At 44.5% G+C, this 273,914-nt stretch overlaps 12 protein-coding genes and 1 long non-coding RNA gene across 16 annotated transcripts; 7 read left to right on the top strand and 6 right to left on the bottom strand.

Moving 5' to 3' along the window:
- The first annotated feature begins 10,299 nt into the window (after positions 1–10,299).
- On the top strand, positions 10,300–18,108 carry hpdb (4-hydroxyphenylpyruvate dioxygenase b). Its single transcript, XM_036527908.1, has 14 exons — positions 10,300–10,383; positions 10,654–10,680; positions 10,992–11,054; positions 11,832–11,936; positions 12,165–12,207; positions 12,325–12,407; positions 12,520–12,609; positions 13,731–13,834; positions 14,352–14,429; positions 15,002–15,164; positions 15,254–15,325; positions 16,047–16,169; positions 16,527–16,643; positions 17,337–18,108. The coding sequence occupies exons 1-14, from the start codon at positions 10,381–10,383 to the stop codon at positions 17,445–17,447; spliced, it is 1,182 nt and encodes a 393-aa protein (XP_036383801.1). The 5' UTR covers positions 10,300–10,380; the 3' UTR covers positions 17,448–18,108.
- A 3,861-nt stretch (positions 18,109–21,969) lies between these two features.
- LOC118777157 (histone-lysine N-methyltransferase SETD1B-A-like) lies at positions 21,970–48,634 on the bottom strand. Its single transcript, XM_036527915.1, has 19 exons — positions 48,429–48,634; positions 48,108–48,262; positions 47,623–47,721; positions 46,972–47,242; positions 45,687–45,808; positions 42,554–43,735; positions 33,725–34,489; positions 32,346–32,531; positions 30,688–30,781; positions 29,869–30,083; positions 29,631–29,730; positions 28,830–29,282; positions 27,247–28,313; positions 26,826–27,171; positions 25,971–26,137; positions 25,434–25,559; positions 24,730–24,849; positions 24,432–24,569; positions 21,970–23,417 (listed from the first exon to the last, which is right to left on the bottom strand). Exons 1-19 carry the CDS (start codon positions 48,487–48,489, stop codon positions 23,244–23,246), a joined length of 5,841 nt encoding a protein of 1,946 aa, XP_036383808.1. The 5' UTR covers positions 48,490–48,634; the 3' UTR covers positions 21,970–23,243.
- A 6,394-nt stretch (positions 48,635–55,028) lies between these two features.
- LOC118777155 (rho-related GTP-binding protein RhoF-like) lies at positions 55,029–64,787 on the top strand. Its single transcript, XM_036527912.1, has 5 exons — positions 55,029–55,569; positions 57,777–57,864; positions 62,400–62,509; positions 63,980–64,114; positions 64,585–64,787. The coding sequence occupies exons 1-5, from the start codon at positions 55,435–55,437 to the stop codon at positions 64,750–64,752; spliced, it is 636 nt and encodes a 211-aa protein (XP_036383805.1). The 5' UTR covers positions 55,029–55,434; the 3' UTR covers positions 64,753–64,787.
- Positions 64,788–67,424: 2,637 nt separating this feature from the next.
- Positions 67,425–75,262, bottom strand: tmem120b (transmembrane protein 120B). The gene is made up of 12 exons (XM_036527913.1): positions 75,079–75,262; positions 73,107–73,225; positions 72,804–72,920; positions 72,503–72,562; positions 72,125–72,220; positions 71,865–71,954; positions 71,545–71,610; positions 71,318–71,379; positions 70,934–71,026; positions 70,252–70,316; positions 69,618–69,686; positions 67,425–69,171 (listed from the first exon to the last, which is right to left on the bottom strand). Exons 1-12 carry the CDS (start codon positions 75,139–75,141, stop codon positions 69,055–69,057), a joined length of 1,017 nt encoding a protein of 338 aa, XP_036383806.1. The 5' UTR covers positions 75,142–75,262; the 3' UTR covers positions 67,425–69,054.
- A 2,508-nt stretch (positions 75,263–77,770) lies between these two features.
- Positions 77,771–81,596, top strand: morn3 (MORN repeat containing 3). Its single transcript, XM_036527911.1, has 6 exons — positions 77,771–77,940; positions 78,035–78,188; positions 79,449–79,606; positions 79,949–80,108; positions 80,509–80,693; positions 81,489–81,596. The coding sequence occupies exons 2-6, from the start codon at positions 78,047–78,049 to the stop codon at positions 81,552–81,554; spliced, it is 711 nt and encodes a 236-aa protein (XP_036383804.1). The 5' UTR covers positions 77,771–77,940; positions 78,035–78,046; the 3' UTR covers positions 81,555–81,596.
- A 2,019-nt stretch (positions 81,597–83,615) lies between these two features.
- orai1a (ORAI calcium release-activated calcium modulator 1a) lies at positions 83,616–88,720 on the bottom strand. The gene is made up of 2 exons (XM_036527910.1): positions 88,607–88,720; positions 83,616–85,905 (listed from the first exon to the last, which is right to left on the bottom strand). Exons 1-2 carry the CDS (start codon positions 88,718–88,720, stop codon positions 85,321–85,323), a joined length of 699 nt encoding a protein of 232 aa, XP_036383803.1. The 3' UTR covers positions 83,616–85,320.
- An 18,058-nt stretch (positions 88,721–106,778) lies between these two features.
- On the top strand, positions 106,779–107,769 carry LOC118777158. Its single transcript, XR_005004939.1, has 3 exons — positions 106,779–106,798; positions 107,073–107,130; positions 107,640–107,769. It is a non-coding gene; the product is annotated as an uncharacterized LOC118777158 (long non-coding RNA).
- An 11,413-nt stretch (positions 107,770–119,182) lies between these two features.
- On the top strand, positions 119,183–147,202 carry kdm2ba (lysine (K)-specific demethylase 2Ba). Of its 3 annotated transcripts, none has more exons than XM_036527903.1 (10): positions 119,183–119,352; positions 131,312–131,533; positions 133,170–133,313; positions 134,520–134,606; positions 135,278–135,646; positions 138,055–138,971; positions 139,639–139,802; positions 142,772–142,933; positions 143,938–144,156; positions 144,938–147,202. In XM_036527903.1, the coding sequence occupies exons 1-10, from the start codon at positions 119,299–119,301 to the stop codon at positions 145,117–145,119; spliced, it is 2,520 nt and encodes an 839-aa protein (XP_036383796.1). In that variant the 5' UTR covers positions 119,183–119,298; the 3' UTR covers positions 145,120–147,202. The 3 variants fall into 3 exon arrangements, with proteins under 3 accessions (XP_036383796.1, XP_036383797.1, XP_036383794.1); XM_036527904.1 differs by having other exon boundaries at positions 131,309–131,533; positions 135,287–135,646; XM_036527901.1 differs by having other exon boundaries at positions 131,309–131,533.
- Positions 147,203–150,118: 2,916 nt separating this feature from the next.
- Positions 150,119–168,047, bottom strand: rnf34a (ring finger protein 34a). Of its 2 annotated transcripts, XM_036527227.1 has the most exons (8): positions 167,955–168,047; positions 160,500–160,718; positions 157,989–158,378; positions 154,889–154,951; positions 154,177–154,378; positions 153,117–153,146; positions 152,737–152,778; positions 150,119–150,346 (listed from the first exon to the last, which is right to left on the bottom strand). In XM_036527227.1, exons 1-8 carry the CDS (start codon positions 167,958–167,960, stop codon positions 150,159–150,161), a joined length of 1,140 nt encoding a protein of 379 aa, XP_036383120.1. In that variant the 5' UTR covers positions 167,961–168,047; the 3' UTR covers positions 150,119–150,158. The 2 variants fall into 2 exon arrangements, with proteins under 2 accessions (XP_036383120.1, XP_036383121.1); XM_036527228.1 differs by lacking the exon at positions 152,737–152,778.
- Positions 168,048–170,175: 2,128 nt separating this feature from the next.
- On the top strand, positions 170,176–181,449 carry anapc5 (anaphase promoting complex subunit 5). Its single transcript, XM_036526794.1, has 17 exons — positions 170,176–170,821; positions 171,292–171,371; positions 171,767–171,876; positions 172,194–172,440; positions 172,745–172,811; positions 173,068–173,169; positions 174,315–174,505; positions 175,516–175,597; positions 175,956–176,048; positions 176,219–176,400; positions 176,686–176,821; positions 176,925–176,999; positions 177,367–177,488; positions 177,580–177,687; positions 178,357–178,504; positions 179,366–179,528; positions 180,741–181,449. The coding sequence occupies exons 1-17, from the start codon at positions 170,621–170,623 to the stop codon at positions 180,950–180,952; spliced, it is 2,319 nt and encodes a 772-aa protein (XP_036382687.1). The 5' UTR covers positions 170,176–170,620; the 3' UTR covers positions 180,953–181,449.
- A 16,247-nt stretch (positions 181,450–197,696) lies between these two features.
- lrrc75ba (leucine rich repeat containing 75Ba) lies at positions 197,697–237,691 on the bottom strand. The gene is made up of 4 exons (XM_036525991.1): positions 237,034–237,691; positions 226,948–227,076; positions 223,026–223,138; positions 197,697–198,560 (listed from the first exon to the last, which is right to left on the bottom strand). Exons 1-4 carry the CDS (start codon positions 237,322–237,324, stop codon positions 197,954–197,956), a joined length of 1,140 nt encoding a protein of 379 aa, XP_036381884.1. The 5' UTR covers positions 237,325–237,691; the 3' UTR covers positions 197,697–197,953.
- Positions 237,692–245,009: 7,318 nt separating this feature from the next.
- ggt1a (gamma-glutamyltransferase 1a) lies at positions 245,010–253,157 on the top strand. Its single transcript, XM_036527851.1, has 12 exons — positions 245,010–245,185; positions 246,528–246,658; positions 246,837–246,926; positions 248,029–248,221; positions 248,638–248,798; positions 249,120–249,269; positions 250,891–251,027; positions 251,664–251,851; positions 252,024–252,151; positions 252,366–252,478; positions 252,650–252,763; positions 253,011–253,157. Exons 1-12 carry the CDS (start codon positions 245,010–245,012, stop codon positions 253,155–253,157), a joined length of 1,728 nt encoding a protein of 575 aa, XP_036383744.1.
- Positions 253,158–258,936: 5,779 nt separating this feature from the next.
- Positions 258,937–272,419, bottom strand: LOC118776081 (glutathione hydrolase 5 proenzyme-like). Its single transcript, XM_036526159.1, has 13 exons — positions 272,409–272,419; positions 270,751–270,834; positions 269,336–269,463; positions 268,152–268,241; positions 267,011–267,200; positions 265,359–265,513; positions 264,736–264,882; positions 263,526–263,644; positions 262,492–262,682; positions 261,536–261,627; positions 259,461–259,573; positions 259,256–259,366; positions 258,937–259,083 (listed from the first exon to the last, which is right to left on the bottom strand). Exons 1-13 carry the CDS (start codon positions 272,417–272,419, stop codon positions 258,937–258,939), a joined length of 1,578 nt encoding a protein of 525 aa, XP_036382052.1.
- Positions 272,420–273,914: the final 1,495 nt, after the last annotated feature.

The following is a 273,914-nucleotide window of genomic DNA, read 5'->3' as shown; positions in this document are numbered from 1 at the left end:
ATACGAGTCAGGAATTAACTGGGCATTAAGAGGATAATGAGTAATTCTTATCCCATCTTATCCCATCATGAACATCCAAAAAGGACTGCCAAAAAGGAAATCAAGGATCACGTCCAAAAAGAGGTGAACAGCGAACATATGGAGAAATTGCGCAGAAAGTGAAAGTCATTGCACCAAGAGCTGCTAGAAGGTTTTTACTCTCCTATTATAGAGCTGATGTTCAAGTACACTGACAGTAGCCTATATTTATAATGTTGTAAGACTGTGGCAGACGCTGGCATGCTTCACCCATTTGTGCACACGTTTTTTTCTTGAGTATTTCTGGACTTGTTTTATTGTTGCTAAAGTCTGGGAAGTGTTGATACGCTTCACATAAAAAAATACAATTTGGTTTTTGTAGCCCACCAAATTCTATCTGAACCACTAACACACACAGCTAGCTTTTAACAAAGGTTCCAATATGGACTACGTGATTATGGTACTGTGAAGGAGAACCTTGACATTACATTACATTACATTCATTAAGCAGATACGCTTATCCAGAGTGACTACCAGCAGAATAGAACAGAACTGTATCCATTAAAGTTGAATGAATGACAGTGTCAGACCAGGCTAACAACACTCCCAGACTAGTGACTGTGAGCATAACACTGTTCAAGCCCTAATCTTCACTTTTCCCCCCAAAACTGTTTCAATTGTTCATTGTTCAACTCAATTGTTATTTTGTTAAATGTTTAAGGAACGTTGTTACTCCATTTCCAGCGTTGTTAATAACTGACCTCATCAGTCAAATACACCTGTGTGTCTGTTTAATTGCTTATTTGTTCATTGTCATTGTCAATATGCGTAAAAACCAGCCACTGATTAACGAGCCACACCCGCCTAATTAAAGGCATATTAAACACACGTGTTTGGCTGGAGAGCAGGAGACTAACCTTTGTCAGCTGACCTTGTGCCCAGGCTGGTTTCATTTTGTTTGTTGGTTTATAAAATAAATTTTCTTCTTTTTAAATGTTTGTTCTTTCTGCTTGTTTTTTTGCTGTGTGTCCACCAGCTTCTCCACAGGTATATAATGGGGATGACATACAAAGGCTATATGCAGAAATAAAGACATTATGATGGTGAATGAAGACAACAACATGAGATGGCCTATAACTGAATTATAACCGAGGGACTTCCAGCATTCAACATGCAGACATCCTTTTTATTTGGGTGAAGCTAAAATGGTCATAACAGGTAGAAGAGGAGGGGCCCCAATACTAAGATTTGATTGGGGCCCCAAAACTGACAAACCCGGTCCTGGCAAAAGTCTGCACCCTTTCTGGAGTGGACAAGCTTCTGCAGAAGATACCAGTACAGATGGTCTGTGGGGCAGGAACGTACCAGTTCTTAAGAAAGCTGATCTGTTTGTGACATCACCAGAGGTGCATCAAACAGAACAGAAGCACCACCTCTGTTTACACGATATGTACACATCTCTTGTGGGGGAAACACAAGAAGCCCATCGGGATAGGTCACAATTCTCAAACCTCAGTGCCAGGCTCAAAGATTGAGTCCATGTGCCTTGCCAGAGTATGAGGCCTGAGAGAAATTAATCTGTCAAATCAACAACAAACCTGTTTGTTAGTAGCAAGCTCCAAAGGTGAGACTGATGTCAAAGAACACCAAAGACATATAATACTAGCATTTACCAGACGCCCTTATCCAGAGCAACTTACATCAGTTACAGCTTTTTTGCAATGTTACCCATCTATACAGCTAGATATTTATTGAGGCAATTGTGGGTTAAGTACCTTGCCCAGGGGTATAGTAGCAGTGCCCCAGCGAGGAATTGAACCGACAACCTTTCAGTCATGAGTTCTGCCCCTTAACCACTATACTACACTGTTGCCCTAAGGCAAGGCATTTAATGCTAGGGGAGAAGATGAAGATCCCCCCCTCACAGTTAAATTCACAGTATGCGTGTAACATATCCTCCAGTTGTGCTGGTGCTAAGAAGCAGGTCATCTGACAGTCTTTCTAGGCACAAGAGGACAATTTCACACTTACGCGTTATGTAACCACAGATTTCTCACCCATCCACCCCCCCCCCCCCCCAGTCATCAGTGCACCGTTCACCACTTTACAACTTCTAATTACCTGTCCTCCACGTTTAATGACCTGTGTACAGGGAGACTCTCTCAACTTCTTTCAAGGTCTCTGTAGGGATTCACAGTTCAAGTTATACATCACCAGATTTACCAGTAGACTGTAAGACAGAACGGGTTTATGGATATTTATGTAAAATTATACATTTCTGCAATATTGCTGTCTTAAATAAATGACTGCAAAATGCAAACAGTTGTGCATACTGGATAAAATGTTATTTTATTATGACTTAAATCCAGAAATATAAGCTAAATCACAAGTCATGAAATGCAATATTGTATATTATGCACAGAAAAGAAAATCATTATTATTTTGTTAAGTACAGACACATGTTACGAAAGGACTACTTATACATTGCTAACTACATACACCATGCATAGATTTATAAATCAAACCAACAAAAATGAGTATTTGTGCCCTTAAGGTACACTTAAGGCTAGAGTGACACAAAGAAAAGCACTTGAACAAACTGCAACTTGCCCTTGGTGTGTTTATACAGTCATGGCTAAACCGTGCCAGAGAGTAGATGGGATATTAACAGTTCACAGTTTAAAGGAAGACAGCAGTCAAAAGTTGTTATAAGCTGGGAGGGAGGAGAAGGAAGAGCTAAGTGAAATCATAAAGGTTTGAACATGGGAGGCTGACAAAGCCGGTAGATAGCTAGAGAGCCTATGTTGTTGCTTCTCCTTTGTGGTCCCAAAGCACCCCATACTGGTTAGTTTGACTCACTGTCTCTGTCCCCCACAGGGATTGGCGAGGGGTGATATACCTCCTACACTGCTGCTGGAGCTGGTTGGCCTTTCTAAGGGTACTCCAAGATTCACTGACAACCAGTCACCAAGGAGGGCCCAGGTTACAGTCTCTTGGGAGAGACAGAAATCACAGAGACCCACAGCCTCCTGACAACGATGGACTTGTTAAAGCCACAAGGGAAACTACCAAAGATACAACAAGGGTGAAAAGTGGGTGAGATGTGGTAGACATTTACAAATCTACACCACAAGCAACTTTCCATATCTCAATATAGTGAGTGCCATATATCTGCAATGAAACATGTGATCATTTTACTGTACATATTGAACATTCAGCAGTATGTTCTTCGACTGGAAAACATAAATAAAAATGATATGCCTGTAAATGGGAAGGGCTATTAGCTATTTCTGAAGAGAAGCATGACTTGATTTTTTTTTCCTGAGATATTTCATTGTACATTTTCATGGTACTCTGAAGGACACTCAGATTTGTTGTTATGGCACTCACTTACCTCTGAAATTGTTCTGCTTGTGGCTGTACCACCACGTCTGCCAGCACTGCTTGCTTTTGCCGTCCCTAGTCCTGGAGCCCCTGGCCACTTAGAAGATCTGCTGACTGACTGAACCGCGGGAAAAATGGACTGTCAGCTTAGGGCCAGTGGTTGCTGGCATGCCCTATCATGCACAGTCTTCAGTTTGACTGGGTTAAAGCCATGCTATCCATTCTGTCAGGGGTTCTTTATCTGGGGAGTCTTTGTCTATAACATGAGGGAATGGGGTGGGAGAGATCTTTGACTGGATACACGGAGATAGAGGTCTTTGGGGTCGACTTATTTTTTCTCCTACTTTTCTCCATCTCAGGTTGGATGCATGCTTCCTTTTATTGCTCCTATCTCCTCAGCAACGGGTCTCCACCTTTTCCCCTGCATGTGCCAACCTAAAAAGAGGCAATGCTCCCCTAATAACCCCACCTCATCAACTGTCCAACCAGAACAAGTAGGTCCATTGTCCCATAAAGTCATCAAGACGGATCTTCAGGACTTAGGACTGCCTGCTCCACTGCCTTCACCAGCCCTCCTGGGTAGAACACAATCAGCTAAAGTTCTCCTGTGACACCCCCCCACCAAAAAAAAACAACTGCAGTATGACCTTCATCTTCATCCCTGGGGTCTACCCCTCTCAACTTGCTGATGCACTCTTTTTTATACAGCCACAATAAGATGTCTGACTCCTTAGACACTGAAGGCACCCCAAGTCTGAGCACATATTCTGTACAGATATCTCATATAAACCTCTAACATGTGCTGAAATGTCCTTGGGTTAATAACCTTTGTATTCATAAATTGAACCTCCTGCATGGGTGGTAACTGAGACACCAAACCAAAAACCAAATTATAAAACCAAAACAAGCTCTTCATTTTTGAGTATATGCATGATTTCTCGTTGATGATACAAACATGTTATTGTTTAGTACTAGGAATAATAAAATTGTGAATTTTAGTCAGTAGTGTTTTCTTATTCATGTTTTCTATGCTGTATTAAAAGTTACAAAGAACCTAATGTTACATTAATTTATTCACTTATTCCACTTTCAGATATTGCATTGCTGGATTTTGTGTTTAATATTGAACCAACCGCTTCCTCTAATTATAATAATAATAATAGTGATAATTTGTTTTCAAAAAACATTATCGAAGAGACTACCACGTGAGTGATTAACTGCAGTACAGGTTAAACAATGGTCAGTGGTAGAGATACAACAAAACCACATCATTACAAACCATTCTTAAATCTGCTGCCATTTTGTACCAGTGTGATGCCCCGAGAATCCATCACAGAGACCATGTTGTAGTTATTACATTACCACCGATTACATTCGAAAAAAGTGCCAGTAGAACAGGCCTCTTGTAAAGACCGCTGTAAAGAGTCCCGTTGATCTCCAAGCAGCTTAAAGACTGTTGAAGTGAAGCTGTAAACTCTTCGGGACTTCCCATTCTCTATTTGTTCCTTGCCCTGACGGTGGCTGGACCAGACCTCTATTTCATTGTGGAATTCCCAAGTCTTGCTTTGCCCCTGATGGACTTCTTGCTGTGGCCAAGAGGGGGGCAGGTGGGGGGTAAACTTCCACCTGCATTGTTGTACTTCTTACTCTGGGAGGCGAAGACCTGGAAGTCTGAGTTCTCCAGAAGCAGCACCCCACTCTTGGTGTCGCAGGGGTAGCCCAGGGTTTCCGATTTAGAGCGGGGACCCAGGACGACGGGGTGACACATCTTCGGGGTGAGGGTGGTCATGGTGCGGTTGAGGATTCGGGTCTTGCTCGGGACGAGGGAGGGGACGGAGAGGGACTTCTGGCGCTCCTCCAGGTTTTTGGCTCCGGACTGGAGCTGCTTCTCTGACGAGTTCTTCCTCTGGAGCTTGGCCTTCTGGGAGCTGGACCCCCGGCTCAGCGCCGCGGCCTCCAGGCCCTTGACGGCGTTGTCGGTGTACTCCCTCGTCTCGGTCCTCAGCAGGGCCATCTCCTCCTTGAAGTCCTTCCTCAGAGACTCAATACTGGCCAGAAGCTCTGCTTTGAGGGTATCCAGCCCTCCCTCCCTGGCCTCCTCACCTGCAGCCTCGGTGGGGGGGGTCTCCTTCCCTCCATCCTCCTTCCCCTCGCTCTGGCTGGAATCCTGGGCGGCGCTCTCCTTGACCTTCTCCAGCTCTCCCCGAGTGACCCTCTGCACCACGTCCAGAATGCCCTTCTTGGGGAAGTCCATCCCCACCTGCGACTTGATCTGGTTGCGCACCTGAGCGAAGAGGGCCTGCATCTTCGCCTGCCTGGCTCCTTCACTGGCGGAGGCGCAGCCCTCCGAGACCTTCGGCTCGGCGCCGGGGCTGGCAGGGCCCTCGCTCTCCGGAGGGGTTGGGGAGAGCTCCTTCGCCTCCTCGGTGTTCAGAGGCTGTTCTCCTCCAGATTCTGTCCCACCCACCTCAACCTCTTGCTGAGGCTGCACCTCTGCGGCTTTCTCTGTCTCCACTTCACTCATGTTTAGGCTCCTGGCTTTTTGCTATGTATGTCCGTGCGCTGCTTGCCCCTCACCTCTCTCCTCCTCTCTCTGCACAGAGAACAGAGAGCGATCCTCCAGCCACACAGCTAGGAAACCTCTATTCCTTGGGGTGTTTTCTGTGTTAGCCAACCAGCCTGAAAGCCCTCATCACCTGAGGAGGTGAGCAGCGCCACACCTCGGGAATAAAGCTGTGCCTTCTCTCCCTCCTAATGGGACACGCAGCTAAGCTAACAGGGACAAAATGAGGAGGAGTTACGTTTTTTTATACAGGTGCTGTACTTTTTATCCATGCCTCCAAGGATGGATAGGTTAAGCCAATTCATTCGAACTTGGCTGAACTTGAATCACTGAAGCCATGTCATATTGTTTGTAAAGTTTTGATTTGTAAAGCTGTATTCTGAATTCTGCATCCGCCATGTATACTGTCGTTTTGAGTCAAAAATCCAAAAAAAACTTAATCTGAGCACATTGGGTTATATTATTCTTCTTTATCCTATAAAAAGGGAATTGTTCTTATGCAAAAAAACAGTTTAATTTCTTTAAAAAGGCTAGTCCTTCAGTAGTGAAGAACATCACAACAAATAGCCAGTGATAGCTTGCCATTCAGTCCTCTTGGCATACTGCTTGTAGTAAACTTCAGTGACAGGCTGTTTATGTGCACACCTCATTTACTTGTAAGGTGGTGCATTGCCTATTTTCATGATTTATTATTACAAAGCCTTCTGCAAAACGCCAAACGTCAGCAGTGCTTCTGATTTCACTTTTAGCGCTTTCGCTTGCTTTCGCGAATTCCAGCCGGGCCCATCGCGCGCTGCAACATCACGTTGCTGAATTTTAAATTACTGTCATCATTTGCTGGACTTAATTGCACCTCTTGACAACAGGTGGCCCCTGGGTGACAGAGTGAGAAAAAACAAAGCCCATCAGGGAAGCCTGGAGCTAGAACACAGCCAGCGGGGAAAAGAGGAAGGTGGTGCTGGCATGATTTCAAACTTTCAGCCTGGTACGCTGCCTTTCTGAGTATTCACCAAAGAACTTGGAGTACACACACGTGACACCTTCATAGTTTTTTTTTTTTAATTGCTCTGTCTATAAGTGCTTAGACGCCTTCTTTTGATTTCTCATGTCTTGTCATTATTGTTTTTCTGTACAGGGAAAACGCATGGTGTTATGGGGATTCAGAACACAGCAGACTGTCAGAAAGGCACTGTATTGAAGTAGCAGAGTGTTGGCTACCTTTCCTGCTAAGAACCAGGGTTCCTTATAGTTCTGAGGAAGCCTGAGTAACAGATATGGGGCCTTTAAGAACAGGTGCCAGGTGCCATTCTTGATCTAGACACAACCATTACAGAATATTCAACCCACGAGTCTTTAGCACTGCTGTGTTTTAAAGTACCATCCCATGCATTTATGGAGATTTATGGAGAGCACGTTCAGAGACCTGACATTTACTTGGATGACATCACCTCGAGGGCAGAGAGGAGAGGGTGGGTGCAATGTTTGCTTGCTGGTCTGGACTCCCTCTTATTCATAGTCATCATTCATAGCCAGTGGATTTAACGCTGAAGGTGCTGGAGATTGCAGGATTGTTGTAGGGTGGCAGCGCATTTTGAAATGTAATTTTTGACAAGGCGGTAAGAAGCAAAACTTGGATAGCACACACGCGGTAAGGCAGGACTCTTACCTCAGCGTATTCATTTCAGCTCTTGTGGGTGTCACTTTAAAGTCATCCCATGTGGGTCTTTAACTGTGCTTTATTCTCCAAGATGAGTCAGGCCACGAAAGTGTCCCAATTAAACATCACCCAGCAGGTTGTAGGCTGCTTTTGGCTCTTAGAGGAGTGTGAAAGGCAGCCGGGTGCACGTGTGTAAAAGGGGAATTTCAGGGACTGGAGAACGCCCCTGGAGAGGTATCCGCAGCTCAGGGGCGGCCACCAGGACTACCCTCTGGGTCTCCAAAGGGCTGACAACAGCACGTCCATTGCCACCCCCTCCTCACCAAGAAACAAACAACCCGTCTGTCTAGATGACCCTGTCTTAATTGCTATTCTAACCGTCTTGTTTGACAAGCTTGTGGGAGCTTAGGAAAAGCCATGGTTTTAAATAGGAATAATAGGAATTCATCCAGGCTATTGATAGGGGGCATGGTGATCAGCAACTGTACTGTGATAGGATCTAAAACCCATAATGATTAAATAACTAGAACAGTAGATCAGCAAAAATGCAATTAGTCAGTAATAGTAATATACGTTATTTATATAAAGCCCTTCAAGCAGTGCACTCAAAGTGGTGAAAAACAGTACAAAATGCAGATACTACGCTATAGAAACAAATAATAAAAAAAAGAAGCTGTGTGGTAATGATTAGACTGAGGGCAATGGGTTCAGATCATATATTGAACACAGCTGTGCTACCCTTACCTCAAGTGCAACAGAAGAATAGAAATGTAGTGCTCAAGGTGTACAATTTGAAGCATATTAAGCCATCAGACATCAGGGGGTATCCTGTTATTCAGTTCACAGGATGTGGAAATATTTTTTATTATTTATTTTGGATTGTTGTAGCCTGTAAAGGATCTTTTGTGTGACGGATAATTGCTTTATAGCATAACCAGCAAACAAGAAAAGTGCTCTGGCAGAAAGGGATATTAGCTGTCAAGCCTGTCTAGTCCCTGGTCTAGTTACAGTATCTCCTCTAAACATTGGATAAACACATCTCTATAACGAATTACAATTTGTAATGGAAAGAAACGCAATCAAATGCAATTTAATATTAATTAATAAAAAATGCTCATGTACATCACCTGTCTTAACTACGCCGGAGTCACTTAGCCTTCTGGTGATCGAAGTAGAAGTTGCCATTGATTTGAGAAAAAGGAATTCCAGTGTTTCGTCAGTGGTGTAGCAATAATAGTGCCCATAATTATGTATTATTACATTTTAGTTTTGTTCCCTTATTGTACGGGTTATTATACATCATATGATGAAATGGAATAGCAACCGACAACCTTTAACTATACTGAACGTAAAACATTGTATATGGTTTTAAGCCACCTCTGCAGTATTGTCCCTCTCCGTCAAACAGCGCTTAAGTATTAATTATATTACAAAATATTATTAGTAGTGAAAATAGTATTGTTACTGTTGTTGTGTAAAGCATCAACTGTAGGCTATCTGATACGAGCTGCAGGCTCATCTCCTCGGATGACACACCAGAAACAGATCAGCAGATTTACAACTTTTAATAATACTACCCTGGTCCCTTTGTTTCTTCTTGTTTTCATTCTTTTCAACAAAATACATAAACTCTTGGAATATTTTTGGCTGGCGATTTTCACTAATAACCCCCAAAAATGCACAGACTAAAAACCACGTTCAACATTCTCCCTTTTTTCATTGTTTGCGGCGGAATCTATGAGGACCCACCAGCACACAGCCAATCGGAAACCAGGATTTCTGTAACTCCTCTTCTTACCAAACTTAAACATGTGGAATTACTCAAGAAATCAACTGGAATGAAATTTACGCACATACACTCACTGGTGCGCACACATACACGCACGCACGCACACACACACACACGACACAAAACCTATTGTCAACGATTTTAAGTTTACATTTACATTTACATTTATTTATTTAGCAGACGCTTTTATCCAAAGCGACTTACAAAAGTACATTTTATATCCAATCAGCTATAAATACTGTATATATAGGCCTACTGTATGTTACCAGAAATTGCATTGCTTTGTAAAAAAAAATCAGTTATCGACAGATGATTCGCTGTTTACAAATAATATTTTAAAAAGCTGGAAATGGAAAACGGTATGTGCTGTAATATAATGCGATATTATGTAATGTGCTCTCTGACTTCCACCTGTTGATTGTCTCCTGCTCGCCCTTTAGAGGCTATCACCTCAGTTGCACTGGAAGCTTCGGCACATCCTGCTCGCCGGTGCCGTCAACCGACAAGATTTATAGATACCCAGAAAGTTCATTGCATCGACACACAAAACTTGCGTTAATCAACAAATTCCACAAACTATGATGAACTGAAAGTCCCGTGACAGAAGGCATGTTTGTCTTCATTGTACTGTCTTAATTAAGGTATACAATTTGCATTCAGCAATAATAAATTAATTATGTGCTGCCTGACCACAAATTATCCACAATTTCCAACACATAGATTCAGGAACAGTATATGTACAACTGACAAACACGACGCTGAAACTTTTACAAAGTATAGCAAACAGTTTCGAAGGAACTGCAAACGTTTAAAACGACCAAAACGTTACGAAAAACCAAAGCTATGAAATACATCCCTCCTCTCTCCCAAGTACCGGTGGGCGTGGAATTCGAAAGTTCATTCTAAGCGTGAAGGGTCTTGAGTTCATTGTACTGACTGTGTTTGCCGAAGAAAGACCTAGACCGGAAAATGGTGAGATAACTTATTGAGAATTTACAAACATAATTTGTCTAAGTCTCATTCTCAAAATATCTTTGCGTAATAGGTAGTTTGTATAGTAAGAGTTTGTATAGTAAGTAGTTTTAGCATTTTGCTTTTTGTTATTTAGGCTGTCTGTTATTTAGCCGGCATACTTGATGACTGATGTCCTGTGACGACCTGAAATTAGAAGAATAACGAGAAATATGTTTGTTTTCACTGTTCAGTTTTCTGAATATTATGCATGTTGTTCTTCAATTTTAGACTACCTACACTGACAAAGGTGAAAAGGTATGTGATGTCAATCATTAGCAGTAATTTCATAACTGTGACTATCTCCACGAATCCCATGAACCTGACAAATATTATGAATCTTTAAAACAATTAAATGTAAATTGTTTTACTTATATCAATTGTGTCATACAATAAGGTATATCAATAGTTTAGTTAGAGAATAGATGGAATTCTAGACCAAATGGAAGTAAGTCCTCTGAAACAGGTGTTGTTTCTTTCACATTTTGTTCAAAACTTCAAAAATTGTGAGACTTTCTTTGGTTAAATCAGCTAAATGACTTAATGTTTCTTTTTTTTTTGCTCTTCAGCATGAGCAAGGCAGGTTTGTCTGCTTTGACCACATCACATTCTGGGTTGGCAACGCCAAGCAGGTAAGAGAATTCACACGAGGATGCCTTTTCAGGATCTTTGACATCTGCCCCCCACCCTCTACCCCCACCTCCCCCCTCCCCTTAAAAATTTTAGAGGTGTTCTCCCTCAAGAAACTGCTATTGGTTCTTCGAAGGGGTGGGGGTAACGAGCATATCCATGGCCATAAACCACACCATCCTCTTGCTTTTAATTGGATCCACATTGGAGCCTGAGCCAACTTCATCTGTGACCAGTGGGGGCGCTGTCCCCACTCAAACAGCGTCAAACACACATCCATGTACATTTGGGACCTACAAAGTAGAACACTTGCTGCAGATAGATAGGGCATGGTTTTTTGTTTGGTTGTGTTTTGAAATATGCCGGATGCACATGCAGACAGCAAAATCAACAGAGTTTATTCAACACCATAATTAGCATTCATTTAATTTTGAGAAGTGTCTATATCGTCCCACTTTTTTACACTTATACCATAATTAACACTATTAATTTTGCTGTGTGTTTTCATCAGAGTGGTTTGTCATTCTGCACTGGTCTGAATGAAAATGTGGGCATAAGGTCCCAAAGAGATAATATCATTTTGCAATATAATTAAAGAGAGCTTTTTTCCTTTTTAGCACTCTTGTTTTGATTAACACTGTATCCGTCCTTGTTACGTAATGAATTTATCACGATGGACAATGTGTCTGTAACACAGATTAAACCTACTGACACTGCATCTGTTTGTGGAGTATGATGTGCACCTCTTCATGACAGCTACTCTCACCTCTGCCAAACAGGCGGCCTCCTTCTACTGTAACAAGATGGGATTCGAACCCTTGGCATACCAAGGTCTGGAGACGGGCTGCCGAGATGTGGTATCCCATGTGGTGAAACAGGGAAAGGTGGGTGTCACGGCTTTTCCCAGCCAGTCTCATGCACACATACGTGAGGCATCGTGTAATGCTATCAGATGAGTCAGGACGTGATGAGAAATCGTCTTTCATCCTAGAGAAAAGACTTTAAAAAATACGGTATTTTAAAGTGCGAAATACGTTTTTTAGAGCGATGGCTGGTGGGAGGCCTGTGGCAGTGTGTATGTGTTTAGAATGCATTTGCTTTGTCTTTTACAGATCATTTACGTCTTCTCTTCAGCTCTTAACCCGGGAAACAAAGGTAAGAAAGTCAGGTAAAGGCTCAGAGCTCATCGTATTGCATGGAAAAACAGCCTGATTTGAAAAATTATTACGACAATCTGTTACCCCTTCCCTCGCACCTCCAACTGTAATCCAGAGATGGGAGAACACTTAGTGAAGCACGGGGATGGAGCGAAAGACATCGCATTCGCAGTGGAGGACTGCGACTTCCTGGTAGAGGTACTGCCGCACTTCAGCTAGACCGTTTCGCCTCTGTCCGGCACTGCCCTGCTCGGCGGCAGCAGCTTGACCTCAGTGTCCTGGCGTGACTCACTGTCTCGGTCTCCCGCAGAAAGCACGGCAGCGTGGAGCTGTCATTGTGAAGGAGCCATATGTGCTGGAGGACAAGCATGGATGGGTAAAGCTGGCTGTGCTGCAGACTGTAAGAAATTTTTTTTTTTTTTAAACAAAATTTTTTTTTAGATATATATATAAATATATTTAGAGAATTTATTTATTAATTTATGACTGTTATTGCATGCACAAAATGTGGTACATCTTTTAGGCCCTGTGAAGTGAATTGCAATTTTATTTTATTTTTTTTCCATATAATTACATAGCGGGAATATAATTATGTAGTGGGTATACATGCAACCAATTTTTAACCATTTTTCGTTAGTGCTACAAGTGACTGCTGTCCCTAAGAAACCTCACAATTGTTTGTCCCAGAGAGTAAATGAGGGCATTGTACCACCCCCTAAATCCTATAGGCTGATTTAAGAGGAGTATTCAAAGGATGACATCATCCATACCATTTAAACCACTTCTGTCAAACATGTGTTATCAGTCAGCTTTTTATTACGCTTTTATTTTTCGAGTTATTTCTTGATAGTTTGCCGAATGCCATTCAACAATATTCCAACATTTTAAAACACAGACACTTCACAAGTAAACCTTTGATAAGTGATCGATGGTGCATGGGCTTGTTCAAAATGTACATCACATTATTGTCATTTAGCAGACGCTTTTATCCAGAGCGACTTACACAGTCTACAACTTTTACCTGTTATCCATTCATACAACTGAATATTTACTCAGGCAAATTGTGGTTAAGTGCCTTGCCCAAGGGTACAACAGCAGTGCCCCAGCATGGAATCGAGCCAGCAAGCTTTCGATTATGAGCAATGCTCCTTACCACCATGCTGCACTTGCTCCCACAAAGGAAATACATGTTTCTGCCCGGTTTCAAAACAAGGATCTTTCGCATGTTAGGTAAACATGATAACCACTACACTACGGAGGCGCTGTAGGCTACATCTTCATCATAGTGCAGAACCACCGTGGAGGGGAAGTTTATTTCGAACCAGGCTTTCTGACTTACCTTTGGTGAGTGCATGCATAATGGGTTAGAGAACTCAACTTGGTATGGTGAAATCAGAGACGCTGTACCTGCACAATTCTCTCACTGAAGTCAATGCGCTCGGCATGCTGGTGGGTGCTGGTGAACATTTCTCCTTCGTCTTTCCTGGTGCAGTGACGGCTTTCTCTATCCCCTTTCTGCAGTACGGCGACACCACGCACACGTTGGTGGAGAGGACCAACTACAAGGGGCTCTTCCTGCCTGGCTTCCAGCCGCCCCTCTTCCACGACCCCCTGCTGGCCAAACTGTGAGTGAGGGAGGAAGGCAGACTGATGAGTTACTGAGTTTCAGATCAAATGCAAGCAGGACTAGAATAAGAAGTAGGTGTGTTTTACATTGTAGAACAGGTGTGTTGTACAACAGGTGTGTTGTGCAACAGACAGACGTAAACCAGTTGTAGATATGTCTAGAACAAAGAGTGGGTGTTTTTGACTAAACGTAAGTAGGACTAGAATGAGAAGAGGGTGTGTTTTAGACTAGCTGTAGCTGATAGGACAAGAATAAGGATCAGTTAAGCTTCAGACCAGGTCTAGAGAGGATGGTAGACTGAGAAGTGTGTGTATTTTAGACCAGGTATTGATAGGACTGATGTGAGTAGATGTGTTTTTTAGTAGGTGCGGGGAGGAATGTCAGTCAGCTTGAGCGGTAGGTGCATTTCAGTCCACCTGAGACTTAGAGACTGAAACCTGGACAGTAACCGAGGAGGAAAGAGGCAGTGAGAACTAGCCGAGTCTGATGCTTGGACGCATGCCTTGTCCCCGCAGGCCAAGCGGGAAACTGGACTTCATCGACCACGTGGTGGGAAACCAGCCCGACAACGAGATGGTCCCTGTGGTGGAGTGGTATATCACCGGCCAGCTTTGGCAGCTGGAGCTCATTACAGTGCACCCCGTTCACCTCATCCTACTCGCACACTGTGAACAGACAGACACCAGCTTCCGCTAGGAACAGAGAGACACAGTCAAACACGTGCGCAGACACACATTCACACCCAAACACACGCACGCACGCACAGAAACGTCCTCAAAGTCTGTACAGTGATGTGAAACGAGGGTGGCCCTTTGGGAATCATCAACCAGATAATTTCTCCAGACTGCCCTGTCCAATGCGACAGGAGAGGATCTTGCGCAACAGCGAATGTTTGGCACAGTTGAAGCGTGGCCGTGACTCTGCAGTTTTCGGCCTGGGTCTCCCAGGCACAATTGCATCTGGAGTGAGTTACCGCTCCGCACTGTGCAGTGCTAAGATCAAACAGATCCCAGGGACCAACAGCAGCAGCTGCTCTCCGACTGATCTGGCACAAAAGTTCACCCGAGAGGAGGCGGAAAGGCCATCTCTCATTTCTGTCTAGTATCCCCCCCCCGCCGCCCCAAAATCCCACATGAAGATGCCTCAGCTGGTGTTTTTCCTGCAGGTACCAGAAGAACCTGCTCTTCCACCGGTTCTGGTCGGTGGATGACAAGCAGCTGCAGACGGACTTCAGCGCCCTGCGCTCCATCGTGGTGGCCAACTACGAGGAGACGGTCAAGATGCCCATCAACGAGCCCGCCATGGGGAAGCGCAAGTCCCAGATCCAGGCAGGTCTCCCACAGATCGGCACGACACCCACCCCGGTCTCCCGAACCCTGGTCTCCCCAGCTGACCTACCTGTTCCCCTCTCCCGCAGGAGTACGTGGACTACTACGGAGGTCCAGGGGTCCAGCACATTGCCATGAACACGTCGGACATCATCACAGCTGTGAGTAGACAAACACAGCCACAAGTCCCCCAGTCCACACACGGCTTACAATCTGAGGACCTCCTCAGGGGTGGAGCTACAGACACATAAATACCATACTGGTTCCACTCATTAAAACTCCATGCTCAGACATATATCCATCAAATAGAAAATATAATATAAACAGATAACAGAATCAGATAATGTAAAATCTTATAAAATATGAATCTTTTAAAGTAATTCTCGATATGTAGATGGGGCTTCTGTGTCATTAGAATGTCTAATACTGTAGTTAGCCTGAAGAACACATACCGCCTGTGTATGTGTTCTTTCAAAACCCCATACTAGATGATCATAATACAGATTATACAGAATTTTGGATGAATAAGACAATGATTTTTATGTAAGTCATAAAATGTATCACTGTTTATGTATTGTAGAATTTATGTATGTCCTCATAACTATATAAACATACAAATTAAATTAATGAGTGTATGAAAAAACATACCAAATTATATATTGTATATACTTTTTAAATTATAGATTATACAAAACAATATAATAACATGTAACTCATTAAAAGATATATGACTTTTCAATTTATAAAATATAATTTGCAATGAGGCCTATGAAGTCTACCTGTATGCATCTGAAGAAGGTAACAGTGGAGAAACCAGTTAACTTTCACAGCAAGGCAATCAGTTGCTTATGAATGAGAACTTTTCTGCTATGACTTCTACAGATTCGTAACCTGAAGGAGCGTGGGATGGAGTTCATGAGTGTGCCCAGCACTTACTACCAGCAGCTGCGACAGAAGCTGAAATTCTCCAAAGTCAAGATCAAGGAAGACTTAGACACCCTGGAGGTGAAGCACACTTGCCAATCTAGGCTTACATTCAACCAATATTTCTATAAACTAATTACACATGTTTTTTTTTAACAAAACTGACAACATTGTAACATCTAATCCTGGCCCAAAATAAAACGGTAAAAGCAAATGTCCAGATAGTTTGGCAGTGGGGTTTGTTGCATACTTAGATGAAACTGAACATGTAGAACAGGTAGTGTTGCTGTAAAACTGGTAGACATTCTTAATACATACAAATATATATATTCAGAGAAGGCTGGGGCCCCCTGTGGAGCACAGTGGTATTTTTTAGCACTCTGTGGTTACCTCAAAGAACTGCTTGTAGAACAATGGGCCCTGTTGTCAATCTGTCAGGAGCTGAAGATCCTGGTGGATTATGATGACAATGGCTACCTGCTCCAGATCTTCACCAAGCCTGTGCAGGACCGCCCCACCATCTTCCTGGAGGTGATCCAGAGACACAACCATCAGGTGAGGTGCCAGATGTCGGGGGAGAGGGAAAGAGGCAGGAGAAAAGTGTAAAAAGGGCAAAAGTGCACTCTTTTTTTTCTTAGTATTTTTCATACTATTTTATTTTACTTTTCCAGTCAAAAATCTGATCTGTTCTTTTACTTTTACTAAGGAGTCTTTGTTCAGAAAATATACCCCCCCCCCCCCCCCGCCCCCCCACACACACACACACACACACACACACACTTTTTCAAAAAGCATTCATTCACACAGCATGATCTGTTCTGACATATCCAAATGCTTAACTTTGACCAAGTACTAGAATGTCACAGGATGAATCCACAGCAGACGCTCCACTTTGACAAGAGTATATGGTTTCCCATTTGTTCCTTTCCATGTGAAAAGGGCTTTGCAAATAGGGAAGTGTGTGTCAGCAGTAAAGCTCAGCCAGACTAAGCAGCCTGGAACTGTGTGTTTATGAATGACAAAGGAGATCTGAATGAAATTGTAAGATTTAAAGTGCATTCAGGAACGGGGGGCGAGGAGTGGAAGTCTGCTGCAGGGTTGAGAATCGTGGCTGACAGCTCCTTTCACTCACTCGCAAAAGGAAGCTAATCCAAATTGTCCAGACAGCACGCATCAACAACAACGAGAGGCCCTCAAGCCATGACGATGAGACTGCAGGTTTTAATGCGTGCTTTGATGCAATTGCAGGGTTTTGGCGCTGGCAATTTCAAGTCTCTCTTCGAGGCCATCGAGGCTGACCAGAATGCCAGGGGGAACTTGACGGTTCTGACCCCCAACGGCGTGTCGGAATCCCTCTGATTCCAGCAGATGTGCTCCCACAATGCACCTCTCTCTCCCACCGCACAAACAAGCAAACAAGCGAATCGCATTCCAGAGACGGGTGGTTCACAAAGTGACTGAAGAAAGGGACCTTCGTCCTCACTACTCTGTAATGATTCATTTGTCTTGTTGTGAGTTACATAGTTTTTTGTGGTGTTATAATTTGCTGCATATAAGTCCACACTGACACCAAAAACTGTGTACAATTCAAAGCTAAGAACCTTTTCATTTGGACCAACATGTGAAGACATAAAGTCTTCTGAAATGTGACCACCCTGAAAAGCATGGCAGTTGGACTGGAAAAAAAGAATTCCAGGATTTAGAGTTTCTTACCAGTTACGTGTTTGTGCATAAACATTTTACGCTAAATGTGACATTTTCCCACTTGAACAGCTAGCTTTTGAGCAAATAATTAGTATACTACAGCACATAAAAAGTACAAGAATATTACAGCACAAGTTGTGATGTATTTCAATAAAATATTTACAAACATTTATTGAAATTGCAGGTATTCTCAATTTCCATGCTGGGACCATTAGCAACAGCATTGTTGTGGCACAGTGCACTTGTTAAATTTCATGCTACATTTATCCCTACAATGTTGTATGATTCATTTATAACTCTGTATTTACAAGAATTATCAGTAAGGATAGTGTTGTAATATTACAGTGTTGAATAACAAAATTTTGTTTCCAAATAGGAGGGAGGCTTTAATTTAACAATTTGTAATTGTGAAAAGGCGTATGTTTAAGTGTTATGATTCATATCAGACTGTCTTTTAGGGCATTAGTATAACCTTTAAAAAACTATTGAAATGGTGGTTTTTGTTGTGTTGATGTAGACAAACTTGCTTGTGCTTCTAGAAATACTCATTTTGAAACACTTTGCACAAGGGGAAAGTAAGCAGGTAATCATGTGGATCTGACTTTTAGAAACAAGAACGCTCATCTTTTACAGGATAAATCAAGATACCAGCAGCATATGAGACATGTCTACTAATGTGGCTTTTATGAGACAAGAGGTGTTAAAAATTACAACTCCAATACTGTGGGTGGTGTTATGAATTTCTCTCATAATCAATTTATGAATTTACAGCCATTTAAGCTATATATATCATCATCATTTTTTTCATGGAATGTGACAGAGGTAATAATATCCACTTACAACGGGCATTTAAAAAGACACACAGTAAGAAAGCACAACTGCCATGCAGTCATTGGTTTCTTGGTAACAGCATGACACATTCCTTTAATAGTTCGCTAACCACATTGCTTTTGTCTTAACGACTCATTATTCTGTGCAGTTTGTAAGCTGCAAATGTAACTTATCCATGCATGCAATAAAGGTACCAGTATCAGTTTGGACTGGTGTGTGTGTGTGTGTGTGTGTGTGTGTGTGTCTGCGTATTGTGGTAGCCCTTAACAAAAGACACCACTCAAGATTATTAACAAAAGGTCAGTATGTTTATGGATTGCTTTATAAAAGTTACTATAATACAATGGTACATAATCATGAATTCACAAAAGTATGAACAAATATGTACAGCAAGACACATCACGTCAACAAAGATATTCGGCACATTATCCATCAAGACAAAAAACATCTCTAAATGTGTAAATAAAAAACAAAAATCAAATTGTACGTCTCAAAAGCGGGCCTTAGTAAAATTAACAATAAAAATAACTAATACAAATGTCTCAGACATTTTTTTTTATTGCAAACCATTTCAATGTCCATACCTCAATCCATAAAGAACCTTTTTTTTCTTAATGTGAATGTGTTTAGGAAAAATCATTTTAAAAACAGTAAAATATAGTGAATAAAAACAAATAAATTGCAACGAGGCTAGCTTGAAACTTTCTGTTGGGCATTGATATTTTAAAAGCTTTGCTTCAACCACCAAGACATCCGCAGAGGCAATGGAGCAATTTGTGCGTTAGTGTATGTGTAAAACAATAAATCCACTTTTAGCTGTGCATAAATACATTTGAAGATGCCTTTATTTTTATTTTAATTTTTTTTTTTTAAACATTTTGCTTGTAATAATAAATAGGCATTTAAGAGGTCAGGTAAACCCACCCAGTTCTCTTGCCATTTTTTTTTTCTTTTCTTCTTTTTTTTGCAGAATAATGCTTGTATTCTCTACACCGCAAACAGATGTACACAGAATTTACAAAAAACAAAATAATAATAATAATATTAATAATAATAATAATAATAAGCTTGACACAAGCTGAATGCATTGCTACCAGCTCAGTGTGTGCCCGTGAACTTAACACTCCCTGCACACCTCTGAGCTGCACTCCTGTAGCAAAGAACCCAAGAACTTAAAAAAAAAAAAGAAACAAACCATTCATGACTATTTACAAACTACAGATTACAGATTACAAAAAAGGGCTGAGGAAAACAAACAAAAAAAAAAGAAAAAAGACGTTTCTACAAGAAACAATCTTTCCAAGGGAATTGTGGGTTTGTGTGATGTACTAGATGCACTTTCGCTTCAAATAAACAGTTCAGTTCATCACTTTTCTTTTTATTTTACACGTTTTTCTTTTAATGCTCCCTGAAAAACCACAATGTTTAAATAGCATTTCTTTTTCTTAAAAAAAAAAAAAACCTCATGGAATTTTCAGTAGCCCACTGCCCCTCCCCCACCCTGCTCAAAGATAAAAACTCCTAACAAGCAAACTAACCTGTACAATATTAACACAATGATATGGTTTGTGGTTAAAAGCCTCCTCGTACCCTGTGCCTGTCCTCGGGAGCTAAAGGCAGGGCCGACGATAACACAGGTTGGGGGCTCTGAATCACAGGCCAGGCCCTTGGCCAGAAGGACGCTGGCCCTTAGTGCATTTGTGACAATATGAAAAGAAAGAAAGAAAGAAAGAAAGAAAAAAAAAAAAAGTCTGTTTGCAACCGTTAATTACTGCTACTACTTCTAACTCTCATGAGATACAGTGGGGAAAAAAAATGCATACGTATTTAAAATGAAAGTAGAAAAAGCACCGTGTGAGCAACAATAAAAATAAAACAACAATAATAATAATAATAAAAAAAAAATGGTGGATAGCAGGTGAAAGGCTGAATTTTGTAGGAAGCCCCTCTGGGCTTGTAGTAGGATGGGAGAGTTACTTCTGAAAAACACTTCAGCTCCCCCTTCCAATCTCTGTAAACACAGAGCCTTCCCTCAAAGGCCCCGAACATTTCAGCTGTAGCACCAAAGAATCAAAGGCCAGCAAAGACCACGCTCATGGCTGTGTGCGCAACAAAAATTATATATACATATATATATATATATATGTCTGAAAGGAGCTTATCCAATATTTCCAATAACGAGCACTGGAAGAGGCACTGTTCATATTGGCCGGGACTCCTCTAAAGGCCTTTCTGCCCTCTAGTGGTGAAACATCGTTACTGTTGCCATCGCTCACTCAGGTCAGGCAGTGAGTCGCTTAGTCAGCGAAGGACCCTAGCAGCTGTTTCTAAAGGCTGCGCCTTCCAGTCACAGCCAAAAGGTTTTGGGACAGGAGAAGGTGCTCTGCACCTCTGCAGGAGAGGCTAGCTGGCAGAGCCTGTTGAAAAGAAAGCCTGGCGTAAGGGAGGGTTTTGGTGTGGGTGTTATGTTCCAGTAGAGAAGCTTGATACAGTCATGCAGGTCTTAAGTCTCTCTAAAGTCAGGGGCCTTCTGAGGCACTGCTGTCACCTACCGTGCTAAGTGCACATAAATAGGCTTATAAGTCAAGAAAGAACAGCGTGTGACAGCATGACTTCCCCTAGGAAGTCTACAGGGAGTATCGTGCGCTCTCTCTCTCTCTCTCTCTCTCTCTCTCTCACACACACACAAACATACAGTATCAGTTTCACCTATTCCAATCAAATGCTGATGAAGGGACACACAGGAAATGAAGTCACGAAGGATGTGAATTCAAAGCAAATGTCAAACTTTGAGGGGTATGGGCGTGTAACATTAGTTTGAGACACAGTAAAGTGCGTGTTCTTTATAGAAGCTGACTCTAAGTCAGATGCTGATCTACTCTGTCACCCTGACTACATCCACACATAACAATCCTGCCCCCGAAAAGCAAGTGTAAAGGTGATGTCCTGGAGTTACGCTCGGCCTTCAGCAGGGCGCAAGGGCGCAAACTGTGACAACAAGCTCTGCTAATTCATCCATAGCAGAAAAGGGACCGCTGGTTTCACATTAGTTCTGCTACATAACCACAAGGGGGCAGTGCATACTAATAGTAATAGCTCAGAAATGCCCAAGCCTTCACTCACTAGCAAACAAGTCCCCTTGGAATGAATGCATACAGTCCATCGCAGTATTAATATTGGGAACAAGAACAACAAATGTCCCCCCGACTCTAACACTCTTGCAAGAAACTTTGTAAACTACCGTCAGTCATTTTTCTTCTAGCAAGGGATAGCATTTCATCTTTCAGTGAAATGTCAAAAAAAAAAAAAAATAAGGAGGAAAGAAGTAAAACCGAGGGACAAGGCAAGAGGAACGAGATGGATGAGGTAAATATTGAGAACATCAGCCATTACGCAGGTAGCGTTCGCTACACAGACCCTCACGGTCGCATTACAGGGGGGAAGCAGCACCAACAACAGCCTTTCCCACTAGCGCACACTCCTCACTGCAGCATGGTCAGTCTATTAGCAGCAAAGACACAGCGCCGCCGCCGCCGTCGTCGTCGTCGGACCTCTCCCGGGGGTCCTAACGACGCCGGTTCCTTCAGAAACTGCTGTACGGGAACACGAGGCCAGACCGGACTCTCCCCACAGCCTCCTCGAAACCGAGAAAAGGAGGGAAGAAACCTAACAAATCGATCAGTCAGACTCTGACGTCCGCTTTTCACATTTAAACACAAGGCTGCGCCCGCGCTTCAAAGGGAGGGACAGATTCTCTTCGTACTCGTTGACACCCGTGACAGAGCACGTAGCAGCGTTTTTTTTTTTGTTTGTTTGTTTTTGTCAGGGGTGGGGGGTTGGGGGCAGTGAGAGTACCGTGGGTGGGACGCTGTGAGGAGTTGGGACAGTGAACGAGGCAGGTTAGTGAACGGAACCGCAATGTAAAACGTTAAAGCAGCTGGAGGTAGGGTGAGGTGAAGGGTCTAGTGTCGTTCATGCACGCAACGGAGAACTAAAAATGTGGGAAACATATGAAATGTTTAAGAAAGCACCTGAAACTGTAAACAGCGAGAAATGGAAAAATAAAAATCATTAGGGACACCTAGCCGCACGAGAGCTGATGGAGGAAGCGTGGAGCCATGGTGTGACTGACCACTGTGCCCTTGTCATGCTGCTGTTCTGGTTTTCACTCCCCCAGTTCGTTTTGTAGTTTGTGTGTGAGCTTGATTGTTTTTGTTTTTTTTTTTTTTTTGGCATAGTGCAACCATGCAGTGGGTCCAGACTGGTCTGAGAGATCACGGGGGTGAAAAGGAACAGCAGGACGGGGTGCAGAGTTTGGACTCGCTTTAGCGCGGGGTGCCCCACGGTTCCCCACGGTTCCCCGTGCCCTGATCTAGCTTGGGGTGCCCTGGCTCTTAAAAGGCCCCCGTTCTAGCTCAGGGTACCCCACTCAGTTCCCTGTGCCCTGCTCCAGTTCAGGGTACCTCAACTTTTCAAAGGCCCCCATTCTAGCTCAGAGTGCCCCTCAGCTCCCTGTGCTATGCTATAGCTCAGGGTACGCTGAATCTTCCCATGCCCTGCCTGCTTTCATGATGCCCCGGCTCTCTTTCATGGTGCCCCGGCTCTTTCCCGCACTCCGCCCTAGTTGAGGGTGCCCCTGCAGTTTTCTGCCCCGCAGAGGCAGGGGATCTTCTCATCCTCGATGGGGAACTTGTAGTCGTAGGTGATCTCCTCGTTGACGTTGATGGGCTGCCGGGAGTAGATCACGATCTTCTTCTGCGACTCCACCGTGATGACCTTCGCGTAGCAGTTGGGCTGAAAGAAGAAAAAGGCGCACGAAATAAACCTCGACCGAAACATCTCCGCCCCAAAGCCGGCCTAAAATCTAATGCTGTAAGCTCAAGATGACATAAGCTCAGTATTCTGGCCACGAAGTCACCCACTGCCGCTTCTGACTGGTACAAAGCTGTGAGCGGAGCGAGCGATCGCGCAGGTAAATGTGACTTTGTGAGAGGTAAATCATTCATCGTTTTCCACCCATACGCCAGGCCTGCCACCAGCCTCACAGAGGCACAGAGCAGGTACAGTTAAATCCCTTCATGTTCCTGTAAATAATGAATGAGCTATGGGAATTCTGCCTCCCCTCTGTGAGCGGCACTCTTCCTTCCTTCCACGCTTCGGAACTAAAGCCTTTATTACCCACACTCCACTCTGGCAGAACACTAAACAGTGCAATCTGAAGAGTAGAATCGTAAGAATAGAATCTTCAGAGTAGAATCATAAGAGTAGAATCATTAGAGTAGAATCATTAGAGTAGAATCGTAGTTAGAATCTTAACAGTGAAATCTTAGCACATATCTTAACACAAGTCTTGGCAGGAATCTTACACACACTGCACCATCTGACATTCTGGAAAACACCCCCTCCCCTTCCACTGGGCATGTGCCTGCCAGAGGGAAGAGCGTGTGACCCCCCCCAACCCCCCCCCCAAGCACCCTGTCCCGTGTGCAAACCCCCTGTGCCAGCGCTTCGCGCTAATGCCACCTTGTAGAGCCTGAATCTCTGGCACGATTTATGTTAACATTCTTTTGGGTACAAACCACACTTTGAACCCCATAGATAAAAGCACTGACTACAAGTCCCAGTGACAGGGGGTCGTCATCTGTGTATCCAACCAGACCTGTACCTTTGTATTTACCATTAGAACAAATAAACCCACCGCGTATAGCGACTTATTATTACATTCAGTCAAAGAGGGAGATGTCTGCATGATACGTTAGCAATCTGACAAGCGATCGCTATAATGAGCCAACAGGTGGCCGGACTCACATTGCAGCTGTGGTTGATGAACCTGGCGAAGTTGCCGCACTTGGTGGCGTCGATGATGGTGTCGTGGTCCACCCGGAACATGTAACTGCTGCCGATGCCCTCATCCTCGTAGCGTTTCTCCCGCATGTCCGCGATTACCTGGAGGGAGGGGGGGGTTGATATTTGTCAGAGCACCACCTCACAAGTTTAAGATCTCACATAATACTACTTCGCCACACCATCATCAAGTTAAACAGCGGAAATCAACTCAGATTTTTGATCCAAGCAGGTACTGGATCTACCCTGAGCGACCCCTCACCTGTCGGATGTTCTGGCCCACGTACTCGATGACCATCTCGTCGGCAGCGATGGGCTCCATGGCGAACAGGCCCCAGTCGTGGATGTGGCTCTTGCAGAAGCGGATTTTCTTCTTGCGGAACTGCAACGGGAGGCACGGGTTGAGTCTCAGGGGCGCTCCCGACCGCGCTGCGGCTAATGTCGCTAACTACAGCATCAGCGGGTCTAAGACACCAAACGTGTGTAACCCAGGGCTTTTAATGTGACCAGCTTTACATTACACTGCATTCATTAAGCAGACGCTCTTATCCAGAGCAACTTCCAGGACAAGAGAACAGAAGTGTATCCATTCAAACTGAATGAGCAACAGTGTCAGACCAGGCTAACAACACTACCAGACTCATGGGTGGGAGCATAACACTGTTAAAGCACTACCGCAAGCTAACCTGTGCTCTCTTGAGACTAAACAATTTAGAAAAATAAGTCAAGTACATACACTACCATGTATCACACAGTCACTAGACCACAATATCCACTTATGACTTAAATGTCAGTTATGGATTCTTGCAGGTATGATATGGATTACTGTTACTTGTCAAGGAATCTTATTCATATTATTAGGCAATTATTTACTACCCATGAAAACAGAGACCAATGGAGCTTCGGGTAAAGAGGTCTGTTTTGTGACACCTGGGCAGAGGGGTTTCAGGTGGTCCTGCTCCCTACCTTGAGCTGGTTGAACTTGAGGAGATCGCTGTCGCAGCTGAAGGAGGAGAGCAACCGGCGCTGTTCGGACCGGCGCTCGGACCCAGCCCGGGTGGAGATGTGCGGCTGTGCCGGGATACTCATCCCCTGCGGGCGGACACACACCCCAAAGTTACCCCACTACCACACACACATCCACGTCTACATGCATACAGAAACGCAGACCTGCAGGATTCCCGTTACATTACATTGAATTATTGTCATTTAGCAGACACACTTATCTGGAGTGACTTACACAGGTTACAATTTCTACATGTTATCCATTCATACAGCTGGATATTTAATGAGGCAATTCCGGGTTAAGTACCTTGCCCAAGGGAAGAGCGGCAGTGCCCCATTGGGGAATCGAACCTGCAACCTTTCAGTCACAAGCCCCGCTCCTTACCACTACGCTACACTGCCGCTGCCACTAGGGTACCCCACGACCACACACATCCATGCCGAGTATATAAACATGCACCTGGCCTTCTGTTCTGAGCAGAAACGACTGCTGCTTACCTGCGTGTCCACGGGGGGCTCGTCCATCAGCGGCCGTGCGCTGTTGAGGTATTTCACTTTGTCCTTTTTGTCGATCTTGTAGTAGCCCTCGCTGCGGGCACAGCCGGTCATGTGATCCCTCATCCCGTCATCGCGCTTCTTCCTTTTCACGGTGGCGTTGCTGGTGGGTGGCCGGTTGTCAAGGGAAGCTTACGGCTAGAGAGCTTCAGGTCACAGTCACAATTTGCATTATCGTCATTTAGCAGACACTCTTATCCAGAGTGACTTACATAAGTTACAATTTCTACATGTTATCCATTTATACAGCTGGATATTTACTGAGGGAATTCTGGGTTAGGTACTTTGCCCAAGGGTACAGCAGCTGTCCCCCAACAGGGAATTGAACCAGCAACATTTTGGTTACGAGCCCTGCTCCTTACCACTACAGCACACTGCCACCCAGACAGAAGAGGAACAGAAATCAAAACTATCTAGCACTTGTCCTAAAACATACATAACAAATAATATAATAGAATATCATATAATAAAATGATGTAATAATATATACTAAAACACATGGATAGAGCAGATAACCCTGGTCCAGAAAATGCTTTTGCTTTGAAACCCCCAAAAAGCCTTAATTAAGTATTAGGCTCAGTGCTCGGGCTTTAACAATGCAAGTATGATATTTTGTATTAGAAGATTTATCGAAATTCTGAAAATCTGCAGCTCTCTCTTCTCACTCAGAGACAAGGGAAACGGCCAAAATGTAACACACCACCACTTGGGCTGGTCTGTGCTTGACCTACTATACATCAACAGTAACAACTCCCTAAATCACAACCGCAGACTCGGACTCGGAGCGGAAAAGGATATGAGGATGTGGCACCCAGAGGGTGTCGTTGAGCCAGTCGTTGCCATTGTCCTGCTGCAGCATCTTGTCGTAAGTGATCTGCAGGTGGCGGATGTCCTCCTCGTCGATGCCATCGTTCCAGATGCCGTAGAGGATGGTCATCTCCTCGAAGTCGGTGCGCGGGCGGAAGCAGGGGCGGGGCGGGGAGGCCACAGGGGAGTGCATGGCCAGCAGCAGCTCCTCCTGCCTGCGCCGGACCCTCCGCTGCGGCTTCTGCAGCAGCTCCTCCTCCAGGAGCCGGTTCTCCAGCTCCGCGGGGGGCGGGAGCGGCGGCAGGGGCGGGGGCGGCGGCTTCGCCTGGGGCTCCGCCTCCACCCAGTTTTCCCTGAAGTCCAGGGTCACGGCCTCGGGGTCAGCGAGGCTTCCGGGCGTGGTTGCCACAACCGCCGCCTCAGCGATCGCTGTGGCATCCGGGAACAGGTCCCTGACCGGGAGGTCGGGGGGCAGGGAGGGGGGCACGTCGGCTGCCCGGGGCTCCTCCGCCTCCTGGGGCGGGGCCGCCACGGGGGTCTTTTTCGTCTTGGGCCGCCCCGGCTTCCTCTTGGGTGGGGTGACGTCGGGAGGCACGGGCGGCTCCGGCAGCTGGTCGGCGGGCTGGTCCTTTGGCAAGCTGGTCGCATTTAGGGTGGGCCCCGTCAGCAAGGGGCAGGGGCTCGGCAGGGGTGGCTCAGCGTCCCTGGGGGACTCACCGGGGAGCGGGCCGGGGCAGGGGGGGGCCTGCGCCTGCCCAGGGAGGGGGCCGAGGGGAGATGCGCTGGGGGGTGGCTCCTTGAACAGCAGCCTCTCCTCCAGGCTGTCGGACGACGCCTTCCTGTGGATGGGGATGCTGAAGGCTGGGGCGGTGGGGTCAGGGAAGGTCGGGGTGAAGGTGAAGTCCCTCCCTGGGGTCCGCGGGATCCCGGCGCTCACCCCGGGGGACTGGGAGGGGTACGAGAAAGGGCTGCCGGGGATGTGTGGGGAGCTGAGGGTCAGGCTGCTCCCCGTCAGGGGCGCCTCGCTGCCCGGAGTGATGGGGACGGTCTCCGTGCTCTGGGACTTCCCCAGGCACTTGGCCGCCTTGCCCATCAGGTCCCTCCCAGGGGTGCGAGGCAGGTCCTCGTCTGTGGAGAGCCGGGTGGTGATGGGGAGCTCAGGCAGCAGCAGGGGCTGGACCTCGATGGTGGGGACGGCAGACGGGGGCGGGTGGGACGCGGAGGAGGAGGAGGACGGGGGCAGGAGCTTGTCGACGGGCACCTCTGGCTCCAGCAGGGCGGCGGCCTCTCGGCCCGGGGTGCGGGGAAGCTCCTCCTCCTCCGCCGTGGGGGAGGAGAACTTGTTCTTGAGCCGCACATCCAGGTCACTGTCCGCCAGCGACCCCGTCGGGGTGGGAGGGCGAAGGTTGCCGAAGTCCTCCAGCGGTTCCGGCTTCACCTCCGGGAGGTCAGGCTCCACCTCGATCTCCGGCTCCTCTACTGAACACAAGGAAAGAGGATGGGAAGGCTTGTCATTACGAGCTGATATGGGTAAGTTCTGTTGTGAAGGACACTCCTCCACAAACTCTAACTCGCTGAAAAGTCCTGCTTTATTTATCTGTTCTATCTACCTATGCCAAAGGTGGCTGTTTTTCAAAACGAGGAACACCATGACTTAAAGCAAAAACGACCATCTCTTATCCAGAGCAACTTACATAGGTTACAGTTTTTTGACATGTAATTTATACAGCTGGATATTGGCTGAGGCAACTGTGGGTTAAGTGCCTTGCCAAATGGTACAACAGCAGTACCCAAGTGGGGAATTGAACCAGCAGCCTTTCAGTTACGAGCCCTGCTCCTTACCACTATGCTACACTGCCGCCCCTTTTAAAATTAGTGTTTTTATTCAGAGATTGTTATGGTTAACTGTTTTACCTGGATGGTTTATTTGATTAAGCATCAATGCAAAGAGCAATCTTAAGAACGTCACCCTTGTGATTAATCAGGTCTGCTCACCTGGAACTCCTTTGGGCGAGGGGGGTCGGAGGTCGTGTTCTGGGTCGGGGGGCAGGATGTGCGCAATGGGGTCCTCAAGCCTGGTCCTGATGGAGGCCACCAGCTCGTCCCCCTCCAGATAGACCCTGTGCTGCAGCTCCTCCTCCGTCTCCTCCCTCAACTCCGAGTCCCCCAGGCCCCGCTCCGCCACCCCGAGCAGGGCCATCTCCAGCTCCTCGTCCGGCGGGACAGGCGCCGTGGGCGTCGCCGGGGGCTTAACCTCTGGCTCCTCCTCCTCTTCGGACGAGGACGCCCGGGGCTCCTCTTCCTCCTCGTCTTCGTCCTCGTCCTCCGCTTCAACATCCTCGTCCTCATCCTCGTGCTCCTCAGAGCTCGAGTCGTAGTCAGAGGAGTCTTCGCTCTCTGAGGAAGAGGAGTCCGAGTCCGCTTTCGACGAGGCCGAGCTGGCAACTTCTAGGAGGCGAAACAATTACACCACATTACGTCATTGGCATTTAGCAGACGCGCTTATCCGGTGGGACTTACATCAGTTACAGTTTTTCCACAACGTAATCCATTTATACAGCTGGATATTTACTGAGGCAATTGTGGGTTATGTACCTTGCCCAAGGGTACAGCAGCAGTGCCCCAGGGAATCGAACCAGCAGCCTTTTGGTTACCTTTCGAGTCCTGCTCCTTAACCACTATGCTACACTGCCGCTCCGGATTAAAACAGGACAATCAGCATCACCATGTCTGGGGTGGGTTGTGCCACATAATGAAGGCTTTACTACTAACTGAGCTGCCTTTCTTTATACTTACCCTCATCAGACGACTCTTCCCTCTCGCTGCTGTCAGAGTCCACTTCTTCTTCATCCTCCTCGTCTTCCTCATCTTCCTCGTCGTCACCTTCCTCGGACTCCTGCGGAACCCACAGCAGAGCACGTCCCCTTACATCTTGACACCTTGTATTTCTGTTATATCCACGCTAAACACAATATAAACAGCTCCTGTAATCTGACACCGCTGCTCAGCACCGGCCACTAAAGCACCAGTCTACCTTGCCAGAGGAGAGCCTGTCAGACGTCTCCCCCTCCTCCGGCTCCTCTTTGTCTGACGAGGACTCTCCCTCCTTCCCAGAAGTCTCCTCTTCCTCCTCCCCTTCGCTGTCCAGCTCCAGGGGCCTCGCGTGCCGTCGCCTGACAGCCGAGACATCCCCGTCCTTTTTAGACATGTCAGAAGGGAGGTCTGTCATGTCGGTGTCCCGCTCAGACTCTGATGGGAAGAGGAAAGCAGTGCGCGTGAATTTCCACTGTGACACTCCGAACCCACAGTATGCAAGAGGTGCATTTCGAACCGGTGTTTGCATTTTGAATACAGTATGTCCAAGGAGTATCTTTTGCTGTCTGAGCATTTTCATAGTCACCCCAGTTACCAGCCCACGTCAGGAACAGGAAGGGAACAGGTTTCATAATCTCAGAGGATATTACCACAGGTTTGCCTGTTTAAATACATTTAGTTTAGTCTGCCATGGCTCAGCACACCGCCAATGGAGACACCACTGATGGACATGTGTGGATTCGGACCCCCGCTGCTGCCTGCATATTCTGCACATTATCATTACTAATATCATTTATTTGGTGGATATTCTTAGCCACAGTGACTCACGGGGCTGTCATGGAAAGCTACTCGTAGTGAATGTCAAAGCAAAACAGCGATCATCATATCAAACTAAAAAAAGCTCAGGTAAGCACACTATCAGCTTGATACAATTGCATAGAGGGTGCTTAAAGTGATCATAAAAGAACACGTTTCTTCATCGCAAATGAGACCCTGAAAGCTCACGGCTACACGGGGACCTGCCGCCTACTGCTCCCACCTTCATCCTCCAGCTCGTCGTCTACAGGTGTGGAGGGGCGCACCCTCTTGGGGTCCCCCGTGGAGGCCTGCTCTGGGGGCTCCTTCCGCTTCACCTGCAACCAAACACAAACCGCCGTCAGGGGCCTCTCGAGTGGCGAAGCTCCCCACATCCAAAACAGATGACAAACAGAGATAACAGTCTTAACACAGCTAAACGATCCTCTGCTAACTCCAGCCATGGGGCAATGGCCTACTACACTACGTTTCCAAAGGAAATGAATAGATGCGGACATCATTACGTTAAATTACATTACATTACATTAATGTAGCAAACGCTCTTATCCAGAGTGACTTCCAGCACAAAAGAGCTGAAGTGTATCCATTCACGTTGAATGAGCAACAGCGCCAGACCAGGCTAACAACACTCCCAAAACAGTGAGTGTGAGCATAACAGTACAGTACGGTGTGCTAACCTGACTAGACAAGGGAAGCCAAGTATACCACCATACACCAGTCACTAGATCGTAGTGCACCAATACTGACCTTTGACCTAAGGAGGCTTGGCCTCAGTGTTTTGCCCCATTAAGAAAACCTTCATTACTTTAATGGATGAATTCATATAGCATCAAGTGGTTCAGCCGTTACTGACAGAACTGAGAGTGCACAGCATTGCCAAGTGTAGCTGCAGGGCTGAGGTCGAATCACTTTCATTACAAGCCTGCACCCTCTTTTACTGAAAACAGACGCCCTCGAGCTCAATCTCTTGAATGTTATATGGCTTCACGTCACCATGTAAACAGATGACAACGCTGCTTGCGCAGGCTTCCCCACAGTGGCCTTGAGTAAAGAGAGGAGGAAAGCCAACCACCCTTGCGTCAAGCGCCACAAGCAGGCAAGTCTCCGGAACGTCTACAATCCTGTGCGACGTTTCAGGACTCCCCATCTCAATTACCGAGCACAGGGCGATTGGAGTTAAATGAGGCTGATGATTGCTCGAATTATGTAGTTAAGGGGATTGGAGTGCGCAGACGAAGGTGGATAGGGCACGCCAAGAGGGAGGCAGGCGCAGCATAAGATACCGCTTAAACTGTGCGCGTGCCTGGCATTATAGAGAATCGCGTATTTGTTTCTGTTTAGAACTTGTTATACATCACTGTTGTTGTTTTTGCCTCGGTTAGTTTCCGGGGTGCGTTTAGACTAAGTGGTAGTTAGCTGGCAGTTTGGGCTTCCCCCCTTCAGCTGGCTGCTCATCTGCTCATTTACTGGGCAGGGCGTTTACTGGGTGTGTCCGCACTGAAGTGGCGGCCTGGTCTCTCGGTCTTGTCATACAAAGACAAGGGAGTCTATCTGTGGGAATCCATCAGGGATTCCATCACTACCTAATGTTAACTTATTATAATCAGTTTTGTAAAGATTCAAAAGGGTAAACAGTGATAAGTTGTAATAAAACAAACACAAAACGAAGCACATTTTAAGTCACTCTGGGTAAGAGTGTTGGCTAAATAATGAAACTGTAACATAATGTGAACATAAATGTAGTGTAAATACAAATGTAATGTACACGTGTTGTACTGAAAATATAACGCAATGCAACATAAATGTAAATGTAATGTAATGAAAATGTAATGTAACGTAATGAAAACGTAATGTAACGTAAATGTAACGTATCAGCCGTACCTTGAAGGAGGGCAGCCGGATGGCGCCCCGGAGGCCGATGCCCAGCCCCATGCCCTCGTACCCGAGCCCCTCGCCCTTGTTCCAGTTCTCCAGCAGGCTGGAGGCCATGGGCTCCCTGGGCTTGGGCTTCTCCTTCTCCTTCTCCTCCTCCTTCCCCTCTCCCGACTTCACCGGGGTGAGAGACGCCTGGAAGCGTTCACCAAAACACATTACATTTCGTTGGTATGGGAGAAGCACTCAAACCACATATCTGTCGAAGTCAAACGCAGCAACACAAGACTGTGTGTGGCCTGGATGTCTGTCATTCCAATTCACAGCAAAATGCTACACAATGTCCTACTACCCCCTCAGCTTCAAAACCCACACGAACACACACACATGCAAACCCAACACATAACCCATCCTACAGTAGTGAATGGAGAGACATATTCCCTCCACTTGTAAAAGCACAGTATAAAACCCATACAATCCTCACTGCTTTTGACTGGAAGTCACACCCATCCACTGTACTGTCTTTACATCCTATGTATTGTCTTCTGTTAGGACATGACGTTTCATAATCTCAACTATTAAACTATTCATCTCTGCATGGGACTGAAGAATCAGGTACAAGTACTGTGGTGCTCTAGTGTAGGGTATTTTATCTTGTTGTCCCAGTAAAACATCCAGTTCTGCCTGACAGAACAGGTGAGAAGAAACATTTTAATAAAATACTGCATTTCACCCTGGATAAGGGCCTCTGCTAAAAAAAAAAAATAGTAATATAAAAAGTAATAATTGCATTTGTAGAATATGTTTTAATTTCCAAATTTAAAACAATTTATGCAGCATGTAAATGTCTCTTTCCACCCACTTCTTTTCTAGCATGACAAGGTTATACAACTATCATAATGCAAAAACTGACACCAATTAGCTCATATGAAAAACATTAAAATCAGGGAAAAAATGGGCCCTTGAAAACTATGACCCTTGAAACTTACAGACAGCAACTACAAAAGTACCTACCATTTGATCAGAATCACCCTTCATTATTTAAAAAAATCACAGCTAATTGAATGTTCTGCAAAAGTTAATGTTCAGACAGTTGACTTGTTCATTTGACTGAAAACATCTGAAAAGATTCAAATGTGGCATTGACCCCTTAACATTCCAAGGTATCCAGGCAACCTTAGCAAAATTCTAGGCATAAAGTTCATTGTGATGGAGTAACTCCTATCCCTAGCATTCATATGCACTATGTCAACTGCACATCCATGTGAGTGCATTGCACATCTTTGCCACCAAAATATAACCCAGACCACCCCTAGCAACGAATCAATAACCCTGCCATGAACCATCTGAGGAGCACGTCCAGTTGCTTTTGGTTTTGGTCAGCTCACCTTGGCCGAACGCTCCTTCTTGTCCCACCACTCGTCGAAGGCCCTGAAGGCCACCACCTCCACCATCTTGCGGTTGAGGTCCCTCTTCATGATGGCCTTCAGCTCCTTGACGATGACCATCAGCACCCCGTCCACAGTGGCCTTGTGCGGGTCCTCCTTCTTGGGCTCATACCCCGGTGGGGGTACTGCCGGGTTGAATTTAGGCATGGTGGGGAGGGGCCAGGGCTGCCCGTGCCCCATGCTGGCGGACGGCCCGCCTCCTATGGAGAAGGGGCGGTACGGGTTCCCGAACTGCATGGCCCCACCACCGGCCCCGCCCATGAAGGGAGGATAGGGGTATGCCCCCTGGCCCTGCATCATCCGGCTCAGCATCTGCGTCTGCATCTGGAAGGACATCTGCATGCTGCCCCACTGCGGCAGGCAGCTCACCAGGTCCATCTGCATCATGGGCATCATGTTGGGCGGGTACGGGTGCAGGGGGTGGAGCATGGGGTGGGGGGGCACCCCGGGTGGGGGCGCGGGCAGGGGCGGGGGGGGCCCGGGGACGGCCGGGTGCGGGGGCAGGTGAGGGGGCGGCAGCGGGAAGCCTGCCTGGGGAGGGGGCAGGGGTGGGAAGCCCGGAGGGGGGATGGGAATGGCTTGGGGGGGCAGGGAGGACACAGAGGAGTTGACCACGATGCCCTTGGCGCACTCGCCGCTGGCGATTGGGGTACCGGGCATCTCATCGTCCGAGATCTCCATGTCTTCACCGGAGGACTGGTGGCTCTGAGAGAGAGAGACAAGAACCAATCACATACTTTCTCCCAAAAATCTGTGACTGATAACATGTGTGTGTGTGTGTGTGTCTGTGAGAAAGACACTGTGCATGTGTGCATCGATGAAGTAAAGTATGAAAATATATGATGAATTAAAATAAGTTGCATTAATTAAAATTGTAAAGGCCACCCTTATAAGGTCATATCAGCTTAAGAGTCAAAATCTGAATATGATAAAACTATAGCAAAACATCCCAGTGTTGGCTACATCATGGCATCAACCCTCATTGTGGAGAGATGGCACAAAATTTAATCAATGATTTAATAATTGTCAGATAATTACTAATAACAATAAATAATAATTAATAATAAAATAATTAATAATAAAAACTGCCACATCACATGCCTCTGGCTCTAGCTTGTTTGAATGCACTGAATGAAATAAAAAATACCTCTGTCCAAATATATTCATGAAAGGGCCCGTATTTCTGAATTTAAACCCCTCATCTAGCGAGGTGTGCATATTAATGGAAACTGAGAGAAAAAAGATTGTAAAGCCAGATATGAATACGTAATACTGTAATTACGTCCCCCTTCCTCATCAACATTCGGCTAATCGGCAGGTCATTGTGTTGCCCCTCCCTGAAAGCTGGGGACTGACAATCCGTCAATAACCTCTCCCAGTCCTCACCCTCCTCTTACTGAACCCCCCTGCCCATGGCATCCACAGTTCACACTCATTGGGTACGTGCCATCCTGCTCCCACAACCTCATCAGGAACCAATTAATAGCAGATTAGAAGCTTGCGAGGCCGGGGGGGCTGGTGCGTGTTTGTGTTTGCAAGATTTCCGTGAGGCGCGCGATGGCGGAGAATATGCCCTGAAGATCCGCTCACACTTGCCATGGCTCCTCCGCTGGCTCTCACATGCCAAACGCCGCCTCCGCGAGTTACCGCCTGACTCCCGAAATTACCAGCCGACGCTCTTTTCGCCCTTCTAAATTAAACAGCGAAAACGGCGCTAACATTTACACCACCGTGAATATTCAGCAGATTTCCCCAGCAGTCACGCTCTCCGTTAGCTTCTCCGCACCTTGTTCAAAATGTTTGTCGGCCTTATGGCCTCCTGCATTCTCTAAAATATTTTTTGTGGCTGTATGTATCATGTACTGTCCGTGGAAAAGAATTTCAACTCCAATGACGATGAACCATATATATGAACCATATATTTCTACCTCTCATGGCTACTGTGGAATTTGTTTTCAGATTGATTATATTGTGATTTTAATGGAATTTCAAAGAAATTCCACTGTTTTAGACTTTATATCAGGAGCATCTAAGGTTTGTCTTTATTTCATGATCATTATAAGGTATGAGCAAACTAGACCATTCAATGCTCAGTAATGGACACAGGGCTGAAAAGGTCATGTGATTATAACCCATTGATTGTAAAGTTTGTAATGACTATAATGAGAGGTATTTGGGGCCCAACATTAAATCCATATTCAAATCATTTCAAACAACAAATGAAAAATGACAAAGGTTAAAGGGCCCCTTTTTGAATGTCTGATGGTAACAATACTTTAGAACTCCTCCATAACACTTTAAAACTATTTAAAATGTTTTTAATGAAAGTGTTTGTAATGTAATTAAACAGACATATCTATGGGTGATACTTCACTTATCCATAGGTTTGCAATGGCGTACAGTGATGGTCAATGGCTAAGGTGACCAAAAGAGGGGGCTAAAAGCACTGTGTGACTGGGGGGGGCAGTCAGTGACCTCACTGAAATATCAGCTTTCATGTATGTATCTTTACACAGTCTCTCACACCCCTCGGCCAACAGGAACAAAGGGTCAGGGAGGCCTTTGGGGTGCTTTTCACCGTTAATCAGCTCTTCGCACGTGGATCCGGGCAGCCACCCGATGAGGCTCCGACGACGAGGCCACATGACGGCGAGCGGCGCTTTGATGCTCGCCAAATCTGGCGGACAATCAGCTGGGCGTCAAGGGCGGCTCTTAACAGCCCCAGCTGTGGACTGCGAGCCCCCCCACTGCCTCCCCTCCCCCCCAGCCCCAATTCAGGGCCCCCAACACCAAGCACACAGGAACAATGGGAGGCAGTCAAGGTCAGTATTCAAAGTCGACTAAATTTTCCGGAAGAACATGAAGGTCATCATGTGCTGAAGTTGAGAGAGCGGGTTTAGGGGTTGGGGGGTGGTGTGGGGGGGGGGGGGGGGGGGGGGGGGTGGGGGGGGGGGGCTTGCTGTTAAGCATTATCTCAAACACAAGCTCTGTGGCCAGCCCTTTATTTATTTTTATAAATGACACAAGAGCCAGACAAACTCTTCACCACCAGCATTACCAGGAGCCAGAGTGACAAAACCAACCAGCTGGCAACGGCCGCTTCCTTTTCAGGGCGCTTATATGGGAAAAGGCGGGGAGGAGGGGGGGTTCAGAAGGAGAACCCTGGTCTCCGCTGCTTTCACAGCCTCTACAAAGGTACAAAGGTACAAAGTGCTGCCGCCAACTTCCAGTTCCCAACAAGCAGTTCCCCCCTCCACAGAGACAAAGCCAGGGCATTTTTCAAAGGGACTCAACCTGCAAGGCCGGACTCCTTGCAGAACCCTGATAACATGTCTCTAGGAATGTGCAAAAATATCCCGGTGTCTTGGCATCACACTCCAGCACAGTATTATCACACACACAAAAAAAAAAAGATAATCCGAAAGCTTTTGCAAAACTTGAAACAAGCCATCTCTAGGACTGAAATGTACTTCTTGTCTACATCAAGTGTTCATGAATAAACAATGTGGCTCAGTTTCGCGTTTTTTTTTTTTTTTCCACGACTTTTAACGTGGCAACCGCTGTTGTGTTTTGCTCAGCACGGCACAAGCACACGGCCTGTCACTTCACCAGTCTTTTAATTCTTAACATAACACCTGCAAAACGGCAGCACACGTGTCACAATGCACGGGGGCAGGCTTGTGACTATCCTGCAGCTCCGACTGCATTAGCAGTAGCAGTGAGGAGCAGCAAGCAGCAGTCAGGTCTGCGCGGTTTGAATCTCTGCGGTTTAGAGCGAGAAAGAGAGAGAGAGCGTGCTAATCTGGGGAACAGGGGACAGTTAAGGACAAGGCGAGCCGGAGCGACACGAGGGAGCTGCTTCAGCCGGGAGACCATTCATTTAACAAGGCAAACACGGGCAAGGGGAAATCACCACCCGGCAAACACGCCATCGGCAGCAACGCCTGCAGGAAGCTACTCAGCGCTGCGCGAAGGATTTCTATTAAAGATCATATCATGGCAACCATCATCCTTTGTTTATCAAGACATAATTGTCTTTCAGCAATTGTCTCTGCCTCGGAGCCATTTAGGGAATTTGAAAATGTTTCAGTAACAGGTCTGCCTAACCCCCTCCTCCCCACACACCCCCCCCCCCCCCGCCTCCTCATCCAGCTCCTGCGGCTACCCCCATAAACACATAACCATAGATACGGTCTCTCGACCGGAGGACTGGAATTCATACACAGGCAGGGAGAAGGGGGGAGGGATCGCAGAGAGGACAGACAGAGACAGAGAGAGAGAGAGAGAGAGGGAAAGAGAAAAAGAGAGAAGGAGAGAAAGGGGGAGGGAGAAAGAGAGCGGAGCGAGGCAGGCTGCTCCGTCATTCTCCTGTCGCAGCGTCACCGGCCGAGAGGGGGTTTCCCTTTCATCAGCATAGGGAGTGAGTCAGCCCCCCATTCCCCCCCTTTCCCACTCTCCCTCCGTCTGCCTCTCGTTCCTCGTCTCCCTATCCCTTCTGTTCCTGCGGAACCTCTTCCCCCCTCTCTCTGCAGCGCAGAGCCCCGTGGCTCCTCTCCGGCCGGGGCTGGGTGCTGCCAAAAGCCCTGCGGTAGGGCGCCGCGGCCTCCGACCGCTGACAGCTCCACCTCCCCTCTGAGCCCACTGAGGACTGCCGGCTGCCTTTGATCATGCAGACCCCTCGCCAGCCCGGTCTGTCCCCACCACAAACTGAGGTCCCCGCGGCCTCTGTTGCATGCATGCATGTGTACACACACACACACACACACACACACACACACACACACACACGTGATGCATGCACAAAAGCATGCAAATACATGTCCTCTGCACACATCCTCACAAAATCAAGAAACGCACACACACACGCACGCACAGGCGCACGCGCGAACACACGCACAGACACAGACACAGACACACACACACACACACATACACAGGCATGCACGCACAAGCACATGCACAGCCTAATCTTTCCGTTCCTCCCTCTGACTATTCTGCATATCCTCCAGGAAAGAGCTGCTTCAAGGACAGTCCCTGCCCCGCCGAGCACATGAGCTCTGGGATATGGGACAGGGCTTCATCTAACGTCACTGAAGTCACGTGACTGGGTTCAGTATATAGCTTTATAACCTTATAATTAATGATTTCAATGTTAAACAGTATTGCCATTAGGTTGTTTAACAAAAGAGTTCAGCTGCATGATTTAATTGCCATGATCTGCGATTATGATAATATGACAAATGATCTGAAATCACCAGTGAAATGAGTAAAGGCGCCCTTTCAAATAAGGACAAACTGAAAGAGAAATAATATGAGGAGAAATCCAATACAGTATTATAACTGCAGTGGAAAAAATGACACTGCTAGTACTGGACAATAAACGTGCGTGTGCACACACGCACACGCGCGCACGCGCGCGCGCGCGCACACACACACACACACACACACACACACACACAATACAAGCACGTCCACACCCACACCCGCACAGACATAACACGCGCGCATGGAAAATGACACTTCGGTTGTTTGTTATGAAACCGGAGCGGGACGCTTTTTCCAACTGCCAAAAAAAGCAAAAGTGAAAGCTGGGGCCACTTTCACCATTCCCCCTCTGCTGGCGTACCACGCCGATGGTTTCCCCTCCCTTACAGCCACTCGAACCACACCACAGCACCCCGACACACTCTTTCGTTAGCCTCTCACTTATCACCCTCACCCTCAGCTTATACGGCTGATAACCTTCATTAGCTCCAACTCCTCCTCCCACCCAGAGAAAACCTTCCCAGATGTCACCACAACCAACAACATGCACAAAGAATCTCTATGGCTATGAGGGCTTTGTTAAAGCGCAATTCATAATATTAGGTAACGGACTGTAATTTGGAGTAGTATTTGCTGGTGTTGAGCCAGTGTTGTGTGTGCACCTAGATCATGACTGAAGCTATTCATAGAGTACCAAAGACGTGCAACCAAAATCCTGTCAGAACAAATCTCAGCACAACCGCATTCCCAAAGAATGAGAAATCCTTTGAAAGCTTTTCAGTTCTCGAACATTTATGGAAAGAGACATGGGGGAAAGATAAAAGGAGAAAAGACAGAGAACGCCCCACAACATCTTTTACAACATTATAAAACAGTGTAAGATTTGTAGAGGAGGACACTTTTGTTATTCAAGCTTAGTTAGCTTAAAAGATATATGCTACAGTCATGTAAAGAAACACCGGAGTGATATATTCTCTCACTGAGCAGTATCTTGACTGAAGGCCAGATTGTGTTTGTGTCAAACTGCGGCACATCTCACCATATGCACAGCTACATGCACAAACAGAAAAATGTTACAAATGTCTGCGTGTGTCACACATAGCTTTTACAAACATTATTAAGAGAGGTGTGATATGGTGGATATACGATATACCTAAAGGAAAACGCACAGATCATTTAAGTGTGCTTTCTGGTAGGGGCACTGAATAAAACATGCTGCTTGACTGCAACATCCATATCAATGTGTTTTCCACAGCACTGCAATATAACCCCAGAGCTTTGTATTATTCTATATTTTTAAGTTTGCCTGATTTTGCTGTCATCTTCAGCCTTATAACAACTGCTACCAGCTGATCCTTGGTTCTGTTGGTGCATTACTGGCAGACATGGGCCCTGGCAACTATAATGAACAAGGCTACATCAAACAAATTTTCTAATTAAATTCAGCACTTCAGAGATACAGATGCAACTGCAGTTTCAACATGGAACAGAGACATTGTGTAGAATACATATTTTTAATCGGGAAAATGATATGCCGTTAGGATCCAAAAACCTGAATCAATGACTCTGGCAATCAGACTGGGGAGCTAAATGTGAGAATCAGTAATGGCATAATTAACCAAATGGGATTAATATCCTGTAAAAAAAAAAAAAAGCCTGGATTCTGAGAATTGTAAACTACGCTACAACAATTAAGGGAAATTCAAAGTATGCAGGGAAACAGCACAGCTGAGAAACTGAATTAGAATAAAAAAAAGAGATCCCCTCTTGTATCAGCACAAGGCCCACCACTGACAGCTGAGCCTAACCAACTGCAACAAGACAGACCCACCGCAACTCAAAGGACAGCATCATCCCAAAAGAGAGAAAGTTTTGACCAGGTAATGAAATTGCATAAATAATAACCCTGCACAATCAAAATCACATCATCAAAGTGGGCACACTAACAAACCCACAAAGCGAACCGGAGTGCTATAACAGTTTAAAAGTACAGTATACCATGGTAGGCTATATAACCATGATAAATGATTAAAAAATTTTAAAAAACCCAAAAGACCTTGACAAAGTGCTGGCTCAGTAAGCACAGACTGGACGTTGACACACAGGGATACATGGCTGCCCAGAGAGGACAAACTGTGCTTAACCCTCACCTCATTCCATGTGAAATCAACAGACCTTTACCTTGAGGTTGTTAAATTAACCTGAAAAATTGTCCGTGACACAGTGTTTAGTATTTACTTTAGGGATTAATATTTTGGTACCTTTTGTACTTTCCTACTCCTCCCTAAGTAATTTAAGACATCGATGTGCACAGAGATACAAGTTTAGCTGATATTGTATGTACTGCATATATATATCATTAAAATAGTTACATAATATCATTAGATTATCAGTATGCATTTACCATCATAAAAAATAAAACTTCAACAACAGCCTCAACTCATTCATGCATGCATGGTTTTGGGAAACACATTAGCTGGTACGGCAAAAACAGAAGCCAGTTCGTAGAAGGCCCCTGTTCAAAGAAGCTGTGAACAACCTCCTGCCAACTTGTTCCCAATTTGGGAAAGATTTGGTTCTGGAGATTACTGAGTAACGGAAAAAGCTCTAATTTCCGAATGTAAACACCTGATGAATGACATAATGCCTGCTAAACTGTTGCCTAGATTTTGGCCCTGGTTCTAAACGTTAAACTTTTAAACGTTTAATAAAGCACAAACTTTCACAATAATAAAGACCTTCTTTTGAGTAGCTGGAATAAGATCCATTTACCACACACAGCAATCTTGGCTGAGGTGGCAGATCCTTCCCTTGGTCTGCACTCAATTTCCAAAGACAACCGCGTCCAACAAGTGGGCAATTAAGAACTGGGCACTATTATTGAAGTGGAGATACACTGCAATGTGGTCTATAACTAAAGAGGCATTTTACAGATGTCATAAAACAAACTAATTAATCACTTCTGCACCACAGGGAGAGATGGCAAATTTCTCTGCAGGAAAAATAAAAGCTCCACTCAAACACCAGACTAAATCCTGGACACAGAAGGCAGCAGAAGCAATGTTTCATTATACAAACATACGCTTTAAAAAATGTAGATTTCTGCAGATTTTACCCATTCACCCATTCTCTTCGAAAGCTGCCACGACCACAAAGCGGCCTCTTTTCAGAGTCTCGCAGCGTGTCAGGATGACATCATAAACCGCAAGCGAGCGCACCTGGTGTAACGGCGGTCGACTTAGCTGAAGACCCGCGCTATCTGCGCTCATCTACACACCTTCCTGTCTCTGAGGTTAACTAGATTTATTCTTTTCATTGTTGTTTTTTTTTTTTTTTTTGTTTTCGGAGAATTTTTTAAAAGTTGTGGCAGGATGCAATCTCTATTTAACTTCAGCATATCTGCAGTGAGTGAGAATGTCAGTGAGACTGCCTTTGCCAGGAGAGAATATTTGACAGGCGTAAGTGCATACGGAGTAATCCATTAGGCGGACAAAGAGATCTTACCACGTCCATTTTGTCAGTGGGCGTCTGGCCCCCGGAGGTGGTGTCCTTCCTCTTGCCTCTGTCTGTCTTGCCCTGGGAGAGGGCGTCGCAGGGCGAGGAGGCCCCCGAGCTCCGCACCAAGGAGGCCGTCCCCGGGATGGGCTCGTCCTCGTCCGAATCGGGCAGAGGGGTGGGGCTGATGTCCTCCAAGCCGGTGCTGGAGGGCCGGGAGGCGGGGGTGGCCTCGCGGTAGCCGGGCTGGGAGCTGGCGGTGTAGGGGGGTATGGGGGAGAGTTGGGAGGAGGACGAGGAGATGGGGCTGCCCTCCATGCGCACCTCGGTGTCCGAATCCCTCTCGCTCAGGAAGGGCAGCTTGGTCCTCTTCTCTTTGAGCAGCATTTCGATGCGGGAGTCCAGGCTGTTGCGCTCTGACTCCAGGGTGGGCGTGCCGGGGGATGAGCACCGCTCGGGCGTCTGGCTTGGTGGGGCTGCGGGGAAGGGCTCGGCGGATGGCGGGGGGTCGGGCAGGGGCGGCGTCTCCGGCTTCTCCTTCACCGGCACGAAGTCGACGCACGCCGCACTGGCGGAGGCGCCGCCCAGAGGGAAGGGCTTGGCGGCCGGAGGCGGCGGCGGGAGCCTACGGTACTCCTGCTCCCGGGGCGGGTGGTGGAGCGGGGGCTCCGTGTGGGGGTACACGGGGGGAGGGGGCGCCTGGTAGGGCGAGAAAGCCGACTTGTAGCTGGAGCTGACGGGCGGCGGGGTGGGCGTCGGTTCGGGCGGGGGCGGGGGCGGCTGGGGCTTGAAGGAGGGGCTGGAGAAGGACGACTGCTCCGAGCTCCGGTAGGCCCCGCTGGTGTTGTGCACGTAGTGGCGCTCGGGCCTGCGGTTGTAGGCATCCTGGAATTTGGTTTCGTGCCTCCGGGCCTTGTAACCCCCCGAGCTTTCAGCCCGGTTGGGTTGGTAGGCCGGGGTGGTCTGCCTGCTGGAGTAGCTGGAGTCCTGAGAGAAGGGGGTGCCGGCCAGCCGCGGGGTGTGAGGGGTGCCCTGGGACTGCGGCGTGTGCCCGAAGCTGTTGGGCGTGTCCTGCCTTAGGCTGGAGTAGGCCGTGTCCAGGGAGAGGGGGGTGGTGATGCTGTTAGGGGTGGTGGGCCCCCCCAGCGTGGAAGAGCTGCCTTCAGACAGCCTCTTAACCGGTTCAATGGCCTAGGAAGAGATTAAATTTCACACAGTGACTGAGGTCCTGCCATCCACACCAGCGCTCTGAACAACTCCTGTCATCCGTACATGAACTGAAACGAAATCTTAACTACGCTTTACACATTCTGTTCATTCAGAGCTCGTGTCTACTACTCTTAGAATGCATCTTCATGAATACAGAAAAGAAAGTGCCTGAATGGCCCATTCACTTTCACTCAAAGTGTCAGTAAAGTACACACAAAGGTATATCAAAAACTGCCGCACGATTACGTCAGCAGAGGGTCCAAACTGCCAAAAAAAAAAAAGTTTCTCTGAAAGGGGGGGGGGGGGGGGGGGTTGGGGGGGGGAGTGGCATTTTTAATTATAATCAACATTAGAGGCCTGGTGGGAAGCCTCTTAGTAGATGTGGTCAAAGTGCAGGTTGCAATCAAACCGCTTGGCCCATTACTATTGACATATAAAAACAAGGAGCTGCGGCACATTCCAGACTGGGCCCCACTTTACCACCTGCTGCACTGATAAAACAGCAAGGCTGATAAGGTTGTCAGCGTCCAGGCCCACCGCTTCCTGCGCGGGCAAGGAGAAAGTTCTCAGGCCTGCGCAATCAGTCTCAAATAATGGGGGCCCTTCTCACTTTGCCCCGCATTTTAAATAGAAGCTGAATAAACAAATGGTTTTAACTATCTACACACTTTAGAAAGCACACAGTCAAAGGATTTTTAAGGATACCATGCACGTTACAGTAAATCAAAGCCCTAATCTTATGCATGAAACACTGGCATCAACGCCTGCTTTTAAATTGTGTTGCCCACACTTCATTTAGAATGGTGTTGGTTAGTGTAACTAACCTAATTGAGAAGCCAGGTTTCAAAACCAAGAAGTTGGCCAGATACAGAAAAAACAGAACAAAGACAAGTTACAAAGACTGAAACTGACGTTAACAGTGAAACACAATGATGACAGAAGCCACTAAGACTCTGCAAGGTGTGGACCACTCTGTCTCTGAAGAGGTGAGATGGTTTCGGTTGAGAAATTACAAATTAATCTTTTTAGGAAATAATCCAGGGATGACTCCAGTTGAACAAAGAGAAAAGAAAACAAGGAAGTAGATAATCCAGTCTGAAGATTTGGGGGGGGGGCGTCAGAAAAAACGAAAGTCTCTCCCCGGGTGCAGAATCAAACTCTTCACTCCCATCTGCTGGTGCCTCTTTCAGTCTGATGTGCATCAGAGATGTGTACAAAGCAAACCCTCAGCAGGGTAGCAGCAGGTATTAAATTCAAACCCGGTTTGTGTGGATGTCCTTCCTGCCCGGTGGCAAAAAACAAGTTAGGCTCCTATTACTATGAACTGTGCAAATAAGACAGAACCAAGCCCAGTCAGTGAAGAAATGAACAATTTCCTGGGTATTTGCCAGCATAGGTGTACAAAGACATTACAGTCGTGCCTTTGTCTCTCCCCAGGACTGAGAAGGGAATTAAACAGAGTTGCAACTGTTCAGATGCAATTTGTTCATTGTTGACGTTAATCGGTGTGAGGGGCACGACAGCGCTCGTGCCAAAATTCCCAAAGCGGCACTCCCAAAAGGCATATCCTCAGCTTTGCATTAGAGGATGCCTGTGGCTGTTCTCTGAAAAGGCATCATGGATCTACCAGAGTTACCTGGGAAAAACATATCCTCAGCCTCTGCAAGGCTGGTTCTTAAGACATTAGGTACAACCAACCACACACGGGAGCTCTCTCACGGGACCCTAGATGCCTTTTTTACACCTCTAGGGTGAAAATTTGAGAGGGAGGGTAGTTAGAAAGAAGCCAGCTAGGAAGATAAATATTCTTCTCTGATGGAAAATAAGCACTTGATGGCACTAATAGCTGTAGACACGTGGTAAACAGCAACTGAACGGCAGAAACCTGGATTCCTGTTCTCAGCCACTCCAGTGAGCATCGTACAGTACTTACCAGCAGAGCGTCGGCCAGGCTTCGGGGGGAGACCTCTCGGGTGTCCTCGCCCCCTACCGGTAGCGTCCGAGGGGTGTAAAAACCGTTGATCAGGAGCTCGAAGTACCTCATTCGGTTTTCACCTGTTCAAGAGGTCGTGAAGGGGTGGTGGTAGTGAGCAGGGTCACTTGCGGTATTCTGCAAAATGGCTTTCATTTAAGTGCATCCTCCGTAGAACTGCACGAACGGTATTACTAAACACGGCATATGGTGTGTTTTTGCCTGATGAACTATAATTTAGAGGGGGTACAACTTTACTATTTACCTTCGTGGTTAATCAATTTTCACACCGGGCATTGTCAGAAAAAGCAATAAATATAGTTATCAGAACCTAAAAACATACAATATGAAAACCTGCAGCATTAAATATTAGAGTTAAACATGCAAAGCATCTATGGATCAAAATTGTGCAATCTATCATTCAAGCTTAAATAACGTCACACTTCTACCAAATTCAAATCCCCCCAAAATTAGACACATTCTTGCCGGATGTGTCAACCACAAAAGTCCATACTAGAGATAAGAGCAATGAAGGCTTTTCAAAGAAAACGTGCTGCTGTCTCTTTAAGGGAAGAAAGCGAAGTCAGGCTGTGAAATGATTAATCCCAACATTTTTAAGAACAATAGCAAAAGTTCTGGTCTTCAAAGAAAATCTGCGAACATCACACACAAAATGAAGTGGGAAATTAAATACGGTGTAAATTAAAAAAAAAAAAAAACTATTATTAGAAGTGTACAGTTTTGAGAGGAGAATTGACTTAAAACCTGACTCTAAAACTTATAATCAATTACGTGTTGTTTGCAACCGAGTTCTCGAATTCAAATCTGTAAGCCTTACGGTTCATACAGTCTATTTAGTATACCTATGTGAATAAGTAACGAATGACAGAAACGCAAATTTAAAAGTGAAGGCAAAGGTTCGGTAAAGGTTCACTTAATCACTTTAACAGAACGTTTTAGTATCGCTTTATCTGCAGCTTGTATATCCAGGTTATTCCATATAATTTTCTATAGTCCGGTTAAAATAGGTAGACCTACTGCCCGTTAAGCAAAACATGCATTCTGACAGCATATGACACAATACGGTTACTAAGCAACAAATGGCGTAAATTTCAGCACGGGGTTTTAAACGTTTCCGGGCCGCGTTAAAAATTTACCTCTACTAAGTCCACATTATTTATGCGTTAATATGAATCGGAAACAGAAGAGGACAAAATCACAAGATAAAGTTTTCGAGGCAGCTTACCTTTAGGGTCGAGCTCCACGTGGATGATATTTCCCATCACAGAAGTGTTGTGAAGATTTTGAACAGTATCCTTTGCCGCCTTTACAGAACCGAACAGGACTTTAGCTATTCCCAAATGTTTTTTGTTCTTGGGATTGTACAAAATTTCCACCTCCTCTATGTCCCCGTACTTTTTGCACATGTCTGTCAAAAAACCTTCCCGAATGTTGTCGTTCAGCCTCGCGAATGTCACCTCCTTTGGAGGGACAGGGCCGACGTAACATTCATCGATCTGAAGAAAACAAAACAAAAATGTAAGTTGTTCCAGGACATTCGCAACGCTTCACAGGAAACAATGTAATTCTTTTAAAAATATGTGATTTTCCTGTATACACGTTCGAAATGTATATGTAAAGCTGCAAGCATGCATAACAACTATGTGTAGCGCCCATGCGTGTATATATTCAATGTGTTCTGCATGACCATACATTGTTAGCAAAATATGTAAGATACTGACAACAGTGTCGCACATGTCTACAATAATATGCAATTGAGCAACAAGTCTTTCAGTAGAAATAATTCCTGTGCATCTTAACAAGCTCAAAACACTTGAAAGATTGCATGCAACCGCACATGTCACATTTGACAAGTTCAGCGAGGGGGTGTGACTACCTTGAACTTCGGAACCGGGAGATCGGTCTCCTTGTACTTGGTCCAGAGACGACCGATTCTCGGGTCCCGGACGGTATCCACCGGCGGCATGCCCGTGTTCTGATGGAGAACCAGATGGGAGACAAAAAAAGTTAGAACATAGTCAAATTAATCCACACACTTCACCCAAGCAGTCGCTCTCTAGCTATTCAAGCGTGGCTCCACGCCGCGCAAGTATGCACGCTTACTACAAAATGTTTTTTAATCCCCCCGAAAAGTAGTAGAGTAAATCAGTAAAGGGTATATTGTTTTATTATTCTAACGCTCAGTGAGGGTGTTCGTAACCACGGCAGTACTGAGACACTTTGATGCAGTGTGTCAGGTGCTGTGCAACTGAGTTCAGACCGTTTGCTACTTAGTACCATTCATTGCGACAGTCAACTGTACAAATGTATCCACGTACTCCCTTCACATTCAAATGTGGAAAAAAAAAAGAATTAACTCACGGGCATGTTAAAATGCTGTCCATCGTAGCGATAGACTTTATGCGATCCCTTTTTCAACGCTGGGTCAATAATCAACTTGTAACTCCTCCAGTGGTGACTACGTTTCTCCCCTGAGCTGCAAACGGGATGGCTGTTTTCCATTCCGTTCGCCAAACCTGCAAAAGAATGTTAACAGAAGGAAAAACATTGAGAGTATGCTGAGATAAGACAAACAACTTGTGCCAATCTTCCCCGTAAAATACGGTTCGGTCGGTAATGGGGCTTAAAGCTGGTCCCCATTACCGAAACAGACAGAAGAGAAGGTGGAAAAAGCAAGCTCACTTGAACTCTGCTTTCTCCCGTGATCTTCATTCAACCGGCCTTTTTCTCCGAGCTTGGACATGATGTAGGTTTTTTCCGATCGAGACTTTATTCTACCAAAACGGCGAGATCTTTTACATTTCCCTGATTACATTACATGCTTTTAAAGGATCCTGCCTCCTTTTTGCGAGCCAGCACATATTGTGTGCCTCTGGTCTGGGTTTTCGGTCTCTCCCACAATACACCACTATTGAGCTACACTAGCAGCGATTCAGCCATCTCTTCGCACATTCGCTACTCAAATACCTTGGAAAATTCGCCCTCGTGAGATCTTAAAATAATGTAATATTCAATGACATGTAATTTTTAGAAGAAAATCGACACATCGCCGATGTATGATTTAGTCGCGGTTGCACATTTGCCAGGAAATTTCAAGATTTAAAAAGCGTTGAATGTGCTGCTTAGATTTACGTAAACGGAAACAAGATGGAAGAGCGCCTCTAGTTTAGGGGACTGTCAGAGAAATGAGTTGTAATCTGCCCAGACAATTTTACCCTTGCGATTCACAGTGTTTTTTAATTTTTTGCTGTTCTTTCTACCATGTGGACACAACAGAGTACTTTATTACAGACTCTACTTCTACAGGGCTAGAGGACAACTAAGTGTTTGTTATTTTACTTAAAGCACGCAGGCGACAGGAGCCAATCAGAAAAAAGGTTCCATTTTGCCTCGTGTCCTTTCAACGCAGGAAACATCTTGCATTATTAATCTTTTTGTTTGGAAAAACGTTTTATGTAGTTGGATATATGCGGAACGGGGTGTTATATTGTGAACATTGTCTGATATTTTGCAGTGCTTGGGCAATTGGCTGGTTAACAACAGTGAGTTCCATAAGCCAATCAGATTGAAGCTACCATTTTAGCTTCTCTATTAGAAGCTGTACCGAGACATCCTTCAACAGAGTGTAGAGGAGAGGCCAAGCGCACAGGTAGCCATTTTTCTGCAGTGGGAACAAATGGCCAATGTGGTTTTCCATGGTTCCAAAAGGGATCTTATGCTTGATTTCTTCTCTTTATGGACTATATCAATGTATTATAATGTTTGCACCATTTAATGGATCTGAGAAGAAGGAAGATAATATTGGACGTAATCCATTTTATATTTTTATTTTTTTCCCTTCCTGGAATCCATCTTTGTCCTAACTAGGTCATGGCACACCCATATGTCAGCATTTCGATTCTGAAGTGAAAAAAAAACCAACGAGTGAATACACAGCTTGCTTTAGTTTGTTATGTTGCTGTTATGCTAAAATATAAATATACAATAATACAAATGTTTATTTAATTTTGTAAAGGCACATCATTGACATTGCACACTAAAGTGGCCAAGTATGAATATAGCAATATGTAAGTCTCTTTTACCTTGCTTTATTGTTAATAACTTTATTAGAAATTTAATACTGTGATGTTTAAAGTTTATGCCTTGTAAAGGAAAAGTGTCAACGTTGTAACTTGATGAAGAACTATCCTTCAAAGAATTGACACAAAAGGTAATGAGTTATGTGCCTATTGTTTTTTTTCCTTTTAATACTTAATTTGCATGCCATGTGTCTCTCCATTTAAGGCTTTAAGTCTATTGCTGATCACCTTTCAGCAAACAAACCAGCTCAGAATTTTAAATGCAAATGTTAAAAATACCAGTCACAGGTGCAAGGTTATTGAGTAGTTCATTTTTAAGAGTAACCCCCCTTTTGGAAAAATGGCATCAAAATATGTTTTTCTCAAAAAAAAAATGTGTTTAGCACAAAGTGTAGCGTGCTTATAACATTGGAAATGTCTTATTTAAAAGCTATTCTTCAACAACTGTAGAAACAACTACATTTTAGAATTCTCATCTTATTACTAAAATGAATGCTCTCAACCATGAAGGTAAGTGAAAGCATTTGACCTTGCATCAAGGGTGCATTTTAATTTATCTAGTTGTCAAGGCACATATTAACCTACGTTTTTTTAACCAATATATTGTAGTAAGAGGAATCATGAAATACTGAAAACACAGCCCAAGCAGTGGAAAAATACTGAAAATATTTACCTTTTCATTCTGATGAAATATATATGTATCAGGCCTATACGAAGAAGGAAAAAGGAACAGTTTCAGCCTCATCTTGAAATCCACTAATGTAAATTATTTCTCTTTAGATGGGGTGAGGATGCCAACCCTAAAAAAAAAGAAAAAAGAGAAGCTTTCTATTGAAATCTTTCAGACGGTGACATTCAAGGAACTGGTCTCTGACCATCAAAACTGCCGAGAATCTTCTAGCAATGTCTCTGACTAGTAATATGCAAACATGCTTTCCTCTTTCTTCCCAAAGACAGGCGTGCCGTCAAAAGCTTCACAATCATCAATTTGAAGATACGAGAAATTAAGTTCTTAAATGGACGTCTTATATTATTAAAGGTGGGGATTTGTTGTAGATTTTTTTCCTTAAAACTACTAAATCTCATGTAGTTCTTGCAGCCTAAAACATTTTGGTCATGTATAACTAGTGTGATAATATAGAAAGCAGCAATGATTAAGGTGCTTTGTGTTGAATCTTTAGTTTAATTAGCACATTTTAGTAATTCAAGTTTTATTACACATAACAAACAATGCAAAATCATGTGTTCAGAAATGTAAATTTAAGCAAAAATGTTTCTTATCAGATAAGAACTTACACTTAATATTATGTAAACGTAATCCATGAAGAAGGCGATGCCTTAATGATAATACAAATGTGTCTGAGGGATAAATTTGCGTAATAGGACGGTTCTCCCTGTCCCTTTTCTTCAAAGGCGACTGTTTTTATCAACTGCTGTAATGGCTTCTCTATTGTTTGTAATTTCAAAATGGCTTCTCCACACAAAGCTGATCTTTCAGAGCTGAAAACCATGCTGCGCCATAGCTGGGCGAGGATCTGCCTCGGAAGAATCGCTTTGAATCCTCCAAATGTTACTGTTTCTCAGTCTTTCTCTATTAATGTAAATCAGAATATATCAATGGTGATCAGGATGGCTTCGGCTGGAATGTGTAGTGGGAAAATGCATCTGGCACAACCGACAAGAAGAACCATTTTCGTGGCGCAGTCTGTTGTCTCGCCTAGCCGCGTTCTTCAGCTGTCTTCTCGAAAACAGCCTTGGTAAACGACCGTAATCTGAGAATCTGGCTGCCTGCCAACCATTTCCTGCGTCTGAGCCGACTGCATGCCACGCGATCGACAGGGAGGAAAAAAAGAAAACCATTTTAAAGCAGTAGTGCAGAATCTCAAGTAGACGACCGAGGAGAGCTTACAGCTGGCTTTTTATAAAAAAGAAAACCCCGGTGGTTAGAATTCGACAATTTATCGTCACGCTAAAAAAGAACATTTCCACGAATATCGCGGAAGAAATGTTTAATCCAGTTTATTGGTCATGTAGTCATATAAAAGGTGCGTGGGTGTATTTTTTTTTTTTGAACGATTGTTACTGTTTCTGGACTGTTCCTTTGGTCGGCAGTGTGAATTTCAAACCCGTTTCTATAAATCGAAGAAGCTTGTGTGAACCTCCTTGAATTACTTGATATTTTACAATGTTTAAAAATAACACCGTAGGTCCAGCTGCAGAATAAACGTTGAAGGTCACGGCAACGTCTAGAACAGGAAAGCCATCGTAAAATGTACAATATTTGTTTTAACTTGGGAAAATGCCATTTTCTCAACACTGACCATTAATGGGTTACATCCAACAGATCGAAGCGGTAAGAAAAAAAAATCTGCAGTAATTATTTGACGTGGCTTGGAGACATCTGTTTCTGCTGTAATACTGTTAGGCCTCTGCCTCTCCCTCTCCCACCTGCGGTTGTGTTCTCACTGGATCTGCCATACAACCTTCGCCGATGTCTACTCTTGAACAAGACGGATACGTCGTTACAGTGGGTATTTACACATGAACCACTGTCGAAGTTTTACGCAGTGCAAACTGTGCGCTTTGTGTATAACTACTGTTATTTTTTTATTTAGCCCTTTCGTATCCTCACAAGCACGTCAGCCCTGACTGCGGGTCACCGGGTCACCTTTGCGGGCGATTTTTTTTAAACTGTAATTGCGAATTGGGAACATTTTGTCGTTCCATAAATCACCCTCCCTGTGACGGTAAATGATGGAATTCTCAATGCATAGATAAATTAATCCACTATTAACCATTTCCAAACAAAAGGATCAGCTGCGCAACGGGGATGGGGTAGTTAAGCCTTGTAAAGTAAATACGTTAGTGTGGATGAACGGTACATTTGGTACATTGTGCCACGGGTCTGTAAAAGGACAAAGTGTTTTTGTTGTTGTTGGCATAACCCATAACCATTGGCTGCGTAGAAAACTGGAGACGATGTTATAAAGGCACCGATTGGCTGTGCGCTTGGGATGGTGTCGCAAAGGCTCATGAACATGGTGGCTTTGTGCTGAACGGAAAGAAAGGTGAATGCCTTGTTACTCTGGTATCCCGAGCAAACATGGCGCGCAGTGTTGCCAGCGCAGATAAAGGGGAATGCACATACTGCATTTGAAGGTAGCTACAGTTGTTCATTTCTGACCAAGGACACCAAATTTAACTAAGGGGTTTATGTAATTCACGGATTAAACCAGTTGCGTTTTGATAAATGTCCTGTTTGAATCACGGCTAAAATGTAGAATTATACAACGTTATCTACTCACTGTTAGACTATTAAACCAGAAGCAGACCTATGTTTACACAAGCTAATTAAAAATGCATTCTCTTTTTTATGATTTATTGACATCTGCGAAAGAAAACACTGCCAAAACGTAATAATTGTAGTCTTAATATGTTTAACGACTGGCACTAATCCCATCAAAATAAAACCATTGATAATCACGTCTGTGTGTTCAGTTCACGTTTTCCAAGAATGTCATGTTCTAAAATTTTTATTTGCTTTGAGGATATTTGAATACAAGATGTTCTTTATTCACATTATATATCTTAAATGGCCTTGCATAGTTTAAGGAAACAACATGTACACAGAGCAAATTGTGTAACCTTTCCCTTTTGAATACAGGTTAAATACAAGATAAGTGCATACACACAAACACACACACGTATGCTTTGCACATTTTCAGTTATGAGAGCACCGCAAGCATAAGGCATGAACACAGACGAAAGCACGCAGAGCACCCAGTCATTTAACCCCACAGTGCCTGGAGAGTCCTCATCTGGTAGCATTGGGGGTGGAGACAGCACTGAAATATGACAGAGATCTTTTAGATGACATTCCTCTAGGTGGCATCAAAACACCAGAGGATCTTCAGAACATGTTCTCTCTGTGATGCAAAAGAGTTTTGCTGGATGCAAGGGAATGAATGCATACCATTGAGTTTGTACATATTTCACAAAGAAAGTAGAGCTGCTTGGAAACTAACCACTAAGACAAAGCCTAGGCTTACTCTCTACCTCCATGTTTGTATACTAAAATGTGCGTGAATTTGCTGATGCTCAAGTCATTGTGGCAGCCATACAGGCCATTTGAAAGGTAGGGACAGCCAAAGCATGGACCGTTTTTATGTGTTTTTCATGCTGGCCATCACAAATTACCTGTACAGACTTATCAGTTTGTATACATATTTGATTTGTCACACAGTTTACAACTGGTGATTGAAAAGGTTGCTATACTCCCTGGTAAAAATTATAGGGATAAGGGGAAAAAAAGCATAGTTCAGGTCGTAAATGAACTATGCTGAGGTCACAAACAATCATGTGGCGTGATTGCAGCAGGACAAGAATGGGACAATTTTAACAAAACTCACTGCTTAAAAGTTACAGCTGTGCTGCATGATCTTTAATTTGGGGTGAATGAAAAACAACAACCTGTCTTAAAATGGACTGTCTTTGTGAAGCCAAAAGATGCACCTTGTCCGGTGTACCACATCCGAAAAACTAACTTTTTAAAATCACAAATGACAAAGTATTAGATGTAAATATGCTGGAGTGCAATATTTGTTGAATTAGTTGAGAACATGAGAACATTGGCTTTCATGTTTCACCTTTTAGGCCAACAATAATCCATTATTCGCCTTTAACTTCCCCTGTTTTTGGGCTCTAATTTGATGCACATTATCACCCACCTTGAATGAGGGGAGCTATATGGCTAACATGATCATGTATGAATGTGTTTTATTCTGGTTTTTTTTGTTTGTGTTGTTTTCCTTCCAGCCAAGTAACCATTGTAAATGCCATCCCCTGAACAAAAAGCAAATAAATAACATCAATAAAGGTGTCTGAGATTAAATTTTTGCTAAATTTGAGTGAATTTTCCTTCTTGTGGGAACTCCAGTAGTCCATCAGTCTCCCAATAAAGTGAGTCATGCATGGTATGCCAACCCAGCACACCTTTCTGTCACAGGCTGGGTGGGTGGAGCCCATATCTGAGGGCCAAACCCCATTGTGCCAGGCCCATGGGAGTGTTGCATTTGCGTCAGATGGGGGGGGGGGGGGGGGCAGATCCCATGCTGTCACTGGGTTGTTGACTCCCATGCCCCTGAGGGTGGGTGGGAGGTGGGCCTGAAACTAGCAGCAGTAGGGACAGAGTGCAACCTGCTGTATGCTAATTTGCTCCATCCCCCCACATCACAAGCAGCTACGGCTAACTCCTCCACTCAGTGCTGGGAGAGACATCACAGAGAGAGAGAGAAAAGAGAGAGGAGGGGCCGGCCTCCACATCTTTCACACTGCAGGTTCCTGCATGCTTAAGAGAGCGCGGCTAGGTTATACACAAAGGAGCTTCCGGACAAGGCGGCTAGGTCGCCAAACTCGAGGGACCTGAGCTCAGAGGAGGATGACGAGGCTGTGATCTGCCTGCCTGCCTGGACAAGTCAGCCTCTCCACCCAGTCGAGTTTCGGTTCGCAACTCTCCACACACATGGCTCCCCTGACCCGGTGTCTGGGTTCCTGGGGGAACTGACGGTAGCACTGCTCCGCTTGGTGTCTGGTGTATCCGCATCTTAATCATGACACACAACGGCTCGGCGGTCAGCAATGGGACGGCCAGGAGGAGAGAGGAGATCAAGATTGTGATCGTGGGAGATGGTGGCTGTGGGAAGACCTCCCTTCTCATGGTGTATGCCAAAGGAGACTTTCCAGAGGTAAGCCTAGGGATAGTGCCAGCCCCTCTGCTGGGCTCTCTCCAGAATAATAAGAATTCAACACCTGTTCAGTTCTAATCTTTGGCACAGGTGTTCCTTTTTGGTGCGATTGTAAAAACCAAAGATCTTGAAGAAATGGTCAAGTTTATGTCTTCTCATATGGATAGGGTAGAGCAGTGACTTGTGTAGAGAGGTGGATGGGGTTCTGGACTCATAATTGGAAGGTTGTTGTTTCAGATACCCATGGAAACACAGGTGCCACATTTTGTTAAAATATGTGTCTTGTTAGATGACAGTTCATTGGTCCCTTGACAGACAACAACTCCATTAATGGTATTCTTCTTTTGCATGTACCATAGGTGTCTTTGGGGAAGCTCGCTATTTTGAAGATAATAACAGCCTTGACATAGATTGATAAATATAGCGCGTTTGTATGTTGTGACGTTCCCCCAGTGGAACAGCAAAACGGCATCTTTCAGACGGCGCTCGCTGGTTTTTAGACGAGCCATCACCTCTACACGTGGGTGAGCTGTGAAGACATCTGAGCAAACACGATGATGGTGCATCTCATGCCGTGCTTCGGGGATTTTTCGACGCTCTGTTGTTTACATAAACAGCTTTCGGTGTGTCTGCGGTGTTTCCTGGCGCTAAGTTAATGATTACGACTGCGCTGTATGTCTAGTTTTGATTTTATTGTGTTCCACCCATCTAAAAACACAGTTGACCCACATGGAGTAAACAGTACAAGATGTATTAATATTCTTCATTTTTTAAAAATTAAGTGTGATTTTTTTTTTTCATCCCTCACAGTGTCCAAAATATAAGACAAGGACTCAAACTTTTATAAACACAAGAATGCTAAGTCAGAGAAAGGATGAAATTCTTTCAGTTCTGTCAAGGAAATATTAAAATTTTTTTTGAATCTGTTTGGTGAATCACATTTATTTTCATGAATACATGTCTGATCACACTGATAGGAAATGCATTTCTGTTTTTGTCTTCAAAACCAGTACACGTACACGATGCTCAGATTCACATCAGGAAACAGAAGCTGAAACTGTATTGCTGAGTGAATGGGGTTCACCTGCACACAGATTTAGTGTCCCTGAGACCAAAGGCATTAATGCAGAGAAGAGATGTGTCCACGCTGCTGTTTTTGTTAGATCACACCACTGTTTACACAGAGACAAGCACATCTGTGATAAATGGCCAAAAAAAAAAATCGGACTGAGCATGACATTCCATGTTGTCATAGTAACTGTTCATTTTGGTGGTTTTTGGCTGTCAAGGGCTTCCTCCTCTGGTCAGTCGGGGTAATGGTTGTTTTAACCACCAAAGCTGACAAGTCTCCCATTGTAGCCGCAACTATAAATTGACTGCATCGCTTGTGCTTTTGTGATAGGTTTCTTTTGTCTAAACTACTTAAAAGTTTTTGTGTGTTCTGTGAAGCTTTTATGAACCCCAAAATGTAACCCCCGAAAAAGGTTTTATAACCCCCAAAATGTATTTATACCCGAGGAGTAAACTTTAAAGGTAACACCTTGGCAATTGAGTCAGTAACATTTGTAGCAACCAAGTCACTTTGAGCATTCTCTCATAAGTAGAATAGTGGTATTACAGTTCTTTGATGTTACAAATTCATTTTCTCATTTCTGATGTATATTTTGCTCACTTAAATATTTTACACCATCCCACATGTTTACCACACTCTCCTGGAGCTGACACCCGTGTATATTTTTGTTTGTGCTGACTGCACCCTGTCCACCATCCATATTTACATGCCTCTGCACCAGAGCCTGTCTGTTTGTGATGTCATTCAGATGTTTTCTGGAGAAATGCACTGTTTTCTGTCTGTGGGTGATCTGCGTATTCTACAGCCCCAAAAAAATCACAGACTAGTATTCATAAAATGTTACTGACACCGTCATGCTGACTGGATTACAGAGGTTATAACCTCTGTGATCATGGGAAAGTAATTGAAAACTGTCAGAGAAATAGTGATATGTTAGAGGAACTTATTTACAATGAGCTTGGTGATTTCTTCAGCTTGATACTTTCTTATTCCCTGTTCCCTGTTTTCTGTTCTAACTTTGTCATAACAAGAACAAACAAAATGCCTACATATCACATTCTTATTGAATAGAAGAGCCCCTGAGACAGCTTTACAAATCCAACAAAACCTTTTTCCTTTGTGCTCTGTTTTTCAGAAATACGCTCCATCTGTGTTTGAAAAGTACTTCACCACAGTGAGGTACGGAGGCCGAGAAATTGGCTTGAACCTCTATGACACAGCAGGTGAGGGATGAGGTGGGACTTTCACGCCTTCAAAACACAAGTGCACCCACACACCTTGCTGAACAGGTATACCGAGACAAAAAAAAAAATGGGTGTGGGGCCATTAGGCAACACCAGGCATGCCAGTGATGTAAAATCTAATGTCTTCCTCCTTGTAAGGAATTTTAATTGTCTGTGTAAAAAAAGTAGTGAGAAACATAGAAAGCAGTACACTGTGAGGACTGTGGCCTTGATCTTTAATGAAACATTTCAGGCATTCATGTGCCTAGCAGAGAATACCAGAGATGGCAAGAACAGTGTCAGGTGTGTCTCACAGTTCACACGCATACATTAGATGGAGTAATACTATGCCAGGCAATATACTAGGTGAAATTGCGCATGGCAACAACAAGAGTTATGCAACCTATAAATGAGTCACTTTGAGTGTCTGGTGCCTTTATTGAGTTGTCAGTGTTATGTATTTGTCAAACGATTATTGGCCCAACTCCCATGTCGTAATTTGTGAATCATTCGTGCACCTGACATCAAAACTTTAAAAGCAAGATCACCTCCCAGGTTAACAGGTGTATTTGTAAGTTACCAAAACCGAAGAAGCAGAGGCATTCAGGTAAGAGAGCCTCAGCGTTTTTTTGACCAATGTTATTACAATGCATTTCAGCACATACAACTTTTCATCTCAGAAGAATTCTCTCATAATTTTGCAGATCAATGGGGTGGGCGGCTCGCTTCAACAACCCATAAAATTATTTTCAATGTCCTGGACATGCTGCTGTAACCTCACTCACAATGTTCATTATAGATCGCTGTGGTAAAATATGGCTGCTATTGAACTGTATGTAACATAAAAGTAAAAATGAATCAGCCCATACAGGCCAACAACATTATATATAAGGGCATGTCAGTGCAGATTTTATGACTGTCAGTGTAATGATAATTGTATAATCTGAACTTTTTTTTTGTCGGCTATCAGCCCATAAAGGAAGGTCCTTAGAATGATAACATTTCGCTGCACACAGCTGCTCAAAGTGGTTTCGCAGCATATGAGGCTTCGTCTCTGAAAAGATGCGCTTAACGGTTTGTGGGTCAGTGGGCTGGGTTGGTGAGGATTCAGCCATTCTCTTTAACAGCCTGAGAGATCTTTTGGGCAACACTGGGCGGAATTGTGTTTCAAGTGTGTTATAATTAAGTGTTCTACCCAGCATGCACATTGAGAGGGAGGCAGTGAGCCAGCGCCGAGCCAGAGGGAACAGCTGTGAGTTGAATATAGATATCAGGGTCAACAGTGATCCTCTGTGACTCACACTGGTGTTAAGCTCGGGCCAAGGCAACTGAAGAAGCAGGGTTGCTGGCTACCCCCAACCCCCCCCCCCCCCCCCAAAACTCTTCTCCCACTCTTCCCCTTCTGCTGTTACCACTGTCCCGGTTGCCCAATGTCACCCACCGTCTATTTCAAGAAAGACGAGGAGAGCTATTTCAGAACAGACACGCTTGCCGACGGAGGCGGTGCCAATAATAAATGAGTCACCTTCGTATAGCTGGTATAGAGGGCAGCCGGGGCCAGAGAGATGTGTATTTTTGGCCCGTCGAGGTAGGGGGACACGGCCAAACCAGAGTCTTTCACTCACAGTGGCTCTCGCAGTACAGAGCAGTGTGTACTTGCACTCTGTGGTGTAGCAGACTGCTGCCAAGGCAACAGAGGATGTGGTGCAGACAGATGTTGCTCTCAGATAAAAACAAAACAAGAAGAAAAAAAAAAACAAGCAGTGAATGATGCTCACCATAACTTCATGATAATTGAAAGGTTTCTCAGCCGAGTTATTCGAGCCGTTGGGCCCTCTTAATGTGGACATAGCTTTCAGAGTATTCCGAATGTATGGACACACGCTGACCATGAGGTCTGCTGACATTTGTATTCTATAGGAGCTTTGATGGGACAAGCTTTAAATAAATATTCATTTGCTCGGCTTGAAAGAGGAATCTGAATTTGAATATGGTAGTCCCAAGCTGTGAGACCTCAGTGATCAGCTAAATTTTATCATGCAGTAGGCTCTGGTTATAGCAACCCTTGACACCTTGAAAGCTCATCTGAGTCATTCAATATTCATTAATAAAAGACCCATACCATAGTCCTTGCCAAAGACAGATAAGATATTATGATGATATTCCTTTAATTGAGATTTCATGATGATGTCAAAATTCTTCATGGAGCATTAGCAATGCAAGACCATTGCCAACTGTTTTTGATGGCATAGAAAGGGCATAGAAATTTAAAAAATTACGAGGCTCAGCCTCTTTCAAAATAACCCTCAGATGGCTCTTTTTAACTGCGTCTATGTCTTCTCGTTTCCACCGCTCCAGGAAGCCGATGATATGGATTATTCTGAGAACTGAACAGCCTGGCAGCCAGGCTCTGTACCTCGATTCATGAGGCTGCAGCTTATCTGGGTCAAGCGCCCTCACAGGGCATCCTCAGTTACAGGAAACTGAAACGAGAGGCAGGAAGTTGAGGTTTCGCTCGCCTCGTCACCAGCACGCCTTTGCGTCAGTCTTTTCTGTCAATGTTCAGGACAGCTAGCCGGCCAGAGTGAAAGGCCCCATTCGTGTTTCCTCTCCTGCAGATTGACATGACGGCTCTTCGTCCGCGTTGCCTCGGTGCTGGCGGCTCAGACCTCAGTTAAACGCACAAAAAGCCACTACATGTCGATGAGTGACAGTGTAGTACTATGGACTGTTTAGTCATTCAGTAAAATCTCCCCATCTATTCTTGCTTCCAATCAAGCAGGGCTTATGGACTTGATTCCCTGACATCCCCTCTCTATCAGCTGCCTTTTTCCTCACCTCCATAAGACTTGTCATTTGTGAATTCGCCAGTCGTGACAGCTTGTTGACATTGCCCCTGAACGTTTCATGGACCATTCTTCGCTCCATGTTGAGAGGCTGCGCAGGAGTTTGTTTAGTTTCCCTGATTTGTGACCCAACATTCATTTGAAGCTGTTTACTGAGAAAGCAGCTTCATAATCGTGCATAGAAAGAGCAGAAAGAAATGTTGAAACAGCGGTTGTTTAAAGTTAACAGAATGAAGAAATTAATCAAAAGTTTTCTGAAAACACACAGTACAATATCTGTCAGATTAAGCCATCCAAATTTTGATTTTAGTGCCTGCACTGACTGATTTATGTTTACTCGTGTCTACTTGAATGAATGCACATCAACTTTCTACTCCAAACACTCATTCCTGTAAACAGTACAAGCAAAAACATCATGTGGGCTCGTCATTGGAGTGCCATGTGTTTGTGTTTGAAAACCACATGCTGAAACACAAGCATAACAACATAACAACTCCAGTACCGTCCCTTTTAGTTACCAATATTAAAAATTTCATCTGGAGTTGTACTGGTCAATATTATAACTGTTTTTTTTTTTTATTTTAATGTGTTGGTATGCCACCAAAGTACCAATGAGCAGTGATTATGTTCATTTTCAGATGATTTTCAAATAAATGAAGTCCTGAAGTCTGAAGTCCTTGTATACAGACATGGAGAGAATTACAGTCAAATTCTCTCAAGCAAAAACAGCTACTGCTACTTTAATTTGTACTTCCCCTTTTGAAAGAAAAAAAAAACATGATTATGAAGTAACACTTCCTGCAAAACCTACATTTCCTAGGTGAGGCCAGTGCAAAATTTGTTGTGAAATAACATGTTACTCATCATCCTTTACCTTATTCCCAGAAATGTGCTCTAATTCTCATGTGCTGAGGGGAGAATTTGAATTTTAACTTTATTAACTTTATTGGCACACGTCAAAAGCAAATATTACCCCAATCATCATATGGTGACCCTGGTCAGTGAAAATACAGTAGTGAAACATTAGCTGCAATTCATAAAGAGAAGGTTTAAAATTCAGCAAGAGTTCATTGTTGTCTTTTACTCTGCACAAGATATTCTCCACACCCCACGCAGAGATAAAACCAGCCACAAGGACAGTAAGCTCATAGCAGGCAACCTCAGTTTGGGGGGGAAATATTAGCTAGAATGGCTGTTATACAGTACCTGGCCTTTGATGTTTTTCTCGATAGAATGAAAAATCAAAACAAAACTTTCTGGAGAACAGGACTACTCTTTGCACTAAAATGTGAAATGTGATCAAGCTGCCAGCATGAGAAAAATATATTATAGCCAGATACCTGTGTCTTGAAAGCGAAGTTGGGATATACTAGACAGACAGGCTGTAAGTATATGTGATTAGCAGAATATAATAAATGAATTTCATCACACAACAGCTACGCCATCTTTCTGACCCAGCAGGCAGCCTCAGCTACAGTGGAATATGAGGGATTAAATGACTGGAAGACTTGATCTTCTATATAAGATTATTTCCATGCTGCTGGGGTAGAGGGGGTGGGGATTATGTCATTTTAAAAAGCACAACAGTTCCATAAAGGCCCATTAAAATAAAGTAGTTAAAGATATTCTAACTGCAAGCACAGAAACTAAGCATAAGATTCACAGTCTCTGTGTGTATTCACGTTTCAGGTCAAGAGGACTATGACAGGCTGAGGCCGCTCTCCTACCAGAATGCGAATCTGGTGCTCATCTGTTATGATGTTACCAACCCCACCAGCTTTGACAATGTTCTCATCAAGGTAAACCCACTGCCCACACCTGACTACAAACTATCGTTACATCATGCCATGACTGCCAACATACAAAAGTTCAGACACGCGTGATTAAAATTAGAATGGGAAACATGCATTCAAAAATATTTTGACCCAAAGACTTATGCTCAAATACTTGAAATTAGTTTCTTAGACAAATATAAATAGTGAAGTTGCTGCCTATGTATTCCCCAAAAAAATATTTAAAAAAAATTCTTGCCTACTTTGAAGAATCTAAAATATAAGACAGTTTTGATTTTGTTAACACTTTTTGGTCACTGCATAATTCCATTCGTGTTATTGCATTGTTTTGATGTTCTTACTATTATTCTAAAATTTGCAAAATAGTAAAAATAAAGAAAAACCCTTTTATGCATAGGTACTGTGAGTCCAAACTCTTGACTGGTACTGTATGCAGCCCCAGATCTGGACAACACTTGGTTTGTTGTTATAAAAATACATATTCAAAACAACAGGAGAATCAACTAACGACAAAAGTCATCTGTCAGTACAGACACAAACCAGGTTTCGCAGATGAACCTTAAACTTCAAGGTGTGATTGTTTTTCGATGGAACATTTTTGTTGTATTTATGAGTCTTGGTAGGGGGTCACGCAGGAAGTACCATGGAAAACAGATCTATTTGTGTGTCCTAAAAAAGTGAAACAGAGAATAACGTTATAAAGTTGCATATGTTAGTCATCACTAAATAGATTCCTATCAAAGTACTTCAGCAAGTCCCGTTTTATTAGAATGTCAGACACTGGGGCAGATGCTGTGGTAACCAAGGGACTCCTACTCACTTGACATTATCTGCTTATCGTTTTAATACCACCCACCCTTGCTCAGCTCACTGCTCTTATACCTTTGAACTGCGTGCCTTTCATTGGAGTCTCCTTCAAACGCATTCTCGTCTGATCCCCTGAGAGACTAAAAACTGCTTATCAGTGACGGCCGCTGTGAGGATTTGTGTTTTCTGACTCTTCCAGTGCGCCTGGCCTTTTAACTTGCCTGTGGGCCCTGGGGCCAGCTCTTTAAAACTTCATTATTGCTAAATAAATCTCACTGCAGGGGATAGAGGTACAGGACACTTTGGTCCCAAGTGAAGGAGACCATTAAAACACACTCCACAAGGTGACAGTTCCCCCCCAACCCCCCCGGTGTGAGTACGTATATAATCTGTGGTATCTGAAAAATTCCCACCATGCTGCACCACACCTGTTCTACCATCCGATAATTAGTAACTCTCACGGGAACCTTTCACCTGATAACATGTCCTGTGTAACAGGCACCTTTAATGGACTGTAATGGTATTTGCTGTGCACTGGTCTGGCCTTCCAAAGGTGAAAAAAAGTCATCTGCTTTCCTTTTAACCGTAAGCTGACAACTAGATATCACAGGTGACATTTTCTTTGCTCTGTCAATTTTGCACCTGTTTGAACCCCGTGTCCTCTCTCAGTGGTACCCAGAGGTCAACCATTTCTGCCGCGGCGTTCCCACAATCCTGATCGGCTGCAAGACAGACCTGCGTAAGGACAAGGAGCGAACCAGGAAGCTCTGGGCTCTTGGTCAGGCACCCATCACATACATCCAGGTAAAGAACAGGACCCAGCTACGATCTGTCCCAGCAAAGTTCCAGTAGCTTTCCAGTCAGTTAGTCAGTTGCTGACACTATCAGTCAAGGGAGCAGTGAAATGAGTTAATTCAGGCAGCAATTGTGACAATAAGATTACGTTTAATTGCCCTGATGAAACAGGAATCTTTCAAGACACTATGGTAGGACAACCCCCCCAGGTTGCAGTTGCCTCCCTGAGGAGTTCTCCTTCCTGGGTTTGAGAGGCCATGCTCCACCTGTCTTTTGCAAAGCATTTACAACTTCATTGTTTTTATTGGGGGGGTGGTTCAATTAACCTAGAGACTCATCAGGGGCTCATGAGATACACAAGTGCTACCCCCACAGTTAACTGAGAGACGAGCCCCGATTCCCATCAGTGTCACTGTCAGGCATCTGCCCGTGGCCTGAGGTAGTGAGGCAGCGTGTGCTTCTGCTGTTCCCCGCCGCAGGGCGAGGAGACCAAGCGGACCATCAACGCGGAGCTGTACCTGGAGTGCTCGGCCAAGTACAGGGAGAATGTGGAGGACATCTTCAGAGAGGCCACCAAGCAGGCCCTGGCGGCCATCCGGAGAGCAAGACATGCACGCAAAAAGGGCGGGTCATGCAGCATCCTGTGATCAGGTGATCTGCGTGGGACCGAGACAGATGGGGGGGGGGGGGGGGGGGGGGGGGGCAGATTGGGCATTCTTCCCCTTCTGCTCCTCCCAAAGACAATCCAGTTTTTTTTTACTGTATTATTTTGTAATGACTTGAACCTTTGTGTCAAAAACAGACCATACTTTTTCCACATTGTGAACCCTGTGGGCAAACAGCTGGTTTCTTACCAAATCCAGCAGCAATGTGTTGCTCATCACCAAGTGCCTGAATTGCTACACATCCAACTGGAAACTGCTGTCTGGGGTACTGGCTGGATCAGTCCCCAAAGGGAGGACATAACTGGGGAGAACCTGAATGCTGCTAGCCTATCACTTCACTGCAACTATCCTCGATGCAGAAATCTGATTCATTCCGATTACTCTACACACTGTACCCATTTTTACCAAAAGTAAAGTTGTCTCCTCCACTTCCAACAAAGTGCAACTGCTCTCCAAGCGATCAATGAGAAAGCAAGTGATTAAACTTGTTCTTGATCATTACTCAGCTGTTGCATCAACTTCTCCCCCTTTCTATAAACACACAAAGGTTGGCTGCCACTGGTTTTATATGTTGTATCCACACAGTTCCACTTTTTTAATAAACTGAAATAACATCTGATAATTATTTCTGATTACTTGCCGGATGTGCGATTCATGCAGGACATGACACAAGGAGGTGAGCCAAACTGTGATGCCATTTGCAGACACAACGCCCTTTGAAATACCAGACATGCTGAATTACTTCTTACAGACTTTTCTATGCTGTTAATGTTTTTTTTTTCTGTAATCACAAAGGCTTTGAGTCATAAGACCAACAGCTCCTCAGTGGCTATTAGAAAATAATAATCCTTCAAGAGCATTGTTGTATTTTTGGTACCGGACTAATTTAATCTTTTTTATAAGACCCAAATCCGTTGAAACTAGACATTCTGTCTCACGCACAGCAGTCATTTCAGGATCATTGAATTTGATTTATATGTTACCAATCTGCAGTGAATAATATGGATTTGTTTACTGAGCATAATGAGGATTTTGGCCTGGCTTTGAGAGAAAGTGAATCCTTACAAGGAGACTTTAGATAGTACTCAAGTCTTTCCATCCCCTGCAGAACTGGTGGCGGGGGGGGGGGGGGGGGGGGGGGGGGGGGGCGTGTAAACCAAAACGTTAAGAACGGACAGGTACAAAATGATCCAAATGTACAAATGTCACCTAATCTGTTAGGTGTAGCATTTGCAAGAATGAAACTGTCAGATATAAGGCGATTTGCAGAAAACTTGCCAATTAAGATTTGGACAACACCCAAGTAGCTGAATATAGCCTACCTTCTCTTCATTTAAATTAATGTTAAATTCCCCATGTGAAAAATAAGATCCCTCTTTTAAAGTGACCAAAACATTTCACTCTGTGATGTTATAACACTGTCTGTTGGCTCAGTTACTGCAGTTTACATAGCCAGTGTTTTTATGCTTTGTGCATGAAGTCAACCCCATCTACCTGTGAGAACTGGAAATTGTTCCACAAATCATTGCAGTATCATTTCTGACAGATTTCATAGAAAAAAAATTAATACGTAGTTAGACCATTTGGATAATAGATACTACTACAACTGACCAATATAAGCCTTATGAAATGCATGTCTTATTTTCCAAGTCATCACTCATAATTGCTTGATATCCTAAAGCAAAAACAGATCTTATCAAACAGCTTGGCTGTTCTTCAATACACGACTCATCTGTCAGTACTGATTCCAAGTGATATAATGACCCTCCCATCTGAAAAATCTGTATTCCATTACACATCTCAGAGACTGATTGTGGCCTGCACCAAAAACCCAACATTAGCTGAGGTCAGGAGGCACACACACACACACACATACACACACACACACACTCACACAAATGTTTGTGCCAGTTTTGAAATTTAGCAAATTGGGAAATCTGTACCACAACATGGTGGTCGATCAATGGGTGTCTGGAGTCAACTGACTTTGGATATTCTTCTTTTTGTAACCCACAGTATCTTAGAGGTCCACATTGTTGTGCCATGATAATCTTTGCATGCTTGGTGGACAGTTGTATGAAGTACACGGGGAGGTACAACAGCAGTATTGCCTCTAAAGGGATTTTCACCCACTGCTGTCCTAAATTTAATACGCTATATTTAGTAGTGTTGTGAAGAACACATACAAGGAAGAGTGTGAGGCTCACTATGTGCCTCGCTGACAAACTTACGATCAAAAAAATCTTGAGGAAGGTTATTACCAACGCACACGCACTCACACAAATCAACCGGGGGATGAAGATTCAATCTCCGAGCCCGGCAAATATGGCGTAAATGATATTCTCTCTCACCTCGGATCACCTCAAGTTTCAGGCGCCGTGGATTTCTGTGCCGTGAACTTGTTACAGCAGCACCACCAAGTGTTCACGATGCGCAACTTCATCGCGACACTACGACGGGTTTAAAGCTAAGTTTCAGCAAGCCACCCCTTGCGTTATCATAAAAATGTCAATTCGTATACAAGCTTAAAGAACATGACTTATCCCCTATTGCCCAATTCTTCTACAGTGCTCCTTGCTTAAGTGAAAAAGGCACATGGTAAAAAAAAAAAAAAAAAATTTCAGCAGAGCTGTATTTATTCATTTTATGGCAATGTACACTGACTGAGTGTAAATGCGACAGAGAAATGCTTTTGTCACTGAATAAAATTTCATCCCTGCTCTACTTCAGCTGAGAAGTTTATGTTCATGCATGGGCCACTGCCATTCCACAGGGTAAGCCAAGGTTTTGACACAGAAAAGAGCCCATGCTACATGACTCTAACAGAAGTGAACACAATACAATGGACACAGCATTATCACACATTTGCAAGGGGAAGGGGTTTTAAAAAAAAAAAAAAAAAAAACGAGAATCTTTGTTGTGCGTTGTGGCGGCCATGTCACAAGTGTAACCATTTCTTTGTTCAAGAAATATGGATCAAATGTTTTCTTGTTGCTTTCTAAATGAAACAGCGGTTATTGCAGAAAAATTAAATGGTTTTCCATCCATCATGGATGGCTTGTAGTAACTGAAGCAGAGTGTATGCAACAAGGACTAAGTCAACAGACCAGTACACATTCAACAGAGACTGATAATGCAGCAGGTGTCTGTAAACAGGACATTTTTTTTCCCCAAAACCAAAAAAAAAAAGAGAACAAAAAAAGTTTTAAAAAACACTGAAAATGATAAGGCAACTGTCAAAGCCTGCCACTATGAGCTACTGTTATTTGGACCTTTGATATGGATAACCACTACAATTAATACAAAATGGATACTTTTGTCAAAGTAAGCTGAGTTGTACTGCTATCCGGTTTGGGTTTAAGATTGATGGGCAACATGTATCTATGGCTTTGGCACATTGTCTGCAGAACTATGTACATTAGATCACATTAATCCAGAGATCTCAGCAGGATTAGCAGCTGAATTACTGCACAAGTTTACAGCAAGTGGGAACTGAAAACCAACACTGGTTATCTGCTCAGAACTACTCTCTCATAGTGTAGTGATTTTTTTTCTACTCGTAAAAAAAGCACATTGTTGTTTAAACAATAGAGGTTCCTGAATATTTGTTCTCCCAGAATCAGTATGAAATCTCACAAGACAACAGAAGGTCATGGAATAGAGAATTTACAATTAGACACTGGTGAGCAGGCGAACATGTCTGCAATGTGATGCATGCACTTTGATCAAAGGGCAACATAGTGATAGCAGATCTACACTCTATTTCTATCTACACTCTATATAACTCTTACATTGCATTTCTGAATGTCTTTATTCTACTTCTGTATTGCATAAAGTTTAAGAGAGAGCTGACCTCCCCATACATACACAATGCACTCACACACACAAATCCAAATCTGTTGGGAAAAAAAAAATACAAAAAAAAAAAAACAGTTCAGATGCTTGCAGACTGACACCTCCAAGGTTTTCAGTGGTTCAACTGTTACATGATCCCCGTGATCTCTGAGTGTGTGTGAATTGATACAGAACTACATGGATCACCCACCAGAAACAAAAGAGACTCGCCATGACCTTTATCAAATAGTGTGGTGTCCAGGAACGTCATTAAGATCCCAGAGAGAGAGACAGCAAGAGAGGGGGGTAAAGAGAGAGAGAGAGAGAGAGATCTCCTTTACTTTGTGGAATCCTCGGGTAAAAACGCCACTCTCTCTCTCTTCTGCAGTGCCATTTCACTGCCCGCTACTCCACTGGCCTTCTGGGAAAACAAGGATTTTTTTTTTTATCTTAGTCTTTCTTCTGTACTTCCCCTTTGTTTTTCTGGATCTTTTGGTGGACGACTTTCAGCGTCGTGAGGAAGTTCCCCAGGAAGAGGACGAGAAACGTCAGGGCCAGCATGAACACCTGAAATACAACCCCATCGCCGCCACCCCCCACCCCCCCGGAAAAGAAAAGCAATTACCCACAAATGCCCAGACAGCGAATTTTTAACACACACACCATGACTCATCCTCCAACAACCTTGGGGAAGCAGACCCTCCGAGTTCCTTTTGCAATAAGGAGGAGCTGTCACTGTCCGCTAACGCTGACTGGGAGGCGCTCTCATCGCCAAAATGAATCATTAACATCCTAGAAGATGGGTCAAGAACATTTCCCAAGGTTGTAGCAGCTGTCATAAAAACACAGTGCAATGGCACAGGCGTTGCTAAACGACAGGCTCATCAGAGCCAGCTGTCTAATCTATCAAACAAGAGGGAAATGATGACTTTCGAGTCAGAGAAAATGGGACCAATGGAAAAAATCAGAAGACAGGACAGTATTAAATATTAAAAGAGCAGCTTCATCCTCACCTGCCACTCCTTACAGTCCTCATGTCTGGACAACCCAAAAAGGGTCACTGCGTTGTACAACTGCCAGAACTGCCAAAATAAAATAAAAAAAAAAAAACACCCCCCAAAAAACAAGGAGGTCTCAGTTAAACAAGAAGATAAAGAACTACTTTGATGTTGCTTCCAGTTTGGCTAGCATATAACAAGGAACAACGCCAGAACTCATAACTCTAAGTCGCAATACAATAGACCTTAGGTCCTGGTAATGAGAACTGCCTGTCGAAACAATAATTTTTTTGGTAATTTTTTTTTTTGTGCTATTCATTAGTGCAGGACAAAGAATATTTAACTGAATCACACACTAGTATTCGTTCTGTTCACTGTGTCCCGCGCTGGACTGTGCACGTTTCGTCTGCAATCCACTACAGTTCTGCAGGGGCGCTCTGTACAGCTGTGATCACACCACTGTTCAGAGTTCACTGCTGGACCGACCCTCTCAACTGACACATTCTCAGCATTACCGCATTGCTCTTTGGATGTCACCCCCCTGTCCCCCTCCCCCTACCCAACCCCCCGCCGTATTGTCAGTCACAAAGGTTAGTCGATGTCCTTGTGACATCACAGACAGGTGGCGACTGAGAGCATCTGTGCTTACGTGGCCAAAGAAGAGGAAGGGGAGGAGGAAGGTCAGTCCTCTCCACATCCAGGACTGAAATCCCTCTGAAAACAGCACAGTCAAAAATAACGGCATCAAAATTTTCCAGTGAAACCCGAGCAAATTTATTGGCCTGTTAAATAGCAGCAAAGCCTAAATACAAAAACTAACTTGGACCCAAAAAATCCAGTGTTTTAGTTCCTCATTACATGACAAGAGTACTTGCTAGCCTTAATTAGTCCAAAAAAACATCTCTTCCTAGTCTCCTCAAATTTAGCCAAAAAATGTGAAAAATACAGAATTGCAGCTCTCAATGATTGTATACATTTTATGATAATTCAAAAAGCGTAAAACAAAAAACATTTAGCTGCTAACTCTGCTACAGATACAACACCTCCAAGAGTCCTCTGTCATGAATGAAAAATCAAGTGACTGGCTCATCTCTCACTTACACTGCATGCATGTGTGGCTCCATCAGAAATCTGATAGCACCCTGAAAACACCCATGTATTCTTTCCACCAATGAATAGTAATCTATTTATACTCCTCAGTTCCGGCCCCAGTGTGATACTTTGTTCACTGAGCACGGAAATTGATATGTTCTGAATCCCATTCAGCACACAGCGCTAACTGCAACCCAGCTGGCTTCAAGAGAACTTTCAGTCACAACGAACTGGCTTACCCACTGTCAAGTCAAGATGATTTCTTTCTCCTAAAGCTCTTAACCTGTAGAGGCAGCCACTTTGGTAGTAATACTGGAGAAACTGTACAAAACCTTCAAAGCAAGCAAAGCAAGCAATCAGTTAATCGTGAGTGAATGTCAAACTTTCAAACACACCTTGCACCACTTAATGACCTAGCAGATGACCTGATGCTGGTCAATATGTTTACTTATGCTGTACTCCATTCATAAAATTGTAATCTTTATCATTAAATGGCTCAACAGTACTCTCAGCCTAGCATTAAAACTCACAACTCTCAGGTCAAGTGTCTGGATCTCTGACAACACAATAAAATGCTGCGTTGGCAACAAAAACACGGACCAAAATGTTTGTGGCAAGCTTACTTTGATAGACAGAGAAGGCCAGGAACTGATTTCGGAACATCTGATACATGTCCCCCTCCGGCCTTTGAAAGGAAAAGAAAAAAAAATAACAGGAGGAAAACACTTGGGGTCAATCCAATCACCCTCTTGTTTACACGTGAGATACGAAAGTGACCTCGCAGGAACGGGTTTGCTGGAAGTAACCCATAAACAAAGAGGAATTGACCAATGTACAGCACGTAACTCACCATGTCAGCATTACACCTGACAAGAATGTTGAGACGTAGTGATGCGAAACCCACCAGCCTTTTATTCTACGAGAAAAGGGGGCAACAGGGTTGGATTTAGCGTTAGCATTAACGCATCTGCTCAGAACAACATGTTAGGTGACAATTACAGACACTATTTTTAACATACAAATTTACCACCTCTGGTGCCCTATATGCTTTTACCGAGGCAACTGGGGTAAATTACCTCACCCAAAGATGTATCTATTGTTTTCTATTCCAGTCCATTCCATCAGCCACATGTCCCTGTGACAAGTGAACCACACATACACAGCGGTTACCTTGATCCATTGCTCATGAGAATGCTCTCCCTTATCGTCAATGTGCAGTAGTACCAGACGAGTAAAAAGTTGAAGATTTCATCTGTGACCCTGGAAACAACGAATGCATACAGTCACGAAATGCACTTCACACCCCCCCCCCCCCCCTTTACATGTGAATTGCCACAGGATGTCAGACGCCACAACGCTGCTTTTATAAAGAGGGATTAACTGGAAACAAACATTTTAAGCCCGTTTGGGCCCAGAAAGACTGGACTCACCGGTAATTGAGCAGGAACCAGCATGTTATGGCTCCAAGCATCAGGATTATAGTCATGTACAGTTTGAACTTCTCATATTCATCTTTGTAAGCAAATCTGTTTCAGGGGAGACAAAGAGGGCTTTAAGCAGAGCTGAATGAAGTAATTACATGTTAATTGTTCCACATTTTCAGCTAGCCTGTTCCCGTATCCAGCAATACAACAATCAATGTATCACAAGCAAACGATGTATCACATCTGCAAGGCAGATTTTATAGAAGATGCGTGCATAGACGCACGTGGTTACTAAAATTACACTCTGCATCTTGTCTGAAGAGCGGCAATACTGACACTGGACCACTAAATGAGATATAAATGTCAATCATAACACACACTCACTTTGCCTGGGTGCTGAGAAGGGTTACATTCACATTGCCGAGGACCAAATTTAAGTACAACCTGAAAAAGCATGGAACAGGTAAAGATACAATATTAAAACTGTACCCAAGCTTAAATTTGAACCACTTCTAGTCAGCCACTCTAAAAATGTACATTTAAAAGCATTAATGTAAGCATACTACTAATGTCTGCAAAACAAACACCAAACCTTAGGCTCGTTCAAGCCTTACAGGCAACATAAATCTCATAACTGTATTTGATGGTCAGAGAAAGAAAACAGGCATAGAACATGCAGACTCACCCATTCTTCTTTGGCAAATAAGCTTCCATATCAAAGAAGACATTTTGCTTATCTTTGATTTGTGACTGAATATCTTTTATCTGCTCTATTTCTTTCGGGCTGCTGGTCTTTGCACACCTGGGAAACAGATTGAGAAGGCTTGTTCTGAAGATTAAGCACGATAAATACTACAAAGCAAATGTACATGACCAGAATGACCTTGTCATGTAATCAAAGAAGCCATTCCAAACCACCATAAGGACAACATAATGCTAGCTTCTTCACCAGTCACACGCACATGCACACACACACACACACACACACCTGTGTAGACTGTAATTCAGATCACGAAGGCTTTTCTTCTGTTTGCCGATGGAACTGCTGCAGATCGTCTGGAGATGGGTGAGTTCATCAAGCTTCTGTCTATAGGTTTTGTGCATTTCCTGTGTTTTAAAAAAAATGTTCCAAACCATGTAAAATTCGCAGGCTTGAATTATAGTGCTTATGCAAATAAATAAATAAATAATAAACACATAGTACTCCGTATGGATGTTATCGATAAAATAACTGTTCACAAATGCACTGAACACCCTCAACAGAGAAATTAACAATTAAAACAAAATGAACCATGGCAATTATCCCCTACCCCTGTTGGAGTGGATCGTCATGTCAATCTTTGTTAGGGGGCACTAGATCATAGTTCTTGTTTGCTTAGCACACATTCTTTAAGTAGTAAAAGAAGCCGTCTCCAAACTGGGATGTGAACTCAGGTTCAGAGTACATCGCTCTTCTGTTCAGATGCTTCCAGAGCATGCATTTGCCGTAGGTCACTTTGCTACCTCGATGACGGTCATGGGATTTGTAGTTTCGCATCGTATACCGTAAGGAAACATTTCTAGTAAGAGTTCTAGTCGCGTAGCACGTAACGTTTTAATGCAACATGTAGCTATGCCCGTTTTGTACCTTACGGCAACGTTATTTCTGTGTCAGCATAGGTAACGTTCACGATATTCTGCTCGCTAGAAGTACATCCCTTAAAACGAGTCACAAAATCAAACAAATAGTGAAGGAGGTGACACAGCTAACACAGGTAATGTTTTCTAACAACAATTTGTCATGTTCTTCTTGGCAATCAAGATAACCACGATATTCATAGTCAGTCTCACGTTGAAGTTAAACCACTGAAACAAACTGTCATAATAATTGTGAGCAGTTTCCAAGGTAAAGAAACACGATTCGTGTTTTATCTAATGCCATACTTTCACATTGTAAGACACGATCTTTTAGGCAAATAAAACCAATTATTTACTTGGTAAATTGTGGTTGGGCAAAAAATTTACTGTGATCGCCATCCAGCTAAGTACGTGTGTAACAACATTGGTTGCTAACAATGAACTACGACTTACAATGATTTAACCATTGTATTTTGTATGAGACACTGCGTGATTAATTCATTTGAACTTATCTAATAGCAAACAAGCGCACCCTAAGCAAAGTATCACTGTGTAAAAACACAACCACGGCAAACTGCAATACAAACGTGGACAGAGTAGATAGCTTGCTTGCTAACCTACCTGCCTTATTAGCTATGTTACCTAGCTAACGTAAGCAGAGCTGAGCTTCAGTGCATTTTGCTTCGACAGTTCAGTTGACTTGTCTGCCCTTTCTGTCATTTCGACTATTTACTGATGACCACTGATTTGACTCAAGTTTTGAATCTACTGTATTTTTAGATAGCTAATACCGTAGCTAGCTAGCCAGATGAGTAGTTACGCTAATTTCAGATATGTGAGCTAAAGCGACCCATCATTCCGGATCATATTAGCTTTCTGGATTAAGTGATATTTCAAAACGTAGTGGTTGTGAGAGGTATCTAGCCGGCCTGTAGAAGTACCAGTGGTGAGAACTCCAGTTGTCGCAGGCTAGATAGCTATAGCTTGCTAGCTATAGGCCTTTTACTAAAAACAAACAAAAGACATTATAGCCGGTTAGCAAGCTAACCAGCTAACGTTAGCTATTTGTAGTTGGCAAAGCAAACTGTGCTCTTGTAGCCGCGTAGCTAATATATGTATCTTGCAATACTGACACACGCGACACTGGTTGCTGGCTCGTCAGCCAGCAATGACTCGCATCTACCTAATCTAGTACGCTAGTTTGTTATACATCTATCGAGCTGATACGTAGCTAGCTACAAAGTACAAACACACACCAGTAACCCGGAGGAGGACTCGCTAACTTCTCTGATTGAATAAAAAAAACTGGCCAATTCAATTGTTCTCATGTAACTACGACCCACCTGCAGCTGCTGAAATTCTCGCTCGATTTCTTCCCATTCTTCCTGGCACCTCTGTAGTGACATTTTTATCTCATACAGCTTCTCCCCTTCTCTGTCATTCACAAGCGTGCCACAGCCAGTCCTCGTACAGCTGTCCACACAGCAGAGCAACTCTCCAGCACAATCTCCAACCCCCTTTCCAACTCCCTCCTCTGCCAACTGCACCGTACATGCGCACTAGATAACATCTGTTTACCAAAATGCATCAGTTTAGAGCAGGCGCTGCGCTGATACGCTAATCTGTATACCTCGTGAACGCATTATGGGGTCTGCTTACATGTGTTTATCTTGTCCAGATGACATTGCGATCAGCGAATTTGCGCAGAGGCTGCGCTTCACTGATATCCATGAACAATACAACGTTACATTCTTCATGACGTCTGGTCTCGAACGACTTTGGCGCAGGTAAGCACCACCCAGTAACGTTCTCTAAACCAATCATATGTGCGTTGTTATTGAGCCGTAGCCAATCGCAAGTAACGCACTTTACTCCGCACTTTCTCTCCCCTCTCTCTTTCTGAATAAAAAAAATCGATGGATAACTACACTTCAGAAGTTAAACTTGCATGCGAAGCTGAATGAGTGGTTCGAGAACCAAAGCATTCAAAGAACAGTGCATACAGCACACAATTACACATCAGCAAACAATTGATATGGTTATCACTTTTGTTTGATTTTCATTTAATTAATTTCTCGCCTTTTGAAAGGTCATTCGGTATGTCAGTATATGCACAGCGCCTTTGTCCTGTTCCAAAGCGATGATTTGACCTATTTAACTCTTCATTTTTCTTTAATACAACATGTATTTCGTTATTATCTGCAGTGGAAGTTATCCTGATTTACCTTTACGATACTTAAGCTACAAGCGCTGATATACAGTAGGCTACACCATGTAACACTATAGTGGGTACTGTACTGTTACACATCCAATTGTAGTTTTTACTCATAGGCTTCAGTTTTGAACAAACGGTCCACAAGGACATCAGCACTTAACAAAACGGATTCGTTTGATTGTCAGCAGCTTGATGTCGCTGTTGTATTTCTTTGGGTTTGTTTTGACCGTTGCGCAAAAAAGCTCATCGTAGTTACAGATTCTTCTGCTATACCGGGCCAGATGTTATAAAGACCGGTGAATCTGCATGGAATCTACGCATTGATCTGTAAGCCTTTATTTTAAGCCCAGTTTTGCAAATACTACTTTGCCCTAGCAAAACCATCAAAACCATGTGCTAGTAGTGTGTCGTTGGTAAAAAAAAAAAAAAAACACTATTAAAACGGAGAAATGTAATGTGTTTAGACATTTTGAACTATTTAAAAATATAACCACATGAAATGGTTCATTCCAACACATGAATCTACTTTATAAAGATAACATGTTATTTTAAGTGCTAAATCACGTCGTTGCACTACATGGAAAATGGCTTTCTTGCCATGCTAATGAGGCAAGCCACATATTTTCTGTATTTGCACTTTTTCATGCTTGTCCACGCATCAATCATGTATTTAGCTAGTTAGAGCATTGCAAATGTTCCCAATTTCAACCTTTTCCTTTTTTGGTAGTTCAGACTCCAACGCAGATTCCTTTGAAGTCATGTATGACCAAAACTGCAGTGAACCGAAAAGTCTTAGAAGTCAGCAATCTTTGGTCCCTCGAGTGGGATCTCAAAGGATATTTGATGGGTTAAACAACACTGTGGTCGTTAAAGGGCAACAGTCATCAGTCATTTGTGGATCCTTTCAGATTCATTTGTGCCTAAATCATATGAATAATGATCAGGATAATCTCTAGCCTGCCCACTGTCTTGAAATGTGTAACGCCACCACGGTAGGCAGTGTGTCCTATTCATTTGTCAGCTAATTTATATGCTGTAAAAATCAGAGAATTTTTCTCAAACTTTATTATCACTCTAATTCAACGACCGGTGTTAGCACCAGTTTCCTTATTATTATTATTATTATTTTCTTTTCTTTTCTTAAAAGAAGACAGAGACTTGATAGCCTACGGTAGCTCACGGAAGATTAACTGAAAATAACGGACACAGAAAACGCAAATACCCTAACGATGTTGTTACTGCTTGATGCAAGAAATCATGTAGATCTGTGGCCAGATGAGCATCCTTTTATGTTGTAGTTATAGCAATGACCGAGACCTCTAAGTGGTCAACCCGCAAAACAGCATTCATATTTTTTTAATGAACTGAAAATCTACGGTAATGCAAATATTCAGCTTCTGTGGCAAACTATACCGCATTAGACTGAGGCATTATGTGTTCTAAACAAAAAGGCAAATGAATAAATAAACAACTGACAAGAAGCAATTAACTCTAGTTTTAGAACACAGCCAGGCACACGTTAGATATCCTGACGTCTTATGAATGAATATAGGAGCCCGAGGAAAAGTTTGGTAGGTTGTTGCCATAGTTCCGAATGACGCTATTGAGTCAGGCGCTTGTGACTTCGAGATACACACCCTGCGTGTCTTCTTTATTAGACTAAAAAGTTCCGTTTACTTGCGCAAAATGGCCGATTCAAAGAGTTCCGGTATATCGCTGATCACGGGTTGAACGTTAAGTTTCAATGAGAGAATCTCTTTTTAAAGAAAAGAGACTTTAAAATCTTGTTACTACAGAAACCCTGGGGTTGAGTTGTGGACAGTGTTTTGCTGTGTTGGCCTCAGTCGAGTATTTATTCCTAAACATGAAATTCAGCTGAGAAAAGGGAATTTCATTTCTTTTTTCAAGGTATTTGTGCTGGCTTTTTCTTCGTGTTGCTATGTAGCTAAAGACTAGCAGAACAAAGGGGCTGTTGAACAACGAACAACAGGTAGCCAACTTAAACGTCAGCTAACACTGTTAATTGCTTGAATTTGATACTATCGCGTATTATTTTACAATAAATTGGTGTTTCCTTTCACCAGCAGTTTGCTGCCATGCCACTCACGAAGAAACCCCGGAAAGAACCCCTCTATAAGCTATTGGACCAAATGGCACAGAAATCTGGACTGCGGCACACTATTTATTTGTCAAATGGTGATAAATACACAGGAGAATGGCTGAACGACAAGAAACACGGTAGCTAAGTATACATTGTCTTCGCTGGAAAGCTGCGCTTTAATATGTGTTAATACTTACTGGTTATATAGATAGGTTTGTGTCTTTTATGATTTATTTTGCTTTTGGCCTTCCATTAACGTAGGCGGCGATTGTCAGGGTCAGAGATGATAGAGCGTCCTGTCAGTGAGGCCGAGATTTTTCATTGCCTTTATCTCCATGCCAGGGAGAACCGTGGTGTTGAACTTGTTTATTCTTCACCTTGGCCAGTTGTTTGAGGGGTCCAAGTTAAAGGGCACTGTACTCAAATTAATATTCACTGTTCTCAAAAACATACCTACCAACTTAAATGCCCAGATGCCCTCAGATTCTGTCTGTGAGCACATTTTCAGATGTAGGACAGTGCTATAGTGTCCCATTACAAGTCCCAAGAAAGGCATTGAAAATCAGTTCCCAGCAAGGTCCTTGGGTATGACAAAGGGCCCTACACTAAGAAGATACATTGTGCCACCATGTAACAGTTACCCTTCACTTTCCTAAACTCATTTTTGGGATTTGCAATCCTGCTTATTTACCTGTACCTGTGCACTTGTGAGTGATACCAATGCTTGGGCGTGCCACTCACATTATTTATTTAACATTAGAGGCATTTTCCTAGTTGCTTTTTGTGTTGTGATACTGTAGATGCATGGAAACTCACATATACATTTTCTCCTCAAAATGCTGAATCAAGTCCCGTTTTAGTGTTTTTATATTTCTCTATTATACAGTATATTAACACTCCCCCATAGACGTTTTTTGTAATCTTAAGAGTTTAACACCTGCCTGAAGTAGAAATCCATGGAAAACAGTCCCGTTTTGCAATAGACCACGTTCTTATGAGAATGTTTAAGTTACATGTGTTATTGTTGATGCACATGCATTGTCAAGTTGTCAAGAGAAAGTCCAATTTTTGACCCATAATATCTTTCTAAAATAAAAGGGTCTTATATTTTCTGACATGAGTATTAATCTATCCCCTGACTGTGGGTGGCTAGCTGTTCAGAGGCCCATTCGTGAAAAAGAAGAAAACAGGTATCTAATGTAAAAATGTGTTATTTATGTATTAGGAGCTGTAGATACACATGATTATACACACTGTCCAATAAACATGACATAAAAGTGATTGCAGGCTGAATAAGTCCAAATTAAAGAGGTACATTAAAAAAGGGCAAAGCCGAGATTTCCATGACTTTCTGCAAATGCATACCAGCAGGAGGCTAAACTCTGCCTCTTCATTAGGAAAGGGAACCCAAGTTTACAAGAAGAATGGAGCCCTCTATGATGGTGAATGGAAATACGGAAAACGCTGTGGCTTCGGGATGTTCAGCTTGCAGCAGCCTGTATCTAAAGAATACAAAAAGGTGTATTCAGGAGAATGGAAAAATGACAAGAAGGATGTAAGGACTATGACTACAATTCCGCATTATAGCACTACAGTGCAGTACAGTGGTGTTGTGGAGAGCTTCTCTTATATGTACAAGGTTACTGTACATATAAGTATGCACATAAAACCAGAAGTAATCTTAATCGTGTCATGTTTGCTGTAGTATGTGAAACCAGAAGTAATCTTCTTAACCATGTTAATATACAGGGGAAAAAAGGTACATAAAAATTTGTATTCAGACCTTTTAATATGACAGGAAAAGCTGATGTGATTGAATCAACAGTTTAATATGATCTTCCTTATGTCTGAGTAACATTTTTTTTTTTTTACATAATGTAATGTGTCTATTTCCCAGGGATATGGAACTTACTTCTACAGTGACTCTGCCTATTATGAGGGGGAGTGGAGCAAAGACATGAGGAGTGGGTGGGGCAGAATGTACTATGAGAATGGAGACGTATATGAGGGAGAATGGCTGGAAGACAAACACAGCGGCACCGGAATGCTCTTGCTGGGTAAGAATAATTTATCACACACAGTAACCGGTCCTGTGTTCTGTGAGCTGGGGCCAGCTGCATGGTCATCAGAATTAAACGGAGCCAGTGTTCACAGTACAATACTCGCATTGAGGGTATGGGTTGTAACCACAGGCCCGGCAGGTTTTTTTTTTTTTTCCCTACTCCAGGAAAGATGTATCTTAATCACATGTTGGTGGAGATTTTCGCAACAGCAGGGAAAGGGTATGCACATACCATGCGTCATAGGCCTAGGGACAGACTAGTCTATTCCCAATTTATTATTTGGTGAGAACAAGAACACAGATGTGAACTGCGATACTGCACCTTGCATCACCATTTCAGAGGAACAACCTTTGACATTTCCTTGTGGCTCATGGTCCGTTCCTTTCCGCTGAAGCCAATGGTAACAGGTACGAGGGAAGCTGGAAGGAGGGGAAGAAGCACGGCCCAGGGAAGTTCTTTTTCCCCAGCAAAGGCCAGCTTTACGAGGGCGTGTGGGCGGAGGGTATCGCCAAGTGTGGAACCATGGTTGATTCCGGGAGGGAGGGAGCACCTGACCCGACAATGTATCCCATTCCAAAGGTACGGGAAACTTCATTACATCATTACATTATTTGCTTTATTTTCCCAAATGCAAGTTCCAAGTGGCAGCAAGACATCCAAGGAAGTGTTCCAAAATTGCATTGGTCTGACAGACAGGCAACAGTTCATCACAAGTTAAAATAGTCAGGATGGCAATTCATGCTTCTCAGAACAGGAAAAAAAAAGTGCAAGTCACCAGAGTTCAGGAAGTAAGATTATACTGTAAGTTCATTTGAAAGTTAGGACGTAAGACAGAAATATACGTACAATATGTAGCAAGGGCCAACCATAGGAACAGTGCCAGCCATATTCATCACACCTTAAAGCATTGCAGATTCTTCTTGTAGGATAACAGGACATCTGAAAAGTTTAGATATACTGTAACATTTACATGCCAGAGAATTACAGGACGTGAACTGCCGGAATTTCAGAATTCTTGAGGTCAGGTCTGTGAAAACCAAAGCAGCATGAAGGTTAGCAGACACTGCCTTTAATCCTTACTGCCTGATTTTTATGGCACTTTGCTATGCAGTCATGCCACACTGAGGCTTCAGAAAGTTAAGAACAAGATACTTGAAGTACTGTTTCTAAATTCCAGATTTCTAGGGTGTTTCTCATCTGACCTGACACTTCTTCCTCTTAATCAGACTGCTGTTACCACAATGCTTACTCAACAGTTTCATTCCTTTTGGTCCCCATTTACCAAACATGTCATCCATTGGGCGAGAATGGTTTCACTTAATAAAATGGATGTATCCTCTCAACGGTTATTTAATTAAGTGTGTTCTGCCCTAGGTACACCTGGAGGATGTAAGTGCTGTTCTGATGGAAGCTCAAAATTGCCTGAAAGGGAGAGAGTGAACCCATGTGACACCCGGATCAAACTGCATTTAGAGAAGGAAAGGGAACACTCTCTGGCAGACTGTTCCCACGTCACCCTGAGCGCTACTTCTGTGTGCTTCCCGATTCCTCCACTAAACATGTGTCAGATACAACACCGTGCTGTGTCATTGTTCTTACTCTTATGTTCTGATATCTAACTTCATTTTGAACTTTATTGCCCCCCCCCCCCTTTCACCAGTATTATCAGGAAAGCAAATATTCACGCCAGAACACGTGAGCAGAGTGGAGTGCTAGCAATTTTCCACTCATGGCTCACAGCAGTTTGTAATTGCTCCACTCCTCCTCCACACCGGGTTTTCTGCCCCTGGCTCCAGTTGCGCTCCTGGTCACACGTGAGAGAATTCTCGCTCCACAGCCACTCCATACTAAAATTCTCGGCTTCCTCTCCAGCCCTTGCCAGACTGTCCTCACCATGGGGCAGAGGTTAGTAATTGGTTTGTTGATTACTGTCCATTTCATTGATAATTAATGTTGATTTGGTCGTGCTTGTATAAATACTGCTATTTCAATGAAAAAAATGCTCTCATCAAATATAAAATTAGCAACTTTGACTGTTGCTATAATTAGATCCGTACACATCCAGGGCCCAGCCCTTGCTCTGTGATTTTGGGAAGTAATCATAAATGTAAACAACGCAGTGCTGGATCATTAATGACTGTATTTTAAAAATGCACCAGTACTGTCATGTTTTATGGTGCTTTACTCAAAGCATGTTTAAACACCATGAAATATCTGACACCTTTACAGTTTAAATACGTACCTCGCCCTTGGTTTAAAATGTCATAATTAACTGCCCAACTGAGATTAACAGAAGAGAGAGGATCTGAGCGATCTGAGCAATATGGGAACGATACTCTCGTTCACCCTCCATGAACTCCTCCATGCACACCAGACATCTGTATTAATGATCACTGTCTTCTGCCTGGCAGAATCCATCTTTCTCTGCAGCTAACATTAACAGATTCTTAATGTGGTGAATGGTGATACACAGCTGCATGATGGGCCATTGTATGTGCTGTGCTTGAGGATCAGAGTGGTATCAGAGGGAAGACTTCCTCATAAACTGCACCCACCCCCCCCCCCACCCCCCCAAATAAGCTCACTTGCTTTGCTCCATGCACATCCATTCGTTAGTCCTCCTCAAGGGCCAAAGTGCACAGTATACAAGAAAATTAACATCAGACCATGAAACCACACAAAAGGTATAAATACCATCACAGTTTATTTTTTGGACATACACAGCTTTTGAAATTGACATTTGGAGAAAAATATCGTTATACTTAAATGAAAAAAAAGAGGGTTTCATCACACCATCGCCTATGAAAACGAGTACGACTCCGACCGCATTTTGGGTTTGCTTTGGCACTTTCATCAAAGCAAGGGACATGTTGGCTTCACCGGATGCCTCTGAACACCACGACACTTAACAAGTTGTGCCTGAATCCCCCATGCGATGCTCGCCAAACAATAGAGGATCTGTCTCGCTGGCCAAACATCTGGCCCACTAGTGGAGTGACAATCTACTTGAGTGTCATCAAAACAAGTGACACGTGAGACCACCAAACTTTGGCACTGAGCGTCTTGTCCTTGGCATTGATCTCGCCTCATCAGAAGGTTTGCTGTGATAAAGCACAGCCCGTTAGGAGTATGCACATCACAGCAGGTAGACATTCTTTACAACTGGCAGGAAGTGAAGAATTACTTCTTCCACATGGTATGAAGTTTAGATGTGTTAAAAACCCAAGCGGCTGTCTTATTAGCATTAAACAGTGTTAAGTCAGGTTCTTACAGTTTCCCTGCACACAGCAATATTTTTACAGTATGTACTGCCACGGCAGTGTAACAGTAGAATTGTGTTACAGTTACCAATGCAAAAACTTGTGGGAACAGCTTTTTGGCTGAAGACTACAAAAGCCATATGCTGTTCTCAGTGTAAGGAACTGGCTGTTAAAAAGTGCTTTCTCACTGGGAAGACATTACCAGATCGACTTCTGTCAGTCCACTCCATATTATCGGTCTTAATAGAAAGGTATTTCATTGGATTATATCTGGCACCATACCAGTCTGAGCCCAGAATACTGATCTGGATTTGCAAATATAATGAGATCACACATTCGCTAACACTAGCTAGCTTACACACCAGTATTAACCTTAGGTTAATACTATATACATAACACTACATACTTAAAAGGTCCCCAGCTGGGTTTCTACTGTATACAGTAATAATTCTGATTTTACAAGAACATTACTGTTCTGTTAAAAAATGTGATGAGGAGCTCGGAAACTATGTTAAATAAATATCATGACTAGAGAGCAAGCTACAGATATAGACACTGCAGTGAAAAACCAGCATACCTGACTACATCATTTGGAAAATGATCGGTAGTTTTCAAGTAACATTATCTGAAACAACCTTGGTAGTGAAACAGCTATATATATATCTAGCTTACTTGTTTATCTGACTGCAACAGTGATGACCTATGAACTGAACTGTGGTGATCCATGTCAATTTTTAATCTTCGCAGACTATATAAAAATATAATCGAACGTAACCCGCTATAAAGGCACATCAATTTATGCGAAAAAAAATGTTACAACAGCGAAACCATGCCTGGTGTAATTTTTTCACAATCTAATCACATATACGTAGTATCACTTCCTCTCACATCCCAGCTGCTGGCACGGCTTTGTTTTGACACAGCAGTGTGAATGCGACAGAAAGCAGAGCAGCTGCCGCTGGGAGTGATTCGGGCCAGGCTAAAGCCACGGTTAGAACATGGCTACAGTTAGAGGCCTGGCACTTAAACCCCGTCCAAAGAAGGATTGACCGGGCAGCATGTTTTAGATTAAAAAAAAAAAAAAAAAATCAAAACACAATTTAGGCTTGCTTTTCAGAGATGTTTATCCTGTATGCAAATACTCCTCTTACCCTGACCGGCCATACATACAGAGAAAAGGCATGTCAGCACGTAGGCACCTTTGGTACAAGCAGATTGTCACGTCGTGCAATTATCGCACCATTTCGGATGCCAAAAAAAAAAACATTTGGATCAGCTCAAGTTTCGTTTTTAGGGGCAATGAAGCAGAGACAATTAATCAACGGCACTACGGTGAATATTCCCAGAAATGTTGACTTCATGGAACACTAAAATGTGAATTGTGAACCCCAGTTTTGTTCAGCACTCTGCTATGAAGCTTTTTTTGTGGGACCTGAATCCCAAAAGACGACCATGAAAACTTCATGCTGCTTAAGATATACTTAACAAGTACAAAAAGCACTTCATAGCTGCAACTTCATGTTTTTTTTCTGTTTTCAAATACCTTTAAAAAAAAGTAAGAACTTTAAAATTTCCCAGCTGTTACTGCATCACTGCTAATGAAAATGTTAGATTCCCTTTATTTAGGGGAAGGACGGGATAGCCTGAAAAATTAATGTATTTTAAGAACCATTATTTTAACCGGGCAGTGCATGCATCCAAGCAGCAAATTTTCTGCCGATTCTGTTTACCCTGCCACTGAAAAAAAAACAAACAAACGGATAAATACAAAAAAAAAAGTCCCCAAAAAAAAGCAGCAGTCAAAATCAATAAATTTATAGAAATCATTTAAATCTATTTAAACATATGTCCATGCTGAGAAAAATCTTTTTACAGTAGTCAAAAAAACAACCCTTCAAAATGGCTCAAATTGAATTTTTTTCCCCCCCCCCCACAATTGTGTGTCGCTATGGAAAATGGGAGCTGGGAGACTGCATGGCAGGTGGCTCTGATCTGTGGTCTAGCTGGTTCTGGAGTCTGGTTATATTGGAGAGCTCCTCCAGCTCCTGGAACTGCCGGTCAGTCTTGTGGCTGACGAGGGAGCGGTAAAAGTGCATGGCGAACACAATGAAGACAAGGGCGAAAGGCACCATGATGGAGGTGGAGGCGATGGCGGCGGCCTCGCCGGCGCTGATGGAGGCATCCTTCCCGTCGACCACGGTGCCGTTCTTCCGCTCGGCCTGGCGCTTGACAGGCAGGAACTTGACCCAGCACAGCAGCACCACCTCGGCCAGGAAGAGCAGGGTGCCGATGACGGTGGAGAAGGCCCAGGCCAGCTCGATGTGCCGGTGCATGCGCTCGTGGGGCGACTCCCGCACCGAGTTGAGGTTGTGCACGTTGCTGACCGCTTCGATGTTGGGCAGGATGCAGGTGCTGATCATCAGGGCGAACAGGTGCACGGCCACCAGGATGGTGGTGCAGGCGCTGAAGGCGATCAGGAGCCCCTGGGGGTACTCGTGGTCTGGGTCCAGCTGCACCTCCACCATAGCCACCTAGGGCAAGAGCAGAAAACACATCCTTAAAGCTCTGCTAGTTTTTACAAGACAGTAGCGTTTTAGGAAAAAAGAGCCAGCCGAGGTGATAACTAGATTACCCATTAGTGAGGTGTTGAACATGCATTGCCTCAGCGGAAGCTGCAAAGAATGTGTTAGAAGCTTCCAAATCACACAACTTCATAATGCGCTGTCTTATGCTTGCTGATACTTTAAGCCTGTTTAATTTGCAGCTGTTCTTCGGCTTCCTAAATGATCTACTAGCAAACAAAGCAAAACTGATCTGGTTTATTCTTAAACTGGAAGAAATACGCGTACCAGTGTTGCAGTGCTTACAGCACTGGTAAGCCAACAAGAACATACAGTGAATGTGGAGAGAAAAGCAGAGTTTTGGGTGTCAGGATTCTAAACGACACTAACATCAACATGCAGTACTTGCACTGACTGCTGGACACTCCGAAGAGGCTAAATATTAACTGGTTTTATGCCTTGAGCACCTAAGTGGCTTGAACATTCTTGCCTATACTTAGAACTTGTTTCTCTGCAAAACATAATACAGTAAAAATATCAGAAATATAAAAAGGGTTCCTGGCCTTCAGCTGGGTTGACTGCAATCAAACCACTTCAATCCCTGCACAAACAGCTGAAAATTTTCTGGATAGAAACCCTGTTTAATATAATCACTTCCATGTGCTTAAGGGTTACAGATGGCTACATTTTCATAATCACACGCACACGTCTCTTCTGTACAGCCAATTTCCTTGAATTGTTTAGACTTTCCTTGTTAAAAGGACATCGCTGAAGACCTATCAAACAGAGCTGAGAAAACACAACTATAGGTGGCTGCAGAGTCTCGGCGCAGAACATTCAATTATCACAGTCTGTCTACTCCATCAATGCCATGTTCTGGATCTCATTATCTCATAGAGGGACCACTGGTCTTAACCCTTTTCACAGTACTGCTGCCTTGGGTTTATCAGAAGGTGCAAACCAAGGTCCTTTTAGCTGTGCACTTCTGCACTCTGTAGCTGGTGTGAAACCTACAGCCATTTCAATTTAAAGCCTCCCACAAGGTCTCTGTCACCAATATTTCAAACATTCTACGGAAATTAAAGATGTGTCTGATTTCATTTTTGTGAGTTCATCCTAATGCAATTCCCAACATAATCCGGAGACGAATCAGAACGCTTTAACTACTCATTAAGCCATTTTCCTTCCAATCCACGTGACCCGAGGTAGAAAAAGGGGATAAATGTGATAAGCAAAGCCATGTCGGTCCATGTTTGATTGGGCTTTTATTTTGCTTATTATTGAAATCCCTTCTGTTCTACAATTTCCTGCTGGGCAGCGCAACTCTTAACAACAGACAAGCGCTGCAAGCGTCACAAGATTTCTAGGTACTAATGGATGGCCCTGTGTAACAACAAAAGAACTGGTAGATGTTAACAACATTTCAAGTCAAAACGGGGGGGGGGATTCTATTTTGGGCGCGTGCCGAAATCATTCACAACTGTGACCTGTGGGAATTAAGCCTGCGTGGCGGCGCATTAACTGGCCAGTCCGGTGGTGCAGTTACAAAAAGAAATTCCTTAATACAGATTACCACCTATCTGGAAAAAATCCAGGGCAGCGGTGTAATAATATTTCACTGACTAGGACATAAACTGGTAGATACTGCACGGAGGCTACGTCAAATTGTTTTAACACATCGATCTACCACAACCACACATTAATTTGTAATTGAGTATCAATCAACACAAGCAGACCATGATGCACTGATATGATTCTCAAATTTGACGCACCGCATTGCATTTTGTTTGCTTTTAAAGCGCGTGACATTTATTTCACTCAGAGGTTTTGAGTTACAGCTGATTTTGATTTTAATTTATTGGGCAATGAAATGTTTTAAATAGTTGTAAATCCACCCAGAGAGATTTACAAACAAACAATGCCAAAAAATACTGTCAAGAGAATCCTACAAATACCGTGTGGTGGTGGTGGTGTGCGGATCTACTTTGCAGGTGGTCACATTTGACAGAATTTAAAACTTAAAACCTTTTATTCGTCAATGTGCCAACGTGCAATGTTCAATGCGGTTAGCTATAGCTGAACCAGAAATCCGTGTTAGCTCGCTGCTGCATTCTGTGTTGTGGTTTCAGTTCGACTGCATTTGACAGTGGTTTGACTGGTCAGATAGCAACAGCGCTGCGCAACTCTTCTGTCTTCCAAGCAGTCCGTATGAAGTCGATTTTGTTTTGCATTCCCTTAAAGGACGATCTGCAGTACATTGCTTGGTTTTAATAAAATGTTGCATTTGTTGTCGTTACAGACACACCAACACATGTCAAAATCTCAGGAAAGTGTCCCCCCAAAGTGTCCGCGAGACCAAGCGTTTCGCTAATTCAAAGCAATGCTGATAGATTTGCGTTAGCTAGTGTTGAAGCGCAGTGAAGCCAGAATCAAAGTTGTCATCAATTTGTCAGCTATCTTTAAAACTGGTTAGCTAATTATACTTCTAACACGTGTTCAAATAGCACAGCTCGCAGGCACTTCGCAAGTCATGTCGCAGGCGTAAAAAGAAACTGCGACAGGCACCACAAAAACCCCAATACTTTTAGTGTAGCTAACTAGCTAATTTAGCTTTATAGCTAGCCCGCTAGTCCCGTTCAACAACCCTCCGGCGTTCGCAAACGATTCTCACCATCGCGAAACCCGAGAGAAGAGCTGACGTCCGACTCGAAGCCTTCAACTTAGCCCTGCTCAAATACAGCTTCCTCCACGACAGAGCCTGCAGCGAATGCTCGTTCAGACTCATTGCGCTTTAAGTGCAGGGGAAACTAAGCTAGCGAGCTGGTAACTTCTGCTCACTGCAAAAAAAAAAAAAAAAAAAATCGTCCGATTCGTCTTGGGGATTTAAGTTCCGTTCAGAAGAGTGGCTGAAGAATGGCAGTCGGTGCGGACTCATCAGAATGAGCGCGGTATCCGATTACCCGGCGCGGCGAGAACTGTAATGAAAAAGTAATAAAAGCCGACAACTTCTCAGCAACATCTAGCACAGTTCCCTGCTTCCCCAGGAAACCGCACTCGGTGTTAGCTACCCACAAGTCAATGCGGTCCAAGGAGCGGTATAGGCAATTCACTTAACAGCACTGACGCCCGCAGTGGTTACAATTCGCATGTTCAGTCAGAAGATGGCCCTCCCAAAATGCTTTTTTTTTCTTTTTATCTGTCTTCTGAAGCTAAGTAAGCTAAACTAAGTGTCTTTCCTCATAACTGTCAAAGAATTTCCGGAGGGAAGAACTACTGCAGGTACTGTACGAATAAGAGTCACATGATATAGCCTACTGTAGGACACAGTGTGATGTGTAATATAGTAAGCATTTAAGTACAATAACAATGCATATGGTGTAGAATTATTTTAGCAGAAGTATTTTAGCAATGTTACATAATTAAGATTTACGCCAGTCCTCATATTTATAACTAACACCACAATAAATGGATGAAATCATCAACATCAGCTATGCTAAATCGTTAAACAACCTCTTTGTTCTTCTAGCAAATCAATTCTGGTTTGGTTTTTTCTGCGGTATTTGGGATACCGGGGGTTATGCCATGTAAAAAATAATAATTACAAATACAATATGACGCTATTACATTACTATAAATATATAATGACAGGATCTTGGTCACAGTCAATCGAGAATGACTACGACCAAGATGGCTAACCAATTTTAAGGCCATCATTAATCCTTGAAAGTTTTTACACTTAACAAGTCATTCAAAAGTTAAAATCTGATCGAAGCAGGATCTGTCTTATGACATAAATGACTTGTCTGTCTTTTCCCTAGAAATTGCATGCCATAAATGTGTGACCAGGGTACAAAGGGAAAAAAAATCAAGTCATAAGCAGAATGTTTTGAATGCTTGATCACTACACATCTCATGAAATGTGGTGTCAGAAACTCTGCCGAACAGAATGTACTTCAGAAGCAAGTGAAAAGTTTTTGAATTCTGTTCCCTATCCTCCTGCTTGATATTGATCACCTCATGGGTATGCTGAATGTACACAGATTAAATCATTTTTTTCTACCAGCTTAGGCATTGTAATGCAATGGTACAGCCACCCAAGGCCACAGCGAGAACTGATTTTTATGTCTCCCAGTGACAGAGCAGGAACTGCTCAGTTTTACTTCATTACGTCTTGTAATTGTTTGCATACTAGTGATCAAGCATAAGTGCACTGATGCTATTTCTGGAGTTGTTGTAGTGGGTGAATGCAAGGATTTGGCATATACTTTATGCTCCACATAATGCACAATGTGTATATTGTGCATATTGTGATTTAAATGATCTCAGATCAGCATCTGGAATACAGTGCCTGATCACTACATGATTTCCACTTTGTGGAAATGACAGTGGATCATTGAGACTTTTTCCTGCATCACATTGGAATGGATGGACGGCTTTGGATGAGGATAGACGTCATGTCACATTCCGTGTCAAAGAAATTGACAGACAGCTACAGTATATGTACACACATAAATTTTTATATTTTACCTGGGGAAAAATATTATGCAGTGATTCTGTTAAGATTAACTTTATCCTTCCACCACGTTCAGGTAATTAAAAATAAAAAATCTCATCACACAAATGAAGTGGTTGGTATTCATCATACCACATTACATTTAAGTTCTAGATATTTTAAAAAGAAGGTGGAAGATTACATGACGATACTTTGCAGAAGTTTGTGTTACACACTCAAGTGTTGACATGTTGCATTGTGGGTGTGTGTGCGTGTGTGTGTGTGTGTGTGTGTGTGTGTGTGTGTGTGTGTATGTGGGTTTGCCAGCTTAAGTGATCTTTTTTGTTGTTGTTTATAAATAATCATCTCTCCAATCACCTGCCTTGACCCCTTTCTCGGCTCCAAGCTGCGTCCGCCTTCCAGCACACACAGTCGCTATATGTTGCGGGAGAATGTGGACGTGCAGGCCTATAACTGCAGCCCATTCATCACGGTGTTCATCACAGCAGTCAAGGGTACTTAAGCCTCTCCTTGAACTTGGTAACAGGAGAGGAAACAGCTGAGCAGAGCGGAGAACACTGAAGAACAGTTAATAAGGCCCAGGAGAGCAGTGTGGAAAATGAAGACTTGTCTGAGACTTCACTCTGGCGGGACACGCCGGAGACAATAGCCACTCTTAGGGCCAGCGAATTTCGAGTGGTGCTAATCACATCTCGACCCGCGCGGCCCCTGCGTCGATCTGTGTGTGGACGGGAAGATTAAGTAGCTGAGTGCTGGAAATGGTATGTCTCAGAGGTGTGGCTTACAGTGTATCAGAATCATTATTGCTGAGAGTGAAAAAAATCCATGGTAGTGTTTCAAGAAGAACAACAATTCTGTGTAAGAACTGCAATAATTACTTTTGATTATATTATGAGTTGAGGCACCATTAAGTATTCTGATGTCTTTACGTGGTCTTATGTAGTATAGAACTTTTTTTGTTTGTTTGTTTTTGGAATGATTATTTATAGGCTGATCAGTGACAAATCCATCGTTAGAGGCTGAATTGCAGTTCTGTTGGTTGTTACTGCCACCTAGTGGAGACAATTGTGTGTGACATCAGCTTGCAGTGCAGATGTTAAACCGATAAAGCGATTTGCTGCAGTTTGACTCGTCAGTGCTTGATATGTCACTCGTTACCATACAAACTTGTGTTGTTGAACAGAATTAAGAGGTAAATACAAAATACTAAAATAAAACATAATATTATTAATTGCTTGCTATTATTAATTTCAAGTGGGTGGCCATGAGCAATGCAAAAATATATCATGAATGCAGTAATCAGAATTTCCAGAAGGAAACAATAATGTGTGCATGTGCTTCTGTTTGTGCATGCTCGATTGTTGGCATATGTGTGTGTGTGTTGCGATTGTTGGTCCCTCTTTATTTGCACATATGTGTATGTAATAGTTGCATTTTATGTGTTTGTACAGACTATGTACTGAACTGAGTCCCCTGAAGTGTTGCCAGAGTAGGATTTGGATGTCAGATAAGAAGAGGCAAAACCTTCTGGAAGACTGAATGACTCCAGGGATATTTTATAATTTATGATTTGACTGTCTGCATCCTCATTTTTTTGTCACATGTGAAGGTGATGGGCTCAACTCTTTCACCTGAAGAGAGAAACAATCAGGAGACCCTTATTATTATTATTATTATTATTATTATTATTATTATTAGTAGTAGTAGTAGTAGTAGTAGTAGTAGTAGTAGCAGCAGCAGCAGCAGTGGCAGTAGCACAAGTAGTACTGTGCTGGTTCTTGCTGTAACACTGAAAGCACATTCAAAGTGTGTTAAATGTTTCTCATAATTTTGAGCAGGTATTTGTAGTAACTGTGAATGTGGACACTACTCAGATAATTTTATATTTGGCACAATCTTTGAAAACGCAGTCAGAAAACAGTTAGGTGGTTAGTGATTTTGTGTTATGCTTTTCCGTTTTGGGGATCAAGCATGTAAAATCTATGAGGGGCTATTTTGGGGACCGAACATACTGTTTAAATGGAATGGCATTACTAGCTCCCAAAGGCCTTTTTAATTTGGGCCAAGACGTGCGGTGATGAAATATTGGATTGAAAAGAGAATAGCTAATGACTCTCTGCACTAGCTGAATAGAGGAGCACAGATAAAACGCTGCGGACTTTGCTTGTGGAGCACAACAGAGCCAATTAATCCAGTCAAGCCAAGAAATGCTCCTTTTGCTGGCTATTTGTTCTTGAGTGGCAGTCTTTGGACTGATCGAGGCTCCCGTGATTACCACCTCTGTGTCCTGCACTCAGTTCATTATTTTGTAATGATTTGACATGGATTGATCTAGAAGTTTCTCCCTTTTTTAAAGCTTTTTTTTTCATTTAAATCCAAAACCTAGCCCCTGGGAAAAGAACAATGCTGTTTCTTTCTTTTTTTTTTAATTTCTCAGAAAGATGAATATCCATGCATATTTCTCCAGTTTCTTCCCCAGTGTAATGATGGTTTGTGAATGATATAAAAACAGATGGTGAAAATATCAGTATCATTCAAGTACGCATTGTTCATTTGCACTATTTTTCATATTTAAAATTGCAGCCATTCTTTTAGAAATCACAGTGGTCTAACTCAAGATTTCTGAGCTGTTGTTGTTTAAAAAGTGTCAAAAATGATGACTGCATACCATTGTGAGGTGGTAATCACAGGTAGGCAGTCCTCTCTGCACAGTGAGAGGAGAAGAAATATTGGAAACCACAGATAAGTATTCAACACCTGAGATCTGCACCTGAATGTGCAGATATAAGCTTAACCAAATCTAATTTGACACGGTCTCTGATATAGGTGCAGGTACAGCCAAGAGAGAGATTTTACATCTCTGAATTTGGGCCAGTGTGGTGGGAGATGAAAATTTAATTTAAGAAATACTTTTATTCTTTCTGGGGACCAGGCTGTACTAAGCTATAAATGAACCAAAGATGATCCGCATTCAATATTTACACTGTGTTTACAGTCCGAATTCCCCTGCTCACAAACTCAACAGGACCAATAAGCCTAAGTGAACAAACAGGGGTGATGTTTACCCCCTAATATTCATCTGTGAATTCCTTACTGAATTCAGAGCCCGGTGTGAGCACTGTTTGAGAAAGGATGGTTTCAAATTATTGTAAATGATAAACAGTCTCGGGCTAGATGAATGGGTAAGGTGGCTGGAGTGGAAGAAGTGATAGCCAAGGAATGGAACCTGACATCTTCATTAATGTCTGGTGCTGGCCCTGAGCCATAGGCAGTTCTGCGCTGGTAATGAGTTTAAAAGATTAAAATAGATTTGCCTTTCAAACGAGAAAGCAGAAAAAGAAAGAAATGACGGGTGCTATTTTTGGTGCTTCGCCTGTGTAATTGTTTGAAAGAGTGCAGCCCGTTCTTGCGAAATAATCGACCGCAAAAGGGAGACATCGGATGGGAATTCTGCCGTATCTTTTGTACGGCCCTCCTGTGATGTATTTGTTAATTCATAGATATTCATAAATGTTGTGACGCCTGATCTGTCCACACGACAGCCGCTGCTTGCTATAGTGCTTGGAGAGAAATGGCAATGAATGTTTACTACAAGTAAGAGGTACTATGGAGGCTTATTGTAGAAGTCATGAATTGCGGTATAATATTTTAAAATAATATACTTCATATAAAGTGTGACCATAATTTGTCTTTGTTTATGCATCATCCCCTGTTTCTGAAGTCCCTTGACATAGCAGAATCACAGCTATGGGGTGATTGGTCTTATTACCATGGTACCACAATAGGAAGCATTGCGCAAGTACATTTTCTTAGTCACTCATATACCTAAGAATAGAGTACTGCTTCACTTTCTGAGAAATGATTCTTGAGGATGTGTAGAGTGTTAATACAGTGTACAGTAATTGAAGCAAAATATTCTTTTTTAATTATTTAAACATTTTTGTTGTTGTTTAAGTGTCTAAGTAGATGTCATAATGCTTGCTGTTGCCCATGTGTGACACAGTATGGGACACAGAACAATTTCAGGTTATGTATTATGTATTTTAAAGCAACCAAGGTTCCCTTTGACTTCTCAGACATCTTATTTTATGTACCTGCAGCATGCTTGGTTTTGGGACTGCATTTGAAAAGCACTCACGTTTGGGTGGAAATAGTAAGGAAATAAATCTACCTAGCAGCGGCCACTTACTCGGGCCATGTTCATTGTGTCGAACTAAATACCTACCCTGGGTTTCATTGTCAACCACAGGTAACCTTTAAGAAATCATTTAAGACGAGCCGGCTCAAGACAAGGCTATCTGGTCTGTTTTCAGCCTTTGCAACACTTTCCCAGTTATTGTCATTTTCTATGCACACAGCTAGTGTTCCTTTTCTAAATTACTGACAGTTATTGTGAAAACCAAAGCCAGGGGAAATCAATGTGTCTGTATAAACTGGCCTTTTAAAGGCCATTTATTTTGGCTGATGCCTGGTTTGTCCAATCGGACTCTTTCTGTGAGTTTCCTCTCCTGAGACCTGAATCAGTCATTCCATTGGACTTGGAGAGATAATTTCAAGCTCCCTGCTGATGCTGTCCTTTTTTTAAATACGTGTAGAGGGCTGAAATGGTGAATGGTCATTTTTTTTCCTCAGAGGAATGCCTCAGGTGCGCTGCAAGCAGGGAAGGGGTGTAAGCGGTGCGCCGTGGAGGCTGTGGCGTCTCTCTGCCTCCTGCCCTCTTTGCCTGGCTCGGCGCTGGAAACAGCAATGCGTATTACAGCTGTCTGCCTCCTACGACTGCTCCCGCCGGTTGCTAGGCAGCGGGCTCCTCCGTGGCCCGAGCTCGGCGCTTCACAGGCTGCGGCAGCCACTCAGTCGGTCCTCCTCAGCCTATCAGGAGCCGGCAGGAGATAGCAGAGCCCGCACACTGGAGCGGCTAGATATCTCTCTCTCTCTCTGACTCTCTTGCTCTCTCTCTCTCTCAATGAAGCTCTCTGGAAAGAGAGAGGAAGGCGGAAAAAGAAAGCCAGGATCTCTCCCGTCCGGCAGCCGAGGCATGGGCCAGGACGCGGTGGCTCGGAGGGGGGGGGAGAAGCCATCAGGTGGGTGCCATCGATTTCGGGTTGTGGTGACAGGACACCCGCCGGGGTGTTTACCTTGCCGAAAAGGTGCTCTTCTTTTACCCTTGTTCTCTCCACCCCCCCCTCCCTCCTCGCCCCGGGTCTCCTCCCTGCCGCTAGCCGGTGTGACCGCGTGACAGCTCAGGTTTTTAGCTCCAGCTGGCGGGCCGGGCGAGCAGTCTGTCGAGGGGGCTGGTGGGGGGGTGGGTGGGTGTCTGGGGGAGGGCGCTGTCCCCTGGCTGCTTGCAGGTGCACCTGGCAGAGGTGAGCTGCAGCCCCAGACACACAGCTCCTGTTCGCTCTCTCTACATGTGCACGGGACAGGGCTGCTGCCAGAGACAGCTCGGCTTATCTCTTTTAGAGGGGAAAGTAGTACCCCCCCCCTTCGGCCCGTATCAGGCGGCTCGATTTCAGCGCAGGCTGGCTCCGGGATTAGGCTCACAAAAGCTGAGGAGCACCAAGTCCGCACTCTGTTACCGAAGTCAAGGTCACGGCTCGGTCCTCGATCCTCCTCCTGGCTCCCCTCTGCCACCCCCCCCCCCCCCCCCCACAGGTCTTCTGTCCTGAGGATCAGCGATTCGCAGCCGCGCTCTAATTACTGCGCCCCGCGTTCAGGCGACAGCGGGAGCACCAAGATCCAGCAGTAGTGCCTGGCCTGGCTCGCTGACCGGAGGGGGGGGCAGGCGAGGGGAGCATCAGAGGGAGAGGAACAGAGAGGAGCTGGGGGGGATGCAGGAATGCTACGTAATATTTAACTTCCACTTTAGTCAAAGTGAAGTCAGACAGAGTAAGAGATGTTAGCGATTCACTTACAAGGGGAGAAATGATCTGTGTAACATCAGTGGGAAAACAAGGTCACTGATCAAAAGACAAGGTCATGATTGATTGTATAAATAAGGCTGTGACTAGCCTTCAGTGAGTGATGTGAGTGTGACCAGAACTGTGGAAGGGTCTTTTTAGTGATAGATAAGCAGTCCCATGTTATTGCCACGGGGGTCTTCATTGCTGTGATTGCTTAAGTTTCAGTTTCAGTTTTTGGTCTTTCACTCTTCTTTTGTATGTCTGAAATATGTCAGGGACAACAGTGTTGTGATTATTAATATTTAAAAAGTGTGTCTCTGCGATTGTTTATAATTTCCATTTGACTGGAGCAATGCCTCCCTTACGACCAAAGTATTTTTTCTAACAGTCATGGCAATGAATCTGAGGTCTGGATGACTGACGATCGATCTTTGTATTATGGTCATAAGCTCTTCTTGACTGTGACCACAGCTCATTAACTCAGTGACTTTTGTATTAAAAGGACACAAAAATTTTCTTAAAAAAAAAAAACGAAAACATTTTCGTGGTCATCTCACATTCTGTGTTGGTGTTGATCCAGTCAGTTGCTGTTTTAAGCGTGCAGTATTTTGTACTGGACTACTGGAGGTGAGGACTTTGGAAGCTCATATGTTTGGGGTGTCAGCTCCCGAATTCTTTTCACTTACACCCCTTGAGTTGGTTGGGTCTCAGTCTGAGTTCTTCTCTGCCAGGCCAATGTTCTGTTGAATAATGCAGTAATTAATGCTTCATCAAGTTTTAATCATTTTGCAAAAATGGAAAAGCACCCCATTGTGAACAATTCTAGATGGTAATTTAGCAGATTCCATTCCTTTTGTAGCTTATATTTAGCTGTCTACCATCAATGGGAACTGTACTAAACTGGTTCATTTTCCATTTCAGTGAATAAATAACAACATTGTAGCTTGCATGTCCTGCTCTGAATCCTTATTATCAGAGTGCCCCCCCCACATATGAATAATATTGTAATATATTTAGAAATATGTTGTACAACCCAAGAATATACTCCAAGTAAAATATACCAAAACAGCAATAATTTAAGTATTTTCAATATATTGCTTCAGCTAAAATATATTTTAGCTCAGGCTTCTCTAAAATATATTCTCAGTATATTATTTTTTGGAATGGGTGTGCTTTAAATCGCTCAGTTTTCTTTCCTGGATGTGTTGGAGCATGTGAAATGCAACCTGCTGATAACTTGGGTGGGAAAACAACACCATTCTCTGTGTTGTCCTGGTCACTGCGAATACAACGGCTGGACACAGCAGGACTCACACAAGCAGCAGAATTGCAGAAGAAGGAGCACAGCGCCCCTGACTCACCTGCTCTCCCCCTCTCACAGGTACCATTTGAGGAGCGTGAGGGACAGCTACTCTGACTTTCCGCATCGATTTCGGGGAGGTGGGAACGTGTCTGCGTGGCACCGCGTGGGGGCGAAAGGACAGAAGGTGAGGCCCCCCCCCCCCCCCCCCCCATCCTCTCCCCACCCCGAACGCTGCACCCTCCTTTCTGCCTCCGTGTCTCGGGAGTCTTTCCTCTGCAGGGGGGGCTGACTGGCAGCCGCGAGCTGGCAGCGTCCCGCCACTCTCTCACCTTCCCAGACAGCCAGACTGAGAGCGCGCAGCAACAAAAGCAGGCGAGGCCGGGCTGGGCCCTTATGTAAGCGAGCGCGGCGGCTGCCAGGCCCCGCCTGGGCTGCACGGCAACAGCACGCAGCACCACGGTGGCGCAGGGGAGCGCAGGGAGGGTGGGGGTGCCCTGTGCCCGAGTCCTCTGTGCTCTATCTTACTCCGCTCTATGGCCAGCACAACCTGAATCACGCACACGCATACACACACACACACATGCATACACACACACGTGCATGCACACACACACACACACACACACACACACACACACACACACACACAGACATCACATGCACCACAGACACACACACACGCACAGACACACACACACACACGTATACACACTCACGTGCATGCACACACACACTCACACACACAGACATCACATGCACCACACACACACACACATACACGCACACATGCACACACGCACACACACACACACACACACATGCATACACACACACAAACACACACACACGCGCACACACACACACACACACGTGCATGCACACACACACACGCGCACACACAGACATCACATGCACCACACACACACACACACACATACATGCACACACGCATGCACACACATACATACACATACACACACACACACACACCCTGACCTATGTGAACTGCAGATGTAAGTAAGTACATGGATTAGTAAGTAAGGTTTGTTTCATGTACAGTAGTAATAAATGTATGAATGACTATGTTATAAAGTAATAAGTGTGACGCAGTGGTCAGGGCTGTTATCATTTAGTAAGGGACTTATCGTGCATTGCCTCAGCACATAACCCGTTGGATAAATAGAGAGTTTGTAAGTGTATGTAAATAATTAACTCTGTCCTGCTGCTGTCATTTGAGAGTGTGAAGGAGAGCCTTCACCTGTCCCAAGTACCATTGTTTTATTGATGTGTCATACATACCGCTTGTTTGAGGATCCTTAATTGTCTAGCCATTAACCACGTTAACAATAGTGAGATCTGTATTTCACCACAGGTTAGCTGTTGCCTGTGACTGTAATTGTCTGTGTCTAACCAGCAATTAGTTAATGAGCCTCACCTGTAATCAACAGGCCTGTTAAATACAGGTTTGTAGCTGGAGAGGAGTGACTTCGTTTTCAGCAGTTTATTTGCTCAGGCTGGTGCTTGACTTGACGTGTTTTTTTCTTAAATAAATTATTTGCTTTTGTACAAAATTCTCCTTCTTGCACTTTATGTGTGGTGCATCGGCCGGCGCCTTCACAGAGAAGGCTAGATTACTTATCCGGAATTGCTTCACTGTGTATCCAGCTGTATAAACGGATGATACACAGTCTACGTAAGTCTCTCTGGATAAGAATGTCTGCTAAGCAAATAATGTAAAAAAAGAAAAAAAGTGATTGTGTGCAGCCAGGAGCACCCGGATGGATTAAAACAGGCACCGTCAGTTCCACGTCAGGGATTTGATGCGAGTGAGTGGGTCGGAGGGGCTGCGTGACGAATGGACAGGTTAATGAGCTGTAGGGCTTCTGCCCCAGCCTGAGTCCACAGGTGTGCTTAGGTCTGGGGGAGGCTGCAGCTGCAGGGTGCTGGTAGCAGGTTGGTAAGACAACCAGACAATGCTTTTTAAGAAATCAGACGGTCGAAGTCAAGTCTCCGAGCGCCAGAGTCATGGGTTTATAATATGAGCAGTGTTGAAACATTGATCAGTCTGGATTGAAATTGGATATATCTGATTGGAAACCAGCAATTATCGGGAATTCTCTCTAGTATGATTTACCTCAGAGCAACAATGCTCCAGTTAGATGGTAGTGTTGGACGGCAGTGTAGCATAGTGGTAAGGAGCAGGGCTTGTGACTGGAAGGTTGCCGGTTTGATTCCCTACTGGGACACTGCTGTTGTACCCTTGGGCAGGGTACTTAACCCAGAATTGCCTCAGTAAATATCCAGCTGTATAAAAGGATAAAATTGTTGCCTACTGCATATAAGTCGCTATGGGTACGAGCGTCTGCTAAATGTCAATAATGTAATGTAATATAAATCAGATATCTCAGTCTCTGAGTGTTCATGTCTTGCATTTGTAATATGAGCAACATAGAAACATCCATTGGTCTGAGCTGACATTTAATATATCTAAAAGGAAACTGGTAATTATTGTTTATTCTCTCTAGTATGGTTTACCTCGGAGTTAGATGGTGCCAGCTGTTTTTCTGCCAATACAGAAGTTTCACCCACAGGGGAATGTCTCCTGCTCACCTGTGCAGAGACCACTCGCCACTCTCAACGCCCCTCCACCCCTCTCTAACGTGGCCCTCCATCCCCACCGAGCTCATGTCAGACCGCCGGAGCGGCCGTCTGGATGAATCTGCTCCCTCTATGAACTGTTGTGTAGCAGCAGCAGAGAAAGCTGCCTCAGCAGATGTGGTGGCAGATCAGTTGCTGTATTGCAGAGAGGGGAATATGTCTCACGTTCCTCCTCTCCCCTCCCAGAGGTCAGGCCACAGAGAGCCGTGGCACGGCGGGTGGTGGGGGGGGGGGTGTGACGGAGACACTAGCGCTGTGGGAAGACGGGGGCCGAGGCAGGCGGGCACAGCAACGAGTCAGACGAACACAAAGAGCTTGCAGCGGGATGACAGTGCAGACTGCATCTTTTGTCGTGGGGCTGATGCCTAAAAAGCCTGAGTGGTGCCAGTTTGGCACAGATGCGCGCTTCTAATTTTGACACTCAAGTATTTTCCAGGAAACCCATCTCTCAATACAAGGGTATTTTAGGATGATTCCTGCATAGATGTTTTAGGTCGTTTGGCATCTAAGAAGGGGTTTGTGCTGTAGACCAAGGATGGGCTGCTTCAGAGCTGGATTTGTGCTGGTCTTATGGGCTACTTATTAAATATTTAAACATATGGCCTCCATTAGCCAATCCTAGTCAGGCGTAGACTGTGAACCCGAAAAGACCCACTTTCCGTAGGCTAAAATTACCAGGGGTGATCAGAGTCTCACAGAAATCCGTAACCTCAAAGGATCTCAGAACTTTAGTAGCCAGCTAAAACACAAATTGAATTAGGAATCCAGCCAAACGCTGAGGCTGCCAATACTTTTTAGCCTTCCAAAAAGCTGGCGAAGAATTTGAGGTTTGTATCACAGAGAAACCATTTATTTCAAACCTAACTTCTGTTATTCTGTCTGTTCCTTCCAAAGCATGAGCTATACAGAAATACTTTTGTGATTTTGATAAAAAAAAAAGAGAAAAGGCTCAGGAGACCTTAAGTGATTTAATCCATTCTGAAGAGTACAGGAGAAGATAGAATCCTCTCTCTCTCTCTCTCTGTCTCTGTCTCTCTCTCTCTGTCTCTCTCTCCTTCTCTCTCTCTCTCTCTCTCCGTCTCTCTCTCTATCTCTCTCTCACCTGCCCTCCTCTCCTCTTTCATCCTGTCCCTTTAGGAAAGGCAGGCGTTGGAGTGATGTCCCCGTGGGTGGCCGTCTGGGTGGCCAGCGGAGAGCGGATCTGAAATCGGGAACACCCCCTTCCCGATCCCCCCCTCAGGTGAGAGCCCTCTCCGTGCCTGGTGCGAAATGGAGCGTGAACCCGCACCATCTGCAGCGCCGCAGCGGGTAGCGGTCACCCTCGCTCTCGTCAAACTGAGCGTTCTGCCCAGCGATCCACGCTTAGCGCCCCCCGGGGCCCGGCTAGGGAGCCGGCCTACCCTGCCTAGTCTGGCCTAGAGGCGGGATGGTCAGGGGCTGCTCTGCCTGGAGGAACCAGATCTGTGTGTGATGCTGATGGCTCATAGTGTAAAACACATCACCATTAGGAAATTTGGTGGTACCATTGTTGTTGTCGTTGCTGCTGTATCTAGGGATGTTTTTTGATCTCTCCTCCCCAGTCTTTAAAACTCAAAGTGGTAGGTCTCAGGTCAAAAACAGAAGCAAGTGATGTTTTTCTGAAAGGAAGGAGAACACCTGTACACCAGTGGGTTTTGCCTCCGCGAACCTGCAATGGGTTATGTATTAAAGCAACGGTAAACACAAAGCCTGAGCTAACCAAATGTTCTTTTGAGGCTGTGGACAGAACAGTGAGGGCAAAGGGGGTGGGGTCGTCTATTTTGTCCTCACAGACAGACAGGAGAAAATAAAGAAAGCGACTTGTCTTTGTTTTAGACCAGTTGAACATTAACCTCTCTTGACAATGGCCCCGGCCTGCAGCAAAGCATGAGGGGTAGGAATGTCGCTAAGCGGACGGAGCGGGCTGTGGTCTGTGTGGGAGGAGGAGGCGGCTTCCTCGGGTAGCAGAACGAGCGGGTCGGAGGTGACGCCACCGCAGGTGAGCGGTTGGAAGTGGCGCTTGCGTAATCTGGCGCTCCGAGGCCATTCACGTGCAGCGGGGAGAGATGCCAGTGTTCGCCTCGTAACGGCCAATCAGCCGGCCAGAACAGAACACCTGAGTCAAAAGACTTCTCCATTTCTGTACGAGCCCTTATTGTAGCACTGCACCGGGGGGCCCGGGGGGGGGCTGTGTCATGCTGTTTGTTTGCTTACATTTTTCCCCATCCCCGCATTGTGTTCTCGTAATGCCACTGGGCTATTGCAGCATGGCTCTCCCTTTTATTGCATGTTTGTGTTGGAGTGAGTTATGTCTTTGTTTGGACCCAGAGTTTCGGCAATGGAAAATCAATGTAACAGTGATAGTAATTGTGTGTGGGATGAAACAGGCCAGTTATTCTTCTCACAGCTGGTCCCGGATGCAATCACTTGCAATCTGCTGGCTGTGAAAAACAAATTACTTTTTTTGTTGTTGTTAAATCTATCATTGGCACCACAAATGCTCCGGCAATGCGTTTTTGTAAAACGCAATAGGGAAGATGCGCTGGCTGCTTAAGGACGATTTGTGTGGTTGAATTCTTTGGGGAATTGGCTTGTCTGGTTGACCCTTTTCTCGTGCTGCGTTTTTCATTCATGCACACAGGCTGAAATTCATCTTCGCTCTGTGTAGCCCTCACCATGACCAGCCCATTGACAGAATTCAATCTATAAAGAGATTCTCTCTGCTCTCTGATATTTACTTGCACTCGTGTGCCTCTTATAGTCACCAAAGGGGGTTCAGCTTATTTGAAATCGGTGGTTAGTGGTGCTAAGGCCCAACTGAATGGGCCCCCACGGGTCCATGTGTATTGAGAAGGTAAGTATCAGAGGTATTAAGTCTAGGTATGCCATGCTTTTGCCTATCTTGGTGTTAAGTCCTGGTGTGGTATGGATTGGCTGAGCTCGGAATGGTTTGGTTCAGTTCGGTCCAGGTTAGACTAAAAAATGTTCATAATTTTTTTTTTAGCACAGTTCTTTGGATAATTTGAGCTTGAACTAAAATGAAAAAATAATGACGTATGTAAAATCTATTCAATAAATGTGTCATTCAAAGTGAAGGCCACTTAACCACCGCGTGGGAGTGTGGAGTTCCACCCCAAGTGAAATTCTCAAATCAGCTAATCCAGACTAGTGCCCTCCAGCCATGACCAGTAGGAGGCCAGCTTTGTCTCTGTGTACTGTGTGTGCTTAAAGGATTCATTTTAAGAGGCACACGGCTCGCATGCATGACTTGGAGTAAATTTAGTGCATCCTGCTGTTTACAAATGCTCTCCTGTCCCAATCTCTTTTAAAAAATACACTCATATATAACAAGTATCGCTGCTTAACAAATTATGAGATGCTTCTTTATGTAACAATGCTAATTTCGTGACAGCCCTTTGTTATGTGTAGGGTTTTAGGTTTGAAGATAAATGTAAATGTTTCATGTGAATATCTAGCTTACCAGAAAGTGTTTTGATCTCTCACTGACTGTTGTTTAGAATTATTTTAGAGGAATTTTCAATAGTATACCACCACCACAAGGCAATAACAAATGACATATTGTGGAATAATTTGAAGGGTATGTTTCCTTGTCCTCTTTGATGGGTATTTGTTTGGGATATTGTGAAACCAGTACTGTTTATGTCCCTAATCAATCAAACTACTGTATTTCCTCTGATGTTCTAGTAGAGTCTGCATATATCCTTTGGAGGACACAGCTGTTACCACAGAAACTGAAGCTTACCCTACATAGCAACAAGGTGCTGTAAATTTGGAGTCGTGTTCAGTGATGGGGGCGTGGGGGTATTTAACATTCTGTGGTTCTAATAAGGATCTGTTTGTGTTTTTCACATTATTCTAGCTATGTGCTGTGTCTGCCATGCCTGGGAGCAGAGTTTTTCAAATCTGAATTTGCCGAAGAGAGGGAGAGAGGGAGGGAGAGGGAGAGGGAGAGAGAGACCACTGAAAGTAGAATCATTTGCATTAATTCAAAATTGGGGGACTGGCAGAGAATGCTAATGGTTACACACACTGGAAGCACTGTATGCATGGATGCCTGCTTGTAGTACAAATGACATGCATTTATTTATATCTAATATGAATCTGCGATTGCCAGCTTAACTATGCCCTCTCTTTGGTATAATTCCCAACATGCTGAGGTTTATTTGTCTTTGATATTTCCAGGCATGAGACAAAAACCCTTTTTGAAGGAGAGAGGATAAAGTCAGATCCCTGCTTGTAAGTCCTGATTTGTTTTCTTTTATCAAATTTGTTTTCTCCAACAGCTCTCAAGGTTGCTTGTATATGCCAATGTGTGTGCGTGTGCCAGCATGCGCCTCTCTGCGTGACCTGAATATCGTTTTAAACGCTGCTTTCTCTAAATGTGTTTTTGTCAGAATACAGTGTAGTGCCAGTTTTTGGACAAAGATGCTTAATGTCATTGAACCGTTAATGGCGAAAGGAGGAGAATGGGGATGATCCACCGCGAAGGGGCAAAGCATGAGGTGACTCCTCTGGCCCATGTTATAAATATGGTACCAGTTTGTGGCACCAATAGCTAAGTTCTTCATGGTCATGTACTAATTCCTTTTTTGGGGGAGACAACCTATTTTCTTTGTTGAATGGTCACCTCACTTGATGACTGCATGTTCTCTCTGATCTCTTTCCATTGGTGAATGATATCCCCTCAGACAGTCTCATAATCTGTTTTAGTAGCTATGAGAAAGAAAAATGAAAGCAACAATGGATCCTGTGATTGAGCTCTTTTCCTAGTACACATATTTTTAGGCTGTGTGGTTTCTTCATGTAAAACTTAGAAGCAAATAATTGTCTATCGATGCCTGTAATTAGATGATGGAATAGCATGGGCACAGAACCATCTCTGAGCAATATTGATTTGCACATGATTTCATTAGAGGGTCAAGAATATTTAAGCCATGAATGTGCATATTCTTGCCATAACCAAAGGGCTTAAACAAACTGTCATCAGGATTGCTGGATTTTATCTTAAACCTGGAAAAAACCTGTGTATGCCTGTTTACCTGTGCAAACAGCAAAATGGCAGTTAATACCCTGATGGCAAGTCACTGCACTGCAGGTCAAAGAGTGTATTAAGAGTCCTGTTATAAATATTGCATTTATGTCCAGAAGTCGTGCAGGAATATTTCATGAATGACAATCTGGGTGCCTCACTCATGCAAGCGAATAACCAGGCCTCATCTACTGATGCAAGGTGCAGTTTGCATTTTCCATGTGGACGCTGTAAAGACATCAGAATAACACTAACAGGACGGGAAGGTAGCAATGCCCAAGTGAGATTAAATCCTTCCTTTCATTAGAAAGGCTTTGTTGCTGGGTTGACGATTGCAATCGGTCACTGACAGAACTGTTCAGTGAGACATTTTTTTTTGCGGTCACCCAGATGCAGTGAGAGGCCTGGTTTGATATCTGCCAGGGAAGAGGTTCTGTTCCTCCGAAATGCCAGCCCTTTAATAAATTCCCTGAATACCAAACTTCTAACTCTCCCAAGGCTTGTGGCGATGTGCGCGCTATTTTTAAAGCTGTAGACAGCAGTGGAACAAAAACAGAATTGTGACTTGGTATGGATTCTCTGTTTGAAATGATCCCTCTACAAGACATTATAGCTTTGTGAGCAAATGTTTGTGAGATTCAAAATAATATTCCCCATGAAACCTACATGGCAGGGTTCCCTGTTGCTGAAAATACATTAGCCACTGCTTTCTGCAATTGCATCATTAAGAGTTCCACAGTTGAACCTTGTTGGGGCAATTAAATCTCAAATATCAAATGTCTGATATTATCAGATTCAGATTGTTGTTGGGAAGCTTAGATTTAATTATTATTATCAGTTATTTGTATACACAGGATTCTTACTCTCACACCTACATGTTTAAAAATTTAAAAAAATCTGAACCAGAATTATGCTGTGGATTTTCTCAGAAGGTATTCTGTAGAGTCATGTTTATTTCCCATGTCCAGCTGTTAATAATAATAATAATAATAAAAAATAATAATAATAGCAATAAAACAGTGGATGCAAAGCTGTCAAATCATCCTGACTCACAATATAAAATGCTTTATTGGTGCAGGAGGGGTGATGAGGGGGGGGGAGGAGGGGGGAGGGTCATTGCTGCTAAAAGTGGTGCTTCCATGTGACCACTTGTTTACTTCGACCGCTGCTTCAATTGTCATGCCTCAGACATCATGGCAACGTTGTCTAAGCGTAACCTATGAATCTCAAATATGAATATAACCCCCCCCCCAAAAAAAATAGAAAAAAAAAAACTAAAGCATGTTTGTTTCAGGTTCCCGACAAACCCCGGTATCCGTTTGAAAATGAGATGTGCTGGTATGTCCTGGAGGGATGCTCTCTCCACTTGACTGAACGCCCTCATCGGAGGAAGAAGTTCCGCAGGGACTCCATGATAATCGGTGAGCCATCTCAAAAACCAATGAGAATGCTTAATCTCTGCCCTTCAGCACCCGGAATAATGTTTCCGATGCTGTTGTTGTTGTTTTCTAGAGTTCATAAACATGAGCACGGTTTTCCCCTCTCTCCTTGTTTAATGTCTCGGCATAATTACATGAGTGGGAGGTAATCCAACAGCTCATTAAGGGCTCAATGACATCTCTGACCACTGTTTACACTGCTGTTTAAACTTGCTCTCACAGGCCTTGTTTTTTTTTTTTTTTTTTTTCTCAAAAGAGCAATGCTGTCTTGCCTCATTAAAATATGAAATGTTGGACGGGAGCTTCAGTGCCATGTATGTATGCTTATTATTTGAGGCTGTATTCTTTGTTGTTATTCGAGACGCATATTTTAAGTCGTAAAATATGACAGCATGTGAACTGTAAGACCTAGTATGATAGTTCTACTGGGATGAGTAGGACTCAGTCACTTTGTATTAGCAGTGAAAAGAATGTAAAATTAATACAGCCTGTGTTTTCTGTGAACTAACGTTAAAAAAAAAATACTCTTGAGCGCTCCAGATATTTGACAGAGGTATTTTTAAAGCATTTTACCCTGACTGGCTCATTGTATTTTAACCATTCATTCATTCATTCAAGGTTTATTTGTTGTAGGGTATTTTAGGAATCAAGACTGTCACAAAGCATTGTAAATTGAGCATTTTCCAGAGGGAATGAAAAAAAGGAATCAAATGTTACATACTGTTGCCCCGATTTCGGATCATTGGTGGAGTTTGTTTTTGAGATTGTTTCCCAGTTCATTTTCCCAGCTCCTCTGCTGATGTACGTCTCCCCCCCCCCACAGATACTAAGGGGACCCTTACTGCAGAACACTTCCCCAACGTCAGACAGGATATGGACGAGGACCTGCGTGAGCCCCGCTGCGGGCGGCCCGAGAGGATGGCCCGCCCCTCCCCCGACCACGCCCGCTCCCCCACTGCACCCGTCGCCACCACCGCCGTCGCCACCGCCGCCCCCCGCCCCCTCAGACACGCCCACTCCAACAACTCGGACAGCAGCCCCGCCCCCGCGGCGCCCCCGCTGGACTGCCCCAAGACCCCCTCCGGGTCACCCGCGTCGGAGCCCCCAGGGAAGTGGGCCCACCTGACTGAGCTGGAGCTGAAGGGTCTGAAGGCCCTGGTGGAAAAGCTGGAGTCTCTCCCCGAAAACAAGAAGAACATTCCGGAAGGCATGGAGGACCCCCATGCCCTGCTGGAGGATATGAAGGTTAGCCTCACGTCTTTCTGGTCCATGTCTCCTTCTCCTTCTCATTCTCCTTCTTCTTCTTCTCCTTTCAGCCTCCTCTCATCATCATCATCCTCCTCCTTCACTTCCCCCTCTTTTTTTTTCTTCTCGATCATCTTCATTTTGAACAAGCAAGGCCCATAAAGTAAAGGACATTCACCTTGAAATGCAATCATAAATCCACCCTTCTCTTCGTGAAGTACTTCTCCATTACATGATGCAAATCCGCATCGAGCGCAGAAATCATTCGCTCCCAGAAGCCTTTGCCGAACGTTAAGGGAGAGACCTGGCTCAGTAATGCACCCAAACACTACAGTGTGCCACCGCAGTATTGCACTGGAGTAAGACTGCATTCTTACAGTATTAATAGTCAGATGCCATGGTTACAGTCAGAGTTTAAATGTAGTCACATGTGAGCAGTGAGGAGGGAAGGTGGGGGGAGGCACTGCAGCACTCGGGAGCAGTAGGTTTTCAGAGAATTCACTTGATAGCCTCTGCACAGTTGACATTTCTACATGAGCAATATGGCTTGCATAGTAATCCCTGCCCTCGGTGTTAATAACTTTAATTACAAACAACCGCAGCAGAGTCCCACAGGACATATGCATTTTATAGTGACAAACGAACCCGTGTCTTCCCCCCCTGCTCGCTGGCAAATTACTCATCTGTCTGAGAACACAGAGTCCTCATCGCTGGCCTTGTTCCTTTCTTCCCAGAATGCCTCCAGTACAGTCTCAAGCGTGGTTTAATTGTTACCCACCTGAAAGCATTTTCAGTTGCAAATTCCATGTACAAGGTGAGGTTCATCATTCAATGTTTTTAAACACTCAAATTGGCTCGTAGGTGTAAAGTGAAGCTGTCAACAAGGTGTTGGCAACTTCTTTACAAAATTACACCATGCAGTTCTTATATATGTGATGCCAGTTGCTGTTATTAAAATCAATGTGTAACTGCGTTTTTAGTGTGGTCGCTGGTTACTGTAGCACTGCGTGACGCATAGAAACTTCAGATGAGGTCTGGCTCTATGCTTGTGTTCACGTGGCCCCATTACAGCACTTATGTACCTTTTGATTTCTGAATTGCTGTGGATAAGAGCATCTGCCAGATGAAATAATGTAAATCAAACCGATGCAAATGGGTGGTGATCGAGATTGTGAGTGATTGGGCCGGTGTGCTCTGGTGTAGAAAGATGGTAGCAGGCAGCAGCAGCGAATTGGAGATTCTGCTTTGGATTAGAATATGGTACGCTTGTATGTTTTGTTAATTTGTACCAAGAATACCGAAAAGGAGACAACCATGACTCAAACTCTATAAACAGGACTAATGAGCTGTGTCTTTGCTGGATCGAATTTGCAAGCCTGACAAAAAGTCCAGACCCTGCATTAAAAGGTGTTCTAGTCCAGCTAGCTGGATGTCAAATGTGTAATTAGCCTGCTATGGAGAATATATTAACGTGAAATGTATCAAATTCACGTGTGTGTTGATAAGATGTTTATGTTTAAAGTGTTGTTGTATAGTACAGAAGTTTTGTGGGATGTTCCTTTTTTTAATGTACAAAGTGCATTTGAGCCTCCTGGTTTTGTGGTCAAACTGTAATTACATAAACCACATCTGTAAGCATTTTAAACACTGACTTTAGCTACTTGCACAAAAGTAGGAGTTCATATTTTTCCCTTGTGATCGTTTGTGTCAGACTGTGTGCGAGTAATTTTTTCAACATGCAGCGCGCTTAGTCACAAGCCAAGAGTATTTAGTGCAGACGAGCGCTCTACTCCCTGAAATTCTATGATTAATTCACCCTAAAAAATGCACTCTGATAACAGACACCCTTGGTGCTGTGTGACGCTGCTTTGGGTGTCAGGGTGAAAACAAAACATGATGTGTTCATACTGACCTCCGTTTCACTTTGAGCACCAAAAAAAAGATAAGCATAAGAAAGCATAAGAAAAGAAAGCATGAAACAATATGGCCCTTCATTTCATAAACAGCAAATGAGTTCGTAGTACATTTACACTATATTGTGTAAATGTACTATGAAACAATAATAAACACACGCAAGCATAGCAAAGGCCCCCAAAACATGCTTTTCACAGCAAAGGGTCTCTGAGGGGAAGACTTGCAGAACTAATTGTGCAGGCCCATAGTGACCATCAGCTGTGATGCCACAAGTACCTCATTCGGCAGTCAGTGCCAGCAGAGTTGGGCTGAGGTTTTAATTCCCAGCAGTTTTTGGGGGAGGGGGTAGAGATCCTAGAGATTACGGTAACCTGCTGCTGAAATTCTTAGAAACCCTGGTCCTGGAAAGCACCAGTGCAGAGGTAGATGATTGGCTGGTGGAGCTGAATTTATATCAAGTGCAACTGTGGGAGAGTGTTGAGCTCAGCTGCACAGCCGTTAAACCAGCACTACCCCCCCCCCCCCACCCTTGTATGTTTTGGCAGGTTGCCCTGAAGGAGCATGGAGATGATGACCCGAAGCTAGCGGCTGCGGGCGTGCCCGTCGTTTGCTGGCCCAAGAAGCCCGTGAAGGTAAGGCCGCATTGCGCCGCGGAGCAGAAAAAAATCAGCAATCCTTGCATCTTCAGCCATGTCTCTGAGAAGGGCCTCGTTTCAGGTTTAAACGCCACTGCCACTGTGCTGATCGGCTTCTGGGGCAGATGGGAAATGCTTCCTGCAAGCTTCTGCCTTCTGCGGCCCATAGAGTCTTCTTTCTGGTTGGGGCCTTTTTTGGCAGACCAACAAGGGACGAGCCCGTCCGGGTTCAGCTTGTCTTTCTGCTGAGTGTGAACATAGCACTGCTGTTCCCTTGTACTTCTTTCCCCCCTGTTGTGTTTCTCTGGTTGCACACCTGTGTTACCCTAATCCAGAGACGCATGTCACTGTTGCAGGCCAGCTTCAGTCCTTGCTGTCCCGCCTAAGTAACCTGTAGTTAGGCCTTTCATTGATATCAGAGCAGAGAGAAAGACTGACTTTTGTGTCGTTGCCACTGTTGCTTCAGCGGAGGCTGTTTGCAGGGCTGTTTACCCGTCATCTTCATGGCCGTAATCTCAACAATTAGAGACAGAACAGGTTGTTGGATTCTGGAGGGTGATTACATATGATTTTCTTTTATTCTTGTTTTGCTTCATTCATTTACAAAGAAGGTACATACTTAAATTTTTTTTGTTCCTGTTCATGGTGTCAAATGACATCATAAGTCGCTTAGATGTTCACGGCGCCGCAGCCGTATTTGAAAGTTGTACCTGCACAAGGAGGAAGTGTGCTAAAATGGGAGAGAGTTCCCTGAATACAGTATGATTTACAATTACAGCCAGAGTTTGTCAGCTCTGCTCTTATCTCCCTGCTCTCTGCTCAGTCCTGGGGCTCAGGTGAAACTCATTTCCATAATTTTGAGTTAGGAGGCTGCTCTTCATAATGAGAGTCTAATGTACGAGAAAAGAAAAAGTCTGTCTTGCTTAAGAGCCTTGCTGCTCAAAGCTGTCTCCGGGCTGCAGCCGCGCGCGCGCCATTTTGTTGGTCCATGTTTTTTCATTTTGCGGCACTGCTAACAGATGTATGATGTCTGATGCACGGCAGCAAAACGTCTGCGGATGGGTCCACTTTTCTGGGCATTTTCCTGACTTGCGGCTAGGCCGTAAATCACCTCCCGGTGTCGTGCAAGTCGCTTCTGAGATTAAATGTCACGTTGCGGATATTTCTTCTTGCAGAACAAAATATTCGCATATTGATGTTTGGCCTGTGCAGATATCTCTCTGCTGAGCGAAAAACAAACGCAGGGCTAGAATAGCGCTGTGTGGTTTTGCGTGCACACACGCGTGGCGAAGGGGTGTGAACACGTGTTCCAAATAAAGACGTGTGGAGAGAAACATGGCCCTCATGGTATCGTGATGAGTCAGGTTCCTCGACGGTAAACGCCTGCCTCTTGCAAGAGCGTTTGTAAGACATCGCAGGTTAACCTGTGGTAGGGCTTGAATAGTGTTGTGCTCACACTCACTGGTCTCGGAGTGCCGTTGGCGTGGTCTGACACTGTTGATTAAATTGAATGGATGCGCTTATGTTCTATTGTGATGGAAGTCGCTCTGGACAAGATCGTCTGGTAAACGCATATAATGTAATGTGTGTCGGGGACACGTGTGCTGGAAATGGCAGCGTTTGAGGGCTGTTCTCCAGCCCGCCATGCTCCGCACCTCTGATCTCGCAAGGTAAAGCACGGAAGCGAGAAATCCGTCTCCTTAGGTGACTGTGCCCGTATGTTGGAGTTGCTATTAATTCTGGCAAACCTCACTGCATAATTTCCCACTGCAGTCATGCCACTGTCTCTAGTTGAGAAACCTTGTGTGTTGGTGACATAAGGCTCCATTAAGAGCTCCAAATGTTCACCGGGGAATAAGGGAGAGACTAAAAAAGAAATTGTATTTTGTTGGATGAAAGCAGGTTTTCTGTCCTGACAAGCAGGGAAGACAGGATCAGAGTCAGCTAAGTAACCTTGAGTGAAAGACAGCCACAAAGAGCCGTGGTGCTTCATCAATCACACAGGCTATTTTTTTTTTTTTGCTAGATATCAGATGCAAGCGTGCACATGCATGACTCCACGTCATGCACACCATAAAGGGTGCAAATGCCCACGCAAACCTTTCTCAGTTTCTTTGAAAACACATGGACAAGTCCCGTAAAACACCACAGAGATAACCACGCTGACTCAAATTCAGAGCCTGCCAAGCCTGCTCCCTAAACTGCAGACTCAGAAGGGGCAGTGTGACGTACTTTAAAGCTTTGTCTCGGAAGGCAAAATGGAGAAGTCACCTGCCCATCATTATGAGCCATTCACCTTGTGTAATTGACCGTTACACACTGGGGATTGAAAACACCTTGAGGCGGGGAGTGTGCAAGTGCTGGCTCAGGACTCTAGGACAATGAGAATTACTCCTCTTGAATGTGGGAATAAGAAAGACTCGAAGCACAGTTCTTCTCACATGGTTTACTACATCTTTTTGAAGAAGGTTGGCAATTTTTGCCTTCTAACAAAAGAAAAATTGTGTACAGTGTATTATTGTAGGTCGTTCATTCATCAAAATCATCTTTACAAACAGAAATAACTATGGACACCAGACATTTCTAAAACACCAACTAGATACAATCTTGGCTTCTATCTCTTTGCCCTGTGAGGAACCACTGCAATGTGTTGTACAGTGGCTAGGAACAACCAAACCAAGTATTTTTTTTAGAGTTTAATTTCAAACACTTGATTTACATAATTCGTGTATATTAAACCAATGAGTGAGGCAGAAGTACAGAAAACTAGGGTGAATTGACCTGAATTAACCTATTTTTAACTGCAGGCAGAGAGAGAGGGACCATGTCACTGTACCCTTGTTACTAATGGGAGGAGTTGAGCACCTGGTAACAGATGAAATTCCATCCTTCAACCAAACAGCATAAATACAGACAATGGCAGCCAAGCTTGCTGAATGTCAAAAGCATAGATGCATGACAGTGTTTTTTGCCATGCGTACTGTACAGGCAGCTATCACAATTGTGGATACAGGCAGGAAAATACAGCCCTGGGAGGTGAAAAAAGTAAAGTAGCGACAGCATGACAGAACAAAAGGGCTATCCAGGGTAGCCTAGTGACATGTGAGCTAGCTGGCTAGCAAGCTAGCAGACTTATGAGACATACAGCAGGGAATTCATGCGCTGTCAGGTCAGGGCCAGCTCACAGCTCCCAAGACATACAGCAGATGAAGAGGGAGAGAGGTGACAGGCACGATTTGAATTACCAGCTGGCAGCCCTGTCACCTTCCCTGGGAGATGATGAATACAGCCCGTAGGCCTGCTACTGCTGCAAGGTAGGGAGAAGGAGGAAGCCAGCTAGCAGCTGTGCTAAGCAGCGGAGCAAAAAACACGACGAGGGCACACGTGTAAACACACACACACACACGCATGTCAGAGTGTGTTACAGAAAAACAAATCTCATCTGCAGTTTCCCACGCAGGCCCGGTGGCCGTCTCTTTACAACAGAGAAGCTGTCCTGGAACAATGAAGTATAACTTTTGTCTGCAGCTGAGTGAATTAATTGTACACGCTGATCCTATCACAGAGGGCATTGCCACGTCTGGTCTGCGGTTTTCATTTCCAGAAAATGAGTTTTTTTTTTTGTTTATTTTGTCTGTAACCTCATCCACCCCGCAAGACAGAGACCACAAGGAGAGCTGATCTGTTTTGGATTGTCAGCTATTGTGGATTTTTGTCATTACTTCTCTGTATTTGTCAGTTGGTATGATATCCTAAACTCTCCTATTCTGTCGAAAAAGCGCTAGGTCTAAGTCAAAAGGATCATTACCATCATTGTCAAAAACAATGGCGTATTTAAAAAGACGTACATAAAGGGATTTGTTTTCGTCCTTCTGTCGCTCAAAAAATATGAGGTGTCTTTTTGAAGCAGCACTGTTTCCCCTCACAACTGTAATATGTGGAGACAGAGACCTTTTGTTTCAGAGAGCAGAACCAAAAATAAACGTGTTACTCCCTGACCCCCGTACAAACTCATTCAAACCACTTTGTGGGCATTCATGACAAACTCGCTGCCATGTTAGCAAGTGTTTGGAGCAAAAATATCAAAAGTAGTATTAGAAATATTAGCCCCTCTCTTCTTCAGTCTCTTAATTAATGAGCTTTTGTATAAATCGAACTTGTTTAGATATTGACTTTTTTTTTTACACTTGACAGTGATAAATGTGAGTGAAAAAATCCTGCCAGAAAACTTCCAAAACTGCAACAAAAACATCAGATGCTAACTGCTCATTTTTGTCCGTTACATGTTGTAAGAAAACAAGTGCAAAGATTTTTATCAAATCAAAACAGAGGAGCTGACAGTTGTACTGTTGTCCCACAGTGTTGACCTTGGTCATTGTTTATAATATAGTTACCCCACCAAAAACTGGCAGTGCACACATGCGCGCGCACACACACACACACACACACTCACACACACACCACAGTATCAGTTTGATCATCTTTATGTGACCATATCAACTGAAATTCATAGAGCACCTGGCAGTGTGAGAAAAGGGAGTTTTATAGTACCATGTAGCCATATGCTGCTGAAAAACCTGAATGGCAACTAAGCCTCCTGCATCATCATTTTACTCTCAGTTCCACCAGCAACTGTACATAAATAGATAATTAATAGATAATTCAGTAAATAATTCTGAGACACAGACAGCTTTGTTCCATACCCCTTAATTTTCAGTGTCAAAATACTGACTGATTATGATTTGATTATAATGTAAATTATGCACATTTGAAGAAAATACAAATCCAGATGATTGAAACAATATGCAGATTGTAGTAGCTGGTATGAAAACATATACCCGTGGTATTCGAAAGGGGAAAAAATATCTGCAGCGGCAGATAGGAATCATTATGCATTGCTCCTAATATTATGACATGCTGACAGAAAGAGAAAAATAGGAGTAGAGTTGCTGTATTGCTGGCTGGTGTATCTAAGGGAGAGAGAAACGCTCTTACTAATCAGCATTTGTTTCAGATTTGAAATGGCCTAACCGTTTTTTTTTTTCCCCTCTGTGTCATGTGACCAGTAATTGGCAACAGAAGTGTGTCAGAGATTTAACAGCTTTCATCAAAAAAAAAAATCCATTCAGTGAGGCCTGATTTGTGATTATGCACTTTCTTAAAATATTATAAATACAAGGCTGGTGCACACTGTGTGTTTTTTCTGCCCATACTTTTTATTCATTGTTGAATAGTTTAAATACAATCCCTGTTACATTAGCTAATATTCTAGCAATTACATTATTTTTTTCTGAGACAAAACTTTGTATTTTCACAGTAGCACGTCAGTGTAGGCTGAAGTGGAACAGTAGGAGTGTTTTCCGTAGCTATGTCTATTTTTTCTAATGTATTTATTGGAGGATCTCATACATAACTTGCCACCAACTGTGAGGAGTGTGGACTAGTACTTTCTGTCCAGAGTACATTGCTACAGAGTTCATTTGCAAGTCCATGCCTCTGGGAGAGGGCTAGAATTCAAATGCCTCCAATTTGCTCAGGTTTCACACTGGCCTCAGTATCTAAATTCTGAGCAGGAACATAGGCCCGTTTGAACTCTGATAGTTTATGTAAAATTATTAAGTTGGCATTGTAACTGTTCTTCTTATTATTTCTTCTTATTATTATTCTACCTATAGCTTTTTAGCTACACCTACAAAATCTAGCCAGTACATTCAGTTAGTATGGGAATGCATAGCTTGTTTTTTCTGTGCCAATTCGTAAAACATTTTTTTGAGACATCTATGATTTTACACCGAAAGATTTCTCATTAACTAATATGGATAGAACATTAAGTATGTGAACATTCTAACACGTCCAGCTGACATCACAATGGGTTGCTGCAGTGGCCACAGATAAGGACCGTCTTTCGAGCAAAGCTTGTAATTACTAGCTACTACCTTTTTTAAGCCAACCTAGAGTTTGTCCTCAAACTTTCCTTCCTAAATTTATGATAACAATAATATTATCACTGTCGGGGTTGTTTTGTCATTTAGCAGATGTTAATATTCAGTGCAGCTTGCAATGCAACTCAAAACTGTGAATATAATAAATTATTTCCATTTAAAAATATGTTTGAATTGAACAAATATAACATTACACGTGTTAGTAAGGAAGCACAAGTAACATGCCTGCAATTTTTATAAAATAAAATTGTGGATATGAATACATATTTATACAGCAATGAAATCATCATCATTCAGGAATAAACTCCCACAAATTTTTTCTACATGAAGCTTGATGTCTGTAAGTAATTACAGAGCTATCCATGATAAAAAAAAATGCTTGTTCTGACAGAGATTTGAACTCTACTGTTTCACTCCAAAGCAAACGTCTGGCTGCTTGTAAGGCAGGTTTGCACCACTGACTGGAGGAAGGTCAGTTCATTCACATACAGCACTGTTCTCTCTATGTTCAGTCATGGATGTAAATGCTTGATATGAATTATAAACATATAGCGTTTTAATTTTCCAGCTGGCTAAAGAAACGTGTCTCTTGGAGTTGATCAAAGCTAATAAGAGGCTGCGCAGTTCTGGCGTTGGCAGGCAGTGAATTCTGCCACAAGGCAACTAGAGAAATGGGATTAAAAAAAAAAAGAGAGAGAAAGAGATTTGGGAAAACAGTGACCCGAAAAAGATAATCTGCCAGTAAACAATGACCTCGGGGGCCGTGAGGGGACTGTAGGAAGATCTGATGTGGAGAAAGAACAGAATGTAAACACAGCAGTAATCAATACAAAATTATTCTGAGGCAAACGGGGGCAAACAGCGCCGAGCCAGGGGACGGGCCCTGAGCAGCGAGAGTGGGAGTGACGGGGAGAGGGGATGAGGCCGGCAGCAAAAACTCTGCACTCGAGAGGACATAGATCATAAAAATGAGGGGCACTGAGGAGAGAGTCACAGTTATCAGGATGAGGAATGGCCAGGGAGCGCGGATACGGAGGGTGGAATGTTAGAAAAGGGAGAAATTGCATCAGTGTTGCGCAAGGAGACACAGCTCACAGAGTGAGTCAAAGGAGAAATATGCTGAGAGAAAGGACAGGGAGCAGTCCAGAGTGACCCCCAGGTTTTTTCTTTAACAAGTTCATAAAGGGGGTCTGTATTCTAAACCATTTTGGTGTTCAGTACACTTTTTTAGATGATGCTAACTGCTGCAAATGACCAGCTACTATTAGTTACAGTACTAATGATATAATTGAGCATCTTTGATAGTTTATGTGTAAAACGTCAAGTGTAACAGGTCCTTAAGAGATTCATTGGCAGTATTAGTTACATAATATAATATGTTATTTGCTTTGTCTATGAACATGTTTGCCTTTTAAAAAAAATGTATATCCTGCGCTTCCTGATGAAAGGTCAGAGTTCAAAGGTCACCATTGAGACAACAAGCCATTATGGCTGAAGAATTCATAGATGACTGTGTTTAGCTGGGTTGTTAATTGTGTTGTTCCAGTTTACATAAATTGTGGTTGGTAGCTCTGATTTTGAAGATGATTTTGGCAGGTAAGCTATTTTTCAGTGTCCAGCTTATGTAATTAGTACGAGCTGATAGTGAGCCGTTTTACTTATGTGACAAACATTTCGGTCACTTTCATCACAGATCGACGCTGTTTTTCAATCCTTTGTGTAGCATCAAAATTGTTGCTTCCCTGTATACTGCAATGATGGAACTTGCAGATCTGCTATTTTAAACCCCGACCTGGGTAACAGGGATGAATGCCCATACACTGTGACTGTAGGGCTATGAAATAGGGCAGTGTGGGTTGACCTGGTTTATTTTTTTCCACTGAAGGTTCTCTGACAGTACTCTGCGTAATTTGCTTTACCTCCCAGTTTTTGGGTGCCTCCGCATTGTGCTGTGCAATTTCACAACTGTGCATTTTCAGATTTTTTTTTTTTATTGTTGGGATTTTTTTTTTTAAATAAAATCTGTTGAATGACATTGTTCACAGTGGGGTCTCTAGATGTGACATGTTTGGCCATTGTTATGTAAATCAAAGCTCGCAGTTAGTCCTTTAATTTAACTGCGCTGGAGTGCTTCACATTTCCTGCTTGCAGGAGAGACAAAAGCATGGCATAGCTGCAAGCACCAAGGGCAGAGCAATCAAATTCAGATCAACCGATGGTATCCTGTGCTTGTAGGCAGAAAACTGGCAGACCCATTCAGTCGCTCTCGGAGTGATATGAAAAAAAAAGCAAACAACTAGAATCGTGATGTGCTATTTTTGGAATCGTTTTCAGTCATTCTTGAGAAGTGTGATTCGGTGATGTCTTCCACACGTCCCTACTTCCAGCTTGTACTCTCTTTCTCTTCTCTCTCTCTCTCTCCCTCTCTCTCTCTCTCTCTCTCTCTCTCTCACACACACACACACACACACACACGGGACTGGAGCGTGTAAGCCCAGCTGATGATGGGCCCCCTTTGTGGCCAACCTTGTAATCATACACCATCTGGCTCTCCATTGGCTGGGCCGTCCCCCTTTCGCCTGACCTTCCTGATGAATATTCATGAGCAGTGCTGCCTTGTGTTCTGCCTGTGCAACTGCCTGCTCTCCGTGTGGAGGGGAGGGCCAACCAGCAAACAGCAGCAGCAGCAGGGCTGAGGCTCCAGCCATGTCAGTTTGTTCTGCGCTGGACGAACGATGATAGAGCCATGGCCATGTCACTGAGCGCCGACGATGAGGATTACGACTCGGAGGCCGAGCAGGTTAGCCCGCCGACCGCTGCCGGAGTGTGCGTATCGATCTGCATGGGGTTTTTTTTTTTTGTTTTTTTTCTTCGATGTGAGAACAGGCAACCACCGGAGAGAGGAATACTGTGCCTCTGTGTGTGTATGTGTGTGTGTGTGTGTGTGTATGTGTGTGTTGAATGTGAGTGAGTGTGTGTGAGAGAGAGGGAGAGAAGGATTTTTTTTTTCCTCTCTCTCTCTCTCTCCCTCCTCTCCCCTCCCCTCTTTCTCTTTCTTTCTTTCTGCTTCTCCGCTGGCAGGAATCGGGTGGAAGGCAAGGCAGTGTGTGTGTGTGTGAGTGCATGCAGGGAGAATGGAGCACAATGCTAGAGTGAAGCTCACCAGGCTGCCACCATCCCCAGGCAGCTGCCGCTTGTTCCACGACAAAAAAGACAAGAGCACGTTTTTTTTCTGTGTGTATGTATGTGTGTGTGTGGTGTATGTGTGGTGTATGTGTGTGTGTGTGTGTGTGTTTGTTTTTTTCCCCCTTGATACCAGCCTCTTTGGCCATACCATGTCTTCAGCGCCGTGTTAGTGTTTCTGACCTCCTCCAGCAGGATCTGTGGTCTTTCTCACTACTGCCTTGATCCAGCCCCTGAAGAGGGACTGAACTACATTAACGTAGGGGTCTGTTTTTTTCACTCCTAAATCTCATTAGAATAAAAAAAAAATTAAAATACAATGAAAGCTCAGATCACGCCCCCCCCCTCCTTCAACCCCACGTGCATTCACATTTTGGTGTCTTGCATGTGATTGAGTTCTCCTGGATTTGCCTGGCCGTTTTTCTCTCTCTTTTTTTTTTTTTTGCTGTTATAAGTGAAATGGTGGTGAGCAGTTTGCTGGCCATGCCTTTGGGAGGTGCGGTTAACATGTGATTGTATCCGAGTCTCCTTCCTCGGTGCTTGCTCGGAGCAATGTGTTTGTGTCACGTGTTGTTTTCAGACAGCCCTGACTTGTTATTCTGCTCTGACACTGTGACTTTGTCTTGGTCCATCACAACTGAAAGGGGCGAGGGCCGCGGCAAAGGGGGCGATTTTCGCCTCCCTGTGTTTAGGTGACACGGCGAGTGTGGCGTTCGGTGCGGTTGGGGGTGGGGGGGTGGGGGGGTGTACGTGTGGGAGTGCTACATGACCGCGCATGTGAGGTGGCAGCTCTTCACCTCCGCTATGAGCATGCAGTGGAAGCGTGCCTGACTCCCACACAAAGTTCTAACTCGGGACATGTCGCTGCAGATGAGTGCCTCAACAGCTAGCTAGGCCACTGAGTCCCGGGGTGTTTTGATATCCTTTCACCTGACCTTCAGTCAGGTTTATCTTGTATCGTTGTGTGAGGAGCTGGGTAGTTACAGCAATCTCAAGTGTTTGGCCTCCCGCAGAATCCGCTCCTCTCCGTTGGTCGTATCGTTTACACACTGTTTACGCATAGTTTACACAAGGACATCTCGGCAAGGATGTGAACAATCACGATGCAGGTGTTTCTCAGTCCTCGCCACTAGTCGGTCCCGGCACGCTCCTGAACCACCCCTCTGTGGTTGGTCTAATCAAGATACATTCCCATTCTACTAGCCTATGTGGGTGTGGGCCATTCAGTGATGTGGTAATGTTAGCTGCCAGCGACGTTGGAGGCCAGTGTTTGTTTTTTTTTAATTCTACATGCCACAGACTACAGGTGGCTTTGTTCTGAGGGCCCGGCGTTGTTTATAGAAAGACGCAGTGGGTCACCATGATTATGTCATGCGTTCACGTGTTCCGTCATTACTAACTCCTTAGTCAGGACTGTTGTTTCTAGATTTGTTACATACCTTTCCGCGTGAACATCTTGACAGAAAAAAAAAAGAAAACAACAACCACAATAACAAAAGCAGCATTGTAAGGCATACTATGCATGCTGACTGTGTTCAGTGTTTACTGACCAGATCACATCTTTTCAGCTCAGAACTTGCCAAAACTGGCCAATGTTTGTGCTTCTTTCTTGGAGTGAGGTAGAAAAAAACCCCTCCACAAATTGCTCACAATTACAGTAGGATACTGTTTTTTTAGGTTTTTTTGTGTTTCAGATTCCTGTGATGGGTTGTGTTTCTTCTGATGAATCACTTCCTCATCTAAGGGCATATTTCTGGACCCCCCCCCCCCCCCCCAATGGAACATTCTCACATGAGTGCCCTCTGCTCTGCGCCTTTAAGAAGGCCAGAGGCGATCTTGTTTGGCAGAGGTGGGGGAGGGGTGTTCATGGGAGAAGAAGCACAGGAACAATGAGAAGGACTCCTCACACTTGTGGCTTCTCTCTCTTCGCTCTGCCCCGGGTCCTGTTCTGCAGACCTGTTCTGGCAGCTGATACATATCTGGGATTAGCAGCAAGGAAAACTAAACATCACCCTGAACCTAAAGATGCGCTTATCTCCTGTGTCAAATTAAGACGTAACAGGTGAAAACAATTTTTCACAAACAATCACTCAGGACATGGTTTTTGAACTTCTTGATTTAAAGGCGCCCAAACGTATCTTTCAGGATAGGACAAAGATGAAGGCAATCTGTAAAACTTTTTTTGTTTGTTTGTTTGTTTGTTAAATGTATAAATAGATCAATATTCATTTTCAGTCTGAGTAACCTGATAAGAATGGAGTTATTCAGAGTGATGTCATAGACACATGAAGGGCAGAACAATATGCTATGGTAGCCAAACCTCACCCACTTAAATGCAAATCAGCATTTCAGGTATAGAAAGCCACAGCCTAATAAGGAAGAAAACTGAGTAATCAGCTCAGTTGTCAACTTGGTTAACACACACACGGCCCACTCCATTTTGGGGTGTTATTTTTTTAAACGACAAATGCGAGATACGGAAGGCTGTTTGCTACGTTGCTACGTCATGATAAGCAAGCAAGCAAATGCTGATGTGAGTGGTTATGGAAGTACTCCTTGGCTAGTGATGCAAGTCTCATCATGCTTTTTTGAGAGGATACTTGCGTGTTGTGGGAGGACCTGTCCAAGCTGTCCTGTGAGAAGCTGCAGGAGACAGGCATTGTATAGGGTCGGCAGTGTAGCATAGTGGTAAGGCACAGCGCTTGCAACCAAAAGGTTGCTGGTTCAATTCCACATTGGGGTCACTGCTGCTGTACCCTTGGGCGAGTTGCCTAACCCACAGTTGCCTCAGTGAATATCCCGATGTATAAATGGATAACACATAGAAGTTGTAGCCTATGTAAGTCACTCTGGATAAGAGCATCTGCTAAATGACAATAACGTAATGTATATGAGCCACCTGACAATGGCTTTTGCTTTCACATCTAGGCCTGCCTTCTGTTTCGTGGTGGATCATTTGCTGAACCGAATTCCCGAATGCGAGCGAGCTGCTCAAAGATGGCTATACGCCGGCCCGTGGTTTGAAGACAGCCAGAGCAGCTCCATATTAACTCGATGCCTTTTACTCAGGGTTTGAGCAATTGAAGGCTCCCGTTTTTGATGAGCTCAGATGGACACATTGCGTTTTCATTTAGTCACTTGGCAGATGTTCTTTCCCAGATCGACTTACAAAGCAGGAGAAGGAAGAGCATCTAAGAAAAAAGTTGCAGGAACAACAACATCCAACACCGACAGCCCCATCAGAGCAGGAGTCAGTCCCCACACAGCGCTGTGTGTATACAAACGTGCCACGATGAATACATAAGTATAGTACATAAGTGCATCAATTCACATGCAGAACAACAATACAACATGTAAGTTAAAACTGGGTGGCAGGGTGACAGTGTAGCATAGTGGTAGGGAGCAGGGCCCATAGCCAAAAAAGGTTGCTGGTTCAATTCCCCACTGGGGCGCTGCTGCTGTACCCTTGGGCAAGGTACTTACCCAGAATTGCTTCAGTAAATATCCAGCTGTATAACAGTTTACATGTAAAAAAAAAAAAACCCTGAAACCTGTAAGCTGTCCTGGACAAGAGGGTCTGCTAAATGACAATAATGTAATGTACTGTAACTGGGTAGAGGAACCAAGGTGCAGTCTGAAGAGGTGGGTAAGGTTAAGAATGAGCACAGTGGGGTACTATATGGGCTCAGACAGGGAAAGCAGTTACTTGCACCAGTCCGTCACTTTGAGAGGTTCCTGGCAGAGCTGCTGGGTCGGTGTGGCCCAGAGGCCCAGGTTGCACAGATTTGTAGAACACCTCCATGCTGTGGTCAGGCCCACAGGGCTCCGGGGGTGTCGAGCCCCGAAACTCCACTCCCACAGCGTGCCGAAACCGTGAGTCAGAGAGCGCGCCTTTCCAGCCACCAGGCTTCCTCGTGGGTCCTTATCGCGTATGCGGAGCCAGGTTTTGGTAAATGCTGGCCAGCTGCGCTGGCTTTTGTCCCCGCAGTGCAGCTCCCTCACCTTCAAACGAACTCACACTTAAGAGAGGATGGTACTCTCTTCAGATGCAGGGGCCTGGAAGAAGAAACAAACAAGCACAGAGAAAGAACCCAAGCCCGATCGCCAGTTGTGTTTTGGTATTTTCATTCTGAAGAGGTGTGGTTCAGAATTCATCTATTTTATTATGACTCCAGTTTGGATGTCCTCACAGGCATGTAGAGGCTAGGAGGCCTGATTTTTCTAGTTTTTTTTTTTTTTTTTTGGTTTTTGGATGGCCTCCTCTATGGTGATGCTGGCACGTGTCTATGCAGGCTTATTTTGGCTGATGTTTTGGAAAGGCTCCTTGTGAGGCTCTGCGGCTGTGTGCTCCGCAGCAGGTGGGGGGCTCTCCGGCCCAGCTGCGGCCCAGGGGGAGAGATTGGAGAGGGCGTTGGGTGGGGGGTTTTGGGGTTGGGGGGGGGGGGGGGGGCATGCGGGGGTGCCTGCACACTGCCGCTGTGCTGTTCTGATGTCCACAGATTAGGCAGCGAGAGCAGAGAGGAAAGGGGGGGGGGTGGAATTACCACAGCCAATGACTGTGCCAGTGACTCACAGATGTGTCATTCAGAAATCATCTTCTCCAAGTGGGCAACTGCCCTCTCATCTTATCGTACCGCGCGTGCAGCAAAAGAACAGCTTCTGGAACAAACAAAACGATTCCATTCACCTGTCACGCACAGAAACACGCGTGCTCGCACGCTTACAAAATGTACCCTCACAATAAGACAGGATCAGGCGATTACAGCAGGCGCTCTTCCTCGTTTTTATGTCATTACGAAGGTGCCGCCCCCGCTGTGTTTTCACTCCCGCTGTCAGAGTGGTCCACCCTATTGTTGGAAGTCTTGTTTTTCACAGCCCAGGGGTTGAGATGCTGGGAAAAAAAGAGAAAAACAGAGATGCCCATGTGAACTGTGCTGAATTACAGTAATTCACCGCCAGCTTTTTCAGCAGCCGGTTGATGACATCCATTGATCACTGATGCGAGTTAACCACTGTGCAAACAGTAACCTGTAATTCCGGTACAGCGTTCCTTAGATTGATCTTCCTCTTTCACCTGGCCTCAGTATCACAGAAAACACCTCTCTCTCACTTGTGTTCAGGATTGCCTATTTTCATGCGAATAGAAGGTAAAAAAAAAAACATGATTCACACGTCCATGTCATAATAATTTTTTTTTTGTTTCTGATGCTCAGAGGCCAAGTTGAAGGGGGTGGGGGGTGGGATCCAAAGGTAATGTTTGTTCTTCTGACTGCATTGTAGGGGGTTGTCTGATTGAGTCATACTGGACTAATTGTGTCCTGCCAGAAACATTCCTAAGATAAGAGGTCTTTGTATTCGGTACACATTGGAAAGGCAGCTCGTCTTGTTCAAAGGTCCTGGAACGTCGGCTGCAAGAATTTCAGCAATTTCTGTCAAGGGGCTCGATGTGTCGTTGTTGAACCTCATAGATGCTATGAAAAAATTCATCTGCTAATGCTCTTATTTGGCCTTATTATGATGGTTTGCCCCTGATTATGATGAGCTTGAGTTTCAGACAACTTCCCCAGGTGTTCATTTGGTTCGGTAAAACGTTTTGCAGCAGTGGCGGGCACAGGTGCCATGAATGAGCTTTCACACGCTCTTAGATTGTCTTGACTGTTGGCACATGGGGCCCTCTGTTTAGAGCTGAGATGAGCTGCAGATCTGAGCCCTGGCTGATATGATGGGTCTGTCATGGGACATAGTACTGTGTGACATAATGAGATGCAAGCATTATTCTTTCACATTTTCTGGTTAAAATAAAACCAAGAGAAACATGATCAAAATGCTTTTGGTTTTCTTAACCTCACACCCTACATAGAAAGGAACTAACATCAAGTGATTTAAATGCGTGTTGCTGTTGACAAGATTAAGTCACTGATGCTAAAGGAGTCCTACAAATCAGTGAAAGTAAAATTTGCAAACCATTAGATCAAAAAAAAAGAGAAAGCAATCCAAAATCACTAGGTAAATATCCAGCTGTATAAATGGATAACATTGTAAAACAACTGTAACCTATGTAAGTCGCTTTGGATAAAAGCGTCTGCCAAATGAATAAATGTAAATGTAAATGTAAATGTAATTTTGAGACAAGAATCAGTGCAGCATGTTAGCATGAAAGTCAAAGAAAGGTGGGCTTTTGGAAAAAATTAATAATGGTACATTTGACAGATAGGCAGAGACATTCAGTAGAACGGTTAAAGAGGAATGTAAATGGCAGACTGGTTGCATACAGTGTGGTGCTGTCTAGTGTTAGAGCTTTGGGTGGAAGCAGAAGGTTTCTGCAGAGTGCGGTCATTCTAACTGACATAACGTGAAGCAGCACTTTGTTCTCTCTCTCCTTAGCCCCGTGGTGTTTATTCCTCTCCTTAATCACTCTTGCGAAAATTGCACACGCCATTATAAGATTAAAAAGATTTTCTCTACTCTTTTTTAGACATCACAATTCCTGGAGGAAGATTATGTAAGATGCTTTCACAAGGCCCGTGTTTGTCAGCGAGAGCAGGGTTTGAGGGGCTTGTGGATTAATTGCTATCGAGGAAGGCTACAGGACACCGAATCCCGGGGGGGTGGTCGGGGCGGGGACGGGGGGGCTTATATCATCCGGTTGTCTCCGCGCCCGTAAAATCTGGCGAAATAAAATGTGACGCGCAGGTTTGCCAGTTTGAAAACAAACAAACTCCTATCCTTGGGTGACGTTCCGTTTTTTATTCGCTACCACTGCCAGCTCAGCTTTCATCAGTCGTGCTGGTGCTGCTTGCCTTCTTTCTTGATGGCTTTGATCTTTGGAGATTTCTCATAGGACAATATTACCCATACTTCATTGCGTTGTTTACTGGTTTGCCAGAGCTTGTTTGTCTTGCATGTTTAAGTCTCGGTAGGCAGTACGAAAATCAGTGTATTTTGCAGGTTTTTTTTGTTGCTATGTTTAATTTAATAGAGACTAACTGGATATACATTGATCCATGTTTTCAGTGTCAGGCTGGTATAGCTGGCTCTGTACAGTTGGCTTGAGGAACATGGTGTGTGTGTGTGTGTGTGTGTGTGTGTGTGTGTGTGTGTGGAGAACTATGTTAGAGTGAACACAGCCATGCTGACTGGCTCTGATTTCGCAACTCCTAACCGCGGGGATTGGGTTACGGGCCGGTGTCAGGAAGACAGGGAGGCCTGCACTCTACGAGTAGCTGGATCAGCGGGTTCTGTTGTACGGAAACCAGTTTCTTGCGGCCTGTGTCCCTTCTCTCAAAACACTGGAGCCGTGTTGAAGCACAGACGGAATATTAAGAATATTGTCATTTAGCAGACAGTCTTATCCAGAGTGACTTAGGTTACAATTTTATCCAGTTCTACCGCTGGTTTTTTACTGAGGCATCTCTGGATTATGTACCTTGTCAAAGGGTTCAGCGGCAGTGGGAATCAAACTGACAGCCCTTCAGTTACAAGCTCTGCTCCTTACCGCTATGCTACATTATCACTACACTGCACAAAATCAACAGTGTTGCGGATTTCCATGCTTTCCTTTGTGCTCTCTACACTGTTGAAAAAGGAAGTGTGGATGCTTCAGATTAAAACCAACCAGCAAGTGAAATCAGTTAAAGGAGTAATGACTTAATGAGGCTTGTAAAATGCCCACAGGTGCCCATGGGGGCACTGGCAATCACACTGCTGTGCAGGGGGAAAAGAGCAGAGAGGATTAACCCGGTATGTTTTTACTGCTGTTTTTTATTTGCTTGGTGGAAATCTGTATCAGTTAACATATTTATCGGTCATGCTTTTGCATCCATAACTGCTCCGCATGCCTGTCGTAGGGTTGGGTTTTTGACAGCACCGGGCAGGTAAATTGTCCTTCCGCGAGGACTGGGGATTGTCCTTGGGTGGCGATCGATCTCACCGTGCGCTCCTGCTCAGCCATCTGGTCACAAGTCCGGCGCTCAAACCGCCGCTGCAACCAGCTACTCCCTCTGCGCTCCAGATGTGAGTTATTCGAGAGCGAGCAGGGCAGGGCAAGCCCCGAAACTGTAAGCGCTCTTTGTGAAAGTCACCCGGTTCCAGACGTAAGACATCACCCCTGCCTGAATAAATCCTGTGATTGGGGAAAAAAAAAGAAACAAGATTACATTTGTACAGGAATGCAGTGCTGGCTTCCCTTTTCATTTGTTTGTTTTAGTTTTTTTTTTTTTTTTGGTTTTGTCACCCTACATGACCACAGTTCAGCACCAGTGCCTGACTCAGGGCTAATTGTGTGAGGCGGAGCATCATGGGTATCCATGGGCAGAAGGAGGAAGGCAGCAGTTTGGAATCTCTTTGATGTTTCCCTTAAATCTCATCTCATGAGCGTTGCTTTTTATGTAGAGAGGCTCCCAACAGCCCCCTGGGAGTGTGGCGACGCACACTGACATGCAAACGTGCATGCACAAACATACACACACACACACACACACACACGCTCGATCTGATAAGTCTGTGTGTGTGTGTTTGTTAGTATATGCATGGAGGACATTCAGTACACTGACACATTTGTGGCCTGAAGCCATGTACAAGAGGCTTCTTGAAAAAAAAAAAAAAAACAACAGAAATAACAACTGGAAGAGAGCAGACCCAGAAATGAAAATTGCTTAGCATCAAAGGAAGCCCCCTGCCCCCTCCCCTCCCTTTAGAGTGCTTGGGTACTTTGCTTTTCAACTTTTGCCCCTCTCCGAAAATAACTCAATTCGAACACAGTTACTGCTTGCACAGATGTGTTGCTAAGGGAACACCATGCGGCAGAACTGAACAAATAAAAGCCACTGTTCTAAGAAGCGATAACAGGGTTGCGGTAAGTGGACATTTCAGATGTTGTTTGAGGGGGGTGGTTATCTGTCTGTGTGATCAGGGCAATATTTATAGCCATGTCTTCTTCATGGCTGAAGATCACTTATCTGGGGTCAGCGACATGGCGGGCATGATCATATTTCCTTGCCTTCCATTGTCCCATATTCAAAGCAGAATTGGGGTTGGCGGGGGGGGGTTGACTGAGGGTCGGGACTGACTGACCAGGGAGAGATTTGCAGCCCAACCGCCATGCATGAACAGAAAAATGGGGCGTACAGCGGGTCAGCCTCGTGTCACTAGGTGTCACTGTTACCCAGCGAGAGACGGCAACATCCGGGCTGTGGCCATCAAGAGCCTTGACAACGACAGGTTTATAAATAGGCAGGCCGTTGTCGCTGCCGGCCGCCGCAGGTACGAGAGGCCGCCGCGGCAGCAGTGTCACGCTGTAGCGTGCGCTCTCTCTCCGCCCCGGCCAGTCTCCGTGGCTGCTCTCTGTCAGGCTCGGATTCTGCAGTTATCTAACCCCCCCGGGCGTTTGGCGGATACTCATCTACGACGTGACACAACTCCTGTTTTCTGAGAAACGGGAACAGGGCCCTGCTTGGGTGATGACCAACGTGTCATCAAACATCAAGAACTACAATGGGCCCCTTCCTGCATGCCTGCAATGGAGGTTTGGCTAAACAGATAAGAGGGGGCTACTTGATCATTGGTCGTCGATGCTCATAAATTGAGCAACTGTTAGCTGCTAATGTTGTTTCATTCCTTATTGGATGGTCTATATGCTCCCTCTCAGTTTCACTGATATTGTGTTCCTCTGGTTTTGCTATCGCTTCTGTGCTGATATGAAACCGCCTCAACAATAGCTGAGTAGGAGGAAGTGTGTCTGAACGCAGTGTCTTCTTTCCTTTATATTAGAACCCGCCTGTCCTGTGCAATCCATAGGCCTTCTGCAGCGGGAATCAGATTGAGGAGTGGCAGTGGATCTCTCTCAGATCCGGCCAACCTGATGTCTGTGCACACATGCCCTTTGCGAACATGCCATGTTCACAGAGGCTTCATCACTCGCCTGGTCACATGTCCCTTGTGACTCAACCTTCGCTAGAATGGCAGAGGAAGTGTGTGAGACGACCCTCACTGTTTGCGTTATTTTAGCCTTTGCCACAGGCCCTGAGCAGAAAGCAGCCACAATGCGCAGACATTACATTACTTTTTTTGTCATTTAGCAGAGGCCCTTATCCAGAGTGGCTTACATAGCTTACAATTTTTTTTTTACATGTTATCCATTTATACAGATTGATATTTCCTGAGCCATTTAAGTAGGTGCCTTGCCCAAGGGTACAGCGGCAGCGCCCCAGCAGGGAATCGAACCAGCAACCTTTCGGTTACAAGCCTTTCTCCTTACCACTATGCTACGCTGCTGCGGACGCATCGCCGTCCACCTATTTTGCTGGAGCAGTGATATGCACGTGCCGGAATCCAAACAGTATCCTCCTCTGTCACATCAGCAGTGACGCTGTGCTGTTCCTGCTCTCTGTACAGCTGGCTGCAGGAACGAATGTCCTGGGATCAGCTTTCAGCAGGCTCTCTCTCTGGAGCGCTGAGTGTCTCTCGCTTTGATCTCTTGGCTCAGAATCGCTGGGTGATCATTACTTTTGTGGGTTTTTTTTTTTTTTTTTTGATTACTGCCTCTTCCTGCAACCTCAGCCCGGACGGTATTGTTCCTGCATCCGTGGAAGCGGTCGTCAGTCACCTGGTTTAAGTGTGCTTTACATATAAGCGGTTTGTTGTTTAGTCAGCTACGGTTCAGGGGGATTATGACAGCGCAGCTGTTTTTGAATCAAGATACGGCGACCTTCCTTTCCACTGTAGAGGTCAAACCATGGAATCAATGGAGGCCTACAACTCTTACCACAGAGCACTTCTCTGAGCTCCTTGTTTTCTCATCGCCGGTAGTGTTTCATCGTTACGTAACGAGAGGAGGCCGAGGGAGTAATCCTCCCGCTCGCTCCTGCACCTGCGGCCTCTCTGTGGGAGTTCTGTTTGACGAGGCACCGTGCGCGGCGTGACCCAGGGGTTGAGTCACTGAACGTTACTGAGCACAGCGGAGGGCTGCCGCGGGTCCTTCTGCTGGCTGCAAGCTGTCAAACCGGGAGGATACGAGGCGGCTGTGTGCGGGTCAGTGCGGCAGGTTTTCAGGCCGGGTTTGTGTTTGTGTTCCTCTCACAGCATGTGTGGAGAATCCCTGCAGCGGTGGGCGTTAGGATGGCGTTTGTTTAGCCATCCCTGTTACACACTGTAAATGGAACAGTGCCATTGGTCGGTGCAGGAATTTCATGACGTCACATTACATTACATACGTTTTACGAACGCGATTATTTCCAGCACAAGAAAACAGAAGCGTATCCATTCAAGTTGAATGAGCGGCAGTGTCAGACCTGGCTAACAACACTCCCAGAATAGTGAGTATGAACACAACACTATTCAAGCACTACTACAAGTTAGCTTCTGCTAACCTGAAACGAGACAGCCACAAAACTAAGGAATGAGTGAAACAGTCCGCAGAGGGGTTTGGTTATGGGCATAAACGGGTGCGCAGAGGTGGGACTGTTGCTTCTGAACCTGGAAAGGGGTCAGGAGGGGTGGGGGGGGGAGTCTTGCAAGGTGCTAACCGCGCGACGTGTGTCCCCCCCTCCGTTCCCCCCCCCCCCCCCCCCCCGCAGCAGCGGCCCGCCAACCGCCCCAAGCCCAAGATGGGGGCGTCGACCACGGTCAAGCTGCCGGCCAGCCGCTCCACGTCGGGGGCGCGGCGGCGGAGGACGCGCTGCAGGAAGTGCGAGGCGTGCCAGCGGACGGAGTGCGGCGAGTGCCACTTCTGCAAGGACATGAAGAAGTTCGGCGGCCCCGGGCGCATGAAGCAGTCCTGCATCATGAGGCAGTGCATCGCGGTGAGTCCGGGAAGCCCAGCACCGGGCGCGGCGCCCCCTGCTGTTTGCCTGATATTTTAACACTTTTTTTCCTCTCATAACCCACTGTGCACCAGGCTTATAAAAGCGGATTTTTATTTTTGTTTAATTTTTAAAAGGAATTCCTCATTGGTGTAACGGGTGCATGCATCTCTGTTTTGTTCAATCTAACCTGTGTTTAAAGGATGCATTTCAGTCGTTTTGGTAGTTGGTGGCATTAGGTATGATCCATTCAAATAGCGGATTGGGTGATATGATAGAGAGGAAGATTGGTCTAGCAGATGGGGTGTGATTTGCACTGTTAAAGATTAGCATCCTGACCACCACATTCTTGAGTTATCTACTATAATCATCAGTGTGTGTGCATGTATGAGTGGGCGTGTGTGTGTGTGTGAGTGTATGTGTGCGTGCATGTGTGAGTGGGTGTGTGAGTGTGTGTGTGTGTGTGTGAGCGTGTGTGTGCATGCATGTGTGAGTGGGTGTGTGAGTGTGAGTGTGTGTGTGTGTGTGTGTGTGTGTGTGTGTGTGTGAGTGTGTGTGTGCATGCATGTGTGAGTGGGCATTTGTGCAATTTTTTGTGCGTTTGCATGTGTGTGCATGCGTGAGTGGCGTGTTTGTGTGTGTGTGTGAGTGGGCATGAGTGACGTGTGTGTGTGTGTGTGTGTGTGTGTGTGTGTGTGTGTTTGTGTGTGTGTGTGAGTGGGCATGAGTGATGTGTGTGTGTGTGTGTGTGTGTGTGTGTGTGTGTGTGTGTGTGTGAGTGGGCATGAGTGACGTGTGTGTGTGTGTGTGTTTATAGCTGTGGTCACCGTCCGTGAGAATGCACTACACTGGTCCTGTTCAGAAAGAGCAGAGTCTGTGTTCTGCTCGACAGCACAATCAATTTGCCCTCTAGTAAAAGATTGTTTTATCAGGTACAGCGTATTTGTGCCTCTCTTGGGCCGATCCTTAATGTTTGAGGAAATGGATTACACAGCCTTGTGGTTTCATTTTTTGTCTTGTGCTAAAAAGAGCTAATAAACTGTTTGGCCTGCCTGGGGCTCTGTGGTGACTTAGTTCAGTAATATTAGGCATTCAGTCACGCACAGCTGATTTTGAGGGGGGCTCTGGATGAGTGTTGGAGGATGTGATGTTAAATAATATAAATGTGTTTTATTTGCATTGTGTTTGGTACTTTCTGTGGAGTGAACAAAAACACAACTTTCAATCACATGTTTTGCATCCAGCTCCTGCAATGAACAAAGCCGGGGTTACGTTTGGCTTGGGCTGGTTTGTTCCTGGGTAACAAAGCAGCAGCGAGCCCTGCTTATTGCACAATATTCAATGTGTTAGTGCATGTAGTGTGTCAGCTTCACAGTGTCCAGTGTGCTATGCGCAGTAACCCGTGCATTAAATACGCAGTGTTCTGTGTGACATGTGAACAGTGTTCGTTGTATTAGTTGCAGTGTTCAGTGTGTTATATGCGCTGGATTCAGTGCATTAGGTTCGTTGTGTTAGGACAGAAGTGTTGAGACAGCCTGACACTCAGCACTCACGTGTGTGTGTGTGTGTGTGTGTGTGTGTGTGTGTGTGTGTGTGTGTGTGTGTGTGTGTGTGTGTGTGTGTGTGCGTCCTGCAGCCTGTGCTGCCCCACACTGCAGTGTGTCTGGTCTGCGGAGAGGCCGGGAAGGAGGACACGGTGGAGGAAGAGGAGGAGAAGTTCAACGTCATGCTTATGGAGTGCTCCATCTGCAACGAGATTGTGCATCCTGGCTGTCTCAAGGTGAGGGTGGCTCATGAGCAGTCAGGCCTGGCACGCTCTCTTTCTTTCCCTCTTTTTCTCCCTCATCCTTTCTCTCCCTCTCTTTCTTTCCCTTTATCTCGCTTTCCCCCTCTGTCTTACTTTCTTCCTCTTTCTTTCCCTGTCTATCTCATGACCAGATAGGCCTGGCGCTCTCACTCTTTCCCTTTCTCTCTCTCTCTCTTTCTTTCCCTCTCTCTCATTCCCTCACTCTCTTTCTCTCTGTGTGCAGCCCACACCTGTATCGTTATTTGGGGCCGCTCTAATCAACAGGTGCCATCTTTGCCACCCAGAGCACCTGCGTGCAGTGGTGACACTTTGGAGACGCTCTCTGTGAACTCTGCAAGATGTGCGCCGACGCTCTGGACCTGGTCTTTTCGGACCTGCAGGGCACGGGGGAGATAAGTAGTTTTTACCTGCCGGAGGATGAAAGAAATTCCTCCATTGTTTTCCCATGAACCGACAACGAGGGACCTCTTTTTTTCCCTCTAAATAGGCTAAATCTTGCCTGGGATGGCAGACGTGGGGGGGAGCCAGGATCACAGGGAACAAAAAACACCTTGTTGTGGCTGGGCTTGATGAGCTAAATGTAAAACAAAATGCAAAGCAGCTGACAGGGGCCTCGCAGTGAGCTCTCTCAGCTCAGGCGCAGATCGACTCCCCCCCGCCCCCGAGCAGTTCCCACCGAGGAAGGCATCCTTCTAATAAAGCAAGGCTGGGAAAGCAGGAACACGGCACTTCAGAATATGGGAGCTGGATTGTATCTTCGGGACACACACACAATGGGAGCTGATCTTCAGACATGCCTGTAGCCCCTGTTAATGTGAGCAGACTGAGCCAAGTTTCATTTTGAAGTTGCCTGTTGTTTTTGTTGTTTCTGAAGATGCTAGCATTTCGTTTGGCTTCGCAGGCTCTCTCTCACGGTGTTGGGAGTGGTGAGGGGGTGTCAGGCTACTCATCGCAGAAGTGGAAGGGGAGGGAGCTACTTCACTCATGCTTTCAGTTCCCTTTTTACGGTGCGCCGAGATGACCAGACCGACGACAGGCCCTTTCACTTTTTGCGTCCCGTCTGGCTCTCGCAGTGTCTCGACTCCTCTGCAGGGGCGGCGGAGGTGAACTTCTGTCTCCTTCTCCCTTTTCTGACTCTCTGACTCTCTGCCTCTGCCCCCCCCCCCCACCCCCCTCCAGGTCAAAGACACGGGTGGCGTTGTGAATGACGAGCTTCCTAACTGCTGGGAATGTCCCAAGTGCAATCATGCCGGGAAGACTGGGAAAGTAAGTATCTACGTGGGAGTAAGGGGAAAGGTGTGGGACTGACCCATCACAGCACTTACATCCAGTCTGGGTGATTGGCGCTCCATTTGCTTTCTTTGTAAGATGCGCAAAAATATTAAACCTCTATTAATCTCTTACAACCTCTTCCGACAAGTTTTCTCAACGTCACATTTTTGGTAACATGAGCTTTTCAAACTTGCTTTTTTAAATGAGATGACAAAAAACAGCTGAGGATTGGTGACGATGTTTTTTTTTTTTTGGGTACAAGATATTTTCCATTGAAAACCTTTCTGTTTCTGAAAGCGACTGCCCTCTTTGTTTTCAGGGCCGTAAACAAATTCTTTGAATGCTCTGTTTAAAATCAGCTGTATAGGCTATTTGTTTGTGCTCTTGCCAAAGAAAGTACTGTGCCTTTATTTTGTGGTTTGCACTTCCTCTTCATCTAAAGATCAGAGATAGTCACATGACCCGAAGCCCCTTCTCAGTTACGAGCGAGGGACTCATGTATGCAATTTACTCTGAAGTTAGTGCTGTGAAATGCGTAGGGCATCTAGCTCTGCTCTTCAAACGCAGGTTAGCTTGTTTTTAAGCTGCGCTCTTTGTGAAGCTGTCTACCCGGCTGCCATAGGCATAAGGTATAAAGTTGTCTCGCCCATTTTTCCTCCCTTTTGGCCTACAAGCAAAAAAGAGGTCCCGGGTTTAAGTACGCCTCCAACCTTCCTGGCTCCCTGCTGAAGGAGCAGCGTGTGAACCGTGACGTGAAGGAGGAGGCCGACCCGGGCAACGCCGCGGTAGCCGCCGCCGCTGCTGCTGCCGCCGCCGCCACTGCCGCCACCGCCACTGCCACCGCCACCGCCACCGCCGCCAAGAGGAAAGCCGAGCGCGAGGAGACCCCCAAACGCAAGCCCGAGGAGCCCCCCAAGAAGCGGCCCTCCGTCCCATCACCCGACGGCCAGCCTCAGCCCAAACCCGAGGAGAACCCGCTCCGCAAGAAGAGGAAACTGTTCGAGAAGGATGCCGACCCCATCGCCAGGAAGAGGGTACAGTACCTCCTCCTCTCATCTTTTTCCCAATCAGAGTGTAAGAGCAGGCAGAGAGCCTGGCTGAAACCAGACTGAAAACATCCTAGATGACCGATTGTGCTAAACACAGGTAAATGTCCGATGGGAAGCTACAACCTTCCCTCTGGTGTTGGAGTAGCTATCAGATATTTTTTTATTTAGCTGGACAATCACAATTTCCACTTAAAGTTTGAGGAAATTTCTGTCCAGCTATTCTGAATTGACACCATTGCTGTGTACCTCCTATTTATGCCCCCGAGGGAAAATATAATATTTCTGACACATAATTCTTGTTTTTGCATCAGGCTCATTTTTTTAAAAAAAACAAAAACACAAAGACGTGATATGCTGTTTGAATTTCTACCAGTTTTACACCATGAATTGAGCCGTACTGCAGGACCGACTTCAGTTAGCGAACTGGGCCCCCTGAGAGATGAGTTATTTTTTTTTTCTCCCCTGGCTCAATTCCACGAGTACGCCTTAGTCATGTTTAACCACTGCAATTTGCCATGGAGATCAGTGGGCAAATGTGCTGCCATCTGCGAGGATGAGTGCTGACTCATCTTTGTCAGTAAAATTCTGGATGCAAATGAATGAAGTAGAAGGCTTATCATACCCAAGTCTCAGCTCCCCTCTCTCTGCAGGCTGCCGGCTGGGTGGATTTCATTTATTTGCTTAGCAGATATCCTTATCCGAGGTGATTTACATCGCCTCTGTTTTTACCATTCTCCGTTTAGACGGCTGGATATTAACTGGAGCAGTCGAAGTAATTTTTCTCAGGGGTGCAGGGTTAGCGCCCTGCCTGAGAACCAGCCCAAAAAATCCTTGTTTATGAGCCCATCTCCTCAACCTCTGTTCCAGAGAGGTGGCCGTGGTTATAAATATGCTGTTCTTCTTAGGACTCGGTGTACTACAGCTGAAGTGCTCTTTAGTTCTTCCTGCTTTATTAGAGCCTCCGCCACCCTATTCAACAAGCACCCCTAAAATCAATGGCGGCCTCTTCAGTGAACAAGCCTCCCCCCCCAGCAGGAGTGCTCAGGTCAGACCCGGGCAGGAAATGCACGATTCTGTGTGCCTCCGCATTCTGGTCTTGCTCACCTGCCTCTTGTGCGGGTTACTCATCCAAAAACAGAACATCAAGGTAATGAGCGCGGGGAGGCAAAATCGGGGCCCTGCGCCTCCCTGCTGTGCCCAATTACAGCACGCTGGGAGTGACAGCTCCCCGATATGCAGGGCTCACCAGGCAGACAATCAAACAACAGCGGGGTCCTGCTGGGGATGGCGTTGTGTTCTTTTTTTTTACGTTTGATCTGTTCACACATGTACTGTGTACAAAAAAGGTTGCACAAAATATTATTCCGAATGCGATCCAACGGAGTGTCGATGCTCTTGGAAGCTCCGATTGTATGTAACAGCCAGTAGTGTGGCGCTGTCTACCTGTCGACCAGAGGTCTTACATTTACGCTTAGGGTTTTGTCATTTGGCAGGTGCTCTAGCCCAGAGGAAATTACAAAGCAAGGGGACAAAACGACCTAATCCACCCAACTATCTAAACCATCTAACAAATTCACATGAGCTAGTATACATATTGAAAACCACGCCTGAACACATCAATCCATCACACAGTTCTCTACTGATTGATGCCATTTTGAGTACTGAAGCGGTACAATAAATTTCAACAGTAAGTACAATACTACATTAATGCGTGAGGATTGGAAAGAATAAAGTTATAACCAGGCCATTTTGTGCTGTGTTTTATGGCCGATTAAAAACCATAAATGATTAGTCCGGGGTGCCTGTGGTTTGGATAGTGTGAGCTTTCTTATCTCAACAGGACTAAGCTAAGTACCACTTAGTTGTTGTTGTTGCATTGAACTGTGTTGTATTGTAACAGTATGTTGCTTAGCACTGCAAGGATTGACAGTGTATTGTATAGCGATCATGTCATTGTTTGTTATGGTTTTTTGCCTTGGTGCGTTCACCGTTTTTGCCTCGGTGCGTTGGTGTGAGTACATTTTAGCCGCTACTCTAATTATTCAGCAGTTGAGGCTTCCCCCTTCTCGGCTGTGTTCAGCACTGGCACTGTTTCGTGTGTGGATGGTGGTGTCCTGGTTTGTGTAATGTCTCACGCTGTTTTTATGGATGTACTTTGTGCTCGACTGTGGGAGTCGCTCTGGATAGGAACGTCTGCTAGATGAAAGTGTAGAATTAAATGCACTTCCATCTTGTACGTCTCTCTGGATAAGAGCGTCTGCTGGATGTCAAAGATGTAATTGTGATGTAATGTACTTACACTCTGGGCAAGACCGGGCTGAGTGACAGAATGTAATGTGATGTAATGCAATGTAATGCCTTGGGATGACCCAATGCTCCTCTCCCTCTCACAGAGGAAGTCTTGGAAGTCTGACGACCCGCTGATCCCCAAGCTTCAGCGGCAAATCAAGATGGAGCACGAGGATGAAGAGGAACAGGAGGAAGAGGAGGAGGAGGAGGAAGAGGAGGAGGAGGAGGAGGAGGAAGAGGACAGGGACCTGGAGGAGAGGGAGTCAGAGAGAGAGCAAGGCGTAGAGGAGGAGGAAGAAGAGGAAGAGGAGGAGGAAGGGGCGGGAGAGGCAGAGGAGGAGGGGGCGGAGGAAGGGGACGAGGAGGACGCCGGTGGGGAGGACGTGCCGACCCCACCCGTCAGGACGCCCGCCCGGGAGAGCGACCAATCGCGGTCCAGCTCCCCGAGGGCGGGGCCCAGCAGCGAGGGCGGCAGCGAGCCGCAGGAGAAGGGCCGCCTGCGGGCCCGGCGGAAACGGCGGTTACCCAGCAAGGAGCTGAGCAAGGAGCTGAGCAAGGAGCTCAACCAGGAGATCCAGAAGACCGAGGACTGCCTGGCCAACGAGAACCGCCAGCCGCTCAAGTCCGAGCCCGAGAGCGAAAACGAGGAGCCCAAGAGGGCACTGGCCAACAACGGCGGCGAGCTGGCGGCCGACCGGCTCCGCCTCAAGGGCCGTGAGCTGAACGGCGGGGGCCCGCGTGAGCTCCGCAACCACCCCCACCTGCAGCAGCTCTCCCTGCTCAGCCTCAACCGCGGCCCGCCGGGGGGCCGGCCCCCGCCCCCGCGCTCCCCGCCCAAGTGCGTGCAGATGGAGCGGCACGTCATCCGCCCGCCCCCCATCAGCCCCCCGCCCGACCGCCTGCCCCTGGTGGACGGCGGAGCCCACGCCGTGCGCCGAGAGGTGTGGATGGCCATATTCGGCCACCTCTCGCACAGGGAGCTGTGCGTGTGCATGCGCGTCTGCAAGACCTGGAACAGATGGTGAGTAGCACTCCCTGCGCCTCCGACACGCGGGAGAATAAAAACAACAAAATGGTCATAACGGGGGGGGGGGGGGGGTTTCCCACCGTTTCTGACAATACGCCAAATGAGTCATTTCATCAGAAGCGGCTTACTTGGAAACTGACATCACAACAAGTAAAAACATTACATTTTAAAAGTGATGTAACGTGACATTTTTAAAAAACAAAAATTGGCAAAGAAAGCAGGTTCCTTAAAATAAGCAGTGTATTGTAAAACACCGTGTGATGTATTTTTGGCTCTTGACTGGGATGTCTGTCAACATTCGCTTATGTGACAGAACATTAACTTGACAATGAAAATAGCATGTAAAAAGCCCTGTATGTTAGGGTGCAAAGGCACACTCAATGGTTAATCCGGGTGTTTATATGGTCGGAATATCAGGGAAAGAACCGTGTGGGGAAAGCAAGCCTCTGTGGTTTCCCTGACAATAGAAACAAATGGACTGGACTGCCCAGTGTGAACATATCTGAACGTGCGGAAGTTGAGTGGATGAGTGAGAGTCTGGTGCAGGGAGAGGTCTTGGTCTGTGAAATGCGCTGTTGGCAGGGGTCTGAGTGATTGCACCTGTGGCTGATGTCACGCCCCCCTCCCCCTCACCCCCCTCAACCCCCCCCATTCCCCGCAGGTGCTGTGATAAGAGGCTGTGGACCATGATAGACCTGAACCGCTGCAAATCCATCACCCCGCTCATGCTCAGTGGGATCATCCGCAGGCAGCCTGTCTCCCTGGACCTCAGCTGGACCAACATTTCAAAGAAGCAGTTGAGCTGGCTCATTAACAGGCTGCCAGGTAGGAGCAACACCCGGGGGTCAGAGGGGCATCACTGCTGTTCCAACACCTTGGGGTGGGTGGTGGCAGGGGTCAGGGGGTGGGGGGGGGTCAGAGGGTCACTGCTGCTGTGCCACCATATTGGGGTGGGAGGGGGCAGAGGTTGGGGGGGGGGTGCGTCAGAGGGGCGCCTCTGCTGTGCCAACATCTTGGAGTGGGTGGCGGGGATCGGGGTCAGTGACCTGTGATTACAGGGCTCAGCCTTGTACATGTAAATTCCTCATAACGATCAAGGGGTTTTGGATCTTGGGTTTGGTCAGTCATGTTCGGTCACAGACATTGTAAAGACAAGCACACTCTTGTTGTTTATTACTACATGTTTTGCATCCTGTATTGAAGCCAAAGCTAACTTCTGTTTGGCTATTTCTTTCTTGCCTGCTGATTACTTCATTCTCTGGGGGCAATTATGGGATGGGAAATTATATTGAAATTATATTGAAAACCTTATTTTATTTCCCCTACCTCACGCCAGCACATCATGTGTTATAAATAATCAGCTGAGCTTTAATGGCCCTTGAATTTGTGTGAATGCATGTCAGTCTTACCAGTGTAAACAGCTTGCTAGGCCACAGTGGTGCTGTGACCGAACCTTTTTCTCAGTGATCTTAAGAATGGGAATAAAAGGAAGTGGTACTTTCAAAGTGAGGATTAAGAATTAAAATTTTAAAAGAACAAAATGCCTGGATGTTGTGTCAAAGAAAAAAGTAAATCTGGCTTAAAACATTAACACAAAAGTAAAAGTGAATTGGTCAAGTGTTTACTGGTCTACTGAAATGGAGCTGTGACCAGTGCCACAGTTCCTGTGTGATTCCTCTGGCCAATGGCAAGCTGCCATTTGTCAGGAAGTGACTGCAAGAGGTGAGATGGTGGTATGGGATGTAACCTCTCGCTTATCAGCTCTTTCATATGAGAAATGAAACACCACTGTCTTGGCACACTGCAAGGTTAATTCCTCATTTCAGTGAAAGCAAATACACTGTATAATGATTACAGATCGGACATCGAATTTATTTTTACGCCCCTCGCGGTTAAATCCAAAAACCGATGCCTGTCGTTGCTCGAGCGGGAGGTGTTTGCTCCAGTGGGAAAATCCATTCAAGATGGGCCCTTTGTCCCTGACACCAGCCTGTGATCCCTCTGTGTAACCATGTGGAGCTATGTGAAACACACTGCATGAGATTACTCCAAGCAGAAACTGGTACTGTAAGCTGTTTTCCATCTATAAAGCAGAAATGACCCAAGGGTATACTCTGCCACATCAGCATGTAGGGGGGAAGAATCGGAGGGTGGAGGGGGAGGGGGGGGGAGGAAGAAGGCCTCTCTTTTGGGAAAGGGCTGTGTCAGATTATTGTGTACCCTAACCAGAAGTGGCAAAAGAAAAAGAGCTTCCTCTGACCCCTAACCTCCTGCCTCCCTGCCTGTTCATATGAGCTAGTTCTGCCCAAGGATGGGAGGTGTCTTATTTGTTTGGTCACACTCCAGGTGTGTTAGAGTGCTAGACAAAGGGTATTTATGGTGGTATCCCATAGGTTGCTCAGAACGCCAGTATGAGAGAAATGTAGATAGGAGAGTACTTCTGAAACATAACCAAGTGTTTCTTTATTTTTCTCATGAAAGAATTTTTTATCAGAAGAAGACATCTATGCGATGTTGAAGTACATTTCTATTCAGCCAGAGAGCTGCATGTACGTTGTTCTGTTGTTATTTTCTGTGAGGTTTGGATATTATATTTATTATATGTTCATTTACAGCAGTATGAGCCATGTGTAAGCTTTGCAATGCAAAGGAGCCCTGTGTCATGCAGTGATCATTTTGTCCTAAGGTTTAGCTGCTGCCCGAGGAGTTTGTGCATGTCACGGTCCATGGCCGCAGATTCGGGGTTTAAGTAGGGCACAGATTAATCTGCACAGACCAGGGACGGTCCACCCTGTTCCCTTGAACCACAGTTCCTTTGATTTTGCCAGTCTCTGCAGATCGTCAAAGATGGCCCTCTTTGAATGCATGTTCTTTCCTCTTTCTTTCTAACCGAATGCAAAATGTCTTAGGCGAATCATTAACACTGTTAAGAGATAACGCCTTTGAGGATTATTATATGAAAAAGATGCACAGATGTGAATGCAAAGAAAAAAAAAATCCTCCCCTTATAAATTTTCTGCCTACTCCCAAAGCCCAGAACCCGAAGGAGGAATCTAGGTCAAAGGCACACGAGCAAATAATGGAGTGCGTTTGGGTGTAGCCAAACAGAACTGCTCACTTGGCAACTCTGGTCCAATAACAGTAAAACAGTTGCTCTGTTCACTGCAGCCCGGTGCCGTGAGCCAGGCTCTCCAGCCCCGCTTTTGGCTTCTTCCCCGTCCGCTCTGGCGTTATTATAGGCACTTTGGTACCTTTGATTGGTAAGTCTGCACTGGTCCCCCAGTGGTGGAATGAACTTCCCATGGGGGTCAGGGCAGCAGAATCGCTGTCCATCTTACGATCTAGATTGTGTCTCGGTTGCCATACAGTCCTCACCCCCTAGCACCTGCTACTACTTATTATACTTATTATACTTACTACTTATAGTAGTATTACTTGCTGCTTATTTACTTGTAGTATCACTATGTGTTATGGATACTGTGATTTAGTGACATTGGGATATATGGTATTGTGTGTACTTGACTTCCTATAGTCTTCAAGGCTGTATTTTTTTAGATTAGCACGTGTTAACTTGTGGTTCTGCTTGAATGGTGCTGTGGGTGCACTTGCTGGTCTGGGAGTATTGTTAGTGTGGTCTGACACTGTTGCTCACTTAACTTGGATGGATACACTTCTGTTGTGCTGGAAATCACTCTGGATAGGAACGTCTGGTAAATGAACATAATGTAATGTAAGCTGGTCTGTACAGGAGCATCTCAAACATCTTGATGTAAATACGATGTGCCATCCCCCAGGTCTCAGAGTTCTGCTCCTGTCCGGGTGCTCGTGGGTGGCGGTGTCCGCACTCTGCACCTCCAGCTGCCCGCTGCTCCGCACCCTGGACGTGCAGTGGGTGGAGGGCTTGAAGGACGCCCAGATGAGGGACCTGCTCTCACCGCCGACCGACAACAGGCCAGGTAACCGCGGGCAACGGGGACGGGGAATAACAGCGAACTCGTAAACTGCTCCATCGCTTCTCACACATCCCTCAGAATCCCTGACCTCCCGTTTGTACCCAGCAAAAGAACACTTTCTGTGACATCATAGGTCAGCGTTGCCGAGTGACACTGGAAGTGATGGAACAGTTTGGAATTCAACTCCTGAGAGGCATTTCACCAAAAATAAAACTGCTTGTGAGGCTATATGGTTTGACATTTATGTTGTTTTTGCCTTATGCAGTGGAAAATAGGCAAAGCACTTTAAAGCTGAACAGCTTGAATAACAAAAATATCCTTGTGGATGAAATGTTTGTGCAGTGATTCAGAGTTTGTAGCTTTATGGAGTCAGACAGACTATTTGCATATGAGAGCAAAAGACCCAGTTTGTTTACGATTGATCTCGAGAGAGACAGAGTGACATTAACCTTTGAGGAGACTTATCAGTTCAGGAATAACAAAATTTGAAGCATGAAAGAACTGGGGGTTTTTGGTCTTAAATCATAAAATACAAATTTCTGAATTTTTTTAAAGCATGAATAACTATCTGGTCTTGTTTTGCACCACAGTGACCTCTGGTGGACTTTAAGGATGTAACAGGGCCTGGTGCTGCCTCACAAATCCATAAGACAGGGGCTGTTCAATGACAGCATGCAGGGGCTCTAGTTTCTGAAATTAATTTAGAACATATTTTGTGGATAAAAACTTAATTGTGGCTCAAAAAATAACTTCAATCAAGCTTTACCCTACACATTTTGGTTTCATTTTAACCTACAAAGTATATTTTTTTGTTCTAAAACAACTGCACTGCTGTTCTGGGTCTGTTTGTCTGGTATTAATTTTACTGTGGTCGACACTTGAAAGGCATCTACATCATTTCAACTAATTCAAACCGAACCAAGAAATTGGGCAGCATTTGTGAGAGACAGAAGCCATCAAAGATTGTCCTAATTGAGTCTTTTTTGTCTTGTTTCATCCACATCCAGGTCAGATAGACAATCGGAGTAAGCTGCGGAATGTCGTAGATTTACGGCTAGCAGGACTGGACATCACGGACACCTCCCTGCGTCTTATTATCCGACACATGCCTTTACTCTCGCGACTGGACCTCAGCTACTGCAACCACATAACTGACCAGTCCATAAACATTTTAACCGCAGCGGGAACGACAACTCGGGATTCCCTTACAGAGATTAACCTGTCAGGTAGGAAACAGAAAATTCCGCTCAGCGCATTAACACCAGCATACGTTCACTGAAGCACAAACTGTAATCCTCCCCCCATCTTTTTGTCTTGGGCGGGATATGCAAAACGGAATTGCAGGCATTATGATTATTAGCTTTAGCTGTTCTTAAATCCGTGGTCGTTGTTACTGTCCTTATTGTTTCTTTTCACATTGTGTTTGTCTGTGAATGTGGAGATTTGACCATGTTGTCGTTAATGTAGAAAAGCTTCTTTTTTTATCATAATGTAAAAAGTTTTATTATTACCATGCCCTGTCTTGCAGACAGCAGGCAGAAAATGTCACAAGGGCTGGCAAGTGCTTTCGTGATTACCTTCTGTTGTTACACCAGGAAAGGAAAAGATTTCTTTATCACCATGTTGATGTTATTGTAATAAATGTGAACTGAGAGCAGTGCATTCGCTTGAAAAGGCCATTACAATAGCGTCATATCCTAAATAAACATTTCTCTCCCTAGTGGGACACAGTCCTCCACCTCGCTGCTGTGCCCACCCATAACCTCCGTAGTCAGTTTTCACTTCTTGTATTTGCTATTCCACTCCAGGGAGGAGAAGCTTCTCCACCGATGTTATAACTCAGTGAAAATGATGTTTAACACATTTTTTTCCCTCCTACCTGCTCTGTGCATGGATTACTGCATGGTGATGAAAATAAAAAAAGTGTGCTTGATTTCCCATTTCACTGGTTTTAACTGCTGCATACTTAGTTGTAACTTTTGCTTCCCCCCCCCCCTCCCCTTGCAGTTTGCAATAGGGTCACAGACCAGTCCCTGACCTACTTCAAGCGCTGTGGAAGCATCTGTCACATTGACTTGCGCTACTGCAAACAGGTGACCAAGGAGGGCTGTGAACAGTTCGTAGCGGAGATGTCCGTAAGCGTGCAGTTCGGACTCATAGAGGATAAACTACTGCAGAAAATCAGCTAGTCAATACTGGCGTGTCCAGTGCATTGTGGGTACTGAAACACAAAGAACCCTGATGGGTTTTTGCTTTTTTGCCAACGTACGGAACAGGAACGCGTGGTTTTCCGAATATGATTTGTGTCGGACGAGGGATTATTATTGTTTTTTTCCTCTTAAATGTGGAAAATGAACAGTGTTGGAAAACAGCGAACAATACGATGACGACACAATGAGGAATGGAAACACATTTTGTCGTGCAAAAGGTGGAAGAGACTGACTTCAGTGCATGGGGCTTCTCTGTGGATAAGGCCGTCCCTCAGATACCCAGGGAATCAGGTGCGAACATGTGCCCTGATAACGGTGGCAGTTCGTCCTCTCAACGGGACCCCTGGTGTGTTCCGCCTCGGAGCAGAACTTTGATTCGAGGAGAGACTGTGTAAAAAAAAAAAAAACGCATGTTTTTTGTTTCTTTTTTTATACTGTTAAGATCCTACCAGCCTTTTAAGTTAAAAAAAAGTCACATTGTGTTTAAGAAACACCACAAGGACCACAACTGATTTTTTAAAATTTTGTTTATTCATACATTTTTTCCCTTTTGTTACAATGCAAACCTCATGCATCGTGCCGAATATTTTTGTATCGGAAAGTGTTTCAAGCTCTCTATATATGCAGTATTGGATTCACACCGTTGTTCCATTTTGATTTCCAATTTTTCAATCTGCATCAATTGTTTTTCTTTTTGGCTGACTTTATCCTGTACTTTGGAGTTATGCCTGTACTAGCTTGTCCAGATGGAGGTGTTAATATATTAATTTATGCTGTGGTGTTCTATCTGACGTGGGTATTCCAAACTTGTCAGTACAGAGTTACTTTATCTCTTTCTTATGACTATATATATTCAGTCTATTTCAATGTGTTTATACCTGGGAATTCTAGGAAAACTATTTGCACTGTTTGACTTGAATAAATATAGCTATTTTTTTCCAAGGATCATCAGCTATTTATATGGGGAGTTTTGAGGGACTGAGGCTGTTATGCACTGTCTTATACTTACCTGTACAGTCACATGAATAATTTAATATTATTCAAACTGGGCCAAGTTTCATTATTTGAATATAAGTACCAAGAGCTGTAGGTGATGATAACCCTTATTTATATTAAAGGAATTCTGATTACATTCTGACATTTTCAGGCAGCTCTGTTGGGAGTAAACAAGATCCGTAAAACCTACCACCCAATCAGCAACTGAGCAGGCTGTTTATCCCAGCCCAGGTTATTGCCTAAAGTCTGTTAAGGAGTGGTCATGATGGTAAAATGATAAATCCATTAGCTATTGAAAAAAAAACCCTAAATTCTAAATATTCTGAGTATGGCAGAGGTAGGTCCCACATCAGAGGAAGAAAGGATACACTGTTTGGGTGATGTCTGACTTCATTCAACACTACGAAATCACTCTGAGCAGACAGCAGAGAGTAACCTTGCTTGGCTAAGCTACACCGCTGCGGCGGTGCTGTCAGCTGTTCCTCCTCGTTCAGCCCCGTGGATGACATCACCGGTCTTGTGTTTTCTTTGTCGGTGATGTGCTACGCCCTGCAGGCCAAAGGGGGAACTGGGGGAATGTGCTCACAGCAGATTCGTAAGGTTGGCTGAAGGCGCCCTCATACACTGTCCACAAACCTGGCAGGTTGCAATGTGCCAGATTCAGGTTGCCTTTGACTACCTTAAGCACACAGGAGTGTTTGGGGGATAAATAAATCCAGAGTGAACAAGATCCTGACATATTCCAGAATTTAATTGCTTTATCCTCCACCAGATACCATTTCCAAATATCTAATCACTACTGACATTTCAGACCTTTAATTTGATTAAGTATCTTGTGCCTCCCCCTCTTGTTTCCCTCATAAGACCTTCACAGATCAGTGGTTAAAATATCATACTGGAGGGTGTATAGTGTCCCCTAGAATGTTTACGCATCAAACTGCATCTTCGGAAAGCAAGCTCACCCTCCCCAAGTGAGGTCCACGTTGCCGAATCTTCCTGCCTGCATTTTCCCCCCTCTGTCTCATGCCCCTCTGCACGGAGTCTACTATTGCTGCATCCACCCCCCCCCCCCCCCCCACCCACCCATGTAAGCTGTTGTTAAGTGTGGCACTTCTCCCGACAATAGCACCCTAGCAAGGTCGATGCTGTGTGCCAGCAGCCAGAAATAAACCTGCTCTGATCAGAGCGACTGCCGCAGCCAGGCCCTGTGAATGGAGCCATGTTAATGCCTCTCGGAGCTCGGCATTGTGTTTTGGCAGGCAGCTGTGAGGAGAGGCACTCTGTTAGCAGCGGGCAGGAGTCGAGCGCTCCCGCCGATGTTTTCCCTTTCACATCTGAATCAACCAGAATTACGCTGTGGATCGAAGCTGAACATGTCCAGGGTCCATTTGTGACAGGCTGACATTGAGAATTAAAAAAAAGAGAATACAACAGGGTTAATTTTAAGAGGAAGGCTCTGTTGCCAATTTTGTAACAGTAAAGTCTCTGGAATGCAAATAATGCTAAACAGCATCTGATTTGCGCTACATTATCACCAGGATATTAGATTTCCTCATGCAAAAGCTGGTAGCAAGTAAGGACGCGTTTGTGTGTGTGTGCGCGTGCGTGTGTCATCAAAATTCCCCTCTCAAGCTGAGCTGTCCAGAGATGCCAGAAAGGGTTAAGAATGGAAAAAATCATGAGTAATGTGTGGAACTCCTTTGGGTCAGCTCAGAGGGAGAGAGCGCTGATCCTGTCTTGAAACATGAAACTGCTGCCAGGTTTGTGCACTGGGGAGACAGCTATAGGGCTTCTTTTCAAGGAGCTTACATGTCTAAGAGGACAAAAAATAAAAAAACATCAGCCTTTTTTCTTCTGTGCAACCAAAGGATTAAGAGGTGTGTCTATATTATATATATATATATGGTTACCATCACTGTTCTGAATGAAAGGGAAACAGGACATACTGTAATTAGTCAAGGTACTGTATTTTTATTAAAGTCTTTTTTTTTTTTTTTAAATTACCAAAATAAAAAGTTCCAACATTCCAAAATACAAAGACTAGACCTCGCCAACTGTTTGCTTAAAATACACTTCTCATGGAGGGCATCTCACCCAAAGCCTGCTCTGTCATAAGAGGAGATGCCTTCATGTGACATCTTTCGAGAAATAGCAGCATACGACGACATTGTGTTCTACAGCATAGTGCTTGGTATATGAATGCATTTGATATCTGATAGTCAGTCCAGAGCAGGACAAGGGAAAGAAGGGGTTAAAAAGAAGGAAACCAAAAGGGGGGGCTGGGGGATTAACTGCAGTCAGAAGTCAAAGGACAAACGGGTATATAGACAATGGGTACCCAATGTCTATAAGCTTGGCGTTTTTTCATTTGCGGACAGACGGATCAAGCAAACAAAATCAAAGGTGGGAACATTACAACCAGTGAACAGTATGACTTTACTCAGTGACAGTTAAACTAGATCAATCTGAGGGACGTTTTCAAAAAAAACAAAAAAAAAACAAATCAGATATTAAACATTCAAAGCAAATGGAAAAAAAATATAGATATGTACATCTCATAATTAGTGATATGAAACATTATATGCATCTGTACAGCAATTCACTTTTCCTCTATATAGTTCTATATACCACAAGCGTGAGTAATAGACTTGCAGATAGATCTTTGATTTGTTAGTTCTATGTGTAAAACCTAATTTAACAAAAAAAAAAAAAAAAACCAATAAAACACACTTCAAGGTTTTACACCCACTTCAAAAAAGATTAAACAAAAGCACATCCACAATGGCAAAGATATGTATAGTAAGATAATGTCAAACCAAAGGGAAAAATACATAAATATATTTAGCACCTGTTTTCTCCCTATTTTATTATATTGTTTTTTTTTTTTAATTTCAACACTGACGGTGTTGAAAAAGAACACAATGCCAAACAGTAACAAGGGAAATAAAAATGTGAAATATTGCTGTTATGGTATCATGAGTTTAACACAAGTGGAACCTGGCCCTGACAGCCATTCTTTATCTTACCAGGAATATTCCAGAAACAAGTCGTTTCATCGTATTCTGCTGTTAAGATGGAGAGAACACTGGATTGACCCCACAGAGGGTGGTTAATCGCCTTGAGCGTGGCGTAGCGTACTGCGAGTCCGTGAGAGTGGAGCTGGAGATGTGGGAGACCTATGACATGCCAGTAATTAACAGCCACACCAACACACAAAGTGAAGACAGTGTGAGACGCTCGGGGGCTCTCATGTCTTCCTACATTTGGCACCTAATTCACGCCCCCCCTCCCCCCACAACCATGATAGAGTATGTGTCTTTAAAAGTGAGTTACTGCAGTGGTCACCCCTTCAGGTTCTCAGCTCTAAAAAAAAATGCTACAGTCACTGAGTGGTGAAGCAGTTTCTCAAACCACAAGATCTAACAGGAAATCTTTTTTTCTTTTCCTTTTTTGTTTGTTTTAACCATTGCACATATGATTGTAAAGCCCACATTCTCATTCTCTTATAACGCAAAAGTCTGAGTAAAGTCTTTTAGTGATAATTGAAAATAAGTCGTTTCACAATGAGCTGCAGTGGAATGCATAGTTACGTAAAAAAAAAAAAAAGTAGAATGTGGTTTGGTGAGAAAGCCAGCTGCATTTTGTACCAGTGCTGGGATTTCTACCTCCCATTGGTAAATTATTTAGTGATACAGGGCTTGCACTTGTTAAATTTCTCTTAAACGGATGAATTAAAAAAAAAAATGCAAGGATTTTAGTTTTTTTCCCCCCTCAAATCCCCTTTAAGCCTGGCCAAGACATTCTGAGGTTGTCATGAGCAAATGACTACAAATATGGATGACATCAGCAACCGCAAATGAAGAAAAATAAAATAAAATAAAAAAAAAATAAAAAACACAGAAGGGGGTCAGATTCACAGTATGGCCCGTGACTGTCCGAAGTGGATGAGGAGCTCATTGGCTCCGCAGCAGGGAGGCGTGGCAGACAGTGGGGGGTGGGGGGCGGGGTTAGGGGCGGGGCCGTTAGGACTTGAAGACGTGAACGGCCCGCACCACGTACTGTCTGCAGATGGGACACTCGCTCATCCTCTTCCCGCACTTGGTGCAGGTGACCATGTGGCCGCACTCCAGCAGCACGCAGTCGATCACCGCGTCCATGCAGATCCGGCACAGGTTGTCGTCGTGGTTGGTCAGCTGCAGCTTCTCCCCGTCTGTGGAGAGACACAGAAAGTAGATGGGGCTGTCACATCCAACACCACACCCACCTGTACTGACCACACACACATTCACCCACCCCTCTAAAAAAGCCAGACCTGTTCAGTGCTACATGTCTATGCAGCCTTCTACTTTCATCCTACTTAAACCTTCTCATCTGGGGTGCCCTACAGTAGCAAACTGTACTTCTGGAACTCAAAGAGGGTAGAATCCACAGAACGAGCATCCCCATCTTTCTGTGCCTGTCAGACAAGCCAGCAATCCTCCCCTAGATTTAACACCCTCCCTCACACACGTGTTATTTTAGGAACTCTCCGTTGTCACTTAGGAAACATCCTCGATAATAGCAGTCATAAAAACATAGTTAGGCTCTCAGGCCATCAGCTGAAAGCCTTCCCTTTCTGGGGCTGTTACTTTTATTACACCTGTTTTTTTTTTCCAGGTGGCAAACCATCTGATAACATTGATGTTTCGCAGCGAAACTGCCAGGCATCAGATATGGTCTGCTGATAGAGATTGCTTTTTTTTTGAGGGTGATGGACTATGCCTACAACTGCAAAAGCAATTTCACACGGACCAGCATGGCACAAAAAACTAATCTGAATGTTGCAGGATGAATCCCCAGGTGGGGGAGCTGCCATCCAGCAAAGTACTTAACCTAATTCAAGTAACTTGAGTAAATATCCACTGTAAATGGGAAATTATGAAGCGTAAGTCGGCCTAGATAAGAGCATTAGTTACGCATATAAATGATGGTGCTATTGATAAACTTACACTTATTCAAATATCCAATATTTCAGGAACCTGACATTTACTATGCATCACCAATGGGTAATGAGCAGCTGAACCTGCAAAGCATGACTTCCTGTATCAATCATCCAATATGGCCTCCGTGTCTCTAGCACTTCAAAAATGCCATTTCACAAGTAAAAGTAGTTTACGTAGGTCAAAGATCGCAACACCTTCAGATATGCTGCACACTACATATATGTATCCGGGTCACAAGCTACAAAGTCAAAAGGTCAGGGTTGCCTTCAACATGCTTACTTTTCTTTACAACTTATTTACAATGACAGCCTGGCCACACCCCATGAACAACACGGCGGCAACTACTTTCAATCCCGAATATCACATCTCAAAATTTTGCATCTTTCATCAATGAGAAGTGCATTTTAACTACCACATCATTCTGAATGCTTGCAAAGTTGACCGAAATATCACACAGACACAGCAAAGCAATAGGTCACTGCATAAATGGAAGTGCCTCATCCACAATCTCAACAGACACATCAGAAAATGCTTTTACAGCGCACACTGATGGCCACTGGCAGATGGAAACTCAAGTTCTTGGGTCACATGATTCAAATTGCAGACGGCAAAAAATATGTCAGTCGCTGCTTATCAGACCTCCTGAGGGCCACTTCATGTGAACGTTAGGCACTACTACAACAATATCAGCACGGCAGTAACATACATGGGCTTAAGATAACAGCCTACGTCCCGATACAGGAATACAAGGCAGGACCTTCAGGGGCCTAGAGACCCGAGAGGAGGCTTGTGCCCTCAGGTTCGAAACTGAAAAGCGACTTCGCGAGCGCGGCGACCGAACAGCAGGCGAGAGATGGGAGACATGCTCCATCTCACTGATTGGGTGCTAACGGCAGGGACTGAGCATGTCCAGATGGCAAGCAGGGAGCGCGGGGATCTTCTGCATTACATCGGTTTCAGACGAGCCCAACAAAGAGATGAAATGCAGAGGGGGGCTGGAACACAAACCTGGCAATAAGTTCCCCTCTCCCCACCCCCCACCCTCCAACCCCCCTTTCCCAAAATCTCTAGATGTGCTTATTTTGGCTGTATCCTCACTCGCTATGTTGAGGAGTTGTCGGCTTGGCCTCATTATGCCTCGTAGCTGTGACCATAATGTCAAAGGCATTTTTCTACTTTGAGAAAAAGAGACCAGATGCCCCAGACATAACCTGGAGTTTGTCCAGAATGCCACTTAAACACAAGCTGCATACCCACAATCCTCTCCTTTAATGGGATCATTTCAAAGACTTGTTCCCACAAACATAACTCAGAATGATGTTGAAATTCTGCGGTTGAAAAATAACAGCATGACAGGTCTCATGAAGAACAAACACATTTGAAGAGTCAAAGGGATGGGGGTGGAAGACTACAGATCCCATGGTGCACCACTGCAATGAGTCACATGCTTTCTGCCACTGCCATGCACTGCAGCGGCATGCCTTTGAACCTCGCAGGCCCGATGGAATGATGATGGATGGCGTGTCACGGACAGCACGAGTTGATGGTGGAGTGGCTGCCGGTGCACGATCAAGCTCACGTGCACGTGCGTGAGGGGGGACACTTATTGGCCTCTTACCTCCGATTCCACCGTTGCAGATAGGTGGTGGGTAGGCAACCACTTGCGTGGAAGGAGCAAAACAAAGTCATTAGACAACTCAGTCTGCACGTCCCTCAACTGATAAACCCCTGTGCAACTACTAAGCCTGAACCAAGGAATCAGAGCTTCACAACACTGAAGACAAACGAATCAGGGCAAAACTCCCCTACTTCCAACCTCGGGGCTTCAGTCTGAAGGCACACAGAGCTTATAGTACCCTTCACATGAGTTCACAGCAAACAGATCTGATTCTTTCCCGTTCTGTGCAAGGCAGCATCGCAATGTTTCAAATTCAGCTGCCTTGCCCAAAACACGGGTGCAATTTCAAGCATGTGAGTCACAATGAACCAATCTCTTACCTGCAGTTATACTGCTGTTCACATTTTCCACTGTAAAAGACAAAAGAAAAAAAAAAACAGGAAACAAGTTAATAGTCTCCTTGTCCGGAGCCAAACGGAAAAAAAGACAATTCCTAAGAAGAAAAAAATACAAAACAAAACATTTTCTCAGCTGTAACAGTTGACATACTGCTGAAAAGGGAGTAGGATGTATTGTCTGGTGGTAAGTGATGCCTGTACAATGTGGAATCAAACAGACACGCACTGGTCGGCCACAGACATATCTACAAATCTGGGACAATATTACTCAAAATCCTGATCCGCCTTATCTCCCTGAGATACGATTTTTCATTAAAGTATTTCTGAAGGGTGTCCTCTCCTCCCATGAGCAAACCTTAACCCACCCACTGTCCTGAAAGGACATTCCGGGAATCCTACTTTTACAACAATTAATTCTTATTGACAGGCCGATTCCAGGAACAATGGTCACTCTAAGGTCAATGGTCATTTTAAGACAGCTAATCGTGTTTGCACTAGAGTAAAAGGAAGCATGCTACTTTGATAAAGAGAAGGCATAGGTGACTTAACACAGCTTCCATGTACAGCTGCGTAAGTACACAAACACAAACGGATATTTTTTAACTCATCAATAATGGGTAGTGTTGCTTTCTTCTGTGGCTAGGATCAGCAACAGAAACCTATGCTGTGAGCCACTGACAAAGCTAGCTAACTAGCTTGCAAAGTTTCCAAGTTCAAAATACTGCCAAACCACATCTGAGCTGAAAGTAGATGGGATTAGGAGGCTTACTAATGACCTAGAGCACCCTGGCTGAGATACTGGCAGGCTAGGAAGGGAGCTTCAGCTGTCTTAATTCAAGACACCAGACAGCCTGATACGTAGACAGGACCTGTTGTTGTGGTCAGTAGTGACAAAGGATCAGTGCCTGTATTTAGGCCCCCTCTCGCCCCCTGGAGGTGGCATGGAGTAATTACAGAGATCAGTGCCCGTGTGCAGGCCTCCTCTCGCCCCCTGGAGGTGGCATGGAGTAGTGACGGAGATCAGTGCGTGCGGGCCACTCACAGGACTTCCTGTTCTGCTCGTTCTCTCGGTACAGCCGGCTCACGCGCTCCACCAGCTCCCACTTCTCGCAGCAGCCCGAGTAGTTGACGAAGTTGCGGGCCAGGACTTCCTTGAGCTGCCTGACGGACAGGTTCTCGATGTCCTCCAGGCTGGAGATGTCTGACAGGGAGGCGCGCGCCCGTTTCCGGGTCATGGGACTCGCCTGGCGTTGCACATCACAAAGAGAAACCCACCTCAGAGCCACAGTCGGAGGCCACAATATCAACCACAATAAATCACCAAAAACAACCTTCATATCTGCACACGCTAGAACCTCATATTTGCACATGCTAGAACCTCACAGGAGTTCTGCCCAAGGACCCTTAAACTGCAACAGCACTCGCATATTCACGTAAATACAGGAATAACAACAATACCCATCACATGCTGGTTCCGCTTCATAGCTCAGGAAAGAGGCCTCATAAATGATCAGAAATGTGGTAACTCTGCAGTGTTAGGACAGTGTGGATTGTTGCACAGAAAAAAACAGCTAAGTAACAACTGCAGCGACATTAAGTTACACCAGCACCGTGAAGCACTTACACTGCTACCTGTTCATAGTAACGCGTGTGAGGCACGCGTAATCCGCCAGCGTTAGCCGGCGCGCGCGTGAAACTCAAGCTACAGGACGCGTGGGCGGCGAGAGACGCAGGGGAAGCGGGGAAGGCCTCACCTCCGGCGTGTTCTCCTCTGTTTCCAGGTTCAAGAGGGACAGAGACGTGGCATCTCCTTGATCCTGTGTAGTCGACAGAGAAGCCAGAAGGTAAAAAAAAAAAACATGAATGAGGTCCTTGGGGAGGGTGGGGGGGGGGGGGGTGTCAAAGAGGCTCTGAGGATGACGGTCAAAGCCAGCCTAGTTTTAGCAGGCTTAGCGCTCAGGGATTACAGACGCATGTCACTTAATGACCCCGCCACATTGTAAACCTACCACTACGCCCGGCCTTCCATTCATAGTGAAGCTTTGTCAATTTTATTTACAGGCTGTACAGGTATATATATATATATATAGTGCTTCACCCTGGCTTATCCATTTGAGCTCAGAGGTTAAAATAAAGTGGAGGCTATGGCCTAATCCATTCTAATGCCATTCACTCACTGACTGTGAAACAAGGCTCTGTGTGTTGACAGTAGATTGCTCTGGGCTTACTATGAATAATTCTGTATAATTTCTCTACTGAACAAGGCTGTTTTTTTGTATTATATCATACCACATTACAGTGTATAAAGATCTATATAACCTCCAATGCAGCAGGAATGAGCCCTGCTCCCGGAGAACGGCTCGGGCCGTTGGATTTGGTTGGTCCGGGCCCAACCAATCGAATTTCGTTATGAGACGGTCAGGCTTGATTCAGCAGGGCTGCGGCTTTGAGGCGGGTTTGGGCGCAGATAATGGAGGAACGATGCGAACATCCTGCAGCACGCTGCACAAGCGCAGCATCGGTCCCGCCGCTGCGCCACCGAACAACGTCCCTGCAGCACGCTGCACAAGCGCGGCATCGGTCCCGCCGCTGCGCCACTGAACAACGTCCCTGCCGCACGCTGCACAAGCGCGGCATCGGTCCCGCCGCTGCGCCGCTGAACAACGTCCCTGCAGCACGCTGCCCGCACGCTGCACAAGCGCGGCATCGGTCCCGCCGCTGCGCCGCTGAACAACATCCCTGCCACATGCCTTAGCCACTGCAGCACGCACACACAGAACACACTCACAAGCGTGCACACGTACACGCGCGCACAGGCACGCACACACAGAACACACCCACAAGCGTGCACACGTACACGCGCGCACAGGCACGCACACACAGAACACACCCACAAGCGTGCACTCGTACACGCGCGCTCACACACACGCGCACACAAAAGCGTGCACACACGCGCACACACACAGAACACACCCACAAGCGTGCACTTGTACATGCGCACACAGGCACGCACACACACACGCACACACCCAGTTGCACACGTGCATGTATGCACACACAAACACATCTATGCATGGACATATGCATACACACATACACAAATGCATACACACACAAAAATGTGCACACACACACATAGACAGAGAGAGACAGACACACACACACGTGCACGCGCACACACACACACCACGCGTGTGCTGACAGCACCGAGGCCCTGCCCTTCTCCCTTGCTGCCCCCCCCCCCCCCCCCCCCTTTCCCAGCGCGCATCTCCCACACTCACCCTGCCGTCACCACGAGGCATGCGGCCCTAATGGAAGCCGGCAAGCTGCTCCCAGCATGCACTGCTTTTAATAATGCAGCAGCAGCAGCAGCAGCCCACCCGCCCATCAGCCCGCCTGCCTGCCCGCTCCTGCCCTGCTTCTACAGCCCAGATGTCACGCCCTCCCTCCGCCACCGGCCCCCCAAGCTGCCCGGTCCTGCCGTGGGTCTTAATCAAATAAAGAGGCAGTTAAAACAGCAGCCTCTTAAAATAAAAAAAAAGGGTCTCCGGTTCATTCTAAGCCCTTCAGTCCTCTTATGACGGGCTGCTCAGAGACTCACGATGCCGCCTTGCGAATTAATGCAGAGTCATTCCAGCTCTCCGGCTCAAGGGCCCGCATCCTTACTGAGCATTTCAATAAGAATGACTGTGTACCGTGGGATAAAAATGCCCCCCCTCCCTACCCTCTCAGGACATTACCCCCCCCCAGCATTGAGCAACCTGAAAAAAAAGAATGCTGTTTCACTATCAACCCCCTGTCCACTGAGCACCAATGCAATTTCCTGCATGTAATGGTCGTTACACTGAGAGATTGATACATCCACACATCGCAAAGCCAAATTTAGACCTTTTAAAACCCAGATTGAAGCAGCAAATGGTCCCAGAGGCAGAACTCGAGACGTTTTCCATCTTTTTTTAAGTTCCAGCGCAGCCCCTTAATGGACTTATTGAACCACGCATTACTAGCATTATACAAATGGCTCGGGAAACATAAAGTTAAGCCACCGCCAATGATTTACACACCAGGCACTGCGGCTGCTTCAAATGCGGCCCCCTTCCCTCCTCTGCTAAGTGCTAACTCACACAGCAGAACACGGCCACTGTTCCTATACGACGGGAAGTTTCAGAGGTAATGTGGTGTAAAATAGTGCACGAGCACAGTCACTTAAAACAGCGCAACACCACAGTGTGGCCGACTCACGCTCTTCCTCACAGCGGAAGGGTGTGGCCCTAAAAAATGCCACACCAAACTAAAATGAACTCAATACAAATTCACAGACATGACCTTTCACCTACCCAACAGCCTGCCAGCGGGGTAGCCATATCAAGCTCGTACTGAACGCATTTTGAATGCAAATTTTTTTTCCTCCATAATTAGTCTGGGTTTCCAAGTTTTTTAATTCCCTCTGGAAAATGCTCTACAAAAATGTACAGTGCTTTGAGAAAATCTTGATTGCAAAAATGTGCTATAACAAATAAAAATCGATTGATTGACTGATTGATTTTGGCTTTCTGTTTCTGATCAATTTCAGCTTTCTCTGCTTTTTCAACCAGGTTATGGAAATCCATCTTTGGCTGCACCTCGCTGAGCATTTCTTGGGGGTTGGGTGGGTTGTGGGGAGACGGTTAAGGTTAAGGTTATGTGGGGGGGTTTTCGGGGGTCGGGGCGTTGGGGATGGGGGCGCGGCCGGCCCCGCCTACCTGGATGGTGGTCCCTGAGCTTTCACTCCTGCTGAGCGGTTAGGGTTAGGGTTAGGGTTAGGTGGGGGGGGGGGGGGGGGGGGGGGTTGGGGGTTGGGGGTGGGGGGCCTACCTGGATGGTGGTCCCTGAGCTTTCACTCCTGCTGAGCGGTTCTCCCTGAGAGGCGGAGAGCGCCGACTGCTCGGAGGCGGAGCGCACAGTGGAGAGGGGCGGGGTGAAGGGGCCGCGCGACTGCAGGCTGGCCGTGTCCGGGTCGTCCTCGCTGTCCGCCCCCTGGTGGCACAGCACCAGGTCCACCAGGTCCTCCTTCTCCCGGCAGGTGTCGGTGGGGATGTTGCGCAGCACCAGGTACTGCCGCAGGTCCTTGACGCGCAGGCGCATCAGCTGCGGCCGCTGGAAGGCCGTGCCCTTCAGCAGGTGGCAGGTGGCGCACCTGCGGAGGTTCTCCTGCAGCACTGAGCACAAAGAGCAGAAGTTCTTCTTGCAGTCGCAGCAGATGTGCTGCGGGGAAGAGAGACAGGGAGAGAGAGGTCAGAGGTCGTGAGCCCCTGGTGCATTCTGGGTCTAAATGACAGACAGGAATATGACTTTTCCTTACGTCACAGTATGTTCATCAAATATATATGTATGCATGTATGCATGTATGTATGTATGTATGTATGTATGCATATGTATTCGTTTGAGATTTTACTGAAACAATTCCTATGCAAACTTCCTCTCAGGATCAAACAACTGTTCCCCACAGGTGTAGCCCCAGCAGCCCACTCAGTGGACACAGACAGGAAGGATATTATTGGTGTCCGTAACTGAGGGGGCCCGGATAAGCCTGGAGGACAGGAATCGGCATCTTAAAACGATTTTCTGATATTCTTCAATCGAGACTTATCCGCTTCCATCCATCTCTCAAAGCGGATCGCCTCTTTCATGTCACTGGCAACAAGGCGTAATAAATGCATGTCCAGGGATTAGACGTTCTGTTGGCATGGCGACTGAGAGAAGCAAGTTGGGGGGGTGGTGGTTACTGACTGATGGAACTCCTGACGGTGATGTTCAGAACTGAACTTTATTCGCGGGTGCCGTTTGCTGGCTTTCTTGTGAGCCGCGAAGAAAAAAGAAAGAGGGTGGGGAGCCGTGACAGGCCGGGCGATAAAGAGGCAGAAGCGCTGCCGACAGGGAAGCAAAGCATATCACACAGGAGACACACGGGATCCAGGCCAGAGCTGCCCGCTGTCCGTCACACGTCTAAATCCACACCGCCTTCCCCCAAAAGAGGCAGTCTCACATCCCGGCCCTGGGGAACGGGGTACGAGCCGAGCTCTGAGGAAAGAGAACTACAACTGAACGGGAAAAAGTGAAAAAAGGAATACACGCGTTAATGCAGCGCACTGCTTCTGTGACGTGTCTGAGCGATGTTCAGAGGAATGTTTCAAAATAGAACACAGAAGTTGGAACATGCGCGAGAAACGCGAAGTGGAATGCTTTGAAACGGCCGCGGCAAGGGCCTTTGATGAATGATTTAGCTGGGAGACGCGAAAGCTTTTCTCTCTCTCTTAATCTCAGGGTCGCCGCTTTTGGTTTGATGAAGGTCACATGTCGCGCCTGTCCCAGCCCTCCCCCCTTGCCCCCCCCCCGCTGTCTTCGAGCCACTGCTGAGCCTGCTTCAGCCGCTGACAGAGCCCCGGTGATCCAACTATCCGTCCATATTTGGCGTCTTATCCCGGCCTGGCTCTCAGGGACACAGCGGATTACGCTGAGAGGAGACGCTGAGCCCGGGACGGGACGGGACGGGGCGGTGCTCTGACACACCTGGGACAGGGCACGTCGCGACGGGGACACAGTGTGCCTTCGCTGTCAGTGTGTGTGTGGGGGGGCACTGAAGATTAGACAGGAGTCTAGAAAGCTCTGACACACAGAGCAGAATATCTGCAGTGTGTGTGCTGCAGTGACTCACGGCACACAGGCCTGAGGAGGCTGAACTCACAGGGGTCTCAGACATTTACATTTTGACTTGCATGAACCGCTACAAGTAAAACAAAAATACAGCTTCGCGAGTACATTCTAGACTAATTCCAAAGAACATGTGCAGGTGTGTTGGCATCTGCTGATAAATGAATAAATATGGTTATTTTTTGCAAGGGACCATTTGTTGGGCGATGTAGTTTTTAATCCACAGCTTCACAAACTTATGTCATAGCTTTCCGTATTAACATTATCTGCCTTTATGGGCCAGGTCAAAATACACAATTCATCAACGATAAAACCATAAGAGAAGTGATAGCTATCCCTTTTAACTGTTGCATTTAAATCTGATACTGTAATAGTTTTGGTTCCAAATAAGCCTAATTAGATTACAAATAGTGTAGGTGATGTCGTACATATATCACATGACACACGACTCCTGAAGACAAAAATGAATGACCACATTTGCAACTAGTCAATATAATATGCAGTTGTGAAGGAGAGTTTAAAACTGCATTAGCTAACTAGTTTGTTTCATTGTAATGATGCACTGTGGATAATGAAGTAGCAGCAGTAACGTCCACTTAGCCTGCATAGTGTGTATTAAGCAGGATGCTCCCATGACCCGCCGGTCCCCCCATCCCACCCCCCCACAGCACGCACCTTCCTCCTGAAGACGGAGAAGGCCTGGCCACACGCCTTGCATACGAGACTGGGGCTCCCTGAGGTGGTAGGCGGGTAGGTGGAGTATCCGGCGCTGGGGGCGAACCGGAAGGGCCCGGCGCCCGCCCCGAAGCCCGGCTGCTGGCCGCGCACTGCCCCGGTCCCCATCACTTCATTCAGCAGACCACAGCATGAAGCCCACATCGAGGAGGCCCCCGCCTGAAGGACACAGAGCACACAGGCGAGGAGGTCAGGGGTGTCAGCCAGGGCCTTCCTGGATCCTACAATGGGTGGAGCTACTGCGTACCATCAGTGACTCAGTGATCTTTGCTGTGGAGAGCAGAGGCTTCCAATTGGATTATAGTGACCAAACTGGAAGTGACTGACAGTACATGGTACCTCCAATGCAGGCTCATTATATCGTCAGTTGGGAAACACTCACTGCCATGTTTATTCACACCCCTGATTAAACAAGGACATGACATCACACAATGAAATGTAGACAATTTCTATGTTTTGTGGAATCAAATGTATTATTTGTGAACAATATGGCATGCTGCACACAGTGGCATTGCACTGAGCCGTACCAAGTTGAAAGTACAGGATTTAAAAAATTATAAGCAAAATTAAAATGATGCCAAACATGTTACACAGGTCGTCAGATGCCCAGGACGTCCTGGCTGGTCCCGTCTGGAGCAGACCAGGCACGTCCCACAGAGCGAGCCGTCCCGCAGTCACACAGGCGATCCCGGGCATCTATCTGCCTGTGAACACCGCGCACACCTCTGTGTGAAGTCTACCACAATGATTGACTAAATGTTTTGATCACACGCTCGGCTGGCCGCGGAAACTCTGTCAGGGAAGTGTTTCGGCGCAGGATATCACACGCTACCAGAACGCGTGAGGAAGCCGCTCAGATCGCGAGCTCTAAAAATAATGGGCCCGGTCGTGCGGAGACGAGATATTAAGCCCTTAAGGTCTGAGCAGCGGGAATTAATGAGAGCGCCGCGCAGGTAACGGCTGAGGAGAGGGGGACGGCAACGGCAATCTGCTGGCTGATGGGGTGATTAGCCGCATGGCGTGGGGGGGAGCAAGGCCGGTGGCTCTGTCTGTACCCCCCCCCCCCATCCCCCACCGCTCCTCCTCCTTGACCTATGAGAGACAGCCCTGCCACTTCCCAAACAAGTCAGGCCAAACTTTACCCTAATGAACAGTCCAAACTCCCAGTTCACACCGATCGCTACGCAACGTGTGGAATCGCAGTCAGTTTATTAGTTTAAGGTACAAGAGGCGGGAAACAAACAGCAATAGAGCTCTTTTATCATGCGGTCAGGGCTGTGTTTACACAAAGGCTCACGAAAGTGAGAAGTGAAGCTCCTGTAATTTTGAGTGATTGTGGGTAAACACAGTCGAGTTTGCTCCAAGGCCTCCGAAGGAAGAGGCAGCTTGCCTGACTCAGAGATTCTGCACTTTTCACTGGCTCCACGCGTGCCGTCTCACACGACAAACAGTCCACACTCCGCCATCGGCAGCCCTTCAGAACGAGCCGGGAGGCCCTCTGATCGTATGTCCCGGGTCCTTACAAGCAGCTCCTGAACCTGGGAAGAGTGTGTTGCAGTGAAGACGGTGCGGAGGAGCCGGGACAAGAGCTAAAACGGGAACAAAAAAAGGCTTGACTGGAGTGACAGCCGTCCCGCTGACGCATCCGCCCGACAGACATGCGCGGGCCTGTGATCTCCTCCCCGCCGGCTGCGTGTGACACCCCGGCACATCGATCAGGGGCGGCGTTTTTCCCCCTCAAACGGGCTGACAAACAGCACCGCGCGTCAAACACGACGTCTCGACTGCATCGTCCCCACTGCGCGGTTCGCGAACCCCTCCAGGATCGCGCCGTCTGTCTCCAAGGCGCCCTCGGAGCGGTTAAAATGAGAGGAACGTCCCGTCCCATATCGGGGGGGGGAATAAATGCACCGGACAGAGATGAAAGTGAAAAGTGGCACATTTAAAATGCTAATCCCTGCTTAAGCAAAGGGACACTTCCAACGCCCCTTCTCAGATGCAGAAAGATGCCGCAAGGGTTCAGGAAGCCGAAAAACTCCCCATCCCAGGCGAGGGGAGGAGACATGGTCATGGCAGCTGAGAGGCGAAAACCGCTCTAGCCAAGCTGGATCCTTGCCAGAGGCTGGGCTTTTCTCCTCCGGCTTTAATTAGCACTCCAAAAATCAGGAGCAGGGGAGGAACTGTACAACCAAATGAGACAGGAACAGGACATTCTCTGTCCTGTGCCTTCCTGTGGCTGCCTGGTCCTAGCCCTAGCCCCGCTCTGAAGCGACTCGTCCTTATAGGAACCATCAAGGCCCGTGAACCAGCTCACAAAGGCTAAACAAAAAGGCCCAACTAATACCTTTTTGTCTCAATTCTGTTCAAAGCTAGTTTTGAAGCAAAGACCAGTACATCCAGAGGAAACCCAGTACTCCTGACAATAATCCTTAGCATTGAGTTATATGTTTGATGTGTAAAAATGACTGGGTTTTTGACAGCTGGCAGGAAAGAAGGGCACGCTTTTCAGTCAAAGGCATTTCCGGCAAACGCTCACAACTTCATTCTACTCACCAGGGGAACCCTGGTTCTCTTCACAAGCTTGGCAAGTGCACTGTGGCGTTCTTCAAATAAATTCTTAGGACACCATCTTAAAAAAGGGGCATCTGATGGAATACAAAGATGCGACACTTAAAAATGGACATTTATACTGCTTGGCTGCCTAGCTGCTCCACTATGGGGCTGCAGCAGCCACCCCTGCTGGGCTGAGGGGTAGTGTGGAGCAAGCTGGTACACACAGTGGCAGACACTCTCTGTGCATTCCTGACACATGCTGCTCACAGGTTAAGAGTCAAGCACTCTAACCTCAGCGTCATGTGCTTCTCTGCCACTTTTATAAAGAAATATAAACGCAAAGATGGGTTCCCCTAAATCAAGCAAATTCAACTGAATTGAGTTCAGCCTGAAAAAGATGCATGCAGTCTATTATATGGTGTAGGTAATATGGCCATGGAACTCTGCATGCAAAAATTAGCCAGAGACAGACAGAGTTAAACCACTGATTAGGAGATGTAAAGGTCTACTGTTAGTGGAAATGCTGACACAGATTACTGGGGTAGCAGTACATAATAGATTAAATTTATTCTTTTTTCTTTATAAAAAAAAAAAACAAGGAAAATGAGTACATCAAGCAGTGTTTTTTGGTCTGTTATAGTAAGTCCAAACATTTATACTGTTTAGCTTTCTCCTGGGATATTAAAAGCTGACTGACAGTTTCAATATCGCCGTCTGTCTAATCTTTACCTGCTTATTGCCGTATCCTTATCAATCCAATATTTCTTCGAGTTAGTCTGGGTTCTGACAGATACTGAATGACCGTGCCTGCTGAGGACACGTAAACATTTCAGGATCACTTAGATGGCAGGACAGCCTGCAGCTTTGCCCTGAGAAATAAACGACCGTCGGAGGAGGAACCCGGAGGGAAATGACTGCAGTCTGCTGCCTGCGATTCTCTGGGATCATGTTTACCGGCCGACCACTCCAACGGGACCCAGAGAAGCACTGTATTTGTACCGGAGTGGCCATAAACTACATTATATTACATTACATTATTGGCATTTAGTAGATGCTCTTATCCAGAGCAACTTACATCAGTTAGAGTTTCTTTTTTAAAATGTTATCCAATTATACAGCTGGATGTTTACTGAGGCAATTGTACCTTGCCCAAGGGTACAGCAGCAGCACAGCAGGGGAATCGAACCAGTAATCTTTCGGTTACAAGTCCCGCTCCTTAACCTCTATGCTATTCTGTTGCCCCACTAGGCAAGACTGGGTCTGTGGCAGACAGTGTCATGCAACAGGTGGCCTATTTTGACTGAGGTGGAACCTGCAAGAAGCAGTAGTGAACATGTTTTACGTACGCTGAAGTGACAATCACAAAACCTTACATTACCATCCCAGTCCCGGTAGGCTTCCTGCCCGAGTCCTGAATCCTGCTCAGTCCTAATGCACATGAATATCACACCAAAGGGCTACGAAGCGTTCTTCAAAGGGAAAAGACGCCATCGTGTTTACACGCGCAACACACAAAGGTTAGTCTGTGAAGACAGGTGAGACTAGAGGATAGCGATCAAACTAGACTGCAGTGCACCGCACCAACGAAAGAACAATGTTAGCCCGCTTAGTGCTAGTAATGCAGACCCAAGCATGTGGAATTATTGTATCGAGATCTACATGGAACATTACCTAATATTACCAAATTGTTGGGCAAGAGCATCTTGAACTTGGCTGTTTTTGTTTTATGTGGGGGAGGTTTTTGGACAGATTCCCTTTAATTGCACTGACTGATCGAACAGTGTGATGTAAGTGATGAGTCTGGCAAAGTGAAAGTATTTAAAGCAGGAGAGAATCTTGCACTGTAGCGTTGCTTTGTCGCATACAATTAGCTTATGGTTAGAAGCCAAATATGAAGAAAACACTGCGTGATAGTGGAAAAAAGATGTATCCAATAGTTTATTGAACTCTCCACATAAATCACGTTAAGAGCTATTTTTAAAACAACGTGTCTTCTAAAGTACTGATTTGCTGTTGTGGGAATTGCGGTTGGATTTTTTTTGTACTCTGGAAGCAAAAGAAAATGAGCTGGCAGCTTCGGCCGATTGGAAAAAAAGGTATCGCGGAGGACAGGTTACCCTTAGGAGGAAACTGTTGTGTATTCAGCGATAGCAGTGATTGCCACTTGGTGGCAATGAGCCAACGCGAATCGCCCAAGCCAAAAAGACAATTTGAAAATTTGTTTTGCAGAGTTCTGACTTGGTACTTATTTCGCAGGAGGCAGAATTTTTAATGAGCAAGACGAATGCCTGCCTTTGTTTCGAAAGGACAAATGTCCTTTCTTGTTTTGAATGCCATTTTGCACATGCAGCAAATGCATGATATTCAAACACCAGCATCTCTGCCCCACAGGTTAAGTAGTAGCTTGCATCCATGAGTCATGCCTCAAGATACTTTGCTAGAGACAGAGAATCTCAGCTCTACACTTAAAAGGTAAGGACAATCCCTCACCCCTTATAGCAATAGGTCAGTAAGCACACATACTGCCAAAGTAGGGCATTTTGAGCCTAAAAAGAAGGCAGAAACATCAAATACACACTCAATGGTGTAATCTTATGAAGAATGATATTTCAGATCTATCATACTCGCATTCAGTTAAGGTCAGCTAAGCAGTTGGTGGTAATAATATCCCCTAAAGCTACATCCACAGCTGATCAACCATGAACTGTTTATTTAACTGTTCCTGACAGAGAAACAGTTACACGTAACAGGACTTTTAAAAAAGCAGCCCTTTTACATTCTTTTAAATGAAAAAAGCCCTTCTGTCATCAGATTTAACACACATGGGTGTTAAATGTACTAACCAAGCAAAAGCAGTTGGCCACAGCAGTGTGTTACTAATTAAACAAGTCTGAATCATGACAATACAGTATGCCTTTTGACAAACAGAAATGGCAGCTAGCACAGGGCCACAGGGCTATGGGAACAGTGGACCTGAGGACCATGAAATCAGTCAAGTATAAAATTTGCTTACATCTAGTAATTGTTTTGGCCATGTACAATGCACACAGCCCTATTTTGATGTACTGGGCTGTGAAGTGTGATGTTGATTTAATCGTGTGACAAAGCCGCCACCCCTGGGTGAAGTACACAACAGGGGAGCTACACAGCTACAGTACAGAGCGTGGAAATGGTCAGCCAGCACCGGGGGTGGGAGGCTGCAATTTGTCAAATACAGAGGAAGGCCGTCAGCACACTCACAGCTACTGGGATAAAATGATGGAGAGGTACCCAAAGAACACAAAGACGACTGGGGAGAAGGAAGAACAGAGCAACCTGTTTGAATGGAATATTACTCTAGCCCCAGTCAGGATCTTGCAAATAGGTACAGCGTGACTATGTAGCCTATGAGTTTGCAGAACAGAAGCCACACCTCCCAGTACAAAAATCTGATAACTCATTGATTACGCAATTAAGTTTTTTTTTTTTTTTTAGTCGGAGGACCTCCTGTAACTTGATCCACTGCTGCTCTGAGCATTTGCATCACAAAGCATGATTAGTTAACATTTTGATAATATACCTACGAGAGGAGCTTGACCCTCAGCTCGTAGGCTGTATTAACCGCTAACTAATAGTGTCCGTCAGCTCATGTGTCAGTAGTTATACTTTGTACTGTCAGTGTTCAACAATTCGAACACTGACAGGGTCATCTTTCAACATTCTCTTTGGCTTCTCAACCACGCAGCTGATGAAGGTAACTGTTAGACGAGTACCTATACTTGAAGAGATTTCCTGGCATCGTCTGCAGTACAAATCACCTATAGCTATTTCTGCCCCCGATGTTTAACAACAATATAGTCTAACGTCTTACACATCTGATTAATTCGTTATTATTTACCGTGTCATTTACAAATAAACTTGGCAACATGTCTATTTTTTTCACAAATACGTTTTAGTACCTCACAAGTACCTTTAAGAAACACAATAACCATTAAGTGTTTCAAATGAAAATTGCAGGTCCCTAGCTGACAGAAACCTGTAAGCATCCAAGACATGCGGGTGAACAAACAAAACGTAGTCAGCCTTGTCAAAGCATGCCCTTTAAGTCATTGACTGCCACGATAAACTGATCCCATTAGCTAGCCAGGTACTAGGGGGGATTTGCGCTCTGCAATGACCGCTGCTATGCTTTCGCTTGGCAACTTAGCCAGCTAGCTAGGCGCTCACAAAACCCTAGTCATGGGAGTGAGTTGTGTGATCGGACGCAGTAACGTTACCCGGCTCGCAGTGAGTAATTTCACGTCCACTCATCTAGAGCATCTGTTGGTAAGGTAGCACATACTACAGCTAGGCGGCTAATAAACACACACTCAGTGCTCCAAACTAACGGTTCTCTTCTCAACTACCGGTGAAATTGCAGTTGACAGCATAGGTAGCTAGCTAGTGCATCGATTTAAACATAACGTTGGCTAAGTGGAAAAGCTAAGCAGCTACCAATCACCCAGCTAAGCTAGCTAACAGCTACTAATTTTCAGCACAAAGGAGCATAATCGTTAACCTTCTTCCATCTGGTTTGAACTGAAGCTTTCAAATATCAGAAGCCACCTAGCTAACCATCTACTGACAAATACAGCCAGCAACACAGAGAAAGCTGGCCAGCTCGCTACACAAACTGCAGGCTAACTACAGCAAGCTGGCCACTGGTCTGCACAGTTAGTTAGCTAATAGCGTTAAATTACATTAAAAGGCTAGCACACTGGTTAGCTACATTAAAGTTGAAAGATATGCCTCGTTTAGACGTATAAATACTGCCATTTGCAAAGGGGTTTTTTTCTCGTGAATGTGATATAAAATGTACCGTACCTTCATAGCAACTCCCGGTTGTGGAATTTACCAAAATATACTGATAGGATGACCATTGCAAGCACAGCGAGGATCACTCCATTACGTCTTCGCTTTCCGTCAGTCCAAGTGCTTTAGTATAACTAGCGTAACGTAACAGACACCAAATCCACCAATCATAAGGCACTCTAGGCAACGTTATCTATAGCAGCCAATCAGCGTTGAAGGGCGTTTCCTTTCGCGAGTACTGGGGCTGTGTGGGCATGTGTAAGCGAGTTGTATGCAGAGTGGTACAAGCCGTACTGCTCGGTGGAAATTTGTGCAGTCACAATGAATAGCCTACATTCGACATTGTTCTTCACCATTTGACTGCTTAAAATAAAAATAGTGCTTTTTTAAATAACAAGCTTTGCAACAACTGTTGCAACGTTTCTGGTAAGATGACACATAACAGATCTCTGCTGTCCTCAATTGAGAGCTAGCTTGTCAGGCCAGCATAATAATGATGGTCTATGAATGAAAAGAAATACGCAAGGGAAAACAAAATTTAAGTTAAACGCTCCACATTCTCACGTGGGCTTTGTGTTTTGTCGTTTTTCAGTGGGAGGCTGACGCACAACTGAGTAAGCTATTGTTGCAGGCAGTTGACCAGATCGTAAAATAGCCTACTGTAGTTGAATTAAGGAAAATGAGCCAATTTTGAGAAATTGGAAAAAAAAACGCTGGTAAGCTGTTTCATTACCATTTTGCAGAAATACGATGATGTAATGTTTTTTAAAAATTCAGATACTGTGCCACCTGCCGCATGCTGGTGAACACCTCATCTGCACTTGTGGGGATCGAGAGAACATGACGTCACCTTCACTTCGAAGAAAAATGCAATGTGCGACTGATTGCTATTCTAGCCTCTTCTTGGCCAACTCTTGCTATTCTACCCAATTAATAGTGATAATCAACGAAAGAAAATTCACAGTTTTGAAAGTGAATACATTAATTTACTGTTTTGTCCTATTTTGATCAGACCTAGTTTACTAAAGTATAGGTACTTCTGATTTGTTGTCATATTACATTATTGATCATTTAGCAGACGCTGTTATCCAGAACGATTTACACAACGCGTCTAATAAAATGCATGAAAAAGTTGCACGCAGGATACCACTAACCACACACGAACTGCGATATTTACAAAACCAATAAAGCGTTCATCCATCAACCTCCGTTACCGTACAATGAACAAATACGGGAGAATGCGCAACAAGACAGGGTATTTGTGTTAAGAAATAAATTATGTATTATCATCATGCTTCATGGTGCCGGATTCAACGGATTCCCTTTGGAACATAAATGTAAGAAGTTGGTTGAAGTACAATTCCCTAATTCCCTCTTAAGATTCGTTTCTTGCAGGACCGTTGCCCAATTTGGGAAGCATTCACAGAGCTTCCCGAGTCATCATACAGGAGCCAGCTATTTTGCCTTAAACGACCTGAATGCGGTGTCGTGACAAAGTACACTTTCAGGGAATTACTTGGCGTGCACATGCACAGCGCTACTACCCTCAGCGGTTCCCTTGGAAACTGAATGACGTACTTACGAAGATGCCTGCACATATTATTCTGCGCATGCATGAGTGTACTAAGCGTTCTGCAGAAAAAAAACAACAACCATGGATGACATAAAGCGCAATGCATCTAATATATTCAACATTCAATATTCAGACTCAAGCCAAAGATCATTAAATGTTTCCACACTACAATCATTACAGAATAAACAGTACTGAAACAGCGTCACCTCGCTGCATGTCTTGGCTTGACATTCTTTTTAGCACTCATTGGAGGCGATTTATATAGGTCTACTATTTCACGTGGTTTCTGTATGTACTCATTGTGCATGGAAATATTTTCAGTTTCAGTTTCAATTAATAAGCAGCAGTATACAATTTCCAGTGCTAGTTTGTATTTATATGTAATACACCACAGTTGCAGGTGCACAATTTGTACAGGTTGTATAATTAAACGAAAAAATCCCTAATTGATATTGTATGTATAGTTATTAAATATATACTATATACAGTTGTTATTAAATATCCTGAGATACAGATTGAGCCATTTGGCATGTGGCTGAAACATTGCACTTTGCCAGCAGTCGTACATTGGAGTTGTACATCTTGCAACTTATACACCATCTCTGATCAATCGACTTCTCTTACTTCTACTACTTGTACTTGCATAGGGCAAGGGGAAGAGGAGGGGATACAATGGCGGTAGTTTCGTCTCAGTAATGTGTATATCAGGGATGGGGAAGAGTGTTTTGCCGTGGTATCGTTTGATCGCCAGTGTTCCTCATGATTTGTGAGCAAATGAATACTAGTTATACTTTTTTGTGTTTTCTTTTTCGCTAGACACACGAATGGGAAGGTTTAAATCTAGTCTGGCTAGCTTTCTGGCTAGTCATACAGCCTGAGACGTGAATGTGTATGTCTTCTAGGATAGCTAGTCTTGCTAAAAGGATACATAGCCACCAGAGTTTGCACGGGTAATTTAGTCAGTTGGGAAGCTAGTTTGTTATTGTTGATAAATATATGAAGTCATGAATTAGCTAGCTAGCTGTCTAAGTGTGAATCGTACTGTACTCAACATTTGTTTGTTAGCAAACGTTAGCTAGCTATCTAGCTAAATTTACTTAATACCATGGCAAGTGTCCACGAAAGTTTGTATTTTAATCCGATGATGACTAACGGAGTAGTCCATGCCAATGTGTTTGGGATAAAAGATTGGGTGACCCCCTACAAAATTTCTGTCCTGGTGTTACTGGACGAAATGACCATGTCGAAACGCATGACACTTGTGGAGAGAAGACGTTTAAACAAACTCATTTTGCCACTACAACAGGTGAGTATTTTTCCCCCATCTGATGGATACATGATATGCATGATATACATATCATGAAATACATGCTAGGCTTATCGTTATAAAGTAACCAGCTAGCTGTTTTTGTCTGTGATGTATTTTATATCTGTCATGATCATTTAGCGAATGTTAGCTTCCTAGATTTTAGCGTTCGTGATTGTTTCTGTAATCTGAAAACATCATTGATCTTAAACTGCTGTATCTGGACTATGGTTAAGTTCAGCCTTATAGTTAGACATATGTTTGATACTTCGTTTTTCCGGCGAAATATAGTGCAAACACGCCGCGATAACAGTAATTCCAGGAGTTATTCTGGGTGAATTGTCTTTCAGTGACAGTTTCTCCATCTGTGTCCTGAGACAGCAGTCAAGCTATGTAGTTCGCTAACTAGCAGTGGTAGTAGTGAATGACAGATTTCATGTGAAATGAACTGTGGCCACTTGTTTCAATAGGGTCCAGACCTGAGTCTCGGCCAGCTCTTGAAGACTGTGGATGAGTGCTGCCCTATGACGGCATATGCTGTAAAGCTCAGGTAGAGGTCACCTCGCTTGTTCCAACAGACACAGAAGTTAGTAGTGTTTTAACATTGCTCCGGTTTTAACAATGCTCTGGTGAGGTTTATGCAATAGGTAAGTTGTTATATGTGTTGCGCAGTTTCTTTGAGGCATCATTTATGTTGCATTGTCTTTTTATCAGTAAGAACTCCAAAAGGGCTGTTCCCCGTAACGTGATAGCATAATTTTGTAATTTGAAAATGCCACATTTTCATCCCAACGCACACAACGCACACTACGATTCCATTAACCTATCCATCTAAAGGCCATGTTGATATGAGGGGAGTTTCGAGGGATTGCAATGGTGACATGGGTTCTTCTCGAGTCAGGACTTTAGCAATTGAAGACAAGAAAATTTTCATCTCTTTTAAAGGCTGCACGTGATGGCAGATGGGGAGCTAAAGGACATGGAGTCTTTCTTTGACACCCTTCCCAGTCCCTTCAGTGATCTTGAGTCGGAGGCTTACAAAACCAGTGTGGTTGGTGAGTGGGGAGTCTTCATAGACTGCATGCGCTAAGGCTTGTCACCAAGCAGCCAGCTGGGGATAAGGGGGGTGGGGTGTCTGTTTCTTACCTGGGTGGGGAGTGTTGTTAACTGGTGTGGGAGTGTTGTTAACTGGCGTGGGAGCGGTGTGGGAGTGTTGTTGGCCTGGTTGGACGCTGTTGCTTGTTAAATTGAATGGATACACTTATGTTCTACTGTGTTGGAAGTCGCTCTGGATAAGAACGTCTGCTAAATGCATGCAGTGTAATGTATTGTAATAAAATGGGTGAAAGACTGCTTTCTCTGTGTCCTGCAGGTCTGTTTATGAGGTACATGCTCCTGGCCTACAACAAGCTCTCCTTCAGCCAGGTGTACAAGCTGTACACGTCCCTGCAGCGCTACTACCACAGCCACTACCTCGGGGCCCCCGACAGCAAGCCGGGCCCCCCCGCCGTGGCTGCGGAGGAAACGGACATGGAGCTGACCAACACCGAGGACACCATGGAGGGGAAGCTGGAGAAGGAGGAGCTGGACAGCCCACCGCTGCGCTTCTCCGAGCTCCTGTACGGTCCCCTTCCCCTTCCCTGACTTTCCCCACTGTGTGTAAAATGTGCAGCCGTTCTGGGGGTGATGGGAGCGTGAGGCACCATGAACCCAGAGTGTTTCCAGCTACCCTATGCTGTCAATCACTTGTGTAAACCAATCAAAATGCGTCCCTCTGTAGAATAATATACTACCAACCATTGAGCTGTTGATGTCAAATTTTGACTCCACCCATACTTGTGTTCACAAAACATCCCGCAAACCATCACTTTATTTTAGTGATTTTCCTGCCATTTTGACATGTTTTTGTGTGTTTCCCTGCAGTGATGAGGATGCCCCAAGCAGAGGCCCCCTCTCTCAGAAGCAAGCGGAGTACTTTCTCGCACGACAGGTTTGTTAGCATGTATTCTTCCTGGTGGCATCAGGACTCTGTCATAATGCACACATTATGGCAGGCACAGCTAACGTTAATCCCATTTGTGTGATCTGTTAGGGACCTAAGAGAAATGCTGCTTTCAATTGTTGGATATCATGTCATATGAAGCAAAAACTGATGCTGTGATGCTATGACAGTGTTTCAGTGTTTCCTGATGTTAGAACCCAAGTGAATCTGAGCAGCTCGTAGTGACACGGTGTCCCGTCTCCAGGCGTACCTTTTGAAGAACGACGAGAACAAAGCCCTGAAGCCGGCTGCGCTGCAGGAGGAACTGAACAACATGCTGAAGTTTAACCCCGACTTCGCCGAAGCGGTAGCGTGCAGTCTCGTGCATCTTAAAAACGCGCCGGGTGCGCACAACGCACCCAAAAGGACAAGGGTCGTGCCCTGACTTCAGAGCTGCGGGACTTCACTGTCACGTGATTCTGTGCTTGACAGACAGTACAGTGAATACGGTCAGAGTGTTGGTCGGAGCGCGATGCACCCGAAAGGGCCGGCACCGTGCCCTGCGTGTCTGTCACACAGGACTTCAGAGATGAAAGTGTGGAGCCTCAGTACACATTCACACAGATCTAAATCTGGCCTGCGCTCAGAGCAGCAGGCCCATGAAAAATGAATGAGTCACTCACTCTACCCTCTCCGTATGTCCGCGCCGGGCGGTGATAAGCCTGCAAAGGGCTGCCGTCTGTCAGCATCTTCATGCATTTTAGACAGAGCCGCAGTTCCTCCTTCATCTTCTTGTCCTTGTACACCCTTCACAGAGGGGGACACCCATATCCTATGTCAGGACATAGAGCTGAAGCAGAACATAAATGTAGCCTGAGCGGTACATTTTGTTGATACCTCATCATTGGTCCCCTTGTGCAGATTTAACCACTGCCATGGGGACAGCTGAGAATTTTGTCAGTGGCGTAGTTTATTTTGGCAGATTTTTTTTTTCACAATTTAAAACGTCAATAATATGCCATCATTAAGATTTCAAAAGATCTTACAGGGTGGCAGTGTAGCATATTGGTAAAGAGGAGGGCTTGTAACCAAAAGGTTGCTGTTCAGTTCCCTGCTGGGGCACTGCTGTTGAGGTTCTTAACCTAGAATTGTCTCACTAAAAATCCAGTTGTGTTAATGGGTAACACGTACAAAATTGTAACCTATGTAAGAAATTCTGGATAAGAGAGTTTACTAAATGCCAGTAATGTAATGTAAAAGATAATCTAGATGATTGTCCTATCAAATCCTTTGTAAAAAAAAAACAAAAAAAAACCTTTTGTGGCCTGTATAATTACACACACCAGTCTTTGAGTAACTTTTTGAACATGTCTACAGCAGTAGCAGTGATTGTAAGTGCTCACATAATCAGTGTAATATTAATTCAGCCTGAATGTTGCTCTGTGAACCCCTCCGTTGTGGTGCCTGGGGGGGGGTTGAAACTCACGGCGCGCCCTCTGTTTCTCGCTGAAGCATTACCTGAGCTACCTGAACAGCATGCGGGTCCAGGACATCTTCATCTCCACGCACAGCCTGCTGCACTACTTCGACCGGCTCATCCTGACGGGCGGCGAGGGGAAGAGCAACGGAGACGAGGGCTACGGGCGCAGCCTGCGCTACGCCGCCCTCAACCTGGCCGCCCTGCACTGCCGCTTCGGACACTAGTCAGTGCCTACGGCATCGCTGCTTCCGATTGGCTGCGCTGCTCACTGTGGGGGAGGGGGATGTCTGCCTCAGGGGTGAACACAGTACTGATTAAAAAAAAAAACAGTAGAATTTCAGCCCATCCATGGATTTCCACAGGTGCTGGATAGTAAAAAAAAAAAAAAAAAAAAATTTAGAAATGAATGTAGCTGCACACTGTGGTGTAGTGGTAAGAGGAAGGGCTTTGTAACCTGGAGGATGCTGGTTCAAATCCTAGGTGAGCTACTGTTGATGCCCCAGAGGACAAAGTACATAACTCAATAAATTGCCTCAGTAAATCCAGTAAATATCCAGCCGACTAAATAAGCAAATAACATTAAAATAAAAATTGTAAGTGATATAAGTCACTGTAGATAAGAACATCTGCGAAGCATATTTAGTATATTGATGAAGTCAAGCAAGGTTTTCACTGTGGATGCCTTTGTCAGGTCAACACCTGGATTTCACTACATGATAAAATTTTCACATGGGAGAGTTACAGTAGAGTGCAGGTTGTATTCATTTTTATAGCCTTAAAAAAACACTTCAAATGCATAGCAGTGTGAGCCATTCCAGATTTTACTAAATGCAGATTCATTTACTAAATTCAAGATGTCTGTACTTGGCTTCAACTGTGTAAACTCACCTGCTTCTTGTAAGCTGTTGAACTGCACAGATTGCTTTGCTGTGAGTGTTGTACCCATCCCTGCCTCTCGATACTAGGGGCAGTTTGTTCGTTCAGTGTTGCATGATTCTGTGTTTGACAGGCTGTGCGTTGAATATGGTCAGAGTGTTAACATTGCAATGTACCGTATGCAGAAAGATGGCTGACGACAACTTAATCACACTTCATGAATGTAATTACCGGTTTGTTCACTAGGCTGTTGCTTCTAAGGACTGTATTTTGTCGGGGGGGGGGGGTTTGATGGTGGATCCTGTCATGCACGTTCGGAGCCTAAACTCAGTGTTTAACCCCGCTATTTCCGTTCAGTCAGCAGGCTGGCCTGGCTCTGCAGGAGGCCATCCGCATCGCCCAGGAGTCCAACGACCACGTGTGTCTGCAGCACTGTCTGGTGAGAGCGCTCTCTGGGTGGCAAAACCTTTCGTTAACATTGGAGTACATTACATTACATTACATTGCATTACATACATTTAGCAGACACTCTTATCCAAAGCGACTTCCAGCACAGTAGACCATAAGAATACCCATTCAAGTTGAATGAGCAACAGTGTCAGACCAGGCAAACAATACTCTCTAAGACCAGTGAGTGTGAGTGCAACACCATTCAAGCCCTACCACAAGTTAACTTGTGCGACCTGACTAGGCAACAGAGGCCAAGTGTACTACAATATATCAGTGTGATCATTTTTTGAATTTTGTTCTTAAAATGTTTGTGTGCACTCATGCGTTCATTTCTGCTCGTGTTGCAGAGCTGGCTGTACATGCTGGAGCAGATGAAGGGATCTGACAGCACAGTGTTGACTGAGGATTCAGTGAAAATGGCCGCCCACTTCTGTCTACCGGTAAGGGGAGCTGCTGCAAAATCACAACGCATCGGTGTTTTGAGCACGGTTAAATACATTAGATCAGCTGGATTGTACAGGCTTGGACATGTTCATCGACATAAACTGAGTCCTGCGCACCTTGTGTTGTTTGGCGTTAAGGTCACCTCCCCCTCCCCTTTCTCTTTCAGTACTTAGCCTCTCTGGGGATTCAGTCACTGGTCCAGCAGGGGGCGATAGGGGGCAAAACGGCCAGTAAGCTGATGGATGCTCTGAAGGATACAGACATCCTGCACTGGAAGCACAGTCTGTCGGAGCTGATCGACATCAGCCTGGCCCAGACGACCTCCATCTGGAGGATGTATGGCAAGAGGTGAGGAAACCCCAACACACACACACACACCTCCCCCCTCATGTTGGGGTTACGATTTCTGTATCTCTTCATTTGGTTCATGTGTGGGCCAGATTTTGCTTGCTCATTTGCTTGCTCATTTATTTACTTTAGTGGAGATTGTGTTGACCCAAGGGTATCATATTGAACATACTGGTGTGCAGTAAACCTCTGACTTCTGTGTGGCTTGCTGTAGTAGCCCCCCTGCCTGCAGGGGCAGCAGTGAGCTCAGTTTGAAGCGCCAGTGTGGTGTGGCCTCTCTTTCAGCACCATGGCCCAGCAGCAGGCTCAGCTGCTCCTCAACATGAACAGCCTGGAGCCGGTCAACTTCGGGGTCCAGCAGAACAACACCGAGCCCTTCGCCGTGGCCCTGTGCCACCTGGCCGAGCTGCACGCCGAGCAGGTATCCCATCATCCTCTCACGCCCTCTCAGGGCCTGGCCACCGCTCTCTCTGCGTTCTCCCCCTGTCCTGACTCCGAACATTCCGATTGGTCTCCCCTGACAGGGCCTGTATGGTGCCGCCTCTGAGATCCTGACCCACCTGAAGGAGCAGTTCCCCCCCCACACCCAGCACGCGAAGGTATGAGCTTCATAGCTGCCATCTGAAGGTAGCACTTCTGTCCTCCTGACCCACATACTTTCAGTGTGGTTCTGTTATTGAGGCAGAATCACGTCGCCTCTCCGCTGTCAGTAAGTACTGATGATTCCACATTACAGTACATTACTGGCGTTTAGCAACACGGTCCAGAGCAACTTACATAGGTTACAGCTGTAACTATTTAGTTACGTGTTATCCATTCATACAGCTGAATATTTACTGAGGCAATCTGTAAGTTGCCAAAGGGTGCAGCAGCAGTGCCCCAGCGGGGAATCGAGCCCTTTACCGCTGCGTTCCATGTGGGAGCAGAGCTGGGAGTAATGCCGCGGTGCCGTTCTCTGTGCTCCAGCTCTGGATGCTCTGCGACCTGAAGATCCAGTTCGACAGAGCCATGAACGACGGGAAGTACCACCTGGCTGAGCCCCACGTCACAGCCATCGCCGCCCTGAACCAGACGGAGGGCTTGTACAGGTGGGAGTCCGGTGCGCCCGTTCCGGCGAGAGCCACACCGGCGCTCGCAGATGCCCACTTTTCCTGACTCCCCCTGTGCCGTGTCCCGCAGGAAGGCGCTGGTGCTGAAGGCGCAGAACCAGACCACGGAGGCGTACAAGATCCTGCAGCAGCTGCAGCTGCAGTGTGAGAAGACCCGGTGCACGGAGACGATCATACGGTAGGACGTGGGCCTCTCTGGGCGCGTGCGCGTCGCCCGCTCTGATTGGCGGTATAGCACGGGAGCCGCTGTCCGCTCTGACAGCGAGGGCCCGTGAGATCGGCAGAGTGAGTCACGAGCCTGCAGTACAGGCGGTGACGTGTCCACTCCCCGTGTCTGATGGCATTATCTAAGGGACACGGCGGGAAGGATGGCAGGATTGCTTTGCCTGTGTCGGTTGGGGTGTTGGGAGCCACTGTCCGAAACTGGCAGTGAGGACCAGTCAAATCAGCAGAGTGAGTCACGAGCTAACAGCACAGGGGGCAGTTGCTGATTAGCGACGTGTCCACTGCCCTGATGTTTGGCGTCATCAGAGCAACATGGCGATGGGGAGAGGAGGACTGCCTCATTTAGGTTAGTGTGCTGGATGGCACATTACATTACATTACATTTATTTAGCAGAAGCTCTTATCCAGAGCGACTTCCAGCACAATAAGCTGAATGAGCAAACAGTGTCCGACCAGGCTAACAGCATTCCCAAACCAGAGAGCTTGAGCAGAACACTACAAGTCCTACCGCAGGTTAACCTGTGCAATCTGACTAAGCAAGGCTGGCACCCCCTTGCAGCTGGAGTGGTGGCACAGCCCCTCTCTGGGTGCTCACACGGTCTCTCTCTCTCACGTCCTGCAGGGTGATGCTGGCCACGGCGGAGCTGCACTGGGAGTCCTCCGGTTTCGCCACGGCTCTCCCCCTCCTCCTGCAGGCGCTGGCCCTGGCCCGGCAGCACCACCTGCAGGCCCTGGCCTCCGAGACCATCCTGCACCTGGCCTTCTCCCAGGTGAGCTACCCCGGAGACTGCCAGTGCGTCGGTGCGCTGTGTCACGTCGTCCTTGTAATAAAGTCAGGCGTCCTCTGCTGTGAAGCTGTACAAGGATCACGTGCAGTGGGGCCTCTGCCCCTCAGCACTCAAAGTAATAAGTTAACCGAGGATAAATTGCTGAAGACAGCGGGGAGGGTTTTAGCGTCACTTTGACCGCAGTGAGATGCCTCCACTGGATGGCTTTATGATTGGCTGGGCCAGAGAGATGGGAGTGTAACCTGCTGTATTCATCCACATGAAATGAAAGGTTGAAGTGCCTCTAATGGCTGGTTTGGCACAGCCCTGAGCCTGCCTGCTAATTAAATGAAAGGACCAGTGATAAAATGGAGAAGGCGTATTCTCTGCATGCTGAACGCATCTTTGATTTATGCTTCTGCATTTATCACATGCTTCATTAAACATGTGAGAAGCTGACTGGTAGTGACGGAATTGCATTGTCTGCAGTGCGCGGTGCGTTAGGGATCTGGTGTGCTTTTTATGATCACTTGTGTTTGCTAATGATGTCTGTCTAGGATCCAGTGTGTACATTCATGGTGTGTGTTTGGGATCCAATATTTTCACTGATCCTGTAATTTTTGGATCTGGTGTGTTTGCTGGTGGTGTGTGTTTGTGATATAGTATTTTCACTGATGGTGTCCCAGTGTTTTTGCTGATGGTATGCGACTGGGATGTGGTATGTCTGATGATGGGTGGGTGTTTGGGATATTGTGTTTGGAATCCAGTGTGTTTACTGACCTTGTGTGTTTGGGATTCAGTATTTTCACTGACGGTGTGTGTTTGGGATCCAGTGCGTTTGCTGACGGTGTATTTTTCCTGTAGATGATGCTTGGGATCCCGGAGCAGGCTCTGAACATCCTGCACGAGGCCATGGAGTCGATCCTGGCCCACGGCGCCGTTATCGACAAGGGCCGCGCCCTGCTTCTGGTGGCCAAGTGTCAGATCGCCATGGCCGGGACCAGGCCTGGCGAGGAGAGGCGAGCAGGTAACGGTAACGTCACGTCTGCCCGCCTGTCCCCTCAGGTGGCCTAGGTGGCCAGCCACTCCTCTACTCCGTACAGGACAGTCTGATCCACGAAGATGTACCCTGTCTTTCCTTTAAATCTCAATCTGCTCAGTTCTCATTTCCCAATTATTGTCACTGTCCATATGGTCATTCAGTCACAGAGGACTTGGAGAGGCTTGGAAAATCAGCATTATGGTGTCTTTCCAGGAACAAGTTTGGCTGTGTGCTTTTGGGATTTACACCTGTACCGTAGATGTTAATGGTGGTTATGCACACTTGATTATGAATGTTTATGGGCTACCAGTACAAGTGTTCATTCTCAGAGATCAGGGTCACTCCTGCCATATTCTGATTCCGCACACAGTGATTGGGATTCCTTCTCTGAGTGCATGGCAAACATTTTATTCAATACTTGGTCTCAGGGTTTTGTGTTTAGGGTGGCTTTCCTATGAGGGGATTATGCCAACTGACTGACTGGGCCATACTCGCCCGAAGCACTCCCAGAATTCCTTGGGAATAAAGTGAAATGATGCAACTCTCCGCAATCTTTCCAGTGGATCTTCCTCTCTGTTCTGGTTTACTGTATAGCCACTGCACTCGAGCTGATTTGCATTTTGTCTTTCTTTCATTTTCCTCAAACAAGATTTTATCCAGTGCTCCAACTCCTCCTAGTTTTGCGGAGTTTGATTTAATCCTCTGCTTTTCTTTCTGCTGTTAAAAATACACACTCTCTCTGTCAGATTCAAATTCAAATCCAGAGGCGCTTTATTGGCAGGACAGACAACCGCCGTGTTGCCAAAGCAATAATACTAACAATAAAGCAAATAATCAAATACAACCATATGAATCAAGGCAAAATGAATATATATGTATATATAATTATACACACTCTCTCTCTCACACACACAAACCATTCCTCTTCGTTAATGTTATCGGTTGTTGCACACAGCAATCTCTTACATCCACAGCAGTCTCCGATTGAATGTTTTCTCCACCACATTCTGAACCCTGTTCACTGTGTCGTCACTGTGTCGTCACTGTATTGTCACTGCGTTGGGTGTACTATAACTGAATCAGGTCAGTATGTTCAGTTCCCGAGTGCACGCCCCACACAGACGCAGTGGACACGCACAGTGCGCCAGTGTGTTAACCTGCGGCTGCTGGCCCTCCTTTGCCTCTCCTCTTCCTCAGGCCTGGAGATGGCGGTCCAGACGCTGGAGGAGGCGGCGGCCTACTTCTCCAAACTGGACTGCAAGGAGCGCCTCCGGGACGTCCACTACCTGCAGGCCCGGCTGCACAACTCCCTGGGCCAGATCCCGCAGCGCAACAAGTGCGCCATGCTGTTCCGCCTGCTGGATCAGGAGCTGCCCTCCTCCGGGGCCCCCCTCGTCACCCGACTCTGAGCGCCCTCTAAAGGAGCCTTGGAGAACTTCGCTTCCCCAGCAGGGCTACACAGGACACATCTCCCATCAGTCTGTCAGCAGAGGGAAAATGACATTTCTGTACTTTTTATTACTTGGGTATGTTTTGTTCCTGAAGCTCCATCATCCAAACGATCTTTTTTTTTTTTTTGCATTTATATTATTTGCATTGAAAATGATCAGTCATCGTGGATTTTGGAACATTGTCAATGCGTGTAGGAGAAACCCAGGAGATGGTCAGATCAGCTAAACCCAAAACTCACAAACTTGTTCATTTTGGATGGTTTGGAACGACCATTAAATGTTTTCATGCAAGATTTCACATGGTTTTAGTTTCTGTGATCCAGCACACCATCTAGTGGCCATCTTAAAATGTGTCTTGATATTCACGGTTTTACCTGTGTCATATGGCCACTAGATGGGGCCCAGACCTTAAGATCTGCAAAAATTTGCAAATCCTGTCAGCAGAGCAGTGATAGCCCTCCATTGCTGCATTTAAATTCAAAATATGGAAGGATTTGGTTAACTACCTGATTTTTATTTTTTTTTTGCTTAGTTTTCTCATGAAATGACTCATGAGGATTGAGGATAGATTGTGTGAGCAGAATATTAAATATTTTTCAAACAAATAATACTTTGTTGTTGATTTTTCATGTTTTGGATGCACTGTTGTAATTCTGTTTGCTATGTGGAACACATGTGCTGTTCCATGGTACTGGACATTAATTATTTTGATGCCTCACAATTCAGTGCATTAACAGTTTTTCAGTTTTAAGGTCAGTTGTATCTTGTGAAAAATGTTCAAACACTTCAAATATCTTCAGATCAGTCAATTGAGCCACAAAGTGTCAGCAACTGTGCAAATACCATTTTTGCAGCCATTTTTATCTGTCCATTCAACCACTCTGTGTTTATGAAAGCGTGGATGTGTCATAGTTATTTTTATGAGATTTTCCAGGAAACTAGGGTGGGGATTCCTACTGTTTGAAGCTGTATTCAGCAACCGGTTAGTATTCTCATGAGGACCCTGTTGCATCACCCGAAGCCAGTGACTTGAGGTGAACCTGAGCCAGGAAAGTTAATGTTATTCTTCCTACGAAACAATTACGGAAAAAACCCACCAGGGCATTACTCAGAGAACTTCCACTCCTGCTCCCACATCTGCGTAAACCATCCCTTCACTTGGTGTTTAACCTGCGGGTCAGCGCCACAGCACAGATCACAGGGATGCGGTGTGCTCCGAGGAAGGGGCCCCTCAGGGGATCAGCCTGAAAGCACATATATCACCCCCCCCTCCACAGCCTGACACTCTCGGACGTGTACCAACACGTTCCGATGGGCCCACAAATTTACCCCCCCAACACATACATACACACACACACACACACACACACAGAGTTCTTCATTTTCCACAGAATAAGAATGGTGACGGTGTGTTATCTTTCCGTGGAACCTGTATTGCATCACAGGTCAATACAGGGAGTTGGTTGGGAGATCGTGGGTTTGATCTCAATAAATATTGAGCCTCTTCCCTGATACTTGGTTTCTGTCTTTTGGAAACTTCTAGGCTGATAGTTGTATGGGCACATTCTGCATGGTTTACCTGGGAAATGTGTCTTCTGCCTTCTGCCTCTGCATGTTAAAGTGTATTTATCTGCATGTGTGTTTATTTGAGTGTTTAGGTGGTTGTGCCAAGGTAAGCTACACCTTTTAGAGTAAAGATCAATGACCAGGAGCACAAAGTTTCAACACAGGGCTGCTGACTGATCCACACCTGGAAAAAATATTCAGCTTAACCGGTTGCTCTCAGGTAGAGGCTTTATTATCCCAGTGGATCGTGAAAGAAGGTACCAGCATCACTGAGACAGAGCTAGCCGAGCAGGAGATAGAGGTATCATAAGCCTAGGACTGAAGGGAGTGCTTTTGCCAGAAGAGGACAGTGGGTGGAAGGGATTATACGGTTCCTGAAGAACGAAAGTGAGCCCGGAGGTAGGTGCCACCTTGGTAAATTCGCAGTCCTGCTGAAATGCATTTGTGCCGGTCTGAGAGTGTCAGGCTGTGATGTTGGGGGGGGGGGGGGGGGGTGTGTTGCGATTTGTGTGCTTTCAGGCTGATACCCTAAGGGTGCCTCCTTCTGCAATCTTAAATCCCTGTCTGACCTGTGATGCAATACAGATTCCACCGAGAGATAATAATACGGCATCTCCATGACTTTTCCTGTTCCAAGGAATATGAAGAGAAGTGCGTGTGTGTTTATCAGGGTGCAGTGTGAGGGGACGGTGAATTTATGAGCCCATCAGAACGCGTTGGTACAGGTCCAAGAGTGTCAGGCTGTGAGGGGGGGGGGGGCGTGCGATATGTGTGCTTTTGGGCTGATCCCCCGAGGACCCCTTTCTCGGAGCACACCGTGTCCCTGCGATCCGTGCTGTGGCGATGACCCACAGGTTAAACGCCAAATGAAGGGATGGTTTACAGAGATGTGTGAGAGGGAGTAGAAGTTCTCTGAGTAATGCCCTGGTGGGTTTTTTTGTAATTGTCTCATAGGAAGAATAACATTAACTTTCCTGGCTCAGGTTCACCTCAAGTCACTGGCTTCGGGTGATGCAACAGGGTAACCATGAGAATACTAATTCATTGCTGAATACAGGGTTCAAGTCTTGGCTAGCTAGTACCACAAAAAACAAATATACACACATTTGTTTTTATTTTAATTAATTCTATGATATGTGATATGTGATATGTGGTGTTGACTACAAGGACTTCATTAAGCCATTATGTTAGGCTCCAAAGCATGTGAGAATGTTAGCCCTACTCACAGGATGAAAAAGGCCTCACATATCCAGCTTCTTTTGTCTGAACAGCTAATCATTAGAAGAAAGACGTGCCAAAAGTCCTATATCTATGTCTGTCTTAATGTCATTCATTCAGTTGTTGTTTGCACAGATCTCTTCATACAGCAGAAAACACATTTGTGCTTGTTGAAATTAAATGCAGCATTCTGCAGGAAAGCAGATCCTTTCTGTGTTGTGTGTTTTGCTGTGTGCCGCATTGATCTGTTGCAAGAATCTCCTTGTAGGCTTTAGTCGGAAAACACAGCCATTAGTGTTACAGGATAATGACCGTGAAATCCCTATGTTTAATTTCGGCGTACGCCTCAGTAGTGTTGCCCGTTGTAGTCTCACAGAGCTCTCACACTGATTACAACACAAACATCCTATTAAGAGAAGACATGCACCCCTCCATGTTCCTTCTGTTCTGTGTATAGGAGATTCCGGTGCTGTCTGAGCTGACTGATTGTTCTGCTTTAGACCACGCCTCTTTGAGAATGTACACAACGAGCCAGCGAATCGGAGCGCTCTTAGCTGCAGCAATGGCAATAACAGAATTTCCAGTGGAATGCACTGAGCTGAGCACTATCTGGTCCATATATGCAATATCTGTGATTACAATGTTGTTGCTCCATGTCTAACGAACTCTTTTATATTGATTTTTCATTTATGAAATTTATGTTAATGGCCTTGTGTTGCTCAGAATCCTTACTATATATCACTGCTTTCTTGGCACTGAGATGGAAAACTTCGTCATGCTTCAATAGAAGACAAGAGTATTGGTTTAACTGTCAAAGAAGAAAGGAGTAATGTCCATTGTCCATTGTCAAATTTCTATTCGTTCCTCTGGGCATTCTTTCAGGTCTTAGTCTAATGTTCCTATGTTTGTGTCGATATTGGTATTCAGCACAGGTCTGGAGTAATGAAAAGACAGGAGAACCTTTAGACTTGGGGTGCCATAAGCTTGCTGTGGAGTGTGACAAAGTAGTTTATTCATCATGATCATAATTCATATGATTCATATACGATACAGTATTACTCTTCACCGGCGTCATGGGGAAGACTAATACTATAATGTCATGCGTGCTGACTCAATTGTTTCAGTTCACCTTTCATGGTCAGAGCAAGGGGAGAAAAAGGCTTGCGAGGGTCTTGTCTTGTCCGACTCTAAGTATGGCAGGTGCACAGGTGCATGCGCTAAACATTGTGTATATTGTCCAAAGCACCAGGAATCTTTTTTTTTGCAAGTAGGCTTTGTTATTCCACGCCAGACAGCCTGCGTGACTCGGGAGCACACAACTGTCAAAACAAACCTAAGAGGGCTAGAAAGTGCTTTTCCCAGAAGCCCAGTATGACCTAGTTGAATATTTACTGCATGGGTATGAAGAGCCTTTCTCATTGCTTTTATATAACTGCGGGCACGTAAAACATGCTCGATTGGTGACTATGAGGAGAGCAGTTGCTGTGCATTCTGGGAGCGCTTGTGGTAATGAGTGCAGACTTCAAAGGGGATTGCTGAAGGGGGGGGGGGGGGGCAGTATTGTATTGGCCAGTTTTGGTAAATGGGGATATTCCATCTCCCAGTGCACTACATTACATTACATTATCATGATTTAGCAGACGCTCATATCCAGAGCGACTTACACAGGTTACAACTTTTACATGTTATCCATTTACACAGCTGGATATTTACTGAGGCAATTTTGGGTTAAGTGCCTTGCCCAAGGGTACAGCAGCAGTGGCCCAGCAGCAAATCGAGCCAGGAGCCCTTTGGTTATGAGCCCTGCCCCTTCCCACTATACTACACTGCTACCCAGAGCAGACTGGGTCAAATCCTGCGATGGACAGCATTTTCAGACACAGCCTCGCCCGTTGCACTCGGCTCTCGCACGTCTGATTCCAAAGTAGTCAGTCAGCCGAGTTCAACATGCTGTCGTTTTCTCTGGCGGCTTAAAGGGATTATTTTATATCCTTTGCCTTTTTTGCCCCTGTTGTTCGTAATAACATGCGTGCTCTTTTTGGTTGACTTTTTTTTTTCTTCAAAAACGATCTATAAACCCACTGCTGTTCCAGTCCAGTTCCAGGAAAATAGTTTTTTGATGTTTTTTTGTTTTTATTCTTCTCAGCCCTGCAGAGTGAGGTAAATGTTCCTGACTACATATAAACAGGTGTGTTGCGAGGTCTCGGGCGGCTGGTATTGCCCTGAAGCCTACCGGAGAAACAAGTCATTTATAAACACCTACATCTCTTCAGGGCAACCTGTTATTTATGAATACACCCATGGCTTTGGGGCAAACCGTTATTTAAGAACATTGCCATGGCTTCGGGGCAGCCTATGAAATCTTTCCATTGGTTGCAGCTGCTCTGATTAAAATACTGGGATTCCCACAACCAACCTCTGAACATGACATCTCAGCAGAGAAAACTGTCAGTTGCAGTAAAAGAACGTATCTGAAGAATTAGGAATTAGCCGGTTGCCTTTGGCCAGGATTAAAAAAAAGCAAAAGAGAGCATTAAAGAACACTGTAAATTTGACTTGGCAGCAGCATGAACATGCGCCTGCCAGCTTTATGAATTTCTGCATATATTCATTTATAGGGGAACATACAGTACCAGTCAAAAGTTAGGACACACCTACTCATAGAAGCGTTTTTCTTTATTTTTACTATTTTCCAGATTTCAGAATAATAGTTAAGACATGAAAACTATGAAATGACACAAATGGAATTATGCAGTGACCAAAAAAGTGTTAAAAAATCATCTATCAACTATCTTGTATTTTAGATTCTTCAAAGTAGCCAATTTTTTTTAATTGCAATTTTTTGGGAAAGACATTCATACATAGGCATTAACTTCACTGTTTATATTTGTCTAAGAAACAAATTTCAAGCATTTAAGCATAAGTCTTGAAGTCTTGATCAAAACGTGTTGCGTGTTTCCCTTCATCTTAATCAGGTGTGTCCAAACTTTTGACTGGTACTGTGAGTCATGACCACACTGCTTATCACATCTTCATTTTGGTCTGGATGTGGGTATTTGTCTATCCTACGCATTCTCTTTTGTCTGTGACTAACTGTACTCTTATGCAAGGGCTGTCTGCAAAAGGACCACACGTGCACATCACCTGTTGTGAAACTCATGCTCTGAGGAGGTAAGAGAAAGCCACGGCAGGGACAGGGCCCTCTCTTCCCCACTGCCAGGAATATTTAACCTACACAACAGTAGTCATTTACGCCGCGGCAGTGTTAGAGTTTCTCTTCGTGTGGTTGCATGTGACAAATTGCAGGATCATAACAATTGTGCTCAGTGAAAGGAGGGTAAAGTTTTGACTATGGCCGTAGGAGCTACACATGGATCTGGTTTCCTTCATCTTTACCAGGGTTTCCATTATGCTTAACAATGTTTGATTATCAAAAATATTTTTAAATACTTGCAAATATTTTTCCGTGGTCAAAGCAGTCACTTGTCCAGCTGTCACTGGAAAAGTTCATTCTTCAGAACCAATACAAACATCTTTCCTGTCTTGCAAGCTTGAGTGCTTCTGCTGTCATTTTGTCGGTGATCCGATATTGCGAAAGAATTGCCTGGCTCACTAACTTGTACAATAAGCCCAGCCACTGTCTTGGGGTCAGACACAAAATATTTTGAAGGTAACAACTTTCCAAAACTGTTACGCTCTGCACTTCCATCAAACCCCGATCATGGGAATTTTACTCTTGTAAAAATAAATTAAATAAAAATAAACCCTGAAAATCTTCTGTGTACCTGTGAAACATAGTAGAAAAGCCATGTAAGGTAAATAAAAATAAAGCAAAACATCTGAGCGTGAAATCTGATGCAGCACTCATGAGGAAAATCAGATGCACAGTTGAGATAATGGTCATAGTTTGGCTATGGAGGGATCTGGAGACAGTACTGCATGCTGCAACAGAACACCATTAGATGGTGCTTGCGTGCAGGGAAGTGCGCTGGTTCTTCACCTTTGAAATTCTCAGTAGGGGATCCTGAAGACCTCATTTAATGACTTCTTTAAAGAAAAAAAAGAAAATGAGCCTCACTTTGTAATTTCTTTTTTTAATTAATGGATTCATTATGCATTATATAGCTCCCTGTGGGCAAATGCACAACTAGAGTGAATGAAATGAAACTAGTCCTTAAGGGCACAGGGAAAAGGAAATCAGACTGAAAGTCAGGCTAAGCGGGAAAATCATGAGGAGGTGGTAACAGAGGAGATGGCCTAAGCCAGGATCTGGAGGGACTCAACCTGTGGAAGAAGGAGTTTGACATGTTTTTTTTTTCTATACCAAAACAGACACCCTTAACGAAAGGAACTTGCATTTTATCCATTTATAGAGCTGGATATCTACCGAAGCAATTCAGGTTAAGCACCTTAATTGAGGGTGCAACAGCAGTGTTCCATCTGGGAATCAAACCAGCAGCCTTTTTGATTATAAGACTGGCCCCCTTACCACCGTACTACATTGCTACCTTAGTGAGAGCAACAAGCATAGTGGCTAGACTAGTCCAGATGTCTATTTCTAAACTGAAAAAACAACATCTGTCTGAAAGCCACTAGCCCCCACAATAAAGTACTGTAATGTTCAGTAAAGGGGGGGGGGGGGATCATGTCCGCAGCTTAACTTGGAAAAAGTGGGTTGTGGTGCGAGAGGTTGACCATTGACCTGCCTCAGATACCAGAAACATAAGGGGCAACCATGTCCAGTTAATACAGAACCCGCAGAAAACAGGTCTCAGACCTTGTGATGGAAGATGTAGTACATTAAAAGTTACCTGGCATTGGTGTCCTACTCTGTATGCTTGCTTTTTTCTCCATTAGCCATTCCAAGCTGCTGGAGTGAAGGATTTGGAGGAGCTATTAATCAGATTAAGGATTAATCTAATGTGAAGACAATCTACTGGCTACTATTTTAAACAGTAGAGTGAAAGCAGAAAGTCATTTGAGGTAAGCTCACTCACATTTTCCCCCATTTGGGGTTAATCAATATGTCCCACATATCTTGGTTGTGATTGACCTGTGAAAAGGACAAATCAACACTAAATGGCACCTAAAACAGAATATTAAGACAATTCTAGCTGTAATGTCGCTTTTCAGTTTTAGTCTGCTTAGCACACACTCCAGAGAAAGATACATAGCTCACAATTTTTACATTGTCCATTTATACAGCTGGACATTTACTGAGGCAATTTGGATTAAGTACCTTGCCCAAGGGTACAACAGCAGTGGCCTACCTGGTGTGTACCCAGTGAATCAACACAGCTGCCCTGGGGTTATGAGCCCTCCTCTTTATTACCATACTGCTGCCAGTTGATTTTATCTTTTTCGTACGATAAACCGCCATGTCTGCTAGGACTTTTAAACCTCCCGTGTTTGGTTTCTTGGCTCTGCTCCTCCGCAGCGGATTTAACGGTGGGTTGCAGGTAAACTGAAAGGTGCATACGGTATCTGCCACACATGCCGTACTCTGTCGGGGCGCGGATCAGAAAACAGTCATATCCCACCAGCTGCCCCGCTGTGGAAGAGGAACCTCGACACCTTCCTGTACGTTTCCCTGCAACCCACACTCTGTCGGCTCTGCCATCTCAAGTGAGATTTCTGTGTGACTGGTAGCATACATCATATGCACACATACACACACAGGCACACACAGCCACACACATACATACACTCACACACCACAAACACGCACACACACACATACACACACAGCCACCCACATACACGCACATACAGTACATACACTCACACACTCACAAACATACACACATACACGCACACACATACACAGGTGGAATGTGTTCTGCACTTTCACACACCAAGCACACATCACACCATGCAGTGGTGATGCATTCAACCCTGAATTATCAATTCTCAGTCTTGTCATTGCGCCTTTATTTCAACCGTAATTCCTGGACAACCAACAGAGGACTCCCAACCTTACATCTAACACCAAAATGAAGCAGCACTTGGCTGAATCTCACACTCAGATTTGGAAGGTACAGATGTATGTTCTGTAAATTCTCTAGGTTAGATATAAAATCAGGATTTTCTCATGATGATAAAACATCAGTAACTCATGACAATGAATTCCCAAGTTTTCAATGAAACATTTCAATGAACCTTTCAATATTTCAATGAATGAACTTGACAAATGATGGAATGGATGTTAATTGGTACTTAATATTGGCCTTCTTTTTAAAATGTTTTATGTATTAAAAACAAAACACACCTGGCACACCTGTGTCTGAAATACTCAAGAGTGAATATATGTTAATTTTTATCACCTTTTGCTATTGTGAGTAGTTAAACTGCATTCCTGGGAGACAAGGATACAGAGTGATGAAGGCTTAACTGAAACATCTGTATCTTTTCCCCTGTGCTTAAAGTAAGTGTTAAATGAAGGATAGCAAATTTGAAGTGTTGAGTCCATTGAACAAATATTTTTTTGTGTGCCAGCCGTGCTTATAATTATGAATCTCGCATTCTTGCCACATCGGATTTGAGGACCCAGGCATCCAATGAGCACCTGTTTGAATTTCTTTCACATTGTTTTAGAGATCAAAACAGCGCTCTGTTCTTTACAAACCAACCGACATATTTAAAAATATATATATAGTCAAAACAACTACAGAACCCACCACTGTTACGTTATTGAAATACGAACATGCTCGTGATCCAGGTTCGTGATCCGAGTTCGTGCTTGTGTCAGCTCGCGTCCGTGTTTGTTTCTCAGATGCCCTCCTCGCCGCGCCGCCCCCCCTCCACTCCTAACGTGTTTCTCCAGCCTCGGAGGAAGGTCGATGCAGCCTACCGGGTGCCACCATCGCGTGGTGACCTTTTCCAAGCCACCTGATGGAAATGTCACATTTCCATCTCTCACTGCGGGAGCAAGTGGGGGGGGCTTCCCGGGAAGTGAGGCAGTACTTGTGGCAGGGAGGGGAGGGGTTGGTCTACAAAATAGGGGTGTGAAAAAAACTCCCTCCCCTCCTCAGACAGGGAGCCAGACTGAGGAACCCAGTATTCCCCATGGATCCTCATGTCGTACCCGTTGAACTGAGTATGGAGAGAAATGACCGGCTGGGAGATGCAAGGAAAACCAGCAACAAAGAGGGGATACATTATGGAGCACTGGGAAGGGCGATGGATTTGATATGACATCACATGGGTTGGGGAATGGTTACTGGACCTTGAGTTGGGTGTTCTTTACCTAGATCACTCCAGTGCAAATCCAGGTGGTTTAAGTGGGTCACGCGGACGTGGGCCATCTGGGTCGTCCTTGATAAGGGCGTTCGCTAAGCGAATGAATGATTGCCATCATTAAAACACGGGCTTTCCCCCCGCTGAGAGGAGTGCTCATTAGCCTGGATCAGCTCCGTGTCTCCGTGAGAAGGGTTTATGCATCACACGGAGACTGTGACACTGCAGAAACCACATTCTTCCACAGTCTGTGATTTATCAAAGAACATGTGGTCCCCATCGCGGAAGCGAGAGAGCACCTTCCATAGTGGCAGTGGGGTGTGCCCTTACCAGCTCCAGTTATGGATTTTCAAAATTGGGCATAGGTTCTCTCGTTATTATTGGTACTGCCTGCAGAAATAAACAAAGAACCATTTCCAAAAGACATTGACAACAAGGATGGCAAGTGGAGTAACAGATATGCAGCCATTTTGTAAAAAAAAAAAAAAAAAAAAGCATACGTGCACAGTGCCACGCGTTAATACAACAATGTAGGTCAGTGCGTCACCGTTCAAATTACCCCAGCGAGCGCTGACTTACCTACCCCGAGTGTACGAGCGCTGACGTATCTGCCCCACTTAAACGAGCGACTACGGCATGAGCCGCGCGCTATTGTCCGACAGGGACTGTAATGAGTGAGTCAGTGAGTGGGCAATGGACCCCATGGGAAGTGACAGTACTGTAAGCCTAGGACACTCCGTCCCCTCCCCCGTCCCGCTTCCAGCCTGCTTACGGACACACTTCCCTGTCTCCGTCATCGGCGGCCTCGAGCTCGGCCATGCGGAAGAGCGCGGCTGCCCACCGACGAGGTGCTGTTGGGCATGGGGGGTGGGGTGGGGGTGGGGGTCCTGGAGCTCCGGACACTCTTCCCACGATAGCAAGGTCAAAGGCACACAGGTGTGATGGATGAGCGCGGAGCAGGAAATCTGTTAGAGGGGTGAACAGTTTCTGATGCCTGTCCTCTCCTTGCTGCTAACGTCTGACTAATGGTGCATATGTTATTTTACCATCAGCTTTTTCAGTCTTCAGGACTTCATGCTCCATGGTCTCCCACAATGTGATGCTTTCTTCATGCAAAATTCACCAACAGAGGACAGTTGCTTGTAATACGTATTATATAAAAATTGTTCTGCAGGGATGTGCTTTTCTGTATCTGAGAGTGGATTATATTTTGTCAGTAAGAGTAAATGGTGCTTTGGTGAAGAGGCACTTCTCTCAGAGGTTTTCCTCAGAGGATCTGCGCTAGTGGAACCAAGGATCACTGCCCTGCTTTCTCAAAGTTACGATGCAACCTTTGCCACTTGATCCTATCTCGCTTTGCACACAAAGAAAGGGCCAACTGGTTAGGGAGACCTGGAGGAATCATCAAGGATGGCATGACTGGTATGAGCAGACTGAGTGGACAACAGCGTTGTCTGTGCTGACAGGAAGTAAACAGAATCAGCCTACCCATTATACAGGTGGGTGGCAGTGTAGCATAGTGGTTAAGGAACAGGACTTATAACCGAAAGTGCCGGGTTGATTCCCCATGGGGGCACTGCCGCTGTACCCTTGGGCAAGGTACTTAACTGACAATTGCCTCAGTAAATATCCAGCTGTATAAATGGATAACATTGTAAAAACCTGTACTTGATGTAAGTCGCTAGGGATAAGATCATCTACTAAAATGCAAATAATGTAATACAGGTAAACAGCATAGGGTACTTACTACTAAGTCAAGCATAGGTCGTCCTGTTTCTGCTTGATCCACTGTGTCACGAATTTGACATTAAATTACATTACATTATTGTCATTTAGCAGAAGCTCTCCAGAGCAAATTATGGTTTTATCCATTTATACAACTGGATATGTACTGAGACAATTGTGGGTTAACAACCTTGGCCCAAGGGTACAACAGCAGTGCCCCAGCAGGGAATTGAACCAGCAACCTTTTCTTTACAAGCCCTTCTCCTTGCCACTGAGACACACTACTGCCACATTCACAGTTCAGCCTCAGGGTGTTGCTTACCCATGGTATGATGACCTTCCTGTGTCACGGTGCATGTGCTCAGAACACCGCCCTTTCTGCCCTTGCCCAAAGGTGTGTGAGACCTTACAGCAACCAATCAGGGACGTTGTTGAGAATATAAGAATGACGTATGGAACGGGCCCAGCTGGTATAGGCCTTTCCAGATGGAAGCATCTTGATGTCAGTGGGGCCATCTGGGGGAAAAAACTGCAATTCTCAAAACAAGGATTGAGCTTGAATGTCCACAAGTCGATGAATTTTGCCAGCATGGAATGCTCACAGTGATCATTTGTGCGGAAGATGCTTGTATCGAGAGCGGCCTACTGAGCATATCATTGTGAAGGAGTGCTTTCGCCTTCATCACCCAAAATTTTTAATCATTTAATTGTTAATCATTTGAAAGTTTATTGTCTTTCCATTTGCTACCTTTCAGTATCTGAGCTCATTCCCATCAATTGCATTCCCAGCAGGTTCACTGTTTAATTATCTGCGATTGTAATTGTCACTGTCCGCCTTAATTGTAGTTGACCAGCTATTGACTGAGCCTCATCTGCCTTAATGAGGATGGTTAAATACAAGAGTGTGGCTGGAGGAGACTCACTTTTTTTCTACAGTTCACTGTGTGTTCACAACACTGGTTCCTCTTGTCTGTGGATTTTTCGAAAATACATTATTGTTTTTGCTCCTCCCAATTTTGGCCAGCTTCTCCACAATCTCCTGTTTAAGTCAATATGAATACAACACAGAACACCTGCTTTTAAGAAATACTGTAAAACGCAGTGCAATAATCTGTGATCACATATTTCAGTTCAGGGGAATTTGCATGGCAAACATATGAACATTCAAATGCTGTGTTTTGAAATAAAGGCAGCAGTACAGAGCAGTATTACTCTTTCTGCTGTTGTGGAATGCTTCAGCTCAGTTGCACCTGTAAAACCCAAGCTGGTCCAATAAATGGGCTGATGTGCCGCTACAAATTCTAGTGTCTCTGATGAATTATTTTCTGCTCCATTTAAAGTTTCACATCACTGGAAACCTTACTTACTAAATGTGTACGCAAACTTGTTATGTATTAGAACGTGAGAACGCCTCAAATGTAAACTGTGAACCACTTATACACAAACGCACACATACACATAAACAAGCACACACACACGCACGTACGCACACACAGGCACACACACACACACACACACACACACACACACACACTCCAATTCGGTCTTTGGCTGCAAGGCTGTGCTGACAAATAGCCACGAATCGGTCAGAACAACCCACGATTCCGTGCAACCACTTGTCTGTGCAATCCCACTCAGAAGACAAATGCCCCCCCCCCCACCCCCCCTCCACAGCTCAACCCCCCCTTTGTTGCATATCCAACAAAACGCATCAGGATTCCAGATGTATGTGTGAACCAGTTTCAGGTCTCTTCGGTAATATGCCTCTAAGCTGCGTTTACCCCAGAGTACTCCCTTCTCAGAAGAAAAAAAAAAAAAGAAAACACAAACGGCAGTTCGCAATTGACTGTTTTTATTGAACAAGCTATAAATTCATGTTCTGTTTACAGAAGTCTGCATGAACATATCGACCCATGGCTTACATGCAGATGAAAATTGATTATCTTTTTTATTTAAAAAATGACATGTGGACACAGATATGACCAAAACATAATTGTTTCTGACCTAATGCTGAAAGAATGTCCTTCCCATAAAAGGTTAGAATCCTGTTATCATTTTTCATTCCTCACTCTTCCCAGCTTCCATATTTGAGGTAATATGCCTGACACTAGGTGTTTATGCAGCATTGTGATCCTCTTCACATTTACCATAAACAGAATGTGATTGAAAAAGGCTATTGTACCTTCATTGGTTATATTTATTATTTTCTGTCGGCCATTTCGTGTTGCAATTTTTTTTTTTTTTTGCACTTGATTGCATTTCATTTTCCAGAATAACGAGTCGAATCTCCTCCGAGTCGTTAGTGACACGAAAGGCTGCAATCACATGGTCATGTTTTGTTACATCTTGGAACAACGAAAGAACTCGTAATGACACAATGTTCTAGCACTAACGCCGTAAATTACAGACAACGCGGCGAGCTGCTGATATCATTTGCGCAGGCTGTACAGTAATCATGACTCTGAACACCATATAGCCATTAAAAACGGCAGCACAATTGACTGATCAGATGTGGGAGAAATGCACACACAAAACAGGCTGGAAACACATAACAGATCGTACAGATGAAATATTTACCTCTTACTGTAATGCGCTTAATGTGTGAATAATTAACACAACGATTGTACAGACTATTCATACAGCTGAATGAATGTGCCTTTAGTTTTGTCTGGGTTGGCCACCTCATCACTGAATCACATATAAACGTATAGCTAACACTCAAGGTCTTACACTCAAGACTCAAGGTCTTACAGCATTTGAAATATTTTTTTTTAAATAGCATTTATTTCATTAATACTGACAAATTCGATTACAGCAGAAACAACCTGAAATGCTACAAAAAAGAGACATCTGGCAGCAGGGCTGGAAACTCTGATCTGCATGTATGTGTATAAAGTGCAATGCAAACCCACAGAGCAGCCAGGAAATAACGGACAGATACCAGCTTCTGAATATCCGCCAGTCCAATGGAGCTCATCAGTATGACCTAACAACGCTGACAGCGCCACAGCAGCTCTGTCAAAGACCATAGGTTAACTGATGTTTAACAGTCAAGTCACGCTCTTTTAAAAATACACTTTTCCTGTCGAACAGTGAATCTGACATTTTAAAGTCATGGGAACACCACTGATACATTTCAGCACAAGACCCCACACAATGAAACCTCAGCGAAAATTACAATCTTCAGGCACCTGAAAAATCCTTCATCCTGCAACGGTAATAATTAAATAGTATAGTACATTAATATGTTTTATGTGTGATGCTACATACTTTCACACCTAGGGGGTTTAGGGCGTCCTCTTGCAACCCACACAATTCAAAGTCTTGCTAACAGGGAGGGAAGGATGCCCTGTAATCGCCCTGGTGCATGATATACACACAGTCCTTCCCCCTGACTCTCACTCAAAAGCGCAGATTTAATCAGTGCGCTCAGCCTCTGTCGGGCCCAGCATCCTGGGTCCACTTTGCAGTGATTTGTTACCTGTCTGGGCTGCCCCCCAGAAGAGGAACTCTCTCTCTCTCTTTCCCTCTCCTTGCAACCCTGCTCATTGGCAGAGCGTCAACGGCGGACAGATGGCTCAGCCACACACAGGAACCCAGGACGGACCTTCCAGCCCCAAACAGCCACATAATTAATGAGGGCTTCACTCAAAACTGGCAGGCCTTGGCAGCTTTGCCGACCATGTCGCCGGCTCTGCCACTGACTGCGCCGGATTTCTATTCTGTGATCAATCAGAGAGGGGGTGAGAACAGAAACAGAATTCATCTCTTTTTAATTTTTTTTTTTTTTTTTAACAAAACAAAAAAACACATCATTTATATAATGCGCTATGTCAGGTGCCATCAAGGAAAAATCCCGTCTGCCTCCCTCCCTCTCCAGCTCCGCCTGCTTGCTTCTAAAGTGATGTCAGATACAGAGGTCCAATCACAAGATGGGAATGGACCAGTAACTTCGGCAAACACTCATGGGGCGTTTCCTCTGACAACATTTAAAGAACTTATTTGCGTCTTAGAACTTTCATGTTTAAATTTGGGATTTATTTTAGGGCCATTGTATTACATCCATTATTATGATGATCTGTATCCACATTAAATTAATTCTTCCTTCACATGACTGTCACTCTGAGAATACCTTCATTAATTCTGTACCTCCGAATCCTGTAAGCGTACAATGCGATATATTGTGTTTAACAAACCCATTCATTCCAACGGTACAGATCGGTGCGTAATTACAGGATGAGGCCGTTTGGCTGTACGTTGCGTTTCGCTGAACATATTCAGAAAGTTAATCATTAGGAACTGCATCACAAAAAAAAGGAGTGATGAGATTTTGACCAAACGTGTACAATTAGTGAACAGTCTTTTGTTGAATCCTACCCGTTGTCTTCTAAGACTGCTTTGTTCACCATCAGTCGACAAAAAAAAGTACCCTGCAACACAACAGCGCCCATGTTTTGTACCGTCATTCACATCTACACAAGTGACGTGTGGGGTATTCACAAGTGAATGTTTCGAAAGGGGGGGAAAGAGCAAAAAGTCTTGACTTTGCAGTTTTGCTGGCGTCACGTGACGGGTCGACGGCTGTATAGTCTGTTGAACTTGTTTCATAGCTTTTGTTGGGAGATTAACAGAGCACACACAATGTGGAGCTAGACCCGGGCTGCCAGAGACAGGCTCAGTCCTGGTAGAAAACACCGTTGGGTCTACGGCTCCAGTCAAACTCCATCGCTATGCTGCTCTTGTGTCGGTCCCTCTGATCTGAGCCTTCTCGCCGAGATCCTTGGGATTTGCTCCGCCGCTACCGCTACTGAAATCAAAGGGGAGCACCTTCTCAAAATTCTCCCAGCCCCCCTCCAATGAAACCTTACCTCGTTTCCAGGAGCACCATCAACCAACACAGTAAGTCACTGGCATGGCCACACTTCAGTAGTTTCTTTTGTCATTCAGATTAGTTCTCTGTTTTTTGTCGTCGTTTGTTTTTTGTGTTGTTTTTTTTTTTTTTTTTTTTTTTGAGTGTGAGACGTTACAGGGTGCTTGGTTGGACAGAGGTTCTCTGAATGTTTGGTGCTGACTCACGCTTACCAATGCGGGTAACCGGGCTCACAGTGCGGGGGGTGGGGGGGGGGTGCTAACTGCAAACTGAGAGGAGGCCTCCAACTCGATCGGGCCAGAATTTGAGGGTGGAGGGAGGTGGTGGTGCCCAGGGGAGGGGAATCACCTCTCACAGTAGTGCAGTGTGAAACCCTGGGACACCTTCTTCTCGCCGATACCCCAGGGCTCCAGCTCCAGCTTGTCCTCCAGCTCCTCCTCTTCCTCCTCCTCTACCACCTCCTCCTCCTCCTCCTCCTCGTAGTGGCTGGCCTCCTCGATGGAGGTCTCCATGTGGTAGCTGTAGGGCTGGCCCTCGGTGTACTCGTAGATGGTGGGCAGGCTGCTCTTGAGGCTGCAGCGTCTTCTCAGGGCCACCAGCAGCGGCTGGGGCATGGTGAAAATATCCACGTTGTTGCCCAGGTCGATCCAGGCCAAGCTGGAGAACTTCTTGGGGTCCTTCATGGCCTCGGTGAGGTCCTTGATGATGGCCAGAGTCAGGCGGTTGCCGTTGAGGGCCAGGGTGCTGAGCTTGGGCAGGCATCCCAGGAAGGGCAGCAGGAGGCGGAGGTTATCGTCCTGGAGCTCAGTGAAGCTCAGGTCCACCGACGCCACCATGTCCCCGTTGTTCTGGAGATAGTAGGCCACACGGTGGACGTCCCTGCTGGAGAGCGGGATGCCGGACAGGTCGACCGTGTCGTTGGATAGTTTCTTCTGCAGAGTGGTTTTGAGACTGGGGGGAGAAAAAAGAAGAAACAAAAAAGAAAAGTGAGATTGTAATTTCACCTGTGTTTGACCTTTGTCCTTTCTCCTGTCTACTCTGGAATATTTGAGAAGTGCACAGGCACTAGCATGACTGCAGTGAGCACAGCATCGGCACGAGATACCGTCCCCCTCTCTCTCCCTCCTCATTCCCCACCTCATTCCTCATTTTCTTCTTTGCTCGTGAGACCATCACCTAGCTAATTGCATTCAGCTTGACAGTGCGTTCACACTTCTGTTGTTTCTGTGTTCACTGTACTGGCTGAAATTATTTCATTGTGTGCTTTAATTTGCATAGGTCCTCTCTTAATGAGCCTCTTCCCGCTTATTGATCTTAAAGGAGCCATGTTACCGTCTCGGCTGTAGAGGCCGTTAAAAAAGGTGTCAGTCAGCGCACCGCCTATTGATCGCGGTGCCTGCTGGCCGCTGATGTGCAAGGCTCTGCGCTCCCTGGGGCCGGGGTGGGCGGGTGGGGGAGAGAGGGGAGTGCTAGCGGATGACAGCCGGGGTTGATGAATGGAAATGAACACAGCCAGAGCCTCGTGCCAAACCTCACAGCTCAGGAAACGACGCATTGATTATGCTGTAAACCTAAGACTGCCGTGAAACATGGCGGCCACTGGAAGTGCAGGGGCCTCGGCACCTTTTTGGCAGACATTTTGGTGCCATGACTGAAAACGAATTTAAGACGAGGAGACTGTTAGATTACATAAACCCCCTATTGCTGTGCGAATGAGTCTCACAGCCGTCTTCGAGAACCAACTGTAATGAAGTGGTAAATAGCCTCCTGAGAAGGGGAAGTCTCTGAGCAGAGATATACGTTTACTCAAGATCCAGTGAGGAAACAGCGCACTGAAGTGCATTGACATGGGGGGCCCATTGTTAATCTTGCACTCCCACGAAAAAGGCAGCAAAGGATAAACAATAAAACAAAGTAAGAGAATGTGCTGGTTCTTTCCCCACACTCGTTTAGGGGTAGTTAGAGAGTAGGGGTTGTGGATTCGGTAGGGGAGGTGGGGGGGGGGAGGTTTTTCTTCCCGGTTCTCGCTGTGTCCTGGGAACTTGCAGCTCATGTCATTTTGTGTTACCCATGTTGTAACAGAGGAAGGGGGGGGTGGGTAGGCCTTGGGGAGGGAGGGGGTGCTGGCTGATGTGGAAACTCCAGGGAGCTGGATTTTGCTTGTGTATCTGCACCAGAGCAGAAACGTGGGTGGGAAAAAAAACTCCACACTTCATTTACGGAGAAGGGATGGTGGGCAGAGGAAAAAAAAAAAGTTTTCACAGCAGCCTGGAATGAGAGCGGAAGTGTAGGGAAGTGAGCTGGCTGTCCCTATTGTCCTGGGTTGTGCGCCTGCCAGCCTGAGGGCTCAAAGCTGTCATCACACAGAGAGTTTAACTTTGTCGCCAAGGGGGTCAAAGGTCAAGCTCCCCGGTGCGGGGGGGGGGGGGGGGGGGGGGGGTGAGTTTTGGTTTTGAGTTGCCTTCTGACGGGAGGTCGGGGCACGGTGGAGGGGGTGGGTTGCCATATTTCTGGGGGCACACAGATAAGCGCTGAGCGATGTGTGGGAGGCTGGGACTCGCCTGGGCCAATTTAGGATCGTTACGGGAGCAACTCAAGCAGGATAATGGCAAACTGCCGCCGGAGTCAATGGCGTTAAACAAAGAATAAAGAGACTGCCTGAAAACAAGCCTGCTTCCACAAAGGAGGCTTCTGACATGCCACACAATGGGTTCAAGACACAGCTGCTTGGCTACCTGTTTGCATATAATCCATACAAATTGGGGAAACCTCCTGTGGAAACCTTCTGTTATTGCTTTCAGCACGAACGCCACCCCCCACTCCCCTAGATGAGGAACTCCCCCCCTCCACTCCCAGCAGCTGTTTTAATGCAGAGAACAATAGCTTGCCTGAGACTTGTTTAAAGGGATATTATGTAATATTTTTTCAGTCACTGCACGGTATTAAACTTGATGCCTCTCATCACACTAATTAAACCCTGTGGAACCAAACAAAACCCAGCCAGAGTGGGATTAAAAATTAATTTAGAAGATGACTAGGAAATATTTATAATCCAGATGGCTGCATGGTTTTTGTTACTACCCCCCCCCCCTTCTCTGTCCCATTCTCTCCTCACCCTGACTCTACATCTCTCCATAAACTTGAAAATGATGTAAAAATAGACCTGGATCCTGGTTTCAATAATAGAATCAATCAGATTTGACTAATAATTGCAGAACCCTCTCCTTTTCTCATATCTGCAACCCCCCCCCCCTCCTTTCCTCACAGACACACACACACACACACACACACACACACACACACACACAATCTGTAAGGCCTGGCTTTTGCAGCAGACTCATAAATTCCCTGTCTCTGGTCATTACACCTGTCACTTTCTGTTCTGCAGCAGCCAGGAAAGTGCCTTCAGCTAACTGGGGCCAAGATTTGTGGAGCTATTGATTTCTGGAGTGGACCACAATTAATACACTCAGCCTCAACTCTTCTCGCTCTCTTTGCCCTGTGTGTCTCTCTCATTGCTGCCCCATGTCTCTCTGATCTCGCAAACTCACTTCCACTTGTCCCGTGAACATCTCCTGCATGGCACCATTACAGATATTCAACGTTACAGATGTTCTATATACTGGCCAGATAGTCGGCTCTGTGTGCTCAGCTCTTCACATTTAAAATTCTGACTCTGGTATTGTCGGAGCTGTAAGTGTTGCAGTTTGTAGGCACATTGTTGAAGTGGTATGGCCTAACAACAGAACATCCAATGTTCCTACAGTGATACAGAGAGCACCGGAACCACCTCAAGGACAAAGAAGTATGGTCGACAGAGGGAAGCAGGTGCAGAATATCTGCCCATAATATATAATATCTGTAGTAGTACCCTTTAGCATAAAGGAGACATGGTAACCAAGGAATGAAACCCAGACAATGGAATTCCACCCCAATGAGGACAAACTCCATTCAAAACAGAGCAATACTGGCCATGAAGTGCAAACTGGGCCTTCAGGGCATGCTGTATTTTAAAAACGAGCTGATTTGGGTGTGCTGGTATCAGGCCCGGCGTTATGGGGGTGCATAGGGATGCACTGCACCCCCAGATGGACATCAGTGCACCCTCAGTTGTCTCCTTATATCCCAATGTCTACATAGCATTTATGACTTTTTGTGCACCCCCATGGATTGCAGTTGCAACCCTCTGTATTTTCTCCTGGCTCTGAGAGTGGCTGATATCTCTACAGCCTTCGTACCTTCTGCTCTGTCTCAGGCCTTGATCGCCCTCATTCACAGCCTGCTTCATCGCTGCTTGCTGATGTGCATATAGCATTAGCCAGCTTGTTTGTCTTCTGCTCGGCCTGCAGGATCAATACTTCCCGCGCAGGCTTAGATCATGACCTCCGCCTGGTACGTCTGCGGCCCGGGATCGATGGGGGGCTGGGAGTCTGTAGCCCTGGGCATTTCTTGGAGATCAGCGCTCAGGACAGGATCCTGTGCGTCCAGAACATCTGCTGGCACCGCTTGGATTGCAAAGTGCAACGCCCTTCGCTGAGGAGCACAGCCCCTCCCCGCCATACTGTCAGCTTCTTCTCTAGAGCACAGCGTGTACTCCCACAGTGCAACCTGTTCATTTCATAAGTTCCGGGCAACAGAGCTGGAGCTGTACAAGAATAAGGAACAGAAGGTTGCAGACTCAAATCCAACTCTGCTGTGCTTTGTCTGCATTGCTTACGCAAAGTCCTTAGTATCTCACCGTAACATAAATAAATGTCAACACTTCTATTGTGTGTAAGCTGATTTGGCAAGGTAGCCTAGTATGGCGGTAATGAATAGGATGTGTCATTCGTATAAAGAGTAGATTTTTCCCCTCGTTCTTGCGCCCTGTATTTTTCATGTCTGCATTGTGAGCAAGTCTGCATCTGCATGCATTTGCATTTTGACAGGAAACATTATGTGAGATAAAAGCGCTATTCCAGTCTGCGGGGTTCTCTCCTCAGCCGAGCCAGGAAAAAGTGTGAGCGGTGGGCTTTGATTACAGGATGACATGTTTGCTGTTGATGTCCTCTCCTTCCCGCCCCTGGCGATGTTATTATATCTGCAGTGGCTAAACAGCTCATCTGGCGCTGCTTGCCTTAGCTTCAGTACAACCAGCAGAGTCAAATTGTTGTGAGTGAATGTTTTTCCCACTCAAAGCAACAGCCAAGCTGTTGGCATAGTACACACAGTCTGAACTTTTGAATGGTGAGGCAGCTGGTTGATTAAAAAAAAAAAACAGTATTTCCTATTTGACTACTTGACTATAAGCAAGTGGGAATTTATTTCAGAAATTTTAAACCCCCTTACCTTTGGCATGAGGTTCTTGACAGATTCATGCAGGACAGTGTCATTACCGTGAGAAGTGCATGCTGGCTCTTTCCTCTGCTGCTTGGAATTCATTGTTTTTTTGTTTTTTTTTTGACATGATGCATTTAGAATACTGAACAGGCGAACGCTTTGGCATTTCATTTTTCTGTCGGTGGAATTTCAAGCAAGGGAAAGATCATTGCAAGCAGATGCAGTAAAAGCCAAGCTTGGGTGGGGGAAAGCTGTTCACTACAGAATGGTTAGAACTCTTTGGAAAAGAGCTTGTTCGGGAGTCTGGTTTGTATTGGGCTCTGTATTCTGCAGGAGGGGGGGGCATCTTGACGTTCCTCTGGTTAGGTGTGATATCTGTGTATACAGTGCAAATTAAAAGCAGAATTTTACTGTAGCAGTTGGGGAATGTTACTTGCAATGAATAGGTTGAAGGTTCAAATCATATTCAGCGTAGTGCTGTTGTACCCTTTGAGCAAGACGCCTGAATTCCTTAACTGGTAAATAGCAGTTGTATTCATAGGTCCCATGTTGAATTGAAAGCTGGAAATTGCCCTTGAAAGGGATGCCTGATAAGATCAAGATAAAGATGAATGGGAAAGCATACCTTCAATTACATATATAATTGATTCAAATATCTTGACACAGAAGTCTATTAAACAGCCTCTGTTCACAAAACAGCTTGTGCATGTCGTGGAGCATTATGCATTGCACGTGTGGATATATTTGTTCCTTGCCTAGTCAGTGAGACTGTACCTCACAGTCGCGAATGCCGGGTGTCTTTTGAAAAGCAAACACGGGGCAGGCTACATTTTCAGTTGTTTGTCATCCGGGCTGCATTTTGTATGACCTGGACATTCCTGTGTGCCATCATTCCAGGTTTGCTTAAAAGGCACCTGGCTTTGATGTCGTTTTAGTGCTGACTTTTACAGGTTAGAATACGATTTTAATGACACAGTGGAAGGCCTGCCTCGGGCCTGCAACCAATTTACTGTCGACTGGTGGTGGGGAGGGGGGGGGGGGTGATGGTAGCTGTGATCTGAATGTGTGCTGATATCACAGTGGGTTGCTTTGCCTATTATACTCCACTCGCATGTAAAATAATACCAGGGGAAAAAAAAACTCCATCGTCGCTAATGGAAATTAAAAGTGCCAAGAAATGAAATTAATATTAAAGGATGAAAAAAAGCTTAAATGGAAATATAATCTGTAGCTCAGATCTCACGAATAATCAGTGCCTTTGATTTCTTTTGCTATTGTACCTTTCTAATAGTGCCTACCTTTATGATGATAGTCTACATTAATGATGATAACTGTAAAGAATTTTTTCCTGTCTAATAACCCATAATTATTTTGCCGAACTGTTATTTTTTCAGGGGTTGTTGCATGCAAATTGGTTTGAATGGCTTCGGTTGTTAATTGTGATTCCCCTTTCACCTACCCTTAAAATGACCTTCAAGTGTAATTTCACACTATGGATTTTGTTTATGATTTGTGTTGTTGCAACTCATTTTCCAATATCCCTGGATAAAAACTTCAGCCAAATTAATAAATAAATGAGGACTCTTTTAAATGCAGCAGATTGTGTTGGACAAAATGATGAGATCATGGGCATGTTCTTTTGGAAGCATCCCAGGTCCCAAGATTTAGTCACAGTTCAAAACCTCTTCTTGTTGAGCTCATTACGTCTCCCGGCAACCAGTGAGTTATGATGACATCTATTTCACTACCTGTCGCTACTTATGCGGAAATTTTGGCAGGCTTTTTATACAATCGTGACACAGCAAAACACACCTTCTGAATGTTCTCTGAAGCTGGCACTCTTTAATCTGATCTGAGGGAGAACGTCAGACAATAACCCCCCCCCCCCCCCCGAGTCTTTCCTCTCTTCTGTGTCAGAGGTAATCACAGTCATCAGAGGTCTTGACCAAACGTCAGGTGTCTCGAGCGGGCAGTACTGTGGAGCAGCGCCGTGGCCTGTGATGGGGGGGTGGGGGGTGGGGGGTGGTGAGCTGCGTTCCCTCCCCGCACAGAAACGCTTTCGAGGACAAACGGCGCATATGATGGCTTCCTGTCATGCCACAGACAGCCGGCATTATTAATTCAGTGAAGCCGCGAGTGATCTCGCAACAGGAGGAACAAATCAGTCTGTCAGCCCCTCTTGCGGTGCCGGCGCTAGCCGAGCCGGATTAATTAAAGCGGAGGAAGATGACAACGTTGCGCGGCCTTGCGCCCCGGCTGTAAAACCCAAACGCATCAGTCACGGCCGAAGAACACCCACCGCCTTCCAGCTGAAGTCCGAGCGAGTAAAACCGCTGTCCATGCGGGACACGCGCAAAGACATGCTGCAGAACAACAGAGAATGAGCCGAAGTTCTCTCACCAGACAAAGAGCCGAAATAAGGTTAACACGGGTAATTGCATCACACTTGGACATGTGTCATGGAACGCCCTGTAACTTCCGCCAGCAGCGGCACCATGCAAAAACGACTCATCGGACAAGCCAAACGCAGGCTTAAGTGCCTTTAAAACCGTGCCTTTGGGAACATGGGAGAGGAAGAGAGAGTATGAGAGTTAATACACGTCTGCTTGTTATTTACCCCTGAGTGCACTATTAATTTGAGAACGGCAGACGCCACGCCAGAGCACAGATGGAACGCAATTTTCTCTTATGTACGGGCGCCGGGCATGTCACTGAGAGTCGACAGGGGAAAAACCTCTCATTCAGCTCGGTCTCATTACTAGAGCGATTGTGACCAAGAGAAAAAAAAAAAGAGAAACGCATTAGGTCTGCAAGAGAATGGTTCCACCCCTCCCTCTCCCACTCCATACTATGAGGGGCTGAACTGATTGCTGTGACCTAAATAAGACGAATTATGCCACAACCCTGTCCCCTCCAACCAAACCTGACAGCAGGGTATTGGCTTCTACGCTCCTGGCTCGGAAATGGTGGCTATAATGACGTTCTCACAATTTGAAAAAATAAATAAATAAAACAAGAGCCAAAAAAAAATGTGAATGCCTAATCTCCTTAAGTGGCTATAATAAAGGGACTTGGTGTTCTTGACCAGTGTGTATTTATACCGTTACCTTGGGAAAAGCCCTGTCGTCGCACAAGCTTTTCAGACACTAGTGTTCTACTGAGCCGTTTCCAGGAAGTCCGTTCCCTGGAGACAAGTGCTAGAATATAGAGGAATTGTACTGCTTTTGGGATGCCTTTAACACTATTAGACAAAACATCATTATGGGCTGAAAGCTGGATGAATAAATCACTCTTGTTTTTTTTTTTCAAAGTTTTTGACATTTTACATCTTAATACCACAAATAGCCCTTGACAGTCTCAGACCTCAGACTTTAGAGGGCCTTCAAGGTTTTCTCTCATGCATTATTTAATGGGCATAATGATAAAACCAAATCTAAGTTACACACTTAAATCTGATATTCTACAAAAGCATTTGATCGCATGGTATCCAACTGGAAAGCAGACCTACAGAGCAAATACCTAGAAACAATTATTTATGTAGCTCTATGTCATTTCCCAGGAGTCAGTGCTGGGGATTTATTCCATGTGTTAACAACTAGACAGCCATTGTGTCTGTGCAAAAAACAGAGACAGGTATTGCTTTGAACATACTGTTTGAATAGGGAGTGAGATTTAGGATAGTTACATATCTAAGGTGGCTCTTGTGATCCCAGTTACACAGGAAATGGCATCACGATTGTACAATCAATCCCAAAATTCACTATCACGTCAGTCAAATGGCACGGGCTTCGGGGTCTTTGTGCAAATGAAAAATCAGTCCCCATGTGGCTTGATGCTTATTAACAGGGATTGTGAAGCTACTGGGAGAGCTGTAGGGATCTAGTGTGTGTGTGTGTGTGTGTGTGTGTGTGTGTGTGTGTGTGTGTGTGTGTGTGTGTGTGTGTGTGTGTGTGTGTGTGTGTGTGTGCATGTGCGCATGTGTGTGAGCGCGCGCGTGTGTGTGTGCATGTGTGTGTGTGTGTGTGAGTGCGTGTGTGTTTGTGTGTGTGTGTGTGTGTGAGTGCGTGTGTGTGTGTGTGTGAGTGCATGTGTGTGTGTGTGTGTGTACTATCAGCGTACAGAGTCACAGGAGCAGTCTCCCGCATTATTACTTCTCTAATGTGAATCTTGCGGGGTCCAGGTGAGCCGCTGTGAAGCCCGCTCTATTACAGGATCCCATTCAACCCTCCTCTTGTCTCTTTTCTTCTCCTCCCTTTTATCCCTCGTTGCCTATTACTGGCCGAAAAAAAGCTCATTCCGTCTCCAGCCGCAAATGATTCTAATCAGCCCGTGCTGCCGCAGCTCCCCCGCAGGAGAAAAGGGGGTTCGGCCTTCGCCACCCCTCCCCATCTTCATCTTCATCATCTTCATCTTCCAGACAGAGGCAGCACTGACTGTGTTTCTCCGCACAGACCCTCTCCAGATGTTGCTCTAACATCTCTGCTGTATCGCTGGGGGTGGCAGTGTGACGTAGTGGTAATGAGCAGAGCTTGTATCCAAAAGGTTGCTGGTTCGATTCCCCGCTGGGGCGCTGCTGCTGTGCCCTTGGGCAAGGTACTTAACCCACAGTTGCGTCAGTAAATATCCAGCTGTATAAATGAATAAAATTGTAACCTATGTAAGGCACTCTGGATAAAAGTGTCTGCTAAATAACAGTTATGTAATGTATATAATATAATGTTGCTCTCCCCTCCATTTGCATAAGGACTCCCCTCTTCTCTGGGGGGATTTGCATCAGGGAAACCGTGGCTATGCTAAAAGAAACAGACTGCCACAGTCACCCTTCAGTCGCATGAAACGCCACACGACAGCAGGCGTGTCACACGGCGCCAGGCGAGCGAGCCGATCAGGGCAGCCTCCGGTTGGCACCGCTTTCTCCACACCGCATTCTGAGAGCCGTCTCGTGTTTCGCCTCTCTGCCACATGCCGACGTGGTCTGCATTAAACCCGCACACCGGGAACAGAGTGTCTGTTCCTCCACAGTTCCCAGGGATAACAGTGTCACCCCCCCCCCCCCTTCCCTCCCTCCCTCCAGGAGTTTGACATGAATCTGCTGGATGGTTGGCCCACCTAGGGCAGGGATTCTGAGCAGGGTGACCTTGGCTGGCGACCGGGAGGAAAGGGACTTTAATTAATACGGGACAGGGACCTGGGGGTGGCGGGGTGGTGCAGGGGAAAGTGGGGGCTTCACCTTGTTGGCTCAGGGCTTGGCAGAGTTTCTGCAGCAGGCTAAGCTGTGGGAAGATCTCCACTTGCTTTTAGCTCACTTAAGGTCAACGTGCATGACAAAATATTCCTCTCTGTGCACATACCCCCTATTTAGTACAGTCACTAAACGTTTGCAATTGAGGACAAAGTGCCATACAGAGCCGGCTGAAATGGCATGCAAATAGTATGGAGCTACAATAAATACACTAAATGGAGTCTCAAACAATACTCTGGTAATATTTTAGATTCACTGTATGCAATCGTAATCACTCAGTTGTGACAAGAGGTACATTTTTTTGACAGGTCTGCCCATGGACATATATGAATATACCAGAAGTATGCTAAAACTGTGATATTAGGCCTGACACATCCACTTTGAAAACAAGCTCCGGGGGGAACATACTCTCAGCTCCTTCTCGCTCCGATAGGAATGAATCACTGGCACATTTGGCAGCCTGCCCCTCCCTTGGATGACACCCCGTTATCGATTGCCAATGTCTGGCTGATACAGCATGTTATGTGGGCGGAAAAAAGGGGGGAAAGAGGAGACAACCGCACCTTCCTCTCAAAGTGAAATGCAGGACCTTGCCTTCCTCCCGGCTGGGAGAAATCGATACGCTACCCTGGAAACGAGCTTGCTTGCGCGCGCTCATGTACATGCACATTTGCACGGAGAGGCATGACATCACCTATTCCTTTTAATTGCATTTATGTTCCCCCCCATAATGTTAAGGGAGCACGCGAAAGGCCTTGACCGTTGGCTGTGTTATGACGGCTCCGAGACAGCCGTGCCCACTCCTTCCTTCTTCCCCCTGGAGGCTGGCGTGCCCTCAACCGCCACTTCCATCAACTCCTGCCAGTCAAAACCCCCCACGAGCCAGAATGGGATTCACAGTTCAGGGTTTTGCCCTGCGGCTATTCCTCAAGCAGCATTATGTGACCAGGCTCCTCAATGCTCTGGTCCGGCGGGCGGGGGGGAGGAGAGCCGACTTTGCAGAGGAGCCGGGGCTAATGAGGTGCGTTCGCCAACACAAGGCCGCTTCATCATTACGACTCCAGACGTGTGTCCTCGTGTGCTCGTGTGCGCGGGAAGGGGCCCCCCGCGGGCGCCTGGGAGAGCGTCCCGGGAGGAGGAAGCGCCAGGCCGCAATGCTGCTCACGCCCGGGCCACAACACTCCCCGCACCAACTGCGCACCGCCCACTCGCCAACGCCGCACAGACCCTGACACTGCCACTTGCTGTCTTGTCACACGCTCTCTGGCTCAGCAGGCTGTGTGGACAGAGGAGGGAAATCACACCCAAGACCAATAACCAGGACAGGATGCAGGGTGACGAAAGGGAAACGAAATGAAAGGGAAAAAAAAAAAACACTCTTTTAATGCTCCAACTCTATTTACTGCAAAAATAAAACCAGCGCTTCCACCTGGTATGGTCTTCGCCAGGTCGTCACTTTGGGAGACTGAAATAAATCTGACGCCGCGTCAGCTGTTAAAGCGGTCTCTCTATCGCCGTCTCGACTCAATTCAACCAGCTCTTGTCTCAGATTTGGAAGCTGAAATAAAAATGTCAAACAAACTGAGGTTTTTATCCGGCATACGCATTACACCAAAGCTACTAAATTGCACTCAGATCTCCACTCATAATACAGTGGGGATATTCGAGTTTGCGCCAGTCTTAATAACCAACCTGCTACCCCCCAGGATTGAAAGGGCAGAGGTGCCTGCTGTGCTCTGCGGTAATGGTCAAAGTGGAGGGCTAAGTCCCCGTGCAGGCTGCCATGAATAAATGATTACCCTCAGCGCTACACTCCTTTCTTCCCGGAGCCAACGCCATTTTCTCCACACGTCCCCCCAGCGGACCCGATGGCTCACATCACAAGGTTTTGTTTTTGCAAAGGCATGAATGTTTTAGCATCCCTCCATTATTCATCCAGGCCTATTACGAGGCCAGCGAAGCCAGGGAAGACCCACGGCAGATCCAGACAGAGGTGTCACGCCCCCCCTACCACGCTCCAACCCCCAACACCCCCCCACCCCCTCACGTTCCACCCCACGTCTTTTCCAGCCCCCGATCCACCCCCCGCCATCTCCTCCAGCCCGATGTGCCCTCTGCAGTCGCAGCCCAGTTTGCCATTTAGAGGGCTGGACTGCAAATGCAGCCAGGGCCAGAGATGGCAAGTCTGGCAGTCTCCGCATGTGAGCGAACCTTCATACCCATACCCCTTCCCCCGGTGCGGCCAACCTGATGACACACCTCTTACCTTCCTCTTCCCACCTGTACGTGTGCGTGTCGAAAAACAAAAAAACGCTTTTCCCGTCCCGTCTCGCACACGCCACACAAAGTGTGCATTTTGCACACACCAGATCACCAAACACACAGATGTATGCGCTGGTAGGTGGGCTAGGATGCCGTGGAGCTGGCATTGCAGCACATAAATCTCAGTTGCTGAGCTTCCTGCAGTGTCGCCACGCAGTTCCGTGGATGAGGACTGAGTGCGTAACTGAGGCAGAATGGGTCCAACCAGTTCCAACCAGTTCCAGCCAGTTCCAACCAGGTCCAGTCAACCATGACATTTTCCCTCTTTCAGCTGGACACCAGCTGAAGGTGATACAGAGGACACCCAGGGTACCTGCAGCTTCACCTCATTCCCTGAAATGCCTACATGCATGGCAAGACACAATGGAGACATACAGTGAACTCCAAAAGTATCTGCAACATTGCATTGGCCTGAAAGCTTTTACATGCGCAAACATTTATATGACTAACTGCAAAAGCATTTGGAATGACACATTTTTTTTGTTTTGGCTCTGTAATCCAGCACTTTGGATTTGAAATGATACAATGAGTGTGGGATTAAAGTGCAGACTGTCAGATTTAGTTTGAGGGTTATTTCAGTCTATACCGGATGAAACATTTAGAAATTACAGCAGGTTTCATACTTAGCCCACCATTTTAGGATCCCACAAGTATTTGAACAGATTAACACTATAGTTTAATAAAGCGGTCAAGGTTAGAACTTGGTCGCATATTTTTTGCATGCAATGGACTGTCTGAAGTCTGCCACCAATACACATCACCAGACGCTGGGTATCTCCGCGCGAGAAAGGAGAAATTAACTGCATCACTGCTGTCTTGAAACACAGAAACTTTATTGTTTGCTTACGCTTTAGTCAGTGACCTTTGCTGGGGAATCAATGCTCTGCCAGGCCTGTACTATAACCATCTCCATTTCTTTCTTGTGTCAAGGGCTTTTGTCTTAAATCTTATCTTCAGCATGTGAAATGCATGTCTGTCCAATTACTTTTGGAGCTCATTGTATAAATGTGTGTGTGTGTGTGTGTGTGTGTGTGTGTGTGAAAGCTTGCAGGCTGTAGGCTGCAGGAGGAGGCTGTTGACACAGAGTGGTTGTTTGTACTGTGGTTCATTAACAGCCTCCCCAGGAACCCTCAGGAACACCTGGGTCACCACCATTGGCCCATCTGTCCCCCGGCCCCATTGCAACGGCGGTGTTCAGTCAGGCAGCAGCAGGTATCCCACATACAGCATGCTGAGAAGGCTTTGAACACCCCCCCCCCCACACACACACCCCTGCCCCCAACCCTGCAAAACCACACCCCAGCCGCAGCGCCGCCCCCTCCCACCACCACCGCTATCACCGCCCTACTTTGCGGTCTCCAATACCCTCGGCAAGATCAAAGAGGCCAGATTATCTGTTGAATTGTAATGAGAGCTGACGTACCCAGCACTGTGAGCTGAAACAGAAATGGCACGTTCCTCCTCCCTCTTTTTCGGTCTCCTCTGCCATCTTGATGTGTCCTGGCCTCTCTCTATCCCCCTATCCCCTCCGCTGGCGCTGGAGTTTCGAAATGTGACGTGCAGTGTGCCCTAACCACCCCCCCAGCACATGACAAAATCTCGATGCTGACCAGGGGTCCCTAATTCTCCGCTCTTGACGCTCCTGCTGTGACAGGCAGTGGTGGGGGGGGGGGCTGCTGGATGCTCAGCCAGATGAGTCACGGTTTCGGCTGTCGACTCACCACCTCCGCAGGGCCGGCACGAGCCCCGTCGTGTATGCATGAAACACACCACTCAGGGCGGCACTGCCGCTCCCAGGCGTTCTGAAAATCACATGGCCCCGTCTTAACGGGACCCCGGTAATCATGAGCGCACTTCATACTTCGGTCCGTATCAGAGCACTTCTGGTGCTACAGAGGAGAGTGGCTCGTTGGTGAGGATGCACGGCCATGATTCTGTCTCTGCAATGAGGGCCTGGGAGACCCACCACTGAGTAACCGCTTCGCTCAGCGCTATTCCCCACTGCTGATGACTCTGGAGTAAGAGTCTCCCTTCACGAGCAGCTTTGACCTCATTGTCTCATCTCTTACTTTAAATAGAACCTTCGTCTGCTCTCTGATAAAATTATGATAAGATTTCCTTTTATTTAATGTCACCAGTTATATTTTAATATGATGTATTGGTACGTAACTTGTAAAAGCTGGCTCATTAAATACATTTTTATGGAAACAAAGAAATGACCATTTGAAAAGACAGGGGAAAACGTGTGGCAGAACGTACAAGCTAAAGCACAGACAACTTCCAAAGCTCTTACAAGCCTTATTTTTTAAATTTTTGGTTGGTCCAACAAATCCCTTTCCCTAGGTTTTGTTTTGTGGAATCATAAGTGACTTTTGTATAACACATAGTACATTTGTATAGTAAATGGATATATATTCATATGCCGAAACGCAGCACCATGCACAAATCTACGGGGTGTAGAGGATGACCTCATTTCCTTTGATTAACTTGCAATGCCGTACCGTGAAAATTAATAAAAGCATGGGGGATATGCAGATCATTGTTCTCTGAGGACATCTCTCTCTGGGAGAAAGAGGGATGAATTTTTCCCCCTCTTCAGATGCCTGTAAGAGACATAGCCTCCTATAGCTCTGTTCTTACCATACCATTCCCGGGGATTAAGCAGGACCGGGAGCTTAATCTTCTTGTCGTGGCAGAGGGTAGAAGGAACGATTCCTTTGGGTTCTGAGATTCCGCTCGCTGTGAAAGGACCCCAATTACCAACAGCCTTTTCAGTCCCTTTCTCCAAACGCTAAATCTGGGTCGCTGAAGGCATGTCTTTGTTGCACATCTCCCACAAACGGAGAAACACACTATTGCTGTTGTTGGTCTGGGCAGAGTCCCACCAGCTCTGTGCAAGCCCAGTGGTGGCGTGCAGCACAAATATTGAGACGGACTCCGCTAGGTGTTTAACGAACCATGCACAGTGGATGCAAATGTGGTCCAAACTTGCGGTGCTATGTTTATAACGCCTATCTCCAGTAACACTTTTCCCCTTTTGATTATTTAATGACCTATACTTGACAATTTTGGACGTGTTTTTGAGTTATGTAAGTATTACTATGTAATAAATTAATGCATTGAATACATATTTTGTGACTGTATGTATCAAGCACTAGCCGTGGAAAAGAATTTCCTCTCTGAGGACAATAAGCTATCTACCTAAATAGCTAACTAACTAACTATCAATCTATCTACTCGTGTCTTCCCAATGTATCCTCAATTTGCTAATTTCACCAATTGCTGTTGCATCCCGGGGTAAAGTCCTTAACTCACACTGCCTCAGTACACTTCCAGGTAGAAGTCACTGGATAAGTGTTTGCCATGAAATGTAATATAAAAGATAAGCCCCCTGCTTATTTAAAATGAGCTACAAGGCACTAGGTAAAAGAAGAACAAATGTTAGGATAGAGTAAAAATACGCAATGTTCGGTCATGAACACGGTGACATTTAACCGTGCAGGGCTCCAAAGTTTGTTTTTCTTGAACAGATCGTATCAATTCAGTGAAGGGGATACAGCAGTTGCATGGCAATGGTAGCCAACTACATCACAAGGCAAAATGCTCTGAATTATTTTTGTCGCTCTGGTGTTTATCTTCTGTGTTTGAAGTCCCTCTTTTTTAAATTTCCAGCGCGGCATCCTCACAGTCCCCTGACACCCCTCGCTATCCGCGATCCCTGTCAGGTTCGCCACTTCCCGTAGACGTTCATCCGCGCGAGTGTGCGATTTTAATCACGATAAGGGCCTTAGAAGAAGCCTAAGTCCCTTGTCACAGGTTGAGGCGAAAGAGTTGAGATTGATTGGATTGACTTTGCAACACAAGTGGGACTTTTGCTACTTTCCCCGCTGAAAAGGGACAAAATTTAATAACCCGCAAGGGCATGGTGAAGCTGGGCCAGTGGAGGGCGGTTAGGCTGCTCGAACAGAATCATCACAGCTGCAGAGCGGCCTCAATTAGGATTTCACGGAAAATGTGATTACACCACCAGAGTGATTTTTCTCTGTTATGTGAACAGAGAATAATCATGAATGACTTTGTTTTCCTGCTGTATGAAAAAGTCATTCATTTTCCACATACTGCTTGTACCCCCCCCCCCACCCCCACCCCCCACCCCCGCCTCTTTCCCCGCCCCGTCTTGTTTCATAACCAGGTTGTACGAGTCATTTCCATCTTGGTCGCCTGTTTTGATGAGCAGTTCAGTCTCTGCCCCTCTAATGCTTTTCCTCAGGTCGTTATGAAGTATAACGACGCAAGTCGGGGGTTGTTGATGACCTAACGATACAATCCTGAGGGCATGTTATATAAAACGCAGTAAATGGGTCAATTCCAAATGATTAATTTAAAACATTAGTGGTCAGGTGTTTCTGCGCTAATGGTCACTGCAAAGAGAGGAAAAGCCTTGATCATGTTGCATTTCAATGTCGGGTTCTACCGTGATGACGATTTTCTTTACACAATTCAATATGTTACACAATTTTACAATCAACATGTACTGAAATAATGACTAGCGGTGTTTTCAATATGACAAGTCAAGCAAAACCATGTCAAATCATTTCAGTTCCTTCGGTAGGACAAACAACGCTATTTTAAAATTGTGAATTTGATATATAAAGGAAATTATCAGGCCTGGATTACCGCTGTAAAGCTGCTTTGTGAGAACTTATGTTGTAAAAAGCACTATATAATAAACTGAATTGAATTGAATTGAATTTATTTAGGAATATACCAGGCCCCCAGTTAATAACTGTAGCTTAGGGACATGAAAGGAAGGGAAGTTAAAATCCACACCATTGGTGGTAAGAGCCCAGGAGAGTCAAATCGTACCTTGCAAGGCCAGTCAAAATAAAACCCACCACAAACTATCTACAGCCCATGCATCTCCTCAGAGTCAGAAGTGTACACATCCCTCTCTCAGCTCTAGGACCTGCTTAGTCATGGATGGGACAGATGTCACAGCCACTGAGGGTGCAAGTAGAGAACACGACAATACCATTTTTTAAACATTAATAGCCTGTGATGGAGAGCATCAAAATTGGTGTGATTCTGGGTGCTACTGGATGGCAGAAAAAAGAAGGGGGGTGACAAAAATAAATGTGATGGAGATGGGGGGTTGGTGGTGGTGGGGGAGCGGTGGTGGTTGTGGTGATGGGGGGGGTCAAAAATACCGCCCAAATTGGTGTGAAGACCAGGGAGGGCCTTCTTCTGTGTTACCATGGCAGTATCTGTTTGAGAGGAGATTAAGTGGTTTCGCACCCCTGATCTGTGTGAAATTCACTGGTTGAGGCGGACTGCCGTTGCAGGATTCTGAGATGCAAACGGCCTCCCTCGCAGACCCGCTGATCTCTCAGCTCTGATCCCGCGGCCCAGGGAGGAGTCAAAGCCAACTCCACACAGAAAAACCACACAGAAAAACCCTCTGACAACACAAGCCTTAACGTCTCCCACAGCCAGGAGCTCAGACCGTATCAAATGACAGGCTGCAAAACGGGGCCATATCAAGATTCTATTTTCCCGCTACAATTGCATCACAAAAAAAAATGGTCTGGTTTGTTACCAGACTTTTTGTGCCTGGTTTCTCATTTTCTTACATTGGTTTTGCACAGCAGGAAGTACATGCTTTATGGCTGTTTTTTTTTTTGTACTCTGCATGTGTCTTGTTGTCAGCAGGTGGTATATGTCGATTTTAACTAGGATAAAAAAAAACTCATGCACACACATTGTGCTCACACTTCAGAATTCGTCACTTCTGTTTAAGCTGCTAGAATTTGCTTTTTCAAAACATAAAATCAATATTTGCTTTCAGCATATATTTTCATTTATTATAGATGCTTTTCTCTAAATTGAAGCTACATAACCAGTCATAATCAGTATATTAAAATGGAACACGACTAAGAAAAACATACTCATGAATGAAAATGAAATAAAATGAAATGAAATAAAAAAACTGATGAACTTGAAATAAGATATAAATGTTTGAACTTGAAAAAGCACACCTGCAAAGCGCACAACATCATATTAAACACACCTTATGTCTAATTACCATGTTATTAATTATCTGCAGTAATGTCCTTACTGAAGAACTGAGACATGCAGCCTGTTCATAACTGATGAACAGTGCCTGTTATATCTGTCCTACCTTTTTTTGCGAACATTCTAAATGACTCTTTGACAGAGGGCTGAGTACGAGCTTGACTACCTGGTGACTGGGTTTCCTTTCTGCATTTCTCAACAATTGCCTGATAAGTATTTCTGACATTTCTGACAATTTCTGTAACAAACTTGAGATCACGTGATAAATGAGTGCTCACAGTAATTTCCCACAGAACCCCTGTGCAGTGCCTCTCTTGCATCTCTCCTAGGGATTAGCGAGTGTGCAGCTAGCTGGCTTAACACTCCTGAAGGAAATGGTATCAGTGACTACAGTTCTCCAGTTAGCATTAGTACAGTACGCACCTCATCGGACAGTCACAAAGCAAACACCAATGGAGCATCAACAAAATTAACCAAGTATGACTTTACAGTGGTCAACTTGTTAATATATCAGCTTATACGAAAGCGAATTTAATTTTGTCAGAGTCCTTCAATTTAACACTGACTCAAACCTTATACTGTCAGGGCTATTCGGCCTGCCGTCAATATGAAAAAGCGACAGAAACAGTCTTAAGCCTCAGTCCCATTTGGGAAAATAACAACCACACTGACAATGTGGTAACTTCCGCAAGGGCAGTTATCAAAATGACCAAGAACAATACCAACAGCTATCATTGCAATCACTTATAAAACACAAAATATGTCAGTGCCATTTTAAATTATATTAAATATGCTACAATATAATACTATTAAATGATACTGAATGACGCAGAGGCCATTACTGAAATAGAAAGGATTGACAGGAGTGTTTAATAAGTATTACCTCTGTAGTGACTGCTAGTAAATAATAGATTGTTATTGTTATAGTTCATAACAATCATCATCATCATCTTCAGAGTGAACAGGTAAAAAAGTCTCTCCTGTTCTGTTATACTTGGGTGATGAGACTTGGCCTTTTCTTCTAGATCCTTCTTTCTGTTTTGTTAAGAAAACCCTTAGAGCTGCAAGTTATGAAGAGTCTCTCTTGGATGCCTGCCTTGCAATAAAGCAAGACAAGTAATAAAATTACCTGTGTTGTACACTGCAACTTTCTGCTTTCAATATTCTAAAAGGAGCCATTAGGCAAGTTTTGGGTAATATAAAATTCACAGTTAATAAATCTTAATTGCAATATAGCTCACAATAAATATTTCACAAACATCTCTTAAAGCAGCAGAAACCTACTTATGCAAGGCTTTGTTGTTGTCATGGTACCCTTCACTACAAATGTTTCATGTATGAACATATCATGGAACCCCTGTTCAGATTCTAGCCATCAAATATGAAAACGCTGGCAATACCGGACAGACACAGGCATGCAGCTAAAGTCTGGTTAACAAATCAGACACTTGGGCACCGAGATTTATTACAAACTGAGGGTAACTCATCCATCACAGTGTGCTTTATTAGATAGCTGTGCAGGCCCTTTGGCAGCGGGTTGGCATAAGCACTGCAACATTTATTTTTCTATAAACCATTTTCAGGAAAGCTCCCCGTCTCTGTACTTTCACAACTTTGCATCTTAGCACACACCAGCACAGAAAACAGGAATGATTCATTTGCAATAATACAAAAAAAAAACTGTAAAGAAATTGGAAAGAGTTTAACTGTTTTTGTTCCATAGTCTATGAACACAATACAAAACCAGTTCATGGGAAATGGCAGCACTGTGAAAACAGGAACATTTTAAAGGCATGACTAATTTATCCTCGTTAGGGTCACTTGGTTAAATAAAGGAAATCTGAAGTAAAATAAAAACGTGGCGAGACCTTGCTGATTGCTATTCCAGACAGCACTCTTTCATGTAATAGGTCTTCCTAAATTATAAAGCTGTCTGAGAGCTAAATTAAATGGGGAATTAAAAATGACAGCACATCATGCGTGAAGCAGGTGAATGGGTTCAATGCTGTGAAGACTCTTTCTGCCGGCCAACAGGGTGGGGAAAAGGGTGGATGTGGAGCTCCTTCTCAAACAGGTTGCCCTAATGTGCAGTACTGTACAGTTCCTGGAAACAGTATTCTCCAAGGGCTACTCTTCAAACACTGGAAAAAGGACTAATTACAGAGACGTGCTCTCTGTCTGGCCACTATTCTAATTAAATGGTTCTTGAAGAAAATGAAATCCTTTGTCAGGCTGAGCTGGGGAAAGGAGACTGGCCTTTGAGAAATAAATGCAGCAATTCCACTGTTTTTTTCCCCCCAGATGTTCCCAGGCATTGAATAGCAACACTCGCATACCAGTACAGACTAAATTCAGCTGGGCTTCTCTCCAACAGTTTGATGTGCAACACAGAAGACGTATGTAGCCATACAGTCCGTCTCTCATATGTTCAGCACATATGGACATCTCACACACTTACATACGGTAATTCATATTTCATATCTTACACGACATCCATGTATACAGCTGGATGCTTACTGACACCTGCTCAAGCATGAAACAACAGCATATCCCTGGAATGTGAAGCAGCAATCTTCTGGATATGCCCCTACAACACACTGCTACCCCTATATTCATTCTCAGAAGACAACCAAAGCTGTCACACCACGTCAGGAGAATGCCCAGAGTGGCCGCATTTATGGCGAAAACTCCAGATAAGTCCAGAGGGGCAACGTGGCTCTCTGCGCACCTAAACCGCAAAGGCAATGTGACACTTCGGCAGGGATCTGAGATCAGGGGAGACATGGAGAGAGCGCGAAACACAGCTTGCAATCACCCGCTGGGTGGCAACGGCAAATAAGGCCCTCGGGGGGGGGGGGGGGGCAATGATGCCTCTGAAATTGTTTTAAGGGCCTGTGTTCTGGACATCTGTGCATGACCACAGGGGCCTGCAGAACACAGCAAACTGCCGAACAAAACCGAGGGATTGCGTTTGGGGTCATCTGATCCTGTTTCCAGGGGAACAAACTACAGTGCTTCCCAGCCCAAGACCAGCTTTGGCACAATCAGGCGCAGCGATCAGCAGGAGGGGTCTGTAGAAGTTGGGTTTGTAGAACTGTGTGGTGCACGCACTTGGAAAACATTAAAAGTCAGTGCCATTCTATGATAGAGGACTGGCTGTGCATATGCTTTATATGGTGCACCTTTGAGCATAAACTGCATGAACTGTAATTGGCAGGGCAATACGGCAACTTTTCAGAACTGAGGGCACGAGCAATAAATATTGTCATCTGATTGGGAGTTTGCACTGGTGAGTAGAGGACAATAAAATATTTCTGGGCATCATGCAGTAGGCTATTTTACCACCTTACCACCTTGTATATTTCCTGTGGACTAACAACCAAATCGAGTTTGACAGTATCTTCAAATGCACCCATACAGACAGCACAGAAGCCTTGGTATAATATTACTAAAACTACTCATTTCTAGTACCTTGAGGCAGAACTTTCTTTTTTCAGTTCCACTTAATATATTTTACACGCTTCAAAGTTGTACTCGGTGTGAGGAAAACGGTATCTAGATGGTAAAACTCCTTCATGTCTTTGGTTGGCCCGGAGCTCCTTGGCCACGCAATGGAAGGAGATGACTAACGCGGCATCTGCCTGCTTCAGGAGGTGTCAGACTGTCACTTAGCACTAGCAGAGGCCCCGCCGAATGACTCAATAAACGTACAATAAACGCTTTGATAGCGGCGGCACAAGAATAGATTCCTTCGCTGCGCTTTCATGGGGAGGCTTTTCGGTTCTAGTATATATACTTTCTGGGGGAGCCATAGTTCTGTCCCTGCAAGTCTTTCAGCTCAGATTAGCGAGATCTGCACCCCCCCCCCCTCCAAATCCTGAGGGAGGAAGGACAAGCACGAGGAAGCTGCCTCCTTGTAAAGCCGCTTGAGAGAAACTCGAGGGCTGATTGTAATTACCTGAGGAGAACCACTCACTCGGTCCTTTTCATCAGCCACTCCTTTTTTTTTTTTTTTTTAAATAGATCCTCTGGTAAACCTGAGCCAGCTCCGCGAGAATGAGGCATAATGAGCTGGTCCCCACACGCAGCTCCCAGTTGGTTATCTCGCACGGATGTTCTGAGTCGTGACGCGCATTGTGGCTGCACCTGTGTGAGGCAAGCGAGATCTCTCAGATCAGATGACTCTCCCTCTGGATTAATGGGAGACAAAACACCTGCCTGTTATTGATACAGGAATCCTGTAACCATTTAGAGATTGTCTGAATTTATAGATTATTCTGTTTTGTGATCAACAGAACAGCTACACGTACTAACAAGCAATAACAGAAACAGTACTGGAAACCTACCTACGGACCTACTGCTCGTAAATGAATGAGCTTTTTCATTTCAGTTGGTTACACTACTAAATTTTGTATGGTCATTTAGCAGATGCTCTTATCCTCTTTTCAAAAATATGAAAAATATGAAAAATATTTTTTTCTTAATGCGTGAAAAAGTCATCAGGTAAGACGAGATGACCTTCAAGAGCAAACACACTCCCACCTCCATCTGTATCCCCCAGAGCCATACTGCACAACTGTATGAGTCCTTCCGTCTGGCCTGATTTGAGGGTGACCCCTCGATGTCAGACGCAGAAACTCCTCCGGTGACAGCGCCAAGCACAGAGGTGATTGTCACATCCAATTCTATAATGCGGTCGCCTGCAGCCTGCCTAGAGCCAGTCGCGTCTCAGCCCTTTGTCAGAGGCCCACAGTGTAATCCCCCCAGAGGCCTGAAAAATGTCTCCATACATCAAGAGGGTGCCATGCCTGTGCTGTGAACGGCGGCCCCCGCATCCCCGCACTGCATCACAGACAAAACCTGTCAATCAAGCAGCCTCGGCAGTGCGGCCTCCGGGGCTAAATGACATGGCTAAGCGTGCTCGGAGACGCGTGACATGCAGGAAGTGCGTGCGGATGGGGGAGCCCTTTACCCATGCTGTCCCCCCTGCTGAAAAACCCAAGAAACAGAGCTTCCCCCCGGGTGAGTCCTTCCTCTGGAGGGATGGAGAGTAATGGAGCATGGTGCTTTGTTAATTCAGAATGGGGCAGTTTTATTGAGCACATCCAATGGATTTAAAGCCTGCGTAATGTGTCCTTGGATGCAATTGGTTCTCTGTTCCTCATTTCTCAAGAGGGACCCTCCTTACACCATTCCCTTGACAACTCAGGAGTTGCTTATGGACAGGGAGATATAGGGTATAGTAGGCCACGTTCCTTGTACGAGATTTACAACCACATCTACCAAGCTCTGGCACTAGGACATTGTAGGAGTCATCACTGATCAATGGCATTATGTATGATAAGGAGGCACGATTAATCAGCAAGGGCACACTAAACACATTCCACGCCTAGTTCCATACTTTATACTTCTGTGGTGGATGTATGGGAAAAAAAAGACTGTGACCATATGTGCTGATCTATCCAGCCAGCTCAGAGATCCCACGGATGGATACCTCCTGACGATCATACCTTCTGCTTCCTGTCTGATCACATCACCTCGAACCACAGACACACTACATTTGAAATAACCTGCATGAGGATTGGAATAAATAAAACAAAAAAAAAAACACCAGCCCACCTGCTAATGCCCTTCCACTTAATAAAGTCAGCATACATATCTGCTGTGTGCCGTGTCACTATTTGATTCATCCTACACTGAATTAGCCATTCACTGCTATAAGATTTTACTATGGGGAAAGACTAGTCAAACTGTTGGGCTTCTTCTGAGACACTGAGCTTTCCATTTCATTTTTCTCTATAAGCCTCAGGAAAACTTGCAAAAAAGCTGAATATTGATTTCATTGTTCTGACTGATTTGAGGCTTCTCACAAACGACTCCCTGTTGTAATAGTACCGAAAGAGCAAACACATTAGACTCCTGGTAAGTGTTAGCTTGTGAGGTTCCACCAAGTAGGATAGTTGGGATTATTATTAGGCCTACAGTATTTATGACGGTCTAATTGCTTTCCTAAGAAAACAGAAAGTCAAATGTTTTTTGAGCTCACTTCTTAAGTAAACATGAGAGAAGTAAGAAATGCTACTATTGCCCCTCAACCCGATCAAATCGTCACTTTCTGTTGTACTCTCTCTTTTTTTTTTTACAAAAAAGAAAAACGCATCTTTGCCACACACCACTATCTGTTACATATCCATTGTCTGTGAGGCTAAAATTAAAATGGCTGTCTCACGCACCTTGCAATGCACCACGTCAGGAGCAACTAATCTCTGACGTTCAACACGCTTCCCCTCTTGGGGAAAAGCCGGTTCAAGTTGTTTTGGAGTCTGATCAAAGTGCTATAAATAGCCGGCGTGACAATAGTTTAGCTGGCGCTAGCTGCGTTTCGGCCATTCTAGCATTGGGGGGGGCAGCAGGGAGGAGGCTTTGGTGCCGCTAGCAGATGGCTTCATGGAAAGACTCACCAGGCCTGGGACTTCCTTCTGGGCATGCTCTGTCGAAGCCATTTGGAGTGCGGGGTCAGGTGGTAGATCAGCTGTCTGCAGATCTTGTCTGAAGACTTCAGGGTGTCAGCATCCTGAAAAATGGCACGATGAGACAGTTAACTATGAGAAGCACTCCGTGTACACCCTTGATTTGTATTCATGTGAGCTATTGAAGAGTGTCTGCAGGTGCCACATTCCCAATGGCATCCCTAATAATTGGATTGTTTATGCCTCATATCTGTTACTGGTAAACATGCACATGCCTCAATGCTATTGGTTTATTGTTTTTGGAAATTCCAGTCATTAAATTGCTGATATTTTGATTTTTTTTTTTAACCACTAGATATCACTGGCGGCTCAAGTATATTCAATAGATATATCACCTGGGCAGATAATGGTGACTTGGTGCTAACCAAAAGATGGGATTATTGTTGGTCATTGGTTTTGCTTGCATATCAAAATGTCCACATTTAACACGCCTTATAAAACATCCAGATGAAAGTTGTGGTTGAAATGCACTGGTGTCTTTCCTAACAAAATCACCTTTATTTTATATAGGGGCCCTGAGTGGTGTGTGTTTCTGTGTTGGATTACAGACATTGCAGTTATCTTTATAAATCAATTTTATTTTACGTAAGGGACCTGAGTATTGTGTGCTTTTATGGTGGATTACAGATCTTTTACTTATCTTTATAAATCAATTTTACTTTTATGTAAAGGACCTGAGTATTGTGTGTTTCTGTGGTGGATTAGAGACCTTTCAGCTACCTTTTTAAATCAATTTTATGTAATGTAATAGCCCTGAGTGTTGCCGAATCCTTTGGTGAACAACACATGCTTTTGTTATTCTCCTGCTCCTCAGTGAGCCAGTGGGGTGATGGCAGACTAGTTTCCTTTCTTTACAGAATCAGCTCGGCACATAAACAGCTCACAGCAACAAAAAAAAACAAAAAAAAAGCCTCGCAAATCTCCGCTGTGGGGAAAAAGGTGATCAAGGAGAGGAAAGAAAACCTCCTTCCAACAAAATAAAAATGATCCACAATGAAGAGAACTGCCAGCTTGTGCTGCATTTCATTCTGTCAAAGATATTAACTGGTTCCAGCTTGACCTCTGGTAAACGATCTTCATGAGAACAAGGTTGAGTTTCCTTTTAAATCACCCACAAAAATGCAATATGACAAAAAAAATGCCCACCCACAACACCTTTCCAGTAAAGTATTTGAAAGCATTTACTGCGGCTTTTCATTCGCATGGGGCTGTTCAGCATTTTGCAAGCCCTACAAAGACTGCTTTCGCATGCATGTTCAACCTGGTACCTGCACAGCCTGCAATATGAGTCTGCCGTGGCACTTGCAACAGCGCTGAGGACACCTGTAGAATACATATAACTCAAAAGCAAGCATCCGGTCTGTAGCTCTGCATCTGGTTTGCATAACCCTGTCTCTCTCCCCATTAACTCTTCAGACAAACAGTTAGGGGGTTGTTTTCTTAACAATCGTATCCCCTGAGAAGTCAAGGCAATCTGTTCTTGTCCAAAACCCCCTGGCTTATCCCCAATCGAAAACAAAAGGAAAGCAAGGCTTTTGTATCATCTCAAGAACTGATCTCTCAGTCCTCACTCTTGCCTGCTAAACACCGTTGCCTAGGGATATTCCTGCAACAAAACCCAATTTGGCTGTTTTGAGTCCACCAGAGCAAAGTAAATCTAATTACGGGGACAACACATCGATGAAGAGAATAGCACAGGGGGGAAAAAAAGCAGGACAACTTGACGTAACTTGTAGAACATTTTAGCAATTAAACCATTCACAGTGATTTTTCTTGTCTCAAAACTAATGCTATTTTTGCCCTTTGGGTATCTCACTTTATACAACACTGTTGCTTAATTAGGGCGAAGGTGGAGGTCAGAATTTTTCATTGCACGTATTTTTCGACAGCTCTGTCCCTGGCTGCAGAAATATCAGATAAAATCAGACTTCTGAGACAGCTACCCTTATAAATAAATGCACTTGATCGATAGCATACAGGTGATCCTTCATGCACAGGCAAGCACATATGCAATATATTCAATACAAATATTTCAAACTTCTTAATGCTGAATTGGCAAAGGGTGTTACACAAAGGGTGTATTTATGTGGTTAAATGCTAATTGCCATTCTTGCAGACTGGGTGCTGAAATAACTTCCGTTGAGTGTTTTAAAATGCAGATCCCATTGCATTTCACAATGCTAATGATATTTAATGTATAAAACTCCAGCAAGCAGGAAGGCTGATATTAATGCAGTAAACAAAGGCTTGGCACCATCATTGCTTATTTTTCTCCCAGATCTCTCCCAGATGGGCAATGGCACTTATTGAGCTTCACCATTCTTGCTAGTGTTATAGCTGTGACTCTCCATACAGAGAGGAAGTATGCTACTGCCCTTGTGCTCCCGCCTCAGTGCTCGGCATTGTGGGATAGCAGGCGCAGGCGAAGGGGCCCGGGGGGACATCAGGGCTTGCCGCCCACTCCTAGTGCAGTCCTCACTCGCTCTGCTGTACCAGGGCTTCAGTTTGTCATGAGCAAACTAATTGGATAAACAGGACCCGAAGACCACAGTGTGCACTGGGGCGATGGGGGGTGGGGGGGGACGTGGTGCAGATTTACGATTGTGAATGCACACTGGAGTGTAGCACGTCTGAGCCAGGCGTAGGACACTCTTGCTTCAGATTTAACATGAAAACACAATTTGGCACCGGCAATAAGGCACAAGCTTTTTTTTTTTTGAGCGAAGAGGGGTGTTCTGCAGTTATAGCTCTTGGTAGATTTACACACAGAGCCCACCGAAGCATGAACGGTATGGCGTTAACTACACTTTCCATCACAAATCCTGGCAATTCATTATTGGGAGGAATCTCCCCCACCCCTCTTTCCCCTATAAGAACGACCACTCAGCTCTGAATCTGATTCCTTGTGGCGATTATTAGTTTTCATTTGCAGACAGTCTTATTCAGCAGTGTGTGTTGTTGGTGGACAATCTATGACCCCAGTGCATTGTGGGTAACACAGACTTTGCACAAGCAAGCAGGCTGCCCAGAGACAAGAGCCACTGAGTTCTAAAATTCTGAAGCTGTCTGGGGCGTTCTACAGCAGCGCAGAGCCGAGTGACACACAAACATCAGATCCCGTCCCGTCAAAGCCTGGCCAGGACACTGTGTACTGCACGCCCTGCTCCCACCCCTAGAATCCAGTCCAGTCAGTCCTGTTTGGAGAGGAAGTAACTACTTTCCCCTCAAGGTGTTTGTCAGAAAGATAAATGACTGGGAAACATACGGCTAATTGCCTGTTCTTCTAATAGCAGTGAGAGAAATCAGATTTTGGTAGTTTGCTGTTAGGGTGGAAAGCCAGATGGTTAATGTGTCCATGGATGGGACTCATACAGTGCCACTCTCATTACCTTCATGATGGTTTAAAGCTGAAATCTAAGCACAGACCTGGCACCTTCCTGCCACACAGGCATGGCGTTAAAAATTTCATTGCTATGAAACAAAGTGACTCTATACGAGTACAAAATGAGATTGCAGCACATTAAATAAATACATTGTAATAAATGACTGTAATGTAAATATAATATATCCTAGTTGACTGTTTATGAATCATTTATCTTACAGTTATCTTAGTTGACAATTTAGGAATCAGCTCTTAAAGAAGACTTTTAAAAGGTGGATTTTTCTGTTATACCTTTTCCCATTATGGTAAATTTCACATATAATTTGTGTACATATAATTCTAAAGACTAAGAACTTGACCAAAAAATGTCTGACAGCATGATCTCAGTGTGAGTTGATGGCATCAGTCTAGGTGACCGTTCTTCAGGTTGACCGAAAACACAGTGACACTATTGGGGGGGGGGGGGCTCACCTTCTTGGGGCACTGCATGTCACGTGCTAGGCTGAGCAGCAGCTCGTGGGAGATGGGGTCCACCAGATTCAAGAAGGCGGCATTCTTGTACAGGATGTCATTCAGGGAGGTGCCCTCCAGACCCAGATCCTGCAACAGAGACAGAGAGGCAAACCGATTAGCCTGGTGCAGCAATGTAGCATAGCGGCAATTAAGCAGCAGGAATCGTAACTGAAAGGTTGCAGGTTCGATTCCCCCACAAGGGCACTGCTGCTGTACCCTTGGGCAAGGCAATTAACCCAAAATTGCCTCAGTAAATATCCAGCTGTATAAATGGATAACATTGTAAAAAAAACCTGTAATTGATGCAAGTTGCTCTGGATAAGAGCATCTGCTAAATGCTAATAATATAATGTAACTTAGCAAAACAGTGATCTTAAAATAGAACCTGTTCAAAAATCCAGAGAAAGAAACCTCAACAATAACAGCAAACGTAAATACTTAGTTACCTAGGGTAAGTATAACTAAAATTATTCTAAAAAAACACTTGCTGTGCAAACCTTTATCTTTAAAGACGACAGCCACCATTTAGAGAGTAATTATCTCAATGGAGTCAGTGTGGTATGGCTATATGGGAACCAGAATGTTAAGTGTTCAAATCACAGGTGTGATTCTGCTCTTGTACCCTTGAGAAAGGTGCCCAAGCTGAATCGCTTTGGTAAGAATATCCAACTTCCAGATGTAAGATACCTAAGATACCTTATCCCCTGGATAAACATCTCCCTAATGTACATAAAAAGTGAGGAGAAAAAATTTTTGCTCAAGACTGAGAAGAGTTTGCTATTCTTGTGGGCTGTTTTTAAAAGGCCTTCAGAAAACTGAAGCTATACTTCATTCAGTTACTCCTGGGTTATACAGGGCTTTGCCTTGGTGGGTTCTGTACTACACAAACCTTCTACTTATCAGTAGTGATCCATCTGGAAAGCCTCATGCAATTAATAACAAGAAATAATATTAACGGCTGAATTTCAGAGCTGGTTTCATGTACAGTGATTTCTTGTTTCACTCTGAAAATGCCCTTCCAAATCAGTTACACGACAATGTCACTCATTTCTTGATGTATCCAAACTGATATGCTCCTTGAGGGGGTATTATGATGCCTTATGAAGTAGGTCAGTCCCTTCCATCGAAGCCAAACTTCGAGAATCGGAGAGGAGATGGGTAAAAATACCCGATCCTTTCTCTGTTATTAATATTCATTCGCGGGGCTGAGGCTTTTATCCAAAGTGACTTGCATATTCTGAAATCCATTTGTGCTCTTGGTCCTACCAGAGCGGTTTGCATTAAAGCACCTTGCTCAAGGCTACAGGAGCAGCGTCTCACGCAGGGTTTCCGCCCACGATCCCCTCGCTCGGGCGTCCAGGGCCCAGCTCCGCTGCGGCGCGTGCTGGGGGGGGGGGGGGGGGGGGGGGGGGTTTAGGGGTTGGGGGGGGTTCATCTGTCAGGTTTGCTGGAGAGGAACGCTGCGTGCTTGCTGAGAACTACCCTGAGTCTGACACTGTCAGTTCAGCGACAGGTTTAAGCAAACATGAACCCAGATGATATCAGCCCCTGGATGTGTTTTTTTTGTGATGTACTGTGTATGTGTGTGTGTGTGTGTGTATCATGCGTGCATATGAGTGTGTGTATGCATGTGTATATGTATTTGTGTTTGTGTGTACATGTGCACATGTATGCAGGTGTATGTGTGCGTGTATGCGTATGCATACCTGCGTGTATGCCTGTGTATAATGGTAAATGTGCGTGGACATATGCATGTCTATGCATGTTTGTATATGTTTGTGTGTGTGTGTGTGTGTGTGCACGCACGCGCATATGTGCATGCATATGTGTGTGCGCGAGCGCTCTTACTCCTGTAGCTAGTTGGCTCCTCGCAGTGACAGTGTGAATAAATGTCACTGGCAGTGGCAGCGTTTTCAGGTGCTCAGGCAGCTGAAACACGCATGTCAGAGCGGCTCAGGACCCTGCGCGCCAGGAACGCGCCACAAGGCTGACATCCAAAGGGTGCCCTGCCCCGCCGAGCGGGCTGGCAGTTTACCCCGACACAACAGGTCCTCCCGCAGACAGAAACCTCCCTTCCCCCGTCCTCAGATAGGATGTTCGGGAGTGGTGAGGGGTGCAGAAATTACAAAACACCACTGGCAGGGTGGGAGCAGACGAGCTAAACATTCGCCTCAGAGAAAAAGTGCCCATCAGCAACTCTCTCCTACTGAATTGTCAGGAGGCTTGCAGCCTGATTTATTGTAGGTGCAGCCTGGGCTTTTTTCTCTCTCTCTCTCAGACATATTCTCTCTCTCTCTTTCTCTCTCTCTCAGACATACTCTCTCTCTCTCTCTCTCTCTCTTTCTCTCTCTCTCAGACATACTCTCTCTCTCTCTCTCTCTCTTTCTCTCTCTCTCAGACATACTCTCTCTCTCTCTCTCTCTCTCTTTCTCTCTCTCTCAGACATACTCTCTCTCTCCCTCCCTCTCTCTCTCTGACATACTCTCCCTCTCTCAGACATTCTCTCTCTCTCTCTCTCTCTCTCTCTCTGACATACTCTCTCTCTCTCTCTCTCTCTCTTTCTCTCTCTCTCAGACATACTCTCTCTCTCCCTCCCTCTCTCTCTCTGACATACTCTCCCTCTCTGACATTCTCTCTCTCTCCCTCTCAGACATATTCTCTCTCTCTCTCTTTCTCTCTCTCTCAGACATACTCTCTCTCTCCCTCTTTCTCTCTCTCTCAGACATTCTCTCTCTCTCTCTCTCTCTCTGACATACACTCTCTCTCTCTCTCTTTCTCTCCCTCTGTCCTCTGCCTGTTTAATCTTCTATTGGAAGAAAAGAAAAGGCTTACATGTTCAAAGTAGCCGCAGTTGCAAGTCTGACGCTGTAAGCTGTTCTTAATTGTTTCCATAAACAGCAGCATTCTTCACATATAGGTATAAAAAAAAAAAAAAAACTTAACAAAATTAAATTTGTCTCTGGATGCTGGAAACATACATTTTGGTACGCTTCGCATGCCGCAGTAGAGTCGCTCTGATATCTCCTCGCTGGAGAAGTGGTGGAATGGATGGGAACTGCAACCTGCAGAAACTCAGGGTGGAGCTGTCCGAGTGAAATGCCTGTTTAAAAAGCGAAAAGGGTATAATATTCTCTGGGGACCACTTATGGAATCTTGGAGGGCCGATGTTTCTCCAACACTCCGCATTCCGGATATGGAGATCAAAAGGGGAGGGGGGGGATTCTTTAATAATTCACTGTCCACAATTTTGTGAGTCTTAGTTCAGTAAAGCTCTACTGCTCCGGCCACCGCAATTCATATGCAGGAGCTTAATAAGTCTGTTTAAACCTATTTCTAACTGTGCTCTTTTTTTTTGGAGAAGGGTGTCTCAATAACTGTGGGGAGGAGGGGGGATTGTTTCAGGTTTGCTTGTGTTGACTCCCATCACATTAAATTCACATCCTGTCAGAGAAACCTAAATTGAACACAGACCGCATCACGATTGGACTGCCTTTACGCCCCCACAGCTTTATAATGAAGCACAAAAATAATGTCAGTCAGATATGCCACTGATTCATAAGCTGTGTTCTTTGGGGGGAAAAAAAAAGATAAGATGGTGTCAGGCGTTACGAGCTGTAGATGAGAATGGTGTCTCTAACAAGCTGATTAATCCAAACTGAAGGCACAGATGCACAGTTGGATTTTTAGGCTTTGGAAAAAAAGATAAATAAATAGGCACTTTTTTCCAGTACAGTAGAGCTCATCATTTTGTGCTTTGGCGTGAATGTGTGTGTGTGTGTGTGTGTATGTGTATGTGAGGGGGGGAGCGGGAGGGGTTTAAACACGATTCGGCATTGAGTGGCAGGCCTTAAACCAAAGCTGTTCCGCCAGGCTCTCATTAAAACCAGTCTGTGGTGTTGCAGGGGGAGACAGGCTCGAAAAACCTTGTAATGAGAGCGCGAGATCATTAGACGGGAGGCCAGCAAGAGCCAGACGGGTCTGATTATAATGGACATCTTGAGCAGGAAGGCAAGGGTCACACATTGCCACCTCCCTTTTAAAGAAGATGACTGTTATAAAAATGTACAAAAAAAAAAACAGAATAAAGCCTAAATAGTCAAGCAGCTCCTCTTTCACAGATCACAATCCTTTGACAGGCGTAAAAATAATTCGCCAATTCGCCTTCTTCCTTGTCAGGTACTTCTCATTTCCTGTGACCTGTGCCAGGACATCTAATTAAACCGGCTGAGCACTGTTTTTTTTTTTTCCTTCCCTTTTTCGTATGATTTAGAAAATAAACTGCAAGATCCTGCAATCTTAGCAATTTTTCTTGCTGGATCTGAAGCGCAAACACTTTTGAGGGGCTGAGGACTTGGTGAAGATCCGGACTCAACCCGGTTACAACTCTCAAGGTTTTTCAGCCAACTTTTTCAAAGTTTGTCAACCATAACATGAACAGCAACCCTAGGACCCATAATCATGTGAGGCGGCCTCCACAATGGCCTTCTTCAGTTCCCAGCACACTGGTAATCCTCCGCTCGCTGATAGCATGAATGTGAAACTAACCTAATAAAGCTGGGAAGAGTTCATATAAAGGACCCAAGCACTGGCAGCCTTTTATGTGTTTCACGAGCTGTAAAAGCCCCCTGGGTAATTCCATCCCGCTGATTAAGGAGGCGCTGTGCTCTCCTCCGGAAAGTCTTGAGTGTAATTAAGTCAAAGCCGCACCATTGGTCGAAAGAGAGAGGGGAGCTATGCGGTGAGGTAGCAAGCAGGATTTGCAGGGCCGCTGTCGTCAGAGGCGAAGCATCCAATGACGACTGACCGCGAACCACCACGGTGGCGCTCTCGTCTCTGCAGGCAGGTTTGTGATGTCGGCGAGCGCTCTTGCAGTCGTGAGCTGTCATTGGCGGAATCCACATTGAGAGAGGCTTTTCAAGTGGACAGACCCACTGCTGCACGCCAACTCTGATAGACCTCTGTTACTTCACTCGGAACTGTAAGAGCATTCATACATCAGCGGCTATTCATGTATTATCATCTATAAAAATAGATGGCCCTCTGCTTCATATGAAAGACTCACTAAGGTATTTTTAGAACACTAGTGTTCTTTTTATTACATCTGTGAAGGAGTTATAGAACTCATTTTATCCTGTAGGTGCCGATTTGGTCATGTTATGTGTAATTTCAGTAATTGAGGGTAACTATGGGTCACTATGTAGGCTTTTGTTCAGATCTAAAGATTTTCTGCAATTGCACCACAACCGTGGCATTTTATCTCTGAGGTTTTGGTAGGCTCCTGGGGGGATGTAATGTGGTTTAATGTCTTCATATGAGTACTGGAGCTGTCTGTCACACTGTGCCAACCTGTTGAAACTCAATTCATACTAAAGCCGTGAAACCTGGCAGAAACAGATAGATACAGGATCTGTCTTCTTCCAGTAAAGATCAACTATGCAGTAAAATGTGCCCTCAAGACAATTATACAGTTCCCCCCCCAAATCATCCTTTTCAGAGCAACAACGATATCAGTCCAGTCCATCACAACACTGTGGGTTCCATCCCCAGCTGAGTGGTATCAGTGGTATCAGTGACTTTAAAAACACTACCTCCCAGCTTGGCATTTGGGATTACTGGTGTCTTCTTCACAGGAAGGGGGATCCTGGCGCATTAAGCTGCTGCATCTTCAAGAAATGGAGATAAGCTCTAAACCTGTGAGGTATCTAGACTAAGCTGCCGAGAATACACCTCTCATTGTTACAAGGCTACCAGAGAAAACGTGAATAGTATGGATTTTGTTGTTATGTGGATTAGATAATCTCCTGTAAACGGGATGGCTTTGTGATAGTCAGAACTGGCTCAACGCTTACAAGTTTTCGAAAAAAGGATGGCGCAGACTTCCTGTGGACACCAATGTGACAGCATTTCATTACCGTTGAGTTCCACATACAAATTATATTTGACCGCACGTGTTAGTGTAGCGGAGCTGAAGTGATTAGCTCGTGTGAGTCCTGCGTAAAGCCTTAGGTAGCGGGTAGCAGGTAGCCGAGTGGTTGCAGCGGCTACGTCACTCCCTCTGAGACCTGGTTAAGTAGCGTTGTCGCCGACAGGCTAACGGCAATTTGCCTTTAGCTCAACTGGCAACGACGCTGGCTTTAAGGGGTTGGCAGCGAGCAGTAAGAACCTCGGTTCGAAACTCGCTCGCTCGCCGACCCACGTAACATCATATTAAAAAAAAAAAAAACACAACGCAAGAGACCACCCGTTACATTAGCACATCCAAACATACATCTGAATCTGAGTGCTGTCTCAGATTAGTGAATCAAACTGCTGTATCATTAAGGAGAAAACTGTGCATGGCCTGAAGGCAGACAAATCAGAGGAGGTCTGGTGCCAGTCATGTGACACCTACATTTGTGTTGGTAAGTACATTTGTAAGAGGCTAGTAACACCCTGCAGCTACAATAATGTACACATGCAAACAATGCATTCAATCAATGGGGATGTGGTACAGAATATTTTAATGAGGAAGCAACAGACGCATAAGGGCTGTCCTGATCTTACTGCCCTGACATTGCTGGTTTTCTTTCCTGAGGTGAGGAACCTTGTTCTTCTCATGTGATGGAAACTGAAATAACTGTATACGTTAAATGTAGGACATTTTGTGGAATTTTATGAAGGAAGAGAGCGGGGTTCAATTCTGAAATATTCATAGATTTATTTTTAATCATTATTTCCTTGCCTTGGAAAAAAAAAAACAATCAAACCCTACCATCTGGGATCTAATGCGATAATGAGAAAATGAATTTTTCAGATGAAGACAATGGAGGAGGGGTTTTGAGAGCCTGGTAAGAGCTGTTGGCCTGTGGCGGAGGTCTGAGTGAGAGGCCTGTCAGTCACACAAATGTTTAATGGGTCACAGATACCCATTTCACCTGTAGCCTCGCAGCGCTCAATAGGCACTTCACAGAGAGCTGCACCAGGCAAAATTTGTCTACTGCTCGCAGCGGTGTCAGACCCATACTACATGTCTACAGTACTTTATGTGTGTGTGTGTCAGTGTGCGTGTGAATATGTGTGTCAGTGTGTGTGTGTGTGTTTGTGTGTGTGTGTGTGTGCACGCACCCCTACGATATTTTCTGTGCACACCACCGACATGAAATATGGGATGGGGTGCGGCGATGGCCATGATTATTGGAATGAACGAAGGCAATCGCTTGTGCTTCTGACCGCGTCTGCTGCATCAATACTGCCCCCCCTCCCACCTCCCCTTCTCTCCCTCCCCCTCCCACTCCTGCCCAAACTGCTATTACACCAAGGCTCCATTACAGAGCGTCAGCCACTGACATTAGGAACCGGGAGAGTGGATGCGCCCTAATGGCTACATTAGACAGGGCCGAAGCAAGGAGTGACAGGCCGTCTGGCCTCAGAGTGCTGGGTGAGGAAACTCACTCCCTCTCTGATCGGGGAGAGTCGGGGAGCAGCAGGGTGGAAAACTGGGGGGGGGGGACTCCAGATCGGGGAGTCGTGTCAGAACCTGTGGGTCGGACACCACTACCGCCTCATTTCAGAGCCGTGCATGAATTGGCTTGAGCACAAACTGTTTTCCTGGGTAAAGAAAAAAAATTCCTCTTTACGTAACAGTTTAGTATTACCTAACTGACTTGATGAGGAGATTCACAGTGTCTCTCTGTCCTCTAACATGTTTTTTTTGTGTTTCCTGATTTTCTAATGTGTTTCAAGGAACTGTCTAAGAGACGGCCAACAGAACTGATATAATCAATCATAAAGGCAAAAATGCAGACGGTTCCAGATTAATACATTACTGATATCGATTTTTTCCCTACCTCACCGCCAATCTGTGTGCAGAAACAGGAAAAAGGATACAACGAATAGCAATGGGCACTTTAGCACTTGGAAACCAGGGGTGCCACTGAGACAGTGATGAGCTGTGTGCCTAAAAAACCACCAGTGCCTTCTCTTTAGTGCCGTTTCACTTTGCTTCTTTCCTCTAGGCTTGTTATCTCCTCAGGGAAAGTGCATCTGGACGCAATTTGTACCCATTTGCTACTGTGCTTGTGCCCACACCTGGGTATTGAAAAGGAACGTGTTACCGCTGGCAAAATGCGCGTTGCTCTCTTTGCCACCTGGCTAATAAAGGTAATGGCCAGCTCTAACATTCTCCCACTGGGGAAAAAAAAAAAAACACTATTCCATCCTCCCACGTAACTTCATCTCCTGGGGAGTTTTTGGCAGGCAGGGGGTGCTTGCAGGATGCAGGGGCGTGTTCGTTTCTCTTGCCCCCCCCCCCCATCCCTACACAGGAACTCTATACAGCCCTTTGAGGAAGGTAGAACAGATGGGTTCTCTGTATCCTACAGCACTGCATAGAGCAGAGAAGGCAAACACCCACTCACGCTCGACCGTGCTGGCTGCGAAAAGCGCACCAACTGGGAACTGCATTAGTGTTAAAAGAAGAAAAGAAATGGGGGGGGGGGGGGGGGAGACGACTACTGCCCAACACCAGCCTACCACAGTCCCTCCTCTACTTTGGGGTGCACAGCATATTTTATTTCTACGACAAATTTTGATCGATGCATTTCGTTTCCACGGTGAAGGTGGATCATTTGTTCAACTGTCAAAAAGGGCAGAGGCTAAGTTTATACGTTGTTTCCCCTGCTCTGACTTGGCTGTAAACCTCACACATGGCTTACTAGCACGGCAATCTTCAATTTGTCAGTTTGTGTTTCATAGCCTTTTTTTGAATCTATAGCTGACCCAAGAATTGTTCCAGAAAATAGAGGTTTTGTGTTCTCTGCAAAATAGCAAGCAGGTTCCAATTGTACTTTACACATTTTGATAAAATGGCGACAGTGGATCAGGAGGTAGAGCAGGAGGTAGAGCAGTCGACTGGGGATCGGAAGGTCCCTGGTTTGAATCTGGCTCATCCTGGCAGAGTGTCGAAGTGTCCTTGAGCAAGACACTGAACCCCCAACAGCTCCCAGTGGCCAGTTGGTAAGCCTGTATAGCAGCCTCTGCCACTGGTAGGTAGATGTGAGGCATATAACTGTAAAGTGCTTTGAGTACTCAAATGAGTAGAAAAGCGCTATATAAATGCAGTCCATTTAAAATGGAACCCAGAGGACAATGAGCTGTCATTTTAAGCATTATAGCAAATCTACATGGTCTAATGAACATCTGAATTAACTACTTAGCTTAGCTCTGCTATAAAGCCATAAATTTGCTTTAATAGATTTAGTAATGCAACCACATGGTAACTAACTTTCAGGTGACGTGCTTGACTGAAGAGGTTAGGATGCATGGTATAATATGCTGGAATAGCTGCTGAAACAAAAATATGGGATTGGTTTGAACGATGCAGTGGGAGGACGCTGTTGGGACTACTTCCATGACCTACAGTACTGTTATTGTTTTTGCCGATGACCATGATACTGCTGGCACATATAATCATAATATTAACAACAATAACTTAATTCCAGGTATGCACCTTGGAACGCACAATGATTCCATTTAGTAGTAAACACTGAATCGAGCTTTGCGCGTGAATGTGACTTTGTCCCCCGACGAGAAACAAATGTTCAAGAAATTTCTCACCCTCCGTGCACGCTCTCGATTGATCTGGGGAAATCTTTAGAATTCACAATGAAACTGTACGATTCAGGAACTGCTTTTAACGGCGATGACTCCACCACCAACAACAACAACCTGTGGCCGTTGGACCACTCATTCAATGAGTATCAACTCGCAAGAGTCTGACCTTAAAAAATGGACAAAGTAATCCCTTCATCCAAATTCGGCTGCGGAACGCAGTTTTCACTACATATTGCATGTATGGTGTCAGTCCATTTGCAACAGGCACAAAGACATTTAGAGGAGATAATTGGACAATTTGCGGTACAATGCTGCAGCTAATTTATTTTGAAACAGGCTAGTCCTTGTTGACTTTTCAAAAAAAATGTTATTGGCTACATGGTAACGTTTGAGCATTAATCGAAAACACCGTGCAGCGCCCGTTTCAGAACGCTGCGCTCCGTTTGCCCTCACCTTTCTCAGTAATTTGAGCACGTCGACCGCCTGGTCCACCTTGTGCTCGCGGAGAAGCTTCTGTATCTCGCGGATCCACGCCACCCTCCGCACGTACGGGCTGTGATTCGTTTTCCGCAGCATGCCCGGTAGCTTGTCTGACTTCAGCATCAAGGATGTAAACAAAAACTCCCCGCTACCTCGACTCCCATTCCTCTCGGTTTCTCCGGAGCTGTCACGCGGCTGGCGTCTCCTCTTTGAAAATTTCGTGTCGCTGTCCAGACTGCTCTGTCTGCTTAGTCTAGAGCCCATTTTTTTGTTGTTGTTGTAATATTACAGTTGCACAGCAATTTGTTAATTCAGTATTGTGTATCCAGTATAAAATGCAACCATATTAATAACGTGCGCCTCTGCAACACACCAACCATGCAAACTTGAGTAAATCACTCGTATTGTGTCGTTCTGTTGTGCACGAGTTATTTCATCCCGCTAGTATAATTCACTGTAACGAAAACAAAGAGATGCGTAAAATGTCTTGCAAAAACAATGTCGTTGCTAATGCATTTGGGACGTGATTCCCTCTGCCCGCTATGTATCTGATCCTGTCTCTTCAGTAAGGTTATACGACCTATGAAGTGCGCACCGCTTCCTCGCTTGCTATTCTGTAGCTGTCCCCTTAAAACACTGTTTGTGTCTGCTGCTACACCGCACCACACTCGTCTAGTACAGTCTCTGTCCAATCAGAGCCCGTTGTGCCTACATGTGTTCTTTATAAAGGGATGACCCACGCTAGGTTTAAACTTCAGAAATCGTATGCGTACTTTTTGGGCAGCTGTGACAAGTAGATTGATGCTGTTGTTTATGTCGCTGGTCCATGGGCAACAGCTAATTCACTTGTATATTTATTCGTGCGACTCTGCGATGGTGCTCTGTCTGCATTTCAGTGTTCCACAGAGGACAGCGGTATAGAAACCCGCGTGATGTCACGACGTCTGACTTTACCTAAAGCATTAAACATCTGTCTAAAACATTAAATATTGTAGAATTAAGAGAGGGGCATTGTTTTTTTTTTTTTTTTGCAACTGTCCTGTCATCAAAAGCTTGCAATATACAAAAATTAAATAAGTGGCATATTATTTAACCACCTGAATATTCAACAAAAGAACCAACGCTCAACAAACCTATCAGGTGACAGTAATTAAGAGATGTTTAAACAGCTTGGTAGGTCACCGGTATAAAGTCAGGTGATTTAACCGACCTGAAAAAATATCGGTCGCTATCGCAGTATTCATAGAAATAATTGTTGCCGCTATCTGGTAACTTAATAACGTTCTCTTTTCCCATTATTGTGAAATTTCACTTGCTTCGCTAATATAGAAGACTTCTAACTGGACTACTAAAGCAGATTTTCACATAATTGTCCATTTAAGGTTTTGAATTGATTTTGTCCTTTTTGTCTTCTTACCATACATGTGTAATGTACATGTCTTACAATTGGGAAGTCGAATTATTATTTTTTACCACCCCAACAAAGGAGTGAGATGCATATCGAACCTACGCCAGTGCACTTTTGGGACATTGACAGCAGTTAAAGGTCTATGGATGTCCAGCCCCGCCTCGTGTTCAACCCCGCCCCGAAACGCAAGCTGCTGTTACTGGCTACTCGCCTGCAGCCCGGAGCTGGCAGCAGGTTTATGGGCGTTGCTGCAACACAGACAGGGATTTCCGCAGACGTCATAATGATATCGAAAAGCCGTGTGTCAACGACTTCAAAGTGATTTGCATTTGGGTAAAAATACGCTCAAACTGTTCATTGCAACAGTAGGCAGTATGTGTGGTAAGGTAGGTGGGACTTAAAAACAAACATACACCAAGCGTGTACTAAAATAGACAAGCTCCAACTACGATCCAGTGCCTTAATTCAGTATCACGTTCAATTAGCTGGGATAAAATGATATGCATTGAATGATAAAAAAACCCCTCCAATTTAGTTCAATTTGTCATTGACAATTTAGGGTAACCATTTCGTTATTTGATTTCACCCCCCTCTAATTAGAGCATATTGATCACAACACCTGCATGCAGTTGAGCCATTTCTTCTTTAGGTCTGTTAGCAAGTGACTAGGCTAATGGTATTTTAAAAAGCAGGCAGATCTTTGGGACCAGGGCTTAAGATTACTTCTGTAATAAGTGGATGAGGTATGTAGTAACACAGCTCAGTTTTTTTATATAATATGTTTTGCAGTGTGCGAAATACCCGGTGGCAATCGGGGGTCCCCCCCTACCCATGCGTGCCAACATTTAGGTTCAAAATACGGGAGGGTTTTTTTTGAGGGGAGGGGGGGTGGTGGTTGTGGATAGTAAATAAATAGTATAATAATTATATTATTAAATAAATTAATAATAATAATAATAATAATATTATTAATATTATTATTATTATTATTATTATTATTATTATTATAATTTCACACCCTGATGTTTTACCATTTTCTAAAGATGTGAAGAAAGCAATTATTTTCCATCCAACAATGAAAAATCAGTACAGAGCATGTACTGCTACGCCAAAAATGTGCATATTTTGGCCTGTATGTAACAAGCATAAAATGTGGTGATATCAAGTGTGTGATTTACCCAAATTTCTGTTTACGATCTTTGATTTTTGTTGTGTTCTGTGTACTACTTTATATGTGCATTAATTTGCTATCATTTCTGTTGAAAATATCTAGGCTACCTGTCTGCAGTGGTTATGTTTATAAATCTCAGATGGAAAGAGTTAAATATGCCTATGCTCTTTCCTGAACTTTAATACATTTTTTAAAAGGAAAAGCATTTGTGTATGACGGGGTTGGCATTTCAATGTGTGTTGGGTCTTTGTCAGGTAAAGGTGAGATCCAAAATACACCTATATAGTACATAAAGGGAAAGGCATTGATTGGTCCACATATATCAGACAGTGCTGGAGTATTAATGGGCAGAGTATAATTACAGCTCTCTCCAATTACACTCTGCCCACCTTTGACATGTCTGAGCTGAGAGAATTCATTATAAAATAAATTGTTTGGAAAGAGCCTTTTAGGAATATTTGCTCACTCAGTGTAACATCGCGAGCTGAAAGAGACATTTAGAAATATATTTTTTTTCTTGAACAGAAATGCAAAGTAAATTCAAAAGCTGTGCCTTTGATGGCGGCGTGGATAGCAGGATGGTGCAAATGTTTGGGGGGAACTGAACTTTTGATGAAAAGTTTTCAGCGAGGAGTTCTGGGTAGCACACAGCTGTTGTTCCCATGAGCAATGACCAAGGCGCTTAACGTGAATTGCCTCAGTAAATTTCCAGCTGTACGAATGATTGATGTTTCAGCTACTAGTTGCCCCGCATAAGGGTGTCTGCTAAAGAAACAGTCTAATTAAAACTACAGTGCTATAGCTCTGGGAGGCAGATGGTGGCGGAGATTGAAAAACCAAGAAGCACTTGGTGTTGCCACTCTTGAATAGTAATTTTTGCTCCTGTTCAACCACAGGGAAGGTAGTCTCCGTATTCCTGTGTTACCTGTACAATATGAACAAAAAACATCAACTGCTAGTTGCCAGGGATTGTGGGGTATAATCGATCATCCATATCATATGTGGGTAAAGCAGCGCTCAGCAAATATAAAATATTAATAAAGTGTGTGTTTTGTTTTTATCATATCATTTTGGATCACACCAGCAAGATGTCAAGGAGCTCTGAGAATAGGGTAAAGCAGTTGCCTGTAGTCTAACCTTCATGAGCAAGAGAAATCACTGCTAAGCTATCTTTAAATAGATTTAGCACTCAATTAAAAAAAAAAAACATTGAATGATAGTGGTGGGGTAAAGTACTGACACATTTTTAGAGAAGTCCCTTTACATTACATAACATGACATTACATTTGCTTAGCAGACACTCTTACCTAGAGTGACTTGCATAATTTATGTGTCCATTACATATTATACATTGAGATGTCCTGGATATCAATCAAATTGAATCTCTCGCATAATTGGTAATCTGAAGGTTAATGGTTAAATGGTCCCTTTTAGCTGCTGTGCTGTCCCTGAATGCACTGTGCCAGGTCTGAGGTAACAATACCAAGGAAGGATATTGTATGCGGTTTTTGAGTACTGTAGATAAGATACGGTCAGAAAGTAATAACAGGTATTAAGAATGATAGCTAACTTGGTGGAGGAGAAACTTTTAAAATCTTTAAAATTTTAAAGAATGTTGCTGTGGCCAGCGTGAAAGTGACAGGTGAAAGTAGCACCTGGAGCAAATGGACTTTATTTATGCAGTGAAATGAACAAGGGGCAGTGGATGATTTAATAACTCACGGCGCAGCAACAGCCTAAAATAGCTGAGACTCCACATTCTAACTCAGTATTTGTTAATATGTCATCCATGTCAACATTAGGGTGAAGATTAAACTATTTGTTCATAGTGCTGGCTATTTTTTCGATCCTTCTCTCTTTGATCCATCTTTGGAAATGGTCACCAGCTCCAGTTAAATATTACTGCAGTCAGTGATTTTTACAGATATCCTTTATGTGTTCGGTATGGTAAATGACTTTGGTATCAGTGACAGATTGCAGGGCACAAAGAGTTCTGGGTGTTTATCAAGGCGCCTGAATGCTGGCAGCCAATTACGTCCATCTGATAGCGTCCCATAAAAGTGCCTCAATAACAGCCAATGCATTTGATTTGCCTTTTGCTGTGCTTCATGTCCTGTCGTTTCCAAACGTCCCGAAGCTCTGAGTCACGATACTGACGTTATGAATATGCATATACCTTATTAATATTGGACTTCCCATATTTATCTTTCAGTTTTTATGAAAAACTTTGAGACCCCTGTTTAGAGTGTAACCTCGGTTGATTATTTATGAGTAGATGGGATTCAATTCCCTGTGAATCGGTTTGGTATTTTTTATTTTCTCAGTTTTAAATTTGCTATAATCCTCACAGTTTAAATGTTACCTCTCACAGTACTGTAATGCTGTAAACTAATCGTGAATTTTAATTGGAGCTTTCTGCTGCTATGACGCAACCAACAACTACAGCATACTTCTGAGACACTTTACCCCGTTAATTAAGCAGGCATTTATGCAAAGGATTTGAAAGATGTTTCGTACTGTTTTCACCTGTAATCTTTGTGGGATGTTGCAAGATATAAAAACATCACTCTGCCATTTTCCATTGGAACTCCTCATCTCACAGTAACAACAGCCTGTTTTCTGCACCCCGTGGCTTTTTTCCTTTGCACTAAAGCTCAGGAGGGGTTTTCATATTTTTATTGCCCATTTGATACGAAACAAGCAATATCTGTTTGATTTTTTTGTGCCTTCTTTTATTCTAGTTTTCACATTTTTAAAGGCTACAGGCCTCTCTTAATTTCATAGGATCTGTAACCCTCTTGACAATATCCCTGCCGTAGGTATAAATGGATAGAATAACATGACTAGATTTATTAGTGATGGCAGTCCTGTGGGATAGATCAAGACCACCCTCAACACCTACTGCACCTTTAGATTACAGGCATATGATGAGCTATAAGTGGCCAGATGGCCTGCTGTTGTTTTTATTTTTTCTTATACGTTATTATATCATTGTGCCACTTGTTGTTTTTTTTTCCCTCTCTTTGTTGCTGTTTACAAGCAAATGCATGTAGAAGGCCTTCAAGTAGCTAGGTTGCTCATCTGAAGTGTCATTAGCCCTCTTGGTTCTTCTTCCTGTCTTAAATTTTCACAGAAGGAGCACCTGAAAATCCCAGTGTAATAAAGGCAGTGCTTTGCAGAATAATTACACGTTTCAGCACCATTTAAAAACAGGAAGAATTTGATAATTCCACGTTAGGCTTTGCCTCACCTTTTTTTTTACGTTACTGGAGAAATTGTGTGAGTACTGTCACCTCTTTTTTTTTTTTCGTCAGAATGTTTGGAGTAGCAGGGTAGTAGTCATGCTCAGTTACTTTGTGCTGCATGAGGGGTAAAGATTAATTAAGCTGTAGTAGTTACACATTAAAAGACTACCCATTTACGTGGCAAGCAAGGAGTACACATTCTCTTAGTCAAGGCACTATCTGTGAGGTAACATCAAGGTTGGAGGGGACCACAGCATTGTGAACAGGTAGGGCTCTGATTCGGGCTAGGTTTTGTTCAGACATTATATCTGAGAATGACACTGGGATCCTCAGATCTTTATTTCATTTGTGTGATTTGTGCTGGGAGAGTGGTGTGGAGGGGAGCTGGGTAGTGGTGATTTGCATTTACTCGGGACAGTATTTTTTGCCAGATGCTTATTCTCACTGCGGCAGAGAGCCATGGAACATGAGAGGAAAGAGATTTTTTTTTTTTTTGCTGTTCTCGTTGTTGTTGCCAGTTTGGGTCTGTGTGCTGCAGGGTGGCACAGGCATTTCAACAGAGCCGAGAACTGCAGTCACATAATCAACACAAGCCAAACGTCTGATCTTTTTGAGGGGGGCAGCTGCAGTGTTACCAACTCACAGCCTTGAGCCACAGATAACTGTGTGATATCACTGTGGTATCATAGAGGGAACCCATGACTATTAAAGCTCTTTAATACTGAGTGGAACATGTTAGCATAAGTATTCAAAAGAAATGAGCTCAACTGTATGAAAGGAGCCTTAGAATGTGGTCAAGGTCTGGCCACAGACTGGTATTGTGGAAGCATGGTTGTTTATTGCCAGGAAGGGAAACCAAGGCAGTTGATTTTCACATTCACCTTTCTAAGAACATTTACCTAATTGCATGGTTGAGTTTTACCCATTTGAAGTCACTTTAACTGAGTGATTAAGTGTGGGACAAAACATAATTACCCTATTATGCTATCTACACTCCATTAAGTGTTATTTTACTGATAAAAAGATCTTGCACAGCATATAAATTTGAAAAAAAAATATCTACAACTGACATTATCTGCACCTTCTGCCCAATTAATCCCTTTTGATGATGTGGGACGATATGAACCAGATGCGATAAAGCAGTACTATTTTAAGCATTTGTAACTTATAGCTTTGATGTACTCAGTTATTTTGACCACGGATAAGGCGAATCCCTGGAGGAGCAGTTGTAACATTTATTTTCTCAACTTTCAAGTAACAGGAAAATCGAAAAAAAGGATGTTACTCTTAAAAATAGTATGCTGAGACCCAAGCAGACCACAGAACATGACTTCCATCCTATGTAATGTCCAAACTATCCCCACCAGTAATACCTGCTAATTGGTACGCAGTGAGAATTCCCCAATGCGTTGGATTCACATCCTGTGAATTGAACGAAATTCCTTGTCATTGAAGAAGGTGAAGCCAAGCATCAGCTCACAGTCTGTAATTTCCTCAGCATTCCATATGTTTTCGTTCCTTCTCCCAACCAGCATCCAGCATGGGTCTGGCTCATCATTTGTGGGAGTTCTTAATTTTCTTAACTGTTACCTCAGTGTCCCGTGTGTAATTGTGTAAGCTGTCTGCAGTCATCCAGCCTTAAGCCTCTGGGGGTGTCATGGAACCCACAGCCCGGTGTGGAACAGTGCATTTTGCCATATGATTGGTAGCCAGGATGTTTGTGAAGCCCTCGATTGGTCTGTGTTACATGTTGGTTTTTTCATGCTTGCTGAAATATCACAGAAGCACCTCTACATTCACATTTGACAGAAGAAGAGAGGTACCTACATTCCAGCCAACTCGAGGGGCTTGTGTTCTGAATTTCCAGGAAAAGAGCCAGCAAATAACTGCCAGGAGAAGGACAAAGTTGGCTGTTATATAGAGTGCTCCACTTTATAATGTATTTGATGCGTTAAAGAAACGAAAGGTTTCACCATGCAGTCTCAGACATTTCATTGTGTGCATAGCGGTACTTAGGCCCGACTGTGTGTTTACATGCGTTGTCTGAAATCTGCCTGAGCAGTACCTTGGGCTGAAGAGCTGAGAGAACTAACTCGGAGGTGTATCGGCTGCGTTCGACAGGAAAATGGTCAAGAAGTCGATCGTCGCTGGTCTGGTGGTTCTGCTGGTGGCTGCGGTGTGTATCTTCGTGGGCGTCTTTTTCGGGGTGGGAAACAAGAGGACCCCTTCGCCTTCATCAGACCACTTCTACTCCAAGGCTGCGGTGGCGGCAGATGCTGGAAAGTGCTCCGAAATTGGGAGGTAAAAGAGCCCAGAATTCAGCCCAAGGACCCGAACACACACACACCCACACACGCACCCACGCACATCCTGACACCATTACACAGAGACAAACACATTCAGGAACACTTAAATGCTAGCATACATGCCGTTTGCCAGAGATCTAAAACTTCAAAGAAGAAAAGGGGTTTGCTAAGGGTAGTTTCATATCGTCAGAGATGATGCTATCATGCAAGCTGTGGGCCTTCGGTCTCTCTCTTCCTTCAGGTAAATTTGGCTTATATCTGAAAATTGTGCCACAGGCTAAACTCTTATTGAAATTCAAAATGAAATCAACCGAATTTTAATTATTTTTGAGTCCCGTAAGCTGAATATATTTTCCTTGAGAGAAAAAAGTTCTGACTTCTCTACAATTCCCAAAAGGCATTCAAGCCTCCGCTAAAAATTCTAATGCTTTGAGGGGGGAAATATTTGAGTTTATGTAACTGCATTTTCAAAAAAAAAAAACTGACTACAGAACTTCAAGAAAAGTTATCATGATACACAGAATCACAAAATATAGATTTTGTTATGCTTAATAATTTGGATAAACCAAGCAATTGCCACCTTTACAAACACTGCATGCTGTATTTTTCTGTAATTATGGTCATCCTACCCATGTAACTTACTTTTTCCAGTTGAAATAAGTGTTCAAATAATTTAAACCTATGAAACTAAATGCATGTCTACTACTAATACATGTCTACTACAATACTAATTTACATAAATGTTTTACTGGCCAGAAATAAAATCCTAATTAAGAATGGTAAAACCCCAATACACGTGTTTAGACAAGAAAATTCACTGTTAAACATTGACGATCTGTTTAAAAGTGCTCTGGTGTTCTGCGAGTTGAATATAGCTGTCAAAAGAGCTTCCTGGAATTAGGGGGTTGGTAATGATGGAGGGTGCAGAGTAATTCCTAGTATTTAGAGGGCGAGACGATGCATATGACCTGTCTGATTCAGCAGTATAGCATAGTAGTTAGGAGCAGGGCTTGTAACCAAGAGGTTGTGGGTTCAATACCCCTTTAGGGCACTGCTGTTGCACCCTGGGGCTAGGTACTTAACCCACAATTGCCTCAGTAAATATCCAGCTGTATAAATGGATAACACAACAAAAACTGTAACCTGTGTAAGTTGCTCTGGAGAAGAGCGTCTGCTAAATGCCAATAATGTAATGCAATGTACTGCAAACCCTGAATTTGTTCATTTTTCTGTGGAGCTCAAAGTTCTGCCTCACCCCCAGTGCAGCACCTGCGTGTGTGTGTGTGTGTGTGTGTGTGCGCGCGCGTGTGCATGTGCATGTGCATTTCTGACTCCAGGGACATCCTAAAGAGGAACGGCTCAGCGGTGGATGCCTCTATCGCCGCCCTGCTGTGTGTGGGGCTCCTGAACGCTCACAGCATGGGCATTGGAGGGGGGCTCTTCTTCACCATCTACGACGCCTCCACAGGTGCGTACCACCACAGGGGGGATCTCTCCAACTCAGCTCCCTTCCGCTCGATCATTTGAAAAAGGACCAAACGCCAATTTCAAGTTCTGTTTTTTTGTGTGTGTGTGTGTGTGTGTGTGTGTGTGTGTGTGTGTGTGTGTGTGTGTGTGTGTGTGTGTGTTTGTTTGTTTTCTCTCAGGAAAGGTAGAAACCATCGACGCGAGGGAGACTGCACCCATGAAAGCAACGGAGGACATGTTTGGCAATAACACCCAGCTATCCCGGAAAGGTAACACCATTTAAAATATGCAATGTGCCATAGTCGTTCGCAAAATACTGCTAAGCGTTGTGATAATGCAGCACTATCTCTTTTCATGAAGGTTACCAGGGTGGAATTAGGTGACCACAGGGTAGTCTTTGGTTTTGAAGACTTGAATTTACCTTGTTAAAAAGATGCCGATGGAAAAACAATGAAAACCTGTCCCACCCCTTAACCCTGCCAGAATGTCCTCAGAAAGGCACTTTTGAAATTCTTGTCTGGGCCTGATTCCAAACAAGCAGTGACTGAACAGTTATGGGCAGTCATATGTCAACATTGCATATGATTGGCCGACACAGAGTCCGCCTTCACAACCAGTAGTTTACCTTTCAGTTGTCATTTAACAAATACCTTCAACTGGAACTTGAAACTGGAACTTTCTGGTTTTCTGGGGGAAGTCAGTAAGAACCCCATGGAAAGTGTTTGGTCGGACATATACAGAGTCAATGACTTGACAAGGCTAATTTTAAAGTGCTTTGTACTGAATATACAGCCAAACATTTTCCCCGGTTCCAGTCCCCAGTGAACCACCCAAGCTGTTGCTCATGCTCTACCTTTTTGGCAATCCCTAAACAATTAACAAAATCGACAGTAATCAGTCCCATCCATGATTATAAAGATTCCACTAACCACTTCCTGTCCATGTCAGCTGTTCATGGCATCCCCCTCAGGCCCACTTCCCCCTTCCTTTTCCTTGTTTATGACGTCCAAATAGAGGGTCAGCAACCTCAGCTTGTGACCAGGTGTGATCCCTTTGTTAGACTTCAAGCAAAATATAAGTACCACTATGCCAACATCACTTACAACCTTCTTGTTTGATCATATGGAAACTCACATCTACTGATGGTAATAAATATGAGCTATTGAGTTGTGGCAGCAGTGTAGCATAGTGGTAAGAAACAGGGCTCGTAACCAAAAGGTTGCTAGTTCGATTCCCCACCGGGGCACTGCTGTTGCAAGTTGCGCCCCACAATTGCCTCAGTAAATATCCATCTGTATAAATAGATAAAATGTAAAAATAAAATTATAAGGGCATGGAGAGAACACTGATGAAGATGTCTTTGTTCGGCAGGTGGGTTGTCCATCGCCATCCCCGGGGAGATCCGTGGCTACGAGATGGCACACAAGCGCCATGGTAGGCTGCCCTGGTCAGAGCTGTTCGAGCCCAGCATTGTGCTGGCCCGCCAAGGCTTCCCTATAGGCAAGGCGCTGGCCAATGCCATCACCAAGAACAAGGAGTCCATCATGAGTGACGTGGCTTTATGGTAAAAGTAGCACTCTGCGGCCTGTCACCTGTCCCCGCGGGGTGGGGTTGGGGGGAGGGGCACTGCATTCAGTCACGGTTTTGCGAAAAACTTCTGCCGTCACCACCACCTTGCCTTTCTCAGAATTTAACGCTGTTGAATCCAAGAGATGTCGTTTGTGGGATGCAGCAGTCTTGGCACATGCATTTTCACTCTAAGGCTAAAATCGTGCTCCTGACAAGCGCAGGAGACACTTCTTCGTGAGCCATTCCCAACCCCTTTGTCATGAAGTGTACGTTCTGACAGACAGTAATAAAGTGTCTCCGGCAGAATCAGAATCAGAGTTGGTTCCATTAACTCCCCAGGCACACACAGAGACTGGGGCACGGCGATTCTTATGACATTTTCTCTGTTCTTGTTTTTTTTTCTTATTTCAGTGAAGTGTTTTGTGACACACACAAAAACATCCTGAAGGAAAATGATATTATTAAATTTCCCAAACTAGCTGACACCTACGAAAGGATAGCAGAGGAGGGTCCAGACGTGTTTTACAATGGGACCTTGGCAAAGACAATCGTGGAGGACATCCAGGCTGCAGGTCATTGTCTCTTTTGCTTCATTATTGTCTCATGTCACCGAAATGATTACGTGTCACACAGTAAACAGTAACGGGTTTCCAGGAGTTTACGCAATTGGAGAAAATCTACCACAATCTACCACATCTTAAAATCTAACATCTCTACAACTTATTGCCGATTATTCTGCTGCTGCCACGGCAAATGTAGCTTGTAATAATAATAATAACGATAAAGGTAATAATGGGCATATCCAAAGTGCAATCAGCTCCAGCTGGTGTATTGGCATGCAGCAGATGAAAGGGGACCGTTGTAGTCTGTGGTCACGTGACTCTGCATTCCAGGTGGTATTATAACGCAGGAGGACCTGCTGGGCTATGAGCCTCTGCTGAATGAGAACCCACTCAAACTAAAGGTGGGAGAGTACACCGTGTACATCCCAGACGCCCCCTCCAGCGGACCCGTCCTCGCACTCATACTCAACATAGTTGACGGTAAGGAGCCTCTCCCGCTGTTGTGCATCTGTAATGTACAGTCTGACATGTAGCAGTGTTGGGTGGCAGTATGGCATAGTGGTAAGGAGTTGAGCTCCCGAAACCCGAAAAGGTTGCTCTGGGGCACTGCTGCTGTACCCTTACTTAACCCATAATTGCCTCAGTAAAAAACCAGCTGTATAAATGGATGAAATAAATGTAAGTTGCTCTGGATAAGATAATGTGCTAAATTAGAATAATGTAATCAGCTACCTTGTGTGTAGAGGTTGGTCAACAAAAGGATGGGAGGAGGGGTTTTACGGTTTCGGGGTGGGGGAATGGTTTATTACTTGCACATTCTTCCAGTAAGGAGATGGGACAATATTAGAGGTCAGAAGATTACAATCTGTTCTCAGTCAGAACAGACAGACCAGTTGGTACAGTGGCAACAAGGTCAAAATTGCCCTGTGATTAATACATTCAATGACACAAAGGGTATTTTTGCAATTACAGCTATGATAAGTGACTTCAGGGTTTTAGAGTGCAATTTCGATTGCTTGCTACATTATCTACTGACACCTGGGGGGTGGGAGGAGGGGTGCTTCTGATGCGCTTATTTTCCTGTAGATACATTTTAGTCCATCTGCACTGGCATTTCGCTGATAAATTTGTGACACAGGGGAACAGTACAGTACTTGTCTGAAAGTAACATATGCAGTACTAGTCAAAATTTTGGACACACCTGATTAAGATAATGGGACACATGCATTCAAAGACATTTTAGATCTAAAGACTTATAATTGGTTGTTTCTTAGACAGATATAAATAGTGAAGTTGATGCCTATGTATGAATTTATTTCCCAAAGCCCTTTGTTAAAAAAAAATGGCTACTTTGAAGAGTCTAAAATATAAGAGTTTGTTTAACACTTTTTTTGGGCACCGCATAATTCCATTTGTGTTATTTCATAGCTGTGGTGTCTTTACTATTATTCTAAAATTTGGAAAATAGTAGCAATAAAGAAAAACTCTTCTATGAGTAGGCGTGTCCAAACTTTTTGACTGGCACTGTATGTTGACTGGTTTAGCAGCGTTAGCGGTGCTGCTGAGCTGTTCTTTCAAGCGGCCGCCTCGTCGGTGCTCTGAGGATGAAGCAGTCAGCACCGACAGGATTAGCGCACCCTCCTCTTACGCTGCCTGCACCACTGCCCACCCTCTGCATGCCGCCTTGTCTCTCGCACAAACACTAATCCAGCTAATTTGCCATTTACAGACAGGCTGCTTGTGGTGAAGATCATTAACTGAAGCCCGAGTGGCCTGATTTGCCTCTAATTGACCATAAATGAGTAAAAAGAGGGCGCTTTTCAAAACCTCGCTCTGTTCGTCTCTCATTTGATGTTCGTTATGACTTTTTGAGTCTCTTATCTCACCAGGCATTAGTCAAAACTCTCATTCGTCCTTTTTACATCCTAAAATTCTCCTCTGGAAGACACTGCGTCCAAAGAACGCCTTCACTCTCTGGATCTGTATTGATGTCTCTGTATGAGGTGATATGGTGGGCCTAAGCTTGTGATAAGCCTGGCTGAAAAGTGACAGGAGGTACATGGCGGCTAATTTGCGTGATGCGTGGCGCTTTTATTTCCAGGCTACAACTTCACAGGTACGAGCGTCTCCACCGCGGAGAAGAAGACCCTCACCTATCACCGAATTGTGGAGGCCTTTCGCTTTGCCTACGCCAAGAGGAGCCGACTGGGGGACCCTCGCTATCTCAACATCACAGACGTGAGCCCACCGTCAATACCCCTTTTCTAGTCCAAGACACTCAGAGGGGTTCACTTCCTGTAGGGCTGACCTTCACTTCCTATTTAGCTGCTCTTGGAGGCCCAGTGGGGTGGGGGGTCAAGGGTCAAGGGTTAAGAGTCAAGGACCAAGTGTTGGAGCAATGTTTCAGTGTCTGTAATATTTTGTTTAATCATGGCACCTCCCATCTAATCACCCTTATCCGTAAGAAAATCAGGCTTTATGAATTTCCTTAGTGGTTCTTTTGTTCATGTCAACCTCTGCTCCAAAGAAATATCGTAGTAATATCAGTAATATTCAAAAATCCTATGCCTATAAAACATTTACCATTGGTTCATGCTTATTTGTCCTTTACCTGTGTCCCTTGGGTATGACTAACCTGAAAACTTTACAAATTTCCTGCCATTGTAAATATTAGGATTTTGAAATAATTTTGAAAATTTTTGAAAAATTTCATAACCTGAAACAAATCAATGAAGGTTTAGTAGGTCATGTCATTGTCTGTCAACACTGTCTGATTCAACACTGAGTCATAACAACATAACAATGCTTTTCTGTTAAAATAAATAACAAAGTAACATTTCCTGCTTTGCTGTTCCTCCTCCTCCCCCTTCACAGCTCATTCAAAACATGACCTCAGACTACTTTGCTGACGGAATACGGAGTAAAATCACAGACGACACCACCCACCCCGACAGCTACTACGAGCCGGAATACTTCGTCCCGGACAACCACGGAACAGCTCACCTGTCCGTCATAGCGGAGGATGGCAGCGCAGTGGCTGCCACCAGCACCATCAACCTATAGTATGGAATTAAAATCTATACAACCAATGGGAGTGTCTTGTTTAATAATTCGTCACAGTGGAGAAACACAGCCACCTATTGGTGCTTATGGATAAGAATGTAGAGAGGGGAAAAAAACAATATGATGTGTTTTTTTTTTTTTTTTTCCTCTTCTTTTTTCATTGCTTCCCAGTTTCGGTTCCAAAGTTATGTCTCGGTCAACTGGCATCATATTCAATGATGAGATGGACGACTTCAGCTCTCCCTACATCACCAACGGATTCGGGATACCTCCTTCACCAAACAACTTCATCCAGCCAGGTAGGCCAGCCTGACCCTGAGCCCCAAAATGCCGTCATACCCAAGTGTGTATCAGAAGGCATTTAAAAAACAGAAGGATCATTTTTATCCCCCCAAAATGTGTCCACGTCTGTCGGAAGTGTGCACTGGGATGGAACTCATGTGAGAATTTCTGTCACAACGTAAAACCTTGCAGTAAAAAAAAAAAAAAAAGATGGCATCTTTTCTTTTCCAGGTAAAAGGCCACTCTCCTCCATGTGCCCAACGATCATCTTTGACAAATATAACAAAGTGAAAATGGTGGTGGGCGCCTCTGGGGGCACAAAGATCACCACTGCGACGGCCCTGGTGAGCTTTTACACGCTTACGCAATGCCGATGCACCGTACCCATTCCATCCATCAGCCAATAGGGCTCTCCTTCTCCTTCCTGCCGTGCCGTGCCTTGTGGTGCTTGGCCCGGTGTATTGGAGAAAGCGCGGTGACGCTCCTGGTGAAACGGATTGTATTTCCTCCTGCAGGTCATTCTCAACTCGCTGTTCTTCCACTATGACCTGAAAAAAGCGGTGACAGAACCCAGGGTACACAACCAGCTCAATCCCAACATGACCGTGGTGGAGGAGGACTTTGAGCAGGTGGGCAAGCGAATTATTACTTCCAGAGAGTAGTATAGCGGGCAGCAGGGTCTGTGAAGAGCACGGGGGTACAAGAGGCCCAGATTCAGCCTAGATGACACAAACAATGGATGGGTAATGGTGTTTCACAAGCAAAGAAACAGTCACAATCCTTTTTATTTTTTTGTGTGTTTGTGTATTTTTGTATATGTTGCATGTATGTGCATGTGTGTGTTTGTGTGTGTGTGTGTGTGCGTGTGTCTGGCAGAGCGTGCTGGATGGCCTGGCACAGAAGAACCACGTGACGGAACTGCTGAGAACCCCGGGGGCAGTAGTGCAGGCCGTGGTGCGGCAGGGGGACCAGATCTGTGCCGAATCGGACCCCAGGAAGGGCGGCTATCCAGCAGGGTACTGATCCCCGACAGATCAGCGTCATCCGTTGCTACTCCCCCGCACCTTGTGCTGTCTGGCCTGCGGAGGCATCGTCACAAGCAAGCAGAACCGGAACCAGAGCCGGAGCCGGAGTCGGAACCACCCTCTGTTTTATGTGTGATGTTCCAGGTGCCTTTGAGGGAGATCACAACTGCAGCCTCCTCGGGGAGAGCCAGCCGTTCTCTTACTCCGTTTTTAACTTCACCAGGGAAAATTAACTCCTTCCATTTCAATACCTCTATTTTTTTCCCCTCTCAGTATTTTTTAAGCATGACTTTTTTTAAAAATCAATATTATTTATTAAAATTTTGTGTTTTGAAAACGAAGTGAGATTTGAATCCTAGCTGTACATCATGAGAGAAATCATCATCATCATCATCATCATCATCATCATCATAAACCACTATGAGAAACAATAATCCCTGTCTGCATGCTATGGAATTGTGGATCGTCTTTATTGTGTTCCTTGGCAACTATGTTTCCCCACTGGATATATCCACCAATCATCAGATCTCAAGCTGGGAATGAAAAATGTAGCTGTGTTGCTTCCACATCAATAGACTAAAACAGCACAACAGCATTGCCATTCTAAGTGATTACCGGGAAATGACTTTGTGTTATATATTTGCCCCGTTTTTAGTAATCCAAGGTAAACAGACAGTGTAACATTAGACAACATTAATAATATGCAGTTGATGCTATGCTGCGTTTTTCTTTGCCATAGAGAGCTGTTCATTCATAGAGGTTTAAGCTAAGGGGCGATATTCAGGGTCAGTCCGCTGTTGACTTTAAATACCTCTGTTAGGTTGACTGTCAGTGTCTTGTTTCATCCACAATAGAGAAAACAGAACTGAGCACACTAACTGTTGTTGAGTCTGTCGGGTCCAGTTAAGAGTATCTTGTCTCTGCGTTTGACCACGTGCGGTAGCATGGCTGGTTAACACAAGACTCCATAACTTCCATCTCAGGGTCTACTTACCTGCTTTTCTAAGGATATCATTCACAGGTTTTTTTTTCCCATCCAAGAAGAAGAAAAGGTGTTTCTGATTATTTTTTTTAAACCCCATAATTGTGATCAAGTTCTGTCACTGGAATTCCCTTTTACCTCCTCTCAATGAAAAAAAAAAAAAATCACCGGACATCTACAGACTTGGGCTGAGCTGTGGGTTAGAGAGGTACGTTTGCCATTTACACTTTCCCTCTCCTCCCAACGTGTTCCACTGGGGGGAAAAATACTTTTTTTTCCAATGATATTTTTTCTATTCCTTCATGATGCTGTGTGTAGACCGAGACACACATAGGAAAATAGTTTGTTAATGTTTAATATCAAGTAAGACTGAAGAGGTAAATGTATAGTATATTTTAAAAAAGGACATTTGCATATATTTTTTTAAAACATACATTGTTCTCACGCCATGCTTGTTATTAAACATTTTGGAACAAATATGTGTATTTTGTGTTGGTTATTGTCTTTTTTAAGGTGCTTGTGTCACTATATTGATACTGCCTCATGGGAAATAACATAGATTTATTGTTGAATTCTGCAAATTTCACAACCCTTATAATGCAGTGTGTTGTTTTGTGTAACAGTGACAGGACTAGAATAAGAAATAAAAGCATTTTCCTGTTTTTTATGGTTTCATGTAGGAGTTATTCGTAACTGCCGTATAACTGCTTTGGTCTTCAGTTACAGCTAAGACCAGCACAGAATCTCAGGAAGTAACCACTATAACTGAGTTTTTGTCTGCTTTTGCTGTGCCACTGAATATTTCATGATGTATTGATCAGAAACAGCAATAATTTATGTGGCTGTAGTGCAACCGAGCAGCTTAGAAAATGCAATGTCTAAAAAGGCATGGAGTTTGATTGGGGTCGGGGGTCGAAATTCCTCATTCAGTCGATATGCTGCCTGAGCTGTTTCATATTTACGATCGATCGCTCAAATACGCCTGCGTACGGAGGAGAACTGCTTGGTCTGAAATGACAAGTCTCGTGGTAAAGCCAGACACATTTAGTGCAATGTAGTGCAAGGCACAATTCACACTCGTTGCCTGGTACTGAAATAGCCTCATGCTGATGAAGTGTGCACCACAATGTTTGAGTTTTTGTCCAGTTATGACTCCTGTTATGCAACATGGGAGCGCTCAGTCCGGAGGAACACCATCTCCCTAGAATTCGCATCTTGCTCTGTATGAGTATTTATGTATTTAGTCCTCATTAATAATAAGTATTTAGGAGAGTATATTTGTTACAAGAAAGAAATGAAGTCCTGTGAAATAATTTTTAATGTTGAATAGCATCTATATTCTGGTTGTGCTGGTGGTGGTGCATTGGGGGGAGGGTGACCCCCCCCCCCCCCCCAAAAGACCCCGCAAAGACTCCCCAAAAGAACAGCATGTACCCCATTTGGAAAACTAAAGTTGACCACTGGCTGCCAGATTCTCCTGGGAGAACAGAAACGACTCCATAATCTGACATATCCTGTGCAGAAACGTTGCTGCTGCTTGCTCCCTTGTTTTCTTATAGATAGATGTCCTTTAACAGGGCCATGTTGTGACGTTTATAGAGGTCTGTGTTGTCAATAGCAATTTTTCCATTCGTGTAGAAAATCATCAAAAGTGTCCCAGTCACAAATCTGTGTGAATATTTTCAAAAAGGTATCCTTGCATGGAGCTGCGTCTGAATCCATGTTGGCTGGCACGATCCGATTAAAATTTCTGCTAAATGAAAGGAATATAATCTACTCATCACTTAGTGTCACTGATGTCACTCAATGTCTGCAAGTTTCAGTTATGTCTGACATTTCATGGCTAAAATATCCAGCTTCTGCCTGGCGCACTCAGTTGATGACTGTCATTTTTCATAAAGCCTTTGACCCCTCTTCTATGTCTCTTCTGTCAGGTAGTATTTATGGTGCAGTTTTGCTTTGCTTTAGACAGCTGATGCTGCTTTGATATTAAAATCTCTATCAAAAATATCTTTAAAATTCCAGTTAGGTTTGTTTCTCTCTTGTTGCAGGGAAAAATAACATTTCTAGGACCCTGCTGATAAATGCTATGTCCTGGGGTGGACTTGCATTCATAATGTTTCCCTTTGTACAGCCAAATCCCATGAGATATTACAAATCTCTGCCTGCTTGTGCCACCCTCTCAGAACTAATGAAGACGCTCTTTTCCCCGAAGCTTATGAGAAATCCACAAATGTAATAAGGGCTTGAGTGATTTGTTTACATGGAATACAAGACTACAGGCAAGGTTTGTGGTTAGCATACATATTCTGACATTCTTTGGAATTACTCTGCTCTGATGAATAGCTGCTGGTAAAGGAAAAAGAACTGACTTTTTTGATACTGGACATGATATGTAGCAGTAAGCAATGGTTTTAAGATAAAAAAAAACACATACCGTTTCATTTTTTCCTGATGTCAAGAGTTTTTTTTTTTTTTTTTTTACAAGAGCAAACTTGCATTTATGTGGACCACAAATGATTGAATCCCCCCAAATGCATGTGTTCCATTGTGCAGAAACTTTGTTTAAAAAGAGCTTTGGCACAGATGTGAATAATTTCTAATCCTATTATTCTGCCTCACAGAAAAGCTATGGCTGTATTTTCATGCTTTAGACTGCTGGAAAGCAAACAGGGAGCTCTTTGTGCAGGCTGGTAAACATCTGAGAAATTGTGCTGGTGAATTCAATGGGAATGAGTTCAGCTTTCAAAAGATGGGCGGCAGGATTACTGATTCAGTTCGTGAGTGTGTCCTAACTAAAATCCCTACCTAAAGTCTTTGGATTTCTGAAATCTGAGCATTGCATTCTGATATAACATACTCCAGTGTTAGTAGATATTTCTCTGTTGGGGTAAAATAAAAGCTCCAGGTGTAATTATGCCATGAATTCAGAATATATGGGCAGCAGTGTAGCATAGAGGTAAGGAGCAGCGCTCGTAACTAAAAGGTTGCTGGTTCGGTTCCCCTCTGAGGCACAGTGGCTGTACCCTTGGGCAAGGTACCTAACCCGAAATGCCTTAGTGCAATATCTAGCTATGTAAATGGATAACGTAAAAACTGTAACCTTTGTAATCTGCTTTGGATAAGTGACAAAAAATGATAATAATGCAATGGAATACCCTCAGCACCTACTCTATTGAGCTAGAGGAAAGACAACAGCACAGGTAGAGAGCGAAGAAGTCCCTGTCCTATTTATCACAGCAAGAATATCTATTCAAGACAACAGTAGGTCATGTAGTCAGTGGCAAGGCTATACCACCCAAACAAGGAGATGAGATACACCATGTATTGTATTTACATGTACTAAAGTTTAAATAAAATCAATTACAACAAAATTGTTGAGGTTAAACATAGCCTACATATGATAATTACAAGCATTAAGACATATTAGAATTCTATTTGCTTTTTCCTACATGAACAGCCAGACATCCAAAAAGCAGTATGAAAGACACTAAGGCATTAGGTGCTTTCTTGGGGTGCTAGGTAGTGAGCAGATGAAGAAATGAAAGATTTACAACTAATATGGTTTGATGTATAATTAACACGATGTATATAGGCACCGGTAGAACAGAAGCATATGTAAGAAGGCAAGTATTAATTCATTCAATCATGTGAAGTGGACCTTTGCAGATGGTGTCAAATACTTTCATGTTATTTATCTCATATCATACTTCTATTAGGGCTGTTAGGACTACGCACATGATGTCATAACATGCACATGATGTCATAACACATGTCATAGCCAGTGTCAGACTGTACTGGATGGCAGACTGAAAAGGATAATGTCTTGTATAGTTCAAAAGAAATGTTTTAGAAATTTTTTTTAGAAAATTTTCAAAAAATACAGTGATTAACTGAAGGAAGCAACTGTTCCAGGCATAGAATTTACACAGCACAAAATTACACTGGGATTTATAAAGAACCTCATGAATATACAATGATTTCATACAGTCTTTTTTTGCTGGGTAGTTTGCTATTGATATCTTCACTGTGGAGCTATTCTAGACTACTAAATCCATTTTTTATTCCATAGCAAAATGTCAGCATCAAAAGAACCATTTGTGGAATAACCATGGACTGTTTGCACAGTAACTAAAGATCTCTAAGTGTGTAGTGACTGTGTACCCCCAAAAATGTTCACTTACAAGGTACCTCATCTAATTATGCAGGATAAAAGAATTTCACACCTTATTTTGAACCAAATACATCATTACGTCTTAATTTCAGGATAAACTGTGTAGTTTACCAGTGTAGAAAGCTGCAGAATCTTCTGTTTGACATGGATACTAGAATGGCTTTATAACAGTGTGAAACCTTAATACTCTAACCCTAAAGATGTAGCCTTGTACCTAGAAAGGGATGCTACAAACATGGCTTACACCAGTGCTGAACAACAAGCACAATACAGTCCTAATGGACAATTAAGGGCAAAAGCCATGGTCACAGTTACAAAAGACAGAATGACTAATCTCAGACTGGTCAATTAAGGAGTTACATTATTGGAATACTTGTCTAATTCTATTCTATTTTTAAATTCTACTCTATCCTAATTCTATTCTGATCCCTTGATTTCAGGAAAGCTGTTAAAATAGATGTGCTGGTAGCACACCCACCCCTGAGAAAGTAGCAGCTTGCTGGCAGGGTCCCAGTCTCCCCTAGAGTGGTACCTGCTGCACCCAGCAGACATGGTGCAAAATTAAAGCACAGAATATAAATGTAGAATATATAGACTGTGAATGACCACGTCTCCTCTAGGTCAGTACCCTGCTGCTACCCCACCCTTTCTTTTATCTGACCATGCAGTAATGCGGTTCTGCTTCTTTAATACAGCATTGACGGCTGTGTAACTGTTCTGTAAATCCTCTTCTTTGTGCCCAATGTCCTTTAGTCCATTTATCACAAACTAAAGAAAAGGATCAGAGAGAATAAAATCAGGCAAATGTTCGTAATGGTGGGCAGTAAAGTCAATTAATTATTCAATCAGCACTGTTGATGCGATCATGTTCATGAGAAGGAGGTAGCTACGTTTTATATTATTGTCAGTATATCAATGATGTGAGGTTCTGTGAAGTCACCTTGTCAAATCCCTCCTCAAACTCCAGTCTATTGTTGCAGTTCACAAACACCGCAGGGGCATTAATGGCTGATTTCAGATCTTTCCCAAACCACAGGTAATTCATGAGTGCCTGGGGAAAAGAGAGAGCGTTGAGGGACGTTGCCTTTTAGTGATACTTAGGATATTAATTGTTTGAGGGGTGGTCGTCATTGAGCGGCACTCACCATTGCTACCCTAGTGGTGATCATGTCACCCCCTGACCCCCCAATCAGCAGTGTCTCCTGCTTGGATTTAGAGTACAGCACACAAGGTGCGGTGGAGGAAGGGGGCTGCTCCCCTAAAAAAAAAAAAAAAAAAGTTACTTTGCAGTTAAACATGATTCACAACAAAACAGGAAGATTATGAGTGAAAGTCATTGCAAGGCATATAAAAGTACAACTTCATCTCACATTGGTAGTATGTAAAACAGAATCCAGAGTTTGCAGCGAGGCAAGTGCTTGAGGGGTCCTGTACTATTGTATCCATCTTGTAGTATTGTACTGTTTTATGGATACTATGATATAGTGACTGTGTGCTATATGGTAGTGTATATATTTGACCTTTTGAGCCTAGTTTCCAGTTAGCACTAGTTAACCTGTGGTAGTGCTTGAATGGCATTGTGCTCACACTCACTGGTCTGAAACCATTGCTCATTTAACTCGTATACACTTCTGTTCTCTTGTGCTGGAAGTGGCTCTGGATAGCAGTGTTTGCTACATGAATGTAATGTAATGTAAAGTAATGTGATCCTTAATTGCCATGTAGTAATCATACAGCTACATACATACATACATACACAGCCTGCCAAAAAAACCCTGCCGAACAGTACCAGGTGGATGCAAATGCTAATTCTTTATCAACAACCGTGTATAAATTCAGATTTAAACATAGCGTAAGCAGCTGTCCTAGCTCCCAAGTAGCTCAGTGGTCAAGGCGTTCGCTTTTAAAGCAAGCTGAGCTTTTCAGCCAAGGTTTGGGCCCGGTCGTGTCATCAGGTGACAATGACCAGGAATCCACAGGGGCAGAACAAATTGGTTTAGTTCCACCAGGGATACATTGGGTAGGAGGGTAGGGTGGCGAGGGTTTGTTCAACTCATTGCACACCAGTCAATCAGTCAATGACCCCCATTTGTCAATCAAGTGCCCACAGTCTGTATAAAAGTGTGCATTAATTTATTTTATCCAATGCAAGCTTGGCGTGGGGACTGTGAAATGAAAAGCATTACATTACTGGCGTTTAGCAGATGCTCTTATCCAGAGTGACTTATATCACTTACAGATTACTTTTACAGCTTTATCCATTCATACAGCTTTACCCTGACGCTCATTGCGCTGTTTGAAGTTGTTGAAGTTTGCCGTTTGAAGGTGTATCGTATTAGTTGCCCTATACGCTGTAGTTGTACAAATCTGATAGTGCTGTGTCCTCAAACAGACCTTGCTCTCAGCTGAGAACTGTCTCATTGTGGAACTGTACACATCCTGTCCCCGTACTGTCGCTATATTTACTGTATGCACTTTTGTACGTCGCTTTGGATAAAAGCGTCTGCTAAATAAATAAGTAAATGTAAACACAGCTGGATATTTACTAAGGCGATTGTGGGTTAAGTACCTTTCACAAGGGTACAACAGCAGTACCCCAGCAGCAAATCGAACCGGCAACCTTTCCGTCACAAGTCCTGCTCCTTAACCACTATGGTGCACTGCCGCACCACTTAAACATATTTAGCTACTCCATAAGTGTATTTTTCTTTTTGTTAATTATTAGAAATGCCATTACAGAATTACACAGTACTATAATGGACTACTTCAGTTTTACCTCCTTTACACAGTTCCAAACACTGAAAACATTTAGTTAGATTAACCAGTAGTATTATTAAAATGGCCAATGACAGATAGTCTAGGCACAGGAGCTGTGACAAGAAAAAAAGATGCTGAAATGTAACTGTAAATATGGACATTTTTATGTAGACATTTCAGTCTATTTTTTGCTGAATGCCAAAAAAGGGGACTGTGCTTTAGAGCAGTCCTTTTCTTTCCATTTTCTGAAGAAGTCAGTTTTTTTTTACTTTATTTCTTTCTTTCTTTATTTACTTATTTATTACAAGGCTACAAAACATACAAACAGCCAATGTGCAATATCTCATCAAGATTAATTGATCTGAAAATTTAATCTGCCGCCACGCTACAAATGGTGCATGGCAGCCTGTATGAGTGTCTGGGGCTTCATAGCTTTGGCTGATGTAATTTCCTGTCTTGTTACCGGGACAGATGTGATCCGCAAGCCCACAGAAATCAGCCAGTAGGTTGTTGAGGATGATTCCTGTTTTGGGAGAGTACACCTTGGACCCAAAGCTGTGGAGAGAGATCAGTTGAAATTGATCAGTCACTGATACTCAGGCGATCAACAGGCAGTACACAAAAGCATGGACCACTGAAATGGGTCTGTCAGACCTAACCTTCAGCACCCATCTCAAAGGGAGCAAATCTTCACACTAACGATATCACACTACAAATCACAGCTGACAAATGTGTTTTTAATCTTTTCATATTCTTACATTATCATTAATTCATATAAAGTCTCACAGCTCTTTATTGACAATTATTTGAAAGACTTAACCACTACCTTGAGTATTTGTGTAGTACAGGAATGTGTCAAATTAGAAACTAGCATAATTTCTAAAGTAGAAAAAATTGATTGACATCTTGGGAGTGAAAATCTGCTTTGAAAATTAATTTTTCAGTTTCCTCCTCAGTTATAACATTGTCAGCATTTGAAATTAAGTCAATCTCCAATCACCAGCAGAGAGTGTTAAACTGAACAGGAAACCAAAAATTCTTAAATAAAAATGTTTTAGGTTTCTTAGGCATAGGCATTTTATTCAAATATCAGACAGAGTTGAGAAATGTTTGGCTGCAGGTATCTCAGTAAAGAACAATGGAACAGTGACATCATCACATCAGAGGTGGCCCGTTGTGTATCATTGTTTCTGTTACTTAATTAGATGCACTTCTGTACTCTTACTTTCTAAGTTGATCTGGATAGAAGTGTCCAACAAATCACAAAATGTAACAAATGTAATGTAACTTTTCATTTAGCAATCGTCTGGGCTTGCTGTGATTGGTGGTGGAATGTTTTAAGCTTGAAGAGGCTGCCAGTCTTTCAAAATTAGGTCAAATGGTAATTCGAGCTATCTGTCCTTTGAGACACACACTCACGGGTCATTGATGGTACTGGTAACTGAAACTGCTGTGCCGTCCTCATCCAGAACCGATATATGTGTGGCCCCCACACTATCATTACATGTACTGAGCTTAAGTTCCTCATCCTGACAGCAATCGCTATCAGAGTAGTGGTTGTTGATGAAGATCCTTGCAAAATCTTCCAACGTCAATCTACGCGAGTTAACCTACGAAAAACGGAAAAACGACAAGCAGAAAAGTTTGACATCCTATGGTGAACAGAGTGGTTAAACAAAAAAAAACAAACTGTTTGTTCTTCAATTGGAAAAGAAAAAACTGAGCAAAATCTGTAGCAAAATCTTACCATACCTACCATACCTACCTTGAACTGTAAGTTGTGGTTCTGTCCCATTTGCAAGTTATTGACATTGTAAGTTACGGGCTGGCAGGGCATGCATTCCGCTTACCTCTACAGCATTTGTAGCAGAGCTGAAATTAGTAGCTTCTGTGAGTCCTGCATAACAGTCAGCAGGGTAACAGGTAGCAGAGCAGCTTCAGCAGTGATGTCACTCTCTGAGACTCGGGTAGCTAGTGTTGTTGCCGATGGAGCTGGGGGCAAATTGCCTTTAGCTCAACTGGTAACAACATTGGCAATCAGAATTTGGTTGCGCATTGAGAACAGGGGTTTGGATCTCATTTGTGGAGGTGCTGACCTCTTTCATGTTCGTTACACATAGAAATAGGGTGTTCCAAAGAAAACGTGCTGTATAGGCAAGCAGTGTGCATTGCATACCCGCTATCCCAAATAGCATACTGCATATTGGAAGTAGAGTTGCTAACTAAAAATCTACTTATAAACTAGCTATACAACTGCTGAATGTAGCTTAATCACTTTAGTTATTCTGATCTAGGAAATGTGAACTCTGGACACCTGCACAAGTGGCATGCACTAATATACCATGGTGCATGTTGTTAACTTTGTGTTCATCATCAATGTATTTCCTGTTAGGCAACAGCCCATTGTATGGAGTGTCTGCCATGTGTTCGATCCAGCTCATGTGAAAACCTACCCTGAACTTCGGAGACATGAAGTTGTAGTCACGGGTATACTTCCTCTGTCCATTGGCAAACTTGCAGGTGTTAACATAGCGGTGATGAGTCAGGGTCTTCTCACTTTCCTTTATTGAGTCTGAAAAGAAGTTGTAACATACTGAAATGAGAGAAGCATTCTGAGTCTGACATGGGAAGGCTGACTTTTCAGAAATAACACAGCACAGATTTACCCAATGAAATACAACATTACATAAGCATCATTAGCAATTATCTTAGCACCAAATAAGCCTTTCCTCTATTGCATAACAAGGGGAGTTCCAATCTAGTTGTAATCATTGGGCTTATCTATTCCTTCTTGATATCAGACAGTCTAAATATTTGTCCATGTTCAAAAAAAAATCCACCCCCCCCCCCCCCAAAAAAAAATACTCACATCCCTATAATTACTGTAGCTGTAGGCAACTAAATAATCTACTCAGATCCAGTTACTGTGTGTATCTAATTTTATCTAATTTACAAATTGTTATGTAGACATAACATAAAAGTGAGTCATCATTTTTATAGGCACCTTTCAATTTGTTGAGGTCAATAACCGGAAATCTTCTGATTTGAGACTTCTACGATCTTAACCGTCATAATCCATGTTTCTAATGAATCTCCTCTTTGTGTTACTTCCTTTTATACCTCTGAAAATCAGGAAGCCTTCTGAAAACCAAACAGTGGTTGGTTGTCTAGATTTGTTTTATTGCATGTTGTTTTCAAGATTTCTTAAATGAGAGTCCAATTTATGGATTAAATTAAATTAAATTAAATTAAATTAAATTTCTGGAATCATTATTTGTGAACAATCTGAATTTGCTTTTTGCATCATAAAGAGTCATGGGTAACATTTAAAAAAAAAGTAGGAAAAATAATACAATATGTACATAATTTCTATTATACCATGTTTTGTTTCTATTTTGTCAGTGGTATAAATAAATATGAAGCGCACTGTATAATATTATGGCCCAAATTTGAGCTTGCACCTTTAATAATTTCATTGAAGAAATCCATGAGATTTGATTTGACTCCTGAAGACACAAGCATGATCGTTCAACTTTTTATTGCAACAACCAGAGGATGGATTAAGAGAGATGAGGAGTGCAGTGAAGGGTGAATAACCTGCCATGTGAAGGACATTTCCTGTTGCATCAGCAGGTAGTTCTTTGAGAGCAGCAGAACACTGACCTTTCATGACGTTGAGGATGAATGGAATAAGAACGCCCCCTGATGGCGGTGAGGGGAAGTGCATTTTGTATTCCCCTATGGATACATTCCAGGCGTCTGTCACTTTGACCTTGAATGATTGCAGATCCTCCAAGGATAGTGTTCCACCTGCAAAGTAAAAGAGGAAACACCGGCATGTGTTGCAAAATCCCCGAGATGGTTAACGAGGGCTGAAATTCAACTGATTTGTTGCGTTCACGATACATATAAATGGAATTGCATTAAAGAAGTCATCATCAAAATGTACACACAGGTTTAAGGAAAAGATGGAATTGGCTAAAAGAATGTTGTACATTTTCACACAATGTTTCTGTCGTTTTTTTATCTGCATAAAATTTCATATCTAGTATTTGCATTTTATCTGTCCTTGTATTCAAAATTGATTGCACTTTAATGGTTTTATTGTAGTATTTTACATTTACAAAGTGAGCTGATCCAAAAGACAGAACCTCAGGATATGAATCCTTATGGTTTTTTGCTTGTGTTTACCCCACCTCAATTGTAAGTCGCTTTGGATAAAGGTGTCTGCAAAATACATAAATGTAAATGTAAATATAAATGTAAATATCGTTCAGCATCATTACTTGCATCCTTTATATCCTGAATAAGGTCTTCTGCTATTCTCCCATTATAGAAAGCATCAGGCCCATCTTCTGCAATGATTTCCAGAGTTTTTGCAAGCTCCTCATACTTCACTGTGCCTTTCAGTAGTGACCCATTTTCATTGTAAAACAGCTTACTGTAAGACAGGTCACAATAATTATTTCATTGACTCATCCATCCAGCTCACAATCACAGTTTAGTCAGAGCTACAGTATATCTCAAATTCATATTCATCAAGCATCTGAAAATTACTCCTAAGACTCCTGCTAAAAAAAGTCCTACCTCAGAGTAGGCAATGGAGTTTATTCATGATGTTTCCTACTAGTACTCTAAGCTGAGAGTAAGACTATTTCCTACAAGCACATCTGAGTTGATTTTCACAACTTGTGAATGGTTTAATGAGGGATACAACTCAACAGATGTGCAGATGTGCACAAAAAAGAAAAAAAAAAACTAAAAGAATGTTGTAATTTTTACATGTTTCTGTCATTGTTGTGTCTACATAGCATTACTTAGCTAGAATTTGCATGTTATCATGCTAATTGATATAAGTGATGAGTGAATTGATCTACAAGACAGAACTTAAGGATATCATTCTGCATCAGTCTTTTTCATAGTATATATTCTGCAGAAGGTCTTCTGTTTTTCCCCCGTTAAAGATAACATCAGGTCCATCTTTTTCCAATGATTTTAAATGTGTCTGCCAGATTTGTGCGCATCACTGTGTCTGTGGCTATCAGCATTTTTAATTGTAACACAGCCAGAGATGGGCAAAAATTCATCAAAATGTATTTTCACATATATTGCAAAAAGCCCACGATAAATGTATCAAAATAAACTACTAACTAATGGTATAAAATAAATATATCAAAATAAAATACAGTAGTTTTTATCTTGAAAATACAAAAATACATTTATCAGGCAGAAAGACTTCAAAGACACGTCAAAAGACGTCAAAGAGACTTCACAGAAAAATGATTGGTCTATCATGGGGGGAATGACAGGGTGAAATCTGAGTATTTTGAAAATATAAAAATTTCTCTCTGACGTATCATGATACAAATTACATAGTTTTTCCAAGCCCTATGAAAAAAAACACAAAATTTTTTAAAATAAATATTGCAAATAAATGTAATAGAAGTACTGCCCATCCCTGAAAAAAACCTACTGTCACTCACCCATTCAACTCACTATCACACTCCACAAAGAAAGAGCTATATCTATGATTTCAGGCCTTCAGCTAAAGACAAGACCCTTCCGCCTGCGAGCTTCCATATATAATAATGTTCTGAACTTAGATAATAACATTATATAGTAGGAAACTGCGAAAGAGAAGCAACAATGTATCAGTGTCCTTACTCCATGTGTACTGTACCTAATTTATCTACAGTATGCAATTTTATCCACTCTTACAGTGTGGAATATCAGAGAATCCAACATTAGAATCTATTATTCATTTTATAAATACATATTATCAAATTAATATTAAGTAGTATTTAATGATAATCACACTGCATTGAGATAGGTGAGTAACACCAGATATCTCTACCATATTCTACGGATTCTACGAAGATTCTACGAACTCCATCACTGCTGCATTAGCACTGGAAAACAAGCATGGGTGTCTCAGTACCATAGTGGTGCTGCATCAATAGATGGACAGTGCTCCTTAAGATGGATTCCTAGGAAGCGGGAAACTTTGACACCCTCTTTGGCCAGTTTTATGGCAGGCTGGAACAGGTCAGAAAACTTCAGTTTCCCATATAGCCTGTGTGCCTCTTCATACCCACGGATCTCCCCAGGGATGCCAATCCACTGGCCACCTGCAGGGGGAGACAGAGAAACATGCCAGCCTGCCGCATGGTAACACAAGCACAATGCTACAAATGCACCAAAGGGCGCACATGACGGTTCACTTATGTGCTTTGTATCTTATGGCTTGTTCTTGCTCAATAAGGCTTAATGATGGGCATTGCAGGCACTGTTTTCATCTGGGTCTAACCCTTCCTGTCTGGCACCAGATAGCCTAGGGAGGGGCTATATCAGCCTCTCATCATTTTCTATGACAGTCCTCCAGGGGTGTGTGCTCTCTGTCCATGAGATTATTTAACTATAATTTAATCTCATAGTTTCTGGTAACACTCCCCTATATCCCTCGGTGGAATGAAGGCAATTTGTTCCTCCACTATGGACTCCTGACTGATATTGACTGATGACACAGTTGGTATCAAACCTGAGCCATAGTACTCAACCTTGCATCTTTGACAGCAAGTGCTTTTACCACTTGAGCCACTTGGGGAAAGCAACACTTTTCTAATGTAGCTAACACTGAGGATTTTCTCGAGGGGAGAAAAAGATCCCATCAGTCTTTTTAGGTTAAGGTTAATTAAATTAAGATTTCCTTTGTCTCCTCCTTTCCTTTGTCCCTTAAATGGCAAGTTTGATCAAAATGGTAGACCTAAGACAGTTGAAACCTAAACCACAGTAATTACACTGAATGTTCCTGTAAGATTTGCTAACATTTCCAAATTAAGTTGAGACCAAAGTATGTGAAGCATTGATTGATTTGAAATGGGATGACCATTTTTTATATATGAATGAGTCCATTTTCAGAAGCAATCTGCTTTAGTGAAATTTGCAGGGAGATTCAAAAATGATTTTGTACACAATATAGCACAGGTGAGGTCTAATATCCATGTGTTCTTTTCATGTTTTACAGATTCTTATTTCTATAAGTCCAGTATAATTTTAAACAGGAAAGGCTTTTGCACTACCTGTCCTGTCCTTTCCTGAACAATGCTCCATCAAGTTGCGTTTATAAACCTGAGGGACAGTCGCTCTTGCATTGATGATCTTGACCTTGCCTAGAAAAAGGGTAATATAGTGTAGATTGACGTGATCTACAGGAGAATTTTTTGTTTGTTTTGCTTTAAGCACCCACTGGACAATGCACTTCAATGTCACACATGAGATAACTAGACGAGGAAGAAAAGTATAACAGAATCTGGTTAATAAACTATTATCATTCTACTTATTTAATGGTGAGGGTGTGGGGAATGGAGAGACTAATATGGTGGGTAACATTTTCCCTCCTAAAAATTGTTCTGCCTGTTTAGACTACAGAACCACAAAAATTAGAAATGAGTGCACAATGGGTGCAGCACAGTATTTAAAGAGTTGGGCTGGGTCTGTGACAGCAAGATCCCCTGTTCCATTCCCAGGTGGGCAGCTGACCCCTAGATCATGGTGCGTAAACTGGATGGTACCTGCAAATACCTGATATCTGATACTTAAAAGTGTGAGCTCTGCAAGTTAAGCTGAATAAGGGCATCTGCCATGCAAATAATATAATGGCACCAAACATTTATCCTGAGAGCTGTGGGTTAAAATCTCATGTATTTTTGAGCAGGGCACTTAACCTCTACCTGCTGAGGTATTTCTAAACTGTATATATAGAATGTGCAGTATATGAGGGCCCCATATTGGCTCAGCTGGAATCCAGACTGAACTGTATAGCCCAGGTCAAAAACCTTTAGAGTCATCTGATGACAATGACCGGGAGCCCACAGTGGTGCAGGCAATTGTTAATTTGGCCACGGTTTCCTTTTCCCATCCAGGCCTTAACTCATCCAGGTAGACTGGATGGGTTAAGGCCTTTTGTAGTTACGTGGTTTTCATGCACACGTTTATAAATTTTACGTTTATAAATTAAATGTACACGGTCATACATGTAATAGTTTGGAACATCTCCTAGGGAACAGGGAACTGAATAAGCATACATTACATCTCCAAGTATAACAGAGGATACGCAGTTTACATCACTATTGAGTTACGTGTGTATTGTGAGGGAGTTCAGAGGAATAATATGGCATGGAGGGCCAAAGGATAATGGGTTTTTATAGACTGTGTGCATCTCTGAAGGTACATGAGAACAGGTTAACACTGGAAAACATCTTACCACTCTTCTCCATCACAGTGAATATCACCCCACCACCAAGGCCCATGCTCTGTGGGTGGACGACAGAGACACACAGAAGAGCTGCTATGGCAGCATCCACTGCCGACCCCCCGTTCTGCAGAATATCCCTGCATTGAGGAGAGGAAACCATGAAAAAAAAACATTCAAAATGAATGCAGACCATGTTGACGATACGATTTGGAGTTATGTCTCAGATACATATTTCCATAACTAAAGCATGAAAGCACACAGCATACAGTAAAATTACCCATATGCTACCCAATATTTTCTAACTTCAAGTGGCAGACTTTTGCAAATGTTTATATACCAGGTTTGATTTGCACATGTAGTTAACATGGCATTTGTGCAACACAAGTGTTCAAGACTACAGCGTAAATATGCAATCCAAATCATTACATCAGTTGGCATAAAAGAACAAACATACAAAACCAAAGCACACATTTCACTGAAAGTGACTATTAAACAGAATTTCACGCCCACACAACAGGACATTGGATACTCTCGTAGTCACACCCTGTTGACATTTCTTTGGCATACCTTGGTTGTTCAGATGATATGGTGATTAAGTTATGAAAAACAGGCCAAGTATACGCAGACATACATACACATGCTGAATGAAATCAGTGACCAGCAAGTATGGGTGGCAGTGTAGCATAGTGGTTAAAGAGCAGGACCCCTTATTGAAAGGTTGCTGGTTTGATTCCACGCTGGGGCACTGCTGTTGTACTTGGTTTAATAGATTTCCCACAGTGGATTGTAAATTGAAGGAGGTAGCAAACCTGAACTTTTGTTTGGCAACACAAACAAAAGACAGTAACAATACTTCATATCAAGGTTGAAGGTAATAATACTGAGTTGTTACTGTATACCGAATGCTGAATAATAAAAAAAAAAAACTACAGTTGAAATTTGTATTCCATACTTTTGCAAGGATGGTAAGTCATTGCAATTCAGTGTTTTTTGTGAGTGTGTTTTTTTTCTGCCTGTGTGCCAGTGCCTAATGGTTTAATTATTTCAGATGCACAAAAAAATCTTTGAATTGATCGTTCAACAAAAATAAGTTGGTCATTGGGTCATCAGATGCCTTCAGAATATTTACTGTATAGACTCTCTACCAAGGAAATTGCAAATCTCCATTTACCACATGCTGCACAGACAGACATCCCTCACTTAAGACAATGACAGTACCGAGAAGTAGCAGTAGCTGAAGCTGCTAGTGGGTGTTCCTTACTGAAAGTGGCAAATATGAAAAACATGTAACTTGCATTTATTTCATACATAATTTCTTGCACCAGCAACTTTTAATCATGTCAGAAACAAATTGAAACAATTATTTCCAAATTTGCAGTGGCAACACACCTCACAAATTTTCATGATTGTTATTGCAGACTCACCTTCCAATTTCTGAACAAACTTCTGATTCTGTAGCCACTGCACCATGTTTGAAGGCTTTCTCGGGACAAGGTTGGTTGGTAGCTCTGACAAAAATGATCAGAAACGGGATCAGCAATGTGCAGATCTCATGACAGGGTCTCCTTCCCTTTGCCCATACTGTGATAGAAAGTGCATTTTTGTAACGCCTTTCACTTAGGTCCAATAAATTTATCCTGATTTATCGTCTGTTTGGTCCATGTAGTAACGTTTTACCATGTCACACAAGATGCTATGTCAGAGACAACTAGTTGCTACTTTACAGATTATAGTGGTTGCGGTAACTTCAGAACGATAGAAATTAGTGTAAGATTGACATGTAGTGACATTAGGGTATGTGCTATAGTAGATATGTGTAAAAAAAATCAGTCAATAAAAATATGAGGCTATTTTTATATGATTGAGCAACAGAGTTCAGTTGCAAGTGGCAGAGCTGACAAGTTATGAAAACTATTAGGTCTCATGTTGTTGTGCTCTGTCATTAATTTGCTTTAAAAACCTTTCTTTTTTTAGCAAAAAAAAAAACACAGTCTTGTTTTTAGCAAGCTATTTGTAGCTGTTTGTAACTTCCAAGTCCACAATTAATCTATCTGACCAACCGTTTTATTATGCAGTAATTAGCTTGCTAGTTCATTTCCAACTTAACAGGTTTGATAAATTTTAGCTGCAAGTCATTTTAACGGTTAATCTTCCTCTCCTGATATCAGCAATAACTTTGTTGAATGCACAATGTGAATAATTACTACCCTTGAGTAGAACTAGCGGCCATAACTGCTAATGGCTGCTCCTTACTGAAACAGGTGAACTTCAGCACAAGGTTCAAGAACATTAGTAGTTCAGAGGTGTCCAGTTTACAATGAACCGCTTTTGTAAGGATGGTAATTCTTGGTGCATGGGAAAATAACACTCAACTTCTAACAGCCTGGATTACAATGGGCCTGTCTGGAATGAGCTGAGTCATAAAATCTGGGACTGCCAGTATGTTCTTACACACCTACAAAACCTATGGTTAAACTAACTCCTTAGAGGTTACAAAACCTCCATGAATTGTATTTGAAAATGTTGTGTTTAAAAGGATGTTTGTTTCCACTAATGCTGAAGCTAGAAGCATGACTTCTCACCTGATTATTTAACTTTATGCATACCTTAAGTGCATACCATTTATTTCATGCTCAAGTTCTTGCGCTGACAACCTTTAATCATGTGGAAACCACAGCGATTCTTCCCAAATGCTGCAGTACCAGCTCAGTACAATTGTGTCATTTTTCACAATTATTTCAATTACTTACTCTCCACTTTGTTTTGAACCTGCAGCCTCCTGTGTGACTTTTTCCATGGGGTGCCTTTGGAAAGCAAATATCAGTGGAAAAATAACAATGATCAAAAAGAAAAAAAAATATATATAGGATGGACAAATTATGTACAAAATATCAAAGTTAAAATAACCTTCATATTTTTGAATATGTATCAGTATTTGGCTTAATCCTTTAATATATTTTCGAATCCTTACAACATTACTTTTAACATTGTGCAACTACAAATATGCACTTAATATTTTTAATCATGTGGAAAACACAGCGAAACAATTCTTCCCAAATACTGCAGTGGCAACTCACGGTACATTTGTGTCATTTTTCACAATTATTTCAGACTTACTCTCCACTTTGTTTTGAACCTGTAGCTTCCTGTGTGACGTTTTCCATGGGGTGCCTTTGGAAAGCAAATATCAATGGAAAAATAACAATGATCAAAAAGATCGTATATGCTTTCGCATATATATATATATATATATATATATATATATATATATATATATATATATATATATATTCATTTACATATAAGCATTTGTAGATTGACAAAATATTCACAATTATTTCAGACTTACTCTCCACTTTGTTTTGAACCTGCAGCCTCCTCATCCTGCCTTTGGGGAACAGATAAAATAACAATGATCACTATTATCATAATTATGCTTACACATTTGCAAACCTGAGTCTTGGTTATGGCCATGCTGTGTTGGAGTGCCTGTCTGTGCTGTGACCAGATTAGTTTGTAATGAAAGCAAAAGGTACTCTGCACCCTTTTAAAGCAGGTATTTGTTTTGATGTCAAACATTCTTCAGTGAATACTTTGCCGATGGATGCATCATCATCATTGAATGTTTGTACTTGATGCATATCAAACTGCGAAGGGGAGAGTAGGAGGTTGTTTTGGCTTGTGAATTAAATACTGAAAAATTGCTTCATGACTGTGCAGGTTGTTTTAATGTGTATTGCCTATATGTGTAAGTGAGTGATGTAACAATGCTGAGAACGTAAGAATGTGATGCTCATAATCCTGCCAGGTGGATCAGATGGTGGTGAAACCTGGACAAACGCAGGAATTGACTGCATACTCTAACTGTGTTCAGGTGAACATTAAAAAATGTTTAATTTCCTTTGGGTGAATAAGAGCAATATTGGTTTTAATTTCATGCTTGTGTGTAGGGTCTGTAGCTGTATTTTATATGGGGAGATAAAAAAAAAATGTGTTATGGGGTACAGACCCTTTCTCAGGTATTGGTTAAGTATAGGCATTATGAATTGGTGTTATGAAATATTATTTTTGCTGAGCATATGCTCTTATCTTGAGTGACCTACACAATTCATAATTTGTACACATTATGCATTTACAGGTCTGCATATTTTCACAAGTAGTTTGTGTTAAGGTACAAAAGCAGTGGCCCATCTAGGAATCAAGCCAGTAACCTTTGGATTATAAATATTGCTTTTTAGCATGTTACACATTCACTGGTACTGGTTCACTGGTAATCATAATCATGTGCTATCTCTCTATACTCTGCCATCTGTTTCCTTTATGTCTGGTAAACAATGGTAACAGACCTTGGACAGCCATGTAGTTGCACCCTGCTGGTATTTCTTTAGCAAGACTTCTTTGTTCAGATGATATGGTGATTAAGCTGTGAAATACCGGCCAAGTATGCACAGACATACATACACATGCTGAATGAAATCATTGACTGGTAAGTATGTAAAATGTGATATTTAGTAATACAGATGTGCAATAGGAGTGGTCCTCTTGAGTCTTCCTATCAGCATAAAATGGTACAGCAACTGTATGGACT

The sequence above is a fragment of the Megalops cyprinoides genome, chromosome 4, assembly GCF_013368585.1.
Source record: "Megalops cyprinoides isolate fMegCyp1 chromosome 4, fMegCyp1.pri, whole genome shotgun sequence".
Classification (NCBI taxonomy): Eukaryota; Metazoa; Chordata; class Actinopteri; order Elopiformes; family Megalopidae; genus Megalops; species Megalops cyprinoides.
The sequence above is the reverse complement of the archived record's forward strand: the minus strand, read 5'-3'. Positions and strand labels throughout refer to the sequence as shown.

What these genes read in the sequence shown, in the direction of transcription:
- hpdb (XM_036527908.1), top strand. An exon ending in ATGTGGTGAAACAGGGAAAG is followed by an intron (nt 11,937 to 12,164) that starts GTGGGTGTCACG and finishes TGTCTTTTACAG; the next exon opens with ATCATTTACGTCTTCTCTTC. An exon ending in GACCCCCTGCTGGCCAAACT is followed by an intron (nt 13,835 to 14,351) that starts GTGAGTGAGGGA and finishes TTGTCCCCGCAG; the next exon opens with GCCAAGCGGGAAACTGGACT.
- LOC118777157 (XM_036527915.1), bottom strand. Translation starts at nt 48,489, where the DNA reads ATGTCCAAGCTCGGAGAAAAAGGCCGGTTGAATGAAGATCACGGGAGA. An exon ending in GCCTGGCCGACGCTCTGCTG is followed by an intron (nt 43,736 to 45,686) that starts GTAAGTACTGTA and finishes ATCTCTTCCTAG; the next exon opens with GCCATTGAACCGGTTAAGAG. An exon ending in GGAAGAGTCGTCTGATGAGG is followed by an intron (nt 29,283 to 29,630) that starts GTAAGTATAAAG and finishes TTCGCCTCCTAG; the next exon opens with AAGTTGCCAGCTCGGCCTCG.
- LOC118777155 (XM_036527912.1), top strand. Translation starts at nt 55,435, where the DNA reads ATGACACACAACGGCTCGGCGGTCAGCAATGGGACGGCCAGGAGGAGA. An exon ending in GAACCTCTATGACACAGCAG is followed by an intron (nt 57,865 to 62,399) that starts GTGAGGGATGAG and finishes TTCACGTTTCAG; the next exon opens with GTCAAGAGGACTATGACAGG. An exon ending in TTGACAATGTTCTCATCAAG is followed by an intron (nt 62,510 to 63,979) that starts GTAAACCCACTG and finishes GTCCTCTCTCAG; the next exon opens with TGGTACCCAGAGGTCAACCA.
- tmem120b (XM_036527913.1), bottom strand. Translation starts at nt 75,141, where the DNA reads ATGTCACTACAGAGGTGCCAGGAAGAATGGGAAGAAATCGAGCGAGAA. An exon ending in GGCCTTCTCTGTCTATCAAA is followed by an intron (nt 71,027 to 71,317) that starts GTAAGCTTGCCA and finishes CTTGCTTTGAAG; the next exon opens with GTTTTGTACAGTTTCTCCAG. An exon ending in AGGACTGTAAGGAGTGGCAG is followed by an intron (nt 69,172 to 69,617) that starts GTGAGGATGAAG and finishes GTTGTATTTCAG; the next exon opens with GTGTTCATGCTGGCCCTGAC.
- morn3 (XM_036527911.1), top strand. Translation starts at nt 78,047, where the DNA reads ATGCCACTCACGAAGAAACCCCGGAAAGAACCCCTCTATAAGCTATTG. An exon ending in GGAAAAATGACAAGAAGGAT is followed by an intron (nt 79,607 to 79,948) that starts GTAAGGACTATG and finishes TCTATTTCCCAG; the next exon opens with GGATATGGAACTTACTTCTA. An exon ending in CACCGGAATGCTCTTGCTGG is followed by an intron (nt 80,109 to 80,508) that starts GTAAGAATAATT and finishes TTTCCGCTGAAG; the next exon opens with CCAATGGTAACAGGTACGAG.
- orai1a (XM_036527910.1), bottom strand. Translation starts at nt 88,720, where the DNA reads ATGAGTCTGAACGAGCATTCGCTGCAGGCTCTGTCGTGGAGGAAGCTG. An exon ending in TTCTCTCGGGTTTCGCGATG is followed by an intron (nt 85,906 to 88,606) that starts GTGAGAATCGTT and finishes CTCTTGCCCTAG; the next exon opens with GTGGCTATGGTGGAGGTGCA.
- kdm2ba (XM_036527901.1), top strand. Translation starts at nt 119,299, where the DNA reads ATGGCCATGTCACTGAGCGCCGACGATGAGGATTACGACTCGGAGGCC. An exon ending in ACGACTCGGAGGCCGAGCAG is followed by an intron (nt 119,353 to 131,308) that starts GTTAGCCCGCCG and finishes CCCCCCCCGCAG; the next exon opens with CAGCGGCCCGCCAACCGCCC. An exon ending in ACCCCATCGCCAGGAAGAGG is followed by an intron (nt 135,647 to 138,054) that starts GTACAGTACCTC and finishes TCCCTCTCACAG; the next exon opens with AGGAAGTCTTGGAAGTCTGA.
- rnf34a (XM_036527227.1), bottom strand. An exon ending in TCTCCGTCTTCAGGAGGAAG is followed by an intron (nt 158,379 to 160,499) that starts GTGCGTGCTGTG and finishes TCTTCCCCGCAG; the next exon opens with CACATCTGCTGCGACTGCAA. An exon ending in CTGCAACGGTGGAATCGGAG is followed by an intron (nt 150,347 to 152,736) that starts GTAAGAGGCCAA and finishes GTCTCTCCACAG; the next exon opens with ACGGGGAGAAGCTGCAGCTG.
- anapc5 (XM_036526794.1), top strand. Translation starts at nt 170,621, where the DNA reads ATGGCAAGTGTCCACGAAAGTTTGTATTTTAATCCGATGATGACTAAC. An exon ending in AGTACTTTCTCGCACGACAG is followed by an intron (nt 172,812 to 173,067) that starts GTTTGTTAGCAT and finishes TCCCGTCTCCAG; the next exon opens with GCGTACCTTTTGAAGAACGA. An exon ending in TGTGTCTGCAGCACTGTCTG is followed by an intron (nt 175,598 to 175,955) that starts GTGAGAGCGCTC and finishes CTCGTGTTGCAG; the next exon opens with AGCTGGCTGTACATGCTGGA.
- lrrc75ba (XM_036525991.1), bottom strand. Translation starts at nt 237,324, where the DNA reads ATGGGCTCTAGACTAAGCAGACAGAGCAGTCTGGACAGCGACACGAAA. An exon ending in TGCTCAAATTACTGAGAAAG is followed by an intron (nt 227,077 to 237,033) that starts GTGAGGGCAAAC and finishes TCTCTGTTGCAG; the next exon opens with GATCTGGGTCTGGAGGGCAC. An exon ending in AGAAGGAAGTCCCAGGCCTG is followed by an intron (nt 198,561 to 223,025) that starts GTGAGTCTTTCC and finishes TTCTCCCCCCAG; the next exon opens with TCTCAAAACCACTCTGCAGA.
- ggt1a (XM_036527851.1), top strand. Translation starts at nt 245,010, where the DNA reads ATGGTCAAGAAGTCGATCGTCGCTGGTCTGGTGGTTCTGCTGGTGGCT. An exon ending in CATCTACGACGCCTCCACAG is followed by an intron (nt 246,659 to 246,836) that starts GTGCGTACCACC and finishes GTTTTCTCTCAG; the next exon opens with GAAAGGTAGAAACCATCGAC. An exon ending in CATACTCAACATAGTTGACG is followed by an intron (nt 249,270 to 250,890) that starts GTAAGGAGCCTC and finishes TTTTATTTCCAG; the next exon opens with GCTACAACTTCACAGGTACG.
- LOC118776081 (XM_036526159.1), bottom strand. An exon ending in GTTTGTTCAGAAATTGGAAG is followed by an intron (nt 269,464 to 270,750) that starts GTGAGTCTGCAA and finishes TCCTCAATGCAG; the next exon opens with GGATATTCTGCAGAACGGGG. An exon ending in ATTGATGCAGCACCACTATG is followed by an intron (nt 265,514 to 267,010) that starts GTACTGAGACAC and finishes CCTGTCTTACAG; the next exon opens with TAAGCTGTTTTACAATGAAA.